General features: G+C 33.8%; 2 pseudogenes; both read left to right on the top strand.

Moving 5' to 3' along the window:
• The first annotated feature begins 103,885 nt into the window (after positions 1-103,885).
• LOC137755962 (GTP-binding nuclear protein Ran-like) lies at positions 103,886-104,587 on the top strand (annotated as a pseudogene).
• Positions 104,588-285,599: 181,012 nt separating this feature from the next.
• Positions 285,600-288,358, top strand: part of LOC137758799 (protein lin-28 homolog A pseudogene) — an 18,600-nt pseudogene continuing 15,841 nt past the window's right edge.

Below are 288,358 nucleotides of genomic sequence, written 5' to 3'. Positions count from 1 at the left end.
ATGTTATTTGCTTTCAAAAGCACATGTGTAAATAGATCATTCCCTTCAAGGCCTGAATGCTACATTTACAGTTGTCTATTGCTGCTTCAGAAACTGTTTTATTATAACTTAGTGGCTTTAAACAGATATTTTACTCATAGTTTTGTGGGCCATCATTTCCACTCAGCCAGGCATCTTATCTCTTGTACATGTTGTCAACAGGACAGTGCTACTGGGGCTCAAGGATTTACTTTCAAGTTTACTAATCTATGTGGCTGGTAACTGTATGCTGGATTGACCATCCCAGTAGGCCTAGGGCAAGGTTCCTCTAAATGTGGATGTGTGCTCACAACATGGTAGCTGGGTTCTAAGAGAGAACTGAGTCTGCCAGCTAGCAGAGAGTAACTTTTGTCATACTCTATTACTCAAAACTGTCCTAGGCCTGTCTTAAATTCAAGGGGAAGTGACATGCTCTCACCTCTAGAGGAAGAGTGTCAAAATATGACTGCCTATTTGTAATCCTCCACCAGTACTAAATACTCTTTATATGAAAGTCTATGGTGATTTGCAGGTTTTTGAAATAAATGTGCTTGAAAACTACAGATTCTAAAAATAAAGTAGTTAGAGGAAAAGTGGAATAGATTTATTTTACTGACAATAGAATGATAAACTAAACTTGAGTCTGAGTTGTAATAAATGTTAGAATTAAAATACTCAAGATATTTATCTATCTTATTAATGTGACATTTCTGTGTGTTTTGAGATTCAAGCTCAGGAATAATTACCCCCAGATACACAGTATTGGAATTCCTTTGAGAGGTCTAGACTTTGCCTCAGATAATAACATTACAGATAGTAGTAATATTGTAAGTCAGAATATAGGCAGAGGATATGTCTAAGTTTGGATTCCTCCAAAAGTAAAACTTGAGACAAAGATATGTGGGAAATTTGTTTGTTTGGAAGGTGAAATAAATAATATTTTGAGAGTAGGAATAGAGAGAGAAGAGACAGAAAAATAATGGTTAATAAAGGTGTTGTTATGAATACAGCTACCATTGTGTGTGACTGAAGTTTAAACTTGTTGAGAATATGCTGGAAGTTACTTTAGAATGTCCACCTCAGAGTTACTCCCTGCCTCAAGGTATTTATACAACTACTATCATCAGTCATTGGTTGAAGGCTGCTCCCTGGGGAAAGTATTTTCCTGGCACTTCCAGTCTAACTTTGGTTGGCAAAGTAGGCTACTGAAACCAGAGCAACTTCAGCTGAAGAGTCCAGATGTTTGCAGTCATAAATTAGTACAGCATGCACTGAAGTACTACAAATGAGGAAATAAAATTGGGGGATTGTCAGCATCTGCTATAAAGAAATGTACAAAGAGAGAAAGGTGTACTTATGTTGAAAAGATACATCATTCATGATGACGGAATAGGAGGACATAGAATTCGTTGTTCCTCACAAGTACGTGAAGAATACATCTACAAATGGAACAGTTCTCTCAGAGCACCTGCTGGACATTAGCGGAAGACTTCAGACTCCTAAAAGCACAAGAAAAATCCCCTCACAACCAGGTAGGATGAAAGAAAGAAAAAAAGAGGAGGAATCAAAAAAGGGACCAGCAGCCCTGGCGGGAAGCTGAAAGTGAGGGGAGTTCCTTGCACTCAGAAAAACTCCCTCTTGGTGAGGAAATCAGCTGGGATAGGAAGAGACCTTCGGGGGATCAAAGGAGAACACAGCAGATCAAAGGAAAATGCAGGGGATGGCCTGTGGAAGGCAGGAAAAAAGTAAGAACTGCTTGCATGGTCTGCACCACAGCTCTGAACATCTCAGCCTGAGTTGTGAGTCTCCTGTTGTGGAAGGGGTCTTGGTGCTGGAAAGTGGGGTTTGGAACATGGACCCAGGGAGGGGACAGCTCTTGGCTGTGAAAAGACAGCCCAAAGGGACAGGAGTAAGGAGCTCCACAAGTGGGAAAGTTTACAGAAAAAGCCTGGGATACCATAGAAGCAAGCTGTCATTGTTGATGGCACACAAGGGGCAAGGCCACCAATACAACCCTTTTTCCCACTTGCCAGCTTCTTTGGCCTTCACTGTCACTGGGAGGGACTCCCAGTAGAGAGAGTGTGCCCCAGACTGTAGCAACTGCCTGTCAGTCCCCGCCGCTGCAGGCAATTCACCACACCCCAGTTGTGGCTGCCACACCCTTCCCTGGCCTGAGGGAATAAGTGTGCCTCAATCAGCCACTGCTTTTGCTCCCTCTTACCTGGGCCAGAAGCAGACACCTGAGGGCAGTGCACACGCAGAGGTGGGGCCAAAACCAAAGCTGAGCCCCAGCAGCAGTGAGACTAAGGAAGAGGAATGGAAATCTTTCCTGCAGCTGCACAAGCCATGGATTACATCTCCATGATTGGCTTGGTAAATCTTGCATCTGTGGAATACCTGAATAGACAAGTGTTCCTACAACTGTTACTGGTGTAGCCTTAGCAGTAGTGGACTTTGGGGGCAAGTACATACAGGAGTTGGGCCAAGTCAGAGTCTTAGCTGGCCCCAAAGTGCCCACAGTAGGTTCAGAGAGCTACCTCGAGGTATTGGAGGGCCTCCTGGGGAGGCAGGATTGGCTGTGGCTCACTTTGGGAACAAGGACACTGACAGAGTAGGACCCAGGAAAATATTCTTATTACTATTATTCTTTTTATGTTTGTTTTGTTTTGTTCAGTGGATGGTGTTGTCGTTTTTATTATTTTTTATTTTTATTTTTGTTTTTAATATATATATTTTTTATATTTCTATTTTGACTTTACATTTTCTTGTTGTCTGGGTTTTTTTTCTTTTTTTTCTTTGTATTTTATTTTATTATGTTTTTTCTATTTTTGATTGTTTCTATGTGTTTATTTCATGCTTTCTTTGCTTTTTTTTTTTTGCTTTCTGTTTTTGTTTTATTTCTCATTTTTTGCTTTTGTTAGTTTAGTCCTTATTGATTGTTCTCATTTTTTAATTATTTTCTTTGTCCGTTCTCTTTTTTTTTTCTTTTTTTCCTCTTTTTTGTCTGTCTGCTTGTTTGTTTCTGTTAGTTTGGTTTTGTTGCTATCATTTGTCTTGGATTCGGTGGATCTGTTTTCTTCTTTTTGTGCGTGCATGTGTTGTGTTGTTGTTGTTGCTGTTTGTTAATGTTTTTGCTATTTGTCTTGGGTTTTGTTTGTCTCTTTGTTTTCTTTTCCTTTTTCTTTTCTTTCTTTTTTCTCTGGCCACACAGTGCAGCTTGCGGGCTCTTGGTTCTCCTGCCAGAGGTCAGGCCTGGGCCTCCAGGGTGGGAGCATTGAGTCCAGGATGCTGGACCACCAGAGAATTCCTGGGCCCAGGGAATATTAATCAGCATATGCTCTCCCGGTTGTATCCATCTCGACACCAAGAGGAGGCTCCACCAACCTCCCTTCAAGCTCCAGTGCTGGACACTTCATGCCAAACAACCAGGAAGACAGGAACACAGCCCCACCATCAGCAGACAAGTTGCTAAAGTCATACTAAGCTCACAGACACCCCAAAGCACACCACCTGATGCAACACTGCCCATAAGAGGGAAAAGACTCAGCTCCACCCACCAGAGCACAGGCAACAGTCCCTCCCACCAGGAAGCCTACACAAGCCCCTGGACCAACCTCATCCACCAGGCTTCTGTTCCTCATACAACAGAATCAAGAGGACCTACAACCTTGCAGCCTGTGGAAAGAAAACCACAAACATACTAAGTTAGACAAAATGAGACAACAGAGAAATATGTTGCAGATGAAGGAGCAAGGTAAAAATCCTCAAAACCAAAATAAATGAAGAGGAAATAGGCAATCTACCCGAAAAATAATTCAGAGTATTGATAGTAAAGATGACCTAAGATTTCAGAAATAGAATGCAGGCACAGATCAAGAAGATACAAGAAATGTTTAACAAGGACGTAGAAGAACTAAAGAACAAACAATCAGTGATGAAAAACACAATAACTGAAATGAAAAGTACACTAGAAGGAATCAATAGCAAAATAACTGAGGTGGAAGAATGGATAAGTGAGCTGGAAGATACAATGGTGGAAATAAGTGCCATGGAGCAGAATAAAGAAAAAAGAATGAAAAGAAATGAAGAGAGTCTCAGAGACTTCTGGGACAACATTAAATGCCCCAACATGTGAATTACAGGGGTCAGAGAAGAAGAAGAGAAAGGGAAAGGACCTGAGAAAATATTTGAAGAGATTATAGTTGAAAACTTCCCTAACATGGGAAAGGAAATAATCAAATCCAGTAAGCACAGAGAGTCCCATAGAGGATAAACCCAAGGAGAAACATGCTGAGACACATATTAATCAAACTAACAAAAATTAAATACAAAGAAAAGCAGCAAATAACATGCAAGGGAATCCCTATACGGTTATCAGCTGATTTATCAGCAGAAACTCTGCAGGCCAGAAGGGAGTGGCAGGACATATTTAAAGTGATGAAAGGGAAAAACCTACAACCAAAATTATTCTACCCAGCAAGGATCTCATTCATTTTCGACAGAGAAATCAAAAGCTTTACAAACAAACAAAAGCTGAGTGAATTCAGCACCACCAAGCCAGCTTTACAACAAATGCTAAAAGAACTTCTGTAGGCGGGAAACACAAGAGAAGAAAAAGACCTACAAAACCATATGCAAAACAATTAATAAAATAGTAATATAGAAACATACATATTGATAATTACCTTAAATGTAAATGGATTTAATACTCCAAACAAAAGAAACAAACTGGCTGAGTGGATACAAAACAAGACCAGTATATATGCTGTCTACAAGAGACTCACTTCAGACCTGGGGACACATACACACTGAAAGTGATGGGATGGAAAAAGATATTCCATGCAAATGGAAATCAAAAGAAAGCTGGAGTAGCAATACTCACATCAGACAAAATAGACTGTTAATAAAGACTATTACAAGAGACAAGGAAGGACACTACATAATGATCAAGGGATCAACCCAAGAAGAAGGTAGAACAATTGTAAATATTTATGCATTCAACATAGGAGCACCTCAACACATAAGGCAAATGCAAACAACCATAAAAGGGAAACTCGACAATAACACAGTAATAGTGGGGGACTTTAACACCCCACTTACACCAGTGGATAGATCATCCAGACAGAAAATTAGTAAGTAAACAGAAGCTTTAAAAGACACATTAGATGAGATAGACTTAATTGATATTTATAGGACATTCCATCCGAAAGTAGCAGAATACACATTCTTCTCAAGTGCACACAGAACCTTCTCCAGGATAGATCACCTCCTGGGTCACAAATGAAGCCTCAGTAAATTTATGAAAATTGTAATTGTATTAAGCATCTTCTCTGACCACAATGCTTTGAGGTTAGAAATCAATTACAGGAAAAAAAAATGTAAAAAACAAAAACACATGGAGGCTAAACAATATGCTACTAAATAACCAAGAGATCACTGAAGAAACCAATGAGGAAATCAGCAAATACCTAGGAACAAATGACAACAAAAACACAATGACCCAAAACCTATGGGATGCAGCAAAAGCAGTTCTAAGAGGGAAGTTTATAGCAATACAATCCTACCTCACGAAACAAGAAAAAAGTCAAATAAACAACCTAACCTTACACCTAAAGCAGCTAGAGAAGGAAAAAGAAGAAGAAGAACAACAAAAATGTTAATAGAGGAAAGAAATCATAAGGTCAAAGAAGAAATAAATGAAATAGAAATAAAGAAAACAATAGCAAAGATCAATAAAACTGAAAGCTGGTTCTTTGAGAAGATAAACAAAATTGATAAACTTTTAGCCAGACTCATTAAGAGAAAAGGGCAGAGGATTCAAATGAATAAAATTAGAAATGACAAAGAACTTACAATGGACACCACAGAAATACAAAGTATCATAAAAGACTACTATAAGCACTATATGCTAATAAAATTGGCAGGCTGGAAGAAATGGACAAATTCTTAGCAAAGTACAACCTTCCAAGACTGAACCAGGAAAAAATAGAAAATATGAACAGACCAATCACAAGCACTGAAATTGAAACTGTGGTTTAAAAACTCCCAAAAAACAGAAGTCCAGGACCAGATGGATTCACAGGTGAATTCTACCAAATATTTAAAGAAGAGCTAACACCTATCCTTCTCAAAATCTTCCAAAAAATTGCAGAGGAAGGAAAGCATCCAAACTCATTCTACGAGGCCACCATCACCCTGATACCAAAACCAGACAAAGATACTACAAAAAAAAAAGAAAATTACAGACCAATATTGCTGATGAACATAGATGCAAAAATCCTCAACAAAATACTAGCAAACAGAATCCAACAGCACATTAAAAGGATCATACACCATGATCATAGGGGATTTATCCCAGGGATGCAAGGATTCTTCAATATATGCAATTCAATCAATGTGATACACCATATTAACAAATTGAAGAATAAAAACCATATGATCCTCTCAATAGATACAGAAAAAGCTTTTGACAAAATTCAACACCCATTTATGATAAAAACTCTCCAGAAAGTGGGCATAGAGGGAACCTACCTCAACATAATAAAGCCCATGTATGACAAGCCAACAGAAAACATTATTCTCAATGGTGAAAAACTGAAAGCATTTCCTCTAAGATCAGGAACAAGACAAGGGTATCCCCTCTCACCACTATTATTAAACATAGTTTGGAACTCCTAGCCACAGCAGTCAGAGAAGAAAAAGAAATAAAAGGAATCCAAATTGGAAGAGAAGCAAAAATGTCACTGCTTGCAGATGACATGATTCTATACATAGAAAATCCTAAAGATGCCACCAGAAAACTACTAGAGCTCATCAATGAATTTGGTAAAATTGCAGGATACAAAATTAATAGAGAGAAATCTCTTGCATTCCTATACACTAACAACGAAAGATCAGAAAGAAATCAAGGAGGCAATCCCATTTACCATTACATCAAAAAGAGTGAAATACCTAGGAATAAGCCTACGTTAGGAGGCAAAAGACCTGTATGCAGAAAACTATAAGATAGTGATGAAGGAAATCAAGGATGACACAAACAGATGGGGAGATATACCATGTTCTTGGATTAGAAGAAGCAACATTGTGACAATGACTCTACTACCCAAAGCAATCTACAGATTCAATGCAATCCCTATGAAATTGCCCTAGGCATTTTTCACAGAACTAGATCAAAAAATTTTAGAATTTGTATGGAAACACAAAAGACCCCAAATAGCCAAAGCAATCTTGAGAAAGAAAAATGGAGCCAGAAGAATCAGGCTCCCTGACTTCAGACTATACTACAAAGCTATAGTAATCAAGATGGTATGGTACTGACACAAAAACAGAAATATAAATCAATGGACTGGGATAGAAAACCCAGTAGTAATCCCACACATCTATGGTCACCTAATCTATGACAAAGCAGGCAAGAATATACAGTGGAGAAAAGACAGCCTCTTCAATACGTGGTGCTGGGAAAACTGCACAGCTACATGTAAAAGAATGAAATTAGAACACTCCCTAACACCATACACAAAAATAAACTCAAAATGGGTTAAAGACCTAAATGTAAGGCCAGACACTATAAAACTATTAGAGGAAAACATAGGCAGAACACTCCTTGACATAAATTGCAGCAAGATCTTATTTGACCCACCTCCCAGAATAATGAAAGTAAAAACAAAATAAACAATTGGGACCTAATTAAACTTAAAAGCTTTTGCACAACAAAGGAAACCAAAAACAAGATGAAAAGACAACCCTTGGAATGGGGGAAAATATTTCCAAACGAAGCAACTGACAAAAGATTAATCTCCAAAATATGAAAACAGCTCATGGAGCTCAATATCAAAAAAACAAACAACCCAATCTAAAAATGGGTGGAAGACCTACATTGACATTTCTCCAAAGAAGACATATAGATGGCCAAGAGGCATATGAAAAGATGCTCAACATCACTAATTATTAGAGAAATGCAAATCAAAACTGCAATGAGGTATCACCTCACACCAGTCAGAGTGGCCATCATTAAAAAGTCTACAAATAATAAATGCTGGAGAGGGCATGGAGAAAAGGGAACCCTCCTACACTGTTGGTGGGAATGTAATTGATACAGCCACTATGGAGAACAGTATGGAGGTTCCTTAAAAAACTAAAAATAGAACTACCATATGACCCAGCAATCCCACTACTGGGCATATACCCAGAGAAAAACATAATTCAAAAAGACACATGCACTCCAATGTTCATTGCAGCACTATTTATAATAGCCAGGACATGGAAGGAACCTAAATGTCCGTCAACAGAGGAATGGGTAAAGAAGATGTGGTACATATATACAGTGGAATTTTACTCAGCCATAAAAAGGAACAAAATTGGGTCATTTGTAGAGATGTGGATGGACCTAGAGACTGTCATACAGAGTGAAGTAAGTCAGAAAGACAAAAACAAATATAGTATATTAACACATATATGTGGAATCTAGAAAAATGGTATAGATGATCTTATTTGCAAAGCAGAAATAGAAACACAGATGTAGAGATCAAACATATGGTTACCAAGGGGGAAAGGGGGTGTGGAATGAATTGGGAGATTGGGATTGACATATATACACTATTGACACTACGTGTAAAATAGATAACAATGAGAACCTACTGTATAGCACAGGGAACTCAACTCAATGCTCTTTGGTGACCTAAATGGAAAGGAAATCCAAAAAAAGGGGGATATATGTCTATGTATGTATAGCTGCTTCATTTTGCTATACAGTAGAAGCTAACACAACACTGTGTTAGTAACACAATACTCCAATAAAAATTAATTTAAAAAAAGATACATCATTAACTTAGAAGTATTTTATGCTATAGATATATACAACTGTGAGAATAAAGAATTAATGTGTTTAAGTTTATTATATAATAGATGAGAAATGTTAAATACCCACATATTTTAAGCAAACAATATCTTTAGTACTAGACATATACTTATAACTTAACTTACATCTTATGATAAAGTTTCTGCATTTTGTATGTTTTGGATAGACAAAAAATTGAAAATAATTAAAAATTTTACTAAAATGTGCAGTGATTTTCAAGATACTTAAAAGACATTTTGTCAAAATATATTAATGGTAAAAAATAAAAGCTACTTGATCAACAACTTGGGTATATTTAATATAATTAGCTAGCATGTTGAATACACATATATAATAAAATGTGTATAATAATGAAATATTTAATTTCATTTCCTGGTACATTACTAATAATGATGGAACATTTTATGGGTTCACATCACACTACATTTATATTATTTGGATTTGCCTTCAGAGTTTTCAACCCAAAACACAGAAGATTTTACATTCAGTTTGAAGTATATTTATTATTTTACTATCCTACTTGGTTTTAAATTCATTTGAAATAAATATATAGATCAGCATGCTGTTCCAAATCATTTTAAAAAATAATATTTATGTTTGATCTGATATTGTTTGATTTAACCAATTTATTGTAAAGGTTAGAATAAAAGTACCAAAAGTTTTATGGAAACTCTCATTTAATTTTTTCAGATTTTCCCATTGTTAACTAAAAGGGTATTGTTACATGAAGTCCTTTCAGCCTTCATTAAAATTCTGTAGAAGCATTCCGTATTAGGACTAAAATCAGTAGTCGTGTTTCGTATGCTTCATAATCATTGCACTGGGTTTATTTTTCAATATCCCTAGGGTGTTCAGCTTTTGAAAACTCACTTGCAGTTGAGATGATTCTTTTCTAAAATATTTCTTTATTCCCAATAGCACAACATAATAGGTACTATTTCTACTTTTACGATGCATCAACTAATTTGCAGTCACAGCAGATCTTAAGTTTTCCTCATTCAAAATGTCTTAAACTGCCAGGCCTTATATTCATTTAATTAATGTTTGCTGAGTGAATTAATTTCATGTATTTTTTTGCTGACACCTCTCTTAGTAAGAAGGTCTCTGTACCAAAGCATCAAGTTATGATCTTGGTGTTTTTTTTTTTGTTTGTTTGTTGACATCTAATGATAGGTCAGGGGAAACTATTTCTGAAGATATCTTGTTAACCTTTTAAAGTCTAATGTATGTGATGCAACTGTTTCTGTGCCAAACTAATTGTTTTACTAAGACATTAAATTTAAAATACCAGGAAGGGTTATTCTGAAATCAATATACTTAAATCATCAATTTTCAACTTTGTAGGAAATGTAAAGTTTGTAATGAGTTTGAGATAAGAACATTTGAGTTTGCAATCTGGATTTCTCATTTAAATATGAAATTGGGCAATTTATTTAAAATAATTGTTCCTCAGTTTCCTAATAAATTAACCTGTTATAATAAACACACGTGTGTGTATATATGTTTATAATCAGTCACACTAAAGGATATGGGTATTAACCTAGGAGGCATATCACTTCAGCAGTTAGCAAAAATGAGTAGTTAATTCAGAATCATGATAAGTGGAAAATCATACATTTAGACATAGGATATAATAGTCTGATTTAAATCAACAACAGATCTAAAGGTATCCTTGCTGCTTGGATCTAAAAACAGACATAGCAAAGATGAAGTTAAATCTGACCTCAAATGAGTCCATGTTGCTATGCTCTCAAAGGATGCATGTAGAGATTAAATATAAATATCATCTCTTTCTTATTCCATTTATTTGGTACCTCTGCTGTATTTCTTCAGATGTTTTTAAGAGTGATCAGTAACTATTTTATTTTTTATAACCATTTTTTATGGAAGTATAATTAACTTACAATGTTGTGTTAGTTTCAAGTGTACAGTAAAGCTATTCGGGGGGTGTGTGTGTGTGAGTGCGTGTATTCTTTTTCAGATTCTTTTCCATTATAGTTTATTACAAAATATTGAATATAGTTCCTTGTGCTATACAGTAGGTCCTCATTGTTTATCTATTTTATATATATTAGTGTGTATATGTTAATCCCAAACTCCTAATTTATCTCTCCCCTCACTCCCTGCTTTGATAACCATAAGTTTGTTTTCTATGTCTGAGAGTCTATTTCTGTTTTGTAAAAAAGTTCATTTGCAATTTTTTTAAGATCGCACATATAAGTGATATCATATGATATTTGTCTTTCTCTGTCTGACTCCACTTAGTATGATAATCTCTAGGTCCATCCATGTTGCTGTGGCATTATTTAATTCTTTTTATGGTTGAGTATTATGTCTTTGTGTGTGTGTATATACATATATATATATGTGTGTGTATATATATATATATACATACATACCACATCTTCTTTACCAATTCATCTTTTGATGGACATTTAGGTTGCTTACATGTCTTGGCTATTGTAAATAGTGCTGCTATGACCATTGGGGCTCATGTATCTTTTCAAGTTAAAATTTTCTCTGGATATATGCCCAGGAATGGGATTGCAGGATCATATGATAACTCAATTTTTCTACTTTTGTAAGAAACCTCTATACTGTTCTTCATAGGGGCTGCACCAGTTTACATTCCACCAACAGTATTGGAGGCTCCCTTTTTCTCCACACCCTCTCCAGCATTTATTATTTGTAGACTTTTTAATGATGGCCATTCTAATTGGTGTGAGAGATACCTCATTATAGTTTTGATTTGCATTTCTCTAATAATTAACGATATTGAGCATTTTTTCATGTACTTTTTGGCCATTTGTATGTCTTTGGAGAAATGTCTATTTAGATCTTCTGCCCATTTTCTGATTGGGGTTTTTGTTTTTTTTTTTTTACATTAAGCTGTATGAGCCATTTGTATTGATATATTTTGGAAATTAATCCCTTGTCAATAGCATCGTTTGCAAATATTTTCCCCCAGTCTGTGTCTTTTTGTTTTGTTGATGGTTCACTTTGCTATGCAAAAGTTTTTAAGTTTAAATAGGTTCCATTTGTTTATTTTCATTTTTATTTCCATTACTCTGGGAGAGGGATCCAAAAACATATTGCTGCGATTTATGTCAAAAGAGTGTTCTGCCTATGTTTCCTCTACGAGTTTTGTACTATCCAGTCTTACATTTAGGTCTTTGATTAATTTTGAGTTTAATTTTGTATATGGTGTTGGAAAATGTTCTAATTTTATCGTTTTACTTGTAACTGTCCACTTTTCCCAGCACCATTTATTGAAGAGACTCTTTTCTCCACTGTGTATACTTTGTCGTAGAGTAATTGACCATAAGTGCATGAGTTTATTGCTGGGCTTTCTATTGTATTCCATTGATCTATATGTCTGTTTTTGTGCCAGTACCATACTTTTTTTAATGACTGTAGCTTTGTAGTATGGTCTGAAGACAGGGAGCATGATTCCTCCAGCTCCATTCTTCTTTCTCAAGATTGTTTTGGCTATTTGGGATCTTTCGTGTTTCCATGCAAAAAAAAAAAAAAAAAAAAAAATTCTTCTAGTTCTGTTCACTATTGTTCTAATTCAGTAACAATGAGTTACCTGAAAAATAAATTAATAAAGCAATCCCATTTAAAATAGATAGCATTAAAAGAAAGAGAAAAAGAAAACAGGTATAAATTTAATCAATACGGTGAAAAATCTGTATATTGAAAACTATAAGTACTAATGAAGAAATTGAAGAAGATACAAATAAATGGAATGATACTCTGTGTTCATGGACTGGGAGAGTGAATATTGTTACAATGTCCATGCTACCCAAAGTTATCTACAGACTAAATGAAATCCCTATCAAAATCCCAATGGCATTTTTCACAGAAATATAAAAAGCAATGCTAAATTCATATGGAACCACAGGAGACCCTGAAGAGCCAAAGCAATCTTGAGAAAGAATAATACTATAGGTATCACACTTCCTGATTTCAAACTGTATTACCTAGGTGTAGTAGTCAACCAGCATGGTACTAGCATTAAAACAGTCACATAGACTGATGGGACACAGTAAAGAACCCAGAAATGAACCCATGCATGTATGGTCAACTAATCCTTGACAAGGCACCAAAAATACACAATGGGGAAAGGATAGTCTCTTCAGTAAATGGTGTTAGTAAAATTGGATAGCCAAAAACAAAAGAATGAAATTGGATCCTTATTTTACACCAAGCACAAAATGGATTAAAAACTTAAATGTGAGACCTGAAACCATAAAATTTCTAGGAAAAAAACCTAAGGGACAAACTCCTTGTCATTGGTTTTGGCAATGATTTTTTGATAAAACATCAAAAGCATAGGTAACAAAAGCAAAAATAAAAAGTAAAAATGTAGGACTATATCAAATTTAAAAGTTTTTACACAGCAAAGGAAATAATCAACAGAGAGAAAAGGCAACCTACAGAATGGGTGAAAATATTTGCAGATCATCTATCTGATAAAAGGTTAATATCCAAAATACATAAAGGACAACTCCAACTCAAGAGCAAAAAAACAAATACTACAGATAAAAAATGGTTAAAATTTTGAGTAGACATTTCTCCAAAGAAGACATACAGTGGCCTACAAGATATGAAAATGTGCTCAACATCACTAATCATCAGAACAATGCAAGTCAAAACCACAATGAGACATTACTTTATACCTGTTAGGATGGCTGCTATCAAAAAGACAAGAGATAACAAGTGTTGATAAGGGTGTGGACAAAAGAGAATCCTTGTAGATTTTTGATGAGAATGTATCAATAAATTGGGTCCGCTACCATGGAAAAAAGTATGGAGGTTATTTATGTAAAATAGGGGAAATATATATAATCAGGCACTGATTTCATAAACAGTGAAACCTCTTAATAATATCATAAACTCATCAAAAGCAATATGTTTTAAAGTATTTAATGCCATATATTACATGAAGATTAGATTATAAAGAAGCCAGAAATTATCTTATTAGAAGGTATAAAAATTATAAAGCAAGATATTGCAGCTTGTTTATTTTCAGGTGATTTTAATTTATTCTTTTTGCTTATCTATATATTCAACAATAAATATTGATTTTTTAATAAACAAAGATAATTATTCATTTTTAAGCAATGATTTTTGATCACTTCAAAATTATCAATATCAAAATAACTAAAATATTACATGGTATTTAACATTCCAAAAAATTTTTTAAATCCTTTTAGCATTTGCCATGGTAGAATTTCTTCCCTCCCAAATTCTTACGTTGAAGCCCTAATCCCCAGTGCAAAGTTATTTGGAAATGGGGTGTTCAGAAAGTAGTTAAGCTTAGGTGGGATTGTAAGGGTAGGAACACCATGATGGAAATAATGTCCTTATAAGTGGTGGAAGAGACCACAGCTCACTCCATCATGTAAGGACACAGAAGACAGCCACGTGCCTATAATCCAGAAAGAGGCCTCTCACCAGGAACCAAATTTGCCTGCACCTTGAACTTGGACTTCCCAGCCTCAAAAATTGAGAAATAAGTGTTTGTTGTTTAAACTACCTAGTCTATGATTTTTTGCTACAGCTAACTGACTAAGACAGATTTCATTTGGAAATTGATAAGACTTCTTTGAAAGTAAAAATACGCTTAGAAACGGTCCTTATGCCAACAATGCCCTTTCAAATGTTCTGCAAGGTTTTTCTTTTTTTCTTTTTGTAGAACTGATTTTCAGAGCGTTCAGGTTATAGGACACACTCTCTTTCCTTTACCAAGAAAGAAATCAATACTGATGGAGTACATAGGCCAGAATGGATTGGAGTAATTTTCCTGTATGAATTTAGATCCTGAAAAGACATTATATAAAATAACTGATGCAAAAGACTGTAAAACCATTCACAACCTTCACCTGTTCTAATACCTAAGGCAGTTATTTTGCAAAATTATTCTGAGGTATGGGTTCCTTCCTATATATGAAAAAAAAAACACACATTATACTTCTTTTGAATGTAAACCTAGTTGAGTAAAAATAAATGTGCATAGAAATATGGATATCCTTTTTTGTTCGGGGTGAGTAAGTAGCAATATATTTTAATGATGCCTAAGCAAGATAAGGTCATTTGAAGGCTGTGATTTTATGACAATTATTTGTCTATGAAAGTGTACTAGATTAAAGATAAATGCACTATATAAATGGCTCTTGAAAAAACTAATGGTACATTGTGTCTTCTGCAATCATTCATATGATATTCAAATAGCTTAATACAAAATGGCTTAAATTGTCTTTTTGAAAATATTATAGTTATTCATAAAGTTCTCTAGACTCCTTTCTGACACCTGCTCAAGGCACGTTGGAATTAGGTTAGGGAATACAGTTGGACACTTTTGTATTTGAAATGTGTCATAAGAAAATTCTATAGAGACTTTGAGAATAATTTAGGACATCAAAAAGCTACATAAAATCTATTAAAATAAATTCTATATTTAAAAATAAAACTGAAATTCACACTCTTTATTTCATTATCTAATAGAATAGATCCGTCTTTTTATCTATTATGGGAGACATAAAATAACCATTTGCTTTGTAATGTGAAAAAAACAAACTGATACTATGTATAGTTAATAAGATTCCCTACTAGGAAAATTCAAGAGAATCGAATAAAAATATACACACACACACACACACACACACACACACATATATATATGGCATTTAAAGCAATTGAGTTCATTCAAGTAGACAGAGAGTCAATTAAAAAGTATGCCTTTCCTACATATATCCTAGAGATCACCAATTTAAAAATATAATATGGCAAAACATTCACATTAATAAAAACAACTACATTAAAACTATCAAGTACTTTAAAATAATGCCATAAGAATGTCCAAGACATTAAGCTGCATACACCAAAATGTGAAAAAACATATGAGAAAATTTGAGTGTGAGAGAGTTTATGTCTCTTGGTTCAGAAGACAATATTGTATAAATATCAATACTCAACCTTTATCTTTAAATTCAATGTAGCCTAATGAAAATAGCAACAAGATTATTCGGAGAATTTGGCAAGCCCATTTTAAAATTCTTATGAAAAAGTAAATGTGCAAAAGAATAACCCACACAAAATTTGTTAATGGATTTTATTCTTCTCCTTAAGAAGAAAGAATGGATCTTTTAATTTATGGTACAAAATATGTATTTCATCATCCTGTGCATGAATCATTTATTTGGAAAGAGTAATGTCTGGGAAAATATTAAAAGTATTCTGATTATTGTTCACACTATTTTATATTTTTATTAACTATGCATTATACATAAATGATACTGAAAGTGGTAATAAATTATATAAATATATATAAAATATGTAATTATTGTGTATATAACTGATTGCATAAGACACATTAAGTATACATTAAGCCTATATATACACATAGAGAACATATACATGCATACACACACACATATATATAATTATATTTTGGACATACTTGTTAAAATAAAATATTTACATGAAAATTAAGCTTACGTGTATGTCTGAACCTAAATATATTGATATGATATTCAATATATCAGCCTTCATATTTTAAAAAGTGTTGAATTGTACTTTCATTTTATTTACTTGAAATTGGCTTCAGAACACTTTATGTTGAATCTCACAAATATACAAATACTTTGTAGATTTTATTTCATACAATTTAAACTAATATTCACTTATGAACATGGCCTCTATATTTTAATTGTCTAGCTTATAAAATATGGTGTCAATCTAGATTCTTTAACAACCTTATAGAAGCTGATTTATATTTTGTTTCTAAATATCTTGTGGAAAGTTATGAATAGGAATGAGACTTTTTGTTTCTTATGTAAAGTCTTAATTCTTGACTTTATTTCCATCCATTTAAATTCTCAACATAAGCCAAATTACCTTGAAATACTTGTGGATCTCAAATGTCCTTTCAAGATCAGAGAACAGCAGTCTTTCTCCTTTTAAGTATAAAAATAGATTAATAGATTAGCACCTATTTTACAGAGTAATCACCCGTATAATGTTAATGTTACTATTCCTGGTGAATATGAACTAGAAATTAGTATTGAACAAATTCTACAAAGAGTTAAAACAAAGCCACAAGGTGATTCCACCATGAGGTCCTGTCTCTGGCTCCTAATCACCTCTTTCATTTGGGGGTATCTCACTATTGACTACTGCCACTATCAAGTTGTTTTGGATACACTCAGAGTTTTAATACTGTGTAAAAAAAAAGCTACCAACTACTCTGCAGAAAGAGGCACAAAGTTATAATGTTAAACGTGTGATAATACACCAGGGGAATACTTGACCTCAAAACTTTTTGACTTTCAATAAAGAAAGTTTTGAAAGGAAGTAGCAGAGCCTAGCACAGTCCATTATGAATAGAACGTTTATGTCTAATAAATAGTATCATTTAAATCAAAGTAAGCCAAACTTCAGGAAAAAGTTAACATGGTAATAAAATTTATTTTCTGATCAATTGTTATAACTTACAATTGTTAATTGTCCTTAAACTACCTTTCCTTTCCTAGGAATTATGTAATATCCAATTAACTCACGAAATGGGCTTCTTTTCTGGGCTCCTTTGAAATCAGTAAAATTAAGCAGTTAGACCGGGTGTTCTTTACTGCTACCTAGTTATTATGTAAAATAGAGGATACCTAATTAAATTTGAAATTCAGATAAACAGTAAATAATTTCTTAGTATAATTTTTAGTAAAAATAAAAGTATGTCACTGGTATTATAACCAACCACCAATATTTGGAATATATTTATACTAAAAAAAAATCTCTTGTTTATCAGAAATTTAAATTTAATTGGATGTTCTCTCTTTATTTTCTAAATCTGGCCACCCTACTACTACTGGCTAACATTTATTGCTGGCTTAACATGTGTCATATACTGTTATATGCATTGTCTCATGACCCTCACAGAAATCACACAAGGTGGATGCTATTATTATGCCTATTTTACCAAAAAGAAAACTAAAGCAAAGAGAGGTTAAATAACTTGACAAAGGCCACACATCAAGTGGTGTGGCTGGTTTCAAAACCATTCATTTTAAATTCAGAGTCCACATTATTATAATCTAAGGTTTATGTTTTATAAGACTTTTTTCTACCTCATTTAAAGTATAGAATTCCATACCATATAAGATGCTTCATTCGAGTGTGATTAAATTCAGTATTATGAGATATATTCTGTGGGCCAAAGGATTTAAGCTGGCTGCCAATATGGAGAAGAGAATTTGATAGTGGAATGAAAGAGGATTCAGTTGCCTGGATGATTTATAGCACAAAAAGAGAATTTTCTCATTTCTATCAAGAGAGGAAAGTCTGTTTTTCAAAACATTTGATCACATAGTTTTTCTTGACTTGTGCAAATTTCTAACTCACAAGACAAGTGTATATCACCACTGTTAAAACAGTCTTTGCAAACAGGAGCATTGCCTGTTTATTTCAAGGTAGGAAAGTACTAGTATGACACACATTTCAAAATAATTTTGTTGTATATTTATACTGTAATTTGTCTGATTTCCCAATCTCTTCCAATTGTGGAACGTGATGATATTAATCTGCAAGATAAACCCTACTGTGTGTCTGAACCAGTTCTGATGAATGTGAGCTCTAAATCAGGTTGCCTTTACCAGAAATCACTATAGGTAGAGTGATACATTGGCTCAAACCATAACTCTAAGTAGTTAATTAATGTAAACATGTTGAATGAAAGGGCATACATATAAAAGTATATAAAGTTCTCTTGAATATTTTATGGAACATTATTTGGGTGCCACATAATGCTACCACCAGAGTTCCTTATTCTGACTTCATTTTGTTTTCTGGCTCCTTTTCTCCTACCTGAATTTACTGTAGTGACAGCTGTTCCTTGTTCATCTTGTTTTGGCTTCTGCATCTGGATTCACTCCTGGTACGTGGTCACACATCCCTGGTTGTCAAGAGGGTTAATTCCTGCTTTCTGGCATAAGCCCTTGCATTCATCCAGATCCTCCAATAGGTTCCCAGTAGTGTTTCCTTCTCCATCCTTTCAAATCAGCTTACATCTACTCAAACAACCTACTCCAGTCAATTACCCAGTTATATCCATGGAATATACCCCTGGTTGGCCCCATGGATTATAGCATATGCAAATCCTCTTCTAGTCAAAATCCATATTTAAAGTTCTGCTTTCACACCAGGACTGGATCTTTGTCTGTGTGGCTGAGACCTTAATATTCTCTCTAGTTTCTGGCAGGTCTGTGGAAGATTGTAAATATAGAACAATGCCTCAGATCAACAGAGTGGAACATCTGAACAATTTCTACCATTCCCAATGCAAGGATTGAAATTACTTATATATATATACATTGACACAAATCAATTCTGTAATACCTTTGTACTTTGGACATTTGACCCCTGCCTCTCTCTCTCTTAACTATCCCTCATCCCCACATACCTTAAAAGAAGACTGCAGTTAGATCATTCCACCTTTAGCAAAAATTGATCTCCCAGCTAATCTATTTTTTGTTGCATTTAAGCTTTAAATCACTTTATGAGAGTTTTCCTTCAGTGACACTTCCATTTTACGTTTTTTCTTTATATCTCTTTAATTTGTTTTATCCTTTTGAATTTTTGTATATTTTTTAATCTCTGGGGAAAATATTTAAATTCATTAAAAACAAACATTTTAGTCAAATGTACTTGTTTATGTATTTTTTTTATCTCTAAGCATAATGAAACCATTGTTCATAAGTAATATGACATATTTTCTCATTTCCAGTTTTCTTCTTTTTGTGGGGGGCAGGGAGTTAATTTTTTTGTTGCTTTTTGCATTTTGCTTTTAACTTCACTGGTGATGTCTGTACTAGATTTAGAACAATTTGACAACTTTGCTTCCTCAGTTGCTCTCTTGTTGTATCGACTTCAATATAGCCCATCATTTTGACCAACTTATTTATTAATTGTCTGTGTTTATATTGACAGTTGCCATTTTAGGCCTTTATTGTTTTAAACTGTTTCCATTTTCACCCAAATAAACATATTTTTTACCACCTCCAATCAAGCACATTGACAGGTTTATCATATAAAATCCCCAGAAAGAGCCATCTTCTAAAATATTGAGAATGACCTCTTCTTTGTATGGAGGTCCTGAATCACATAAACCAGATATTGCTGAAATCTGAGTGATATGTAATTTCATTCTACTCCCTTTGCTGTGAAGTATAGAACCACTGGTGTCATGAAATCGAAGAAGGATAAAAATGAAGGTCTTTACTGATAGAAGCATGTGCAGTTTATATTAGATTAAGAGAGATGGAAACAGATCTGTAGCTTTTGAAGTACATGAAAAACTACAGTAGCACCAAAGATACTGGCAGGTCAGGGGTGTAAATGGAAATAACTACTTTAGGGACAGACTGCTCAAGATCCATATTGAGAAGCTACGTGTCGCATATTTCCAGAAAATCAATTTATTTTCAGTAACTTGGGAGTGCTGTGCTTTATGAAATATAGGTATAGTTCAACTGTCAGCACAAAGCAGGACTTCAAATGGAGTTCACCCCTGTTGTTTTGCTCCTTTAGGAGAAAAACACACCAAAGATTTTACTTTGCTATGCACTTTTCAGTTTTCAACCTAAATTCATCCCACAAGATGTCTTAGTAGATGTGTTCATTGCTTACAAATTAAAATAATTTGAACCTATGCATGAACTTGTTCATATGATAGCTATGAGTCATAAGTGAACTTGTCAAGCTGAATAAAATATTTAGACAAACTATGATAAAAATAATTTTTTACTTGTCACTGACTAATAAGTTGAAGTAAGACTCTGCCTACTGAACACACCTACCTGCAGATACCTTTGGGTTGTAGTAAATAAAGAGTAAGTTCCTACTTATATATTAATATCCCCTCAAAATAAATTATAGTCAATGTACAGATATTCTGAAATATCTCCTTCAGTACTTTATAGTGCATAGTGGTAAAGGGAAACATTTGCCAAGCCCTATTAGTTGTCATACTGAAAAAAAAATCCAGTTCCCAGAATTATATATAGTATTTATCTTATTAATGGTTAAACAAAAAGTATGTTATTAAATCAATCTACTATTTACTATGTAATCACTTTTCTGTTTGGGAAAATATTTCTTAAAATACCTTGAATATATATAGAATGTAACTTATCATGTCTATTTCAAGTAGAATCTCTTTCTATTAATAATAGAACCAGGATTTATATTTCACCTACTGGCATCTGAAGTGTTTTCTTCCTCTCTTCCAATAACACTAATCAAAAAAATATTTTATTGACATCTTGAGATCTGATAGTTTTGGTTTTCTTCCAGGGCCAAGACATGACATTTATTTAGCTAAACTTTTGAATCTCTGAGGAAATGAAAATATGAGTTAGTATATAGGAATGGTGCTGTAGAAGTACACGAGCCTTCTGTGGCTCAGAGTTCAAATTTTACTGATGTACTTTTTTTGTATATCTGTTCTGCCACAGGAATTCTGTTTTTCTGTGATAAATAAAAAGCAAGTATTACCTGGAGGTGGAGTTAGGGATTATCTTTGCAGAGTTAGTAAACACCTATAGTCATGTATTCAAAAGCCTTTAACCTTGTCTTAAACCTGATTTTGGCCAGAAATTCAGCATTGTGTTTCATATCTACAATTTCCATAAAATGTAAATGCTTCTGTTTAGGCCTTATTCTGAATATAGAACTTGACAATTTAATAGAGAAAAAAGAGAAAGTGAGAGGGCATTGGTATCCTGAGGTTTGATGAAGAGAAGGGAGAGCAACAAAACCGAAAAACAAAACTTTGAGTAGAAGAGACAAATTTTGAAAGGATCATGCTTTCTGTCAGGCTTTACCAATGGTTGTCTGGGAAGTTGTTTAGCGAGTATTTAACCCAGCATTGAGTATAGGACCTAAGTGTGAATTACACATGTTTAGAGGCCATATTAAAAAATATATATGAATACAATGAGCATATAATTTTTTAAAAGACAGAAAACTTAGCAAACCTTAAATATCTTTCTTTGCTGGCACCAATATCTAAAGAGTAATTTCAAAGTCAGCTGATGAAGGGCACATGTTGTAGTGGCTGATACTTCTTTCCCTAGCATCCTAGCGATGGTATAGGAAGTTCTTCTTAGAGTGCCTGGTAGACAGCAACACCTCAATTCATTTTAGCTATGTATAATGTGAGCATTAATAATACAAAATGAGAGAGCCATTTTATTATTTGGGAAATCACATCCTGTTTTCTGAAAATATGCTATTTATAAGTGTAAGAGTTGTCTCAATCTCAATAGTAGAGTGGATTTCCTAAAACATGACACTTGAGTCAAAGAGGAGATGTGCCAACAGCAATGGACAATGTTATTGATATGTCATGTATTGCCATATATTTTCTTTGTTCATCTTATAGGTGAAAGAATAATATTTTAGTATGTTTCATTTTACATTTTTTGACCATTAGTGAATTACATTGTATTTTAATATACTTTTGACCCTCTGTATGTCCTTTTCTATAAATTGACTATTGAATATAGCTAAGGAGATACTCTATAGCCCAGATATCATCTTTAGTAGCCAGCTGCAGAACCCCCATTGCCAATAATGGACCACAGTTGGTGGAAGAACTAATACTCTAGTTGATGAAGAAGAGCAGATCATTGATTAAAGGAAATGGCTTGTTGGGGGATAAGATCAGATATTATAGGTGGAAACTTTTGATCAGAATATCTGTGGTAGGATAACCAGAAACTGTGTTCTTCACATATTTTGGATAATATTGCTTGTTTTGGCTTATATAATATTTGAGTGGCATCCCTGCTACCTGTAAGCCAAATGCCCTGCCAATCATGCTTATTCTGAAAATAAGAGCATTGTTAATATTTTATACAACTTTTTTTATTGAGGTATAATTTACACCTACTGAAATGCACAGATTTAAGAGAATATTTCCATCATCCCCAAAAGATCTTTTATGCCCTCTTCTCTTCAATTTCTACTCCCAGAGGAAACCACTCCATTCTATCATCATGGATTTTGCCCATTTTAAAATTTCATATACGTTAAATATATAACTATTATAATAATATATTTATATCTATATTCTTTCACCCAAGATAATGTTTTTGAATGTGTCAGTAGTTTAGTTTTATAATTATTCTATTGAATAAATATTCAACAACTTATTTTTTCCAATTGATGGATCCTTGGGATATTACAGATTTTATTAACATTAATAAAGCTGATAGAAACATTCTTGTTCAAGTTTCTAGACTTTTCCTTTCTATTGGTACACACACATATCTATATCTATATCTATATTTATATCTATATCTATCTATGCCAGTACCACACTGCCTAACTTTGGGTCTTTTAGGTACTTTGTATTTTCATATACATTTTAGAAGCAGCTTGGCAATGCATATAAAATGATTTTTTAAAAATTCTGGGGTATTGTTGGCAGATGCTTTGACTGTAGAACTGAATCAATCTCAAGAATATTGATATCTTTAAAAACTGAGGTTTTCTCTCTGTGTTTTAGGTATTCTTTAATTTCCTTCAGTAATATTTTTTAGATTTTATAGAGTAGAATGTATTATTTCTAAATACTTGAGAGGGAAAAGTTTCGTTGGACTTAAAATCTACTACTAATAATCACAAAGATATTCAACGTTTTATTTATCAATAAAAGAATACGAAGAACTTTTAGTTTATGGAAGTAGTTTTAAATTCCATGTACTTTTGAATAATTGAAAAACAAATAAAACCATTTAATTACTAATTTTGTGAAAATTTTTTTTACCAATGTTGGCAATATAGAATTTGAAATTATCATTACAACATCTTGGTGATGAAATTGATGTAGCTGTTATGAATTATTCATCAGCAGTAATTAAAACTTGAATTGGGAAAAAGGTAAATAAAATTGCTCATTTGTAAAACAAAAGTATTCTTAGTTCAAAGATGGGCAAAAGATTTTATTATTTTATTTTAATTTTAATTTTTTAAAACACTTTGGCAGTTTTTTTATTTTTTATTTATTTCTTTTTTTAAAAAAATTATTTATTTATTTTTGGCTGTGTTGGGTCTTCGTTTCTGTGCAAGGGCTTTCTCTAGTTGCGGCAAGCAGGGGCCACTCTTCATCGCGGTGCGCGGGCCTCTCACTATCCTGGCCTCTCTTGTTGGGATCACAGGCTCCAGATGCGCAGGCTCAGTAGTTGTGGCTCACGGGCTTTGTTGCTCCGCGGCATGTGGGATCTTCCCAGACCAGGGCTCGAACCCGTGTCCCCTACATTGGCAGGCAGATTCTCAACCACTACGCCACCAGCAAAGCCCCAAAAGATTTTCGATTAGGTATTCTCACTACCATGATGTCTAAAAAAGTGAGGGAAAAAGATTTAATATATGCAGAAAGATTTTTTCTTTTTTCCTAAAAAGAATAAAAAAAAGGAACAATATAAGTTTATATTTTCAAAAAATGGCGAAGAGTGGCCAAGGAAGGAAACATGAACATTTAGCACAGCATGGCTGCTAATTTTTCTCCCATTCTCCATAAGCCACGTTGTTGACTTGGCAAAATACTAAGAATTTTTTGATAATGCTGAGTTTAGAACAAAGGTAAATGTATGGATACTCTTTATTGCCCCTCCTCTATATGAAGAGTAGAGGAAATAACTGTTGCAGATAAACAGTGTAAAGAGAGAATGAAAATGATCACTGCTGACTCTCTTGCATGACAAATTTTCAGGCATCTACAATACATTCCTGAAACCTTGACACCATTCCTGCAATGGCGATGGGTAGCATTTCTCACAGTCATGTCTAAGAACTTTACATGATATTTAACAAAATCAAGCAGGTAAGTATTGTTATTGTAATTCAGACTAAACAAAGAATTAGTTAATTCTCCCTCCCACCCCATTTCCGCATATTTTAACTTAGAGGGAATCTATACAGTGTCACCCAAGCAAGTAAGATCATCAAGAAAATGTCACTAAAGCTGTATCAGATGAAATAGGACATGTGGACAAAGTGTCCTACATTAACGTGAAGTAAAATGAAAGGAAATGGCCTGATAATCAATCTGAAATTTAAAAAGTAAAATGAACACAACATGCAAATGTTGTCGAAGAGACCACTCTGGGACAGATTGAAATGTCCTATAAATGTTTCATGTATGAGAACAACTGAAGTAGATCATGGGTTCAAGTTTTATAAAGAAAACTTTAATAATGGGATGCCATAATAATAAAATTAGCTAAAACCAGATATTCAAAAGACAAGGCGTGGAAGTGAATACCCAAACAGTGCTTTTAGGCCTTAATAAATATATTAAAAATAGCAACAAATAGACAACTGAAACTTGACTTATAAGGAAAACTTGAGAAAACTGCAGTGAATTTAGAAGGAAAAAAAAAGGGATTAAAGAAATAAGAGAGGAAATAATAGCCATGGTGGATAGAAAAATAGTAACTTAAGTCTTTGAAGTAGAAAATCTAAAAATTACATCCAAAAAATCCAAAAGAGACAGAATTTGAAGATAATTAAAAATAATTCTGAAATTGAAGATCTGAAACTATATATCAAGAAGGGTCATCATATTTCATTAAAAAGTTGAAACAAGTTTATTGATGCTCAAATATAAGCTGATTCAGATATTGAATTCAGAGTCAAGTAAATAATTCTTGATTTCCTAGGTGTATCAGTTAAGAATGCAAATAATAGATAATTTGATAACTACTGGCTTAAATAAACACTTATTATAAACATTTGTTTATGATAAATGCAACCTTTTAGGAAAGGCATCAGGGTCACATACAGCCTTCTTCTTCCTTCCTGTCCTGGCATGTGGCTCTCATCTCGCGGATGTAAGGTATATACCACCAATGTAGATGATAACATTTTATTTTCAGGCATGAAGGGTAGGGTAGGAAGAATTAAGGGTAAATAGGGAAGAAAACAAACTCTTTGTTTCCTATCAAGGCTTTGTCTTTTTTTCAAGGAGGGACAGTAGTGGTTTTGTAATGTGTTACCTTAGTAAACTGTAACCCTAATTTTATTTTGCTACGTTTCCAATTTAGGATTAGCTACAAGAAAAATCTGCGTGAGATTTAGGTAGGCAACAATGAGGCAGTAGCTATCACACTCAAAGGTCATCATTAGAGGAAATGAGGGAGAAACACACTGGTAAGGTGGGTTTCTGTTTGTCCATACATTTTCTCCTTCAACATATTTCAATTTCCATCACTTCTGATTAATTGCATCCTTACAGATCAATTGTAACCCCCAAGGCTACCACCAGGAACTTTGTTTTAAATTTACAGACCACCAAACTTCCATAGGCATCAACATCAGACCCCTGCCATACCATTAAAACAGCAGGATGTGCCCAGCTTTCTGCAAGCTTCAATTTGTTCCCCTTCACTGGAGCCGCTTACGGACATTTTTCTGATTATTTTCGAACATTTAATTCCCTAGTTTTTCCCACAGTGTGTATGATCTAGTTTCTAGGGAAAAATTCCTTGTTGCTTAATACTCATAATCTGTTTCCCTGATTGAGATCTAACAAATATAGAGGCAGTGCATTGGCAGAACTACCTCATTTTTAAAAATTCAAATTATTTAAACTAAAAAAGAAAAGCAGTTCACTCATTCCTCCCAACCCCTTACCTCTTGTCTCTGGCAACTGACAATCTATTCTCTGTATGTATCTGTAAGCTTGAGCTTGTTTGTTTTTGTTGTTTTTAAGGGGTTTTTGTTTGTTTGTTTGTTTAGATTCCACATATAAGAGGGATTGTATGATATTTGTCTTTGTCTGACTTACTTCACTTAGCATAATGCCTTGGAATTCCACCCATGTTGTCGCAAATGGCAAGATTTCATTCTTTGTTATGGCTGAAAAATATTCATATATATATACACATTGCAATTTCTTTATACCTTCATCCACTGATGGACACTTAAGTTGTTTCCATATGTTGGCTACTGTAAACAATACTGCAATGAACATTGGAGGGCATATATCTTTTTGAGTTCTGGTTTTCATTTATTTTGGGATAAATATTGAGAAGTAAAATTGCTGAATCATATGGTAGTTCTACTTTAAATTTTTTGAGGGACCTCCATAATGTTTTCCATAGTAGCTACACCAATTTGCATTCTCACCAGCAGTGAACAAGGGGTCCCTTTGCTCCACATCCTTGCCAAGGCTTATTATTTCTTGTCTTTTTGACAATAACCATTCTAACACATGTGAGGTGATATCTCATCATGGTTTTGATATGCATTTCCTTGATTATTAATTATGTTGAGCATTTTCATGTACCTGTTGGACATTTGTATGTCTTCTTTGGAAAAAAAATGTCTATTCAGATCTTCTGCCCATTTTTAGTTGATTTATTTGCTATTAAGATCTGTGAGTTCTTTTTATATTTTGGGTATTATCATCTTATCAGATATATGATTTGCAAATGTCTTCTCCCATTCAGTAGATTGCCTTTTCATTTCATTGATTTTTTCCTTTGCTATGGAGAAGTATTTTAGTTTGATGCAGTCCCACTTGTTTATATTTGCTTTTGTTGGTTAGAATCGTGCCATATGAATACTACTAAGTATAAGGGAGTAAGCAATGTGAGTAGTTTTAGCCGGGCATATTGCTACCTCTAACATAATTAGACTAATTTTATTAGGGAAAAACCAGGACTGCCCATTGGGTTAGCAAATGAAAGCATGTATATAACACTTTATCTCTTTGGCTAACTAACATATATTCACACAGTCCTCTTAACAGAGAGGCACTTAGACACTCACCAAGGGAGAAACTCCAAATCATATTAAGTGACTGCTTTGAGCTTGTGAACCAAATTCTTTAGACTATGCTTTTCAATTTCCATTGATCCTGATGTTGTTCCTCATGACCTTACAAATAAAATCATTAAAAATATGTTGCCTGCTTCCAACAAACTGGCATACAGTAAAGGAGAAAGAATTAATAACTGTGATGATAAAGAGAGATAAAGTTAAAAACTAATAGAGAATATGAAACCAACAGCAATCACTGGTCCATGACATGTATCAAATTCTTCTGGTTAGGAATTAGGAAAAATACATACTCCTGTTAGTGGAGGATATTACTTGGTTAGTCAGTCATGCTACCACTAATTCATTTCTTTAGGAGAATCTCCATGGTCCATTTTATTTCAAAATTTCATGGATCTACCTCTGGGAAAATCATGCATAGTCATTACACACATTGTAAATCAACCTCAAGGAGATTGCCCTTTCCTGGGACAGTACAGCGTTTGTGCTCGAGTATTGATGACCCATACTCTTTCCCTCTTATTGTTCAGCCATCCGTATCATGTGATTTTTGTCTTCTTGGTTGTAAGATGTTTGCCCCATATCCAGTGATTAGAACTAAATTTCAAGTAGGAAAAGGTAAAAGGCTAAATAGTCGAGGGAGGCATATCTTTCTAAATTTTACCTTTTCACTTATGAAGAGTTGTGTTACACAAAGACTGTCATCACAACTGTGTTGGTTAGAATTCTCTCCCATGGTGAACATTGTCCACATGGAAATGTAGACAGCTGAATATTTGGTGAATATTTGTAGCTGGGCACATTGCTCTCCTAAACGAAAACAGGACCCTATTAATAAGAAGAGGAACGTGATTGATATCAGACACACATCTACCAGAGTCAGCTATTCTTGCCAAAATATTGGATGGAGCACATGCCCGAACCAGTTCTTTCAGCCTGGGGCGGGGTGGGGGGGGCGAAGGGAAGGGGGACTAAAGTAAATTTTAAAAGCATACCCCCATTAACCAGAATCCACAATGACAAATTGGTATCTGATAATGTGTAGCACTCATGGTGATAAATCCAGATATATACCATCCAGTGGAGCCAAAAGCAAGCTGCTTAAGGCTAAGGAGGGAGCAGAGTTGTCCTGACCAGAAGAGAATTCAAATTTATAGTGTTCATGAATATAGGTCCTGAATTTGGCAATTTTTTTGGACAAGATCCCTACACTGAACCATAAAGAGATGAACTGGTGAAAAACATACATTGCATTCTAGCAGTTTGTAAGTTGACCACAAAACTACTTCCTAGAAAAATATGCAGAGGAAAAGATGCAATCATGGACAATAAGGATTCATACAGAATTAGGAGATTTCAAAAAAAAGTCCACCATAAAATTTAAACAGGCAAGGAAGATTTTATTCAAGATAATCACAATAAGGAAGAGGCCAGAACTCAGTCTGATCTCTGGAAAGGTTTTTTTTTTTTTTACCCTGTATTTTATTTTATTTTATTTATTTATTTTTTTTATAGTGAGATTTTTTACTTCCAGGCAGTTTTGTAGCATGCTGTGTCTTTTCAAATTCAGCATCAATCTTAAAGTGAGTGTTTTATCTGCTACTTATTTAGATATTTTAAATCTGCTATCATTCTTCTGTATCTTCTGTTTTGTTTTTTTTTTCACACACACACACACTGTATTTTATTTTTACAAGAGATAAATAGACTGACACCAAGCATTGTACATGGATGACCACAACAAAAGCAACGATTGCAATTACCAAACATGAAACACACTCACACTATGTCATCATATTGACATTCAGTCCAGTAATCCTACACTGTAACAGCTCCTTTACTTTGCAGTGAAAATTGATTTCTATATTCTTTGCCTCTGAGTCCTTGTGGGATTTTTTTTTTTTTAATTCAAACAAAAAGTCACAAAAATTATACTCATCCTCATCAGTTCACTAAGTCCCATGTAATTAATTTTTTTTTCATCTTGATCTTTTGTTAGCACTTTTATGAGTTCATCAGTTTTTCATTAGAGTTCTGAAAATGCTTATTCATTCATTTCAGCAGTACAGTCAGTTACCAGAAACCTGTACTTGTCAGTCTTTTCCATGAATTTCCTGAAGATGAAACCCTTTTATAGGAACATATTTACAAAAGCATCAGAGTACACCCAGAACTGTCTGTAATTGACAAAAGACTTAAAAATGACCACAGTTAAAGATTTGATGAAAGTTCATAATAATGCAGTTGACAAGAAAATTAGTTTAGTTATTTCTGAGATATACATTTTAAAGTAATAACTAGGATTATGACTTATAACATTATACCAGAACATATAAGATTTTTAGAAATTTCATGTAATGTCTGAAACATTTATATTAACATATTTCCATACAAATAACCCAATGAAAGTTTAGTATTAGTTCTTTTGTTTGGTTTTTTATACTGCAGGTTCTTATTAGTCATCAATTTTATACACATCAGTGTATACATGTCAATCCCAATCGCCCAATTCAGCACACCACCATCCCCTCCCCACCGCAGTTTTCCCCCCTTGGTGTCCATATGTCTGTTCTCTACATCTGTGTCTCAACTTCTGCCCTGCAAACCAGCTCATCTGTACCATTTTTCTAGGTTCCACATACATGCGTTAATATACAATATTTGTTTTTCTCTTTCTGACTTACTTCACTCTGTATGACAGTCTCTGGATCCATCCACGTCTCAACAAATGACTCAATTTCGTTCCTTTTTATGGCTGAGTAATATTCCATTGTATATATGTACCACTTAATCTTTATCCATTCATCTGTTGATGGGCATTTAGGTTGCTTCCATGACCTGGCTATTGTAAATAGTGCTGCAATGAACATTCGGGTGCATGTGTCTTTTTGAATTACGGTTTTCTCTGGGTATATGCCCAGTAGTGGGATTGCTGGGTCATATGGTAATTCTATTTTTAGTTTTTTAAGGAACCTCCATATTGTTCTCCATAGTGGCTGTATCAATTTACATTCCCACCAACAGTGCAAGAGGGTTCCCTTTTCTCCACACCCTCTCCAGCATTTGTTGTTTGTAGATTTTCTGATGATGCCCATTCTAACAGGAGTGAGGTGATACCTCATTGTAGTTTTGATTTGCATTTGTCTAATAATTAGTGATGTTGAGCATCTTTTCATATGCTTCGTGGCTGTCTGTATGTCTTCTTTGGAGAAATGTCTATTTAGGTCTTCTGCCCATTTTTGGATTGGGCTGTTTCTTTCTTTAATATTGAGCTGAATGAGCTGTTTATATATTTTGGAGATTAATCCTTTGTCCGTTGATTCGTTTGCAAATATTTTCTCCCATTCTGAGGGTTGTCTTTTCGTCTTGTGTATGGTTTCCTTTGCTGTGCAAAAGATTTGAAGTTTCATTAGTCCCATTTGTTTATTTTTGTTTTTATTTCCATTACTCTAGGAGGTGGATCAAAAAAGCTCTTGCTGTGATTTATGTCAAAGATTGTTCTTCCTATGTTTTCCTCTAAGAGTTTTATAGTGTCCAGTCTTATATTTAGGTCTCTAATCCATTTTGAGTTTATTTTTGTGTATGGTGTTAGGGAGTGTTCTAATTTCATACTTTCACATCTGGCTATCCAGTTTTCCCAGCACCACTTATTGAAGAGACTGTCTTTTCTCCATTGTATATCTTTGCCTCCTTTGTCATAGATTAGTTGACCATAGGTGCATGGGTTTATCTCTGGGCTTTCTATCTTGTTCCATTGATCTATGTTTCTGTTTTTGTGCCAGTACCATATTGTCTTGATTACTGTAGCTTTGTAGTATAGTCTGAAGTCAGGGAGTCTGATTCCTCCAGCTCCGTTTTTTTCCCTCAAGACTGCTTTGGCTATTTGGGGTCTTTTGTGTCTCCATACAAATTTTAAGATGATTTGTTCTAGCTCTGTAAAAAATGCCAGTGGTAATCTGATAGGGATTGCATTGAATCTGTAGATTGCTTTGGGTAGTATAGTCATTTTCACAATGTTGATTCTTCCAATCCAAGAACATGGTCTATCTCTCCATCTGTTGGTATCATCTTTAATTTCTTTCATCAGTGTCTTATAGTTTTCTGCATACAGGTCTTTTGTCTCCCTACGTAGGTTTATTCCTAGGTATTTTATTCTTTTTGTTGCAATGGTAAATGGGAGTGTTTCCATAATTTCTCTTTCAGATTTTTCATCATTAGTGTATAGGAATGCAAGAGATTTCTGTGCATTAATTTTGTATCCTGCAACTTTACCATATTTATTAATTAGCTCTAGCAGTTTTCTGGTGGCAGTTTTAGGATTCTCTATGTATAGTATCATGTCATCCGCAAACAGTGACAGTTTTACTTCTTCTTTTCCAATTTGTATTCCATTTATTTCTTTTTCTTCTCTGATTGCCGTGGCTAGGACTTCCAGAACTATGTTGAATAATAGTGGTGAGAGTGGACATCCTTGTCTCGTTCCTGATCTTAGAGGAAATGCTTACAGTTTTTCACCGTTGAGAATGATGTTTGCTGTGGGTTTGTCAGATATGGCCTTTATTATGTTGAGGTAGGTTCCCTCTATGCCCACTTTCTGGAGAGTTTTTATCAGAAATGGGTGTTGAATTTTGTCAAAAGCTTTTTCTGCATCTATTGAGATGATCATATGGTTTTTATTCTTCAATTTGTTAATATGGTGTATCACATTGATTGATTTGCGTATACTGAAGAATCCTTGCATCCCTGGGATAAATCCCACTTGATCGTGGTGTATGATCCTTTTAATGTGTTGTTGGATTCTGTTTGCTAGTATTTTGTTGAGGATTTTTGCATCTATATTCATCAGTGATATTGGTCTGTAATTTTCTTTTTTCGTAGTGTCTTTGTGTGGTTTTGGTATCAGGGTGATGGTGGCCTCATAGAATGAGTTTGGGAGTGTTCCTTCCTCTGCAATTTTTTGGAAGAGTTTGAGAAGGATGGGTGTTAGCTCTTCTCTAAATGTTTGATAGAATTCACCTGTGAAGCCATCTGGTCCTGGACTTATGTTTGTTGGAAGATTTTTTTGTTGTTGTTATGCAAGGAGTATCTTTAATGCTTTTAAGATTTTTTTTTTGGAAGATTTTTAATCACAGTTTCAATTTCATTACTTGTGATTGGTCTGTTCATATTTTCTGTTTTTTCCTGGTTCAGTCTTGGAAGGTTATACCTTTCTAAGAATTTGTCCATTTCTTCCAGGTTGTCCATTTTATTGGCATAAAGTTGCTTGTAGTAGTCTCTTCGGATGTTTTGTATTTCTGCAGTGTCTGTTGTAACTTCTCCTTTTTCATTTCTGATTTTATTGATTTGAGTCCTCTCCCTCTTTTTCTTGATGAGTGTGGCTAATGGCTTATTAATTTTGTTTATCTTCTCAAAGAACCAGCTTTTAGTTTTATTGATCTTTGCTATTGTTTTCTTTGTTTCAATTTTATTTATTTTTGCTCTGATCTTTATGATTTCTTTCCTTCTGCTAACGTTGGGTTTTGTTTTTTCTTCTTTCTCTAGTTCCTTTAGGTGTAAGGTTAGATTGTTTACTTGAGATGTTTCTTGTTTCTCTAGGTAGGCTTGTATAGCTATAAACTTCCCTCTTAGAACTGCTTTTGCTGCATCCCATAGGTTTTGGGTCATCGTGTTTTCATTGTCATTTGTCTCTAGGTATTTTTTGATTTCCTCTTTGATTTCTTCAGTGATCTCTTGGTTATTTAGTAACGTATTGTTTACCCTTCATGTGTTTGTGTTTTTTACGTTTTTTTCCCTGTAATTCATTTCTAATCTCATTGTGTTGTGGTCAGAAAAGATGCTTGATATGATTTCAATTTTCTTAAATTTCCTGAGGCTTGATTTGTGACCCAAGATGTGATCTATCCTGGAGAATGTTCCGTGCGCACTTGAGAAGAATGTGTAATCTGCTGTTTTTGGATGGAATGTCCTATAAATATCAATTAAATCTATCTGGTCTATTGTGTCATTTAAAGCTTCTGTTTCCTTATTTATTTTCATTTTGGATGATCTGTCCATTGGTGTAAGTGAGGTGTTAAAGTCCCCCACTATTACTGTGTTACTGTCAATTTCCTCTTTTATAGCTGTTAGCAGTTGCCTTATGTACTGAGGTGCTCCTATATTGGGTGCATATATATTTATAATTGTTATGTCTTCTTCTTGGATTGATCCCTTGATCATTATGTAGTGTCCTTCCTTGTCTCTTGTAACATTCTTTATTTTAAAGTCTATTTTATCTGGTATGAGTATTGCTACTCCAGCTTTCTTTTGATTTCCATTTGCATGGAATATCTTTTTCCATCCCCTCACTTTCAGTCTGTATGTGTCCCTAGGTCTAAAGTGGGTCTCTTGTAGACAGCATATATATGGGTCTTGTTTTTGTATCCATTCAGGAAGCCTGTGTCTTTTGGCTGGAGCATTTAATCCATTCACGTTTAAGGTAATTATCGATATGTATGTTCCTATGACCATTTTCTTAATTGTTTTGGGTTTGTTTTTGTAGGTCCTTTTCTTCCCTTGTGTTTCCCACTTAGAGAAATTCCTTCAGCATTTGTTGTAGAGCTGGTTTGGTGGTGCTGAATTCTCTTAGCTTTTGCTTGTCTGTAAAGCTTTTGATTTCTCCATTGAATCTAAATGAGATCCTTGCTGGGTAGAGTAATCTTGGTTGTAGGTTCTTCCCTTTCATCACTTTAAGTATATCATGCCACTGCCTTCTGGCTTGTAGAGTTTCTGCTGAGAAATCAGCTGTTAACCTTATGGGAGTTCCCTTGTATGTTATTTGTCGTTTTTCCCTTGCTGCTTTCAATAATTTTTCTTTGTCTTTAATTTTTGCCACTTTGATTACTATGTGTCTCGGCATGCTTCTCCTTGGGTTTATCCTGTATGGGACTCTCTGTGCTTCCTGGAGTTGGGTGGCTATTTCCTTTCCCATGTTAGGGAAGTTTTTGACTATAATCTCTTCAAATATTTTCTCTGGTCCTTTCTCTCTCTCTTCTCCTTCTGGGACCCCTATAATGCGAATGTTGTTGCATTTAATGTTGTCCCAGAGGTCTCTTAGGCTGTCTTCATTTCTTTTCATTCTTTTTTCTTTAGTTTGTTCCACAGCTGTGAATTCCACCATTCTGTCTTCCAGGTCACTTATCCATTCTTCTGCCTCAGTTATTATACTATTGATTCCTTCTAGTGTAGTTTTCGTTTCAGTTATTGTATTGGTCATCTCTGTCTGTTTGTTCTTTAATTCTTCTAGGTGTTTGTTAATCATTTCTTGCATCTTCTCAATCTTTGCCTCCATTCTTATTCCGAGGTCCTGGATCATCTTCACTATCATTATTCTGAATTCTTTTTCTGGAAGGTTGCCTATCTCCACTTCATTTAGTTGTTTTTCTGGGGTTTTTTCTTGTTCCTTCATCTGGTATATAGCCTTCTGCCTTTTCATCTTGGCTATCTTCCTGTAAATGTGTTTTTTGTTCCACAGGCTGCAGGATTGTAGTTTTTCTTGCTTCTGCTGTCTGCCCTCTGTTGGTTGAGGCTATCTAAGAGGCTTGATGGGAGGCTCTGGAGGTGGTCAGAGCTCCGTAAAACTTTAATCCACTTGACTGTTGATGGGTGGGGCTGGGTTCCCTCCCTGTTGGTTGTTTTGCCCGAGGCAACCCAACACTGGAGCCTACCCGGGCTCTTTGGTGGGGCTAATGGCAGACTCTGGGAGGGCTCACACCAAGGAGTACTTCCCAGAACCTCCGCTGCCAGTGTCCTTATCCCCACAGTGAAACAGAGCCAGCCCCCGCCTCTGCAGGAGACCCCCCAACACCAGCAGATATGTCTGGTTCAATCTCCCCCAGGGTCACTGCTCCTTCCCCTGGGTCCCGATGCACACACTATTTTGTGTGTGCCCTTCAAGAGTGGGGTCTCTGTTTCCCCCAGTCCTGTCGAAGTCCTGCAATCAATTCCCACTAGGCTTCAAAGTCTGATTCTCTATGAATTCCTCCTCCCGTTGCCGGACCCCCAGGTTGGGAAGCCTAATGTGGGGCTCAGAACCTTCACTCCAGTGGGTGGACTTCTGTGGTATAAGTGCTCTCCAGTCTGTGAGTCACCCACCCAGCAGTTATGGGATTTGATTTTACTCTGATTGCGCCCCTCCTACCGTCTCACTGTGGCTTCTCCTCTGTCCTTGGACGTGGGATATCCTCCTTGGTGAAGTCCAGGGTCTTCCTGTCGATGATTGCCCAGCAGCCAGTTGTGATTCTGGTGCTCTCGCAAGAGGGAGTGAGAGCACGTCCTTCTATTCCGCCATCTTGGTTAATCTCCTTTTTGTCTGTGGAAAGGTTTTAAGAGCTGAGGTGGGAGGATCGTAGTCCACCTGCGTTTGCTAATTGACCTATTCAAAGAAAAAGTAACCTTTCTGGTATCTTCGTGACAGGAGGTAATTTTACAACTTGAAGCAAGGTGCAGCACTGAAGGCTCCTATCCTCCTATAGATCCTGGGAGATAGAGGCACTAACTTTCTTGATGATTGCATTTCAAAGAATGGTTCCCAGGTCCTTGAGAAAACAAACCTGGGTTGTGAAACCAGCTACATTTTTTTGTTTTTTGTTTTTTTTCTTTATTTTATTTTATTTTTTATTGAATGGAAGGTTCTACAGTTTTTGGGGGTTTTTTTTCTTTATTTTATTTTATTTTTTATTGAATGGAAGATTCTTTAAATTCTATAGTGCTTTACAGTTTTCAAAATTTTCACACACATGATTTTATATAATCCCATAATAACCTTTTTTCCCCTTACTCCTATATTGCTCCTCCCTCTTCCCTCTCCCCACTTGAAACAGGTTTTGAAAAAATATTTATATCTCAGAGGGGCAAAGAAAGAATTTACAATTATAAATTTTCTAAAGTAAATGCTCTTAAGAAAAGGGAGATAAGGAACCTAGAGTCAGGAGGAAGCCTGTCTAAAGTTTAGTCTAGCAGAGGGGAACATGAAGACCATTTTAATCAGAGGTACACAGAAAGCAGAGCACCATTACAAGCACTAAATGGACTCCAGAAATAGAAGAATTCATATCCAAGCAACTGGAGAACTCTATAGAGCAATTAGAAAAGAATTGAAAATAAGCACATTTGAAATGCACGTGGAAATTTGGGAGAGGAAAATATGAATGGGACAAATAACACAGGTATAAATGAAGAAAGATAACAGACATATTGAAAATGAAAACATACCTACCACTCCATAGTCAAAAGAGTAGATTGGGCATTACTGAGAAAAACAGTTTAAATCAAAAGATAGCTCTAAGGAAATACCCCAGAATTTCATAGAGATTAATAAAGAGATGCAGTATGTGGAAAAAATACTTCAGAAACATTGATAATTAATAATAAAGTGCCAGCTTATAGGAAACAGCAGTAGATAAAGGTGAGAAGACTTTTGAGAAAAAAATTTGCAGTTATCATCCAAAAAAGAGGAAAGAAATGAATCTATAGATTGAAAACCCCATTGATGAAACATGCATCAGGAAAAAAAACACACCCAAAGATGCTGCACACAGCAAAATACCATACCTAAAGAAAATCTTCTTAAGCTTTTACAGGAAAGCTAAATAACCTGCAATGAGATGACAGTTACAATTAGATCAGTAGCATTCTCTTGTAGAAGCAATACACAGCAGAGAACAATGAAATAAGACAATCTAAGTATAAGAGAAATATTCAGCTAAAATAGCATTTAATAATCTGGCATATGCTTAGCATTGCTTTTACAAACTCTATTATCTATTTGTTTTTTCCAACTTTATTGATATGTAATTGACACATAACATTGTGTAAGTTTTAAAGTGTTTGGCATGATGGCTTGATACATTTATGTATCACAAAACCATTGCCACAGTAAGCTTAGATAACACTTCCATCACTTTACATAATTACCATTTTGTGGTTATATGTGGAAAAGACATTTAAATTCTACTCTATTTATGACTTTAAATTATACAATAAAATATTGTTAACTATAGTCATTATGCTCTACATTAGAGCCCCAGAATGTATTTATCCTATAACTGGAAGTTTGTACCCTCTGACCAACATCTTTCCCATTTTCCCCACCCACCCCCAACCCCTGGAAGCCACCTTTGTACTCTCCGTATAATTCAGCTTTTTTAGATTCTCCATATAAGTGAGATCATACACTACTTGTCTTTCTGTATCTGACTTATTTCACTTAGCATAAGTGCCCTCAAGGTCTGTGTTGCTTCAAAGGCAAGGTTTCCTTCTTTCTCACGGATGAATAGTATTCCATTGTATATATACCACTCTTTCTTTATCCATTCACCTGTAGATGGACACTAAGTTTGTTTCCATTTCTTGGCTATTGTAAACAATCCTGCAATGAACATGGTAGTGAAAATACCTCTTTGAAATCCTAATTTACATTTCTTTCTGATATATACCCAGAAGTGGGATTGCTGGATCATAAGGTAGTTCTACTTTTAATTTTTTGGAGAGCTTCTGTAATATTTTCTATAATGACTATACCAATTTCCATTCCCATCAATAATGTACCAGGGTTCCCTTTCCTCCACACCCTCATCAATACTCATTATCTCTTGTCTTTTTGGTAATGGCCATCCTAACGGTATTAGGTGATGCTTCATTGTAGTTTTCACTCACAATTCCTGATGATTAGTGATGTCAAACACCTTTTAGTATACCTGCTGGCCCTTTGTATGTCTTTTTTGAGAAATGTCTATTCAAGTTCTTTGCCCATTTATTAATGATTTTTTTTTTTTTTTTTGCTGTGCAGAAGCTTTTTAGTTTGATGTAGTCCCATTTGTTTATTTTTGCTTTTGTTGCCTGTGTTTTGATGTCATATCAAAAAAATCATTGCCAAACTGATGTCAAGGAGGTTATATCCAATGTTTTCTTCTAAGAGTCTTACATTTAAGTCTTAAATCCATTTTGAGTTAATTTTTGTGTAGGTGTAAGATAAGGGTCCATTTTCATCTTTTTGCATATGGATATTCAATTTTTCCAGCATCATTTGTTGAAGAGACTTTACTTTCCCATGGCATAATCTTGGCATCATTGTCAAAGATTATTTGACCATACGTGCATAGGCTCATTTCTGGGCTCTCTGTTTTGTTCCATTGGTCTATGTATCTGTATTAATGCCAGTACCATGCTGTTTTGACTACTTTGTAACATAGCTTTGTAATGTAGTTTGAAATCAGGAGTGTGATGACTCCAGTATTGTTCTTCTTTCTCAAAATTGCTTTATCTATTAGATGTCATTTTTTATTTTATACAAATTTTAGAATAATTTCTTCTATTTCTGTGAAAAATGCTGTTGGAATTTTGATAGAGATTGCATTGAATCTATAGATGGCATTTAATGATCCTCTTCTTCCAGGGACATTGGGAAGTCCATCCCTTAACTCCAAGTGATGGGTATTGAATCACCTAAGGCAATAGTATCAAAACCACCCTCCCTTTTTCAAGTGGTTGTAGTATTAGCAAGATATAATGTATTCTGGGACACATGTCATAAAGAGAGGCTTTCTGTGGATATTCAAGAAATATGTTATTAATATAGTCTCAATTCCTGTTTCAGTTCTGGGTGTTATTGTGTACGAACATGATCCTTGAAGCTGATGCAGTTGTTTTTTTATAGAGAATGAAGGCACAATACTAAACTCAGCTTCATGGAACTGTGGATGGCATGGCAGAAAGAAGGAACAATACTAGGTTCTTGTTGATATCACTTACTTACTGAATTAAGCAGTCCTGGAAGTGCATTTTTCATGTGCTTCTTATAATTCGAGATAATAAATGTTCTAGATGTTAAAGCCCTCTCCAGTGGGTTTTCTGTTATATACTACCTAAAGAGCCCAGGTAATACAAAGGGGTGGAATCAGAATTTAAGTTCTCATAGATCACACCCCAGGAAGATTACTAAAGTTCTTACTTCAATAAGAAAAAAGATGAAAAAGAAGAGTGGAAGCATTTATCAAAGGCAAGCTAAAGCACATGAAATAAAAATATCTGTAATAATGCACACATCATGACAACATAACTATTTGGGCGACTGGATTTGAGTAATTTTAAATTTTGGTCTCTGACAATCCTTTGTTTTCATTTTATTGAATAAATATATGGCATTTTAAAAGATCAAGACCTCATAATTTTTAGAAAGTAATAGAAAGCATCAATTGACTTATTGTTAAGCTGCACTATAAAAATGTTGGGAAATATGTTAAATTATAATGGCAACTTGTAGGTGGTATACATTCCTGCATATATCTTGACCTCAATATTTACCCAGCCCCAAATCACCTTTTGATCAGTCTTATACTTTGATAACTTTTTAAAAACTTGTCTGCCTTTTCCAAACCTTTCATTATGTTGCTATTTCATGATTTTTATTTTTTTAAATGAGGAAACATTCACAGACTGCAAACATTTATTCAGCAAAATTATCCCAGCATCCCTCAATAACATTTTGAAAACAACCCTGTATTTTTCAAAATATGCTTGTAATAGGTGCTGCCAATACTCCCTTAAAAGTAATAGTTTTCTTCCCAATTTTATCATTGTTTCTTTGGTAGCCTTCTGTTTAGTTACATTTTTAAACATATCTTTCAAAATGCCATTCCTAACAGGCTTATATAAATTTAGCTTTTATTTAATTAACCTTTCTTCAGTAAGAATTTTTATTCAAAATTCTTTGTTTCTGTATGTTCTGCATTCTCTTCATATGAAATGGAAAAGCTTTCTAGAATTTTTTTTTTTTTTTAATATAGAGAGATGAATTTTAGCCGTGTAGAAGTTGAAAATTTGGATGATGTCAGTTGTAGTCAAGGTCACACCAAAAATATATTTTAATACAGGAGCTGGGCCTCCCTGGTGAGAACTACACAAGTTTTATATAGAAAAGAAGGATATAAGAACAACTCTTCTCTGGGCCCATCACCAATTTAAAACAACATGTCCCTGTCCATAGCTGAGCCCACATAGACTATGCAAATGTAGACAGGGGGATAAGACACCATAATCAGATACAGTAGGTGGAAACAAATATGCTTGAAAAGTGTGAATTTATTTAAAACAACAGACAGCTCAAGAAGTTACACTTTTTAGAAAAGCACATATTTTAAAAAACTACTTTGAGACAAACCAATTACCATATGCTGTGAGGTTTGAATTCATCCTAAAATGAAAATGTGTTAAAAACTGTCAATTACTTTTTTTTTTTTTTCTTTACTGGTGATGCTTTTGAGCATTTCCTTTTGGATTCTATCAATTAAGTGTTGGCTTTTTTTGTGAACTAGAATAACTTACAGTAGTCAAATAACATAGGCAGTATGGGATAGAGAAATTAAACATCACACACAAATATACACACACACACACACAATGTTCTAGGTTCTAGTTCTGACAATTAATGCTTTTAAAAACACAACCCGTATTAATTTATTTTTAGTAAGGCTGTAATGTGAGATGATGTCTTAGATTCTCCTTGCTGCTGTAACAAATTACCATACACTTAATAGCTTAAAACAACACAAATTAATTGTCTGCAGGTCAGAAGTCCAAATGGATCTTGCTGGGCTAAAATCAAGCTGTCAGGAGGGCTGTGTTTAATCTGGATGCCCACAGGGAAAATTTCTTTCTCTTGCCTTTTCCAGAGATTGTTGCCTCCCTGGCTTGTGACTCTGAACTCTGCTTTCCTCTTAAAATCATCACACCTCTTCTTGACTCTGATCCTCTTACAGTGACCCTTGTAATTAGACTGGGTCTTCCCAGACAAGTCAGAATAATCTCCTCATCTCATGGTTTTTAATTAAAGCATATCTGCAATGTCTCTTCTGCTATGTAAGGTAACGTTTTCACAGGTTCTAGTGATAACAACCTGGGCATTATTCTGTCTACCACAGATGATGTTTGTGACACAACAGCAAATGCTCAGAGTACCCTCCTTTTCAATCCTAGAATATCTTCTTTTCTCAGCTAAAATATTTCATCATTTCATGAATTCTAGATTTCACCCCAAGGTTAACCCCAGCTGGGGTTAACCTTGGGGTATAGTCTGAATGTATCCTTCTCCCCGTTGAACAACCTCAGCTGCCTAACGCACAGTGGGGTGGGGGGGGGCTGGGGGACCTGGACTGAATCATGGATCCCGGGGGAGACGTCACAGATACAGGAGTGACTGTCCCTTGTTTGTGGAGCTTAGCTCCCTACCTGGTCCTAGGACACACAGGCACCTACAGAGAGGAGCTCTGTATGTTATAGAAAAACATACAAAATTATTCAAATACTTTTTACAAAAATTATGATGTTGCAACTAAGTAAATAAAATACATTTGAGAATGTTTGGAAATTTTGAGGCTGTACACAGAATTTACACATTAAAAGAAAGATCTCTATAGAAAGTCTGTGAGAGCCTTAAAAATATTGCTAATGAAATAAACTCTTCCTTTGCTTTAAAAAGTTATTTACTTAGGAAAGAGTTAGAGAATAATAATGGTGAGAAATTCAGTTTTTCATACACACACATATTGATTTTATGTTTTATTTTTGTCTTTATGGAAATGTATGTTCTTCATATAAAACTTTAAAATTATAGGGAAAATTGCAACATCCACCTAAAGACAATCACTCCTAGTATTGCTTCTGAATTCTTTCATGTCCATGTAGTTTCGTGTTCCTTTTTACATGCATTTTTTTCATTAACATTAGTCCAATCATAGTTTATGTATTTAATTTTTACCCTGATTTTTTTGACACATTTTTATAGGGAATACTTATAATATTATGCACTTAAAAGTTAGTTAAATCATGTTTAATTATCTTGCATTTATTAATCATTTAGATTGTTTTTATTTTTCATTAATATATATGTAATAAACATAATAATGCACTTTTTGTCATAAGAACAGTTTTATGAATGTAGAATTTTAAAGCATTTCTAAAAGCTGCTTTTCTACCAGAGGTAATTAAATTTTACTTATGGAGGAACATAAGCCTGTATTTTAATCCACCTGAACATATTACAGATAAATTTCAGAGAATTAAATAACGTAAGAAAAGCCATGTTAATAAAGCTGTTAACATTATATAAAGGCATATGTTTTAGATATTTTTACAATCTGATTTTGTTTCTAAAATATGTCAAATGTATTTGAAATTTTGATCAAATATCAAAAGAAATATGAAGCACATAAGATATATCCAAAAAGAAAATAGAAATTAAATTTAGTGATGTCTTTTTTTAAAAATATTGAGCAATAAGGCTTATTAATTTGGTAACATACTCTAAATTAGTATTTTTCGATTAAAATAAGAAATTTAAAAAACATTTCTCATTATTCTATTGGTACCTTTTTGTCTCTGCTATATATTTAAATGAGTAATAGAGTATCAGATAAATGTTAATTACTCATATTTCACAGATTATTGTCCTGAAACACCCTTAAAAATATAAGTATTATGAAAAGGAGAATGAGAAATAGCAAGACATATTGTCATTGGGGGGAAAAACACTTAAAGGAAAATTCTTTGTTGTTTTAAGGAAAAGCCATCAATATTTGATTTCCAAGCAAGAATAATTTCTATTGTGGGAAAAAAAGGAAGGTATTTTATTTAACCACAGTTTTATTAATAAGCCAGACTTTACATAACTCTGTTCTACCATTTACTAGAATAAAGGTCTGATATGCTCTTTAAGTCCAAACCATAATTTCACTCAACAACACAATGAACATGGAAAGCAGTAAGGGGAACAAAACCATGCAGGAACGACATTTCAGCCTTTACACATTATTAATACTGACATCAATACCAAGATTTTTACTCTCAGACAAGGACGGGCATATTGAGTTATAGAGCATGTGGCAAAAGTTAGATTTTAGCGTGTCATTTATTTGAATGTCTCTAGATTTCTAGCATATGTTTAATTAATGATACCCTTTTAAAAAATAACTGATTAAATTTAATTTTGGATTGATAGTTCCTGCTGAAAGGCTTACATAAAGATAGCACAGAAGTAAAGACACACACACACACAAATCACCAAAGCATTAGCATGAGCACTGCCACTCATACCAGGAAGTATCACATCAAAATAAAGATAAGGTGCAAAACTCACGTGGTTCTCTTAGAAACACAGCTGCCCATCCAGAGAACCATCCATAAACTTATAGTGATTCAACATGATCCTTCTTCAAAAACCAGATTTATTTGAATCAGGATTGGAAGCTTTCCTGGAAGACAGTTTAAAAGGTTGGCTAGACAAATTCCTATAAAAGAAATAGGATTACATGGAGTCTCTTGGATATTTAAATTGAAAATAAAAATTAGGGACCTCTATCGATATTACGAACATCTTAATATTTCCCATTTCAGCATGAAAGTCCTTCTTTTCTGTGTCCTAGTTGTACAAATTTTACTGACCTCATTTATAGAGATAAATGGTAGAATACCCATGACAGCATAAATTATAAAGATATGCTTAATGAATAAGTCAGAAGCTGGTTGTTGAAAAGATGAATACTTTATACAAAACTTTAGTCAATCATTGGAAAAAAGATTGAAGTTGCGAATAAGAAAACATTAGAAAAAAATAAAGTCTTTTTAAACAACCTAATATATCATGAAACATTAGACAGGTCCTCATCAATATCAGCATTGAATCAAAGGTCATAGCGATTGAAATTAATAACAGGAGTATAAAATGGACAGATAAGCAACAAGGTACGTAGACTATATTCCCTTTTTATTACAGAATAATTTTAGGGTGCAAAAACCAGTGTTGCTGTATCCTAAAGATCTGTTGAGAAGTTATGGATAATGTTTTCATTCACAAGTATTATTTTTTACTCACCCTGTCCATCAGAATACATATATTTTGGAACATGGTGATCATTACATTAAAATACTTAATTTTGTATAGTACTTTAAATTATGTTAATAAAGTTGCCTGGATTTCTTAAAGTTGTAATTATATTTTTTCTCAGAATGGTGGATACTTGATAACATTTCTGAACTTCTCCTTAGTAAAAATGTTTGCATGACAGTAAGAAAGACCAACTGGCCTTATGCATATTGAAAACCTGAGTTTTTATATTTTTTCCACAGTGTGATAGATAAATGCCCTGAAATTGAGTATCCTATGTGCTGCTAGATTTGATGTTGCTCGCTAGGTACTCAAAGGGCAGAGCAATTTTTTTTTTTTTACACTTTTTTTTTTTTTTAAACATCTTTATTGAAGTATAATTGCCTTACAATGGTGTGTTAGCTTCTGCTTTATAACAAAGTGAATCAGTTATACATATACAATATGTTCCCATATCTCTTCCCTCTTGCATCTCCCTCCCTCCCACCCTCCCCATCCCACCCCTCTAGGTGGTCACAAAGCACCGTGCTATGCGGCTGCTTCCCACTAGCTATCTATTTTACATTTGGTAGTGTATATATGTCCATGACACTCTCTCACCCTGTCACATCTCACCCCACCCCCTCCCCATATCCTCAAGTCCATTCTCTAGTAGGTCTGTGTCTTTATTCCCGTCTTGCCACTAGGTTCTTCATGGCCTTTTTTTTTTTTTTTTTTTCCTTAGATTCCTTATATATGTGTTAGCATACTGTATTTGTTTTTCTCTTTCTGACTTACTTCACTCTGTATGACAGACTGTAACTCCATCCACCTCATTACAAATACCTCCATTTCATTTCTTTTTATGGCTGAGTAATATTCCATTGTATATATGTGCCACATCTTCTTTATCCATTCATCTGTCGATGGACATTTAGGTTGCTTCCATGTCCTGGCTATTGTAAATAGAGCTGCAATGAACATTTTGGTACATGACTCTTTTTGAACTATGGTTTTCTCAGGGTATATACCCAGTAGTGGGATTGCTGGGTCGTATGGTAGTTCTATTTGTAGTTTTTTAAGGAACCTCCATACTGTTCTCCATAGTGGCTGTATCAATTTACATTCCCACCAACAGTGCAAGAGTGTTCCCTTTCCTCCACAGCCTCTCCAGCATTTATTGTTTCTAGATTTTTTGATGATGGCCATTCTGACCGGTGTGAGGTGATATCTCATTGTAGTTTTGATTTGCATTTCTCTGATGATTAATGATGTTGAGCATTCTTTCATGTGTCTGTTGGCAATCTGTATATCTTCTTTGGAGAAATGTCTATTTAGGTCTTCGGGCAGAGCAATTTGATGTACATTTATCTAAAAAATAATATAAAATGATTTAATGACTATACTGTGTATATTCTTGTAATTTTATGCATGATTCTTTAATTAAAAGCAGCTGTGTAGAACAGACAATACTGAAAAGCATGGATAGGCCAATATGATAAAATATGGGTCATCAATTAAGTTATATTTATAACTGACTTGATTGAATCATTAAATAAATTAAATGTTAATTTTGAAGAAAATACCATTAGCCACAAATTTAAAAGATGGCACATAATTTTTCAATTCAGGAGAAGTATAATGAGCTAATTTCTAAGCTCGATCTAAGTATATAATTTGGGCATTTGGGGATGCATAATAAAGATTTCAAGTGATCTGAACGACGCAGAGTAGATTAGTGTTATAGTAAAAACATACCACAAATCATAGCAATTAAAGCCACCCTGAGAGGTTCTCTTGTGTGTTCCCTTAATCCAGTTCAAGTCCTAAAACTCGATTATTATAGAAAAATTCATTATATTTTGACCTCCAGAGAAAGGAGTTTCACAAAATATAGTTCTTATGAGTACACCTTTACATTCATGGAACTCATTCCTGTCACTTGCATTTGAGCGTTTTTAACATCTAGCTCTATGATGCAGTTATACATGCTATGAAAATCTTTGTTTCACATTTCCCATGGGTATATTCTTAAAAGTTAGATATAAATGGATTACATAGAACCTCCACTCTGATATTGTATCAGTGAAATATAATAGAAAATGTGTTATCTAAAATCTTATACCTTAAGCCAGCTTTTGCCTAGATTTCTCTAAGATGCTGGAGAGGATGCTGCTGGTTGACAAGTCAATAACCATTGCAGTTCATCCTTATTAACAAGCAGATAATATAAATTGGTGAAATTTACATGCAAGCAAACAGGGAATAATTTGTAGTTGTTCCAAGCCAATTATGACATTTTTATTCCTTTGTGCCAATGACTGGTCTGGCTATGAATTTTTTTTTTTTTCTCTTACTCCCTTCCTGTCTAATCTAGGAGGCTCTCTAGCCAGGATATAAACCCTGGATCTACGATAACTATCTCAGAATTGTAGAGTGAAAGCCTTAAAATAAGGTTAATTTCCCAAGGGTAACAAAGAAGGGGAGAAAAAAGCCTGAATCCAAGAACAGCAACCACAGACCATTTGACTACTGACTACTTATTAGGGAATAACAAAATCCAAAACTCTTGACTGTTCTTTAAGCATACAGTAAATATTCTTAGCGTTTAAGCTAATCTTATTCACATTTTCTGTTATTGCAGCCAAAAATATTCCTTTCTCATACAACTTTTGTTTATTTGCCTTTATCTTTCGTTTGTCTTGTAACACAATGAGCTTAATTTTGAGTTGCATAAACCTAAAAAAGGATGACCTTGTTTTTACTTTCCTCAGTCATTCTTAATTAATGTACATGTTTTATGAAAAGTAGAAGATAGTGACTTAGAAAGAAAATAAAATAGTACTCATGTTAATATTTTATGTTAATATCTTTCATCAAATTTCCTAATATACACATACACACATAAATGACAGAAATAAGTGTATTTCAGTGGTGACTATATGTCTATGTATGACTATATGCATACAACTATATATATATATATATATATAGTTGTATGCTAAGATGTAGTTTTGTTACTAATTTTTAAAATTATTTTATTTTTTAGAGCAGTTTTATGTTCACAGCAAATAGAGCACAAGGTACAAGATTTCCCATATAATCGCTGCCCTCACACATGCATAGCCCCCTCAAATAACAACATCCCATACCACAGTGGTAAATTTATTACAATTGATGGGCATATATTGATGATTATACTACATGATTGTCACTCATACACTGACTCATTCTAATGTACAATCTATGGGTTTTGAAAAATGTATAATGAGGTGTATACGTCATTATAGTATCAATCAGACTAGTTTGCCCTAAACATATGTACAAAAATGTTCATATCAAAATAAAGATGAAATACAACTAGTACACTCATTTATACAGCTGGTAACATGAATATAGCTCATATACATAGTGCAAACCTATTAAGGTGGTTTTTTAAAAGTTATTTCCGTAAAATGTATTTTATAGCTTTATTGATGTAAAATTGATATACAAAAATGCACATATTTAATGTATACAATTTGATAATTTTCGACATATGCATGCACCCATGATAATAAACGTAACTACACATCCAAAAATTTCCTTTTGAACTTGTAATATGATATATTAAAATTGTTGAAAAAATTTTAACCAGAATAAGACATATGTTTGGTTGTTTTAAATTTCTGGTATCATAGTATATTTCTATTTTTAGTACTTTATTTTCAGCTCTGAATAATTTTCAAAAAAATATTGATTTTTGTCTGAATAAGCAATTACTGAAAATTGATTCTTCAACTAGTAGGAAATTTTCACAAAATTATACCTTATTACAAGCTGGCAACATTTTTCTTAAAGTCTCTATTTTTTAATCAAAATCAAAGAAAAATAAATATTTATTCATGATGTATTTACTTTATTTCAAATCAAATTGCAATATAACTATTCCAATGAAGCCAGCATTCTTATATTTGATTAAAAAATGAAATTATCTAAAATAATCCATGTCATGACAATAATTATCCAAGTTATAAAAATTAAGTAACAACTATAAATGGTAACAATAGCAACTAAGTGTAGTCATGGATACCGTTGTGTCCAGCAAATCTAAGGAAAAAAGAAAAAGATATTTTCTATTTCCCCATGTCAGTCACATATCATCTAAGAAAGGACTCTGGTTTGGTTCATGCTCCATGCTCACTTCAGAACAATTTTTGTGGTCAGAAGAAGTACAGTGGTCAGGTCTGAGTCCTGGGGTTTTGTGAGGCCAAGAAGACAGTATTTTTACTGGCTGGAGAAAATTTCTCAAAAACGGATCGGTGAGTTTGGGCTGCTGATCACACAAAAAAATAGATGCACACTGAATGTGCATCTAGGGTAAAGAGGTTTTTAAAATATTATTATTTATATTCTGCTTCATATTATTATCTCCCAGAAAATATCCTTAATGTTCTGAATGCCTTTAAGTGAGATTTTAATATAACTAAGCAACATTAAAAAGCTAAAATCAATAGATGAACAGTGACAGTAATCATCCAAAATAACATTGAAAGAATATATTTCTAGCAGTTGTATTTTCTTGTAAATTGTTCTAAGCCACAATTTCTTCTCTGCCTATTTTTATATGTGCACGCCATTTTGCTGTAAGAAACCAGAATACTTAAAAAAAAGACTTTATTTCATTTTTGTATTATGACAAAAATCCAAGAAAGCTCACACATTGCCCTCTCATGAAATTTGCTTCTCAGACAATATTTTAAGATTTGCACCTTTTTTTTTTTTTCACATGCTTACAGCAATCATTTAGTTTGAATATCTGTATCGAATAACAGGAGATACTATAAAGCAGATTGTATTTTTTCACACTTTTGGCTACATATATGTATGAATATCTTACTTCTTCCTAAAATAAATCCAATCCTTTGCCAGTATAGTTAAAATTCTGTAGTGTATTACTGCTTTATGGAAATGAAGTTCATTTCAAGATTAACTGCTGCATTTAAAACACTCAAAAAAGTCATGAAAAATTTAATGCAGCCTTAAATTTTGAACATATTTTTATAAATGTACATGGTTAAGAGCACATTTCACTTAAAAGCTTACAACACATCTCTCGTTATTTTAAAGACATCAGAATGTACTTAGATTAGTGTGTTTTATTGTTTTAAACATAAACCTATTAAATTAGGGAAGATAAGCTAACTTAGTTCATTTGCTGTTTTAAAGGTCTTCTAAAAGTTACCACTATAACTAATTATTGTTGAAGCATCGTTATAAACCTCCCTGCCACCTCTTATATGTCTCCCTTAGGGAGACACTGTAAGAAATGATCCATAAAAGCAGATTTAAAAGTGGTCTCAACAATAGTGTATAAACCACTATAGTAATATTTGCACAGTAAAGGCATTGAAATAAACCAGATGGTCTCTTTCCCATCTTGAAGGTTAAATTGAGTGCATATTTACTTTCTCTTTAATTATAAACTTTATTGTTCAGGGCAACTTTCAAACAAAAGACATTGTGCATAATTCAAATATAATTTTTCAGGTCAATGCATAAATTGAAAAAACATAGCATAGTATTTAGGTAACTAATATGGCTAGGCATTGCATCTTTCTCAAAATTATAGCTCATTTTTTAATTTAGTTGATACGGAAGTTGTGTATACCTTCCTTCCTTAGCTATATTGAGAGCTCCTTTTGCACAGAGAATCTTTTTATCATTTGCTTCTGAGCATTACATAACCTCTTGGAGCCTCATTTTTAAAACACATAGGAGTATACTTAAAACACAGTGTTTCCTTGAGAATCAAATACGGTGATACCCATTAACCAAGCATAGTAGATCATACCAACTTTTAAAAGTAGGTTAATTAAAAGTAGGAAATTTAAAACTGAACATATCAACCCACAAATTAGACTTTAATTATCAGCACTCCTTACTTACCCTTGACTAAAGAATAAAGAATTTGTTAGCTATTGAATGCCAAATATTGGAAGTCTTTATTAAGCCTAATAGTGTTCTATAGTGTACTTCTTTTATCAATATCAATATGATAAATGAAATAACTGATAATTATTAATCCATCCCATGATGTATCCACAATGTAATGTGTCTGTTTTCTTGATTTTATAGATCAGGAAGCAGGTAGTGAGAAGGCTTATAATTTGCCTCAAATCACTAATCCTTCTACCCTCTACCATATTTAAAGGATAATGTCAATTATTAGATATCAAAACATTTTAATAAATGTTAAACAAATTTGACAATACAATTAGACAATATATATGTAAGATGTCTGAAACAGTGCAGGAAGCAAAAAAGGCAACCCAGTCCATTTACAGAAGGTGACACTTAAGTTCACTCCCATCTATAATGTTTAAGGTTCCTGTAGGGGTAGAAGTCATACTGGAAAAGGGGGAACTGCTGGGAAAAAGGATAAACTTTGTGAATCCTACTCAAAGCCTTGCTCTAGAAATTATGACAGGTGTGCTTGTGTGTGTGTGTATCTTGGGGATGAGGTGTATTCTCATGCACTATGTTTATTAAAAGGAATCCCAACTCAACTAGTCAAGGCTGTTTGTATTAAAACTCTTTCAATTAATTATCTTTTCCCCTAATGAGGTTAAGATGGTGGAAATCAAGAGAATGCTAGGTGAGGCCTCTGTTCAACAGAAATTAAAACGAAAAAAAACCCAAAAATCAGTGAGTGAAAAAGTGGTTAATTTATGTAAAGCAGGATATTTAGGAGGCTTTTCAGAGATATATGTACTGTCTATACTGTTGAGGTTGTTCCAAAGGTTGCCTATAGACTCATAGTCAGGAGAAGTCTCTGCAGCCTGCTAACATTGTCATCAAGCAAACTTGTTTTGATTCTATTCCATTTCAATTAAAAAGTATTTTAACCCAATCTTCTGGTTTCATGCTTATTTCTGAGAACTAAAATTTTAAAGCCAGTAGCAATTATATTTTCTGTTTGTTATGTAAAGGAAAAATGGGTCCCAGAAAAGCTTGACTAGGATCAGTTGGAAAATCTTCCAACTTCATGGATTTAGAACCTTAGCACTTACTGCCCAGGATACAATATCTGAGATAGGCCCCCACTTTCTCATATGTGATTTTAAAATCTATCCCCAAGTATCAATTCTAATAGACAACACATTCAGTTATTTAATGTTGATAGTTATCCATGCTGTATCTTTTAATACATTTGGCAGACTCTTTCACAAAAAATTTACATATATAAATATGGTTTTAGGTGATGCACCTATCTCAGTATCAGAAATGTCTTATCTGTTCCCTAAAGTTCAGGAAGAAATGCACATACGGTTGTTGACTTTGGAGTCAGGTAAGTCTGAATGAAGTTCTAAAATCTGTAATTAACTCTGGGTAAGTTCTTCACCATTTCTTAGCCTCAGTTGCATTGTTGTAAATACCATATTGTGGACTTAATTTAGGGAGCTATTTGTATTTCCTCTGACCAGATTACACCAATATGTATTTAGTTTTGGTTACCATAATTTTTTCTAAGGCAAGAAGGTATGTACAAAGGATAGTGAGAATGGAGGGGAATCTAGAGGTTTTGCCACATAATAGAGAATTGAAGTGCTTAGAACAAAGAAGAAATGTAGTGGTTTATGATGAATGGGTTCTAACAGTGGAAGCATTTTCTAGTATTTTCTGTAAAAAAAATCAAGTGGAGTTTTATTATGATGTAATGAAAAAGATAAAATTGATTTCTCTATGTAATTTATTAGACAATAAAATCTAATATTAAACTATTTAATACAACTTGAATTTAATAAAACAACTTAATAAAACTCCTATGCAGAAACGGTATTATAGCCACCACTTGTTGAAAAAAAAGATGAGTGATTGAGACTTCCCACATGATGAGACAGAAAAATGTGTCACTTTAAACAGAAAGCTTGTAAACTCAGAGGAAAGGATTTTCAACTTTCAATTTTATAACTCTAAGGTGCTTTAAAAAATGCTACAAGAATTACTTGTTTTCCAGAGCAAATTTCCAACCCTTGAAGTTTAAAGCAGGCTATTCTAGGAATAAACACATGCCAATCATGAAAAAATATGAGACAAGTATTAATATTCATAACTCTAAATATGAAGATATAAAAAGATCAATATAAATATTTGCAGGCTATTAATTAAGTAAATTAACTCCCATGAACATTATTTTTAAAACTAAACTAAAAAAAACACAAAAACAAAGAAATAGAAAATTATTCAAAGAAGAGTGTTATGGCCTGAACTGTGGCCTCCTTTTGTTGAAGCTCTAACTCCCAATGTCCTTTTTTTTTTTGGAAATATGGTCTTTAGGAGGTAATTAAGAGTATATGAACTCATAAAGCTGGCGCCCTAATCTGACAGGACTGTGGACTTACAAGAATAGGGAGAGAGAGACACAGTGAGAAGGCGGCCATGTGCAAGCCTCACCAAAACCAAATCCTGCTATAAGAGTCAACTGTTGTTTAAGCCACCCAGTCTATGGTCTTTTGATATGGCAGCCCAAGCAGACTAATACAAAGAGCAAAGTGAATTCAATTCAGCAAATATTTATAAACTTATTGCATGCAAGACATTCTGTGAAGTACTAAGACACTTGACACATTATTTTTCATTGAATAAGTAAAAACATACAATTGTACCTTATCTTACCGAAGAAAACATCAGTCAAAAAGAATAGAAACCTATATAAACATATATGTATACAAGCCACAAAACATACATAAATATGCAAATGTGTGTGTGTTTGTGTAGAAAGAGAGAAAAAGAGAGCAAGAGACTGGAACTGGTGGGGCAGAAGTGAAAACACATTTTTAGAGAATTAGATTATTATCCTATTAGTAGCTTTGGATAGCAATAACACATTCATGTTTTAGTAAACAATAAATTAAGAAAGTTTAGCTAGTTCTCCTAATTTTTATAATGATGCCTCATAAAATTCAAGCCTTTTAAAACTGGAGTCCATGTGCAAAATATCACTGTTCTTTGGCAAGAAAGCATTGAAAGTCCTAAGTGTGCTGTAAATAGAAATGAACTCCCAAATCATATTGAAATGAAACACTGCTATAGTGAAGACACTTTGTCTCAAACAGAATCACAGCAAGTTTCTTTTGTTCCACTTAAACCAACTGCCTAAGTTCGAAAATATAGGCTCTTCCTTCTTAACCAGAAAGACAACAGAGGATTGAGGCAATTTCCTGGGTGATTATCACAATTCAATGCCTCACTTTTCTACAGAGCTCTCTGTCAATTATTCTTATTTAATGGAAGTAGAAATTTTGGAAATGAATATATTTGAGTGACAGTAATTTTTTCTAAAAATGCTGAAGAAAAGCGAACCTTAAAGAAAAAAAAGCATATCAACTTCATGAGACCAGAACAGAGCTATTGCCTTTTCTGAGGTAATAGCAATGCAGTCATTCAAACAGGGCTGTAGCTCCAAAATAATTTTATCCTCCAAATTGCTGATCACTACATTCATTCTATAATGATACTTAGAGATAAGTATGTTATATGAGAATTTACGCAAGGTAAGATGTTTATTTGTACACATATTTGTTTTTTCAGTAAATTTATAGAATATGTTCACATGATAGATCATGATGATACATTGATGGAAAGACAGAAGTGTCACTCTCTTTGATTACAGAAGTGAGGGAAAAACAATAATCAAACTATATATATGTGTGCGTGTTAAATACAATCATAAAATGATAAATGATAAACGCCATTATAAACTGATAATGCTATGATAAATCCTATCATAAATAGGTATGAAAAATGATATTGTAAAAATCACGTGAAATGATATGGAAGAAAATGAATAGGGAAACTTATCTAAAGATGTGATTTTCAAGGTAAAATCTGAATGAAAAATGGGGCCAACTGTGTGAAAATATGGAGAAATATTCCAGAAATCACAGCAGAAAAACAAAATCATAAGGCACAGAAGAGTTGGAGGGGGATTGATAAACTTTTTCTGTGGATAGCCAGTTAGTAAGCAGTTTAGGCTTTGAGGGTCATGTATGATCTTTGTCACATATTATCCTGTTTTCATTTAAAACCCTTTTCAAATCTACAAACCATTCTCAACTCATGGACTGTATTAAAACAGCCCACAGGTTAGATTTAGCCCACAGGTTATGGTTTGCCAACCCCTGAATTAGAAGAAGAAATAGTAGACAAATAAGGATGGGGTTTAGTTGGTTAAATAGCGGAGCCAAGATTCAAGACAGTCTGATTCAAAAGTGTGCTCTCAATCATTATCCTACCCTACTTTACAACAGTAAGTATAGTTACAATTCATATAAATAGCAGAAAGATATAAATTTTAAATCATTCCTTAAAAAACCCTGAGAAGGTTTCTCTGGGTAGATGATAGCTATACAGAAAGTTAGAAGGTGATGCCCTGTTGTTTTAATCTCTTCTGTTTTAATCTATTTTGGTCTTAAACAAAAGACATCTGTCTTTTTCTTCTGGTTAAGTCAGTGAAATGCATGTATATCAAATACTTTTTCTATGTCCAGCACTTTGCTAGGCTCCATGACACAATGATAGCAGTAAAGTTGAAGGCACAGTTTAATGTTCCTGAGTGAGGCATTATGGACTGGGTGAAAGAGAAGACCTTTTGAAGTCAGACTGTAATAAATTGAATTTCACACTGGCAATTTCTTTAGTTGTGTGACTTCAAGCTTATAATTACCTTATATCTCTGGACCTGATTTGCTTTTTCTATATAAGAAGTTTAAATAAAAAAGTAATTCAGTTCCAAGTTTAAAAAAATAGCAATTGTGAAACAGCAATCATAGTCTCTTGTGTATACTTCCCTCCTTCTCTCTTTCTGATTTTGAAAAAAAAATCAATTTTCTTCAGCTGTAAAAGTCAATAATATATACATATAATAAATTTACTAAAGTACGTATATTTTGGACTTTAATGTTTAGGTGTAGAAATATAACTAAGGACAAATTAAAAGAACCCAGAGGAGAAAACATGAGCATTAAACTTAAGCTAAAGTTCCCCCAGGCTGGACACCTTGACTGTTTTTCCAAAAAATAGCACCCCTGAGTCTTCTATGGCTTAATATTATTGGGGAAAGGGAAAAAAAAAAAAGTAACTGTATGAATTAATTTTCTATAGCCACCATAAAAAATTACCACAAAATCAGTGGCTTAAAACAGTACCCATTTGTGACCTCACAGTTTTCATAGGTCATAAGCCTAGGCACGCAACGGCTTAGGTGGTTTCTCAGCTCTTGTGTCTCACAAGACCAAAATAAAGGTGTTGGCAGGGCCACTTTTCTTAGAGTGGGCTCTGGGGAATATTCTGCTTCCAAGCTCATTTAAGTTGTTGGTAGAATGCAATTCCATTCATTTGTAGGACTGGGGCTCCCATTTCCTTGCAGATTGTCACCTGGAGACCATCCTTACCTCCCAGAGGACTCCATCAGGACCTTGCATGTGGGCCCCTCCATCTCAGAGCCAATGACCATACCTCCAGGCCTTCTCGTTTTGCAGCCTCTCTTCTGCTTCCTCTTGGTACTGCATCTCCTAGGCTGTCTGTTCTGCCTATTTTTTCTATTTGTAAAGATTCAAGGGATTACACTGGATCCCCTGGGACAATCCAGAATAATGTCCCCATTCTAAGGTTCCTAATTTTAATCACATCTGGAAAGTCACTTTTTAAGGCTGCATATTCACAGGTTCTGGGGATTAGGGCTTGGGAAATTTTGGGAAAGCCATTATTCCGATACCACTATATATGTATATGTATATGTATATGTATATGTATATGTATATGTATATGTATATGTATATGTATATGTATATGTATATGTATGTATATATGAATGTGTATACACATATACATATTTGTGTGCATTACATGCATGTATATAAAACTCCAGATAGATGGATAAATGTAGATAGAGATAGAGATAGTTTGAATGGTTTTAAATAGGTTTGGATATAGAATTGGTGGCAATTTTTAGAAAAGTACATAATATTCTCAGTTGACTTTAGTTATTCCATGCATTAAAATTCAGATTGTTGAAGACTAAAAGAAAATAATTGAAGAGGCAAATTTCCATGTGGTTTGTAACCAGACATGAAAGTAGCAAGTATTCCTTCCACGAGTTACTGATCACATTAATTACACTTCAAGTACTCAGTAGTCCAGAAATGGGCAGAAGACCTAAATAGACATTTCTCCAAAGAAGATATACAGATTGCCACCAAACACATGAAAGGATGCTCGACATCACTAATCATTAGAGAAATGCAAATCAAAACTACATGAGGTATCACGTCACACCGGTCAGAATGGCCATTATCAAAAAATCTACAAATAATAAATACTGGAGAGGGTGTGGAGAAAAGGGAACCCTCTTGCACTATTGGTGGGGATGTAAATTGATACAGCCACTATGGAGAACAGTATGGAGGTTCCTCAAAAAACTAAAAATAGAACTACCATATGACCCAGCAATCCCACTACTGGGCATACACCCGGAGAACACCATAATTCAAAAAGAGTCATGTACCACAATGTTCATTGCAGCTCTATTTACAATAGCCAGGACATGAAAGCAACCTAAGTGTCCATCGACAGAGGAATGGATAAAGAAAATGTGGCACATATATACAATGGTATATTACTCAGCCATAAAAAGAAACGAAATTGAGTTATTTGTAGCGAGGTGGATGGACCTACAGACTGTCATACAGAGTGAAGTAAGTCAGAAAGAGAAAAACAAACACCGTATGCTAACACATATATATGGAATCTTAAAAAAAAAAAAAGTTTCTGAAGAACCTAGGGGCAGGACAGGAATAAAGACACAGACATAGAGAATGGACTTTAGGACACGGGGAGGGGGAAGGGTAAGCTGAGACAAAGTGAGAGAGTAGCATGGACATATATACACTACCAAATGTAAAACAGATAGCTAGTGGGAAACAGCCGCATAGCACAGGGAGATCAGCTCGGTGCTTTGTGTCCACTTAGAGGGGTGGGATAGGGAGGGTGGGAGGGAGATGCAGGAGAGAGGAGGTGTGGGGATGTATGTATATGTATAGCTGATTCACTTTGTTATACAGCAGAAACTAACACACCATTGTAAAGTAATTATACTCCAATAAAGATGTTAAAACAAAATGAAAGAGAAACAATTATCGAAAGCTATCAACATGAACTTCAGAGATTAGGCTGTATAAACTTTACCTCAAAACTGAAATTTGTATGGTATTTTAATTAATTTTAGCTGAAGTGATAATCAGGGAGGGCAGATTGTGGGTTTTGTGTAATAGGGTGGCACAGTGGAATATACGTCTGAATATAGGATTTATAAGTGCACTATTCTTAAAATACTTTTTATTCCAAAGTCCTGCCTAAACATGTTTATAGGAAACCTATATAGAGGTGTTATAGTGGAAATAGCTTGCTGCCTCCATAAGTATGGTTACTAATGAGTGTGCTTCTCACATTTGGTGGTTTCAATTAGATACTACTGTCAGAACCATCTCTGTTGATATGACTTTCATGATAAGATGCATGTTCACTAAAAGACTGACACGTAAACCAAACTGATAGTATATAGGTCTACAAAAGGTGAAATTAATATCTCACTTTTTGATATTAGTATCTGTGTTTTCAATCCAGGACTGCCTTAACTGATATCAGCATATACTAGAAACACAAATAATGAAAATCCCTTCAACCTAATAAAGTCTCCTTCTCTATTAAAACATATGCATATCCTTTCTTTCAGGGACAGAAATTTATAAACAGTCCAATTATTTTTCTGACTTTCCTACTCTCCATGAAGGGAGTTAAGTACCTCCTTTTAGAGTTTTTCTTCAAAACTTAGTATAAATGTAATTTATTAGCTTACAAAATCACGCACGATAAAACCACGCCTTCCAGTGACTATAGATACTCATGGACAAAAGCATGTCTAGAGCTAATATTAACTCATTTGAATTTGAATGATCTTTTAAATGACTAATAGGAAAGAGACTAATGAGTTTTTACCTGGAGAAAGTAATTTTTAGTTTGGAATTAGATATTTCAATGAAGAAGAGCTTGGGTACGGGAGGTAAGGAACACAAATAGAGGCCATGTTGCTTATTATTGTGTTTCACTTTCTTTGTCTCTTCTCCTTTCTTCCAGCTCTTCTGCTGCTTCTGACACTTAATGACAAGGGCACAATTCTTTGGAAACTGTACTGAGGAAGAAAATTAGTAGACATGGTATTTGATTTTCTTTCTTTTTAAATTATAGATTTGAAGGAGAAAGGCAGAGACACATATTAATGAAATTGTCCCTTTACAAAATTGTGTCAATATCAATGATTGCACTCATGTATACATAATCCAATTTAAACTTTTCATGCAAACAATAATAGATATTTCAGTGTATTGAGATTTCATTATGCTCAGATTTTCAATGATGAGTTGTGTTCAAAAACTCATTTTGGCTTGAAAAATTCACTTACATTTGAAATATAGATATAATACCTATGATATACAGACTTGTTCTCTATCTAAATATAGGAAAAGCTGGAAGAAAATAGTCCTACCAAAAAGATAATGTATCAAATAAACTATAACAATTGAGAAAATTTACACCAGAAGTAGAGAAACAGAATGAAAATATTTAACTTGACTAGCAAAATATATAGTTATAAGGAGTAATTAAATTGGAATTTTTTGTATATATATGTATTTGTGTGTGCGTGTGTGTGTTCATTTGTCTGGAGTAATATAGGACTTGGTCCTTGAAGATGATGATCTTCCTATTTACCATGCCTTTATAAGACAGTGATTGTTGTACTTGAATATTTACAGTTGAACCAGGCATATGAGTATCCAAAAATGCCCACAGAATCAACTAAATCTCAAACATATTTTTCCCTACCCCATATGTAGCAGCAGCTCTACCAACAATATGGTACTATTTTGCCTACACAAGTTACTCAAAGCGGCCAAGAAGTGGCCATAGTTTTAAGAGTAGTGAGGTTCCTCCTGTGTGTCCAATCTAGGAACCAAGATCCCCAGTCCTGCAAAGCCTAAATTTGCAGAAAGAGGAAGCACATATTCACCAAGTGGACAGCTGATAGTAATTGTGAATAGAGTCACTCCTGTTTCCACTCCTTGCTTTCTGTACCTTGGTAGTTTACCTTTTCAGGATATGGCCCTTCTTCTGCTCAATCAGGCTGCAGCTTCTGGATGGTGAACTATGTAGCAGATCCTATAGTCATTCTCCCACTTCTGCATATAGTTTGCTTTAAAGAAGATTCCTTGTCCTGAGAAAGTAACATGAGGGATTCAGTGTTAGTGGATCAATATTATTTGAGCCCTCAGAGATAGGCTGAAAGGCTTGCATGAAAGGCAGACCCATATCCAGAAAATGTATCACTCCATATCAGGATAAAACATTGCCTTTTATGAAAATGGAATGGTTGCAGTATAAACAACTTGCCACTAAGTGCATAGTTGGTTTCTTCCTTGCTACTACAGTGGGAGCTTACTGTCTCTGCTGCAGGCAGGTCTAAGATTTCATTGCAGTACATGTTAGATCAGCTGTGTTGAGTGAAAAACTCATGCTCTTGGGCTCTTGCCTTACTCTCATTTCTGCCACAATAGCAAAAGTATTTGAGTCTTTAAGGACAGGGGTTGACTGACAGCTACTGGCTAAATTGTCCTCTCCATTTGTTCATTAGTGTGTTTCCTGCAGTGGAAGTCCACTGTGGGAAATAACATGTAATATCTTCACCATTTGTGCCCATTCCCATAAGTCCATCCACATTTCTCTACCAGATAACTCCTTGTGCTAGATCTTCTTATTCCTCAGGTCCCTTAAAAAATAAGCTAAGCCATTCATTACTGTTGATGAGTCCAGGTATTTCATTAACCCAAGAACATTTCTTTCTCCACACAAATTAAATAACTAGTACATTGCTTGAAAGTCTGTCTCTTGGGAGGATTTACCTTTATCCATATCTTTTAGCATTATCACTCTGAATGAAGGCATAGTGCACCCGACAGTCATTTCAACTCAAACCAACATACATGGTGACACATCTGTAACCCAAGCTCCATTTTTCCCCTCTTTCACCAGCTTTCATATAGAATACCTCAATACTGCAATTTGTGTGAGGTGAGGGAATGGCAGAAGTGTAGAAGAGGTGGGTAAAGTGGAGTTCCGGATCATGTGTTCATGCAGCTAGCTTGTGCTCTCTACTACTTCTCAGACCCAGTCATAGATATATCACTTTTAACTTAGGTTGGATGGCTGCTGGTCTCAACTAACTTTATGATCATTGGTCAAAACTATCTAACTTATGGGGGAAGTTCAGGATTCACATTCACTTTGTGTCTCATGATCAATTACTCTAGTTCTACCAAGAACTAGTATTATGCCAGGAAGTATATTTTCAAATAGACTGTAACTTTCAACTACACATGGCATGGTAAGTATCCATCCCTATGACGATAAATTACTTTATCTTCCACCCCCGGATACCTCTACTATCTGGGTGGTCTACTGAATCATATGACCCAATCCAGCAAGACTGCTTGTCTCACACACTGTACTCATTTCAGGATTCATTATTGTTCTGGCACCAATTAAGAACCAGGAGCCTCCCTCCTTGCTCAGTAAATGGGTTACAGCTGTATCCCCACCACCCCTTGGAGAAAATGCTACTTCTAAAATGTGAAGACGTCTACAAAGGGTTGTTTTTTCTTAGTGGTAGAGTAGGAGAGTTACAAATACTTGTCCTTTTCTTTGGAGAAGATGTCCTGGTCTGTCCCAAACCCCTGCATACCTAAAATCTTCATCAAAGTAACAATTTCTTTACAATTTTTATGTTTATGTCTCAGTAAGGAATCCAGAATGCTTGCTGCTTATTGCTAGCCAGATACAATGTAATCAATATCACAAATATAATGAATCAGTATGACATCTCCAAATGTTTTTTTAGACTATATAGCATCAGAGTGTAGAATTAAAGATATCTTTGACAGGACTATGAATGTATACTGATAGTCATATCATGTGAATTAAAACTGCATATCTTCTTCAGTGGTGGGCATTGAGAGAAATAAAACACATTTGCCAGACCAATATCTATATAACCCTTACCAAGGCTGTACTACTCTATACTAAAAGTACCACAATTAGTAAAAGTGTTAAAATTGTGACTCAAACTTAGTTACATTTTTGCTAGTCTATTATCATCTGTCATGATTTACCTAGTTTTTCCAAAGGTTTTATGTTGGAATAAAATATGGGAATAATGGGGAATATCATCTCTATATTACTTACGTTTTTGAGAGAGGCAGTAATCTGGCCTACTGTTTTTGATTGACTATCTTGACTGGGCATGATAGGAAGTTTTCAAGATTTCCATTTTTTGTTTATTTGCTTGTTTGTTTGTTTTTTACTAGAATAATTCTTATTCTATAGGTCAAAGATCCCACTTCTAAATATGTTAAATTGAATTGTATATTTGGGAATGGGGAAGTGATCACCAGTTTGGGCAATAAAATCAATGAATTTACTATGAAATTGAACTGGTCGGTGCTCAATTTTTACATCTAATCACTATATACTATTCTACTTTAACCAACACTTTTGGCCCTTGAGTATCAATGTTAACATGGACCCTGAATCTAATACTTCTGGAAATATGGGTTATTTCCCTTTCACTGGGACATGGTTACTTATGTAAATGACTATAGATCCCTTTGGGGAAGAGCAGAATAACTACCACTGAGTCCACATACTACATGGTTGGATAGTCCTTCTTCATGAGGACCATCCCTTGCTTCAGTCAAAGGGTGCTGAGTCTGCGTACTAGTTCAGTTCTTGAAACCAATGGGTGAATCATAGCTTTCCATTGGATTGATTGCCTTTAGCCTTCTGCTCGTACATTGTAGATATCTTTTATTTATATATGTTAAGCAATTCCTTTGTTGGCTGTCCATCTATTTTGTCTCTTGGAAGTCTGTTTTCTATTAGCCACTTCCATAAGTACCTGAGGAGAAGGTCACTCTTTGACAACCTTTTTAACACACTGTTGATTATGGTTATTACACCAACCTTATAACTGATGGTTAAGTGCTGCCATTGGCCACTGATATTTCAGCTTCCCATCATCCCTTTTGCTATTGAGGATTCCAGTTCGATAACATCTTTATTTTCTGTAAGCCCTTGTCTATAGAGATCAACCATTACTAATCTTCTCAATGTTATTAGTTTCCCTGTTGCAATATTTGAGACTTCTGCATAGTCTTCAAGCAAGGGAAGAAGGGGCATTCTCACTTAACAAGAAAGAATGGGCTACTCCTGCAGATACACAGGTTTCAGGGGATGCTGGGTCTTCATTCCTCTCAGTCATCTGCCTTGACATGCCCCAAAGTCTGCTCCTTCTCTGACAGGGCCCAGACTTTGGCACAGTAGAATTGCAAACCTGATAATTTAACCTTTACTGATGATCTCCTACTCAAAATTATGTCCGAAGTCTAGTGCTCGCATGAATAACCCTCTGACACAGTAGATGAAGATTTTTATTGAATAGGAAGAGTTCTAGATGCTATATTTTTCTTTGCATACATGATGGATTCCGTTGAGCCTAACAGTTTTTCCTTCCAAAATACTATTGGTCCTCAGCGACAGTCACTTGATTCTAGAGTTCTAATAGCAACTATTCCCCATCTATCTCAACTCCAGCAATATTGTATGAGTCAGTGCATTCCTTTCTATGTCTATCTTATCCTAACTCGATATTGGTGCAAATCCTAACTTTTGTACAGCTACAGCATGCCATGGAATATCAATAGTTAACTTACTTTAGTGAAGGTGTCTTCAGTTCCGTTTTGTTCTTTAGCTGATGAATGAGCTAAATCCATTAACCTATCTTTAGAATTTCCTTCCTAATGTCAAATTTGACTTATATTTTATACTCATTTCTCAGAACTAAATGATCAGCTAATCCTGACAACTTTATCTTCAAAATATATCCAAAATCTGCCTTAGGTAATCTTTCCTAGAAACAGAACCTGTGATTAAAAAATCTGGTGTACATGATTTTTTGAGGGAGTGCTCTTCTGTAGAAACCTATAAGAAGCTGAGGTAAGCAGAATAAGAAAGTGGAAAGAGCCAAGCTATGATTGGATGCCAGGTAAATCTAGACTTGGCTTGATCCATCAGGGAACCTGAATTTCAAATTGTGCTACGGAATTCTGGTGTCTTGAGACAAAAAATCCAGGCTTTTGTACCCATGTATCTGTTGGCCTATGACTGACTCTAAGAGTTGTGCCAGGTATCTTATTAGATGGCTTTTGTCAGCCAAGTACAATTCTCTGTATAAGCTTATAAATTTAAGCTAGTATCTTCAGCCTGCAAATAGTTACACTTGTATGCAAAGGGAATGTGAATAGTACAATATGAATGTCTACTACAGTCATCAGAATGAAGCAAGCTGATAGGTATGTAGCCTATACAATACTTCACTAAACTGTCTGCATTTCCTTTTTTAATTCTTTTATGGGACCTTAATACACCTCTTAACTGTTTTACACTTTTCTTAAAGATGCAACGTTTTTTACCACATCTCCCTCACTTTCCTTGCCTTTTCTATTTTTTTTTTTCCCTCTCCCCTGCTTTCCTCTCAATAATATAAAATGACAGAGTCAGAGCCCTGGGGAAGCCTACAAGCAAGATTTATACATTTCTTGTACTTTAGGCATGAAACAATAGCTGTCTTTGGACTCAGACAAAAGTGATTGCATTACAGCTAGTACTTGTGACATCCTCTAGCTTTCCAGCCAGTTTCTTTGCCCTTTTCTGTGGTTCTATAACATTAAATATCATATATATCCTAAAAATTCCCCACTTTATGATCCTACTTCACATTGTTCTTGTAATTCCAGGTTCTTGTATTTAACTCCTTCCTGGATGAAAACCTATATTTGGACATGAAAAGAAATTTCAAAACTTACTTTTCACCTCTCTTCCCCACACACTTAGTACTCATATTCTATTTCCTATGTCAATAAACTTCAATACCCTCTCTCCATGTTCTCAGGTCAAGAACCTTGACGTCATCTTGACCTTCTTTTTCTGCCATATCCCAATAGCCAATAAATTAACAAATATTGTTGGTTCTACTTTCAAACAATATCCAGAATCAGAATATTTCTCCTTACTTCCACAGACATTCACGTCATGATCATCCATCTTCATAATCTCTTAACCTATCCTCCTGCTTCCATACACATCTCCCTCCCCCTTTTCTATTCTGGGCACAGCAGACAGAGTGATTTTTTAATATTGTCACTATTGTGAGTTATATTGTGTCACTCCTTCTCACTAGCCCATAATGACTTCCTTTCTCCTTAAGAATGTAACAAAAGCCCATTTTAATTGACAGGTTTTTGTGGTAGAAATTCAATGTGATTAACAGAAAAGAAAACTAGCTTCATGATTTCTCTGCCACTTACAATCCATTTCTGCAGGGCCTAAGTTTTCTCATCTCAAAATATGGAACACGGAATAGTCTTATAAAGCAACCAGATGGTATTTAAAAAACATGTGACCCAAGTTCAACATTTAAATCACCATTTTTAAAATACTACCAGTAATTTAAAAGTTACATTGAGACCTTCAAAACAATTTTTATAGAAAAGGTAACAATAAAAACAACAAAATAATTTGGGTTTTTTATCATATATTTTGCCTATTAGCTTTATTCACTTTATCAAACTGAAGTCACTATTTGACCACTGCTATGGATTTTCAAGTTTACACCACATAAATACCTTCCCACACAAATACCATATAATTAATAGCCTGTAACTCTTCTCTCCCAGAATTTATTATTTATTATTAATAATTAACTAGTTTTGCAGTTTCAAAATATTTCCAAAGAAACTGAATCTTAGAAAATTGCTCAAAAGCACAGTTCATAATTAATATAAGTTGAAATATTAATTTAGAAGTTTTGTCTGAATCTGGAGCATTCAACCTTAATTACAATGTTATGCTTCATTTCGGGAATTGACATTGTGTTGATGACGATGAACTTGTTGCTATTTCTTTTATTTCATGCAGGAAGATCACCAGCATTTGACAGAATTTTTCCCATCTTTGACTGGATATTTACTAAATTGGCATGCTTAGAGAAAACTAGCAATTCCTGATGGAGGTGACAAATTCTTCTGAAGGGAACTTCTGGATCCCACTCTAGTAAGTGTTTCCAACTGCAAGTAATATTAAACTCAAGTTCAATTTTTATTTAAATATATATATTGAATTAAAATATTCAATTAAAATATGCAATCTAAGAAATAGCAACATGCTCAAAGGTAAGGCAGGAGCCAAGCATTATGCATCCTGAGGTCAGAGGCAATTTCTTTTTTATTATCCCTGCTAGTAACTCTGCCCAGCCTTCTTTTTTTTTTTTTTTTTGGCTATTTAAATCATCCTCATTTTATTTATTTATTTATTTACTTACTTACTTACTTATTTATTTTTAACATCTTTATTGGAGTTGCACAGCCTTCTTTTGAATTTTCATTTTGTCTTCATAGTAACATCCCTCATAGTCACAAAAAATATATTAGCAGTGTGTCAGCAATCTGAAGTCACACACTTTATCCTTTCCATCAGTGAGAGATTGGGGAAATCACTTCCCTATTAAGGGAATGAAGTATTTTCTTTCAGTTTGAACAGACCAGTAGTACCTGGATCAATAATAGTCATCAAGAGAATGCTACATGAGACTTGAAGTGTGCATTCCTGAAACAAGTATTTGGAGGGGGTGAGTGGATGCAGGTAGATGTTATTCATTCTTTCACCTATGTAAAATGAATTTATTTAGAGCTTACTGCAAGGTAAGGAATGTTGTACATGCTACCTATACAGCAGTGATCCAACTTAACAAAATCCATGCCTTCAAAGAGCTTATATTTTAATAAAGGAGGCAGACAAATATAAAATGCATATTTAATATATGATAGGGAATGTGAAATTTATTTTTATGTGATATGTACAATACACCATGCAATATGTTTCAAGCCCATGTAGAAGAGTAAAACAGGGTAAGGTGTGCAAGAGGTGACTTTTGAACATAGATCTGAATTAATTATTTTTTTACACTAATGACAATGCATCGTAATTCATACAGAAATATTGCATCAAAATTTTTTTTTTTAAATTGGAACAGGAGAAATGCAAATTGTGGAAAAGAGTGTCTTGCTAGATATTAGTGCCTATTTTACAGTTATGAAACATAAGTAACTGCAACCTTGGCTCAGCATTAAATAAATAAAAGCAGTGAGAGATAATACAGAAATTCATTCATATAATACAAAATTCCATTTTGGTAGTATAGGTGAGTAAGAGGAGAGATGGTTCAGTGAATAGTGCTTGGGGAATTACTTTCTGTGAAAAAATAGAGAAATTTCACATTCATATAATATTCAATTAATTTTATATATATTTCAATTTCATATTCATATTTCATGTTATAAATAAATATAAATTTTCTTTTGATTAAATATTTAAATGCAAAAACTGTTATTTTTATTTTATTCCTTTTGAAATTTATTTTTATTTTATTTTACTTTTTAATTGAGGTAGAATTGACATGCAACATTATATTATTTACAGGTGTATGACAAAATGATTCAATATTTGTGTATATTGCAAGTTGATCACATTAAATTTAGTTAACATTTGTCAACATTTTTTAAATTTAGAAAAAATAATATATTCAAATTTCCTGTTTTATTTTTGGATCATGATGATTTGTTAAAAACAATACGGTTTTCTAAAATTGATTTTATTACTGGTGGACTTTCATTAACTTGGAGAAAATTGACTTTTACTATGCATGTCTAAAGTTATTCAAATATGTATGCCATTTATAAAATATTTTTGCAGGTGCTTGAAATAGAATGTTATATTTTTTTCTGTAAAGGATTTATGCTTTCTATTAGATTTACTTTCCAATATATCTTTATCTGTCGTTTGAATGCTATCTTATTTTCTATTGTATTTTTAGTTGGCTTTTGCTGTTATTGGGAGAAAATACTGTATTTGTTAGATTGTATATAACTATATCTATCTACCTATGACTTATTATAATACTCTACATTTTTTCCCAATCTTTTGCTCCATGCCTTTGTTTTGTTTTTTTTTTACAATAGTTAAGATAATGACTAAAGTGACTAAAGTTCCCCTCAGGTTGACTAAACTTTAGATGTTTCTTCTTGACTATACTTTCCTGACCTCACTTTTCTTAGAGCCTTAGAAAATTTGCAAACTTCTTCTCTGTCCCTTAGAGAAGTAAATATTTTTAAAATCCTCTTGACAATTTTATAACTCAGGAAGGTCTTTCTCAAGGATCTGAGAACTATCCTTTTGCAGTGCAATCAACAAAGATAGAATTTCTATCTCCCAATATCTATGAGCCTAAGATCAGCAAATACAGATGGCTTAATCACCTTGAGCAACCCCCACCCTTTCAACCCAATGTGTCCTCTAGTACTTTTTTATTAGCTTACCCCAGCATTCAATAATTTTTGTCATGGTCTTGAGTGAGATTTTCCTTGCCTGTTTAACTCTGCTCAAGGTAGATTTTCTTTGGCAATATGCAGTATTAAATTGAGCAAAAGTGCTTATATTAATGGGGAAAATTTCTAGGAGGAGGGGATTGTCTGTTTTTAAATTTTGGTTAAACTCACTTATAGAAAACATTTGTGATATATTTGTTTTTATGATACGCGTAAGTGGGAAGTTTTGATTATCATTTTTATTTTATTAATGGATGTTCTTCAATTAATATTCAAACTGCAACTGATTACTTGGACATCTAGGCAAACATTGTGTGAACACCTTGATTAGAATGGATAGTAGAAAGTGGACAATAAATGATTTTTGTACATAAATATTAAGGTTTCTGAATGCATATCTAGGAACCCTATAGTTGTATTATTTTGTTATAAAATTTAGATATTAAAGTGTTCAATATTATACAGAAGAGGAACATGTGAAACAATATTTTCATTAATGTACAATATTTTTGTAACTTCATTACCTTGAATAATCCTGTAAGTTTGATTGAAAAATATAATATTAATAGGAAATCATGTAAGAAGTGATTTTGTTCAAGACGTTTATTCTTGCATTGCTCAGATTATTTTTGTGGCTTCTGGAATATATATTCAACAAATTTTTGAAAGTTTTAGAGTATGACTTATCTGATTGATCCTAAATGAAAATATATAAGTTTAAAATAGAGTTGAAAAAACAGCCTTGTGAAAGTTTGTGTTGGATATTTCTTTCTTTACTGATCTTCCTGACAGTACTGATTACAGTAAAAGTGTAGATTTTACTATGAAATTCATTTGAGTTTATATGAAAAAGAACAGGTGTGAGTGTGTTAACAGACAAAAACCCTTTATGATACAAAAGTTCTGCCTCATAACATGCCAAATTCAAAGAGGGAGATCTTTTATGTGAGCAATTACAAATTTATTTATGAACTTACTATAAAATATATTCCTTCAATTCTCTTTCAAAAGTCTGATCTGGGGGTGGATTTCAGTGGGGGGCAGTCAAGAGACTCATGTCTCTTCCAGTGGTACATTAAATATTCCATTTGTGGTCTAAGAATAGCCTATACTAGAGAAGAAAGAAGAAAAAAAAAGCATTTTTAGTTTCTCCATTATCCTGTTCAGCTCACTACTAAAGGAAATTGTATATCACCAAGAAGTATGAGAAGAAGTATTCATTTAAAGTGAGTAAATACTATTATCTGTGTCTGGACAGGTGCCCTAATACAAAACAATTGATGTAGTAACTTATACAGCTCTTATAATGTCTCATGCATGGTTTATATATACTGTTCTTTCAACATCACTATACCATTAGTACCATTATTTCCCTAATTAACAGATTAATAAACAAAGATGTACACACCTTGTCTTTTGTTTATGTGATATGTAGATGACACACTTCTGGAAATCATTCAAAAATTAACATTGCATTCTGCACATGATTCAGTAATTCCAAATTCTTACACCTGGAGTAAAAACACAGTACTTATCAAATGTCTACTGTGAATCTGGTTTATGTAATATATTAGAAAAACTGAGGTAATACTATTTACTTTCAAGGAATTTAAATTAATGAGTATATTTTTAGGAGAAAAAAATTATATAAATCATTATTTAAAAGACATTTACTGTAGAAAGAGATTGAGGCATCCCCAGGAGTCTTTAGTGAAATGATCCACAGATTGGAAATATTTTAAACTCATTGCTGCAGATCTCCTTGTTCTTCATTCTCATTATCACCTAAAAGAAATAAACAGACAGATGTCAGAGAAGAAAACAGAAAACTGCAAGTTCTTCATTGTATTCTCTCATGGGGAAATTCTTTTAGTCAATCACACCACAGGAGAACATGAAATGCATTGTAGGTGATTTTTTTGTCTGTCTTTCATGCTCACTTTATCTGTGTTTGAGATTTGGGGATTTTTGGAAAGCCAGTCATATATTTCAGAGAAATAAATATAAATTGAGTGACATGTGAGTTGAGAGAAGTGGTAGTTGTTAAGGGACTTAATGTGTGTGGCAGATGTCTCAGGGCATCATATGAGTCTGAATTTGATTCCATGAAATCTACAAGAACTGATATGACTTCAAATATAACATGAACCAGTTCTAGAAATTATTTTCAAAAACAGTTAAACTTTGTGAATTACTTACAAATGGAATAATCTAAAGAAACTGAAAACTACTCTGCAGTAATGAGTAAATGCATGTGATTGGACATTAATATTTGATCAAGTACCTGAAAGAAAATATTTTCTATTACACCTCAAAAAGTACTAGCTCTGCCCTTTGGAGATATAAACGTTCCATATATATATGCCTGAACTTACAGTCTTCTGTCTCAGTTGAATTAAAAGAAAAAAAAAGAAAAGCAAAAGAAAGAAAAAGAAACAACTGGAAATGACTTTCTCTGATGTTTCTCATTCTGACTTAAAGTCTCCACAGTTGCATTACTTCAACTTTACTCTGCTTTCTGGTTGTTTTTATTTATCTTTTAGAAACTTATTAAAGCATAATTTTCTGTATTAGTTTCTAACACTAAATAGGACTCACCAGTCAATGCTATCATTTTTTCTTCAGTCCATTCCTAAACAAACAGAAGAGTGATTTATAAGTACTGAATATGTGAAATAAAAAATGAATGAATGGATATGTAAATAAAAAGAAAATCATTAGAAAGTTCAAGATAAGCATTACAATCTAAATTAAATCACTCTAGGACTAACATTAAAAAATGTGCATGTTAATTAAGACAAAATTTTAAAGTATAGATGAGTGGCAATTAACATATTAAGATGAAAGTAAAGGACATGTCCACCATGCAGTTTTAATAATTCAGTAATCAAAGAAGTACTTTATTATTACTTTCACACTTGGTGTATTAAACAAGAATTACAGAAAGTTGATATGTAACCATGTGCAGAAAGCTGCTGTCTTCCTGATTACATTTTATCTCCAAATGCTTGTCATTACCATTTTATTTTCTGAAGCTAATCGAAATAATATATTTAATATTTTTTACATTATACAATACAACTTGAAGAATACTTTTTTAGTACCTATATTTCAGGTTTTAAAATTTTTCATTGTTTAATTTTTAAGATGATTTCTGTCCACTAAGAAAATGCCAAATTTCATTGTAAGTTCCTGATTCAAGATCAACTTCCTTCTTGAACACGAGAGCTAGCGTGAGAAGAAGAGGGCAGAGTAGAAGGACCTCACTTCACCTCCTCTCATGAAAACAACAAAATCACAGGTACTGCTGAACAACGATCAACAAGAAGACTGGAATCTAGCAAAAAGATATTCTACTTCCAAAGACAAAGAAGCCACAATGAGACAGTGGGAGGGGCTCATTTGCGATACAATCAAATCCCGTACCCACGGGGTGTGTGACCCACAAACTGGAAGATAATTATATTGCAGAAGTTCTCCCACAGGAGTGAAAGCTCCGAGTCCCACATCAGGCCCCCCAGTCTGCAGGTCTGGTATCAGGAGGAGGAGCCCCCAGAGCATTTGGCTTTGAAAGCCAGTGGGCTTGATCATAGGAACTCCACAGGACTGGGGGAAACAGAAACTCCACTCTTGGAGGGTGCACACAATGTCCTGTGTGCACTGGGATGCAGGGAAAAAGTGACTTCATAGGAACCTGTGCCAGACCTACTTTCTGGTCTTGAAGGGTCTCCTGTGGAGGCAGGGGGTGGCTGTGGCTCACTGAAGAGACAAGGACACTGGTGGTGGAGGTACTGGGGAGTACTTAGTGGAGTGAGCTGTCCTGGAGGCTGCCATTTTGACACTAAGACCTGCCCCATCCAACAGCCTGTAGGCTCCAATGCTGGGATGCTTGAGGGCAAACCAACAGGGCAGGAACACAGCCTGACCCAAGAGCAGACAGGCTGCTTAAAGTCTTCCTGAGCCCACAGCTGCCTGTAAACACATGCCTTGACACGGCCCTGCCCATCAGAGGGACAAGACCCAGTTCCACCCACCAGTGAGCAGGCACCAGTCCCTGACACCAGGAAGCCTGAATGAGCCTCTTAGACAAGCCTCATCCACCAGGGGGCAGAAATCAGAAGTGAGAGGTACTACAATTCTGCAGCCTGCAGGACAGCAAACACAGAAAGGTAGACAAAGTTATACAGCAGAGGAATATGTTCCAGATGAAAGAAAATGAAAAACCACCAGAAGAACAGCTAAGTGAAGTGGAGGTAGGCAATCGATCTGAAAAAGAATTCAAAGTAATGATAGTAAAGATATCCAAGATCTCAGAAAAATAATGGAGGCACAGACCAAGAAGGTACAAGAAATGTTTAACAAAGAACTAGAAGATATAAAGAACAAACAAACAGAGTTGAACAATACAATAACTGAAATGAAAAATACACTAGAAGGAATCAATAGAAGAACAAATAAGGCAGAAGAATGGATAAGTGAGCTGGAAAGAATGGTGAAAATCACTGCCACAGAACAGAATAAAGAAAAAAGAATGAAAAGAAATGATAATTTAGGAGACCTTGGGGACGACACTAAATGCACCAACATTTGCACTATAGGGGCCCCAGAAGGAAAAAGAGAGAGAGGAAGGGCCTGAGACATTTGAGGAGATAATAGTGGAAAACTTCCCTAACATGGAAAATGAAAGAGCCACCCAAGTCCAGGAAGCTCAGAGAGTACCAGATAGGAAAACTCCAAGGAGGAGCACACTGAGACACTATTAATCAAACTGACAAAAATTAAAGACAAAGAGAAAATATTAAAATCAACAAGGGAAAAGCAACAAATAACATACAAGGAAATCCTCATAAGGTTATCAGCTGATTTTTCAGCAGAAACTCTGCAGTCCAGAAAGGATTGACATGACATATTTAAAGTGATGAAAGGGAAAAACCTACAACCAAGAATACTCTACCCAGTAAGGCTCTCATCAGATTCAAAGGAAAAATCAAAAGCTTTACAGACAAGCAAAAGCAAAAATAATTCAGCACCACAAAACCAACTTTACAACTAATGCTAAAGGAACTTCTCTAAGTGGAAAAGAAAAACCCACAACTAGAAATAAGAAAATTATGAATGGGAAAGCTCACTGGTAAAGGCAAAAATACAGTAAAGGTAGGAAATCAACCACACACCAATATGATATCAAAACCAGCAATCATGAGAAGAGGAGAATACAAATGCAGGATATTACAAATGCATTTGAAATTGAGAGACCAACAACTTAAAACAATCTTGTATACATATAGACTGCTATAGCAAACCTCACAATAACTGTGAACCAAAAATCTACAATAAATACACACATAAAAAAGAAAAAGCAATCCAAACACAACGCTAATGATAGTCATCAAATCACAAGATAAGAGAACAAAAAAGGGAAGAAAAAAGACATACAAAAGCAAATCCAAAGCAATTAACAAAATGGCAATAAGAATATACATATCAGTAATTACCCTAAATGTAAATGGGTTAACTGCTCCAACCAAAAAACATAGACTGGCTGAATGGATACAAAAACAAGACCCATATATATGCTGTCAACAACAGACCGACTTCAGATCTAGGAACACTTACAGACTGAAAGTGAAGGGATGGAAAAAGATATTCCATGCAGATGGAAATCAAAAGAAAAGCTGAAGTAGCAGCACTCAAAATAGACTTTAAAATAAAGACTGTTATAAGAGACAAAGAAGGACACTTCATAATGATCAAGGGATCAATCCAAGAAGAAGATATAACAATTGCAAATATATATGCACCCAACACAGGAGCACTTCAGTATGTAAGACAAATGCTAACAGCCATAAAAGTAGACATCAGCAGTATCACATCAACAATAACATGTTATTGGGGGACTTTAACACCCCACTTACATCAATGGACAGATCATCCAGGCAGAAAATCAATAAACACAGCTCTTAAATGACACATTATACCAGATGGACTTAATTGATATTTATAGAGCATTCCATCTGAAATCAGGAGAATACACATTCTTTTCAAGTGCACATGGAACATTCTCCAGGATAGATTACATGCTGGGCCATAAAGCAAGCCTCAATAAATTTAGAAAGTTGAAATCATAGAGCATCTTTTCTGACCACAAACCTATAAGATTAGAAATCAGCTACAAGAAAAAAAAAAAACTGTAAAAAACAGAAACACATGGAGGCTAAATAATACTAAACACCCAATGCATCACTGAAGAAATCAGAGAGGAAATAAAATATACCTAGAAATAAAACAAAAATATGTCCCAAAACCTATGTTATACAGCAGAAGCAGTTCTAAGAGGGAAGTTTATAGCAATGTAATCTTACCTCAGGAAACAAGTAAAACCTCTAACACCTAAAGCAACTAAAGAAAGAAGAACAAACAATACCCAAAATTAACAGAAGGAAAGAAATCATAAAAGATCAGAACAGAAAGAAATAAATGAAATAGAGACAAAGAAAACAATAGAGAAGATCAATGAAACTAAAAGCTAAACAAAAAGCTATTCAAAAAGATAAACAAAACCAGACTCATAAAAAAAAAAAAAAAATGGGGAGAGGGCTCAAATCAAAATTAGAAATGAATAAGGAGAAGTTACAATGGACACCACAGAAATACAGAGGATCATAAGAGACTAATACAAGCAACTATATGCCAATAAAATGGACAACCTAGAAGGAATAGACAAATTCTTAGAAAGGTACAATCTCCCAAAATTGAACCAGGAAGAAATAGAAGATATGAACAGACCAATCACAAGCACTGAAATTGAAACTGTGATTTTAAAACTCCCAACAAACAAAGACCAGGACCAAATGGCTTCACAGGTGAATTCTATCAAACATTTAGAGAAGAGTTAACACCTATCCTTCTGAAACTCTTCAAAAAAATTGCATAGCAAGGAACACTCCCAAACTCATTCTGCGAGGCCACCATCACCCTGATACCAAAACTAGACAAAGATATAACAACAACAAAAAAAGAAAATTAAAGGCCAATATCACTCATGAGCATAGATGCAAAAATCCTCAACAAAATACTAGCAAACCGAACCCAACAACACATTAAAAGCATCATACACCATGATCAGGTGGGATCTATCCCAGGGATACACAGTTTCTTCAATATACTCAAATCAATCAAAGTGATACACCAGATTAACAAACTGAAGAATAAAAACCATATGATCATCTCAGTAGATGCAGAAAAAGCTTTTGACAAAATTCAACACCCATTTAGGAAAAAATCTCTCCAGAAAGTGAGCATAGAGGGAACCTACCTCAATATAATAAAGGCCATTTATGAAAAACCCACAGCTAACATCATACTCAATGGGGAAAAGCTGAAAGCATTTCCTCTAAGATCAGGAAAGAGACAAGGATATCCACTCTTGCCACTTTTATTCAACATAGTTTTGGAAGTCCTAGCTACAGCAATCAGAGAAGAAAAAGAAATAAAAGAAATGCAAATTGGAAAAGAAGTAAAACTGACACTGTTTGCAAATGACATGGTACTATACATAGAAAATCCTAAAGATGCTACCAGAAAACTACCAGAGCTCATTAATGAATTTGGTTAAGTTGCAGGATACAAAATTAATACACAGAAATCTCTTGCATTCCTATGCACTAACAATGAAAAATCTGAAAGAGAAATTAAGGAAACAATCCCATTTACCATTACAACAAAAAGAATAAAATACATAGGAATAAACTTACCTAAGTAGGCAGAAGACCTGTACTCCAAAAACTATAAGAAGCTGATGAAAGAAATTGAAGATGACACAAGCAGATGGAAAGATGTATCATGTTCTTGGATCATGAGAATCAATATTGTCAAAATGACTATACTACCCAAGGCAATCTATAGATTCAATGCAATCCCTATCAAATTACCAATGGCATTTTTTGCAGATCTAGAACAGAAAATCTTAAAATTTGTATGGAAACACAAAAGACCCTGAATAGCCAAAGCAATCTTGAGAAAGAAAAACGGAGCTGGAGGAATCAGGCTCTGTGACTTCAGAGTAGACTATAAAGCTACAGTCATCAAAACAGTATGGTACTGGCATAAAGACTGACTTATAGATCAATGGAACAGGATAGAAATCCCATAAATAAACCCAGGTACCTATGGTCAATTAATCTACAACAAAGGAGGCAAGAATATACAATGAAGGAAAACCAGTCTCTTCAATAAGTGGTGCTGGGAAAACTGGACAGCCACATGTAAAAAAATGAATTAGAACATTCTTTAACACCACACACAAAAATAAGCTCAAAATGGATTAAAGAGCTAAATGGAAGACCAGATACTATAAAACTCTTAGAGGAAAACATGGGCAGAACACTGACATAAACTGCAGCAATATCTTTTTGGATCTACTTCCTAGAGTAATGGAAATAAAAACAAAAATAAACAAAGAGGACCTAATTAAACTTTTACACATCAAAGGAAACCATAAAAAAACGAAAAGACAACCCACAGAATGGGAGAAAATATTTGCAAACCATGCAACTGACAAGGGATTAATCTCCAAAATATAAAAACAGATCATGCAACTCAATATAAAAAATGAAAAATAAGGAAAAAAAACAATCAAAAATGAGCAGATCTAAATAGACATTTCTCCAAAGAAGACATACAGATGACCAAAAAGCACATGAAAAGATGCTCAACCTTGCTAATTATTAGAGAAATGCAAATCAAAACTACAATGAGGTATCACCTCACACCAGTCAGAATGGCCAACATCAAAAAGTCTACAAACAATAAATGCTGGAGAGGTGTGGAGCAAAGGGAACCCTCCTATTCTGCTAGTGGGCATGTAAATTGGTACAGCCACTACTGAGAGCAGTACAGAGGTTCCTTACAAAACTAAAAATTGAGTTACCATATGATCCTGCAATCCCACTCCTGGGCATATACCTGGAGAAAACCATACTTTGAAAAGATACATGCACCCCAATGTTCACTACAGCACTATTTACAATAGCCAAGTCATGGAAGCAACCTAAATGTCCATCAATAGATGAATGGATAAGAAGATATGGTGCATATAGACAAAGAAATATTACTCAGCCATTAAAAAAGAATGAAATAATGCCATTTGCAGCAACATGGATGGACCTAGAGATTATCATACTAAGTGAAGGAAGACAGAAAAAGACAAATATTCCATGTTACCACATATGTGGAATCAAAAAAATGATACAAGTGAACTTATTTACAAAACAGAAACAGACTCACAGACTTCAAAAACAAACTTATGGTTACCAAAGGGGAAAGGTGAGGGGGAGAGATAAATTAGGAGGTTTAGATTAACATATACACCCTACTATATAGAAAATAGATAACTGATAAGGACCTACTTATATAGCACAGGGATCTCTAATCAATACTCTGTAATAACCTATATAGGAAAAGAATCTGAAATAGAAGAGACATATGTATATGTATAACTAAATCACTTTGCCATACACCTGAAACTAACACAACATTGTAAGTCAAGTATGCTCTAATATAAAATTTTTAAAAAGTTTTTTAAATTAAAAAAAAACAAACATGAGAGCATGACAACCCTGAAGTCTCCCATGGCATGGCTAGCTAAGTTTGTCTCAATTTGATTGTTTTCTGGTGTTCCCTCTTGCTTTATTACTTCATTTGTGTTCCTCCCACTTTTGTGTATTTTCCTTTATGGTAGGAAATAGCTTTCATTCCAAAAGATTCTAGTGACTACCTCTTCTGGTGGAGCTTCCAAAAAAGCCTTTAGTATTCCCTAATGTTTAAGAGAAAATATTAAATCATTTGGCAGGTATTTTAAGCCTTGTTACCTTGTAGGCAGTAAATACTTGATTGTTTTGCTACTTCAAACAGTGCAGACCTCTGACCAGAATAAAAGGAGGCAGATAAAAAGAGAGTACACTAAAAAAAGAAAGCACAAAAAATAGGATGGAGGGAATGATTGTAGTAAAAAATTAAAATAGATTATGAAATTCTTGAAATAAAAGAGGTGTGATAAACAGAATTTTAATGAGACAAATTTAAAAGCTAGCCATTCCTTATACTTTGAGAAAGGGAAAAAGTAAAATCTTTCTTTTGAAACCTTCCAAATGTACACCTTTACTAACAAATTGAATTTTATCACCATAACTAGTGAGACACATTTTGACATTAGGGATATATGAGATTTCAGAGAATCAATTATTTAACTTTTAGTTAACCTGAATACCTTAATTCACCTAGTGAATAAAAAAGTAAAATTAAAGTTTTGTATTTTAATATAACATCAATAACATGTCTGTTTTAATATGATTTAATGTATTATTTAATAGGAGTTATCTATTTATACCATAGGTATAACAAAGCATTCTACTAAGAATTTTTTTTTAGTATATTCAATCCTCTTATCAGGTACTTGGGACTCTTGTTACCATCTCTTCTTCTCAATGAGGTTCAGTAATTTGTACAATTTGACATAATTGGAAAGTGACAAAACTGATTTGGAGACAGTTCTACTTATCAAAAATCCTATGTTTCTCTTTTGTTTTAATTCACTGATTCTGCTAAGTGAGGAATTTTGTTTATGTACACTGTATGTTTCCTAGCAATTTAAAAATATGTTTATATTTTATTGTATTACTCGTGGAACCTGGGTCAGTACCTTTAAATCAGATCCATAGTAATACTCCTCTTTGGTTGTGTTGAACCCATCTTTCTGTTTATATGTCCATTGTTTTTCTTTATTGGATAAGGTATATCTTGAAACCAATTTTTTGCCATTTTTTAGTTGAAGTATAGTTACTGTACAATATTATGTAAGTTGCAGGTGTACAACATAGTGATTCACAATTTTTAAAGGTTATATGCATTTCATAGTTATTATAAAATGTTGACTATATTACCTCTATTGTACGATACATCCTTGTAGCTTATGTCTTTTATACATAATAATTTGTACCTCTTCATCCCCCACCCATATCTTCCTCTCCCTCTTCTCTCTCCCCACTGGTAACCAGTAGTTTGTTCCCTATATCTGTGAGTCTGTTCCTGTTTGGTTATATACATTTATACATATATAAGTGATAACATACACAACTTGTCTTTCTTTGTCTGACTTATTTCACTAAGCATAATACCCTCCAGGTCCATCCATGCTGTTGCAAATGGTTAAGATTTCATTCTTTTTTATGGCTCAGTAATATTACATTGTATATATAAATATCACATATTCTTTATCCATTCATCTGTTGATGGACACTTAGGTTGCTTCCATATCTTGGCTACAGTAAATAATGCTGCTATGAACATTGGGAGGCAATCTTTTCAAATTAGTGTTTTTGTTTTCTTCAGATATATACCTATGAGGGGATTTGCTGGATCATATGGTAGTTTTATGTTTAGTTTTTTGAGGAAACTCCATACTGTTTTCCATAGTGGCTGCACCAATTTACATTCCCATCAACAGTGTACAAGGGTTCCCTTTTCTCTACATATTCGCCAATATTTGTTATTTGTAGACGTTTTAATGATAGCTATTCTGCCAAGTGTGTGGTGATATCTCATTGTGGTTTTAATTTGCATTTTTCTGATGATTAACAATGTTGGGCATATTTTCATGTACCTTTTAGCCATCTGTATATCTTCTTTGGAAAAATGTCTATTCAGGTCTTCTGCCCATTTTTTAATCGTATTGTTGGTTTTCTGTTGTTGAGTTGTATGAGCTGTTTATATATTTTGTATATTAACCCCTTACAGGTCAAATGGGTCATATCATTTGCAAATATTTTCTCCCATTCAGTAGGTTGTCTTTTCATTTTGTTTATGGTTTCTTTTGCTGTGCAAAAGCTTTTAAGTCTAATTAGGTCCCATTTGTTTGGTTTTGCAATAATTTTAATAATTAATGATTTAATCATATTAAACAATTCAGAAGGAAAACAAAATATAAATGTCCTCTGATATTGTTTCTGATTTCATTAGTAACTCCACGTTGTTAGATAGATGATGGTATCATGAGGGGAAAAAACATGTTCTTAATATATTATATATTATCTATTTATAATGAAATTTTGTTAAATTATTTTAATTAACAAACAATGAAAATAGCATACCCTAGTGGTTAAAAACAAAGACTCAGGATAGGTTCTTTTACTTTTGACTTTACCTCTTATGAGAAATGTTAAATTAGATATTTGTATCTTAGAGTCTCAGATTCCTTACTAGAAAATTACTTTTTCAGAGAAAATCTCATATTGCTGATTACCTGTTAAATGTTATATGAAGTGTAATAACAGAAATGTCCAAAGATTGACATATGACATGGGAGAATGATACAACTACAAACACATCTATTTTTTTCTTTGGACAGTCATGCATTCCTAAATACTTGCTTGAAGATAGGAATCATTTACATTTCTAAAGCTATTTTCCCACTGTTAAAAATCAATTGGAAGAATAACATTTCCAACCAGGGTGAGAGAAATCTGTAATTCATAACTATAATATTCTAGAGGAGAAGGAAACCTGAAATTATTTCTTTTAAATGACTGTGAAGGATGTGATATGATGGAAGAAATGTTTTTTTTGTGAAAATATTATTTATCGATATAATTTTATTTACTTTATAAGTTCTATAAATTCATCTCTAGGTTGTCTATCTGAAGAACAAATTTATAGAGCACACCTAACAAAAAACAAAAGTAAATAAAAGCCTAATCATCTATTGTAAATTATGAAAAGGCCAGTAGGAATTTGCAGGCTCAAAGCCAGCATGGTACAGAATCTTAATGGAGTTAACAGGAGCTCAACAGATTTAGATCTTCAAAGGCCACTTGATTAAAAGCTGACAGAAGGAAATTCAAAGAGTTTACCTTTTTCAAAAATGTAATTTTCTATTTTCTATTAAAACATTATTTTTATGTGAACTGTATATTTTGATAGTAGGTACTTTTTCGATGGGAGAAAATTCATTTTAAAATAACTAAAATAAAGTATCTGTTTAGTACTTATATACTTAAACTAAATAGTTGCCTTAAGAATCATCAAATATAAATCCTTGTGTTTTTTCATGTCACTCTCCTAACTGATGTGAAAAATTGCAAAATTCCATTACTCCTAAAAGTAGTAATGTAGCTATCATGTATTTCTTACACCTTTCATATAGTTAACATATATATATATACATATATATATGTATATATGTATATATATATATATACATATATACATATATATATGTATATATATATATTTTATTTCCCCAAGTACATTGTGAAATTTCCAAGAACACAAAAACTACTTCATATGTTTTAATCCATGACACACTTCCTCATCAACTTCATTGTTAGGGATGGACAGGTTTTACTGGGTAGAAGTGGACCCCAAAATCTCAGTGCTAACCAGTATAAAGGTTGATTTATCAGAGTATGGTAACTCAGGGCTCTGAACTTCTTATATTTTTTTATAACATCATCTTCATCATGTGCCTTTACAATTCCTTGACAAGGAGAGAGTCATATAGAGGTGTGTGCACAGAATACATTAAAAGTCAGGCATGGCAGTGTCTTACATCAGTTCTGCCCAAATTCCATTGGCCCAAGTCCAATCATAGAGCCCTAACCTAAAGAGCAAGGGACAAAAAAACCCCAAAGTATCAAATATTCATAGATTTACGTGATGAAAGTATATTTCTCTCTCATATCACAGTAGATTGCATGTGGAGCAGGAAAGCTTCTTCTCCAAGCAGTGATTCAGGGACATTGCCATCTTCCATTCTGTGGCTTAGGCCATGAACATCATCAGAGTTCTGTACTTTTTACATATTGATGGGGAAGAAGAACAAAATTATGCACAAATAAGTTTTATGGGCCAGGCTGGACTAGTTGCAGTCACTTCTGCTCTCAATTCACTGGCTGGAAGAGGTTCACTTGAACTGATGTAAATGTACATGAGATGGGGAATATATTTGGACTCTGTATCTATGAACAAACAGAAAACCTGGATAGTGATGAGTACTGGCAGTTGTTGTCACACCATTTTTTAGGAAGGAAATCAAGGAAGAGAGAACTTAACTAACAACTTATTCAAGATCACACAGCTAGAAAATGACAGAAAGAGAAGTTTAATCCATGAAATTTATCCTCATCATCTGTGCTCCTACCCACTATACTATTTTTCAAGCGTGCAATTTAACGCAAATGTTTGGTGCATATTTCTTAAACAAATGACTGCAGAATAGATAAAATTTACCCAAAATCATCTGTTCTATACCTTTATTAAATGATTGAATGTGGAACAGATAGTTTTACCCAGATATTTGACATAAAACCCTTTGTTTTTTGTTGCCAGTTGCTGGCATTTTAATATCACTAGTAAGGCATTGCCCAGGCACACTGCAATACTTTATTACTTGGAAAACATTTTGTAGATATTCAATTTTATATCAGTAGGGTTCCCCCATCCCCCCTTCTGATAATTAGCTGTTCAGCCTTGTATCTGTGGATTAAGTTTCCTTATCTTTACCTTCTTGTATTCCAGCAGATAACCTTCAGAATACAGACAGACAATTTTAGAGTTAACACTCACTTTTCTAATCAATTGAGGCAGTCCTCACAGAGGACAGAATCACAGAAAATGCTTAAATGATTACTAAGAAAAAAAGAAGGTGGTGGATTATTGAACACTTCTACATTAATTGTAGAGAAAGCCAATCTAAGAATGGGTTCGTCCAGTGGAAAAAATCTAAACTGAAGAAAGGGAGACTAACTTGCACATGGGATTGGAAATAATTTTTAAAACATCTTATTTCCCTGCCTTAACTGCATGGAAATTGCTATACTGTTAATGGTCTGTGAATCTTTAATCACAGATAAATGTTAGTATCTGTCCTCAGGGCAAAATGCAAACACATTACACCACAAGAGAAGCAAAGAAATGAATTTATGCTTTAATGAGCTGTGCAGTCTTATTATTCACCTAATATAATATGACACTTTGACTTTGTTCTGGAAACAAACTGGGAATATGAGGTCCAATTTGTATTTGGGGAGATTGTTTACTATGAAAATTTATCCAATGATAAGTTATTTTTTTCTTTTTTATCTGAAGACTTCCTTTTATTGTTTTTCCTTTATATTTTTAATTAGTTTAAAGTAATTATTTAAAAATTCTCTCTAATCTGGAGGGAAATTATTCATGGAAAAATCTCATATTAGGTTTCTCATTTCACTTGACACTGTGTGTTTTGTTATCTATATATGAACAAGCAAAATCAGACTTAACAGTTGCCCCCAAATGCTAATGACCCATCCATCTAATGAAGTACTTTTCATTATGTAGCATCACCAAATTTAACTGAGCATTTAATTCAAAGTTTGTCACTCTGCTGGTTGCCTGGTGATTTATATGCAATCCTCAAACCAAAGCTAGAAGGTAGTGTCACTTTAAATGAATGATCAAAACTCAAACCTTTTAAAATAAGAAATCAGACATGTCTAGTAGATAAGTTAGTGTAATTGTTATTGTTGTTGCTTATGTTCCAAGTGTGCTGCATGTGGGAGAAGAGGGAAATGACAAATGCAATAAACTTATGGCTTACCAAATGAAATTTACAAACATTTATAGCCATCATAATATGGAAAAGTAGATATTATTTAAAAGCTCACAAATATTAAACAGCTAATCAAAATTTTATTTCTATTAGAAGGTAAAACTTATATGCCAAAGCTATACCAACAGTTGTATAATACAGATGATTATTTGCTTTTTTCAACTGCAAGGAAAAGAGAACATTTTTTATCTTCCTGAAACTTATTTGAAAACTGTCAAGGGGACTTGCAGCTTCAAATATAAGTAGAGCAATGGGATTTTTGTAGTTAACACTGAGAAAGAGAAATCAGTTCTGAGAAAATAAAAATTAACACTACCTATAAAAGTGAATAGGATAAAAAAGATTTGAGGCATTACATGTTTTGTATATTGTGTAGGTGTCATAATTCCAGTTTAAAACTGAGGAGAACGAAACTCAATGAGTGTAAGTAACTACTCATTCAAAATGTATTTATTGAGTTCTAGTCTGTGCTAGAGAATGTGATGAAGTGAGAATCATAGCAGTGATAAAGCTGACCGATTCTAACCTCATGAAGCAAGATAAAATAAACAATCCCCAAAACGTCTCCTAACTTTAAATTGTTTTAAGTTCAAGAAATAGAAGTAGAAGATGCTATGAGAAATAGTTTCTAAGAGTTTGAATTTGTGTAGGTGCCAAGGAAAACATCTATGAAGAATTGCAATTTAAGAGGTCACTTAAAATATGTATATTTATTTAATTACGTATGTACATGTAAATATGAGAAAGAAAGAGAAAAGAGAAAGAGAAGGGAAGAGAGAAAGAGAAAGGCAGAGAAAGAAGGAGACAGAGAGAGAAAGAGAGAGTTTATGATGATACTACTTCTCCATCTGTTTCTGATCCAGTGAAAATTGGGCAGCATGGCCTATTGAGAATAAGAGCACAATTCATACTTTACTGCTGTTGAAGGCAGAATGGAGAAAATGGCTTGGACCAGGAAAATACACTCATTGTCTCTTCATCCTAGAATTAACTTGATTTAAGTACCTAGTAGAAGTTGAGGAAAATGATTCATAGGGAAAAATTTCACAGTATATTAGTGAAAGCACCATATCAACATTCATGCATATGATGAGTGAATTCATCTATAAACTATATTTTACTTTTGGAATGTATGGAAAGGGATCTTAAAAACTAACATAATCATAAATATTCTTCATTTTGTACCTACTCTACTTTATGAATTAGTATTTTCTTCTACTTCAACCATCCACATTCACTGTTTCTACTTTATAATCATCCCAAACTAAAATCTCTATTCTAGCGACTCCTCTTTTCCTTACACTGTTCAAAAAACAGGTACTTTCCCTTCCCTTATCTGAATGTTCACCCCTGGCTGGAAAAAAATGACCATTTTAATTTCTTATACCCATCACCTTTCCTTTTTCTCTAGTTTTTCACTCATAAATTTGATAAATTCTTGTCACTATCATTAACTCCAGCATACATATTTAAGAGCATGATTATCAGTGTTATTAACCTCATCACATATACTTAACAAAACACTAATTCTTTCCCTCAAACTTACATGAAATTTGCATGCTCATTATGCTCATTTATGCATCTAATCTGGCTATAAAACATGTATATCAACAGCCTAAAAATTTTCTTGGAGCAATGTAGCTTCTCATGGCAAGTGAATAGATGAATTTATCTCAGTTTAAACTCATAATTTCATTGATTTATAGAAGAAGTAAACATTATAAATCACACGATATATGCTAATCAGGCTTAGAAAAAGACATGATATAAAAATGTTAGTTATAAAAGAGGCCAAGGAATTTTGTGATCATCAGACTTTAACATGTACAAGTAAAGTTGGGCATATAGGAATATGCGTAGCCTTAAAAACATATTGTTTTAACTTATTCTATGCTCTATATACATATTTTATTCATATTAAGCTTATTTTGCATTTTCTCTCCTCTTTTAAAAATAATTGAAAATCACTCAGTTATTCATTCATCCAACAAATATTTATTAAACAATTACTTGTTTCAAGTGCTCTTCAATGTGTTGTGGAAAACAATGAAACAAAACAGACAAAAACTTACATTCTAATAGAAAGATATACATAAATAAAAGGTAAGATATATTGAATGTTAGTGACAAAAGATGATGAGAAAATTAAGCCGTAAGAGTATATGGTTGTGGCAGGTGGTATTTTTCAATTATAGCTACAACTATATCACTCATCTGACATGCTGTTTTACAATGTGATGTTATACCACCTTGCCTTCAAAAGATGGTGTCTAGGCCACATCCTCATGAATCTTAGTGAATCTGAGACTACTTTAAACAAAATAATACATTAGAAATGAGATTATGTGGTTTTGCAGTCAGAGCCACAATAAGGATTTCACTTTGTCCATCAGGACACTAGCTTTTTGAGTTCTGTGCCTCCTTATAAGAAGTCTGATTATCCTGCTATCCCTATTCTCAGAGCAAGTCCAGAGCATGTGGGGAAATGACCTGCAGGTCCTCTGATTGAAAATCCCATCTGAGGTCCCAACTAAAAGGAGAGTGTGTGTTTAAAGACACTTGCAGATGATTTCATTCCACAACCTTCAAGCTGTGGATAAACCAATCTACTCTTGCCCTGTCCAGATTCCCGACCCACAGAATATGTGAGCATAACAAGTGGTGGTTTTCAGACAAAGATGTCACAAAGAAAGAAAATTATGGGCCAGTATCACTGATGAACATAGATGCAAAAATCCTGAACAAAATACCATCAAACAGAATCCAACAGCACATTAAAAGGATCATACACCATGATCAAGTGGGGTTTATCCAAGGGATGCAAGGGTTCTTCAATATATGCAAATCAATCAATGTGATAAACCATATTAACAAATTAAAGGAGAAAAATCATATGGTCATCTCAATAGATGCAGAAAAAGCTTTTGACAAAATTCAACACCCATTTATGATAAAAACCCTCCAGAAAGTAGGCACAGAAGGAACTTACCTCAACATAATAAAGGCCATATATGACAAACCCACAGCCAACATCATTCTCAATGGTAAAAAATTGTAACCATTTCCTCTAAGATCAGGAACAAGACAAGATTGTCCACTCTCACCACTATTATTCAAAATAGGTTTGGAAGTTTTATCCACAGCAATTAGAGATGAAAAAGAAATAAAAGGAATCCAAATCAGAAAAGAAGAAGTAAAACTGTCACTGTTTGCAGATGACATGATACTATACATAGAGAATCCTAAAGACTCTACCAGAAAACTACTAGAGCTAATCAATGAATTTGGTAAAGTAGCAGGATACAAAATTAATGCACAGAAATCTCTGGCATTCCTACACACTAATGATGAAAAATCTGAAAGATAAATTAAGGAAACACTCCCATTTACCATTACAACAAAAGGAATAAAATACCTAGGAATAAACCTACCTAAGGAGACAAAAGACCTGTATGCAGAAAGCTATAAGACACTGATGAAAGAAATTAAAGATGATACAAACAGATGGAGAGATATACCATGTTCTTGGATTGGAAGAATCAAAATTGTGCAAATGACTATACTACCCAAAGCAATCCACAGATTCAGTGAAATCCCTATGAAACTACCAGTGGCATTTTCCACAGAACTAAAACAAAAAGTTTCACAATTTGTATGGAAACACAAAAGACCCTGAATAGCCAAAGCAATCTTGAGAAAGAAAAACGGAGCTGGAGGAATCAAGCTCCCAGACTTCAGACTATACTACAAAGCTACAGTAATCAAGACAGCATGGTACTGGCACAAAAACAGAAATATAGCTCAATGGAACAGGATAGAAATCCCAGAGATAAACCCACGCATATATGGTCACCTTATTTTTGATAAAAGAGGCAAGAATATACAATGGAGAAAACACAGTCTCTTCAATAAGTGGTGCTGGGAAAACTGGACAGCTACATGGAAAAGAATGAAATTAGAACACTCCCTAACACCATACACAAAAATAAACTCAAAATGGATTAAAGACCTACATGTAAGGCCAGACACTATAAAACTCTTAGAGGAAAACATAGGCAGAACACTCTATGACATAAATCACAGCAAGATCCTTTTTGACCCACCTCCTAGAGAAATGGAAATAAAAACAAAAATAAACAAATGGGACCTAATGAAACTTAAAAGCTTTTGCACAGCAAAGGAAACCATATACAAGATGAAAAGACAACCCTCAGAATGGGAGAAAATATTTTCAAATGAAGCAACTGACAAAGGATTAATCTCCAAAATTTACAAGTAGCTCATGCAGCTCAATATCAAAAAAACAAACAACGCAATCCAAAAATTGGCAGAAGACCAAATTGATACAGCCACTATGGAGAACAGTAGGGAGGTTCCTTAAAAAACTAAAAATAGAACTACCATATGACTCAGCAATCCCACCACTGGGCATATATCCAGAGAAAACCATAATTCAAAAAGAGTCATGTACCACAATGTTCATTGCAGCACTATTTACAATAGCCAGGACATGGAAGCAACCTCAGTGTCCATCGACAGATGAATGGATAAAGAAGATGTGGCACATATATACAGTGGAATATTACTCAGCCATAAAAAGAAATGAAATTGAGTTATTTGTAGTGAGGTGGTTGGACCTAGAGTCTGTCATACAGAGTGAAGTAAGCAGAAAGAGAAAAACAAATACCATATGCTAACACATATCTATGGAATCTAAAAAGAAAAAAAAAAGGAAAAATGTTCTGAAGAACCTAGTGGCAGGACAGGAATAAAGACACAGATGTAGAGAATGGACTTGATGACACGGGGCGGGGGAAGTGTAAGCTGGGATGAAGTGAGAGAGTAGCACTGACATATATACACTACGAAATGTAAAATAGCTAGTGGGAAGCAGCCGCATAGCACAGGGAGATCAGCTCGGTGCTTTGTAACCACCTAGAGGGGTGGGATAAGGAGGTTGGGAGCGAGATGTAAGAGGGAGGAGATATGGAGATATATGTATATGTATAGCTGATTCACTTTGTTATAAAGCAGAAATTAACACACCATTGTAAAGCAATTATACTCCAATAAAGATGTTAAAAAAAAAAGTGGTGGTTTTATGCCGTTTTTATTTTTTGCAATGGTGTGTTGCAATAACTATAAAATGGGGTCTTACAGTTTAGACAGGATGACCAGAGAAAAGTAGCATTTATGTTGTTTTTACTTAGATGAAAACTTTGATAACCAAGTGGAGTTATCAGTAAAGGAGAGAGGACATAAGACTGATGTTTGGATGAAGGTCCAGGGCCAAGAGAAACCTTCAGTGGCCCTCCTTTGGGAAATATTGCATAGAAGTTCAGTGTTCTAAAAGTTCTCTAACTTTCCTTAGTACCATTACATAAGTTCAAAATAAAATGTTTTCCAGCTTCCAGAGTCTTTTTCAATTATATCCATGGAATACTGGGTTAGACATTTTAAAATTGTTAGTACATGTTTTGCACATATTTATAATGTGCATGATTTTTAACTATATTTATTTCTTATTTTAGTTTCTATGTAAATTATTAGAGCTGACTACTTCAGGTTCTCCTCGTTTACTTAAAACTCTTTGCCTGTCTCTTCTATTTGTTGAGCAAATAAATAAGCGGATATATTTACCTAAACTATCAGGTTTCATTTCCTGAATTTGCTTGATTCTAAGATGTATGATAAAAATGCATAATTAATTTACATAAAAGCACATGCTTTAAAATTATATTTACATATTGGTTCCAAGAATAACCCTGAATTCATAAAAGATAAAATATTGAAAAATGCTCAAGGACACCAATTATATAATAGTACAATGTTTGGTTTGTCTTTTTATATGTAAATTTTAGAAGCGTTCTTTTAAAAAATGTACCTTAAAATCATTCAGGTAAAAGCAATTTTTCCATATGAACAACAACAAAGAGATAATTAGGAAATGGTCATTTACCTTGTGAGACTTTATGATTTATATTATTCTAACCTATATCAATATAGTACTCTATATCTTTAAATAAAATGAGTATTAGTGTTAATGAATAGAGAAAAAGAGTGAAATTATTTTTTTTTAATCTCCTCACCTGCACTTTCCATGTTCTCTGGGTTATAGTAATCCATGCTTAATATTTATCTTGAGTTTTTTAAATTTTTCTTTATTTTTATTTTTTATTGAGGTATAATTGACATGCAACATTATATTATATAACATGTTAGTTTCAGGTATACAATGTAATGATTCAATTTCATGAGATATTTTTGATGTCTGTCATAGTATAACTTGGAAGGACCTCTTCTATGCATTAGCATAATTGTATATATTAGAATTTTCTATTTAGGACAAAACATTATCATCTAAAGGAAGAAAAAATTAAGGTGAATTTTTAATAATATTTACTATAAATTTCTTTTCCACAATATGGAAAACGTATACATTATTTGAATTCCATTTCATAAAATGCTCTGTAAAATAATTGGCCTACATCATTTAATTATCATTGTGTAAAAAGAAATCCAGCGTCCTGTAGCTTAAAATCAACTACTATTTATTATAAGTTGAATTTCCCATGGCTTGCATGGCTTGGCTAATCTAGTTTGGGCCCAGTTTATGTTGAGTTTGCTCAGGTATCAGTGGTTGGCTGGATCTGAAATTTGGTTAGGGCTCTATTCTCAGCTGGGCTTTCCTGGGACATCTCAGCTGATACTTCTCTGCTTTAGTTGTCATTCATCCCCTTTTAAGGACCATCAGACTTATCACGTTCTTATCACGTTGACATCAGAAGCTCAAGAGCTAGTGAGTCTCATCTTGCAAATGCTTTTCAAGACACTGCTGATGTCAGGTCATATTGACCTAAGCAAGTCACAAACTAAGCCCAGGCACAGAGAATTAAACTTACCCACAGTGGGAAAGCATTGAGAACTTACACAGAAAAATGCACAGATAGAAGTGGTGAGGAAATTGGGCCGTTAATGAAATCTAAGCACAGTCTGTAAACAGTGTCAAATTAGTCTTACAAGTTCTTTTTGTCCTTTCTCATCTCCATCTGCTTTTGATTTTCAATCTCATATGTATACTTTTTCTTTCTATACATATTACCAAAAATATATTTAATTATTCAAGTATAAATGATTCACAAAAATTCACATTATATTTCCCACAGAATTAATTCCATTTTAATAGTTAAAAGTGTTTATATAAATGTATGAAAGTGAATGTTCAGAAATCAGCTAATGAGTTATGAAGGGTTTGGGAATTACTATAGTCTTATTAGCCATTCTTGATTCCCCTGTGTTGTAAACAAATTATTATTTGTAAACAGCCATGAATAATATCTTGAAGTCAAGTTTTTTTGGTCCTATTTATTAAGCAAATAATGATGAAAATAATAGACATTATTTTAATTGTTATAACTGTTTTTGTAACAGTGACAAAATGTATACAAAACATAAATATTTTGGTACTATATACCTTTTAATAATTTATAAGTCAAAGGAAACATATTAGTTAAAAAAAGTTAATCTAGAAATTTATCTATGTGGCACAACAAATTGAATCATAAACAAATCTCTAAGACTGCCCATCTTTGATATAATATACTGCATATCAAGTGACTAAAAATTTGAATAATTATTACTCTCTAATTAGCATAATATTATTAATATTTCTAGATGTCAGATTTACAGGGTTGAATAATGTATTTTTCCATTTTTAGTGGATTATATGTCATTTTTATAAAGTTTTTTTCCCAACAAAAACAAAATATGATAGATTTATGCTACGTCATACTATTTACTAGATGTCTCTGAGGCATAGTTTAGAGATGCACTGTGTGCAATAGATGTATAAATGATTTGTTTACATTACTCTATATAAATTATTTGTTTGCTTAATGTCTTGGAAATGATTTGATGTATTATAGTTGCTGATCCTGTTCTCATTGGAGTAGTACAATAAACAAGATCTGTGTCTAATTTAGTCTTCTTTTAGCTTATCTGAACCAAATAAAGGTGATTTTATCTCCATTATATTTTATATTAATGACACTTTTATCAATTTCATATTAATGTATCACATTTATGTTTCCATTTCCCCTTATTAAATATTATTTCAAAAAATTATGAAATATTTCAAACAAGAAAAAGTAGAGCATAATATAAGATATATCTATGCATACTCTACCAAAACGTAATATAAGTTAATAGCATTTTGCCACATTTGCATCTGACATATTATTTGAAAAATATAAAGCATTAGAAATGATATGATGCTTTCTTTGACCTCTCAATCATCCTTCATTGAGGCAATATCCTGATCTCAATGCTTGTACCATGGATTAATATTATATCTTTACTACATATTAATATAATTATGTACAATATATAATATTTTGCTGCTTTAATATACAAGTATAAAATCATCTATACATGTCATTTTTGTAACTTATTGGTTTTACTCATAATTTTGTGTTCCAGGTTAACCTATGTTTATAAATTTTTTAAAAGTTCATTTTATGAATAACCCATTTATTTCTTTTCCCAGTTCACATGAGCCATAATATTTTTTACAGGACATATCTAGAATGAATTTGTTGAGTCTTATGACTTGAGATTATTCATATTTAACAGCTGTACTAGTTACCAATCACTGCGTTAAACGTTTCTCCAAAACATGGCTACTTAAAGGAATAAACATTTATTTTTTTTCACAGTTTCTGTGGGTGAGGAATCCAGGCATGCCTCAGCTGCCTTAGATATCTCACAAAGCCATAGTCCTCTCAAGGTACAACTGAGGGTAGATTTGCTTTCACACTCACCCATGTAGTTGTTGGCAGGATCCAATACATCACATGTTGAACTAAGAGCCCAGATTCCTCACTGGCTATTGATGGAAATCCAGCCTCAATCCTCTCCACAGATCATTTCACAATAAGTCAGCTGACTTCATCAAACAGAGCAAGGGAAAGATCCTAACCTCTGTAATCTAATCTCAGAAGTGACATCCTGTCAACTTTTGCCACAGTCCACATGTTAGAAGCAAGCGACTAAGTCAGCACATACTCAGGTAAAAGAGATTACACAACGGAAAGAATACCAAGGGTTGAGCTCATTGGTAACTTATTTCAGAAGCTATTTACCGCATGGGCTATTAGCAAAGTACTTTCAAAGTGATTGATCCAAATTTTTTTTAATTATATTATTATTATTTAAATTATATGCTGAGATATAATCAGCATATAACATTCTGTAAGTTTAGGTGTGCAACATGTTGATTTGATACATTTATATATTTCAATTACCAACACAACATAAGCTAACACTTCTTTCATGACACATAATTATCATTTATTTTTTGCAGTGGGAATGATGAAGGTCTAGTCTCTCAAATTTGAAGACTATAATACAGTATTCTCAACTATAATCACTATGCTCTGCATTAGATATCTGGAACTTATTTATATATTAATTACAAGTTTGTACCCTTATACATTTTTCCAACTCCCAGCTCCTGGTAACCACCATTCTATTCTCTGTTTTTATAGGTTCAGCTTTTTTAGATTCCACTTATAAATGACATCATACAGTATTTGTCTTCCTCTGTCTGACTTATCTTATTTAATGCTCTCAATGTCTATCCATGCTGTAGCAAATGGCACTATTTCCCTCTTTCTCATGTCTCTCTCTCTCTCTCCCCTCCCACCCTCCCTCCCTCTCTCTCTCTCTATAGATAGATAGATAGATCATATCTTCATTATCCATTCATCCATTGATGGACACTTAGGATGCGTCCATACCTCGATTATTGTGAAAAATACTGCAGTGAACATGGGAGTGTGGATATCTCTTGTAGATCCTGATTTTATTCCATCAGATATAGAACCAGAAGTGGGATTGCTGGATCCTATAGTAGTTCTATTTTTCATTTTTTTGAGTGACTTTTCACACTTTTTTATAATGGCGGAACCAATTTATATTCCCACCAACGGTGCACAAGCATTCCGTTTTCTCCACATCCTTGCCAACACTTCTTATTTATTCTTTCTTTGATGATAACCATTCTAACAGGTGTGAATGATATCTCATTGTAGTTTTAATTTGAATTTCCCTGATAATTAGTAATATTAAGCATCTTTTCCTGTACCTGTTGATCATTTGGATGTTTTCTTTGGAAAAATGTCTATTCAATTCCTCTGTCCATTTTTTAATCAGATTTTTTTTTCTTTTTTCTTGCTATTTAGTTGTATGAGTTCTATTTTTTGTATCAATTCCTTATCCAATAAATAGTTTGCAAATATTTTCTCCCATTCTATTGGTGGCCTTTTCATTTTGATGTGCAGAGGCTTTGTCTTTTGCTGTGCAGAGGCTTTTTAAGTTTGATGTAGTCCCTCTTATTTACTTTTGCTTCTGTTGTTTGTGCTTTTGGTGTTATATTCAAAAAATTATTGCCCAGCTCAAAGTCAAGGAGCTTCTTCTCTATGTTTTTTTAGGAGTATACTACCAGGTCTGTCTTATGTTTAACTCTCTCATCCATGTTAAGTTAATTTTTGTGAGTGGTGTAAGATAGGGTTCAAATGTTATTATTATTATTATTATTATTTGCATCTGATTATCCAGGCTTCATCACATGATTTGTTAAAGAATCTATCTTTTACCCATTGAGTGTTCTTGGCTCTCATCAAACATTAGTTGATTATATATGCAGCAGTTTATTTCTGGACTCTAAATTTTGTTCCACTGATCTGTATTATTGCTATTATGTCAATACCATACTATTTTGATTACTATAGCTTTACAATATGGTTTGAAACCAGGATGTGTTATGTCTCCTGTTTTGTTCTTTTTTCTAATGATTGCTTTGTCTATTCAGGGTCTTTTGTAGTTCTATACATATTTTAGAATTTATTTCGATTTCCATGAAGAATTCCTTTGGAATTTTGAAAGGGATTGCATTGAATCTATAGGTGACCTTTATTAGCATGGATATTTTAACAATACTAATTCTGGTCCACAGAGATATCTTTGATTTGTTTCAATCTACTTCAGTTTCTTTCATCAGAGTCTTGTAGTTTTCATTGTACAGATCTTTCACATCCTTGGATAAATTTATCTCTAAGTACTTTATTGTTTTTGATGCTATCATGAATGGATAGTTTTCTTCATTTCTTTTTCAGATGTTTTGTTGTTATTGTGTAGAAATGCAACTGTATATTGACTTTTTTCCCTGCATCTTTACTGAATTCATTGATTAGTTTCAAGAATTTTTGGTTCAGTCTTTAGAACTTCCTATATGTAAGATCTTTTTTTTTTTTTATTTCTGAGATATACATTTTAAAGTAATAACTAGAATTATGACATAATATTATACCAGAACATATAAGATTTTTAGAAATTTCATGTAATGTCTGAAACATTTATATTAACATATTTCCATACAAATAACCCAATGAAAGTTTAGTATTAGTTGTTTTGTTTGTTTGTTTTATACTGCAGGTTCTTATTAGTCATCAACTTTATACACATCAATGTATACATGTCAATCCCAATCGCCCAATTCAGCACACCACCATCCCCACCCCACCGCAGTTTTCCCCCCTTGGTGTCCATATGTCTATTCTCTACATCTGTGTCTCAACTTTTGCCCTGCAAACCAGCTCATCTGTACCATTATTCTAGGTTCCACATACATGCGTTAATATGCATATTTGTTTTTCTCTTTCTGACTTACTTCACTCTGTATGACAGTCTGTAGATCTATCCACGTCTCAGCAAATGACTCAATTTCGTTCCTTTTTATGGCTGAGTAATATTCCATTGTATATATGTACCACATAATCTTTATCCATTCATCTGTTGATGGGCATTTAGGTTGCTTCCATGACCTGGCTAGTATAAATAGTGCTGCAATGAACATTGGGGTGCATGTGTATTTTTGAATTATGGTTTTCTCTGGGTATACGCCCAGTAGTGGGATTGCTAGATCATATGGTAAATCTATTTTTAGTTCTTTAAGGAACCTCCATACTGTTCTCCATAGTGGCTGTATCAATTTACATTCCCACCAAGAGTGCAAGAGGGTTCCCTTTTCTCCACACCCTCTCCAGCATTTGTTGTTTGTAGATTTTCTGATGATGCCCATTCTAACTGGTGTGAGGTGATACCTCATTGTAGTTTTCATTTGCATTTCTCTAATAATTAGTGATGTTGAGCATCTTTTCATGTGCTTCTTGGCCATCTGAATGTCTTCTTTGGAGAAATGTCTATTTAGGTCTTCTGCCCATTTTTGGATTGGGTGGTTTGTTTCTTTAATATTGAGCTGAATGAGCTGTCTATATATTTTGGAGATTAATCCTTTGTCCGTTAATTCATTTACAAATATTTTCTCCCATTCTGAGGGTTGTCTTTTCGTCTTGTTTATGGTTTCCTTTGCTGTGCAAAAGCTTTGAAATTTCATTAGGTCCCATTTGTTTATTTTTGTTTTTATTTCCATTACTCTAGGAGGTGGACCAAAAAAGATCTTGCTGTGATTGATGTCAAAGAGCATTCTTCCTATGTTTTCCTCTAAGAGTTTTGTAGTGTCCGGTCTTACATTTAGGTCTCGAATCCATTCTGAGTTTTGGCTTTTGAGCTTTGGCTCATTTTGAGTTTTGAGCTTTGGCTATTCGGGGTCTTTTGTGTCTCCATACAAACTTTAAGATGATTTGTTCTAGTTCCATAAAAAATGCCATTGGTAATTTGATAGGGATTGCATTGAATCTGTAGATTGCTTTGGGTAGTATAGTCATTTTCACAATGTTGATTCTTCCAATCCAAGAACATGGTATATCTCTCCATCTGTTGGTATCATCTTTAATTTCTTTCATCAGTGTCTTATAGTTTTCTGCATACAGGTTTTTTGTCTCCCTAGTAGGTAGGTTTATTCCTAGATATTTTATTCTTTTTGTTACAATGGTAAATGGGAGTGTTTCCATAATTTCTCTTTCAGGTTTTTCATCATTGGTGTATAAGAATGCAAGAGATTTCTGTGCATTAATTTTGTATCCTGCAACTTTACCAAATTCATTGATTAGCTCTAGTAGTTTTCTGGTGGCATTTTTAGGATTCTCTATGTATAGTAACATGTCATCTGCAAACAGTGACAGTTTTACTTCTTCTTTTCCAATTTGTATTCCTTTTATTTCTTTTTCTTCTCTGATTGCCGTGGCTAGGACTTCCAAAACTATTTAGAATAATAGTGGTGAGAGTGGACATCCTTGTCTCGTTCCTGATCTTAGAGGAAATGCTTCCAGTTTTTCACCATTGAGAATGATGTTTGCTGTGGGTTTGTCATATATGGCCTTTATTGTCTTGAGGTAAGTTCCCTCTATGCCCACTTTCTGGAGAGTTTTTATCATAAATGGGTGTTGAATTTTGTCAAAAGCTCTTTCTGCATCTATTGATTTGATCATATGGTTTCTATTCTTCAATTTGTTAATATGGTGTATCACATTGATTGATTTGCGTATATTGAAGAATCCTTGCATCCCTGGGATAAATCCCACTTGATCGTGGTGTATGATCCTTTTAATGTGTTGTTGGATTCTGTTTGCTAGTGTTCTGTTGAGGATTTTTGCATCTATATTCATGAGTGATATTGGTCTGTAATTTTCTTTTTTCGTAGTGTCTTTTTGTGGTTTTGGTATCAGGGTGATGGTGGCCTCATAGAATGAGTTTGGGAGTGTTCCTTCCTCTGCAATTTTTTGGAAGAGTTTGAGAAGGATGGGTGTTAGCTCTTCTCTAAATGTTTGATAGAATTCACCTGTGAAGCCATCTGGTCCTGGACTTTTGTTTGTTGGAAGGTTTTTAATCACGGTTTCAATTTCATTACTTGTGATTGGTCTGTTCATATTTTCTGTTTCTTCCTGGTTCAGTCTTGGAAGGTTATACCTTTCTAAGAATTTGTCCATTTCTTTCAGGTTGTCCATTTTATTGGCATAGAGTTGCTTGTAGTAGTCTCTTAGGATGTTTTGTATTTCTGCAGTGTCTGTTGTAACTTCTCCTTTTTCATTTCTAATTTTATTGATTTGAGTCCTCTCCCTCTTTTTCTTGATGAGTCTGGCTAATGACTTACCAATTTTGTTTATCTTCTCAAAGAACCAGCTTTTAGTTTTATTGATCTTTGCTATTATTTTCTTTGTTTCTATTTCATTTATTTCTGCTCTGATCGCTATGATTTCTTTCCTTCTACTAACTTTGGGTTTTGTTTGTTCTTCTTTCTCTAGTTCCTTTAGGTGTAAGGTTAGATCGTTTACTTGAGATTTTTCTTGTTTCTATAAGATCTTATCATCAGTGAATAACAACAATTTTACTTCTTCTTTCTTCAGTTTGGATACCTTTTATTTCTTTTCCTTGCCTAATTGCTCTAGTTAGGACTTCCATTACTATGAATGAGTGGTGAGACTAGACACCCTTGTTTTCTTCCTGATCTTAGAGGAAAAGCTTTCAGTCTTTCATTGTAGGATATGATGACAGTTGTGGGTTTGTTGCATATGGCCTTTATTATGTTGAAGTTTGTTCCTTATATACCAAATTTGTTGAGGATTTTTATCATGAGAAAATGTTCTATTGTGTCAAATGCCTTTTCTGCATCTATTGAGAAGATCATATGATTGTTTTCTTTCATTCTGTTAATACGGTATGTTACATTTATTGCTTTGTGTATATTGAACCAACTTTTCATCCCAGGAATAAATCTCACTTGGTCATGGTATATGATCCTTTTAATGTACTGATGAATTAGGTTTGCTAATATTTTGTTGAGAATTTTTGCATCTATATTCATCAGGGATATGATAGGCTATGAAACAAATCTTATCAAATGCAGGAAAATTGAAATAATACCAAGTATCATTTCCAGCCACAATAGTAAGAAACTAAAAATCAGCAAGAGGAAAGCTTGAAAATTTTAAATCATGTTTAAACTAAACAACATACTCCTGATAAACATACGGGTCAAAGAAGAAATCTTAAAAGAAATAAAAAATACCTCAAAACAAGTGAAAACGGAAATACAGCATACCCAAACCTATGGGATGCTGCAAAAGCAGTTCTGAGAGGGAAGTTTGTAGTGATAAATCCATTTATTAAGAAATTAGAAAAGTGTCAAATAAACAACATAACTTTATACCTCCTCAAGGAACTAGAAAAAGAAGAACAAACTAAGCCCAAAGGTGGGTAAAAGAAGGAAATAACAAAGATCAGAGCAGAAATAAGTGAAATTGGGACCAAAAAAAATCACTGAAACTGAGAGCTGGTTTCTTGTAAAGATAAAACTGGCAAAACTTTTAGTAGAATAACTAAGAAAAAAAAAAAGAAAACTGTAATAAATAAAATGAGAAATGAAAGAGAAAACATTACAACTGATAGTACAGAAATACATAGGATCGTAAGAGACTACTATGAACAATTCTACACCAAAAAAATTTGGAAAAGTTAGAAGGAATAGATGAATTTTTAGAAATATACAATCACCCAAGACTGAATCAGGAAGAGACAGAAAATCTGAACAGACCAAGAGCAAATAAGGAGATTGAATCACTAATCAAAAACTTCCCAACACAGAAGAGCCCAGGATCAAACATTTAAAGAAGAATTAATGCCAGTCCGTCTCAAGCTGTTCCAAAAAATTAACAAGGAGGAAATACATCCAAACACATTTTATGAGGCCAGCATTATCTCAACATCAAAGCCAGATAAGGACACTACTGGAAAAGAAAACTGTAGACCAATATATGTGATTGCTCCGTATTTTAACCTCATTAATACCATATTAAAAAATCACCTTTCTTCCATTTCTTGTCAACTCAGCATAGATAGATTTATAATTTTTAATGAATTATTAAGTATATAAATGTTTATTTTACATACATTGATTATCAGTGTAATTTATTATTTTATATATTTATTCACGTTTTTCAATCCCTTTTTCTATGGCTTGTCAGTTTTACTTTTTAGAACTTGGTATATTTGTATTTTTTATCTGCTCAGTTTTTCTATATTATCTGAATACTAATGATTTTTTTTTTAAACTTTTATCAAGATTTAATTGATAGCTAAAGAAATGTGCCTATTTAATGTGTACAATTTAATGAGTTTGCACGTTTGCAAACACCCATGATGCCATACCACAATCAAGTTAATAAATATACTCATCACCTCCAAAAGTTTTCTTGTGTCCTTTTTTTTCTTTTTCTGTTTAGTAGGAATACTTAACATGAGGTCTGCCCTCTTAACAACTACTGAAGTACACAATGCTATATTGTTAACTAGAGACATTATGTTATACAGCAAACACATAGAATTTATTCATCTACCATAACTGAAACTATATGTCCATTGAATAACAACTCCTCATTTCCCTTACCACCCAAGCCCTTGTTACCACTACTGTATTTTATCCTTTTATGATTTTGACTAGCAAGTGGAATCATGCAGTACTTGTCCTTCTATGATAATATCTCATTGTGGTTTTGATTTGAATTTCCTTGATGATTAGTGATGTTGAACATCTTTTTATATTTTCATATACCTGTTGCCCATTTGCATGTCTCTGGAGAAATGTCTCTTCCAAAGTCCTTTGCTCAATTGTTTGTTATGTTATAGTAAAGTTAATTAAGCTTGAAATAAAAATGCAGATTTACTAGGCTATGTTAAAACATTTCTTAGGTTCAAATTTAAAATTTACTGTCTAAACTAATACATTTGTTGGATTAAAATGCATATCATTTCCTGATTGATGTCTTTAAGACTAAACATATTTTGCTTGGTGAATGTACTAAATAATAAAATCAATTTTCTCAGTGAATGTCTGAAAAAAACATACAAAGCTAAGAATTAATATTTAAATAAAGCATTCATCTACCACCCCCCACAATTAGTTATTTATAGAGCAAAAGCTGTTTAATCTTCAATTTGCAAATAAGATATTCATTTTAAAAAGAATGCATATCCCTTTTAAGTAAATTGCTCTTTAAAAAAAAAAAATCATCTAGGCTCACTCTAACATGGTGCAATTAACACTTCCTGTCCTGAATCTCAATCACTTGCTAACACTATTTGCAATCTCTGCATCAGTACTTCCTGAGCCAGTTGTTTTGCCTCTGTGTACATGCTCACAGTGTAATACCATTAATAACATTCTGATCACTTTCACTTCTTTCCATCTCAAACATGCTGGAATTCACAGTATGAACATATTCTATGCTATTTTACATGGGAATCAGAGAGTAAAATACATCCATCCAAGAAATCAGTAGAAATCTTCTATAGTTGTAACTGTCACACTTTAAAGCTGCACAAATTTATTTCAGGATGGAAAAACACTAAGTACACTTTGTATGACAAATATCAGGAATTTTGAAGAGGAGACGGCATTAAATATTATAGGCATTTCAACAAATAAAATTTATTTGATTATTCTCTTTAAAAAAGCCAACAGTTTATAAAGGATAACTGAAAACTTTATTGTAAAATATTTCGTTTACTTTTTAAATTGTGAATATTTCATAATCAAATGCTAAACATAAAACTTAAATATCTTTTCTTTTAAAATATTCGTAGAAATAATATCTGCTCTTAGTATATCTATCAGTATAGTTCCTAATCCCAAATTCAGTTAAGTATACCACCATAAGGAATCTACCTATGTGTCTATCCACGTGTATCTATCCTTAATCTATATATCTGTATGATTTAGACATTTTGAAGTGATACAATTATTAAATATCAATATTCAAATAAAAGCAATTTTCTAATGTGAATGTGTTTTTTCCTTAAAAAACTAAAAATAGACCTACCATATGACCCAACAATCCCACTACTGGGCGTACACCCTGAGAAAACCATAATTCAAAAAAAGGCATATACCACAATGTTCATTGCAGCTCTATTTACAATAGCCAGGACATGGAAGCAACCTAAGTGTCCATCGACAAATGAATGGATAAAGAAGATGTGGCACATATATACAATGGAATATTCCTCAGCCATAAAAAGAAATGAAATTGAATTGTTTGTAGTGAGGTGGATGGAACTAGAGTCTGTCGTACAGTGTGAAGTAAGTCAGAAAGAGAAAGACAAATACCGTATGCTAACATATATATGAAATCTAAAAAAAAATAAAAAGGTTCTGAAGAACCTACGGGCAGGACAGGAATAAAGATGCATATGTAGAGAATGGACTTGAGGACACGGGGAGTTGGAAGGGTAAGCTGGGATGAAGTGAGAGAGTGGCATGGACATATATACACTACCAAATGTAAAATAAATAGCTAGTGGGAAGCATCCACATAGCACAGGGAGATCAGCTCGGTGCTTTGTGACCCCCTTAAGGGGTGGGATAGGGAGGGTGGGAGGGAGATGCAAGAGAGAGGGGATATGGGGATATATGTATATGTATAGCTGATTCACTTTGTTATACAGCAGAAACTAACACACCTTTGTAAAGCAATTATACTCCAATAAAGATGTTAAAAAAATAATAAATAAATAAATAAATAAATAATATGGGTTAAAGAAAAAGATTAAAAAATGTGTTCTATCATTTCAGACTGAACAATAACCATTCTTGCCATGCCCATTCTTTTTAATATAATAATAATAAATAGTGTAAAGCATAAAGATACCTATTAGGCATCACATGCTTATAATGTGTATGAACTATTTCCAAAAAGCCTTTAAGAATGTTCATGTTGTTAAAATTATCCTCATTTTGTAGATTAAATAACATTTGGTGATATCATGTATGCTTTGGTCCTATTTCGATTTATTATAAACTAGATCAGGACCGATTTGGACCGTAACGAATAGTGATTGTTTCGGACAGTAATAAATAGTGATTGAGATATTATCAGTATCTCTGTATCAATGGTCCTATAGAATACAGTATACCTAGAGTATTACAGACAGATAAGATTACTTAATCGTATCCATTTATTTTAAATTTTTATTTGAATGGTTTTTCTGTATTAGAGGAAATTGAACAATAAAAATGCATCCTTGTCATTAATCTATAATTTGCAAGAAGGGTTTGGACCCTTCATAAGTACAGTGCCATTCAAAGAGAATTATATTTGAGAAATTAAATTCAAAGTTTAACAAAGATTGGTATCTGCCACCATTACAGGGTTAAGTATTTTTTCTTTGCAAAAAAAGAACTCCTTGGAATCCTTCATTCGATTTAAATTATTTAATCAAATAAGACAATGTACAGTGTTAGTCAAATGGGAAAATTCTAGGAAGATTTTCCTAGTGAGGATGTACCCATGGTCATATTGATAGAGTTAATGAGATTTGGATACTTGGGTATAAAAACCTCTTATTAAGGGGGAAAAATGTGTTACACCTCTGAAGGATTTTGGTATACATTTGACAAAACCAGTGGCTGTAATAGATAAAAAGCCTAATTCTCCATTTTATATTATTGTTTATTCTGAGTAGTTTGTAGTTTGTAAAATATGAGCACATGCGTATGTGCATGCACGCGCACATGTGCATGCACGTGCGCTCGCACCACACACACACACACACACACCCCTACCCAGGGAACACTTTCATATTTAGAGTGATACTACTGAGATCCAATTTGTAATAACAAGCATTATGTAACTCACGTAGAAAATTAAGTAAATTACTCAAGGTCATAGATATCTAGGTTTAGAACCTAGGTTTCTTTTCTTTGTTTACATACTATTTGTTGTTTGTGTTAGATAAATGCTGTTTACTTGGAGTTCACATTTTCGTTTAGATATTTTTCTCCTTTTTGGATATTAAAATATTCACTACATTCAAATATATAAAATTAATATAACAATGAAAATATAACCTGACAAATAAATATTTGTCTGTTTTTAATGTATGATACCAGTGCCTGCCTATGACTGAAAAGATGAAATAATGTAACATATAGCCACAGATATGAAAGGTAATAAAATCATGTAAAATAATATGATGTGCAACTTTGGACAAATGCATTTTAAAAACTAAGCAAATGGAGCCCTCAGTCAGACGGGTGCAGAGACGCTTCTGGAAGTAGCATCACCATGGCTGCCCAAGTAGAACCCCAAGTTCAGTTCAAACTTGTATTGGTTGGTGATGGTGGTACTGGTAAAACTACATTTGTGAAACGTCATCTGACTGGTGAATTTTAGAAGTATGTAGCTACCTTGGGTGTTGAGGTCCATCCCCTTGTGTTCCATACCAACAGATGACCTATTAAGTTCAATGTATGGGATACGGCTGGTCAGGGGAAATTTGGTGGATTGAGAGATGGCTATTATATCCAAGCTCAGTGTGCCATTATAATGTTTGATGTAACATTGAGAGTTACTTACAAGAACGTGCCTAACTGGCATAGAGACCTGGCATAGAGATCACATCCCCATCGTGTTGTGTGGCAACAAAGTGGATATTAAGGTCACAAAGGTTAAGGCAAAGTCAATTGTCTTCCACCAAAAGAAGAATCTTCAGTACTATGACATTTCTGCCAAAAGTAACTACAACTTTGAAAAGCTTCCTCTGGCTTGCTAGAAAACTGATTGGAGACCCTAACTTGGAGTTTGTCGCCATGCCTGCTTTTGCCCCGCCAGAGGTGGTCATGGACCCAGCGTTGGCAGCACAGTACAAGCACGATCTAGAGGTTGCTCAGACAACTGCCCTCCCGGATGAAGATGATGACCTGTGAGAAAGTGAAGCTGGAGCCCAGCGTCAGAGTCTAGTTTTATAGGCAACTGTCCTGTGATGTCATTGGTACAGCGTGTTTGCCTCTTTATTATATAGCTAAGCAGAACATGTGCTTAATCTTTGGGATGCTGAAGGAGATGAATGGGCTTCGGAGTGAATGTGGCAGTTAAAAAAAAAATCTTCATTTTTTTGGACCTGCATATTTAGGTATTTTGGAACACAGTTATTTCCTCCTTGAGTTTCAAATATAAGACTGCTACAGTCACATCACAATATTCAGTGGTGGAATCTTGTTTGTTACTGTCATTCCCATTTCTTTCCATTTAGAATCAGAATAAAGTTGTATTTCAGATATCTAAAAAAAAAAAACTAAGCAAATGGATGTTTTTATAGTGAAGCATAAATTAACAAAATTGACAAGGAACAGTTTCTATTTTATTTAAAATGTTCCATAACATAGAAAATATAAAAAATCTTATCCAATCATCTTACCAGGTTACCATAACAGCACAAAGAACATTACAGATAAATTTTATTTTGAAGAAATGACAAAATATAAATAAAATATTAGAAAATCAAGCCATTCAGTAGTACTTAAATCAAAATGAATCAGGACAAACAGGGTTTATTCCACGAAAGTAGGGTAATCTAAAATCTATCAGCATTATTTATTATTTTTTCTGTGTCTTAGAGAAATTTTGACTTGTTCAATAAAAACTTGGAGAGTTATAAAAGTAAGTGAGATATAATCCCAGTTTAGGTTAAAAGTGAAAGATCTAAATATGCATTGATATAGAAAAAATTAACTAGGTTTTATTTATAAAAGATTAAAGCATTTGGAAATGTAAGTGAAAATCAGAAGTATCAATGTAAACTCAGGACCAAAAAGAAGAAAATGTTACATGTGTTGTCAAAATGTGAAGGATGGAAGTTTTATATCTGGCCTCTCAAAGTATTTTCTATGAGTTCCCAGATTTTTTTAAATTTAAATATGATCTCACAGATTTTTATCTCCAACATTATTTCTAAATTAAAAAAAAATTACAAACTATTTCAGAGCAGCTGCTTCCATGCTATTGCAAGAAATTTCCTTCTGCGATAACATCTTTCCATTAACCATTTTTATTCCTACATCATTAATAATGAGGGGAGAGTTATGAGTGTAAGTTAAAAAACGGCTGTGTGGATTCATGTCTGATTTACTGAAGGGAGAGAGCCAAAATAGTGGCTAATTGTAACCCTCAACAAAAAGTAGTAAGCTTGGTTATTTCGTAGGCAAGAGTCCCTTCATCTCTATTTTTGGAAACTTGAAAATGGGTCTCTGCCCTGAGTTTACTCTGGAGAGCTGTAATCCCACCACTAAAGAGTCCTAGGCTCAAGGTAGGTTTTACTTGCCACTATGCTTAGAGCGTCACTTCCCTCTGCATTGATTCTGTGCGTCCCACAAGCCAAAGTTTCATCCCTATTATTTTTGTGCAATTTTAATATCCCCCAAGGCAACTTCCAGAAAACCTGTGGTGTTTGCCTGATCTGCCCCAGTAATTTACCAAGATGCCAATTACTGTTTTTGTTAGTACTCTGTTTACGTAGTTTCGTATGTTTTAGCCAGTGCCATTTTCTCCATAAGCCCTGTTAGTGGTGATTTTACAGAATGCAAGATCTTTCAGGAATGTGTGCATTATATTCAAACAGATATGCCTGCACTGAAGATAGTGCCAGAACACTTTGTTCCAGAAAGCAAAAATGCTTTCAAAAATAGAAGTATCTAAATGTTAAAGGAGTTAATGTTAATAGGAAGCCTGTTGACTAGGCAGTGGTAATGGACAGCAAGATAGAATAAAAATTCAAATTATTGGTTTTATATATTATTATTATATAATAATAACCATTATTGGTTTACATATATATCTGATTATTCCATAATATTAAGCATTTGTCTGTATAAAAACTGTGGTTTACTAATTTTTTCCCACTGAAAAATAGAGAAGGGTAAATAAAGGGAACTGTGAATAAGCCAAGCTATTCTGGTAAAAGTAGGACATACACTAGAAACAGAAAGGCTTATCAGCTCCAGTTTTTACAGAGTGGTCAGGTAGAAAGCATTCCCCAAATCTGATGAAGGATAGTAGCTTGATCTACTGCTTAGAGAAAACCAGACTGCATACCCAATCTCTGAATTCCTAGGATATATAAACTCTGGACCACCCTGTAAAATATAGTATGTGATGCCACTTGATGTTTCTAAATATTTAAGGAACATGGGAGATAAAGAAAATTAAACTTGGTAGACATGGTTACACACAGAAAATACTTCAGGTTACAAGGAAATGCACAAGTTTAGAGGGTTATGTGACTTAGAAAATTAATATGATGTTTAAAAGTGGCCTAGAACAATGTTTAAATAAAGATTATTGAGACACCTTAGAAGGTACAATCAGGCCTCATAGTTGAATTAGAAGTCAATTGTTGACAAACCACAACCCATAACCTAGGCAAAGATAGTATGCTATTTTATTTCTAGTTCTGAGATTATGATTCTATCCTTGAAAAGTATGGGAAAAAGTATAAGGAAAATGAGAAAATGAATAAATTACATAATGCAATTCCTTTAAATAGTATAGGAGAAGAAATAAACTTTTATAGTTATTTAATGATTTCTGTATTGGTATAGTATTTGAAGCACTTAGAAGTAGTCAACAAAATGATTTGTTGAAATAGTAAAATTAGTAAAAGGAAATGTGAAATTACTTTTCAAGATAACTGTTATTACAAAAGTAAAAAAAGATATATCATGTGTGTTTTTTAAGATCTTTAGAATAAATGTAATTACAATTAATAAGTTAAACGCTAAACAAACTAAAAACATTAGTAACTATCTTTCTGCAACAAAATCCTCTTGGATAGGAAAATCGTTTAATAGTACTTACACAATTTTCAGTTGCATTTATCTGTTTGTATTACTGCTTTTTCTTTCTTCCTAGTGTTACCTTTTTCCTGTTTACTATTGGGTATTTCTGACCTACAGTAGACACGTTGATATATATTTTTCAAGTAAAAGAAAGAAAGGAATTAAAGGAGAGGAACCAAGGAATTATTGAACTTTATCCCATACTTTCTTAGCATTGGATAAAATGTCCATAGACTTAAATTAAAAAAAAAAAAAAAAACTCAGTAAAACAAATTGAAAAATAGACAAAGATATTGATGAGCCAGAATTTAAAATGTAGGGATAGATATATGCATGTATGGGCATATGATTCATGAGGAATTTGCCATTTCAAGTAATTAAACAGCCTTGAAATAGTTGTTTATCCATATTGAAAGATGAAGCTTGGTCCTGACCTCAAACCACCATAAACGTGTTTCAAATGGATTAAAAAGCTGCAATCGAAAAATGAAAAAAAAACCTTCAAAAATACAATTGAGCATATGGAAGAGTATATTTCCAGTGGCTTGTTTTTACCACTAATTTTTAATCAATGAAAAGATCCAGATGTGAAGACAAAAACTGACAGATTTTACTATATGGATTTGTTTGTGTATGTCTGTTTATATTTGAAGACACCATAGAGGATGTACAAATATAAGATTGAGAGAAAATATCCCTTATAATAAGAGATTTCTGTTCCTAAATAGAGTTTCTACAAACTAATAAAAAAGTATGAGAATAGGGTATAAACAAATAATGACAAGATAAAGACAAATGACCAGAAATATTGTTTATGTCACTAACAAACATATTAAAATTAATATATTGTTATAATTTTTATGTATCAGTTTACAAAAGGTAAATTATTAAGAACATTTAGTAATAACTCAGAGTGTAAAGAAAACATTATTCTCATGTACTGCAAGTAGATGTAAAAATTCATAGTCTTTTTAGAAAATATACTTCTATTTATAAAAATTAAACATACATTACTGTTCTTCCTGAGTACCACTAAACAGAGTGACTTATACCATAGACCAGATTTAAACCTAGTTGTGAATTTAATAACAAAGATATTTTGGAATAGAAGTTAATTTTTTCCCTCATACTGAATCTGATGATTATCTTTACGACTCTTAAAATTCACCAAGTACTATGTAGTTTCACAGACTCATGTCTTTATCTTTGAGAAGAAAAGCTAAGATTTTGAAAAATATAATTATGCTAATATACATTTGAAGCAAGGATGAACAAGAAATAACTGAAGAAAAAGTATAAAATACTATATATTTTTTATTCAGAAAGAAAAATAAGTGCAATTTAGTGACCCACTGGCTTGGAAAGGCTGAGTTATTAGTGATGCAAAGGATTAGAAGCAAACTAAGTGCTTAGGCAACAGATTTAGAAACATTCAAGGAGGCAGTGGAACTAAAATCCCATGAATGAAGAAACCATAAAACAAACAACAAATATTGCTTTTAGAGAAATGAAAGGCTCTTACTTGGTGTCAATAGTGCTATGCAAATTGTAAGCTAGCAGTAAATTTTCTTGATTAGTTCAAATAGCAGAATAAAGCATGCCCTCTAATGGAGGAATAAAGCCCTCAGTGCTCAAGCATAAAGCACTCAGGGGCAAAGTGTTTTTCACTGGACAGGCTCACCCCAGAGTATGAGATGGAAATGATATCCATGCCAAATGAAAAGAAAAATCCTGTTTCAGAGTTAATGATCTTTCAACCTATGCACATTTGAGTCTCTCCTGAATTGCTAATTTTTTGTGCTGGATCATTAGATAGTGCTTATATCAGTTCCCTTGACAATTTATTTCTACTATTTTTCTAATTTCATCAGAGGTCCTAAGACAACTCTAGCTGAAATTCTGATTGACCAAACTCTTCCTCTACCGAATCATATATAGCAAATAGTCTGATCCCTTTTTCATTATTTATTTAGATGTTTTTATTGGGCATGTGTTTCAGGGTAGTCTATTCTTTCACATTAATTAAAAGCTGAAAGTAAATGGATGGCCTGCTACTCCTACTATCTGTGTGAGAATGGCTATGAAAAACTTGAGGCTTATATTTTAGCACAGAGAGAAGTGAAAGCAACAGTATTCTTAAAAGCCATACTTAGAGTTGTTTTTTTTTTTTTTTCTATGAATGTACAGGTAACTCATTTCAACTTAATTAGTTAAAACAAAGACAACTTGTTGCTACCGTGAATATCTCTTTATAAGCATGAATTGTATCTCAAAAATAAGTCATATACCAAGCTCAATGATAAAACCATAATTGAGACAGAAAACAAGTTTTCAAATTTATTTTATAAATTTCTCAAAATCAGAGCCCTTCTGCATCCCAAATAGTAACTCATGAGCTTAAATGTACAGAAACACACAAAAAAATTCAGACATAGGAACACAGAGTTTAAACCATATATGTTTTAACATGTGCATTTTAAAGAAAAAAATCTTAGGAAGATTTCATTGTAGTTCACATTATATCATGTGCTTTCATCTCTTATGTTCATCATCTACCAACTTCTTGATCTTCACCCATTTATTATGATTAATAGGCAAAACATTTTATGGTCATCTATATTTTATTGGAGATAAACTGTTAATCATCCATTCTATAAAAGTTTAGTAAACAGTTACCGTATGCAAGTCTTTATGGTAGGCATCAAAATTATTAAACATGTAGAGAACAGACACAAATGCAGAAAACTTGCATTATTATTTCCTTTGAACTTTGTGCCATTTTTATAACTAAAAGTCTTTCTATGTGCTATATGGATAGAGATTCCAGGAAGATGATGGATGTGAGAGGGAAGAGGACTTGGCAGATATTCAACTAAGTCAGTATTTTCAGAGAGAAAGGTATGGGTAAAAACGCCTTGATTGTAAGTGCTGACTGGTTCAGAGTCATATAAAGATCAAGAACTAGCACATTTAGAAATGTGGCATAAGCCAGAGTTTAGTATGATTCCTGTCCCTTGATGGCTTGTAAATTCAAAAAGATCATTCTGGCTGAATAGATTACAGTAGAGTGGTAGCAACAGCCTGAGGAATCTGGCCAAACAACACTGAACATAAGCTACAGAGTGCTTCTGGCATTTGTTATTATTTAGCCAATATTGTCATTATAGGGGAAATTTATAGGAAGCATTGATAGAATCTAGGCAACATGTCCCTGAGGTAGCAATAACGTGGTTTTGGGGTACAGAAGGCTAAATGTGAATTCTTTCAAGAGGAAAACAGTCCAGAGTAACGTGATAGATGCAAGTGGTTTCTTGGGTAACAGGATAAAATAGGATCTGTAAAATATGCCCAAAACAAGTTAGGTTGCTTGAATTCATTCTGTGATTTACAAACTACTGCTTTTGCTAAATTTCAAAACTCTTGAGTCAGAAAAGGGCAATGGTATTTAATTTATATGCCACATATGCTAATATTTTAGAATGTCATGTTTTGTAATTTCATACAGTCTTCCTGCTTTACAAAATCTTAAACAATATACTGCTTACTGCTTCCCTTCTGTAACTCCTAATCAAGTTAATTTCATTAGCCCAATTTATTATCTTCAAAATGAATGTAGCACTTTTAGATCCACAATTACTCTAAAGGGGATCTGAATCCTGTTACCCCTTTTTTTTTCATTTCTTCTCTTGCTCTAGGACAGAAGGAACTTAAAAATCTGATCTTATTGACTCACAACTCAGTTTACTTGAAAGGATACAATCCTTAATACAGCTACTAGGATTTGAAAGAAAAGAAATAAGTAACACCACTTCTCTATTCAAGTGCTGAAACAATTGAGAAATAAGACAAAAAGTAAGTGGAATGGAGGATTAAATAAGGCCTTGAATCCTGATGAAGCTCACATTGAGGGAAGTGGCATACATAATTTTATTGATTCTAAGACCCACATCATTTCACATTTTACCTTATCCAAAATTGATGTACATGCATATACATTGTTGTTTTACAATTACTGTAGCTAGTTGACATTTACTGTATATTTGTTAGCTTATGCTTATTTTTTTCTTCCAAATTCATTTATTAGATTTAGTCATTCATGAAGACCTAGGGGGAAATAAGTGAAGAACAGAAAAAGAAGCTACTTATGTACTTATCCCCACAATACTCGCATTCATTCTCTGTATGTGCTGTCTTTCATTCGGTAACTAAAATGCATGATGCATTCCATACATTATTAGAGTAACTGTCAAGCATTCAACAACACACTCTGACATTGGCTTTGTCCCAAACACTCCACACTTGACATTATCAGTTTTGGCTAAAGACAATGACTTCTGTGACACATTATTTAATTGATGCTCTTTAGTCAGCTTGTTAACATTTCAGGTTCCATTGGAACTACTGACCGTTTGCTTCTTCTCGAAATAGTCTCTGATTTAAATTTGGGTGGCAAAGAACTTAACAGAGTTTTCTAATCCCAGCTATGATGGAGTAATTTTGTTAGACCAAAAGTCCTACCCAGAACATATAGGAAAGCCAAATAAAATAAGAAGAAGGAGGAGAAGGAGAAGAAGAAAAGGAAGGGGAAGTTTACTGAATAATAAGTCTATTGGAAAGCTGCTGTGGCAATCAAGATTTGATGAAACAAGATCCTAGATAGAAAGAAACCAAAGAAGAATGAGCCAATATTCACTTGCTCCAGTTTTCTTCTTAGGTGTTAACTATTCTTTATATGGAGGGAGAATTTGAAAATCTGGGCAGCAATGCCCAGAGGCAGAGAAGTTGGAAGGGATTTCATCAATCTTCACTGGGATGGGAAGACACAGTTTTAGTATTTGGGGCCACTAAGGTAACCAGAATATGATGAGGTCAACATCCCAGAGTAAAGAGAGGTACAGAGATATGAGCAGGATAGGCCTATGTATGAAAAATAATAAATGCTTTCAATGATGCTTTTATCATCAAGAGTAAGTTAACCCTATAATCTGATAGGCAACAAGATTAAAAGAAGATTACATCATACTGACTAGAGGGAGTGTAATAATCTTTGTATGATTGTCTGGATTCTCTGGTACAATCATAATTATATAAGAATAACAGATATTAATATTGCTTTTATAATTTGCTTTCTTCTCCTTGGCAACTAATTAACTCAAATTTTTATTCCCTTAGCACTGTGAAAATGTCAAAAACCCCAGTCTTCCTTTCAGATTCTTTTGTCTCTACTTTTAACATCTTGCCCTTGAGGGATTTGCAAAATTATTTTTGTAAGGGCAAGAGACTGACCTTGGAAAAATGCAGTAGAAATTAAATATAAATTATTTTATTATTTTATGAAGTTTATTGTACTTATATCAAAATCTATTGTTCCATAGCTAAAGGATTCTGTTCTGCCATTATTTGTTGAGTTCATCTTTAAAGGCCTTGTACAAGATATTTATGGATATAAAGTATGTTAGACATTATTCCTATCATAGAACAACTAGACAAGTAAACAGGTATATTTATTACTAGCTTGAAAATTTAAATACTGCAAGAAAGGTCCTAAATAATTTTGTGAGTTCAGAGGAAGAAGTGCTTTCCATTTGTTGGTGAAAGTGATGATGGTGGTGGGACTAATAATACGATTTTTTCATCTGAAAAGGTCAAATTACAGAGGTTTTATTTGTTTTATTTGCTGGAGACTGAAATGAATTTTTCCATTTGGAAAAAAAAGGTAATAACAAGTATTTTAGGCTGCAAGGAAAGAAATGAGAATGGATCAAATAGTGTGGAAGCATAATGTGCAGGAAATCAACACGATACATTTGGCCTTAGTATACGGATCAAGGCAAAAAAAAAAAAAAAAAAAAAAACAGGTTGTGTCAGGTCTTTGGTGACCTTGATGGTCTGGTTAAAGTTGTGGAAAATTTGCTGAGTTGTGAGTTGTTAAAATGTGTCTTTAACTTCACTGTGCCTTTGAATATTTTTTTGTTTTAGGAAAATTTTGATAACGCTTTCTTGAGGAAAGATTTAAGAAAGAAAAATCTGCTCTGTTAGTATTGGTACTGAGATAAGAAAATCCACCCCCCCAAAGCATTTGCATTGGGGATAGAAAGGAAAAATATAATAAAAGGCATATTATAGAGTCAGCATTGCTTAGAAACTGATTGATTGGAACAAAATGAGATATGCAATGATAACTTGAATACTTGGAGCCTAGATGACTTGAAGAATTATTAAACCATTAAAGGCAATAAGGAATACACGATTAGGGAAGATTTGGAATTAAATAACAAATTCAGTCTGGCTCATGCAGAATATGACTATAGCTCCTAAAATGCAAAACACATGAATAGCACATTATACTTGCTGCTTGTGAACAAAGAGAAGGTAGGCACTGAGTGATGACTGAGTGTGGTGTTACTGAGAATATACAATTTAATATTGCTGAGGGGGGAGTTCCCAATACCATATTGCAGTAGATATAAAAAAAAAAAGGTTGCCAAAAGTCCCGCCCACTCCTGTATGCATATATTTTGCAATGTGAGCTTGTCCCTACTTTCTTCAGAAGATGGACTCTTTCTCTCTACCCCTCAGATTCAGAATTCGCCACGTGATTTGCATAGGCCAATAGACCATTAGCAGATATAATAAAACTGGAGACTTGAAACCAGGTTTTGCAGTATGACTTGCCATCTCTGTCTGCTTGAATTCCTGAGCCACCACATGAATAATCCAGGAACTTCATTTCAAGCACCACATGGAGAATTAGACCCAGTCATTCCCTGGTATTCCCTCTGAGGCCCCATACACATCAGTGAGACCATGCTATGTTGTCAGCTTGTAAGCAGCTGGCCCAGAGAAGATCTGCTCAGAGAACCATAAGCATTGTGAGAAATAATAAACATTGCTGTTTTAAACAAATATGGTTTGAGGTAACTTTTTTTTTTCTCCCTCAACAAAACCTAAAATATGTGTCACTGATTTTGATACCGGGCATCAAGTGGAAACTATTAGTCAAGGAATCTATTAAAAAAAGACTAGAAAAATGGCAAACAAAATGTTAGCCAAAACTGAAAAAGTAGTGAGGAAATGGATAAAAAAGGCTGAAAAAAAGGGCACATTTAAGTTATAATAAAATATATGGCAAAAATATTGCTTACAATATCATAGAAGATAAAATATGTGCCTAGAAACCTTTCATGTTAAAAGTGTTACTTGAGGGGCTTCCCTGGTGGCCCAGTGGTTGAGAATCTGCCTGCTAATGCAGGGGACATGGGTTCAAGCCCGTGTGGGGTCTGGGAAGATCCCACATGCCGCGGAGCAACTAGGCCCGTGAGCCACAATTACTGAGCCTGCGCGTCTGGAGCCTGTGCTCCGCAACAAGAGAGGCCGCGATAGTGAGAGGCCCGCGCACCGTGATGAAGAATGGCCCCCGCTTGCCGCAATTAGAGAAAACCCTAGCACAGAAACGAAGACCCAACACAGCCATAAATAAATAAATAAATAAATAAAATTAAAAATAAAAAAAAGAAAAGAAAATTAAAGAAAAAAAAAAAAGTGTTACTTGACTTTTCCAGTATAGGTATGATAAGTTACTGCATGAGAGTATTGAGCTAAGGAAAGAATTGTTCAGTTTGAAAGCAGAATTTAAATGAATTATATATGGCTCAGGATTTGCCATATATATATATTTTTTTAATAGACCTTTATTGGAGTATAATTGCTTCACAATACTGTGTTAGTTTCTGTTGTACAACAAAGTGAATCAGCCATATGCATACATATATCCCCATATCCCCTCACTCTTGTGCCTCTCTCCCACCCTCCCTATCCCACGTCTCTAGGTCATTGCAAAGCACTGAACTGATCTCCCTGTGCTATGCTGCTGCTTCCCACTAGCTATTTTACATTCAGTAATGTATATATGTTGATGCTACTGTCACTTCACTCCATCTTCCCCCTCCCACCTCGTGTCCTCAAGTCCATTCTCTATGTCTACGTCTTTATTCCTGCCCTGCCACTAGGTTCATCAGTACCATTTTTTTTTTTTTTTTTTTTAGATTCCATATATATGCGTTAGCCTACGGTATTTGTTTTTCTCTTTCTGACTTACTTCACTCTGTATGACAGACTCTATGTCCATCCACCTCACTACAAATAACTCAATTTCATTTCTTTCTATGGCTGAGTAATATTCCATTGCATATAGGTGCTACACCTTCTTTATCCATTCATCTGTTAACATTTAGGTTGGTTCCATGTCCTGGCTATTGTAAATAGTGTTGCAATGAAAATTGTGGTACATGCCTCTTTTTGAATTATGGTTTTCTCAGGGTTTATCCCCAGTAGTGGGATTGCTGGGTCATATGGTAGTTCTATTTTTAGTTTTTTAGGGAACCTCCATACTGTTTTCCACAGTGGTTGTATCAATTTACGTTCCCACCAACAGTGCCAGAGAGTTCCTTTTTCACCACTCCCTTTCCAGCATTTATTGTTTCTAGATTTTTTGATCTAGAAAAAAAATACCTCATTGTAGTTTTGATTTGCATTTCTCTAATAATTAGTGATGTTGAGCATCTTTTCATGTGCCTCTTGGCCATCTGTATGTCTTCTTTGGTGAAATGTCTATTTAGGTGAAATGTCTATTTAGGTCTTCTGCCCATTTTTTAATTGAATTGTTTGTTTTTTTGATATTGAGCTCCATGAACTGTTTGTATGTTTTGGAGATTAATGCTTTGTCCATTGTTTCATTTCCAAATATTTTCTCCCATTCTGAGGGTTGTTTTTTCATCTTGTTTATGGTTTCCTTTGCTGTGCAGAAGCTTTGAAGTGTAATTAGGTCCCATTTGTTTATTTTTGTTTTTTATTTCCATTACTCTAGGAGGTGGGTCAAAAAAGATCTTGCTGTGGTATGTGAAAGAGTGTTTTTCCTATGTTTTCCTCTAAGAGTTTTATAGTGTCTGTTCTTACATTTAGGTCTTTAATCCATTTGGAGTTTATTTTTGTGTATGGTGTAATAAAAGGAATACAAACTGGAAAAGAAGAAGTAAAACTGTCACTGTTTGCAGATGACATGATACTATACATAGAAAATCCTAAAGATGCCACTAGAACTAATCAATGAGTTTGGTAAAGTTGCACGATACAAAATTAATGTACAGAAATCTCTGGCATTCCTATACACTAACAACGAACAATCGGAAAGAAAAATTAAGGAAACAATCCCTTTTACCATTGCAACAAAAAGAATAAAATACCTAGGAATAAACCTACCTAAGGAGACAAAAGACCTGTATGCAGAAAACTATAAGACACTGATGAAAGAAATCAAAGATGACATAAACAGATGGAGAAATATACCATGTTCTTGGATTGGAAGAATCAATATTGTGAAAATGACTATACTACCCAAAGCAATCTACAGATTCAATACAATCCCTATCAAACTACCAATGGCATTCTTCACAGAATTAGAACAAAAAAATTTTCAATTTGTATGGAAACACAAAAGACCCCGACTAGCCAAAGCAATCTTGAGAAAGAAAAACAGAGCTGGAGGAATCAGGCTCCCTGACTTCAAACTATACTATAAAGCTACAGTAATCAAGAGAGTATGGTACTGACACAAAAACAGAAATATAGATCAATGGTACAGGATAGAAAGCCCAGAGATAAACCCACGCACATATGGTCACCTAATTTACGACAAAGGAGGCAAAAACATACAATGGAAAAAACACAGTATCTTCAATAAGTGGTTCTGGAAAACTGGACGGCTATATGTAAAAGAATGAAATTATATGTTTGTTTTTATCTTTAGACTCTCTAGTAAGCAAAGTTTTCAAAGGAAAAAATGTAGCTCATTAAACAACTAATGATGAATGTAACACACTTTGTTGAGGCCTCTGAAAGATTTAAGATGTGCAGAGCAGACAAGCTTAGCTAGACCAAAAAGCTTTTAAGACACCTAAAGGGATTGGCCTGTAGTTATTCAGCCATATGGTTCAAGTCAGAGAGAACTCAATTTCATAAAAATGTGTGGATGTGTCTTTTGAAACAGGAGTGGACCCAAATACTATTCATAGAAAACACTAAATCTTTAAGAGAGTTGTATTGATGCATATAACAAACTTGGATTAAATGGTATTGAGATTATTTAAATTGCAAAATGGGATCTGGGCCACAGATTTCTATGAAAAGGGAGTTGGATTAAGTGTTATCCAACTTCAGTCATTGACTATTCTTATAAAAAGGGAATGTCATCTGAGAGGGCAGAGTCAAAGTTTCATCTGAGAGTAAAGCCAAAAACCAAAGAGAACAATAAACTAGGAAACAAATCCCAGAAAAGAGAACACATGCTCAGCTGTATTTCATAAATGCTTCTTGTACTTCCTTATCCTGGTCAAAAGTATCTATTGCAATTATCTATAGCCTGTCTCAATTTTGCATGCTGGGTGTTTGGGAAATGAATGATTTTTTTTTTTTTTTTTAATTCACTGTGTTGGATCAAGAGGTAATACACTTTAGAACTTGCACTCAGTTGGGCTTCATCTGTACCTGGACCTAATACAGTTCACAAGATTATGAACTTTGAACCTGATGCCTCAATTGAAAGATAATTCAGAGGTTCCTGGAATGCAACTGAACATGTTTTCTATGGGGAAGTGACTCAGATTAGGTTCCTGGGAAACATGCTCTGAGAAGAAAATTGCCTGAATGAAGTTTATTGATAAAAGTTCTCAGAGACAAATCTTTGAGTGAATGATTGAAGCAGGTTTGGGCAGAGGAAGAATCTGAACTTTAATGAAGTCACAGCAAAACCTTAACTAATATTATTGAGAACACTGGAACAGAGATGAATCTTCAAGTTGAAGGCAGGGAGGCCAAGTCTTTACACACAGCATCAATAGGTAATTGAATGCAGCTTTCACAAGAGGAGAGAAGATATATTAAAGGAGGCAACTCCCTTAGTATGACAATTCCTGGGAAGGGGTTAACTTTTGAGTTTTATGCAGAATACTCTCTTATAGCTAGGGAAAAGATTCCTTTTGTCATTAGGGAGGATTTAAGGGACAGATGACATCATCCTCTAGAGTGAAGAATGTGACTAATTTGTGACCAGAAGGCACATGTCTGTAAATTGCAAAAAAAAAAAATACCCCAAAGTTTTCCTATGTCTGTATGCACATCCACTTTAAATGTGCTTTTATCATTCACCTATCTACAGTAAGGGTCTATCTCTGACTTAAATCCGAAGTTGACCACGTTGCTTCTGTTGGTCAACGGTATGCTTAGCACACAGCAAAAAATGAGAATAAGAGACCACTTGGAGAGAGAACATGAAGGACCACATGGAAAGAGAGGTATAACCATCCCAGTCATTCCACTCATCTCAGCTAAGGCCAAAGACATGCAATGCCACTGTCTTAGACAATCAGCTCTCACTAAGCTGGCCCAGACCAGAACTGCCTGACCAATCACAATTCTTAAGAAATAATAAATCATTGTTGCATTAACTCACTAAATTTTGGAAGAGTTTGCTATGCATCTAATTAACACACAGCTTTCAACTATGTTTTTGCAATTATTTCCTTTACTTCCTAGATTAGATATTAATATCTTTTTTCTATGGTGCAGGTTTATAGAATATCTATAGGATAGATTGATCACAGATCAAAAGTGGCTAATAAGAACCATTATAGGTGCAGTTAATTCATAGTTTGGAAGAAAATACAAAAGATATAGTCATAACTTAGGTGGAAAATTAAAATGACTTGTTGGTAGCACAATCCATATTTGAAAACTATCTGTAATTGATTTGAAAGTAATTGCCCCTGTTATTCTATTTGTCCAAGAAATATAAATGGAATCCATGTCATCTTTTAAATATATACTTACCTCCTACTAATACCTTCCTCACAGGGAAAATAGGACCCTCAATATTAGTATGTTTACAAATAATAATCATTTGTCAAATGGGCCATATAGAACTGTTTAGTCAATGCATGCATTATGAGAAAATTACAGCAGGGCAAAGCAACAGCATACCTCTGTTTTCCTTTCTTCTCCATATTTAATATTTTAAAATACATTATTGATGTATATTTTCTTATATGTTCAGAAAAGTACATATCGTCATAGTGGTAAACAATTTAAAGAATATTTAGATGTATGGATATGCTAAAATTAGATTTTCATTTTTTATTTAATGTCAACATGATTGTCACATCCAAATCTGAAGTCATGCTACCTTAAGTCATATATTAAAAAAAACCCAGGTCTTTATATTCATAACTTGGGCTCTTTCCTCACACATCAGACACACACATGTAATATTCTTCACTGATTAACATATATATTTTGTCTTGAAATTAGATAATCTTTTACCAGAAACATCATCCTCTATTGCATAGTTGTTATGAAAACCAAATATAGTGTACCATAATATTTGGGGTAAATCAGCAGTTTTTCTCATTAAGATATTTTCAGAATCAACTGAGGCCATAATAGTAATTTTAATTCTTTACTGAAATAGACATCAATTTGTTCAAATTTTTTAAATGACAGATTCCTTTTTCTATATATCATGCAAAGCAAAGGGAAATTTAGTTTAGAAGTTACCTTAATATCATCTGTCCTTGAAACAGGGATGTCAAAAATAGCCTCAGTTTTTCTCTTCATGTGGGGTCTCATCTTTTCCATAAGTCCAGCTCCTGTATTATCTTCAGGGACAAATTTATTTCAAAGAATATCATAAATAGAACATCATTTTTACTCCATATTTAATTGTGTAGGGTGCATACACATTTTGTCTTTGTATTAATCACTCATTGAACAATATTTTAATGAAATAATTATAGTATATATAGAAGCACATCCAATTAAACTATAAAATATATCATCACTACATTTTAAATTCCTGGTATACATATTAAGGACCAGATGTAATGATTAGTAATTTATAATTATAGTTTATCAACCAGAGTAATTCTTAGCTAAGAAATCACCCACCAAAAAATGACGTGGAGAATGCATTATCCTTGATATATATTAAAATTTAAAGGTAAACTTTAATAAACCATGTACGTTGTCCTGCAAAAAGGAATAACTTAAATTTTTAAATATTCAAAAAGTAATATATTTTTATAGTTTTATGATATATATATAAAACCTATATTTTTAAAATGGAAACTAATTTTCTAGAACTGGGAAGTCTATATCCCTGATATCTTTCCTTGTTTGAAATCTGCTGTCTGAAATTAATGTAAATACTTGTGCTTTCTTATGATTAGTGTTAGCATGGTACACTTCCCTCCATTCACTTACTATTAATCTTTATGTATATTCGTATTTAAAGTGGATTTCTAGTAGATGAAGTAGAGTTGGGCTTGTGTTTTGATACACTCTGAAAGTCTCTGATTTTTAATTGGTACATTTAGACCATTGGCGTTCAAAGTGATTATTGATACAGCTGAATTAATATCTATTATATCCATTACTGTTGTTCTTTTGTGCCCTTATCCCTGTTTTTGTCTTCCACTTTTTTTCTGCAATTTGTAGTTTTAATTAGCATTTTATATGACTCCATTTTCTTTCCTTAGCATATAGGTTATACTTCTCTTTTTTACTTTTATTAGCGATTGCCCTAGATATATATATATGTATCTATATCCATGTATAGCAAGTCCACTTTCAAAAAGCACTATACCATTTCCATTTCATGGGAAAAGTACCTTAGAACAGCAAAACAATACTAATTCCTCCCTCCCATCCTTTTGTCATTCATTTCATTTGTATACAATCACACCTCTCTCAGATAGATAGATATACATAAAATATACATAATGTATATGTAATATAAATATATATATATACACATAAGCATACATAAATGAGTACATTGTATATTATAAATTTTAACAAATTGTTATCTGTTAGATCAATTAAGATTAACAACAATCAAGGTTTTCATTTTGCCTTCACTTATTCCTTCCTTTGATGCCCTTTTTTACCTTATGCAGATTTAAGTTTCTGACCTATATTATTTTTGTTCTCTCCAAATAACTTAACACTTTATACAACATTTTATGTAGGTCTACTACCAACAAAATCCCTCAATTTTTGTTTGAGAAAGTCTTTATTTCTCTTACACTTTTGAAGGATAATTTCAAGTATACAGAATTCTAAGTTGGTGCTTATTTTTCCTCTCAACACCTTAAATACTTCATCCACTCTCTTTTTGCTCACATGATTTCTGAGTAGAAGTTAGGTGCAATTCTTATCTTTGTTCCTCTATAGGTAAGGTGTTTTTCTTTTTTTCCTCTGGTTCTTTTCAGAATTTTATGCTATGGTGTACTTATTTTGGTATTTATACTGCTTGGTTGTCTGAGCTTCCTGAATCCATTGTTTGGTGTCTAACATTAATTTGGGGAACTTCTCAGTCATCATTGTTTCAAATATTTCTTCAATTCCTTTATCTTTTTTCCTTCTGTTATTCCTATTACATGTATGTTATACCTTTTGTAGTTGTCCCACTCTCCTTGGATACCCTGTATTCAAAGACTTGGGTAGTCTTTGTTCTCTTTGATTTTCAGTTTTACAGGATTCTCTTGATAAGCTCTCTGAGAACTAAAATATTGCCTGCCATATCAGTAAGCAAAGGATGTTGCAGCCATCAAGCCATTACATTACAGTCACCAGGATGGTGAGCCCTGAGGGGACTCAGGATGGAGACAACAGGGCTGCCCACTGCCAGGCCCATCTAGCAGTCAGCCTCTGCAGCCACTGCCTTCCCCTCGCCACCACCATGGTGCACACTGAGGAAACTCAGGATGACAAAACAAACACAGGATACCAGCCCTGGATAGCTGAGATGCATATCAAAGGAACAATTTCAGTGATCTAGACTCTTGTATCTTCCCATGCACAGAAGAGCACTAAATTCCTTAACTTGAGATACCTGGTTTTCTCTTATTAACAGTAATCTTTTGATGTTCTGACTACCTGGTCTCTTGTTGCAAAAACTCCTATATATCCTGGCTCCCCCCCTTACCTCTTTGGAACAGTTTTCTCAGTGTTATCTGAGATGCTGTATCTTGGGCTTGAAGTCCTCAGAAAGTCTGCCAAATAAAACATAACTCTCAAATTTTAGGTTGTGCATTTTTTTCAGTCAACATCTCTCACTCAGAGATTTTTTTCCTCAGCAATGGCCAGTCTACTAATAAGCTCATCAAGTCATTCTTCATTTCTGTTATGGTGTTTTGTTTTTCGCATCTGTCTTACATGTTATTTACTTTATCCATTAGAGCTGTTAACATATTAATCATAATTGTTTTAAATTCCTAGTCTGATAATTCCAACATCCCTGCCATGTCTGGTTCTGATATGTTCTCTCTCTCTCTTTAAATTGTGGGGTTTTTGCCTTTTGGTTTGCCTTATAAAATTGTTTCTTGATAAAGAGACATGAGTAAGGAACTGCAATAAATAGGCCTTTAGTAATATGGTGGTTTCTTGTTGGGGGAGAGAAGGCATTAAATAGTCCTGTGGTTACTTCTCAGTCTTCTAATGAGCCTATGCCTTTGAACTTCACAAGAGATCCTCAGTTTTGCCCCCCCCACCCGCCTTTAGGTGGGACAGGATGGCTGTAGTGTATGAGTATTTCCCTTCCCCATTTCCCCCAGGTCAGTTAGGCTTTGATAATATTCCAGCAGGTTAGGCTCTGGTTAAATACCTTAGTCTGAGGTCAGGCCTTTTTAAAATGAACAAAGTGATCTGAGTATTTCAAAATGGTATTTTTCCCCCTCCCCCTACTGGGAGCATGAAGTGATTTTTCTCAAATATTTACTCTAGAAATTTGGTTGGCCTTTTGGAAATAAATCTCACATTATTATCATGGCCCCCTGTATGACTGGATTCGTCTGGTTAAACTCCAAATTGTCAACACTGAGCCTCCAGCAATTTATCAATTGCATTTGAGGTTTTCCTCTCCAGGCACTGCTTCCTGAGGCAGCTTCTTCTTGTGAGTCTCTGCTCTAGTAAGTCGTAACTCCCTGTATTTAATCCTGTCTGTCTCACCAATCTTAGAGGCAGTTTTGGCCCTGTGTCCTCCTCTTTCTTAAGGATCTGTAGACAAAGAATGTTGCCCGCCATTTCAGCAAACAATAAATGTTGACTCCATCAAGCCATCAGCCACTGCAGCTACCCCAAAGTAGTGCCCTGAGGGGAATTCAGGACTGGAGAAAAATAGAATACTGGCCCTAGATAGTTAAGGTGCATATCAAAGGAATAATTTCAATGAGCCCAGACTCTTGCATCTTCCTGTACATAGAAAACCACCAAAATCATTAACTTGAGATGTCTGGTTTTTGTGGTTACCAGTAATTTTTGATGTTTCACTATATATATATATATATATATATATCTTTTTTTTTTTTTTAAACTCCTATATATCCTGACTCCTCCCTTACCGCTTTGGAGCTGTTCCTTGGAGCTATCTGAGAGGCTGCTTCCTAGACTAATAGCCCTCAGTAATTTCCCCAAATAAAACATAACTCTCAACTTTTAGATTGTGCATTTTTTTTCAGTCAACAGTTTCAAGAAGTGTTGTTGATTTTTCAGTTTCTTCGGCTTTTTATGTTGTTCAGATGACGTGTCAATTTTCAAACTCCTTACATGCAGAAATGGAAACTGGAAGTCATTTGTTTGTTTTTTAAATATCTTGAGCTACATATTGCAAATTAGGAGAAGAAGTGTTGGTCATTATGATGATTACATTTATTCTAAACAAGTTGGGAAAGGCAACACAAAATATCTTGAAAATTACTATCATCTAGAGAACACTGTGGCTTTAAAGTAATAAAAGTGTATGCTTTATTAATGCACAGTAACTTTTAATTTGGGTATTTTTCCAAGGTACTAGTGCCCTGGAAAACAAGGCACTAGTGCCTTGGAGAAAATTTGAGCCATCGAGGTGCCCTGTATATGTCTTTGTGAATGTACCTCTGAAGTGTAGCCTTTGTTTCTTCCCTTATAAAATGTGCAGTGGAGTATTTTCAAGGAAGCAAGGCAAAGTATCTTGTGCAGTAAAGGAAAGTCCCTTACTCTGGGATAATTAATATGACCAATGCCATTCAAGAAAAGCTTTGATGTTTAAAAAACGTTTTATTCATTAGTGTTGGTCTACATATATTTATTTGCTTAAAATAGTCAAAGATAAGGCAAATGATTGAATTTCCAATGTTTTCATAAGTAGATTTGATACATTTCCTAACCAAGTATGTTTTAATCCCTCATTTGATATTTATTCAACTTATTAATATCTTTTTAAAGTAACACTAGGAAGGGTTTCACTTAAATTATCTTAAGTAAGAATTTATTATGTTGACTATATTTTCCATAGTTACGCTCATTTCTCAATTCTACATATATTGTGAGTAAATACAGTAAAATTATCCAAATATGTTTTTGTCTTTGACTTTTCAACCTCAAGTCATATGTAAGTCCATGTTTTCTGTCACAAAATCTTACTTGATGACGTATCTCTTTAAATTTTTTTTAAAGTATAATGAGCGGACATGATAAAATATGTTTGCTAATTGTGAAGCCAGAAGCACAAACAAAAACATATAAATTATTATACTTTTCTATTTATATTCGTTGCATATCAATTAAGACACAAAGAGTGTGGAGAAATAGTCAAATTTTTCTGTCACATTTTAACTAAGAATGAAGATGTGTCGGCAATTTTTCAAAATAACCGTGAATGTACAATTGTCTCCATCTCTATCTATCTCTATCTAATTATCTATCTGTTTATCTATCAAATTTTGAAGTGGCAATTATTCCCAGCATATATTAATATCTAATTCCTTAACAGTTGTCAAGCCCCACAATAAATATCACTTCCAAATACTGGGTTTGCCCCCACTCTCCTCCCACCAACACACTAATAGCAACCATGATCTCTTTTTTTCTCATGTATCATAACGGCAATGATTTGTGTGATTATATTTTCACTACATCTCTCAGGCTGATTCAAATATAAGCCATCTAAGGACGGAAAACTTTTATATTCTTCTTTGGTTCATTGTCAATCTGGTTGGTATCATAGGGTCAGTAATTGATTAAAAAAATACTGAGCAAATTAATTTCCTATCAAGTATCTGTGACAATCCCCAGAGTAAAATGGTGTTATTCAAATTCAAATCCATCTTACTCAGAGTCAGTGTGGCTATTTAGTTTAACTGTGCTCGATTTTCATTCCCATTCAATCATAAATCAAATGACAATTTTAAAACATTTCCCTCTGCTTTAAGAAGCTTACTATACACAATGTTTTATTACCTTAGCAAAATATGTCAATGCAATACATAGGCTGAAACAAAAATAATTAAAGTTTACGGATTGTATTTCATGTTATACTAGATCATGGGTAATTATAATTTTATATAAAATTATTATAAAACGAATAAAAATTATAAAGAATATAGAAAGTGAAGTAAAAATATATAAACCCTTTAAAATCATCCTTCATAATCTCACAACACAAGGAAGAACCACTGCTAATATTTTAGCTTTTTATTCCAGGAACACTTTTTCTCTTGTGAAACTATGTAGTAATCGATGTGGATGTGGACACAGTTTATGTTACTAGAGATTTTTCCATAGGTGAGATATATGTATACATTTGCATACATAACATGTGTACATATGTATATAGTTCCATGCACATAATCATGTGTGTATAATGTACATAATACATATGCTATAAGTTGGTATATGCATTATAAATTGGTATCATGATTACAGCTTTTTTCTTTAAAATCACTTTGCTAATAGTTTCCCTTATGATTAATTTTAAGATAATTTTTAATAGTTACACATTACCTTCTTCTTCTTACTCATCTCAGACTATCTCAATCCATATAAAATCTTTGTATAGCATCTATTCTTCTTTCATAAAGAGGAATTGCCATGATGAATGGGTATTCTCTCAATGTGATAGTGAAACAATGATTAACTGAAATGAGTTATTTCTACCACAATTTTCTTGAAAATTTCTATATCATTTCCAGTATGAACAGCTCTTAAGTCTATTTCCAGTTCCCTAAATCTAAATGCTGTTCTTGTTTTGGGCCCAGAAGTATATGTTACCAACTGTGTAAAATCTATAAACATCTTCCTTTCTTTTTATTTTCCGTATGTTGCATCCTCCATCAGCATGCAAAGATAAACAATGGTAGAGGCAAAATAAAGGTAGAGAGTATTCTCTCTAGTTCTCAAGGCAGTGCCAGCATCACCTTCACCCAAGTATACGGTTGGTTGCCAATGCCAGTTTGTATGCTATTATATAGTTTGTTTTATTATTGTTTATTTTTATTCCTTGTGGCAAACAGTGTGTGGAAGAAAACAATTCTCTTCAAACCTTTTTTTGGATGGGTAGTTTTGCATTTTGATTCCTTAAAATATTTTTGTATATTGATTTGAATATTAGGCACTACTTTATACACTGGACTGCATCAATAAATAGAGAAAGAGCTTACTCTATTATTGAAGGAGGAAAACAATAATCACATATATAAAAAACAATTTCAGTGTGCACAAACACTATGAATAAATGTGGAAGAGGATCTTGTCATAGAAAATTATGAAAGAGGCTGATTTAGTAGAGTGGTCAAAGTAATCTCATTTGAACTGAGACTTCAATGATAAGAAAGTAATCACATGACATTCTGGAGGATGCGTATTCTATACACTGTGGGGGGGAAAGGACATGTAATGATGCATGGTATTTTTTTTTTTTTTTTAACACTGGAGACTAGTTAGCAGGGGAAGAGAACCCAAGAAATGGTCAGAGATGAAGGCAGGTAGGTCACTGTAGGTCATGTAAAGAGGTTTGGATTTTACACAAGACATAAAATGGGGATATTGTAAGTTTTAGGAAGGACTGTGACATGAACTCACATATATTATATTTAAAAATTTTAAAATAATATAATATATATTATTTAAAAATTTTTATGGATATTATGTGGAGAATGAGTCATATGGTGGCCAAGTGTCTAGTACAGGGATAAGTTAGGAAATTCTTGCAGTAATTTGAACATCTGATGATGTATATTTAAAACACCAACTTACAGTATAGCAAAAACATTGAAAAATATTCAAATTCTTTGCAACATCAATTTTACTTTTTATAAATACATGCTAAATAAATAATTATGGTTCTGCTGTGAGGAGTTTTAGATAATATTCTTATAGTGATATTTAAAATAATAAGTTGCTTAACAAATTAAATATCCAAAATAGACATTCATGTATCTTGCCATATGATCTAATGTTTTTCCTCACTAGAACTATGCTTTAAAATTATATATCATGACATAATATGTTGTTTATGATACATCACTAAAAAACAGATTAAAAAACCTGTATACTTCTATTTGAGTATGATTATATTTGCCACCTCTGCTCGTATTTATTTTCTTTCCACTAAATCTTCCTTAAATGACAAAGAAGGAATAAACTAGATATTATTTAAAGAGGTAAGAAGAATTAGTGAGTTTTATTTCCAGTAGTAAAATGACATAAATAACTGAACAAATTTGCACTACTAAGGCATGGGTGGGTAAGCTGGTACTTGCCTAAACATATATCAAGACTTGTTAATAAGTTACCATTATTAGGCAGACAGTATTGGAAGAGGAATAATAGGCAACTAGAAATTGCCCTCATGTATAAGAAAATATAAATTATGCAATTAATACTTCAACTGAATAAAAAGTCAGTAATTCTGTGACAGTTGAATATCCAGCTAGAAAAAATATAGGTTCCTAGTTCACATTATACACAATAAAACCTTACAGTTTTTTTCTTACAAAATATAAGAAAACATATTGTAATATGTTGAAAAAATATTTTAAAATAGCTTTAATTAGGAAGGGTTTCTTAAAACACAAAAAGTGCAAACCACAAGGAAAACAATCAAATTTTTGAACAAATTAATATTAAATGTTTGAATAGTAAAGTGCACCATGAACAGAGTAAAATTAGAAGTCATAGACAGAGAGATACAACTAATAAATTATTCAGAATGTATTAAAAAGAAATACAGTCATTCAAGATGAGAGATACAACTAATAAATTATTCAGAATGTATTAAAAAGAAATACAGTCATTCAAGACCAAAAAATAAATAAATAAATAAAAGCAAATGATCCTACTGAAATCTGAGCAAATTTGGGCAAAATCTATGATCAGATATTTCATGGAAGAGACACACCTGGACAATGCTCTGATGCACAATTGTTAAGAACATTTCAATAAATCGATGTGAGATGTCATTTTAAATTGTGATTATTGAAGCAATGGAAACTTTCATGCACTGTTGATGGTGGTGAAACTTATAAATTTAAGATGTCATTCAAAAATAGAGTGAACATATTCCACCCTATCCTAAGCAACATAGCAGGGAACAAGGATTTCCAGAAATCTATCCCAAATCATCACAGCATGAATACTAGAATCTATGCAAGAGTCACATTCAAATACATTAAAATAAAAATTCCAGCAGGGCTTTTAATGAAGCTTGAAAGACTGGATTTAAATTTTATAAGAACAAGAATCATATTATAGCCAAGATACTCATGAAGAAGTAGAATGTGTTGAAGGACATGCCCCACCAGATATTATAAGTTATTAAGTTGTATTTTACTAAATAAAATATATAATATACATATATATACATATTCACACACACACACACATACACCAGGGGATGTATGCAATATTAGTATGTCAATAACAGCAGTATTGTTAATAAAAAAAGGTCGAGTAGGAAGGAAATATTCAACAATTACATACTAACTTAATAGATAAATATATTGTGGTCTATTCATACAATGAAAAATTATGGAATTGGGAAAATAGACAAATTAAAGGAATAGAGATTCAAGCATCAATGTGGATGGATCGCAAATACAATTTATCTTAATACAAATAAGACAAATTACAATTATAAGAAATTGGAAAACAGAGAAAACATCAATCCATTATTTGTAAAGTCATGGTTAATTAAATTATTTTTAAATATAGAAATATGAAATTCATAGTAATTATTTATGTAATACAAATATTTAGCAACTAAGAAAATAGTAGAATCTTAACACTAGATAGGAACTTCAGGAACATTTACCCAATTGTTTTATATTTCCATAAGAAATGTATGATAATTACAGGAATGTCCCACTCACACATAAACACAGTTAACTAGCTTCAAATTGTATGCTTAATTTTGGCTCAAGTATAGTAAAAAAATAATTGTGTGATCTATGAAGGGGTGCATGAACTTCGTGTCATGTTAGCATTATCATATTTTAGTAGTGAGAAAGAGGCTGAATATTTTGTTTTACTTTCAAATAACAAAGAATAGATCATATAGTCTACTTTTATTCATATATCTCAACTATGAACACGACACTTTAAAACATTTTGAAGATATTTGAATATAATAATTAGATAAATACCAAGTAGAATAATTTTAATTATTTAAATTCTGTATTTTTAAAGACTAAATCTTCCTATAGTTCTCAACTTATCTTAAATGATTGTAAAGATTATGCTTCTATTTTGGTTACTTTCAGTAGCTCTTAATCTTTAATAATGATGCAAAAAGTATATGCACACATACACATACACACACAATCTTTTTTTATTAACTTAAAATATACCCATTTTTTAGTCCCTTTGTGCTGCATTTAATTATTTGTATGACACTTTTTTTATTAACTTAATTTTATCTTTTTTTATTAACTTAAAATATACCCATTTTTTAGTCCCTTTGTGCTGCATTCAATTATTTGTGTAACACCTTTTGCTATTAAAATTTATCTAAATGCATTTTCTGTAGTTATTTAAATATTCTACTCTTTTAAATTATCTATCCTTGCATTGCACTCTAACATCATAATTCCTTTAACACCGGTCTATTTCTTGTCTCCTTGCTTCAGTATTGACTCTTTTATGGCTTTGTATCCATAATAATACAACACACAGAGAAACAAATAATAATTCATTTTGAGAACATCTATTCAGAAAATTGTTACATCTTTGAACTCCAAAACAAAATCATATATTTGATTTAATAATACATAAGCTGTGCTGAGATAGTTAACATTTATTCCATGAGGTGTTTTTCATTTTTATTCATTCTTTGCAAGGAAAAAAAAAACAAAACCCTTTTCAATCACATTTCAAACAAAACACTTCTGTAACCATTACACTGAAGATTATAAAAGAGGAATATGTTACTTCTCAACAAACAACTCCATCATTAGAGAAACAGAGATGTATGCTGAAAACATCTCTTTAAAACTTTCCTTAGATTATTGTTTAATTTTTATAGACTTGAATGCCAAATACATGGTGTTTCCTAATCCATCTCACTATTATCTGAACAATTTTTATTTTTTGCATAATCTATAAGTCCTATAAGGAAAACAGAGTGCAAATACTAGGTAGGAGATAGAAATGAAGTAAGAAGTTGGCAGCCTTCAATTCAGTCATTATTGAATGTCCATGTCCATATTATCGAAGCAATTTGTAACTGATAGACATAGTTGTTTCCACAGTGGTGAGAGGAAAATACTCAGGAAGGATAGGATGCAATGTAGTTACCAGAAACTCTTACGTGACATTTTGCCATTAGAATGTCATAGCAATAGAAAAATGAGGACATTAATGAGGTGTATCCCGAGTTTATAATCTAGCCAAAGCTTTCTTTTTCCAACCCTGCAATCCATATTCAATTTGAACCTTGGAAGGACCTCTTATAGTTAAGTAATGGAGAAAACTATATCAGGTCTCTTATATATATTAGGATCCTGTGAACACAGTAGGTTATACAGAACAAAATGTAAAAGTTAAGAATTAAAGTTTTGAAGTAATTCTGCCCACCTGGGTAGTGCCATTAAGTGGAAATTATTCCAGATCCACTTGATAAAAATAAATAAAATCTTGTATAATTATTGATTAAAGATATTTCAATGCCATCATAATAGGATTGAAACAGTCAGGGAACTATCAGGGATGGACAAGTTATAAGCATCAGTGATCTGGAATATCACTTCAGTATCCTTTAAAGCAGGGGTCCCCAACCCCCAGGCCACGGACTTGTACAGGTCCGCGGCCTTTTAGGAACTGGGCCGCACAGCAGCAGGTGAGTGGCGGGCAAGCCAGCGAAGCTTCATCTGCCGCTCCCCATCGCTCCCCATCGCTCGCATTACCGCCTGAGCCATACTCCCTGACCCTGCCCCAGTCTGTGGAAAAATTGTCTTCCACGAAACCGGTCCCTGCTGCCAAAATGTTGGGGACCACTGCTTTGAAGTCTACTGGAAACGGTTACATAGAACAACAGTTCTAATGGTAGTCTTGGATTAAAAGAAGGTTTCCATAAAAGGACCATGTATCAAGGACTGGACAGGATTTTACAATTGCCTGAACTGGGATACATAGAATGTAATGTGTTTTAAGAGAGTAGTAGATAATATAGATAGTAAGATAGCATTTCCAATACATAATTGAACTAAAAACCTAGTTATTGAATATCCTTTGTAGAGGATAAGAAATAAGAAATGAAAAAGGAGAATCTCCATTTAAAACATTATAAAGACTTTAATTTTCTGAGATGGATACAATATAATTTATGTTTCTTAAAAACAGTATAGGAATTCTTTCAGCACAACATTTAAATCAATTCAAGTACATAGACTCCTTTGTCAGACTAATGTTAAGATATCTATCTTACCAAATTTTATTCTAAAACTGAGAACTCAATATGCAGGTAGTGGGTGTCTGTGGAACCAGCTATGAGAAAGTGTGCAAAACAGAGGAAAGAAAACAATGTTGACATAGATAATACATAAATAGTCTCCTAATTGAAATATGAGAATGATTTTTTTGTATTAAACATTACATGAAGTGTTTATTGCAAAGCATTGAACAAATAAGAAACTGTTGAATATACAGTATTTTTGCATCATCAATGAGATTATCTATAAATGAAGACATTGTAGACTTCAAAGAAGAGAAGGAAAATGTAAAGAAGTTTCTGAGTCAGAAGTCACATATAATTATTGCACAGTGGCATGATGCCAAAGCATATTAATTATTCATTGGATGCTTAGCTCCTGGAGGCCCATGGATATGGCTTGTCACTATTTAAACCCCAAATGCTCTTTATGATGCCCAACAGATAATAAACACCATCCAACACACCGACCGATTCACTAATTCAAAGTTAATGTGTGCAAAGTAATTGTACATTACCATTTTCTAAAGCAATGTGAGAAATAAATTTTATTTAGTAATTTTAACAGTTTAACAGTTAAAATTACAGTTTACTAAATAAATTTTATTTAGTAATTTTAACAGGTCAGTAACAACATTATTTGAAATCATTGTTAGGAAACATACTTTAAGATTTTGTTAGGGCCAGGCCATTTTTGGTTTCAGGAAACAGTTGAAAATTTTTAGAAGGACTAGACTTTTAGTGATTTCAACACTGTCAAAAATATTCCTCTTCAGCTGTAGAATGGCCTCACAAATTTTTTCACTCTTTTTTTTTTCTTAAAAACAAATAAATTGCCTCCTGAAAACATTGTCTCACTTCTCATCTTACTCAAATTGGATCCCAATTCAATTCAGCCTTTTGAGGCTGGAAGAGAATAGTTACTGTTTGATGGTAAGCTCATTAACTTTATTCTCACTCCCCTTAAATGAGATAATATCCTAAATAATTATATTTTGCTTTTTCTCAGTAATGTAAAGTAGTGTGCTGAATGAATCATCTGTAATGTGAGAATTCAAACTTGGATTGCTCGCACTTCCTTTGCTTTCTTGCTTTATTGGGAGATTTAGGTGTGTATACAAACGAAAATGTGTTGGATGCCTATACATCAAAAAATTTTTAATTGCCTGCTGTGATCTAGTTGTAAACTCTCCCAAGCTCCCTATTTATTTATTTATTATTTTGCATAAGAAGGTTCATGTAACTCTTGTCAAGTTCAGTTAACCTTTTTAAACTTTCATCTGTACTTCAATTATTACAACTATTACTGATATTTTTATTATATTATTTTTATTCTCAGTGGTTTTCTGGTGACATAAATAATCAAACAACTACACATTACATGTCTTTTAGCATGCTTTAGATAAATCTTAAATTTCTTCTACATTATACTCACACTTCTCCATGTCCTGCATAGAAGCTGTAGCAAATCTGCCAGTGGAAGTGAGAGCTAAAAGACACCGATGACATTGATGGAAATACATATTTCTGAGTTTCAGTAAAGTGAAGGATGTCTCGATAAAAATATTTTCAGCTATCCCTGTATTAAACAATCTACCGGTCAATCAATCAGAGGATGACACTGTGTCACAGAAATGCAGTCCGGGAAACTGTGATATATAACCTTATATCTATTTTGAACATGCATCTTTTTAAATGTCAATTTCTTTACCATTATGTCTTAGAAAAGCACATAGAAAAACAAATGAAAAAGAAATGTGGCTTATTTTTGAAAAACAAAGAAAAAATAAGTGTTAAAGTGATGATTAATAGCTTCAAACCATAAATAACATATTTAATAGCTCTTATTGAAATAATATATTTCATTTAGCAAGATTTTGACCCATAATAACAGTTAAAAATCTTATATGTTTTGGTATAATAATGTTATAAGTCATAATTCTAGTTATTACTTTAAAATGTATATCTCAGAAATAACTAAATTTCCTTGTCAATTGCAATATTATGAACTTTCATCAAATCTTTAACCGTGGTCATTTTCAAGTCTTTTGTCATTTACAGACAGTTCTGGGTGTACTCTGATGCTTTTGCAAATATGTTCCTATAAAAGGGTTTCACCTTCAAGGAATTCATGGAAAAGACTCTGACAAGTACAGGTTTCTGGTAACTGACTGTACTGCTGAACTGAATGAATAAGCATTTTCAGAACTCTAATGAAAAACTGATGAACTCATAAAAGTGCGAACAAGAGATCAAGATGAAAAAAAAAAATTAATTACGTGGGACTGAGTGAACTGATGAGGATGATTATAATTTTTGTGACTTTCTGTTTGAATTAAAAAAAAAAAAACCCACAAGGATTCAGGGGCAAAGAATATACAAATCAATTTTCACTGCAAAGGAAAGGAGCTGTTACAGTGGAGGATTACTGGACTGAATGTCAATATTATGACATAGTATGAGTGTGTTTCATGTTTGGTAATTGCAATCATTGTTGCTTTTGTTGTGGTCATCCATTTACAATACTTGGTGTCAGTCTATTTATCTCTTGTAAAAATAAAATACAGTGTGTGTGTGTGAAAAAAAAAACCAAAAAACAATTAAGTGGTTTAAAGTGCAGATTTTGACTCTTTAATGCAAAATTTTGACTCTTAGGAAACACTGAGATAATTCAATAGATTAAAAAACAAACAGTCCTCTTTCTATATATGTGTATGCATATGCATATATATATATATACATACCTATAACATTACATCCATGCATTCAAAGATATAGTATGTATATTTTCATATGTTTATGTTCATAGGTATTAATTTTTATAATGATAAATTCAAACCTATTAAGTCAGAAGGTGACTGATATTTGATGTATCTCTTTAAAAATCATTATTAAAGTAGCATGAGATATTCATGAATAAAATTAGGCTGATATTTGAAGGCTGTTATTTGAAGTATTTTCTTATATTATATGATACTATATCAGATATTTATGAATAAGAATAAATCCAATAACAATCTATGCACGAACCTGATGTACACCTAATGGAACTTCACAGAACTATTTATGTTATGATGGTGTAACTCATTGTATCATTTCTTGGAACTAACATAATTTCCCAGAACTGACAGATATCAATACTACTCTCCTGTAACTTTTCAGATTAAACAAGTATCAGATGTCTGTCTCATAACGTAATGAAAGAAGCAAAAAAAAAAACCTCAACATGCTTGTAATTATAACTGTGGTATCATATACACATTTTTTTAAATAGTTTACACTGTTACAATTTTAATAGTTTAAAAAATGGCCTACATCAGCAGTAACATAGTTGACTTATGGTGTAATCTACAATGATAAGTAAAATGTATTCATTTTTCCAGATAAAGTTATCCAACAGTTGGTGTACCATTTGTAGATTAGGCCCCTAAATAGTCATGACGACAGTGGACTGAGAATAGGGTCTCCTTTCACCAAGATTAGAGATCCGCTTTTTTAATGTGTTCCTTGTGAAGCTTCAGCAAGCATAATCAGTCTCTTCACTGAGTTATATCTAAATGAAGTGTGAACATAAAGCTTAAGGAATTCATAGAATTAATGAATTAATGAAAAATATATGTGATCTAGTTTATAACTTAGCACAATATTTTTTTTTCTTTCTTTACATCCTCTCATTTCTACATAACAAAATTATACTGACCAAAAGCACATAAAACTGCCTTTCTCCCCTACCTAGCCCACTCTCTCCCTTCCAACCTGCCTGTGAAGTAGACCTATGCAGTTTCTCTCCCTAAGCAATTTCCCCTTTGGGGGCTCTTTGGATTCTCTGATGTGATAACACAATTGTCTAGTAGATGCTCTGTTAATGGCTACTCTTTTGTAGAACTAGGCAAAAGTGAGAAGGCAAAGAAACTTTATTAGAATTTGAGGAAGAAAAGCTAGGACTACTTATATACCAATTTTGAGTCTACTCCTATTTATATGAATAACATAAAACAACATATATGAATAGCATTAAATAAATAATGGTATATTTTAAATGAACAATGAAGGAAGACTCCGTGGTAATAAAGGAAATGCTTAATTTTGGTAATAAACTTCAAACTCCAAATTTATTTGGTAGTTTTCATACGACTAACTATAAGCTCAAAAATAAACAAGTAAATAAATAAATAAGACAGTAAGTCTAGAGAATTCATAAAAGCAATCTTTTTCTGTGTTTGTTTTCTATTACAGTTAAGTTTCTCTATTTAAATTTCTAGCTCCAAATTCTTCCCTCTTTTCAGACGTTTTTATTTTCAATTGGCTCTTCAGCACAATTTAAAAAACAAGTTGACTTATCACTGTAAAATAATCATTACCTATTTTCTGATAACCCTCAAATTTGCATTTCAATCCAGATGCCTTTTTGAGTACAAGACCCAACCAAGTAATTTCTTCACATTCCTTCTTCAGAGGCACCCAGAACTTCAAAATGCCTAAAACTTAATTCATTCATTGTACCTCCAATCCTAGTATAAAATTTGTACATCTCAATCTCAGTGTTGGCAGCACTATTCATCAAGTTGCCCAAATCAGAAAACCAGCCTACTTCTCTTTCAGCATCAGATCAAGCACAGTATCTCATTACACTATGACTTAAGTATCTCTTGATTTTTTTTTCACTCTTCCCAACTTTTAAACCCATTACTTTGTTCTAAGCCATTGTGAACTTTTGGCTGGAAAGATATTTTAAACCCCATTTATGGTCATGTCACTATCGCACTTAGTCATTTAATTATTTCCCATTTTTCTTAGCATTTTTGCATCTATAATCTTCAATACAGCATAAAAGACCCTCTCAGATATCATTTTCTTTCTTTTTTTTAATGGTTTTATTAAAAATTGTGCCAATTGATGGAGTCAGATATCCTCGTCTTTGTATTCATCTGTATATTGTGCCTCATTTCCTCATTCTCTATGTTGTAGCTATATTATATTTCATTTAGTTACTCAGAGATGCTATGATCTATCCCACCTCAGGACCATTTTTCTTCTCTTCATCACCCCAGAAAATATAATATATGCTGAAGATTTCCCCTTTCTTACATGGACTAGACTTTTCTCTTGCTCAGTTTAAACCTTTCTTGGACTTTTATTTTCAATGATCTTTTCTACAACTTGTGAATCGTCTTACCATGTCAGGCTTTTCCTCATATATAGAGTGATAAGATGTAAAAACCTGGTTTTAACTTAGAAAGAAAGGAAAGAAAAAGGCCTTTCAGACTGCTTTGGAGTTTGCCTTAGGCCTTTCCCAAGAATGAGTAAGAATGTTGTGTAGCCAGCATGGTTCGCCAGGGGACTCATTATTTTTAGTACAGTGATTCAAAATAATTCAGAGCAATTTTAATATGGTGCATACTTTTAGCATCCATCCCTTGGAAACCTCCAGAAAAAGGAGTAGAATATTGATGTCAGCTAATACTGTCTTCTCGCTATTTCTTTCTCTTTCTGTCTTTCCGTACATTCCCATTCACAGCATCCTTTGTGCAATATTACTTTTAAAAGACTTACTTCTTAGTAGGTTAGGTAATTATGGTTTAAGGTCCTTTTGATCTGTGTGACTCTAGTGGTTACTCTCACTTCAATTTCCTATGTACAATGGTTTTTCATTTTTTTTTTCACTTTTTCAAATCATTCTGTTACATATGCTGAGATTTATTTTTTCTTGTCTTCTCAAACTTTTATTTATCAGTTCAGTGTTCGGCTTACCTCCTTCAGCTTAAAAATCTCAGTTCCATTCTTTGAAAGGAAAAATAAAGGGGAATACTAGAAAATGGAAATTTAAAAATAAATGTGATTTTGGCAACTATGTAAATATTATAACTAAAATGACATTTAAGATTACAAATACTTCTCAGAACTTGGTGATTTTCTCAGAGACACTTATGTCTACATTTCAAGCCCACTGACGTCAGTCAGACTGTGATACTTTGATGTTTTACTAGACTGTTGACCTCCCTATAAAGATCCTAAAAAGTATGCAAATGAGCAACTCTCCAGGTCTTAGTACTTGGTTCTTGGGGAGGAGTGGGAAGCCAGGATGAAGATGGGACTGGAGATGGGTAATGTGAAAACCAGCAGAGAAATTAAAAATATCATTTATTAGGAAACTGAAGATTAAGTAACATTCTAAAACGTCATTTATAGATAATAATCAAAAAAAGATAAAAGCATGTTGATATTAAACATTGAGGTGATCAGAAAGCTCCTGAGTCTTACTGAGTTTTGACCTTTCCAACATGAATGCCAGCCTCTGCTAGAGCATAATACATGTGTTACATGTAGAAGGCCAGACACAAAGCCAACATTAGGTGTCAAAATTTAATTACTCAAATTTCTCCTAATATTAATTTTTACCTCTATCTAGCACTCCCCATCGTGCTGGCTTAGCTTATATGTTTGCATAAGATAAGAACTTGTCCAAATCACTCTCCTTCAGAATACAGTATAATTTAACTGAAGGAAATGAAAATCCATCATTAAGTATCACATAGACATTATTTCATATTTCTCACAGTATTATAAAAGCAAATATGAACTACACTTCTGCTATGATTATTTAATCCCTCTACCAATATGGTGATTATCTTAGTTGCTATATCCATTGCTTTGCAAACAATGAATGGATTACTTAATGTATAAATTTTCCTAATACGTCAATTTTCCAAATTAGGTACAAATATTAACAAATTGGGTACAAATATTGAGGGCATAACATTTTATTCACTTTATGAATATTATATCTATAACTCAACATAATGACTTTTAAAAACATAAATGAGTTTAATTTAATAAATTATTTCTAAACCCAGTGAAAGAAAAAATGTCTACCAAATAGAGAAATGTAAAATTATATAAAGTATTTTTCAAGAAATCTCATATTTTTATTCATTGCTATAAGTATAAAATTATTCTCAATATAATTAATCTCTATTTTAAAAAATTCAACCTGCTAGCATAGCTTGCATTCATGTGTAAGCAAGGTTAAATTTAGCAGCAATTCCAGTTAATCACAAGTAATTATATTGTGCATCTGCCCCCATACTTGTAAACTTCTAAAATGACATGTTCAAAATCTTCTTTCTTGTTATTGAAAGAAAATATATTTGAAATTGTATTTTCAGATTGTTTTAAAGAGTTTGTAATAGAAAAGTCTTTTTGTTCACAAATGATTACAAGATAATTTTTTGAAACATATTCTGGACTTACTCCACTTTTCTAACTTCTTAAAGATTTCATATGTTTGATCTTTACTCTCATGATATTTATCTGTGCCTCCCCTTTGGCTTGTCACAGATTCTTTTTTGCAATCTGTATCTGTATCACCAAGCAAGAATTTATTGATCATTTTTTTATATACAACCTAATACTTACTTTTCTATGGAGTATGAAATGTCAAAGGGAATATGACTTCTCCGCTTCTTTCTGGAAGCAAACAAATGAATCTTAGCATGTTAATTGATAACACTTTCCACATCTTTTTCTCTTAAGTGACCCACAAAGTTAGCAGCTTTCCATTCCCACTGTAACAGTCCATCTCAGCAGTGGCACTGTCGCTGTGGGTGCTGTCCTGTGCACTGTAGTACCTTTAGCAGGATTCCTGCCCTCTGTTCAACAGATGCCAAGAGCACACTTTCTTCTGCACAGTTGTGACAACACAAAATATCTCCCAGCTTTGCCAAATGTCCTTTGAGAAGAAAAATCAACCCCATTTGAGAACCACTCTTCTGTAACATATCCTGTCCAATGTCCAAAATCCTCTTAATTCACTAAGCTCCTAGCTATTTCTAGTGAGCCACACACTTTTTCCCATGGTAAGTTGCATGCTTACCGTGAGTAAGCTAGTTTTGTTCCCAAACCTGTTCAAGTCAGTGCTGTTTCCAATTGTATGATTTAATTAAATAATAAGTTAACATCTAAAATTATTAAGAAAAAGAGTTTCTACTAAGAAAATTGAGTTCTTTGGAACTAATAAAAGTAAGTCAACATAATTACTGTCAAAATAGTATTAGACAAATATAAGATGTGATTGACGGAAAGAGTTATGAAACTCTTGAAGGATTACGAGGCCAAATTATTTTTTAAATGTATCAAAATTTTCTCGCCACTTTGAAAAAATGAAACTGGTTGCTAAAAAGTCATCTGACTGTACAATAGACCTCCACTGAGTATGGGCCCCAATGCTCAAAATAAAGTCTGGCCAACATTAAGAGAATGGAATATTTGTGTACATTTATAAAAGAAATTAAATGTGCATCTTTTTATTAGGAATTATACACTTAAACCAACTTTTAATTTTAACCATCTAACTATTCTTCTTTTTAAAAAAAACATTTAAACAGAATGTTTTATTGACTTTAGGTCAGCTGGGACTAACTATACTTCTTGATAAAAACTATAATTCAAAGAAAATTCTGGAGATCGCTCAACTGAAAAAAGAATAAAATGAAATGGGTGAATGAGAGAGGAGAATTACATTTTATTGGGAAATTTAAGAAATGATCAGGACCTTTAAGTATTTACTCTCCAGAGGAGGCAAAGCCATAGTTTTGTTTTGTTTTTTCCTTTTGTACCTTCTTCCAAATTTACAAATTTAATCTATCTTTGAAAATCTAAATTATAGTGCATATAAAATATCTACCTCTCTGCCTTCATCACTCCATTCCATGCATATGTATCCCTATGGAACATTATAATATAGCTACATGCATAAGTATACAAGCTTTCTCAATATCACTTTTTCTCCTTTTTCATGTATCAGTGTATGTTGTAGTATATTTCTTTGTGTGTATGCATATTTGTTTGTAATTTATATTATAAATTACATTGTATATATATTTATGTTGTATTACACATATTATAAAAAGGAACAGAATTTATATATTTCCTTACTATATATATTAGCAATTATAATATTATATATTACTTATACATCATTATAAATGTATGCTATACAGTATACTAATTATATATGATATATAAATAATTAATAATTATTATATTATATATTATGTGGATGTTATATATGTAACTTCCTTTCTCCTATTGAGAAATTTCTAAAATTACAATGCTTACCTTTTCAAATAATGCTGAAGTGTTTATCTTTGTGCATAGGTAGATTACTTCTGTCAGAGAGATTCCTAGAACTGGAATTATCACAAGAGTTTTTAGGCTGCCTGTCTGGCTCTTTATAGCCCCAGTCTCGTCAAATCCATTATCTTTCTTCTCCTTGAATGCTTGGCTTCCAGCTAGAATATAACATAGGGGTAGAAATACAGTACTTGCCCAGGAAGTGAGGGGGCCATGAAATAGAACAACAGCATTAGGGGAGCCTCCATACTCTCCTGTTCCTCTTTTTTTGTCAATCTGTCACTCTCCACTTTAAAAAGTGACAGAACATACAGATATTAAAAACATGCCCTTCTCCCCAAGCAAGTCTGGTCTGTCATCTGCAAAGGTCACATTCAATTCCTGTCTGCATGTTCACTTCCCTCTGAGGTCTTGTATTTCACCAATCTTTGTGTTGTATTTGTCTTGTATTTCACCAATCTTTGTGTTGTGTATTTCACAAACAAATTAAAAGCCACACTCAGATTAAACAGTTCCCAGTGCTGCAATCCCACTCAGTGGCCTTACTATCTGGGAAGCACATTGCCTTTGACTGATGCCTTGGACCACTTCCAGGAATCTTTTGATGTTTCTGCCTCCAGGGAACAACCACCACTTGTAATGAAGCAGCCTTGCTTCACCCTGCCCTGCTCATGTGCGCCTTTTAATTAGCTGAGGGTCACACATGCTGTTAGATAACACAGTGCATTTCTCACATTATGAGATGTAAAATCCCTAATTGTCAAATAAGGGAACTAATGATCTTTGAACTAAACAGGCTGGCATTTTTGTTTTGAGCATGATATACCAGTAACCATCAGGGTTATTTTAAAGCCTTCATCTGTCTTCTCAGCAGCTTCAATTTAACAATATTAATGCTATGTGGTTCTTATTTTAGTTTCATTCTTATCAAACCAAGAGCAAAGGTTAATTCCTTTTCTGGCCTTTGTGCTTTGGCAAGTGAACACACTGGATATTAAACGAATAAAAATGACTAATCATTGCCTTTCTTTATATATTTAGAGAGAGTTACCATGAGAACAAATATTATAACCTTTCATTTCTTTTCTTTTAATAGAACCACTAATAACACTAAGTAAAATGAAAGAATGCGGTAATGCAGTGTTTTTTCTTCATGCTAATTATGTTGCCAGCCTTTATCTGAGTGTATAATTGGTTCTAGCATCAACCTATATTGTAGTGTGTAAGTGTCCTTTGTTGGAGTTTTGTTTATGGTGTCCCTGAAAAGCACACAGCTTTGGTAACTGGATTCATTAGTCAAACAACTTAATATAAAAATTTAGCAGTGGAGAATTCCTCGGCCATGGGTAGCTACTAAAGAGCAAGTAATAATGAGTCAAAAGTTAAGGGTTGGGAGGAAGGCCTAGAATGCTAAAGAAATTTAGAGGTAGTAACCTCTTATTTTTAAACTGATGAACTAGTCCAGTAATTTGCAAATTTGAGAACACTTGTTACCGATAACACATCTATGTACCTAACTTTGTGAAAAATTTCAACAAGCATCCAGTGTGGTTAGTTTTGGTGATTAATTTCTCGACAAAATATTAATCAGTTGATTTAAGAAAGATTGGAAAATATTATTCAAGCCAAATTTGAAGATTATAACCCGGGAAGAGCATCTCAGAAAGCTCTGAGAACTGTTCCGCACATTAGAAGTCAATACACAGTTTATATAAGTTTTTTGAGACAGAGGGCTGTACATTAAATAATGTATTATTGACAATTTACATAATCCAGATTTAAGTGCCATTGTTGTGGGTCACGTGACCCTTTACAAGCTCAAGAAGGAATGTTATCTTTTAAGGAGTTGTCTTGTCAGTGCTGGGAGAACGTTGCTGTTTATGATTGAACAGGTATTCCTGCTGATGGGAGAGGTTTGGTTGATGCACAATGCAGATGCACAATGCACAGTGGGAGGAGAGGGGTGGCCAAAGGGCAGAGAAAAATTTTTATGTTTAAATTTTTCTTGTCTTGCCATAAATATGAATTTTATTTCACAATTGGTACCCCAAACACAAATATAGATATTATAATTTCTTAGTAGTATTTCAACCAACATTGTCGTCTCTATGATTACAACAGAATGTGTGGGTGTGTGTGTGTGTGTGTGTAATTACAAAAGTGAAAAATGATAGCAGGTGTAATTCTCTTAGATAATGACCAAGATGGCCTTACAGTTTCCCTCAGCTTGACTAAACTTTGGACAGGCTTCATCTTATTCTATGTCCCTACCCTCCCTTTCCTGAGAGCATTAACTTTAGAAAACTTGTCTGTGTATATTCTTTTTTTTTTTTAAACATCTTTATTGAAGTATAATTGCTTTACAATGGTGTGTTAGTTTCTGCTCTATAACAAAGTGAATCAGTTATACATATACATATGTTCCCATATCTCTTTCCTCTTGCGTCTCCCTCCCTCCCACCCTCCCTATCCCACCCCTCTAGGTGGTCACAAAGCACCGAGCTGATCTCCCTGTGCTATGCGGCTGCTTCCCACTAGCTATCTATTTTACATTTGGTAGTGTATATATGTCCATGACACTCTCTCACCCTGTCACGTCTCACCCCTCCCCCTCCCCATATCCTCAAGTCCATTCTCTAGTAGGTCTGTGTCTTTATTCCCGTCTTGCCACTAGGTTCTTCATGACCTTTTTTTTTTTTCCCCTTAGATTCCATATATATGTGTTAGCATACTGTATTTGTTTTTCTCTTTCTGACTTACTTCACTCTGTATGACAGACTCTAACTCCATCCACCTCATTACAAATACCTCCATTTCATTTCTTTTTATGACCTAAATAGACATTTCTCCAAAGAAGATATACAGATTGCCAACAGACACATGAAAGAATGCTCAACATCGTTAATCATTAGAGAAATGCAAATCAAAACTACGATGAGGTATCATCTCACACCGGTCAGAATGGCCATCATCAAAAAATCTAGAAACAATAAATGCTGGAGAGGCTGTGGAGAAAAGGGAACCCTCCTGCACTGTTGGTGGGAATGTAAATTGATACAGCCACTATGGAGAACAGTATGGAGGTTCCTTAAAAAACTAAAAATAGAACTACCATACGACCCAGCAATCCCACTACTGGGCATATACCCTGAGAAAACCATAATTCAAAAAGAGTCATGTACCAAAATGTTCATTGCAGCTCTATTTACAATAGCCAGGACATGGAAGCAACCTAAGTGTCCATCATCGGATGAATGGATAAAGAAGATGTGGCACATATATACAATGGAATATTACTCAGCCATAAAAAGAAATGTGTATATTCTTTCTTTTAAGATGTAAATCTCCTGCAACCCAGAAATGTCTTTCTACTGTACCTGGGAGCCATCCCTCTGAAATGCAATCAACAAGAAAGATAATGCCTCCTTCTCCCGGTCCCTGGAGAGGGTAGGATCCTAACTTTGATAAGCTACAATTTACAAACAGGATGACCTAATCACACTCACCATGCCCCAACCAAGTCCTCCAGTACTTTTCCATTAGCTCACAAATGTTTAAAACAAATGTTGACCCCTATTTCAATAGTCTCGATAAAGTTTTCTTTGCTGTTTTTAACAAACGGCTAGTGCAATTTTTATTTACATTAAGTACCAGGTTCTGACTCTGGGTTTGTGGATCCCCATATCATAATTAAGGACCTAATCCTTAATTACTGTTTTTAATAATGAGTGCCACTTATATTTGATGATTAATTTGAAAACATGTATGGTCTTCTATTGAGCAGGACCTAAAAATCGAAATCCATAGTCCTGCTTACCAGGAGGAATATTTCTGCTGTGTTAGGTGTCATTCAGTCATGAGAAAGGTGACTCTAATCAGTTCATTCCCTTTTGGAAATTAGAATAAGCATATTCTAGATTAGATTGTCTTTATAGTTTCCTTTTACTTTAAGACATTTTAAATATAAATTATAAAATAGACTACGTATAGAATCTGATCTCAGAGTTTCATTATTAGTTACTTTTCTATAAGCCCAATACAGTTGAAAATATACACAGTATATTTATGAGAGTTCTAGAAGATGGATATTATTATTTAACACATTGAATCAATTCATCTTTAATTAATAAATTCAAATTTATTTTAAATAAGTATATTCAAATTTTTATATATTATTCATAGTGTAAGTGGCCAGAAATAATAAATACTGTATTTTCTTTATGTCTCTCAAATATGACTCCAAAGATTCTGAAAAAATTCTAAAACACACGTTTAAGTATTGCTCCATCCACATGAATGTGTGAGGTTAAAATTCAGTAAGGTCTAATGACAACAAGTATGATTAAATAATTCTGTGTATAATACGATAAGTAAGACTTCTTTTAATAAGCATTCCATAGCCTGGCTACCTAGTATCTTGTCTTATTAGAGTCACTGAAGAACATTTCATGGAGGGCACATTTTATGCTCTGAAACTAATAACAAAAGCTAAGGAGATGCACAGAAGTAATCTAAGATCATTTGTTTAAAAAAAATCCCTTTTTAAATAATTTAATAAATTACTCAATATTTAAACATGTGTAATATATTCTAATAAATAGCTCTACTGGAAAAGAGGGCTTAGGACTACTAAATTGTGAATTAAACAATTAATATTGTTACTCATTCCCAGGTGTCTCTTCTTAGAAGGGAAAGAGGAATGGCAGAAACATCATAAACACATGCTGGAATGCTCCCATCCCACCTCCACTGGAAATTTTATCTTTGTTCATAGTTTAGTTCAGAAGCAGACCTTGAGGTATGGATCTGCATGAAATTCAATTATTTTGCTGGTGAAGGAAACCTGACCCTAGGAGTAGGGAAAAGAGACATCAAGAGAATGTAGTTTATAAAAGTTATGTTCTGTTGTCACAACTACAATTTTGTGTGACTTTATTTTTTTTAACATCTTTATTGGAGTATAATTGCTTTACAATGGTGTGTTAGTTTCTGCTTTATAACAAAGTGAATCAGGTATACATATACATATATCCCCATATCTCTCCCTCTTGCGTCTCCCTCCCTCCCACCCTCCCTATCCCACCCCTCTAGGTGGTCACAAAGCACCAAGCTGATCTCCCTATGCTATACAGCTGCTTCGCACTAGCTATCGCTTTTACATTTGGTAGTGTATATATGTACATGCCACTCTCTCACTTTGTCCCAGTTTACCCTTCCCCCTCCCCGTGTCCTCAAGTCCATTATCTAGTAGGTCTGCGTCTTTATTCTGTGTGACTTTATCTTAATCTGATGGGGAAACTCGGAGAGCCACAGTAGAATATACTACTCAGTGAGTGATTCCCTGAGGAGTGAGGGAGCTGGGGTATTCATAAGCCAACTCCCACCTATAATTGATTGGATACTGCTGGGTGAAGGGTGTTGTAAAATTACTTTCCTGGTGAACAACTGGCAAGAGAAACTCCCAGGCAAAGAATGGAAGCTGGGTTCGTCACAACATTGCTTCCTGCTCAAGCCAGAAATGGCCAAAAACTTCTTCCCAGCACTACCATTCCTGCAGCTACTATTAGTAAATTGGACTTTAAGTTCTTAACTTTAAATAGGTACATTGATTCAGCTTCCTAGATTTCAAAGAATTTTCACTGGAGCACTCTAGAAAAAGTTAAATTAGTAATCTGAAAAAAAAAATTCTTGCACTGCTCACACTATTTTAATATTATTTTAATATTACATTAAAATAATGTAATAATATTTTAACATTACAATAAAATAAAATACATTATTTTAATATTACATATACTGCTGATAACTCCATACATTTCAACAATAATTTTTTTTTCAGTCTTGGGAACTCCTTTTTAAAATGTAAGTATTTAAAATATTCTATTTTAGCACAAAGTATTCTGTCTGAATTTTGTGCCTTTTTATTTCTTTTGCATCAGTGTTTGATTACTTTGAAGTATATGTGATCTGGGAGCTTAAATAATGACTGTCTCTTCTATCTACCTATCATTTATAATTATATTAAAAGAAGCTCATCCAAGATGAAAAATTTGGAGAAAATTATAAAATAATGAATTAGAGAAGCCAAGGAAGGAAAGATTTTTAAGAAGTGAAAAATCAGCACTGTCACATGGCATAAAAAGGTCATGTAAGGTGAAGACTAGTAAGTGTCTGTTGTATTTAAAAGCCCCCCAGAGTTTCCAAGGCAAGGTTCTCCTGTTCTCTTTTTAAGACATAGCTCTCCAAGGATCTGGTGTCCTATTCCTGAACTCCAGTACAGTGGTTATAATAATGTTATCTCTTAGCAGATCTCCCCCTTGCATAAACTCAGCCATGAAGTTATTCAATAGATACTTGTTGAAGACCTACAATATTTCCTACACTGGTTATTTGTTGAGTAACAAAATCAAAGATAACTGATTTCCCACTCTCTAAAAGGTTACATGCTAATTAGAGAAAGAAAAATTAATCAAATTAAGAGCACATACAATTGTATACTTAAACACTGTGAGGAGTGTTATGAAAAAAACATTAAAGTTTGTTATAATAAATATAACAAATTCAATATACCGTTCAAAAGTTGTTCAGGGCAGGCCTTTCAGTTAAAGTAGCTTTTAACTTGAGAGATGAGGAATGAATAAGCATTGGGAGAGAAGAGGAGGGAAATACCAAGCAAAATAACATCAAAATAAAGATGGACAATAGGCAACTTGTGAAACTATATTTATATATCACATTCCCTTTGACCTTGAAAATCTAGTTCTAGGGATCTAGCAATAACAAATAATTAAGTATATGAGTAAAAGTTCTGCTATAAGACAAGGCTACAATATGCTATTTATTATGATTTATAAATAGAAGAATATAGTGTAAACATCTAATATTAGAGGATAACTCAAGTAAGTTGGCTGGGATTCATATGAATAAAAATTTCAGGAACTAAAATTCATGTTGCAGACATATATCTATTACATATGATATGTTCATGTAGTAATTTCATGTTTTAAAGATTTTAAAAATATATAGAATTTGGCTTTTTGATTGTATATACACTCATATTCCTCATTTTAGACAACATCAACATGTCTTGACATAGATGTAGTCATAGATGAAAATATACTACAAATACCAAGCCACATCTGGTTGGTGGACCTGTATAATTTATAGCTTTCTATTTTGGCTTGGTTGAATTTTCTACTTATTTTATAGTAATCATCTGGACGATTGTTACCAATAAAATAAATTGAGGCCATATATTAAATAAGTTACCATATTTATGGAATATTTTTGAATGACAAATTCAAATATGTACAATTTTTTCCCTTATATTTCCCTTTAAAGAACTGTTAAGAGTTCAATCTGGACTGGTTTATTCTTATAGTAACTTATTAGTGGTTACTTTTCCACTACTTTGTCAGTTTCATTTAGCTTTTTAGTTACTGTCTACTATGTAAATAGATAGCTTTCTTAATAAAGAAATAGGGAAACATGTTTGTGATATAAGAATGTAAGTCAAAAGATTAAGGGGTATTTTCTATGCTGTTTAGACAAACATTTGTGACATTGTTAAATAAGCCAGGCAGTAATTAAAATCAAAGATGATAAATGAGCATTAAATTGGGCTTAGTTATTTAGTTATATAGAAAGTTGAACTAACATAATGAGACAAACCAGACAAACTTATTTCTGGATAAATTTGCAAAGAAACAAACAAAAATATGTACAATAAGCTCAAAAAGAAAAGAGTTAAAAAATCCTAAGAGTTCAAGATGAACATCCTTCTCATTCTCAGTGTCTTCCCCACTCCAATTCAACTAACAAATTTCCTTTAGATTAATTTTTATGAATTACCCCTTTTATCACTTAACTCCTCTGCTCAAAGTCATTCAGTCACTTTCTATTACCAATAGGCTGAAATTCAACTACATATTCTAGAATTTATGATGCTTAATCATCTGACTGCAACCTATGTTTCTAATTTTAATCATCAATACCAATCAACTAGTCAGAAATTGTTATAGCATGTGTCATTAAACCACCATCCCTACTCCTACTGCTAAATCTCTCTGAACCTCACACTTTAAGAATAAGGTTGATCTGGATTTCCAAGTTCAAGAACTTTGAACTTGACCATAGTCTTGGTGGAAAGAGTTTTTAAAGCCATTAAATATTTGAAAGCTTTTATATGTGGTATATTTCCCTTTTTTTTTCTCCCACGGCCCTATGTAAGACTTGCCTTAAGGCAAGCAGGTTTCTTTGCCCAAATATCTACACTCAGGACAGGCCTTGTGTCTACACTGGTTGTACCTGAATCATGGAAATAAATACTTATGCACGCTTTGTATTTCAAATACATTTTCTGGTCAGGTTGCAGAGGTGACATAGTCAGGTGGGTGAAATGAGAGAACGTGACTCTTATGGGTTTCTTTGTCTTTGGCTGTGATTCAGCATTACTTTACCTAAAGTGTCTCCTCCAAATTGGATCAAACTTCTACACCAGCATTTTAAAATTACTTCTTAGCTAGTGATAAATATTCTGTGGGGGTGAAAGCTTTCTTGTTTCATTTCATCTGTGTATAATACCTCAAAAACTCTATACAGAGTAACAGTAGGTAAAGGGCTCCTCATATTATACTATGGATACTGGGCTTTAATCACGTCACACCAAGGCACATTAATGGAAGCATCTAATTTTTTCTCTACCTAACCATTATTTTCCAATGTCCAGAGTATATGAATATTCATCTGTAGCTCTAGATTAACACACTGTTATCAAGAGAAACTTAAAAACAAAATACTACAATGATGGGAACATATTTGATTTGAATGAGATATCTCCAATTATGACATCATATAATTTTCTTGGATTTCCACATTCTCCACATATTCTTGCTTACTTATTGATAATTATACTTTCAATGTTTCCTTTCATGAGTTACAAGTGTATCAAATCAACAAATAATTTATATAATAACATATTTTCAGTTTATGTTCTATTTTAATAGTTTGAATAAAAACAGAACAGGGTCTTCTTTACTAATCATTAAGCTGTGACATTTTTCTCCCTCTGATCTATGTTACGGCTTTAGAAAAAGGCATGTTATGACATATGTGTATATAAGCAAATCAGTCTTCCCTTCAGCATTCATCTAAAAGTCAGAGATGGATTTTTACAAAAGGGATAACCCTGAAATGTGCAATGAGGGTATATTAAATATGGTTTTCAATGGTATATTATGCATTTATAGCAGTTTTAGCATTCCAACATGTGTACAGTTATCCATGGTATCATGAATTAATTAATCCATTCAGAACATATATTGAGCATGTAGGCCTATGTTCTTTTCATCTCTCCCCTGATTAGCACTTCCCAGATATGTGAAAGCCTAACTTCACAATATCAAAAATTATTTTTGCTCTTTTTCCTTTATTTGGATATTTAAACTGCCTTGTATAACTGGGTTGCTGAATCACAGTTCATAAGTATCATCAATAATTTTCACTATCAAAATCATATTTTTCTATCTTAATTTTTTTTAAGAAGAGGGCATCATTCAGCTCAAATTATCGTCAAAGAAAATGGAAAGCAGTGCTGGCAGTATCAGATAAGAAGTAGGCTCTGTATTGGTGAGTAAAGATCAGGATGGAGACTCCTCAGGAATAATCAGGTTCCTGGTTGACAAGGACCCAGACTGAAAGCTATCCGGGCAGACAAGTGGGCTGGAGAAGTGGCATATTGCAGGGAGGAAAGGCCAAGTGTTCCTAATGCTGAAATTCTGTGAAACTGTACTTACCCTCCAGCTACCTCAGTTCTTAGTCAATTAATGGCAGAATGTGTTTCTGAACCCCAGTGGCCAACTGTCGTCCTCCAGGCTGAACCCTTTTGCTTCAAGTAAGTTATGGCAGCCTAGAAATTGCTAGATGTTTATCATAGACAGTTAAATGGGACTATGGTACATACGCTCATTACAAAGGGGGAACTCACAGGGGAGTAGAGGTCAAATGTGAAAACCTCTTGTAGCAGATAGAACTTGGAGATACACACAGTCACTGAAAAACTTTTTTAAAAAATGAAAAGAAGAAATATTAAGTAACCTTGAAGTATGCATAACATATTTTAAACTGTTACATAACTACATATAAGAAGGGCTGAAATTCAGAATTTTCAACCTCCAGCACAACATGGTCACTAATAAATGAGGATAGACATTCAGCATGGTGCTGAAATATGGGCCAGGAAGACCTTTCTGTACCCAGGATTAACAATCTGATTGCTGAACTGTGGGGTGGTACAGAGGATACTAGCAGAGAACCCAAGACCCTTAGTGTAATGATGGCACAGTCAGAATGTGTGGGTTTGGGAATGGGAGGCACTACCTATTTATCAAAAGGGCGAAAATATTTCAATATTTTAAAAACCAATATGGATGTAGTCTTGCTTGCTGGCTGAATATCAGCAATGCATAAAGGATTTTTTTTTCTTAAATAATGTGTCATAGTGTTCCATGAAGATCTAAAATTGAATCTTAGCTGACTGAATGTTTGGTTACCTCTTGCTGTCAGGGGCATTTTGGATTCCTAGAAAAGTGTTATTTTAGAATATCATTAAATATATTCAGGAAGTGGCTTCTCTGCTGAATGATGCAGCAGGAGCGAAGAGGCTACAAACTTCAGGGCAAAAACACAAAGCCCCAAGCAGCAAGTTATCACATTTTTCTCTGCTCCATGACTTTTTCCCCCCACTGCACATTCTGCTTAGATTTACTTTGACCAATGGTTTTAAAATAGAATGTATAAAACATTGGTTCCATCAGTGGTAATTCTGATGTCCTATTCACCATTTTATAGGTAATATTAAATAACAAAGGTAAATTATTTTTGTCCATAGAGACAAATTCCACTAGTATTCATAACTGTTTTGTTAGAGAGGTCAAATATGTCATATACCTCTGCTTTGCCTGGTTAGTTCTGTTTCCATAGCGTAGTTAGTCCTATTTAAGTTAAACTGTTCTTAACTTTGTTTAAAACATAAATTCAATAGATTTTTATCACATGCTGCCAAAACTATGCACCTATTTGTAATTTATCTGTTGAATAGATAGGAAAAACTATTCCATTTAGTTTATAACATACACGTATAGTCTATTTTATTTTAAAGGAATAAACAGTCACATCAAATTGAGGCATATGAGCATATGTCTCCATTACTGATTTTAGTACTTTTCTAGATATGAGAAGATGCAAGAAATCGGGCTCATAAATCTCCTCCTTAAAATATCTAATTATTTGAGGTTCTGTTCTATCAGTTTTTCCCAGAGCACAGAGTGCGAGAGTGCGTCCTTCCTGATCTCCACCCTGAACTCTTCGGAGTGTTGAAGGTCATTGAAGGTCAGTGACTGCAATGGCTAGTGACCTAATCCTTGTAGAGGTAGATGGCAAGTGACAATTTTACTTAGCATGTGTGTGTGCACAAATATATGTATGTGTGTAAGTACACAAACATTTACACATACACATTATAGTGGCCTCCTTTTTTTACATAATTTTGTATCCACACTATTACAATTTACAAATAATCAATATTTTATCAATTACATAGCATTTACACAACTATATATAAACTATTCATAGGTAATCTACTGGTCAGACAGTTGGATTTTTCAAATATTTTGTAGCTGGAATGAATTTGTTTATACAGTTTTCCTTTTGCTACCTCATGATATATTATTAGACATAGAATTACTGGGTTTATGGACATTTTTGTAAAGTGTTGCAAATCCTGACAAAATAATTCAAGTTTATTTTAGAAACAAAAGTCCAGTGTAAATATACTCAGACTGCAGATGTTCACTGTGAAGAGTTAAAAAGTGGGTTCAAAGGAGTCATTCAGACAAGGGGAAATTTTATATCCCCTTAATTTTACATCACCATTAGCCTCCCCGATTTAACCACAATTAACCCTTAGAGTATAAAAGTGTCTTTCTATCATTCCTTTTAAAAACTCTCTCCCTCTTTACTTAAGTAGATATGTAGGTAGATGATAGATAGATAGATCGATCTTAAATATATTATTTTGGAACTAGTGTTTGTCATTTAATACATTAACAACAATGTTGACATATATTTCCAAATGGTTTCCAACAGTGATGTACTCTCTTTTGTTTCTACCAACCAACATGTTAGACTGAGCAGATATATGCATCTTATCAAATGAAAATACAAAATTGCTGCATCATGTTTGAAACCTTCTCAAGAGAAATAAACTGAAAAATCACACGACATAAATGAAAGAATGTTTTAAATCCAGAGTAGTTATCTAGCAAGGTGAGGCATTTCAGGAAGAGATATATACCTTTAAAATTAAGGATATTATTTTAATGTTATGTCACAAATGGTGATGAGGTATTGGGTGTGTGAGGCAGTGACAGGCATCTGATTCCTGTATATATAATATATATAAGATCCTGGAAGGACAGTCTCAATAAAAGGTATGTTCAAGTTAATAAAACATCCCATCTGTCCTGGGCTGAGTTTTGTCCCCCAAAATGTATATGTTAAAAGCCTAACCCCTAGTTCCTCAGAATGTGACCATATTTAGAGATAGAGTCTTTAAAATAGTAACTGAGTTAAAATGAGGTCAGTAGGGTGGGCCCTAATCCAGTATGATAGTTGTCCTTCGAAGAAGAGGAAATTTGGACACAAATAAAGAGAGAATATCATGTGAACATGAAGTGGTCATCTACAAGTCAAGGAGACAGGCCTCAGAATAAACCACCCCTGAGAGTACCTTAACATCTGACCTCTAGCCTCCAGAACTGTGAGAAAATAAATTTCTGTTGTTTAAAACACCCAATCTGTTGTACTTTGTTATGGCAGCCCTAGCAAACTGATATACTGTCTGTGGTGAGACTTTGCTTTGGTGAGGGGATTCTCTTATCAGGAAAGAAAACCGCAATCCACATGCCACAAGAGTATAAAGTTCAAAGGCCGTTTTCGTAAGTAGAAGATGAGAATCCAGGTTAAAAGTTTACAGCCGGAGGAAACTGGGGATCTTGGTAGCACACAGGGAATTAATACTTTTCTTGTAGAAATTTTTCTATAATATAGAAACAGAAAAATAATTTCTTGCTTAAGATATAGTTATGAACAAAAATTACAGTGATCAAGGATTACTGAACTCTTTAAAGGTTTTCCAAAAACAAATATATGGAAGGATCATAGCCCCCCCAAGAATGTAAAAAATAGAGAAATATCAAGAGATGATAAAAAGTATATTTTATATAATAAAAGAAGAAAGAAGAATCATGAACAATGAAAGAAAAATGTTGAGCAAGAAATACATATTTGGGGGAAGAAGTAGGACATATAATATCAGTAGAATAAAATGTTTATTGAAATTTGAACCTTGTCAATTTTTGGCTTCTTACTCATTTAAATGGTGAATAGCATTTTTGATTTTAGTATAGTCACGTGTGTCAATCTTTCCCTTTATGATAGTGTTTTCTTCATCTGATTTAAGTAACCAATTCTTACTCCAAAGTTATGCAGATATTCTCCTGTGTTATCTTCTAGAAATGTTTTTGTTTTACCTTTTATACCTGGATTTAATTTTTGTTTGTGGGGTGATATAAGCATCAAGTTTCACTTTTTTTTTTCCTTACAGAATCCAAAAGATTCAGCACTATTTATTGAAAATTCAGCTCTTTTTCACAGTTCTTTGTCATAAATCAAATGACCGTGTATATGGATGTCTGTTTCTGGACTTCTGTTGTGTGCTGTCAAAATCATAGAGTAGAGAAGGTATTTATAGCACAGATAGGCCATAAGTGTCTCATCAAGGAGGTATAAAGAATACCTATAAATTAATTAGAAAAGGCAGAAAACTTAACAGAGAAAAGGTTTAGACAGACACTTCAAAAAGAAGAATGTACAATTTGCTAGGTAATATATGAAAAGTTTCTCCATTACTTTAGTCACCAGGGGAATATAAATTAAAACCTCAATGAGATAATAATACCATAAATAAGGCAGAAATACTAAAATTGAAAATAGACTGCCAATCTGAAACATTGGCAAGAAAGTGAAGAAATAAGAATCCTCATAGCTTGCTGGGGTAGTTGTAAAACTGGTATAAATTATTTGGTAATACATTAAGATTTATCTTCGAAATTTGAAGATATGCATACATATTTCAGCAAAAGACATTTGAAAGACATGAACATCCAAAAACTGAATATAATCTATCAACAATAGAATGGATACAGGAATAATGAAATATTTTAAAAATACAATACTATCAGCAAAGTAAATTTTAAAAAATAAATATATGCTGCAACAACATGATGTCTTACTATGTGTTCAAATCTCATTATAAATATCAAAAATAGGCAATAAATGATCATAAAAAATGTTGGGAAAGAGGCAGGGGTATTTGGGAGGCACACTAAGGCTATTTCTGGGTTACTTCTAATATTGCATTTTTCTGCTTTTAGCCTGGGTGGTGCTTGCATGGTCATATACTCCCATGGTTTTGAGGTATACATATAACCTATGTATTTTCCTGTAATGTATGTTTATAATTCAATCAAATAGTTTATTAAAAGTCAACAGATGTGAGAAATTTTAGGTAAAGAACCATAGTGACTATAGTTTATGAATTCATTCAGGATCAAATCAATAAGAAAAAAGAAAATTTCTAAAAATTGAAAGGAAATCAAAACAAATAAATCTAACTATACATCAAGTTGTTTACTTAGTCACACTAGAGAAGGAATTATTTCCAGTGTCTTCAGAACACTGTATTCCTACATTTTATTCTTAGCTGAATATATTTATAATCAAATAAAACTTCAAATAAATCTTAAAATTTATTCTGCTTTCTTATTGTTCAAAACAATACTGTCATTATTACTTTGAAACTGTATATATGAAAATTTGTGTATAGATAAATAAAACAAATAAGTAGTTATGCTTACTTACTAGATTTTCAGTACAAGAGAACAAAGAAATTAAAGTTTAAAATCAAGGAAATTTTGTAAACATCCTATAGTACTAAATATAAATTTGAAATATCAATATAAATCCATGAATTTTTAAAAATACATCTGTCCTATATCAATACACTAAAACAACACTATTGATCCATGAGCTAAACAACCCTGATGGCCAAGACTTAAGTTAAATATGGGCCCAACAGTAAGAGCTCCCATATACCAAGGCAGGTCTAACTACTCTGTCTATGAATGTTCTACCTGTCAGAACAGAGATCAATGTTGATCTGTGGATATTGCACGCACTATTGCTCAAGGAGACCAACAGGCCACTTGGTGACAAATTAAGCATCATCCTTGGGGGTTGCTACTCTATTTTGCTCTTAAGGAAAGCTGCACACCTTTAACCATCTTCACAAATCTTTGTTGGTTAAGTGCTTTATCTTTCCTTTTGACCTTGTCAGTCATAACAGTAATTGCAACCTCCTGGCAGTTAAGTGCTGAATTCTGACCTGTTAATTTTGAGCCCTATCATCCAACTCTGCAGCTGCCTCTTCTATGTCAGCCCTGTTCTGCAGAGTACTGTTGATGCCCCTCTTACCTCATATTCTTGGTGAATGGTTCTTCTGGGCTCTCTCATGGAATATAAATCTCTGATGGGTATCCTGACCTTATATAATATATCCATTCCAGTATGCCCACTTCTCTTAACCTCCTTCTTCTATACCATCTCCTAGGGCAATGCAAACATTCCCGCCGCCCCCACTTTAGTGCTCACGATTTAACTTTCCCAGGTTTCTAAGGGCCTCCTCAGTAGCAATTTTTTTCTAATACTTTGAGGTCTCTCCTAAGATAATAACTATGTCCTGGGAAAGAGTCCCCAGTTCAATAAGTAGTTGCTTGCTTACTCTTACATTTTGGCCTCCTTGATCAAGAACCCTAGGAGTAAATCCTAGGAACCCCCCTGGCTCCAGTCCAAACATGATGACTATTTCTTGCAACTCTTTTGGTTTATGGTCTCTTTCCTATGTTAGGTTCAGTGCGTTCCAAGGCAGGATTTCCTGGGATTTATTGCTATCATTATTCTGGCAATCAGAAAAGGATATAGGGGTAGCTCCTGAGGAGAAAACCTCTTGCCTTGTGGAGCAGCGCCTTCTCTTCTTCTGCAGCAACTTCCAGCAGAACACAGTGCTAGCTCTTACTAGGAAAGGTAGGCAACCTCTGGAAGTCCAGAAAATCAACATATACAGGTATATCCATACACATGCCCCTGCCCCATAGTTCAAGATCTGGATTTTTCCCATAACAGATCTGCAAGCGCTGAGCATCTAAATGTCTGAGGAGATCTCCAATTTTAATAAATAGGTCTACAGCGTGCTGCTCAACTTCAGTCTGTTTTTCCACTTTTCTAGAGATAAGCTCTTTTTAAAGACCTTCTGGCCTCTTAGCTATTTACTTCTTGCCCTTAGTCTCTTAATATTGCTCTGTTGACATCAATACAACCTAGCAGTAACCAACTAGTTCTCTTTTCTTTATAGGCACTGTCCTCCCATCTGCTCTCTGCCCCCCATATTTTTGAATGCCTGAATCATCACATCTGCTGCAGCATTCCCCACCGCTGGAAATTTTCCAAGGTAACAGCCAACAAAATATTTAGCAGCTGAGTCACTATCTTGTATTAGGGCACTCAGCACCTTACCTAACAATTGTACCTCAACTCTGATGCATGGTTTAGAGCCAGTCCCAGATTCCCCATCTTACCACCTGTATTCTTGGAACACTTCTGGTACCACTTGTTTTAGTCTTGATGCTCTCTGAAGCAGACACCTAGACTGAATAAGCCATGCATGTGATTTATTAAGGTCAATGCCTAACAAGGAAAAGGGAAAGGAACAAGGAAAGGCTGAGAGAGCTGCTAGTCTATGATGCTGATCTGACCCCAGATAAAGACAAGAGAGAAGGAAGAAAGTTTGAGTGGAAGTCTCTTAGAAGGCAAATCAGGTCTAAGAGTGTTCAGCAAGTCCATTCCTGAGCCAATATCACTCCTCAGTTGAGTCCTATGTCTCTCAAGAACAGGGCTAACTTAATATTCCTGCCATGAGGAGTCATGGGCTGAAATCTGTGAGAAGTGTGGCCTCCGTGTGAACAGTGATGAATTACAGAGTGTAACAGCTGGAGCCATCAGTCAACCATACTCTCTGCAGACAGAGATTGAGAGGCATTTTTTCATGGCTGCCACATGTATAAATAAATATATCTGGGTCTAGATACCAACTGTAGCTTTGAAGAATTCAGAATATTTAAATTTAGTTATCAGACATTGAGCAGTTTTGGTGTATTATGCACTACAATGCTTACAAAGATAAATACAATGTTTACCTACGAAAATCAGTAAATTTATGTATTCACTGTGTTTAAGGATGTTTAATGATGCATTACAGGTATGTTTAGGGTATAAAGTAGTAAAGAATTGATTTTTTAGGCACGGGGACAATTAGGAATCTACTACAATAACCCATGTGAGAGGAAGAAAATAGATGTCAGAGCTGAGTTTTGAAAAAGGTTATAAAAGTAACAGTGTGGAAACAAGTGACTAAGTTGATGTAGGAGAAATAAGAATGAGAAGTGTCTAGGATGAGTCCCAGTTTTTGGCTTCTTTGACATATGATGATGAAGATGACACTCCTTCTGATGAAGACTACTGAGCAAGGAGAGGAGCTCTGTTGCTACTGCTAGTGAGTACAATATGGGATATAACAACTTCTTGATATTTCTGAGCCACTGATGTTGGATCCATTTTATTAGACTTCAGAAAAGAATACTTTGGAATGAGGATGCAGAGTTTGTGATTAAGTTGTCATATAGAATGAGAGGACCAAAACATCAGTGAAGACCCAGTGAGAATAGCTTTTCAAACGCCAAGGTAGAGGAAACAATAAGAAAAAGAAAGTTCATAATAGAAATATTAGTGAGAAATGAATAAAGCGGAATAATCTAATGAGCCCATAATTAGGAACTTATTGAGGAATTCTTCCAAGACACAGTGAGTGAAGTGGTGAAGATAAAATCCTGACCAAAATATATTATGAAGCAAATGGGAGCAAAAAAAAAAAAAATTCCCTTCAAATTGCCCCTGGTTGTTAGTTGGAAGCCTAGCCCTATGACTGTAGAAAGCCTCAAATATACAGCACAAAATCAAATTCTATCAGCTGTATTGTTTCCAGTTACTACAGAGGTATTCAACTGGTATTTGAATAAACCCAAAGGCAACTGCATTCACTCCATTATTTGAAAACCCATGTCTGTCGAAATTCAAAATTATCAAGGAAATCCACCTTTATATATGACATAGAGGTATAGGATCATGTTTTTCCCTTCTCCGACACTTTCCATCTGCCTGTCTTGTACATGAACCTCTTCCCCATGTCAATTAAACCTTTGTCCCAGGGCACAAAATCTCATTTGAAGACAAATTCATGACTACATTATAATTATTATAGGTATCCAAAGGATTCATCACCTGGAAAACGGGGATGAAATCCAAACAAAACTCTTCTAAGGGTGGTCAACAGGCTTCAAACTTCCTTTACTTCTGCATTTGGTGTATGACTACTGCTATAATTCTTCCTATTTTAGTACAAATCTTACTGTTTCTTGAACTAACTGGACTGTATACAATTTACTGTATACATCTGTTTCTTCTTACCCAAATAGAGAGGTATATACCTCCATATTTTATAGAGAGACATATGCATATAGATCCATATGCCCAAGTCATTTAAAAAATAAACACTAATTTAAAAATTAACATTTGCACATTGTATTTTTTACAAAGTTTTACAAAACCACCTTAAAAGAATGTTCTATCATTTCACATTTACATTATCTTATACAAAACAATATTTCCAAATATAATTACTATTTCTTTTTAAATATTGTCCTTTATCATTTAAAATTTACAACAAAGGACTGGTAAACTAGAAGCCAACCAAATCTTGAGTATAAGAGATACATAACGTAAACTGATTTATATTTAATATTTATGACAAATAATTTGGATAATATAGTAGTATGCTTCACAAATATTTTGGGTACACTTAGTGTTCACTTTTCCTTTTTTTATCTGCATAAACTCCACACTTACTAACTCATTTTAGTTGACGCTGTGTGTGTATGTGTGTGTGTGTGTGTGTGTATGTGTTTACCTAGAAGAAAGCAATACTTATCATCAAGATAATATTTTCCAAAGGAAAATAAAAAAGCAGATATGTATATTCAATCATATTTCCCATTCAAATTTTTTTTAAAAAGAGATTGTTACATATACGTAGAAAACATGTTAAATCTAAAATTTTAAATGTAAATCTTATTATGACTGGTATTGTAGCCAGTCATTCAAAATGAATAGTTAATTCATTGTAATTCATCATAAGGAAATGTAGGCATTTCCTAAGAAAAGACTTATTGTTACGTTTTCTTACTTAAGTTACTTAATTTTACTCTCCATATTTTACTCGTGACATTTATTCAATTATATTTATTCAATGTACTTTAAAGTACTTCACAGTTTTTATGGAAGTTGAAAGGCTTCAACAACAACAACGAAGGAAACCAATTAATAAAGCCCTAATAGCATTTGTTACATACTTATACTAATTTAGAATTAAGTGGCATTTTTCATGAAAGACTTAAATATTTTAAGTATTTCCTCAGTTTTAACAAATTCAACATGTAATTTTATTTTACTTCTTTTATTTATTTATTCCATTAAAAACAGGTATTTATTTTGAAAGGTGCTAGTAGAATGCTGTTATTTTTTAAGGGGGAAAAATAGACTAATGCGCCTCAGGTTCCACATTAACAAAATTTACTGCGTAAAAAAAACACCGGAGTAAAAATCAATATGTCAGAAGTGTGTCCTTAAACTTTTATGCAAGCAGGGGACTGGTTTCAGTTTACCGTCCTAACATGGTATCTAAAGAACAAAAGTTTTCTTTTACAAGTACAGAAATATATTATTTTTCTGACCTTGTTTACTGTGTCACTTAGCTCCAGAAGTTATAAATCTAATAGTTTATCTATTTTCTTAACTGAATTGTAATCATGGAAAATATTCAATTTAATATAGTGTGAAATCATTACTTATGATAAGTAAGCTATTATTCCAACGCTCACTGTGAGAGGCAAGCAAATCTGTAAGCATGCTTACTTTACATATTTATTTAAGTAATTTAACAATTTACTTGTCTCAGAAAATAACCTTTCACAAAATTCATTTTTGATATATTTGTCCTCTGCTCTATTAATCGACATATGTCTGAGCATGGAAGGTTGTATAACAAACGGTGGCTTGTCACATGATATGACATATGTGTGGATGTAGGCTATATAACTTACACACTAATAAACTTTCCATTGACATTAACAGATTAGCTCCCTGTTTATAGAGTGACTGTGAAATATTTTCATGTCCTGTGAAGGACAGAAAACAGGCATAAAGGAAATGTGGGCACCGACCCACAAAATGTTCATTAAGTAAGGTTAGTCACCTACAGCTAGGAATGATCTTAAAAGCCAGTCATTATAATTTTCTGAAATACTCATTCAGTGTGATACTTTTATCTTCCAACCAACCAAATAAACTCCTTTGTCAAATATATCAATACAATAAGACTTTATATATGTATAAGTATATATATATATATATATATATATATATATATATGCTTTTGTTTTGTTTTTAAAAAATTGGTTTTTATTCATTCGTTGGTTAAAACAAAAAAAAGGCACCTGTGGAGAAGAATTTTTTTGGGGGGGGTGCACCACATTTTATCACTTAAAAGTCATTATTTTTTTCTGTCTAAAAATGGAAACATCAATTCATTTTGGAGAAGTATCCCTTTGCCCTAGAAATAACTATGTGAATACCCCCTGTTGCAAGGCAAGAATGTTCTCCCATTTTCATGAGGAACTGTATATCAGGCCATTCTGATGACACAGTGTAAACTAGGTTTAAGTGTATGTTGTCATGGTGCCCCTCACCAAAGAACTTGGCTATTTTAGGACTGTAGTAGTGCAAATTTGCCTACAAGGTCAAGGGTTTCTCAATTCTGTCTCTTGGTAATTAAACTTTATTGAAAAAGAAACCCTTTGGATGAATTAGGTTACCCTGACCAAGATGATTTAAAGGAAAGGGCCAGTGCAGTCCCTGAGAAATAATTCACCATAGAAGTGAGACTGAATTGGGTTCTCTGGGCTACTTGCCATGGTTAGCTGGACACTGAAGAGTGATTATTTGGTCACAGAATGGCCTGGCATAACTCACAGAGTTGTTGACCACATGCTGGGAGAATAAAACAAGTCTCTGTGGTATGTGCACACTTCTGTGAATTGGAAGTATTGATAAGGTTGGGGACCAAGCACTTTTTGATATGAGACAGCCTTCACCATGTGTGACTTGGGAAAGAGTGACCTCCTTTATGTTTGAGAGCCACAATGGCTTGAGTAAATGAGCAGATGATTATACTATGTCTCAAGGCCCACAAGCCAGAGGTTGATGAGAACAAGTTTCAGCAGTAGTGGTTAATGGAGGCATTTCTTCAAAATGTCTCATACCAGAGGCACACTCCAGGCTGCTGCTTTGAAAAAGTCAGTGAACTGGTCTTGAAGGCTGCAGTAATCATCAAGCAGGTCAAAAAGATTATAAAGAGTTGTTTATGATATGAGGAGCCTATCTCATTTTCTATTTCCTGCATACAACTGTGAACCTGTGTAAGAGTTTTTAAAGATGATTAAGAGAATTTTAGGAAAAGACTGGATTTCCAAATAAGCAATACAGTCTCGGTATTAAAAAAAAAAAAAGGTAGAATTACTTTTTAGTCCAAATTTGTGAGACCGAAATCATAAACATTAATTTATTCCAAATATATTGAACATATAGTCTGTGGCAGACAATGCAACAGATATTAGATTAGATACAGAAATATCAAGAAATGTCTTATTTGTAGGGAGAAAGAGGTGAAAAAGATTAGAAGTAACTATTAGTTTATGTGAATTTACTTTTCAGTCTTTCAATAGCATTTGCTTTTCAAGAACTATTATTAACATATCCAATCTAGTGTTCCAAATAAAGTAGACAACGACATTTAATTATTTCCACCATAGGTTGCCACTGTAACACAATTACTTTTAGAAGGAATTTAACAATGCATATCTAATGTCATAAAAGTAATTGTGGAATCAGAATCTAGGGATTACTCCCAAGGTAATAAGTATATGGACAAATAATTTATATCTTTTTCAAAGAGAATAATTTGAAATATAAATATCTAATAAAATTTACTGGATAAATTTTTGGCAAACACTAAATAGATATTAGGTAAACACTAAAATTTATTTTATATGGGAATATTTGATTATATATTAAAATTATTAAAAACATACCATTAAATAAAGATGATACTATCACATTAAAAAAATCCACACACACATAAGAGTGATCATAGGAGTAGTGATATTTATCTCCTTTCTTTTGATCATTTGTTTATTTAAATATTTATGTAAGCAAAACCTTAACTGTGCTTTAAATACATTTTTACCATCTGTCAAAGATGAAATAGTCAAAAGGAATGGCAAAGCTTAGGTAATTGGTCTTATCAATTCTATCGTCTTCACTAGAAACATCTCATGTCCTGAACTTGTTGGCCCTGAAGTCAGAAGAAGTCTATTCAGGTGTACTTGAAAGACAAGGCATATTTTTCACTGAAAAGGAGACACAAGAATTTTACAGTAGACGTCTAAAGTCATAACACTCAAGCAAAACACAGGTATTCTATATAGTCATCAAAGTAGTTACATTTTAAGAATTCTTATCACTCAAGTAATATTATACAGTTATTATGCAGATAACCCTAAACTTAATTTAGTAGACCTTAAAATATAAAAGTCTTAAAAACAAAACATATGTTAAACTTAAATAATTTAAAGTATTTAAATTAATTAAATATTGAAAATAATTTACTCAAATCTAAAGTTAAGTATAAATAAAAATAATCAAATTTAACAACAAAAGACATAAACTCTAAATATATTAAAAGTTATGCAAACTGAAAAAAATATAACCCTCAGGGCAATATCAAACAGAACACATATAAAACCCCAGAGTAGAGGAATATGCTAATATTGAAGACATTAATTCTGTGAGTTATAAAATAAAAGACAAATATACTTTATAATATAAAAATAAAGTTTTTATATGGAAAAAAGTACAATAACTAGTGATTAGATAAAGTGCAGTTGAGGAAATAAAAGAGAAATAAAGAGTACTATATGGAAGATTCCTACAAACTTAACTTAAAAATATGCAAGTAAGAACAAAAAGAGAAGGATACAAACTGTTGAATTCTCAAGCATATCAAAATTCCAGAAACCATAATGGCAAAATTCGTTAGAAATCACAGAGAGAGAAGCAAAGAAAAAATGAAATATCAAACAACATGCAGACTGATTTGAGCAGTACAGCATTCAGTGAATAACAGTCTTTTGTGTTACTGGTAGAAATATGAATTGCTGCAACCATTTTGGGAAAAAAGATAGTCTAGAGATCCTATCAAAAATAAATAAATAAAGCATAACTCATGCCCAAAAAGTACTCCAGGGACTTTCTCCTATAGAAATGAAAGAACCAAAATATAAAACTTTATATAAAAGGTTGTTTGCTTCATTGATATCTGAAGTGGCCAAACTCACCCCTGAAACACACAGTGCCAAACCTAAAAACAAAGATGGTAGACGGGTAAAGGAACTGAAAATCAATCTAACATCTTATCATGGACATTATACAGCATTAAAATTAAGTAATTTAAAAAATCATGAGATACTTTTGATTGAGAAAAACAAAATATAGATGAATTTATAAAACAATCACACTTTAACACACACACACAGACTGCACTAACATACATTTTATGTGAACTTGAGTTTCATGCAGTTGCAAAGAGGGGAAATGAGAGATATATCAGTGAGAATAGCCTATTAATATTTTCCCAAAAAAAAACCTTTCCCTAATGATAGAAATTATCTATCTGCATAGTCCAATATAGTTGCTACTAGGTACATGCAATTTTTAAGGCACTTGAAATGTGGCTAGTGCACCTGAAGCACTAATTTTTAATGTAATTTTAATTAAATTTTAAATGGTCACGTGGTAATTCCTAGATTACGTTATAGGAAAAAAAATAAAACCACGATAGTTTCAAATAACAGCATGTCTTTCTCACTTATAGTACTTGTCTATTTTAAGTTCTTGTCTTTCTTAGACAAGTAAACCTCTGTTCCATATGTTTCTCACTCAAATATGCAAGCCAAAGGGGCATCCCTTATCTGGGTCAAGGTACTTTACGGGAAGGAAACAGCAGCATGTTATATTTTGAACTGTCTGTTAAAACTTTACCAAATTGTGACACATGTTATTTGCTCGCATATTCCATTTACCAAAGCAAGAGGAGAGAGAAGACCCTTATTGCCATGTGCTTAGAGCTGGGCTTGTCAACCTCACACTACTGACATTTGCTCCACATAATTCTTTTGCAAGGGATGTTCTCCACATTTTAGAATATTTAGCAGCATCTCTGTTCTCTACCTGCTAGATCCCCATACCAACCCCTCGATCTTGAAAATCAAAAATGTCTGCAGACTTTTTCAAATAATCCCTGGTAAAAAATGTTGCTCCTGGTTGAGAATAATTGGCCTAGAAATATTTGGTGAAAATACAAATAGATACCATAGAGGGGGATAAAGATGGCAATAAAATAATAAAATATATAACCCCATTGTATGTATATGTGATATAAATATGTACAAAGTTATTTATTTTAATATAAGTTGGATCTATAGCTAATGATCTCTGAGCATATCCGTGATATTGTTATATGTAAACAGAGAAAGAAAAAGAAAAATCTCACTTCAAAAACCAATGATAGTTAATAAATTATAATCCACATTAAATGCATATCTGTTTTTGTAAAGAAAGATCCTGAAACAAGAGAAATGTGAAAGAAAGGTGCTAAACAAATAGGAAAACCTTGGACTTTACCAATACCTGTAGAATAAAATAACCTTATGGGAAATAAGAGATAAGCTCTTGAAACTACCTAAGATAGAACTGAGTTCCCACATAAAACAGGAATCATTGAAGACATAGACATTAAAAATATAAGACAGAAAATAAGTACATGTAATGATTAATTTTATGTGTCAGCTTGACTGGATCGTGGATTGCCCAGATGTTAAACATTATTTCTGGGTGTGTCTATGAGGGTGTTCCTGGAAGATGTTAACATTAGAATTGGTGGCATGAGAAAGTTAAATCCACAGCTATATCTTATTATTAACGTATAAAAAGACAATAATGTGTATCACTGTTTGAGATGTAATTAAAATTTCATTCAGAGTTAAATTCATGCTCCAACTATTTCTGTATAAATGGATAAAATAATTTAAAACAATAATAAATGAATGATATTAATAACTATAGATGAATCACTCAACAGAAACTAAGAAATATAGGAAAACAACAAATATAGTAAAACAAATAAAATATATATTTTGTTTTTATAGTAAATATAGTGATAATTGAAAGTTTACTTTTGACAAAATAACAAATATAAGCATGAGAATAAACTCAGGATGTACAACAGTAAGAAGATATAAAAAGGAAAGAAAAAAATTAGAGGATGTTCTGTACAAATCTAACTAATTAATTTGAAGTTAATTTTAATTTGAAATTATAAGAATATGTATAATTATGTATATTTATTTACATACTAAATATTAATATAGCATATTAATAATATAATGTATGTTTTGAATTAAAATATATGTATTTAATATATATAATCCCAATGAATTTATAAAAATAATTTAATAGGAAATAGTTAAAAGTGACAAAGTGAGTATTTAACAGATAATTTGTTTCAAACCTTAATTTTTAAGTTTTCTATTCTACTTGAGTATTAATTAGGTATTATCTCATTATCTCCCTTTTAGTTCTATATAATGTGAATTCTCTTGTTCAGGTCAATTCATCTCTCTCAAACATGCATCTGCTTTGTGGCCCCTAGTTCTTATCTTGGGCCATGAGCCCCAGGTTGCCTCCAGTTCCTATGATATTCTAATAGCAATCGACACACTTAGCATCTAGATCTTTGTTTCTATTATCACTCACCAATAAAAGTAAAAGTGCTCCTTGCAGAAACAGCTGGTTCTAGGGCTGGGGCAGGAAATATACAAGATGACCCTGAAGCATCCTGCAGTACCATAAAGTAAGAAAGTCCTCAAGAGCAAACAAACAATTAACACACCCACAATGTTGGGAGATATGTTGGAGGGACAATGAGAGTCAACTGAAAGAGCTTCCAATGGCCAAAACTAGAACAACTTGAGCAATGAAATAAATACGGGAACATTGGTTAATAACCCAAAGTATATATTTTCAAATGTACAAATTTGCACTCACATAAAAATTAGTGAATAAATTAATTTATTAAAGAGAGAGAATAGATAAATCTTCCATGTGGAATAATTCCAAATAATTTATGCAGATACTCTGCCCTTAAGGAGGGGGAGCATAGCTCCTCACTCCTTAGCTGTGGGCTGCACACAATGACTTGCTTCCAAAGAATACGGTATAGAAAGAGTAACTTTACGCTGGAGAAACTTGACAAACACCACCTCAACCAGGTGAATAAGGTCAACGTCAACAGTGAAAAATCATGTTGATAGTATGTAACTTTAATGTGATATAATGACAATGACACTTTACCTCTGTGAACCTCCCCAAAATGAATAACACCAGTATAATCATGATCACAATACCAGACCAATCTCAACTGAGGGACACTCTGCAAAATACCTGACCAGTATGTTTCAAAACTGTGAAAGTCAACAAAAACAAGAAAAATCTGAGAAATTGTCACAGAGCAGAGGAGTCTAAGGAGGCATGACAGTTAAATGTAATGTCATTACCTTGAATGGAATCCTGGAACAGAAAAAAGACATTAGGTTAAAAAGTAAGGAAACCTGAATAAAATGTGGTGGTTAGTCAGTAATAATAATGCATCAACATATTTCTCTTATTAATTGCAACAAATGTACTCTACTGTGTAAGATGTTAATAATAGGGGAATTACATGATGTGTAGGGTATATTGGAACACTCTGTACTCTCTTTACAATTTTTCTGTAAATTTAAAACATTTCTGAAAAATCAAGTTTATTTAAAAACTATTATTAAGGACTATCTCAGAACATCATTTTAAAACTATTTGGTCACTAGCCCCTATGAGTGAAGTGATTAAAATTTGAATATATATAGATTTTATTAGGAAAAATGCACCAAACATTGTCATTTAATTTTTTTTTTAAAGATTTTATTGATTGATTGATTGATTGATTGCTATGTTGGGTCTTCGTTTCTGTGCTAGGGCTTTCTCTAGTTGCGGCAAGCGGGGGCCATTCTTCATCACGGTGCGCGGGCCTCTCACTATCGCGGCCTCTCTTGTTGCGGAGCACAGGCTCCAGACGCGCAGGCTCAGTAATTGTGGCTCACGGGCCTAGTTGCTCCGCGGCATGTGGGATCTTCCCAGACCAGGGCTTGAACCCGTGTCCCCTGCATTAGCAGGCAGATTCTCAACCACTGCGCCACCAGGGAAGCCCTGTCATTTAATTTTTGTTTAAAATTAATTTAAAAATTATCTCTAAGGAAACTAATGCATTTGTGCAATTAACAAATAGTTCGGGCTTGCTCACTTCTGTAAGTATGTGTATAGCTTAAAAGAACAATTAAATCATAACACTCTGATTCTAATGAAATAGTGTTATGGAATTTGTACCTGAACACTACAACACTACATATATACATATAAGTGATAATACATTACACATAATTTACATATTGTAGGAAGACGAGATATATGAATTTTGACACATATTGTAGCTACTATTCTTGTATTAAATTCATTTATTTAACCTGATTCCCTAAGGACAAAGTTATCTCTCCAGTTGTCTTCTGACAGATTCCCATTTAGTGTTCTAGGTGTTTGTTCTTTAAGTGTTGGCTGAAATGGATCAGTAGAACAATAAATGGATTTGTATCACTTTTAGCATTTTAATAGATGAATAAATGAAATTCAGTGTGATTAATTTTCATAGAGAATACTATTAGAATCTGTGTAGTCTCCTCTTTGGGAACAGATATAATGTTTGGGGACCTATTTTTGCCTATTGAAACCAACATGAATTGCTTATTACTTTTAACTCACTGATTAAACATAAGCAGAATGAGGATAATTCAGATCATTCTTTTAATCAACCATCTCTAATACAGATTATAATGTTTATAGTAAAAGTATCACTATCTTAAAAATGAACCCATTAGTAACAGTATAAAGATATTTTCAGCTCATAAAGTCATTATTTTTATCTTTGGAACAATTAGTAACTTGTTTAATGTGCTAACGTGCTTCTTCACTATCCATCATGAAATAACAATGTCTTTTGTGGTGGACATCCAAAACATTAAACCTTGCATAGAATATTAATGTTTAAAGAGATTAGAATATAATTATTGATTTGTATAAAAATAAAATCACTACTGCGCTATTTCATATAATTTCATGACAGTGAATATCAAGAAACTACATTCAGTTTTCTTATTGCTTCTCCTTCGCTTCTCATTTTGATAGCAAGTTTTTATCCAAGACTTTACTATATATATTTTGGAGTCTTAAAACTTTTTTGGTCCATTAGAAAACTCTTCTAACTGGCTCAGAAGGAACGTCACCCCAAGTTCTTGAAGCTGCTGCATCCTGCTAACTGTAGTTTGGATTGTACTGGGGTGATGATATGTAAATGATGTGTTGTTTCAAAGTGCTGCAGAGCATTTTAGACAAAAGTTGAAGGTTAAATATGAGATTGAACTGAATAATCTCAGTTGAGACTGAAATGCTGACAATAGCAACACAGAACTGTCCTTGGGTTGACGTTGGAAACCTAGGCAGCCTGCAAGCCTATGACGATCTAAAATGAGTTAGCAGTTAAAGAGATAAAAATGTGCTAGCAATTTGATAATGAGCTCTTCAGCAAAATCATGAGGAAGAGTAGATCTCAGAAAGGAATCCTGAGATATATAATATCTTTTCATGTGTGTTAAATTGCGTGGATAGTTCCTAAATTTCTCTATAGACTAGGTGATGAAAGTTTTGCTAGATGGAAGGATAATTGTGCATGTATTAGTATATATGTTGTTTTGTGGGGTATCTCTCTGTGTGTTCTGTTATTATATAATGACCTCAGATATATAACTTCTTAGATAATAAGGAAAATCTTCTAAAGAGTTGGTAAATAACTACAATAAAATAATATGTAAACTGTATATTGTAACAAGTAAAAAATACCAAAAAAGAATAATCATAGTAGAAATTCAAAAACTAGGTATCAAATGATGAACAGTTTGCACTACTGGTCATCAAGTTACTTACATATATTTGCATGTGGGAGGTAGGCAAACTGACAGTTACAACATAGATTGGTATGTACTAATCAATCTTAGGATGTCATAGGCCAACTGTATGCAGGTAACTCAAATGTAGGAATGAGTTTAGAAACAGAAACCCTTCCCGGATTACTGGTTTTTTCATCTTGGATCAGGGAACTTTGAGGGAGGCACAATATAATGTTTCACAAATTATTTCCTACCTAGCATGTGAGACATGTTTCAGAACCCCTTGAAACAGAGGGAGTTTACATAAATGAAAAAAGATACTTTATTGTACTTTGTCTGTTCATGGTGAATCCCTACCACAACCTATATATGCCTGCAGCAGTATTTTCTAGAGAAGAAGAAATATGCAATATCAGTTGAGAAAATCAACTGTTGTAAGAGCAGAACTGGTTAAAAAGAAAACAAAACAGAAGATATGAAAGAGTGTAAGATCTTTGGGCCCATGGGGAAACGAATGGAAACAGAAGGAAGACTGGATTCCCTGTAACAACAGTGGGATTATGCTCAGAGGGGAAAACTGTGATTGAATTATTGGCATTTCCCAATGGAGTTATGATTTAAGAAAAAAATTGATTCTTTGTACGCATAGCTAGGTGCATGGATAGGCTTCCTATCTCTAACCACATTTCTTTCCAAACACTAGAGTTACTTTAAAATTAATTCCCTCTTTCTTGAACATAGCTATGTTTTTTACTGACTGTTGACAGTTCACATGATTCAAGTTAAATGTGTGGCTATTCAGTGCCTTCTTTTGGGCTTTTACTCTCTGTGTGTTCCTATCATATTGAAATTCCCCTTTAATTGGAGCATGACAAGTCTAGGTCTTGTTTTCCAGGGCATTGCTCCTACTCCCTATCAATCAGTCTTTATTTCAGACCTTTCCTCTGGACCATTTATGACCATATATGCTGCTCCAGTCTCCCTTATATCTCACATCCTATACCGCCTGTGTTACTAAGACTTGTTATGTTTATGTCCCCCAGAACACATCTATGATCATCACATTCCCCTGTATACACACACACACACACACACACACACACAAAAATAGGTATAATATCCTTACACTATATAAAATGAATGTGAATAGTATGTTAATCCCAAATGTTAATTAATTTAACCTTGGCTGTTTTCTAGACAGTATTTTTATTTTGTTTATTTGTAAAATTAATTTACTCTTTAGTTTTCTGAAATTGAAAGTTTTCTTAGAGCATGGTAAGAGAAACTAACATTGTTGATATAATCTTTTTCACAAAATTGTTAGCTATTTAGCATTTTTATCAGTAACTAGTAGATAATAATGAAAAATTGGACAAACTTCTCCTGACAGCAGCTTTCAAACTTCTTTCCCTCAGATGTAACACATTAATATGTAGTAATATACTTATAAAAATAAATTATTTTTAAAAACTACCTTAAGTTGAAAAAGAGATAACTGTGTGTCAAAATGGAAATATATAGTCTTTAGCACTTTACATATTAAAACAATACAGTTTAAATTTCCAATCAAGAGGGTTTTTTGAGAATTTATGAAAATGAAGACTTGTGTCCAGACTTTACTAGAGACTTGATATTGAATGTTTGAATGATGAACCTTTCCTACCTAAAATAAACACATAATCTAGTTGAGAAATAAGAGAGGCACAAAAGTGATCTGCATTGTACCACATAACGTGATATTCTTTTAGCGGCACTAAATGCTATATCAGTTTAAAAGCAAGGTGTGAGACTACTTCAAAGCTATGAAATGTAAAACTTGCGATTTAGTTGAAATGGGAGGTAATATATTGATAGGAAGAAAAAACATGAGATGGGCATGGGCCACCTCATGTTTTTATTCTCTCATGAGGAGAGAATAAAAAAAACAAAATGTGGAGATTAGAAAGTAGAAGCATATTTGGGAATGGTTTTCATGTCCATACATACGTGAAAGGTTTAGGAATTTAGGAGGAAGGGTAGTTTTGATTTCAGATAGTGGGAGGGAGTGTCAACTTTTTATCCATTTGCAAGGCATGAAAAATAAATCTTGTATAATTATAGAGATGAATACATAATATGATCAGAGATACTCTTTTTGAAAATACAATGACCACTGTTCACAAACTGACTGATCCCAGAGGTGGAGCACATAATGAAAATTACAATAATGCAGGGAAGAGGAAATCACTGTAAGAAATAACATTAGGAAAAGCAGATTGTGTGGAGATTTGACCAAAGATAATTCAAAGTAGATTATCTTTCCCCTACTTAATTTAAACTATTAAGTGAAGCAATTATACAAATTTTAACACACATAAAAGTACATGTTCTGGCATCACTTTTGTATATAGACTGCTTTCTAGTCAATAGTAAATTATGCAGTTTGTTTAAAAAAAAGTCATTGCATTTTCTAATTTGGTTGGGAAAAAAAGGACATTGTTGCTATATTGTGGTATATCTGATGTTAAGAAGATATATTTTGAGCAAGAGAATAGCAGCCCCTGACACAGGAGCTCTTCTGAACTCTAACATCTAGGACTCAGTATTGCAGAAAGCCAGCCTGGCATTCATGGCCTCATGTGGCGTTCTCAAAAATAATCTCACAGGACAGCAACATCAGAGAAGATCACTCTGGGATCATGATGAAGGGAGATGGAAAACAAGACTGCATCATAATCTTGACTAAATACAGAAAAACACAAGTCAATGCTGAAAACCTCAAAAACATCAAACATTCCCCTCTCCCCATGACAGTGAGTGATTGCTCCTCCTTTACCAACTCCAGTTTTAGCTTATCTTTATTTCATAATGTTATATTCTTAGAAATCTTATAAATTTTTCTTTGTGGACTTAAACATAAACTTGTTGTGTCTCAATGTGGAGTGAGGGAAAGTTGAGGTCATATGTTATACTCTTATATGTGTCTTTGGGATAAAATTTAAGGAGAGAACCTCTGATTTCATGATCTGGCCTCAACCACCATGTATCCCCAAACTCAGGTATTCCCAGATTCTTAGTGAAACTCTAAATACCTCAGCCATAAAAATTATACCTAAGGAAGAAGTTTGGTCAAACAATGATAGAAATAGGTGAGTAGGAAGGATGATAGGAGAAAAACAAGAAGCCTGAAGATTTCATAGGACAGAGGCTGCACAGCCCATCTGTTCTTATTACTATCAGTGTCTCATTCTCATGGCTTCTTCTTCTTTTCTTTTCTTTTTTTTTTTAACCTCGAGAGAGTGATCTTCTAGCATCAAAGTGGGTGAAACAAATGAACATAGCCATTAAACTATCCTTTAGTCCATTTCCTGTCTGTGACCACAGCAGTCAGTCATTCTTTGTGATCATTTCCTCCACACAAGGACTCAACCACTTCTGTTTCTTCAAATCTCTCTCATGTTTTTCCTATTAGTACTCAGCAAAGGCCTCCATTAGGGCATCTAGGGTAGGTGACAGAAGCCAACTGATGATGCCTTCTTTTCTGGGACGGTCAACGTGTCCAAATTGAGATTTTGAATAAATACTTATTGACCCTTTAGTCTCTCTGTTTCTGGATTTTTGTTTTTTCTTGGTACAGATTTGGAAAATCACAGAAACTTCAGGAAGATTGATGTTTATTGATTCCCAAGTCTTTAAAAGCTTGGTGCATATGCCCTATTTTTCTTTTTTATAACGTTGAAAGAAGATATATAGATTTCTTTAGCTCCAGTTGGGAAGACAACAGAGCATAATCTGGACATTCCATAACAAATTCTCCCCAGTTATTTATAGTAACTTTGTAACTTGGTTACTTTTATACTGTTTCATTAATCTCCTACCCATTCAAAAAGCTCCAATTTCTTTTTGGTTTGATTATGTTATTCAACCCTTTAGAGTAAACACATATTCACATACTCTCAATCTTTCTCCAACACATGCAGATGTATATACATTACCACTCAAGCAAAAGTAAAGGGAATCTCTCAGTAGTCTTCTCAATACTAGAAATGAGTATTAAAGTAAATATATATAACATAAATTAATATATATAATTATGTATGATATATAATAGTTGCAAAAAAATGTAAAACCATACCATGATTAAATTTAGTCACATTTTACGTGTTATCCCTATAAGTAAAGTAAATTGGTTTTACTTTTGAATCAGTTACACACAGTACAAGCAACTTAATTTTTTCTAATATTAACATGCTGGATGTCAACAACATAATTTGTGTTTTACTATTTTAAGGCTACATACTTTTGATTAGTCGAAGGTGATTTATAAAACAAAATATGTTATTTACCTCTTGAACACATAGTTACAGGAACATGACTCATTTCTAATTTCAAATTCTCTATCATTCTTCCTTTGCCAGTGAATTCCTATTTGTTTCTTAGCAGTGTGAGGTGTTAACTTTAATTTAAAAATTGGTATTGGGGCCTAGTTATTAATTTTTTTTCTTACAACATCAAAAGCCTCTGAAAACTTCCATAAACAATCAATCAACTTTAAACTATGAATCGAAAATATCAGTATTTGATGTTCATGAAGTATAATGAATGGCAATAGGTTGGAAAGATTCACAAAAACACAAAGTCACTTTAATATTTTAATACATCTCTCTTCTAAATATAATTCTGTCACATACTTTTTACACCTATATAAACAGCTTAATAAGTTATTTTAAGAAATAGGAATGAAATTAAAGGAAATAACACCTTAAATTTTTATTAATTAGCAAAAGCAAAATAAACAAAAATAAGAGTAATGAACTCTTATACAAGTGCACCATTTTCTACAACAAAAATAACACTTTCAAGAAAGTAAGTAATTGTAAGAATATAAATAATGTACTTTGTTTAAACAGCTCTATAGTTTACCTGGATCAGACTTATTGCATATATTTCATAACAGTTTAAAAATTTCTCCAGATTTAAATGTTAAGTCCCCAAATTTATAACATTATATGTCACATTTCATTCCAGAAGAGAAAATGACCTGGTCTCAGGGATAGTTGCTTACAGCTTGGATATTTTGTAAACTTTTATATGAAGTATTAATACAATTTCTTTCATTCAGACAATTAAAACAATTTTCTTGGAATACAGTAGGGTACAAAATGCATAGGAATCTTATAGTTAAATGGGATCAAATCAGACAGCAAAGATTTCCCAGACCGTAAAATCTATGAAGACAGAAAGCAAGTGATTTAACTTTCAAGATGTTAATTTACAGATCTAACCATTTATGTTTGACATTAAAACAAGTTTTGAATAAGTACTGTTATAGCACTTTTTCTAGGGACAATCTTATACTGGTTGGCTTATTCTGTCAGTTATTATATACTCATTATTAGATCATGTAATTAATGGGAGTCTACTCAGCTTTGTTTCATTTCATTAATTGTAAGGGAATATTTATCAAACGTCTTAAATCAAGGCTTAAAAGCCTGAAAGATATGAAAACAATTGAGTCACAATCATTTTGCCTCTATAAGGATTACCAAAAGAGACATTTTCTGTTTGATCTGTTTAGAATTATTTTGTTGAAAAAATAATTATGTAAGTTCCAGATAAAGAGACATTTTACTCTTCAAATTGCAAGAGCAATAATAGATAACAATATTCTAAATTATTCTTCGATACATATTTCACACTTGGCAATCCTATTCCCATTAAATTAACCAATCACCTTCCTGGGGTGAGAATTTCATGCTTCAAATATGGGTTGATTAAAGATTAGTATTCCTGGGAGTTGGTCACCTGCTTCATCATTAGAGTTCAAGGGCTGTGGCTGCTCAGATGAATGAACACTGCAGAAAATTCTGAATATTTTAAATGCATGGTTTGTTTCCCTGCTTTCTGTGTGTCTGAAATTGCTCAGTATGCTTACATAATTTTTTTTTCTTTGTGCCATACTCATATACTATTACTGAGTACACTTAGAAAAAATATAAAATCAAAAGTATTTTAACTGAATTTTAATTTAAAATTAGACCTTGAGTAGAGGCTTATTTTACTTTTATTTTCACAAGTAAATATATTGTTGAAAATGTGCTTACTAGTTAGATAATGAAAATGTAGCACTCATATAACAGGAAATTATTTTTCTGGAAATTAACTTGAGAAGTCATCTACTTCCCCTCTTTTCCCATTAACAATAAATACTCAAATCATCTCAGAAATCCATATTTTAAAACTTTCAGGAAATGAAATACCATCTATAATTTTTTTAACTATTGCAGTCCTTCATATAATTACCTTAAATTTTTAAGAAATAAAGATTAAAATATTTTAAAACACAGATTTGTCAGGAGCTGTATTAATATTTGTTTCTCAACATCCAAATATCCATATTGGACTAAAAGTGTCTAAATAGCAGATGGAAGTTCTGGTATCTGCCTTCCCAACTTCTTGCTAAGAAGATAATTTGGGAAGCCAAATTAACTCTTAAGCCACCAGAGTACCGTTTGGCACACTTCTAAAAGTCTATAGACCCTGAGGTGTGATAATAAATCACTTATTTCCCAGCAAGGCTGTGCATATTTGTCTGCCTGCCTAAGTAACTAGGTAACCTACAGTGAAGAACTTTTCTGTAAAACTGCTCCATTTTTCTAATTATTTTAAAGTAGTATTTGTTCTATAATTACATAGTAGTCATTTAAAACTCAGTAAAACTAAAGAAAACATCAAGTAGTAAATTCTGAGATAGAATTAGAATGCCTGTGATGAATCCCCACGGTGGTAAAAGTTAAGCAGATAATCTGCAGGAGTGAAAGCACATTTTGAAGATTCTGTTCAAATAGTTGATGTAAAAAAGAATAGAAAATTTGTCAAGAATAGATTTTTGATATGCTGTAAAAGCCTGAAAGTTATTTACTCTAAATTATATTTTTATTATTAGTTCTGTGTTAGTAATTTGGAAATAAAAAATAATCTCCAAAGCCCAGATAAACTTTAAATTAGCTTCTAAAATATAAATTATGCAGTTGGATCATGAAATGATTGGCATTATAGGCAAAATTCATTTCAAAAAGCAAAATATAGCATATGAAATCATACTCTTTCATTGTATGTGTTATTTCCTATGCTTATGGGGGATGAAGGGCATAACTGTTCTACATATAAAAGTAGGTTTCAGCTTATTTTGAGTGTGCATGTATATGACAAAGCTGAAAAAAAAAATTGAAACTATACCTCTCCCTCACCCCAATCTTCCAGCTCCCCAAATCTTCAGGAAAATATGTCATGTTTGTGTTTTAGCTTTGTGTTATGAATTGAATTGTGTCTCCCCAAAAAGATACATTGAATTCCTAACTCAGAATATGATCTTTGAAAATAGTGTCTTCACAGAGGTAATCAAGTTAAAATGAGGTCATTAGGGTGGGCCCTAACCAATAAGACTGGCATTTTAAAAAGGCGGAATTTGGACACAGAGACAGGCATGCAAAGAGGGAAGGCAGTATGAAGCCACACAGAAAGGAGATGGCCCTGTGACTAGAGCAATGTGTCCACTAGTCAGGGAACCCAAGGATTGCCAGCAAACACCAGAAGCTAAGAGAAGCAAGGACGGATTCCCCCCTAGAGACATCAGAGAGAACATGGCCCTACTGACACCTTGATTTTGGGCTTCTAGCTTCCAGAACTCTGAGATAATAAATTTGTTAGTTTAAGCCACCCAGTTTTTGTTGCTTTGTTATGACAACCATAGGGAACTAACTTTGTATAACCTGGGGATCACACCCTAGATCACTGGGATAGACATAGTTCAGTCTGAGAAATATTCACTAAAATGGATTAACCAGGGACAGTATATAAAAGAAGGATATGGTTAACAGAAGAAAGAGGAGAAAAAGAGGAAACAGTTACTGTAGCAGCAAAAGGTTTCATGAAAGAAAACCTACAGAACACAAACTTCAGTATTAAAAGGAATATAATCCAATGAAATAGCCTAAAAAATAGTGTACACAAATGTGGGAGATAGATTGTACTGTATTAAAAGAAAGCAGGGAAGTGGAAATGCAAATAGTGAGCTATAGAAATAGCAAAAAATGAGGAACTACACAATGGTGATTCCCCTGGTTTTCTTTGTCTCCTACAAAGTAAAGGAAAATAGTCAAAATCACCACAAAAGACTCTTGAGTAGACATTTTAGAGAAGGCAAATCTCCATGGTAAAACAAACTTGAAATGTATTCTGTTGGTAGAAATAGTAAAATAAAAATAGTAAAATGCATTTTAATCTTTGGAGGTTTAAAAAATTCAATTCCTTGAATTTCTAGAGAGGTTATAATACCTGTACATGGTTCAAGGTCCTGAAAATATAAAATACTTTGCATTAAAAAAAAAAAAAAAGAAATAACAAAAAAGAAAGGATAGGGATGGAAGGAAGGCTTGGACTTCTCAATTTTGTGATCGCTGTTTACCGTCAGGAGGAGCTTTGTAGCTGACTTGTGTAATGGAACCATGTTACATTGACTTCAGAATGGAAACAGAGATAAGGAAATAAATACTTGAGGGGTTGTCATTTCTTTTTCTTTTTAACAAATTTGTTATTCATTCATCTGTGGTTCTAAGACATACACTCATACATTTCTTGAATTCTCTCTTGGTTATTTTGCTTTAATTTTGAAATGAATATGTTTAATTACCTGTATATGATTTTACTGATATGTTCAAAAATTTTTTTTGACTTTTTCAAGATATTTAATATATTTCAGACATTAATCATTATTTTCAAAATGGTATTTACTTCCAAATTTCTGACTGAACTTTAGATGCTACAATATTACTACATAACTTGAAACTTTAAGTGTTTCCAACAATAGATAAGTTGAAAATGTCAGCATCCAAGCAGGAAACAGATGGCATATTCAAAAAAGGGTGTCACTGAAGACAGTTTAGTGAAAGCATTCTGTACAAGATATGAGAAGGTTAAGAAAGCATAGGATTAGGACTAATAAGAACAAAGGAAGTAGTGAAGGAAGTCCTTATCACCCTTAGGCCTGAAATGCAGAAGTAAAATGAAGTTGTCCACAACCTATTAGAGCTGATGGTTAGTAGAGGACTAAAACAGCCACTGTAGCATTAGATACAGGGAGTAGCCACTGTCAGGTGGTGGCCCAGTAGAAGAGGAATCAGGGTACCGCATTCTCTGATTTCTCTTCTCCTGTTTCCCATTAGCTGAGCATAATTAAATCCAGAGGTCAAGGTAGCTCAGTAGCATGGAGGTCAGCCTTCTGGATGTCAATGTCAAGAAGGGTTGATTAAGATGATGAAAACAGAGAATAAATAAACAAGTATAGATATATATTATATAAGGTATTTTTTCAGTAAAAGTAGATAAGTGGTGCTAGCTTTATGAATTACTCAGAATAAAAGGTATAGTAAAACTATTTGATTATTTATTAGGTAAATAAAATATCATTTGAAAGGGGCAGGTGAAAAAAAGTAAAATATAACACTAATTCTTAGAGTATACTTTGAATTTATCAATAGAAGTAAAAATAATATTAGGTACATTAAAACCTAACCTAATTTTGCATAAGGAAAAATTCTAATAGAAACTTATGAAACTTTAATTGGAAGTTAATTGCATTATTTATATTAATATTTACATTTATACTGCTATTAATTAATTATCAATTATAAATTTATTTAGAGTAAATGTGCTAAGAAATTTGCGTCCCTAGACAGCACTTTTAGTTTCCCTTCCATCTAATTTATGGAAATGTATACTAAATACAAAACAGAATTAATAATTTCAAAGAAAATATCCTTAAAATAATTCAACTCAACTCAGTAGATTTGTATTTAAAGTGAAAAGTTTTTACACAATATTTAAATTATGGATAACATAGAAAAACAAAACATCTTCTTAAAAGTTTGATTGCCCAAGCTATTTTTAATTAAAAGTTAAATAAGAATAGTTTAAATTTCTCGCACTTCAAATTTAGGAAAAATACCTAAAAATAATTATACCTCAGCATGAAATATGTTATCCCTTTGAAAATGTACTAATTCAATCTTCAAAAAATATTTATGCATAGTCTTACTCATAATATATTTCATGATTATAATGATTCTTAATAATATATAGCTTATATCTATTTAACATCTATTAAATATAAACATTCATTGTTTTTATTGAACCTCTAAAGTTGCTGCTGCTTTTTTAGTAATCTTCCCCCATTCACAAGAATCCCCTATTCTTCTCACAAGTGGAGAGTGGAAACATTAAGGGTCCAGAGAACAGTTTTAAATGTCAAGTCATCCTTTTCTTGTTCCATCTGTCTCTATTTATGAATAATTCCTTCCTTATTTTCATTTGAAATATTTAAACTGCAATACCTATATTACATTACAGAGAAAGAGATCCCTTTGTGATGCTTAACATGCCTCTGTATGTTATCGGGGATGTATTGTTGAACTTCAGAGTATAAAGCTCACTTAGCAGCATTCATACATAGTGTGAGAAGGACCCCCTCATACATATCATTTCATTTTGATTAATTTTTTCTTAACATATTCATAGAGGCACAATCTCATTGACTTGGGTCTAGTATCAGTAAAGTAATACCAGATGATTAAAATTCAGTGCATCAAAGTTATCAAGCCATCATTCATCCATATGTTTATCTTTCAACAGAAATTTGCTGGTGTTAAGAAAATGATTGCATTTATATGTAAGCTCTTTTTCACTGAGCCAGCTATTCAAGAACAGGTTTTTATTAAAGGAAGGAATTAGACCTGTGAGATAGGTATTTATAATTTAAGAATAGTAGATCTTAAGGATAGAACCTGAGAGGAAAGGGGCTCTCCATGGACAGAGGAGGGAGGACAAGAAGAGGGGAAACATTTTTCACATTTCAGTTTTGTTTGTTTTTAACCTGTAAAATGCCATTAACAATAATATTGGTAAAATTATGTGACACAGTACATGTAAAAGTTTTATAACAATGCTTACATTTTTCTTGCTGTTGTTTTGCTATTACAGAACTTCCTAGTAGAAAACAGAAATTTTCCATGACATAACTTTTCTTCAGGTGAAGAAATATCATAAAATGTCTTCCAAATTAGTATCTATAATTTAATTTTTTCATTTAAGTAAAAAGTGTTATATTGAAATGTAAAAACAGATTACTTCCGTTTTGAAACCATATTATTTGTAATACAAACTAAACATAAGTGAAGAATCCTGGGACAAAGATCCAGACAGAGAGAACCCCAGAAAGCAAGATCAACCTATTAGGAGCACTTCTTTCCAAATTCAAAAGCAGTGACTAAGACACTGAGGAGTAAACCGATATTTTGGGAGATCATCAGGGCAAAATTACAAATCAAGTTCCACCAAAGATGAAGTGTCCTGCTGACTCCCCAACTTTCAGTTCTAACTCTGAAATGCTACACTCAGGCTACACTATAAACTTGAAATAGAGCATCCCTCCCCAAATTCTTATCCTTCAAGAGAATAGAATTCCTGACTTTGGTCTGGGATAAGTCAATGACTGTTACACTTCTGGAAATAAGGACATCTTTTATACTCTTAACCATTATTGAAGGCTCCAAAGAATTTTGTTTACATGATTTATATTTATCATACTAGAAATTACAACATAATTTTAAAATATATTTATTTGCATATAACAAAACCTAAAACATGTTGACATAAATAAAATACTTGATGAAAAAAGTATTTTCAAAAAACATAAATGCGAGGCATTGCTTTATTTAATATTTGTGGAAATACCTTTAGTCTAGTGTAATAGAAGACCACTAGACTATAATATTTGCTTCTGCATTTGACCTGTTGTGGCATAACATGTCATGTAACTTCAGGAAAATGTCACTGTGCACTCATGAGAGAATAAGTGTAAAAAAGTTAAGTAGCATCTTAGCATTATTGTGAAAAATCATTTTGGCTCAGTGAACCTCCTGACAGTTATCCAGATCCCCACGGGTTGCCAGACCATGTTTTAAGAACCCTGCTCTAACTTAACTGCCTGACAGTAGGAAACATAGTTATTCTCAAGAGCAGTGTTTCTCACTTTTTTTTCTTCATTATCATCCTGCTAAAGAACATTTTTTGATATATTTTTGCTAGTCACACTCCCTTCATGAAATTATTAACTAAGGAAAAAGATTCTGTTGGATAGGGTTGAACTTTCAAATGCCACAAATCATTGTAACATCTAAGGAAATTTTTCACACCTGAAGAGGTGGTATTGCCCAACTTAGACTGTATGCTCTAGAGAAAGTCACTGTCATTCAGAGTCTCAAAATATGTCTTCATTTTATTTAATTTACAAAATATGATTGGAATATAGATGATGCTGATTGTGATAGATGATTGAGAGATAGATAGATAGATAGATAGATAGATAGATAGATAGATGATAGATAGATAGATGATAGATAGATAGATAACCGGCAAAATAGATATAGACACACAGTAGGCCCAGTTAATTATATAATTAGACTTTATAAGATATGATTTTAAAAGTATAGAGATTAATTTTTTCAATAATAAAAGACAATATTGTAGATTTTCATAGACAGATAAAAGCTATAAAATTAAATAAAAATGATGTCCACGTCTAGGTCTGATTAAAGCAACAGTTGTGCTGAAAACAACCACAAAGTCAGATTAAAAAATATGAGGCGGATAGTTTTTCAATTTTAATTTTTTTAATTTCAATTTAAAAAAAAATTACAGGTTTATTGCACAATATTTAAAAATGCATAAAATTAATGGTACAATTTGATAAGTTTGGAAATATGCATACCCACCATGATACCATCAGCACAGTCAAGGCAATAAACATATTCATCACCTCCAGTTAAGAATTACTGCTTTAAACATGGATGGACCTAGAGATTATCATACTAAGTGAAGTAAGTCAGACAGAGAAAGACAAATATTATATGGTATCACTTATATGTGAAATCTAAAAAATATGATAAAATGAACTTTTTACAAAATATAAACAAACTCACAGACATAGAAAAACAACTTATGTTTACCAAAAGGTAAAGGTGGGGGAGGAGAGATAAATTAGAAATTTGGGAATAACATGTACACACTACTGTATATAAAATAGCTAAACAACAAGGACCTACTGTGTAGCACAGGGAACTATACTCAATATTTTATAATGACCTATATGGAAAAAGAATATGAAAAAGAATATATATGAATCACTTTGCTGTACACTTGAAACTAATACAACATTGTAGAGCAATTTCAATAAAAAACAAATTAATTTAAAAAATAAATAAAAATTTAAAAAATTATACTGAAATTAGCAATACAATTCTCCTTAACAAAATAGAGAGCAGAAGACAGGGTAAAAGTCCTTCAATGTGCTGAAAGAATAATAATTGTTAATCTTCAGTGCAGTACTCAGCTAAATCACTATTCAAAAATAAAGACAAATTAAATGTAAAAAAAAAGCTTAATGCTATTCCCAACCTCCTTACTCAGGGTCTTTCCCCTCTTTTCCTCCTTCTTTTGGTTGTTAAGTTATCACTAAGATACATAAGGCCATCCAACTTTAACAGTCTCACTATTTCTTCTATATCAATCTGTTATCTATACTTGCTCTGCAGCTGTCATTTTATGGCTTCTTTTTACTGAACTCTTGTGATGAACTTAGACACTCTTTGTTCCTGGGACATATTTTTATTTGCTTACTTAGAAATAAAAGGTAAATATGATTCTTTTCTTTCCTGAACCAATATTAATCTTGTTTTGGTACACAATTGATATGTGAATGATTATGGATAGAGCCACATGTTCAAAATAATTCTTGCTATTTTTTGATGATACCAATTAATTTCTCTCAAAATCCAGTATTATTGATGCTAATTTTTTTCTTTTTTTCTTTTCAATTTTTTTATTGAAGCATAATTGATTTACAATGTTTCAGGCGTACAGCAAAGTGATTCAGTTTTATATACACATATATATACATATACACATATATATTCTTTTTCAGATTCTTTTCCATTATAGGCTATTATAAGATGTTGAATATAGTTCCCTGTGGTTATTGATGCTCATTTTTATTCAAGTCTAATATCCTTTCATTGTGGATATCATATTTATGTCACCAACTGGCACTCAATGCTTTTTAGGATTTTTTTAAAAAATCTTTGATGATCTGAAATGTAACAGCAATATATCTGGGTGGTTTGTTTCATTCCTATTCCTAAGCATTATTGACTTACACTATATTTTTGCTTTCTAGGTCTTAGCATATTTATAATCTTGTATTCGTCTCTGTAGTTTATTTTTTGGGATGTTTGGTATGTCTGCCTCTTTATATTCTCTAGTCAGTGTATTACCTCGAAATTTCCTTTCAATCTTTCTGTACCTTGCCTTTAAATTTTTAAAAATTGGAAGTTGGGATTGACATATACACTACTATATATAAAATAATCAAGAAGGACCTACTGTATAGCACAGGGAACTCTACTCAATACTCTATAATAACCTACATGGGAAAAGAATCTGAAAAAGAATAGATATATGTATATGTATAACTGAATCACTTTGCTCTACACCTGAAATTAACACAACATTGTAAATCAACTATACTCCAATAAAAAATAAAAATTAAAAAAATTAAATAGCATCTAATTTTTATTTTACAATATATTTTATTAACTATCCTAGTGTGTACTACTTTAAATACTATAAATAAATGAACAAATAGAAAGATATAACATGTTTCTAGATGGGAAGTCTCAACATCATAAATATATTAATTTTCTCTAAGTTAATTTATGTGCTTCAGTTCCAGTAAGTATCATCAGTTTAATTTTTCGAACTAGAGAAGTTTATTATAAAATTTAGAATAAATTTTCAGAAGAGTAGTCGAGATACCCGGAATAGAATGTGAGTGAGCCACTCCTACCAAGCTTTTAAACTTATCATAAAATCTATATACTTAGAGCAATTTAGTATCGACAAGAAAATTGACAGACATACCAATGAAATAAGATAGAAAAACTAGGATTATACAAAGTATATTTGTAAATCATTATGCAGTAACGAGGCATCTCAAAACAGTGAAAAAAAGAGGACATAACAAAATCATTGATGTTGGGACAGCTACATTGTTTGAGGGGGAAAAAGAGAAAGCTAGATCAATTTTTCACCGCTATATCAGCATATATAATAAGTATATCAGATATATAAATGTAAAAAAATAAATACATACAATTACTAGGAAAAAAATAGTGAATTGTGAGTGAATTTTTAACACATGGGTAGGAGAGTTTAATAAATATTCAAAATTCAGTAACACTAATGAAAAAGGTTTATAAATTTGATTATATAAAACATTGCATAACAAAACACCATAAGAAAACAAGACAAATGAAAAACTGCAAAACGAAATTGCAACTTATTTAAAAGAAAATGATTTCTAAATTTCTAAAGGGCTTTGAAAATTGATTTTAAAAACGGCTCGGGGCTTCCCTGGTGGCGCAGTGGTTGAGAATCTGCCTGCCAATGCAGGGGACACGGGTTCGAGCCCTGGTCTGGGAAGATCCCACATGCCGCGGAGCAACTAGGCCCGTGAGCCACAACTACTGAGCCTGCGCGTCTGGAGCCTGTGCTCCGCAACAGGAGAGGCCGCGATAGTGAGAGGCCCGCGCACCGTGATGAAGAGTGGCCCCCGCTCGCCGCGACTGGGGAAGGCCCTCGCACAGAAATGAAGACCCAACGCAACCAAAAATAAATAATAAATAAATAAATAAATAAGTATATATATTAAAAAAAAAAAAAAAACAAACGGCTCGGAGGACAGAAGCAAATACTATGAATATTAAATGCCAAAAAAAAAAATAAAAACCAATGCAGTTGCTCTTATATATGTGACAAGAATCTCTGCCTCACTAACAATAAGAAAAAAAACAAAAACAAAAATAATTGAAATACTATTCATTATCTCTTATATTGATAAAAATCTAAAAGTTGGATTATATGTTCACTTGGCAAGTTGTAGATCACAGAGACTTTATATATTCTTTGTGAGAATTCAAAATGGTATCACTGTTTGGGGGGAATTTGGCAGTATTTTCCAAAATTGCACTTTCATTTACCCTTTGAACCAGAAATTCTATTTCTAGGAATCTATTCAAAGATAAAGTTGCAAGCGATGTGAAATGGCTTATGGACAAGGTCATGCATTTTAGCATTATTTGAAATAGTTAAAAGACCAGAAATAACTTAAATGCTGTTTAGGTTAACTGGTAGGAAAAATTAAATTGCTTAGGAAACTGGCCACATAAACTGTGAAAAATCACCCAGAGAATGCTATGCCACTGGAAAGTAGAATGAAGAACTCTATAATTTGCTAAGCAGTTATCTCCAAAGAACGTTGTTAAATGAAAAATACAATGTGTATATAACTATATATAGTGTGCTATCTTTTTGAGTATCAAAGAGGAAAAATACAGAAATATATGAATATGTGTTAACATTTTAAAAGTAAACAGTGGCAAGATATATGAAATCTCAATAAAAACAATTACTTCTAGGAGCAAGGAGAAAACAAATAGTAGGAAGGAAAGATCAATAATATTCTCTTAAAATACTATTTCCTTTAGTATGATTTCATATCTTTGTGTGTGTGTGTGTGTGTGTATGTCTGTGTGTGTGTTTGTTAATATCATTAGGAACCAAGATTATCTGCATTAGTTAAAATATACACATATAAAATATATAGAAGTTAAATAATAGTCTTCAAATGTTAATTTCTTTTGGAAGTGTGTATTTAAGTGCATGCTTTTTTTCCCTCTAATTTTAAGAAATGTTAAAAATTATTTCCTAGCTTTGTTCATTGAAAAGCCCTAGAAATAAGGAATAACCCAGTAAAAATAATCACTGCTGTTTTCCAGATAATTGTCCATAAGTACCATTTCTTACTGAAGTGATCCAGAGTTCCTTGGAGGGATTGCTGATGTAGCTTCATGCCTTGTGATATCTTTTCATGCTTGGAAACAAAGGATTATCAACAAATATGAGGGTTTTGTCATACGACATATGAGCCTATATAAAGCAAGTCTCAGTTGACAAAGATGGAACAATTTGACCATAGGGAAGAAAAGTAACTATAGCGAATTTAATAAACTTAAATATATAATTATTCATGAGTTCATAATAACACTTCAAAAAAATATTACCTTTGGGAGTTGGTTAGAGCGCCAACTCATTATTTTGAAAATTCAGAAAGAATCAAGCATTTGCCTGTCTTTGCTCTGTTTCAGGGTATCAAAATAGTTGATGAGGAGTATTTTTACAGAGAAATCACGAATAAGAAATGCAAAAGGAATGCCAGAATTAGAAAGTTAACATATTTTAACCCTAATGAATTAATAAATCCAGGCAATATTCATCAATGGCTGTCTTAACCATTCATTGAAAGGTTGGCACAGTGACACTACATAAAACCACTAATCAATCTTAGTATCTTAGAGGAGGGATAAATAAAAAGTTTGTGCCTCTTGATATGCTGCAATATAACACAAAATCACCTATAAGTTCTCTTACTAAAATGATAAAAACAAAAGCAAATACTTGGATCTAATCAAGTCTCCACAAAACTATCAGTTAACAGAAATATGGCTGACTGAGAACATGCTAAATTACATGATATAAAAAGAAAATTCCAGATTGTGGAAAAGCACTTGTATTTACAAATATATTCATTTCTTTAACAAATAAATGGAATGGGAAAAAAAGGAAATGGGAAGAGAAATAGGGAACTGTTGTAAATTAATGAGATCAAAGAGATATTAACCAAATATAACGTGTTCTTTTCTAGAACTCTGTTTTGAACAAACAACAGTCATACATTTTAAGGAAGAGTTGATTTGGTGTAATATAAAAAGAGTGTTTCTCTGGGATGACAACTTTCACTCTTAAAACACTAGCTCCTTCCAAAAAGTTTGCTAAATTTCTTTTGCAGGTGTTTCTCTGGTTTTATCCTAAGTGTAAGTTTAATTTTGGCTATTATTTAAATCAATCACCTTGATTTCCAGCCTTCCTTCTCTCCATATTGTCCATAGTCGTTGAAATTTAAGAATTTTGCTGTGGAATAGAACTCTAAAAACTCTGTGAACTTCTCTTATATGTGATATCCTGCAGTGGTTTACTCATCAATTTGCTTCAATTTTCTCAGAAATTTGTGAACATCTTTGTTCCACTGATGTCTCCTATTTCTGTCAGAGATTTTAGAAACATAATTCTTTAGAAACTTTTAAAATCTATAACATCAAGTGCAAGAGAAATGACACTAAAAAGTTGTGTTTTATCCACCATGTTTAAACCAAAGTCTAATTCAGTAATATTTCCATTCTAGTATCACATTTATTAAGCCTAACCACAAGTGTATATATAAATTGTTTATCCATCCACCATACAAATGTACTTTTGTTTCAATTTTGCCTTTTTAGTTTTTCATTTTCAATTTATTTTCTAAAAAGCAATAACAAAATATCTTCTTTCAATAACAGTTGTTGCAGAATTTTCAAAGATGACTGCCATCAATGTCTTTCTTCTCTCTTTTTTTGTTTCTTTCTTCTCTTATATGCGCGCCCTTCCTTACACCAAGAAGCATTTACTTTCTCCATTCTGAAAATCAACTGCATGTAAGAAATCTAACTACCCTTGCTATGAGCTAGGCCACTCAAGCCACCACGTGGTAAAGTCAGTCTCTGAAATAGAGAGAGAAAGGAGGGAAAGGAAGGGAAGGAGAGAGGAGGGGAGGGGGGAGGAGAGAAAGAAAGAGAAGAGGAGAAAGGAGAGACAAGTGAAGAGAAGAGGGACCTGACTAACCCCCAGCTGTTTCTGCCATTCCCTCTGAGGCATCAGACATGTGAGTGGAGAAGTTATCTTGGATACTCCAACCTTAGCTGTTACCATGAGGAACAGAAACACAACCCATTTGTGCCCAGCAAAGATTGCAGGATCTGAGAAATAATAACATTTTGTTATTTGTATTTTAGAATTCTTTGTTACATAACAAGAGATAACTGAAAAATAAGATTTTTTTAAAAATTGCTATTACTACTAATTCCAGAATAATATTGAAAAATAGGGATGCCAGTAATTTTGTCTGTCTTATTTCTTAAATAAATTGAAATACTACTGGTATTTGGCCATTAAGTACCATTCTGACTTTGGTATTAAATTATATAATTTAAAATATTTATTCCACAAATATATAATGAAAGCTTGCTACGTGTCAGGTACTCTTCTATGCTTAGACAATATTTAAGTATACAATACAGATATTTTAGTTTACATTCCTCAAAAGCAAAAACCTAAGACAGGATTTGGATGCAGATAGTTTGCTTCGAAAATACCCCCAAGAAACAGGAGTAATGGAGAAGTGAGAGTGAAATAAGTAAGGAAGAAAAACAGATAAAAGGTGTGTTATCAAGGTCACTGGGAATGGGAACATGATTCTGCCAGGAATCCAAAGGCAGAGGCTAGGCGTTTACCCACCATCTTCCATCTTCCACTGTCTGTGGACTGCCTCTGGGGGCATTAACTTTACTATATTTATGAACCATGTTATCATGAAGGTATTCCCAGCTCTGGGAAAGACCCTAAGGACAAAAAAGCAAGAAAACTTTTGTTTTGATCTCCAAGTGATAAACATGAGTTTGAGCTCCCCAATAAATGTCTACCACGACCATTATGGCTGAAATTACAAGTGAACCAACGGGCTGTGATCTTGAATAACAAGAGTATGTAAGCTCTCATTCTTTAACTGTACTCTTGAACACATGAAATTCCACTCTTTTACTGATTTTTTAAAATGGTGACTGGCTCTAAGCTCTGAAAATACTAAAATGTTAGAGAATAAACCACAATATCTGCTGACATAACTAGCCCTGAGACAGACATTGATATCTGCTCATCTCCTTTCCACCATGTTTCCTATTCTTCCATATACTTGGCCAGCACAACAGTTGTCCTAGATTTTCTGTCTGGTGAAATAAACCAGGCATGGTTGCCATGTTCTTGTCAGTTGTTGATGCTATAATTGCTCATTTGATGTTAGTATCATAAACACATCAGTTAATCCCCTAAATTCTAGACATACTGACCTGCTTTGATTCTACAGAATCATCCTTAGAGAAAATTGATCATCTTAGCTCTTCATCGTAATGAATATCAATTTTCTCTTCCAGTATAGAAATTCCTTCTTTTGATTCAAGTCCATTGGCATAAGAAACCTAAAGCTAAGATTGGCCATTCTTACTTTCACCGCTGGGTTTCTCAAACTGTAATCACTATCCATTGTTTAGGATATATATTGTATCATAGAGACTGGCACCCCAACACTGCAGTGTGCCTTCCCTGAGTTGGCATCTTATCTGAACATTTCTTTAATAGACCATTCCATCATCCTATTAGGCCAGCTTCTTCTGAGAAATGATATATGGTTGGAACAGAGGCTACCACATTATATGCTCATTGTCACACATCTTCTACCATAAAATTCAGTGCTTGGCTTTAAGTGATGTTATGTGAGATGTTATATGTAGATAAACTAGGCTTTCAGTAAGCCCTCAGATCATAGGGTTAGCAAAGAGAATGTGAGTAAAGAAACATAAACACGTTTCTGGAATGAGTCAGTTTCAGTAAAGATGAATCTGCCCCTTCCAGGTTTAAAATCATCTAATAATTGAGTTGGCTCTAAATGGTTGGTTGCTCTCATACAAGGAATGGAAAAAATATCAAAGCCTTAGTTCCAATCTCTACTGCTGGCACATTGGGCTTTTAGTATCAGTTGTGGACAGATCAGTCCTGAGAGAGGAAAACCATGCTATGACTCACATATATAGCCCCACCTCTGCCATAGTGGTGGATCTGTCCTGTGAGCCCATTGCATAAACACTGAAGTGGCTAAAGGCAGAGGCTGACTGATAAATTATCTGGACAAATTAGCTGTTTTACTAGTGGTGAAACCTTCCTGATGACCAATATTATGCTTCATCTCAGACAAGCATTAAAGTAAAAGAAAACCAAAACCACGCACAATGTATTTATACACTCCTAGGTCTATCCACATGTCCCTTCTTCAAATATTTGAATTTTAAACTTACTCCTTTCAGGCCTCTGTGCATTCACTCTTATGATTCAGTCCAGCCAATTAATCCATACTGGGGAGTTTAAACATATTGTTTTCCCAAGAAATGTCTCCCTCAATACAAATGGGCAGCCATGTGTGATGCTCATAGCTCATCTCACTGGGAGGATTTCCCTTTCACCAAAATCCATTGAGACCAACTCTCTTTATGGTTGTGTGTGCCAGCAGTCCATTTAGCACAGTCCACAAATGTGCTCAAATGATTATCTGGCACTAACATATTCAATCAACCCATCCATCAACAAGTATGAAACTTTTCTTCATCTATCAGTTGATCATAAGGAACCGTCCATGGAATCATGGGCATAAACAGAACAGGAGATGCTAAGGCAACAGGGGTAGATAACATAAGGGCCTGGACCACTTACACCCTCTGGATGTGCTTTGGCCCGATTTCAAATGCATTATTTTCATTATGGGCTAGATTACTGCTGGGTGCATGGTGGAAGCTCTTGTCATCTAATCTCTTGATATTCCAAGATCCAGTCATTACTAGGGTCTGAATCAACATTTCAAACAAGTAATTTTCCATTGCAGAAGGCATGGCTTTGACTCAGAGTCTTGATGTTTTGTGTTACAACTCTCCAACTGGGAGTTCCATAGAGGTACCTTCTAGTACCATAATATATCCTGAGAATCAGAACATCAAACAGTGTAGCCTGTATCTGCTGCAAAGTCCTCTTTTTCCATGGGACCCACTTAAGATATCAGCCTTCTAAGTCACCTAATGTAAGAGTCTGAGCAACATTCCCAGAAGCTATAAATGATGCCTACATTAGCCAAAGTTGTTGACAAAATTCTGTACCTCTTTCTTAGTGGTACCTTAGAATGTGTAAGGTACATAGAATGTCCTTTATTTTAGAAGGGATGCCTTCTAAAGTTCAGCACATCACAGATCTTTGAACCCTGCAGTTTCCCTCTCACACACGTTAGGCTTGTAGTTTGCTAAGGCAGCCAGGTTACTTGCCACTTTCTATTCATCAGATTCAATTAGCACAATGCTATCAGTTTAGTGGACCATCATGATATTTTTCAGAAAGTAAAATAATCAAGGTCCCTGTGGACTGTGCTCTGTTTGGAAGAAGGAGAATTTACCTAAAATTGTTATATGAGAGAAAATGTGTGTTTTGTCCTTCCACATAAATGTAAACTTTTTAATCTTATCTATTGATAGAGGTTGAAAAGAACATATTCTCCAGACTATAGCCACAAAGTATCAAAATCAGTCTGTTTCAATAAAGATCCCACACCCAGCATAACAGCAGTAAATAAGACTGTCCCTTGGTTAAGCTTACAGTAGTCCACTGTCATTTACCATGGATCTATCTGTGTTTTGGCAGGGACCTTATAGGTAAAATGAACAAGGAAATGAAGGGGACCACCACCCTGTATTCATTAATTGTTTGAGAATGGTGCTAACCTCTACAATTTAACCCTGGGATTAATTATTATTTCTGATTGATTTTTTTGTCTTGGCTAAAAAAGGAGACATCTTCAGGGCTTTATATTTGGCAACAATTACTGCACAAGTCAGGAAACCAATGTGCAGGCTCTTCCAGCTATTAAGTACATTCATCCCAACTATGCACTCAGGGTCTGGAGAGATAACTATGGACTGGAATCCAATTACAATTAAGAGCCATTAAGTACCTGTTCTTCATAAACTCTTAATCTAACTGTGGAGGAAATCTGGATATGCTTGTATCAATATAATGTCAAACGTCAAATCCAACATCCCTCAAAATTTCTTGATAGTCTTCTTTCAGCAGAGTAAAGTCACTATGGTAAATGGCCACAGGTTCCTTTGGTAAAGATTTGTTTAATATTTATTATTTGAATTGTAGTATCATTGTAGAGTCCTTTCTCAATGTTAGCTAGCCTCCACTTCAACAGTTGGGCTCTGGTTCAGAAAATGAGCTCAGACTGGGAAAGTGTGTGAGAAATTGTGTTTTTCCACTATTACAGTTAATGTTAGTCTCCTGTTTGCCACTTATGATTTCATCCAGTTGTGCATCCAGAAACACCCTTGTTGGCTATCCATCTATTTCACCCCTAGGAAAATCAATCTATTATATATTAAAGCCAATCCTTATAGAAAAAGTATTCTGCTTTTTACTCTGGCCTTTCTGCTTGTACAGTTACTACGTACATCTACTCTACCTCTGATGACTAAATATAAACATCTGGACTGAGCTATTCAAGAATCTTATAGTGTCCGGGGAGGTGGCAGGGTGGTGGTGGTGGTGGTGGGATGAATTGGGAGATAGGGATTGACATATATACACTAATATGTATAAAATAGATAACTAATAAGAACCTGCTGTATAAAAAATAAAATTCAAAAGAAAAAGAATCCTATAGTCCCATTATCCTTTGTCATACTAGTTTTATGGCAGTACTTCCTACCATCAACTCTGGTTTAATCATGATGAAAATATTGAACCATTGAGTCTCCCCATCAAGAATGCATTTGTGTAGCCTTAGTGAAATAGGAACAGTGTCTTCACCTCATCTATTAAAGACCATCTCAGCAATTACATTTTAAAATCCTCTCCTGGCATTCTTGCCTGAGTTTTTAAGTCCAAAGTCACAGGAAAGTGACTACCTATATCATACCAATCACTTCTGTTAAAAAACCTATTTAGTCCCACACACATTTCCTGAATTCCTACCAATATGGCTCGGCTGAGACTTAGAACTTTTCATGAAATAACCTGACTCTAGTTATTGGCTTGGAAGCATTTAGAGAAATATGGGCAGGAATCGAAGAGGATTAGTATCATTTGGAGAATCATCTGCCTCAAGTGAATCTTTCTAATGTCCCCAGGCAATGCGAGACTCTTGCTGTCTTCTAAGGAGGGTTTTGTTTTTGTTGACCTGGAGATTTTGCAGAGCCTGAAGATTAGAGGTTTATAAGTGATACTTCCAAACATCCCCATTCCATGTATAAGGGTGTCACGCATTCCTAAGAGGCAGCTAGTTTTACTGTAGGAATCATGTTGAGGCTTGGCTTACATTTCCTTTTGCAACTCTGCTAGCTTTAACATTAAATTGCATGCCTGATTTTAATAATCTGCATTCCGATATTAAGAGATGAGAGACTTTGTAAACGCTGTCATGAAAGCATCCTGGATTTCACCACATTTGAGTTAATAGTTGGATAACTTAAATCTGAAATTTGCTTTCTTCAAGACCTTTAAAGCAGTTGACAAAAGTCAGCCAACAATATTTGTATTTACTGTTACTCTAATACTGTTAGATTGTTAGAGGTTCTAGACAACTCAAATCTTCTTCTTCCACCTATGCTTCATTCTAATAGAGTAAAAGTTAAAGGCTTAGTAATTTCACCATCCCATTTATTAACAATCATGGGAACCTACTGTCATGTGGCCAACAAGAGACCCACTTCCAGAATGCATCATGGTCATTTCTTTCCTAACACCACTCTGATATCAATTTTCTTAGTTTGGGTTCTCTGAAAGTAAAATATGAGGCAAAGTCTTGGGTGCAGATCCAAGTCCTGCATCATTTACTTGTTTGAATTTGGGAAGTTATCTCAGATCGATGTGAGGAAATAATAGGGAGTGAGAAATGGCACAATGAAAAGCTATATGAGTATGATGTTGACATTGCAGCTTTCGAAAGGGTAGTTCAATTTTTCTGTGGAGCAACTTGAAAGCATGAAGAATGCTTCTGAGAATTGCTCATCTTAAGGACAAGGGGCTGGAACTTTATCCAGTGGCTGCCATCCTCCATGGGTTGAATATTGCCCTGGAAATACTAACTTTCCTGAACTTCCAAGGTATGCTTCCATGTTGGTGGAGCATGCTGTCCAGACTTTGGAGAAGACCACAAAATTTAAAAAAAAACGAAAAAAAAAAGCAAGGGATTGGTGTTGAGAGGCAGAGGTGGGGCAGTATCAAAATGACTATGAGCTCATAGGGCATTGCCTAGCATAACTGTAGCTGATACCAGAGGCATTCCTAATGAGGTGATACATGCACTAAATAAAGGTGTACCTTTCTCAGGCAGTTGCAGTCTAGGAAGCAATTAATTATCCATCTATCTCTCACTTACCAAAATTTGTAATTATTTTTTGAAATTCTTTGTTCCATTTTTGAATTTTATAAAAATACTTTTTCACAAATATTTGTGTAAATAATAAGATAATTATATACATTTCACCTTTAAACTAATGTACAGTAAATCACCACAGTTTCTAATAACAAAATACATTTACCTACTCAGAATTAAGACGCTTGACTGTCATGTGCTATTTGTGAGTCAATAATAGTTTCATCTTGGAAATATTTTGGAAAGCATCTTGGAAATGACTTCACTAATATTACTTTGTGAGATTTATCAGAACTTTCTTGGCCTTTGCTACTTTAATAAAAATTTATACCATCATCTCTGGCTTTGGAAAAAATATTACAAAAATTTCTCATTTTGGGTGGGCAGTAGGTGGTAAAAGCGAATATGAAATTCTCCAGCATGTTTTCCCATGTCATCCATCAATTTACATAGCTTTCTAATTGCCTTTCATTATATTTTGATACTCTATATTTTTCTTTCACATTGTGAAAAATATTGAAAATAATTTGTAAATAACTCATTTATTTCATTTTCCTAGGTCTCTGTGATTTTCCTTTGTTTCTTTTTCTAATTAACTATTATGAGTTTTCATTTCATTTTATTTTTTATTAACTAGATTTTTGGTTGGGGAAGGAGAAATTTAGTTTTTCAGATGATCAGTTTTTTTGTTTATTTAACAATTCTATTTTTTTCATTAGTTTCTAATTTTATTTTATTCATCCATACAGCCTTTTAAAATGTAATTTTCAATATTTTTAATTATTTAGTAAACAATTCTATGCATGTACTTTCATTTTCATCTGTTTATAAATTTAATTTCTTGTAGCTATGATTTTTTTTCCTGGATACAAATTTTGCCTTATTACATGGATATGAATCTAATTATTTTCAATAGTTAATTTTTTTAAATAGAAAATTTTAGCCTTTAGTTCTTCTTTAGTAAAAAAAATTAAAATTATTTGTTTATGTGTTTGATGGAGGCAGTTTTTTAAAGTATCAAAATAGTTAATACCTTTCTTTGTTTCTTCTTAATTTGGAGGTTTATTCTATTGGTATTTTGTTTAGGGACTAATTGTGCTATTTCTAACATTGGTGTACTTTATTGATAATTTATTCAATTTAATATGTGTACTTTTTTGGTAAATATTTAATTTATGGATTATAATGGCTAATTTCATGAAGTTGATTCAAAAATATAATGATCACATCAATATTTGCAATTATACAGGTGAACATTTTTATAAACTTCTTTTTGTGTACTTTGTCGTAAACTGAGAGAAGTGAGTTCTTTTTTCTGAGTGTGTTTGTTTTCCTTTTGTTGTGTCTGCTTTTCCCACTGTGTGTGTTATAAAGGTGTCTATCCTGCATTATTTGGTGGCAATAGACCATAACTGTTACATCTTAACTTTTATCAGGTCTTTCTCTATTACAGACTGATACTTTCTAAGTTATTAAATGTGTTTCGACATCAATTCCACTTTGATTTTTTTTTTTCCTTTAAGGCAATTCTTTGCCTTCTATTGATTTAATTTTATTGATCTTTGTTCATCCTCCCCAGTTAAAACTTTCTAGGATATAATTTAGATACACAAGACTTCATGTTTATAAAACAGCATCAGGAGTTCTTTCCTCATAGACATATTTATCCCATTACATGCTATTGTGGATACCAGAATATGTTGAGTATTTCTGTATTTTGATGTGGTTTTTTCTCATTTTAATTCTTTCTGCTGTTGTATTTTTTACTTACAGTATATATATTTTTTCCTGTTGCTTTGGAAAACAAAGTGTCTACTGCTCTTATTGTTGGTAACATAAATTTAAGTAATACATTTTACCATCTATTTTATTTTAGAAATAGGAACTAAAATATTGCCCATTATCAACTCATCTTAAGAATGATAATAACAGTTTATTTAAATTTTCTCCTGATGATACCTAAATAATTTTTATTATCATCCTCTGGGTTTTGGCTCTAATTCTTTCAGTCAGACTGTCAATAAATTATATAATTTTCATGAAATATATAATATTATGTTCATTTATTTTGTTTGTTTTTTTATTCATTCTGTTGAATATCTTAGTCCTTTAGTAAGCAGCACTTACAAACCAACTCTATAGCTCAGTCTTTTCTAGATACTCATATCTAGATTAGCTGAATTTTAGAATTAGTAGAGTTTTAGTTTGTAAGCATATATATTCCTTGTTTTATTTCAAGGATTAATATAAACTCTATCTCCTCAGTCTTTGAAGGTTTGGTACTATACACATGGCACTTTATACATGTAAATAAAATTGTATTGCTGCAAATTTTTTAGCTTATTCTCTTTTATCCTCAGAAAATTTTATGCACAGTGTTCAAATTTCATTTTGTAAGAAATTATGCTCTGAACATTTCTGAAGCCAGCCTGTTTTCTCTGTTCCCTTAGCTTCAGCACTCCAACTTTTCCCCTCCAAACCCCAAACACTTAAACCCTCTCCCTCTCTCTCTCTCTCCGTCTCTCTGTCTTTACTTCTACCTCTACCTCAATCATCTCTGTCTCTATCTCTTTTCTCCTGTAAGTTCAAACGTTGTTTTTCTTTAAGTTACAACAATAAAACCATGATTGACATGTATCCTTTCTAGGTGACCTCTTATTAATGTTCTAATTGTTCTGTCAAGCCAGAAAAGTTTTTCTTGTAATATTTTAAATATATTAATTATTCTTTAGTGTACTTTGTCTTTTGTGTGTTCTCTACAACAAGGTATATGTTCTAGCTTTATTTCCAACCTCTACATCTATCATAATCTCTAACTACATTCATCTTTATTCTTCTTAAAAATTTTATATGTTTCTCACTACTTATTTCATATCACTAATCTGGTAATAATTATTGTTTCTGATTACTTTTTTGACATAATGTCATTTTCCCTCAGTGTGTTTTTATTTTTTTTCAATTTCTTAATTAGTGACATTCTGTAGACTAACTCATCTTTTATGGTTATTTCAAATATGTCAGTTCTCTTTAGTCTCTTTAATCATATAAAGTCTTTGTGCTCAAAATTTGTTTGTTTCCAAAGGTTCATGAAATATAATAATTTTTCATCTGCCTTTTTCAAGACACTTTTTTTGTTCATTTCTCCTATAAGATTTATAAAGAGTTATCATGCTGACTCTTCTCAGCCTCTTCATTTGATGAAAATGGTTCTGTGTAGCCCTTTTATTTTTCCAAACACATGGAAGCTAGAATCTTCTTATTCTGCCTCTTGCTATATTTCAATCTTGTATTTTCCATTTGTAGTTTCCACCTGAATGTTTGTTGTAGACAATTTGTATCTACAGTCACTTATTTCATTGTCTACTCCAGGAAGAAAGAATGAGACAGTTGAAGGATTTATGCTGAGCTGGGTGGCTTTGGCCTTTCTTCACTGTTTCCATTTCTTGACCTAAATTTTGTTAAATAACATCATCTGGCTGGCACTTTCTACTTCCATTTGGAAATATTTATTACATAGAACATTCCCCTTGGCTTTAGATTAATCTCTTGAATCAGAATATTTCATTGAGTTGACTTAGTTTAGCTTTGGGAGAATATTAGCCTTAGCTAATGATGCAGAAGTGGAACAAAATTTGAATTTGGAGTTCTTGCAACTATGACATTGGCATGTGTTATCTGTAGTGAAATATTGGGCTTTTCTGAGACCCTTTTTTTGTTGTTGTTGTTTTTTAACATCTTTATTGGAGTATAATTGCTTTACAAATTGCTTTACAATAGTGTGTTAGTTTCTGCTTTATAACAAAGTGAATCAGTTATACATATACATATGTCCCCATAACTCTTCCCTCTTGCATCTCCCTCCCTCCCACCCTCCCTATCCCACCTCTCTAGGTGGTCACAGAGCACCGAGCTGATCTCCCTGTGCTATGCAGCTGCTTCCCACTAGCTATCTATTTTATGCTTGGTAGTGTATATATGTCCATACCACTCTCTCACTTTGTCCCAGCTTACCCTTCCCCCTCCCCATATCCTCAAGTCCATTCTCTAGTAGGTCTGCATCTTTATTCCCGTCTTGCCCCTAGGTTCTTCATGACCTTTTTTTTTTTTTTTAGATTCCATATATATGTGTTAGCATATGGTATTTGTTTTCTCTTTCTGATTTACTTCACGCTGTATGACAGTCTCTAGGTCCATCCACCTCACTACAAATAACTCAGGTTCGTTCCTTTTTATGGCTGAGTAATATTCCATTGTATATGTGTGCCACATCTTCTTTAACCATTGATCTGTTGATGGACACTTCGGTTGCTTCCATGTCCTGGCTATTGTAAATAGAGGTGCAATGAACATTTTGGTACATGACTCTTTTTGAATTATGGTTTTCTCAGGGTATATTCCCAGTAGTGGGATTGCTGGGTTGTATGGTGGTTCTATTTTTAGTTTTTTAAGAAACGTCCATACTGTTCTCTGTAGTGGCTGTATCAATTTACATTCCCACCAACAGTGCAAGAGGGTTCCCTTTTCTCCACACCCTCTCCAGCATTTATTGTTTGTAGATTTTTTGATGATGGCCATTCTGCCTGGTGTGAGAGGATATCTCATTGTAGTTTTTATTTGCATTTCTCTAATGATTAATGATGTTAATGAAGCATCCTTTCATGTGTCTGTTGGCAATCTGTATACCTTCTTTGGAGAAATGTCTATCTAGGTCTTCTGCCCATTTTTGGATTGGGTTGTTTGTTTTTTTAATATTCAGCTGCACGAGCTGCTTGTAAATTTTGGAGATTAATCCTTTGTCAGTTGCTTCATTTGCAAATATTTTCTCCCATTCTGAGGGTTGTCTTTTCATCTTGTTTATGGTTTCCTTTGCTTTGCAAAAGCTTTTAAGTTTCATTAGGTCCCATTTGTTTACTTTTGTTTTTATTTCCATATCTCTAGGAGGTGGGTCAAAAAGGATCTTGCTGTGATTTATGTCATAAAGTGTTCTGCCTATGTTTTCCTCTAAGATTTTGATGGTGTCTGGCCTTACATTTAGGTCTTTAATCCATTTTGAGTTTATTTTTCTGTATGATGTTAGGGAGTGTTCTAATTTCATTCTTTTACATGTAGCTGTCCAGTTTTCCCAGCACCACTTATTGAAGAGGCTGTCTTTTCTCCACTGTATACGCTTGCCTCCTTTATCAAAGATAAGGTGACCATATGTGCGTGGGTTTATCTCTGGGCTTTCTATCCTGTTCCATTGATCTATATTTCTGTTTTTGTGCCAGTACCATACTGTCTTGATTACTGTAGCTTGGTAGTATAGTCTGAAGTCCAGGAGCCTGATTCCTCCAGCTCCTTTTTGCTTTCTCAAGATTGCTTTGGCTACTCGAGGTTTTTTGTGTTTCCATACAAATTGTGAAATTTTTTGTTCTAGTTCTGTGAAAAATGCCAGTCGTAGTTTGATAGACATTGCATTGAGTCTGTAGATTGCTGTGGGTAGTAGAGTCATTTTCATAATATTGATTCTTCCAATCCAAGAACATGTTATATCTCTCCATCTATTTGTATCACCTTTAATTTCTTACATCAGTGTCTTATATTTTTCTGCATACAGGTCTTTTGTCTCCTTAGGTAGGTTTATTCCTAGATATTTTATTCTTTTTGTTGCAATGGTAAATGGGAGTGTTTTCTTAATTTCACTTTCAGATTTTTCATCACTAGTGTATAGGAATGCAAGAGATTTCTGTGAATTAATTTTTTATCCTGCTACTTTACCAAATTCATTGATTAGCTTCAGTAGTTTTCTGGTAGCATCTTTAGGATTCTCTATGTATAGTACCATGTCATCTGTAAACAGTGACAGCTTTACTTCTTCTTTTCCGATTTGGATTCCTTTTATTTCTTTTTCTTCTCTGATTGCTGTGGCTAAAACTTCCAAAACTATGTTGAATAATAGTGGTGAGAGTGGGCAGTCTTGTCTTGTTCCTTATCTTAGTGGAAATGGTTTCCATTATTCATCATTGAGGATGATGTTGGCTGTGGGTTTGTCATATATGGCCTTTATTATGTTGAGGACAGTTCCCTCTATGCCTACTTTCTGGAGTGTTTTTATCATAAATGGGTGTTGAATTTTGTCGAAAGCTTTGTCTGCATCTATTGAGATGATCATATGGTTTTCCTCCTTCAATTTGTTAATATGGTGTATCACGTTGACTGATTTGCATATATTGAAGAAGCCCTGCATTCCTGGGATAAACCCCAGTTGATCACAGTGTATGATCCTTTTAATGTGGTGTTGGATTCTGTTTGCTAGCATTTTGTTGAGGTATTTTGCATCTATGTTCATCAGTGATATTGGCCTATAGATTTCTTTCTTTCTGACATCTTTGTCTGGTTTTGGTATCAGAGTGATGGTGGCCTCGTAGAATGAGTTTGGGAGTGTTCCTCCCTCTGCTATGTTTTGGAAGAGTTTGAGAAGGATAGGTGTTAGCTCTTCTCTAAATGTTTGATAGAATTTGCCTGTGAAGGCATCTGGTCCTGGGCTTTTGTTTGTTGGAAGATTTTTAATCGCAGTTTCAATTTCAGTGCTTGTGATTGGTCTGTTCATATTTTCTATTGCTTCCTGGTTCAGTCTCGGAAGGTTGTGCATTTCTAAGAATTTGTCCATTTCTTCCAGGTTGTCCATTTTCTTGGCATATAGTTGCTTGTAGTAATCTCTCATCGTCCTTTGTATTTCTGTAGTGTCAGTTGTTACTTCTCGTTTTTCATTTTTAATTCTATTGCTTTGAGTCTTCTCCCTTTTTTTCTTGTTAAGTCTGGCTAATGGTTTATCAATTTTGTTTACCTTCTCAAAGAACCAGCTTTTAGTTTTATTGATCTTTGCTATCATTTCCTTCATTTCTTTTTCATTGATTTCTGATCTAATCTTTATGATTTCTTTCCTTCTGCTTAGTTCGGGGTTTTTTTGTTCTTCTTTCTCTAATTGCTTTAGATGTAAGGTTAAGTTGTTTCTTTGAGATGTTTCTTGTTTCTTAAGGTAGGATTGTATTGCTATAAACTTCCCTCTTAGAACTGCTTTTGCTGCATCCTATAGGTTTTGGGTCATCGTGTATTCATTGTCATTTGTTTCTAGGTATTTTTTGATTTCCTCTTTGATTTCTTCAGTGATCTCTTGGTTATTAAGTAGTGTGTTGTTTAGCCTCCATGTGTTTGTATTCCTTACAGATTTTTTCCTGTAATTGATATCTAGTCTCATAGCTTTGTGGTCAGAAAAGATACTTGATACGATTACAATTTTCTTAAATTTACCAAGGCTTGATTTGTGACCCAAGGTATGATCTATCCTGGAGAATGTTCCATGAGCACCTGAGAAGAATGTGTGTTCTGTTGTTTTTGGATGGAATGTCCTATAAATATCAATTAAGTCCATCTTGTTTAATGTATCATTTAAAGCTTGTGTTTCCTTATTTATTTTCATTTTGGATGATCTGTCCATTGGTGAAAGTGGGGTGTTTAAGTCCCCTACTATGATTGTGTTACTGTCGATTTCCCCTTTTATGGCTGTTAGTATTTGCCTTATGTATTGAGGTGCTCCTGTGTTGGGCGCATAAACATTTACAATTGTTATATCCTCTTCTTGGATTGATCCCTTGATCATTATGTAGTGTCCTTCTTTGTCTCTTGTAATAGTCTTTGTTTTAAAGTCTATTTTGTCTGATATGAGAATTGCTACTCCAGCTTTCTTTTGATTTCCATTTGCATGGAATATCTTTTTCCATCCCCTCACTTTCAGTCGGTATGTGTCCCTAGGTCTGAGGTGGGTCTCTTGTAGACAACATATATACGGATCTTGTTTTTGTATCCATTCAGCCAATCTATATCTTTTGGTTGGATCATTTAATCCATTTACATTTAAGGTAATTATCAATATGTATGTTCCTATTACCATTTTCTTAATTGTTTTGTGTTTGTTATTGTAGGTCTTTTTCTTCTCTTGTGTTTCCTGCCTAGAGAAGTTCCTTTAGCATTTGTTGTAAAGCTGGTTTGGTGGTGCTGAATTCTTTTAGCTTTTGCTTGTCTGTAAAGCTTTTAATTTCTCTGTCGAAACTGAATGAGATCCTTGCTGGGTAGAGTAATCTTGGTTGTAGGTTTTTCTCCTTCATCACTTTAAATATGTCCTGCCACTCCCTTCTGGCTTGCAGAGTTTCTGCTGAAAGATCAGCTGTTAACCTTATGGGGATACCCTTGTGTGTTATTTGTTGTTTTTCCCTTGCTGCTTTTAATATTTGTTCTTTGTATTTAATTTTTGATAGTTTGATTAATATGTGTCTTGGTGTGTTTCTCCTTGGATTTATCCTGTATGGGACTCTCTGTGCTTCCTGGACTTGATTAACTATTTCCATTCCCATATTAGGGAAGTTTTCAACTATAATCTCTTCAAATAGTTTCTCAGTCCCTTTCTTTTTCTCTTCTTCTTCTGGGACCCCTATAATTCGAATGTTGGTGCATTTAATGTTGTCCCAGAGGTCTCTGAGACTGTCCTCAATTCTTTTCATTCTTGTTTCTTTGTTCTGCTCTGCAGTATGTATTTCCTCTATTTTATCTTTCAGGTCACTTATCCGTTCTTCTGCCTCAGTTATTCTGCTATTGATCCCTTCTAGAGAATTTTTAATTTCATTTATTGTGTTTTTCATCACTGTTTGTTTGCTCTTTAGTTCTTCTAGGTCCTTGTTAAATGTTTCTTGTATTTTCTCCATTTTATTTCCAAGATTTTGGATCTTTACTATCATTACTGTGAATTCTTTTTCAGGTAGACTGCCTATTTCCTCTTCATTTGTTAGGTCTGGTGGGTTTTTGCCTTGCTCTTTCATCTGCTGTGTGTTTCTCTATCTTCTCATTTTGCTTAACTCACTGTGTTTGGGGTCTCCTTTTCGCAGGCTGCAGGTTCGTAGTTCCCATTGTTTTTGGTATCTGTCCCCAGTGGCTGAGGTTGGTTCAGTGGGTTGTGTAGGCTTCCTGGTGGAGGGGACTAGTGCCTGTGTTCTGGTGGAAGAGGTTGGATCTTGTCTTTCTGGTGGGCAGGTTCACATCTGGTGGTGTGTTTTGGGGTGTCTGTGGCCTTATTATGATTTTAGACTGCCTCTGTGCTAATGGATGGTGTTGTGTTCCTGTCTTGCTAGTTGTTTGGCATAGGGTGTCCAGCACTGTAGCTTGCTGGTTGTTGAGTGGAGCTGGGTCTTGGCATTGAGATGGAGATCTCTGGGAGATTTTCACCATTTGATATTATGTGGAGCTGGGAGGTCTCTTGTGGACCAGTGTCCTGAACTTGGCTCTCCCACCTCAGTGGCACAGCCCTGTCGCCTGGCTGGAGCACCAAGAGCCTCTCCTCCACACAGAGAAAAAAGGAAAAATATATATATATCATTGCTCCCTAAGTCCACCTCCTCAATTTGGGATGATTCGTTGTCTATTCAGGTACTCCAAAGATGCAGGGTACATCAAGTTGAATGTGGAGATTTAATCCACTGCTCCTGAGGCTGCTGGGTGAGATTTTCCTTTCTCTTCTTTTTTCGCACAGCTGCCGGGGTTCAGCTTTGGATTTGGACCCGCTTCTGCATGTAGGTCACCTGAGGGCCTCTGTTCTTCGCTCAGACTGGACGGGGTTAAGGAAACAGCTGATTTGGGGGCTCTGGCTCACTCAGGCCGGGGGGAGGGAGGGGTACAGAGTCTGGGGCGAGCCTGTGGCGCAGAGGCCGGCGTGACGTTGCAGCAGCCTGAGGCGCGCCGTGCGTTCTCCCAGGTAAGTTGTCCCTGGTTCATGGGACACTCACGGTGGCGGGCTGCACAGGCTCCCGGGAGGGGAGGTGTGGGTAGTGACCTGTGCTCTCACACAGGCTTCTTGGTGGCCGCAGCAGCAGTCTTAGCGTCTCATGCCTGTCTCTGGGGTCCACGCTGATAGCTGCAGCTCGCTCCTGTCTCTGGAGCTCCTTTAAGCGGCGCTCTGAATCCCCTCTCCTCGCGCACCAGGAAACAAAGAGGCAAGAAAAAGTCTCTTGCCTCTTCGGCAGCTCCAGACTTTTTCCCGGACTCCCTCCCGGCTAGCCGTGGCGCACTAGCCCCCTTCAGGCTGTGTTCACGCTGCCAACCCCAGTCCTCTCCCTGGGATCCGACCTCCGAAGCCCAAGCCTCAGCTCCCAGCCCCCGCCCGCCCTGGCGGGTGAGCAGACAAGCCTCTCGGGCTGGTGAATGCTGCTTGGCACCGATCCTCTGTGCGGGAATCTCTCCACTTTGCCCTCCGCACCCCTGTGGCTGCACTCTCCTCCGTGGCCCCGAAGCTCCCCCCTCCGCCACCCGCAGTCTCTGCCCACGAAGGGGCTTCCTAGTGTGTGGAAACCTTTCCTCCTTCACAGCTCCCTCCCACTGGTGCAGGTCCCATCCCTATTCTTTTGTCTCTGTTTTTTCTTTTTTCTTTTGCCCTACCCAGGTACGTGGGGGAGTTTCTTGCCTTTTGGGAGGTCTGAGGTCTTCTGCCAGCGTTCAGTGGGTGTTCTAACTATAGGAGCAATTCCACATGTAGATGTATTTCTGATGTGTTTGTGGGAAGGAAGGTGATCTCTTACTCTTCCGCCATCTTGAAGCTCCTCTCTCTGAGACCCTTTTGAGCATTTTCTTTCTGAGTCACAGGCATCTACATCTGTTATTTTTCTTGTTTTCCCTTTTCCTTCTGGGAAAATAATGCTAATGAAGATAATACATTGTAGAAAATTATTCTCCTGACATTCTCTTAATTTCTTCTCAGAGAGAAAAAGAAAATGCAATTTTTTAGTGCTTTTTCAGCTTCTGGTGGACAGCTATTTATTAATCATACAGTAAAACTAAATTGTTTCTATTCTCCTAAAGGGAATATCAGCAAGGTTTTTTCTTTTCTTTCATTATTGTTGTTTTATTTATTGTTATTATTGTTATCCAATCACCTTTTTGAGGTGTTATCCTTAAGAAAGATAATATTCAAATATTGAGGTGTTATCCAACAACCTCAAGCAGATCCCTATGATAATAAAAAAGTCATTTGTCCAGGCTGGATTTTACTTTTTAATTTAATTATTTGAATTCATTTGACTTTTTATATACTTACTTGTTTTTTTAAAAATTTTCCTAATTTTGTGATGCCACCTTGATTATAATATGTTAGTCTTCTCCTTATATTTTATATTATCATTGCATCTCTATATACTGGCTCATGTATGAATATACTATATATTTTTTAAATCTGGCTTTATTGGGACATAATTGACATATCACATTATATAAGCTTAAGTTGTGCATGTTGATTTACATATTGCAAAATGATTACCACCATAACATTAGCTAATACCGACTTCCTGATATCATAAATTTTAGTATCTTAACCATTTTTTAATTGTACAGTTCAGTAGTGTTAAGTACATTCACATTGTTGGCAACCAATTTCCAGAACTTTTTTCACCTATCAAAACTGAAGCTCTATACCCTTTAAACAACAATCCCGCTTCTCCCTCTCCTCACAGCCTTGGCAACCACCATTCTACCATCTGTCTTATAATTAATTTTTAAACTATCTCTTATTGCTGAACATTTTGAAGACTTGACACTGTATAATTTTACTCCCTGCTAAAAAGAAAAAAGAAAAAGTACAGTAAGATAAGATTTTATCTGGTGTTTTCATTACTGTGTCTCTCATGCTAGAAACATATGTCTCAATATGTAATTTTGGAATGAATGGCTCCTTCCAAAAATGAAGCTCCTTCCAATTTTTATGTTTGATGATGAAAAATAATAAAATCTTTGAAGACCATTCAACTGAAGAATTCTCAAAAGCTATTGGGCTATGGTTCTATTAAGTACATATACTTCCAAAAATAAATTATGAAATGTGTGACATTCATTTAGAAACATGAAAATGGAAAAGCTTATTCAATAATGAGCTACTGTATTTTATACTTATGTAACATAAAATACATCATATCTAAGAACATATATGTTCAACCAAATTTTATTTTATTTTATTGTCTAATTTACAAATGACCTCTTTCATTTCAGTAGTCATTTTTAATATTTGGGGGGAATTTTGAAATTTTGTCATTTGAAACTAATGATGTTTTATGAAAAGTGAGGAAAACAATACAGAACATTAAGAATGCTTATTGCTCAGTAGTATTAAAGTCAACTCTAGTTGTAATTAAAATTTCATATAGTTTTGTTTTAATCACATATTAAATGCTAATCTTCTCATATATTGTAGTTTGCTGAAAATTTTTATACTCATCATTTGGGAATCTTATAAAAACTGTTATAATAAAATTGAAAATATTCTGTTCACAATTGGGAATGAGTAGTAGATGGATAAATTAGCATTGAGACAGAGATGAGAATAAAGAGAAGTTGCTGTCCTAGAAGAATTGTCCTGGATTGATGTCTCCCACATGGTTGCATGTAATAAAATTTTCTCCTAAAAATACTCTTTTGGTACTAATTTCTTAAATCTCATTTGTACAAATGGATGAACGTAGAATGAGAAGAAATGACAGCTATTCTTATAATCAGTTGGGAAAAGAACACAGATTGAACCTAATTCTCTAACCATTTCTAATGGCAATTATATTTTCCTTAAAAGGTGTTTAACTATATCAGTTTATTTTGATTAGAGAAAGCAAGGGGAAGGGAGGCTAAATGACAAGCAGTATAGAATTTTGCAGTTCTCAGTCTTGTTCATGTGTTAGAATCATCTGTGTGTGTGTGTCTGTGTGTTTCCTCTCTCTGTTTTAAAAAAAATAAAAGAAGAGTAAAATGATTTAGGGCCCAAGAATAATTTTATCATTTTTATAAATAGTCATTTTTTTCTTAATCTGTACAAATAAACTTAGAAGCTCATGTGCACAACACACACAAAGGAGTTTGGGTATTTTTCTCTAAAGAGTAAGTTGATCCTATTAGGAAAATGAGATTTTCCTTTTCATGCAGGTAGCTTCTTAGTTGATATTTTAACTCAATCAATTGTAATTAAATTGAGACTAATTAAAATGGGAAATCAAAAACAAATGAACTGACAAGGTGAATCATTCCCTTGAGACTAAGAAGAAATTTAAAATTAAAAGTAATTTTCTCAGGCGAAGAGAAAATTATCGTCATTTTAAGTCAATTACCTAAGGCATTCTGAAGTAGTTTTATTGTAAGAAATAATGAACATGAGGCCTCACATTGTTAAGATTACAAAGGAAAATAGTTGGCCAAGAAATTAATTTTAACTTTTTTGTTCCTATGACTATCACACATATTTATTAAACAATAATCTAAATGTAGAGATGTTCCTAAGGTATCAGAAAGTGCAACAGAAGCAGGGTTGGTATAATATCCTTGCAATTGTAAACCATAATTTTAGTTTATTGGTTTTATATGTGTCTAAATTAGTCATTTTAAGTAAATATGAAACATATTTGCTTTGTTTTACACTGTCCTCAAAATTAAATATGTAGGCTCCTGATTTTTGTTTCTCTAACATGTTAAAAAATAGCATACAATTTCATAAATGAAAAAACATTATTAGAGGAAGCCATAAAAATTTGCTATTTCTGTAAGTTAAAATTGGTCAAATATTGAAAATTTTATTTAATTTAACCTATACCATAAAATCAAATTTGTCTAATTTGTCCATAAGGATAATAGGGCCTAGAGAGGATTTTAATTTGTCTGGCATTGACAGTAATCGAAATAGGAGCAAAACCTTTCTGACTTTCACTACAGTGTTCTTTTGCTTATTCCACAAAATATCAAGTAAAAACATGCTTATAGGGCTTCCCTGGTGGCGCAGTGGTTGAGAATCTGCCTGCCAATGCAGGGGACACGGGTTCGAGCCCTGGTCTGGGAAGATCCCACATGCCGCAGAGCAACTAGGCCCGTGAGCCACAATTACTAAGCCTGCACGTCTGGAGCCTGTGCTCCTCAACAAGAGAGGCCACGATAGTGAGAGGCCCGCGCACCGCGATGAAGAGTGGCTCCCGCTTGCCGCAACTAGAGAAAGCCCTCGCACAGAAACTAAGACCCAACACAGCCATAAATAAATAAATAAATAAAATAAAAATAAAAATAAACATGCTTATAAAATCATATACAGGTGTGAATACCTATGATTTTGCATATAAAAAAATCCTGATAATTTCCAAAGAGCTATTCTATTTCTATACTAGAATGAATCTTTCTTGAGACTAAGGATAAAATTTCAGGTAGGGCCGTCAACCCTCTGCTAGTGGAGATGATTAAAGAAAAGAAAACCTCCCAGGATTTCACATCCCTTTTCTGGATCCCACTTGTCACAGTTCTAGTCAAGGCCACCATCACATCTTTCTCCTGAGTTTAGTGCACAGCCTCCTGACTGTAGTCTGGCCTGCTCCACTCTCTCCTCTATGGGCAGCCTCAGCAATTTCAAAAACGCAAATTGGATCACTGCCCCCCTCCCCCTGCTCCTCCACTGCCTTCCTCCCCTGCCCCTGACCCACACCTTTAACGATCTTTTTTGACTTCTTGTTGCCTTTAGGAATAATTTCAAATCTTTATGGCTTTTAAATCCCCATTATTGTCTAAATAAATTAACCCCCAGACTCATGATTGTCCATTACCAAATGCTTCCTGCCCCAATCCAATCCCCTCTCCTGGCCAGCGCATCACACAGAGTGTATTGGATATATCTACACTAAACTTCTTTTCAGTTTTTTAAAATGTGTACTGCTCCGTCTCTCCCATTCAGCTTTCCGCATAATTCATACCTTGTCCCTGTAACATACTTACTCAGGACTCCCTTTGATCCTTTAGAATTGCTTATTTCTACCCAGTCTTCAGCTATCTGCTAAAGTGACACTTTTTTCTCAGATAACTTATGTGACTCCCCAGCGTACTCCATGGGCTGTGCATTAGTTTTCTACTGCTACTGCAACAAATTACCACAAATTTAGAACATTAAAACAACACAAGTGTATTATCTTATAATTCTGTAGGTCAGAAGTCTGACTCAGATCTAACTAGGCTAAAAACCAAGGTGTCAACAGGGCTGAGTTCTTTCTGGGGAGGCTGTAGGGAGAATTCATTTCTTTGACTTTTTCAGCTTCAAGAGGTTGCTCTCACTCTTTGGCTCATGGCTCTGCTTCAGCATCACAGCCAGCAACGGACAGTAGAGTTTTTTCTCAGATTGTGTCACTCTGACACTGACTCATACTTCTCTCTTTTTTATAGGTAGCTGCTTGATTACATTGGGCCCAAAGAATGGTTAAGGATAATATTCCTATTTATAGGTCAGCTGATTAGCAAAATTAATTCCATCTGCAACCTCGTTTCCTCCTTGCCATGTATGGTAACATATTTACAGGTTCCAAGAATTATATCATGGCAATATCTGAGGGACATTATTCTGCCTAGCGCGGCTGCTAACGAGACTGCATTCTCGTGGCACTGCTTAACCCGCAGGTATCAGACTCCCCTCCCGCTCTCTGTAAACAAATTTAATAAGAATCAAACAATCTTATTCATCTTTTAGTCTTTGTTCTTAGCATACAATATCTTGTAGAAACTAGGATCAAATATAATAATTAAACGCAAGTTGTAAATAAAGCTGGGCATGTTAGGAATATTCCAGAAAAACGTTAAATGCTTGGAATTGGCAGTAAGGGTTATACCAAGTTGCTTCCTAGAAAATTTAAGAATCTGGATTAAGGCTCCACTCACTTTCATTCCTGGCTCCCTCATTCTGAGCCAGGATTACTTCTTTGTTGTCACTATTTTCCTTTTTATCAAAATGTTTTATTAAAAATCACATCCCTTTCAAATATTTTCTCCTCTCCTTTGTGTCTGCATCTCTGACTTCCTTCTATACTTTATTCCCATTGCTCTCCATTTTTTTGTTCGTTTACTATTTTTAAATAATTAGTCTGGGAGCTCAGAGTGAGTCATGATAATACAAAGTACCAAGAGCAGGCAAACTGTAAAGACAGTGAAAGGGAAAGACAGTTTGTGGGCCTCTTTAGATTACTGGTCTACATTCAAATGTAGTCTACTTGTGAGTTAATTCTTTTAATTTTGTAATGGTATCTCATTTAACTATAGGATTTTAAACTAAACTTTTATTATAGGCATATGTGTCTTGGTATTTTCTTCTATTAGGTTATCATACTGTACCTAATGAATGCTTTTGTTTTTGTTCTATTTGTTTAATGTCACACTTACTACTATCATATCTATTACCAAAGGAAGTAATTTCCCAAAGGATGACTGTGAAGAATTTAGATTCATATAGTTTACCACACAATCCGAACAGAAATGTTTTGACTAATTTACCAAGCCAATAGCAATTGCATTAACTTTTCTTACCTTATTTCTGGCACTACTTCCAGGTTATGTGGTGTATTACACCTTTCTCCAACAAATTTTGTCACACATAGTTAATTAAGCTTTAATTTCCCTGCAAAATGATATCGGTGGGGGAGACACAGTATAACATATTCTAAGATCCTCATGCCATAGGGATTTCCTTCCTTATACTAACTTACAAATAGTGTTTATTCATTTTATTTGATTTATACAAATGTTCTTGTGGCCACAAAAATGCTGAAGAAGAAATGTGGAGACTTTTTGTACCCATCATATGCACTTGCTGAGATTAACTAAATGATATTGCAAATTTTGATATATAAATCAGAGTCGTATAATTCCAATTAATTAATGATTACTTAAAATTTTAGCAATATATAAGGCACATCATTTGAAACCTCAGAGAATAGCATTTCATGATACCAAACTTGTGAAATTTTTATTTTCTGGGATTTTACCTTTTGCTTCCACAATTAACGTATCTATTTTCCTACTCAAATTATATGTAATTAATAAACTGACAAAATATAATATATATTAGGCAATTAATTTGTCCTAAGCATTTTACCTTACATATCTCTCACAATAGCTCAAAGCTAGCAGTGCATTTATTGACATTTTGAAACTAAGGAATCCAAACCTTATTGACATTACACTGTTAAAGGACATTTATTAATAAGGGGCTGACTTAGGATTTAAACCTAGAGATATTCGATTCCATAAACCATAATTATAATCAGCACACCATAGTGGACATTTCCAGGTGTTAAGATTTCTTAGAATTGCAGCTTTTCAAATTATTCTGGGTGAAACCATGAACTGAGACCTATCATTTCATTTTAATAAAAATACTTGGTGTTTTTTTTTTTCCTGACTTACTGAGACAAAATTGACATATAACATTGTGTAAGTTTAAAGTGTACAGTGTAATGGTTTGATACACATTTATATATATAGTGAAATGTTTACCCCAGTAAGGTTAATTAATCCGTCCTTTGCCTCACATAGTAACCACTTTGTTGTTGTTATTGTTATGGTAAAAACATTAAAGCTCTACTCTCATAGCAACTTTCAAATATACATTACTGTGTTATTAATTACAGTCATCATGCTGGACCTTAGATCCCCCAAACTTACTTATCTTATAACTGAAAGTTTGCAACATTTAACTTGGTGTTTTGAGTTTTATAACAACTCTGACATTTAAGTTTGTTAATTTTCATCAACAATATTTGAATTTCCTCAATCCTTAACAGAATATGTGTGAGTGTGTGTGTGACAGACAGAAGCAAAGACAGAGAGTGTATGTGTTTGTGTGTGTTTGTGTTTTCTTGTGCCCAACATCCATGCTCCTCTTTTGGTAAACCTACTTTCTTTGGGAAATCACCCATCTCTACTCTCATATGTGGGATCCAAGTGGAACTGAGTCTCTGTTCACTCTTGCCGCATTACTGGGTACATGGCCCTGTCCTGATCAATCAGTTTATTTCATAACCTAACCATAGTGCTTGGTTTGGGGATGATAGGTCTGGGATGGTAGCTAATACAGTGACTCATTTCCATGGTATTTGATAGTATTAGAGTGAAAGTAATCTGTTTATTTCTATTGTGATTGCAAGGTATGTGGATATTTTAAGCTTGATTTGCAACACCAGATGGATGGGGCCTAAGAGGGAAGTAGAAGAGGATGTCGAAACACTAAACCTTTGGCTCCAGATATCTCTGAAGATAGCTTAACCTTGTCTTGATATTTTCATGTGTCAATAATTCCCTTTCTTTGCTTAAGCCATATAATCTATTTTGTCAGGCACAGTTTTATTCTATTGCTGACATATAATCTACTCTAGCTAACTTAATCACACAGGAATTCATTACAAGTTATTGGGTTTTAGAATTTACAGAATGAAAAAGGAAAAGTCTTTGAGTCTGCCAGGCAGGAAAAGTGATTTTACTATATCACTGCCCATCCTGTAACCTCTGTGAATGTGGGGACTGTTCATTGGAAACTCCACTACAGCCTCCGCAGAAGAAACATATGCTTCTGCTACCCTACTTGTAAAGAGATGGCCTCTTCCCAGAGAAATGTTATCTCACATTGCTCAATTCTGTCTTCACATCTACATGGAGTGTCTACATGGAAGAACACATCTTGTGTGTCTCTTAGCTTTGAGAAAATATTGGAAATGTTTTCCTTTCCTTTCTTTCTGGCCTCTATGGCACAATGAAGCACTATAGAAAATACTAGAATGGGTTCTGAATCAAGCAATATGCAGTACTGGCAAAATTAGCAACTGAAAGTATCCTGAATCCGAAAGTGAGATTTTGAATCATTCATCTCATAGTTCGACCATCATCACCTCTCCAGCTTACCTTATCAGCTCAATGTTACCCTCTGAGAATGACTGTATTTCACGTCCATTTGGTGCTGAGGATCTTAGCATTTAGGATGTTGTTACCCAATTTTCATAACCGTGAAATATTAGAGATCTAAAAGACTATTTAATAACTTGTCTGGGACACCTCAGTTCATACAAGAAAAAATCAGCTAAAATACAACCCATCACCTTGCCTTAGACCATAGATTACCGGTGACTTCAGATTGTTTAAAAGAACTCTGGGGGAAACCATTCTAGCTATTCCTTCAATTCCTTTCTGCTGGTGTGCCAGAATAAAGGCCCCAAAACAATCCATATTATCAGAGTGCAAACTCAGACAGTCAAAGTCTGTGTGCCTTCCTCAACCCCACACAACTTCCCAGAGGAGTAAAGAGTTTTGTGTCTCTAATAAACATTATAGAAGTGTCAAAATTGCAGATTATAAATTATGGGAATTGCAAAACATGTGACCTGTTTCTATTTTTACACTAAAATTATAAAATCAAAATTTCCCATCATGATACAAAATATAAACACTCACTTGGAACAAATTGCTGGGATTTGCCACGGCTAGGGGATAATATGCTTTACCATGTAGTGCTGGTTCATGACAACCAGTGGAGGCATATTTGTCCTTCTAGCCCTTAGATAATTTTGTTCACTACTCTCAGGGCAGATTATATTTCATATCTCTGTCTATGTCAATTGCCAGTCATCCTTCCTTCAATATGTTTAAGCCATGCTAGAATTCTAAGTGTTACTCCAAATTTGTTCCTGGTTTAGGATCTTGTCCTCGATGTTCTCTGTCAGTAAAGTCCTATGTCCAGGTGTTCAGTTCAACCCATGCCTGAGTTCTTGTTGTCATTGAGATCTTAACTCAAATGTCACCTTCACATCAAAACTTTCCCTAACCACCGGGTCTGACTTGAATTCCTGACTCCAAGAAATAGCTACCCAGCTTTATTTAGTTTATTTTTTTTTAATAACTCTCTGAAATTATACAATTAATGTATGTTTTACTGGGGTATTGTCTGCTCCATCACTGAAACACAATCTAATTAAAAGCAGGACCTCATCTTCCTCAACCCTGTGTTAGTGCCTGAATTGCACCCACATATTAATAGAATTATTGATAAATATTTATAGAATGAGTGATAGAATGATTTTACAAACTAAAAAGTGAACTTTCAGGACAATTTTTTGAAAGGTTTGAATTCATCTACTTTGAGAAATTTTTTTTTAATCCCAAATCCTTATTTCTTTAATGTAGGTCAGAAGGACACACCTGTGAAGTAAAACTGAAGATCAGCCTTAGATAGTCCAAAATTACTTAGGTAAATTATGAATATTAAACAACAATAGTGACTCAGGAAGGTTATGAACCTTGCAATTTTACCCCCTAATTATTATTTTCTTATTGAACAGAACTTGAAATTATGAAATTTAATTACTTAGCACTCCAAGCATCTGCCATTAGGTTGTAATTAGGAACAAGAGGTTGATTAGAGAATATACGCACTTTCAGGAGATTTTCCTGTGAGCTTATTTGCCCCCATTTATAGTACTAGAGATTAAATATAATTTGATGCAATATCTATTATCCTACTTATTACATTTCTTTCAAGAATTTATAGAGTACAGTCTAGTTTTGCCTTCATGCCATATATATCAACACAATTTTATGCTTCATTATAAAATATGATTCTCCTCCAAATAAGCATTACCTCATTAATTACATCTCTATCCTCTAACACGTTGTTATCTGTCTACAAACACAGACAGCCAGTTCAAAATAATCCATGTCCATTCTTTAAATTTTCAAAACTACTAGTTATAAATCTTAGTGCTTATTTCCTATTTTTATCATTTATTTGTTATAATTATCTTCCCATCGAGATTTACCCATCATTATTACGTCGAGATGTGTTGACTTTTTTTTTCCCACAATCATGGCTTTCAGGATCCTAAAGACAAGAAATATTATATGAAATATGACTTTTTGTCATTTGTATTTAAATAAAGCAATGTTAGGTACCTAATTCAGTTCTAAGAAAAGATATATATTCTATCCAAAAAAAAAAAAGAAAGAAGAAAGAAAAAGATTCTCTTGTCTTTTCAAGAAATAGAACAAAAGTTTCTGAAAAACCTTAGCAGGTTTAGATTGATAAGTAAGTGTAGAAGAGATTGTCATGTAAGAGTTCATTACAGTGTTCTTTTTTTTTTTTTTTCTTGATTCCATATATATGTGTTAGCATATATATGGAATCCAAAAAAAGAAAAATGGTTCTGAAGAACATAGGGGCAGGTCAGGAATAAAGGCGCAGTGGTGGAGAATGGACTTGAGGACACAGGGAAGAGGAAGACTAAGCTGGGACGAAGTGAGAAAGTGGCATGGACTTATATACACTACCAAATGTAAAACAGATAGCTAGTGGGAAGCAGCTGCGTAGCACAGGGAGATCAGCTCGGTGCTTTGTGACCACCTAGAGGGGTGGGATAGGGAGGGTGGGAGGGAGGGAGACGCAAGAGGGAAGAGATATGGGGATATATGTATATGTATAGCTGATTCACTTTGTTACACAGCAGAAACTTACACACCATTGCAAAGCAATGATACTCCAATAAAGGTGCTAAAAAGAAGAGCTTTCATTACAGTGTAATTATTTATGTAGTAGTCTCATAAAGAGTAAATAGAAAAACATTTTCTGCAGCCTGACTTATTTATGTAGTTCAATAATTCCATTAAAATATGTATATATATTATTTTATATACAAATCTTACAGAAACCATCAAATGATTTTTAATGACTGAGGTAATATTATTCAATAGACATTTTAAGTGATATAAAATTAATATACTCCATTTTTTATTAAAAAGGAATAGTAAATAAATTAAAGTTTAGTGAAACAAAATGTTTAACAAACTGGATGTTTCATGCTAGTGAATAGGCTCTACTACTAAAAATAATAAATATAATAAATTAGACATATACATTTTTGTAGGCATTTTCAATTTTAATGTCATTGATTTTATATGAGTTGTGCATTATATAAAATTTATTTAATATCTTTTGTTTTATTCATCATAGACTGGATAACATGTAACTAGCACACACAGTGTCTTATTAAAAACATAAAGAAACAATGGGTGAGATATTATGAAACAACATCACAATATTGATTATCTCATAGGAGTCTTGACTGTTTAATCCGTTAAGAAAATCAAGATAAAATTCTTGGATAACTTTATTCTTATATTATTATTAAAATGCAATTTTTCTTATGGAACAAATTTTATTTTAAAAATTGTGCAATACTTTCTAGCCACTAAAGAGAAGCCTTTTACTAAAAGAAATCTTTGTTGACCCCTGCCCATGGTTTTCTTTCTATCAAATTAAAAATAAAGACACAAAATATTATGATATTCTTTCATGTTGAATTTGAAGCCTACAACGGTGTTTAAATATGTGTTTGTTTTGCTCTGTTACCTATAGCTCGACATTCAAACATGGCAATATCATTTTAGCATATATTGTGTGCACCACTCAACATTCATTATTAAAATTTATTTTAAAATATTTATTATCAAATTCCTCAGTTTAGATCCAGGATCTATGGTGGATGTTGAGATACAATAATGAAAATGACAGGAGAGTTTTCCTGGTAGCAGAGTAGGAAGACAGTTAAATAAGCAATTGTATTAAAATGTGGTAAATATAATATTGTGATTCACTGCATACACATTACACAGAGGTTTACTGGGGAGATTGAAGATTTGGAAATACTGAGGATATTTAAAATGAAACAAATTTATTTGAGTAAACCAAAGTTAGATCTGTGACACTGATTCTTAACACCAGCTGCTATTGGAAATCACTTGGGAAGATTGTAAAACAGGCGTCTCCAACCCCCGGGCTGTGGACCGGTAGCAGTCCGTGGCCTGTTAGGAACTGGGCCGCACTGCAGGAGGTGAGCAGTGGGCGAGCGAGCAAAGCTTCAGCTGCCACTCCCCATTGCTCCCCATTGCTCGCATTACTGCCTGAACCCCCTGCCCCGTCCATGGAAAAATTGTCTTCCATGAAATGTTCCCTGGTGCCAAAAAGGTTGGGGACCGCTGCTGGAAAACACACCAATGCACGGGTTCCATCCTTAGTGTTCCAGTTTTGTTGGTATAGGGTAAGACCTAACCATCTGTATTTTTGTCTAAGGATGACTGTAACACGGAATTTTAATTTAGAAACTGTTATAGAGTGAATTATGTCCACCTTCCCAAATTCATAGGTTGAAGTCCTAAGTCACCAATGTGACTGTATTTGGAGATAAGACCTTTTATGGAAGTAAAGTTAAATGAGGTCATAAAGGTGGAACCCTAAAACAATAAGACTGGTGTCCTTATTAGAAGAGGAGGAGACATCAGAAATCTCTTTTTCTCTGTGTGCTTGCACATAGAAAAACACAGTGAGAACGTAGCCATCTGCAAACTAAGGAGAGAGAACTCAACATAAACTAGCCCTGCCAGCACCTTGATCTTGGACTTCCAGCCTCCAGAATTGTCAGAAAATAAATTTCTGTTTTAAACGCATTCAGTTTGTGGTATTTTGTTATAACATCCCAAATTGACTAATACAGAAACATTTCTATATCAAAGAAAATAGTATGTATAAAACTTCAAATCTGAGAAGAAACACAGAATTTTGAAAAAAATAAATTTAGTATGGATACCAGAGTCCAAGGTTTCATTTAGGAGACTGGCACCAGGAGAGAGATGGTGGTGACCAGGCCTTGCTTCTAGCAATGGGACTGTAAAAAATGTTGAAGGACAAATGATTAGATTTTTGTGTGTCTCTAAGTGCTTCATACAGCACCTTATGCTCATTGAAATAGGCATCAAGTGTTCCACTTTTTAAAAAATTTTCACAATTCCTATCAAAATATTTTGCAGTATAGGTATTCAATATATATTTGGGCATTAATTGAAGTTGGTGAAATTAAATAGTAAATATATATCTTACAGAACTTGTCCTAGTTAAGTAATCTAGAAATTTCTCTGCTTTTATGGCAGTGTTATAGAGGAACACAAAAAGAAGATATATGACTTTGTTAATATATTGGTAGCATTAAATAATTAGGTTAAAAATCAGTTTTAAAAAGCCTTGTCTGGAATCAACCAGGAATGTATTAACACCTTGAATAATCAACAAAACGTTTATCATTGTCAACACATAATGGATTTTTAAAAATTGATGTATGTTGAAATGATAATAAGTAGGAACTATTCAATACTGAATGGAAAATTGACCATGTAAAACATATAAATATAATATTTTTCTTTTACATTACTGAAATAAAAAGTCTAAGTACCTGTGTTTATACTAAAGTTTAGCATTGCCCTGTTCCCTTAACCCTGGCAATTTTTACACCAGAAAAACCACATAGAAGTATAGCTAGAAAATAAACTGCATTATATATCTGGAAGAAAACTACATCATCTCTGTTACTGATGTGTAGACAGTAGTCACCTTCATGTGAGAAGAAATTAAGATCTATTAATAACTTTCCTCGAAAATACAAGAATGAACTTTCAGTCCCAGATTTCTTATTCCACTCCTTGTGTGATCTTTCAAGGGTCAATTAGCCTTTAGTGATGTGCTTTGTTTTTTCAGTTGTGAAATGTGAAAAAATATGTTCATACCTCAGAATTACTATAAGGATGAAATGAAATAATTTGCATAAAATATTGCACTGTAATTTAATATTTCAAATAACTCCTTACACACACACACATAAACACAGGTGCTTTTGTAAGCCAAACTAATATAAAAGAGGAAAATAATAACATTGCAATCTGAGTGATAGAAAAATCATGAGAATACTGAATGTTAAATTTGGTGGTAGATTAGAATCTGAGCAGAGTGATTTTCAGTTCATCTTTTCCTTAGAATTTAGAATTTAACATTTTGTTTCTTCACCACAGTGAGAAGAAATGAGAAAATGAAATCTCAAGGGAAACTCCTCTTTGATTCTCTGCTTTACATCTTTTCTCTGTGTTTGGGATCTATATTGCTTATTCTTCCTTTGATCTCTGCCTGAAAAGGCCACTGACAACAGATATACACTTTGGTATGAAAAGTCCTAGGTGGACATACATGAGAGGAAAGCTTAAAAATGAGTGTAATAAAGATGTTTTAGGTATAATACAACTATGATAAATTCAAATAGTATATTTTTTAAATAACTGCAAATATTAATAATGAATCTACTTACATACCCATCCTTTCTCTCTCATTGTACATTAGTATTATAGTAGTTTCATAATTATACAAAAATGTTACCTAAATATTAGAGGCAAAATGTAAATATAGAAAAGACCTAATAAAGAATACTAGAAATACCAATATTTAAAAAAGAGCCTTCAAATATATGATAGAAAAAATAAACAATTCATTTAAAATGGGTCAAAATTATAGAGATGAACTGCATAGAAAATGGTGAAAATATCCAATTGATATATGAAAAGAGTATTTATTAAATTACTAGTCAGGGAAAAGCTTATCAAAAAAGATAGTGAAAATTATTGTCAATGCATAGATTGCAAAATTAAACAATGTAATTATATCCAGTGCCTATTAAAGTAGGGTATATGGGAACTCTAATACATTATTAACAGGAAGAGTAAATTGCTGAAGTCTTTTAGAATATCTGACAGTGTAAAACGTTTTTTAAAAATTAAATGTGTTTATTATATGTTCAAGTAATATCACTTTTGGGAAATTATTCTGCAGAAATAAAGTCAACTATATATAGTTTTCATTTCTTTAGAATAAACACACAAACACACACCATATTTGGTATTGATAAAAGAAAAACTAGAATTCTTTAGGAACATTGCTGAAACTTCTCATATAACCGTATAATGGATTAATATCAGTAAAATATGAATTAAATACAAAGTTTTTAAAAAAATTACCACATACCTCCTCTTTTCAGGCACTGTTTTAGGCCTTGATACAACAATGTTTAAAACAGTTGAACTGAAAGACTGTACAATTGCTAGTTAATATGAAAACATGATATTGGAAAGACATACACACAAAGAGCTCACACCCACTCCTAAGCTCTTCTCCAATGACATCCACAAGGTGCTCATGAGAAATATTGGAGAGCAGGTTGAGACACTGGAGAAGACTCCTTCCATAGTGTAGCTGCTACTGCAGTAAAAGAATAAACACTCACTCAGATGACTTTTCTCCAAGTAGCAGACTTTTCTCTTAAACTGGCAGAACAAGGGCAGCAAATTTGTTACACCAACGTAGCAGGAAAAAACTAATAAAGCTGAAGAAAGGGAAAAGAAAAAAGTCCTTTAGCCTTGGGGAGGGGAAAGAAATCATCTTTGGCAAGGTCATCAGAGGACTCAGTGTGGGGGAAGTGATAGAATCCCTGAGAAAACCCCACATCGGTGAATCACTGACATAAGACCTGCCTGAGACTGAAACTGGAACAGGACACCAAAGAAACCTCCCCTGCTATCTCTCCCATGCCCAGACCAGGTTAGCCAGCACCAGTTAACAAACAACAGCACTCTACAGGGGAGAGGAGAACAAGTAGAGACACAAACACATAGCAAAGACTTAAAACTGAGGATAGAGTACAAACATGAAAAAGAGTCTCTGGCAAACCAAATCTCACGTCAAGCACATTGTGACACTAGAGTAATTTGAAAGCAATGATATGCAAGGAAGGCAATGACAATATCCAAAACCAGTTCCACTTCAGACTAGTAAAATAACGAAAATTAATACCTTAGAGCCGTTAGCAGAGCAACATGCATGAACACATGAGGAATTTCAACAGAGAGACAGAAGAGAGAAATGGAAATGTGAAGTGTAAAAATCATAAAAGAAGTGAAGAATGCCTTCAAAAAGCTAATCAGTAGACTTAACACGGCTGAAGAAAGAATCAGTGAACATGAACTTAAATTGGTAGAAATTACCCAAACTAAAGCACAAAGAATAGAGTGTAAAAAAACAAACCAAACCAAACAACAATAACAAAAGAAAACAAACAGGGCAGAGCACCCAAGAGCTAGCAGACAATATCAAATGGCCTAACATATATGCAATTGGAATCCCAGAAGATGAAGAGAGATACAAAAGGGCAAAAAATAATATTTGAAAATTTAATGAATAAACATCTTCCAAAATAATGAAAGGCATCAAACCACAGATCCAAGAAGTTCAGAGAACATTAAGGAAATTAAATGTCAAAAAAAAGTAAACACATTTTATATTATAGTAGGGAAAATTACAGAGAAGAGAAAAACAGAACAGAAAATTATAGGTAGAGAAAAATCGAGAAACAGGACATAGAGAACAAATGAAATACTGATAAATAGAAAATTAAAAAGATAATAGATTTTTATCAGATCACAATAATTATATCAAAAGTAACTTATCTAAAAATACCAAATTATTTAGACACATTATACCAAAATTGTGAAAACCAAAGACAAGATGAAAGTTTGAAGGAAGCAAGAGAACATGTCACATAAAGAACAATGGTAAGAAAATAGGCAGATTTCTCATCAGAAACTACACAGATTTGAAGAAAATAAATTGATAGCTTTAAAGGGTTAAAAGGATAAAAACAAAACATAATTAATATATGTCAACCTGGAATTCCACACCAGCAAAACTATTTTTCAAAATTGAAGGATATAAAAAATTATTCAGAAAAATAAGCTCTCTCTCACACACACACACACAGAAAAAAATATTACTATAACTGAACTGTAGGAAACGTTGAGGGAAATTCTTCAGATAGAAGAAATATGATAGACAAAAACTTGGGTTGGTTGATGTAATGAAATAAAGCTCTTTGTTAGAAGTTAAGATTAAAATAAATTTGAAATATTTTCTTTTATTTTTATTTCAATTATATTAAAACATATTTGAGAAGCAAAAGTGTAGCAATGTATTATTCGTTTAGAACATGCCTATAAATGAAATGCATGGCAACAATAGCACAAAAGATAGGAATAACTATTTTGGGGTACACAGTTATAAAGTTCCTACACTATAAATGAAACAGTATAGAGTTATTTGAAGATAGACTGTGATTAATTAAATATAAATATATATTGAAAGACCTAGAGCAAGCACTAAGAAAATTACAAAAAGAGGTTTAAATTATAAGCCAATAGTAGAGAGAAAATGAAAACATAAAATGCTTAAATACTCAGAAAAGAAGGTAGAGAAAAACAGAGAAGCAGGACACAAACAAATGGAAGAAATAGAAAATTAACAAAAGAATAGATTTTAATCAAATCACAATCTTCACATCAAAAGTAACCTTGCTAAAAATACCAAATAAAGGACAGAGATTTTCAGATTAAAGGAAACAAGTCCAATTATGTTATCTACAATATCAGCATTTTAAATATAAAAGTATACAGAGGTTAAAAATATATATCATGCAAGTACAAATCCAAAGAAAACTAGAGTGGCTATGTTCATATCAGATAAGCAGACACCAGATCAAGAAATATTGCCAGAGATAAACCGATATCACGTAAGACAAATGAGTCAATTTAAAAAAAAATTTCATACATATAAAATTATTCATCTAAACATGTCTTCAATAATATACATATGAATCAACAAAAAGTACAGATAATATTAATACATTTGAAGTGTGTGGGTAGGGGAGTATTAGATGTATCCCAAATACTCTATTTTGAATATAGAGAATTAAATAATCCATTGGCATTTTGAATACACTAATTAAGAAAGTGGAATTAAATATGTTTTTGAGAAGTTTAAGATATGATTTATACACAAACAACAAAGTACATAGTGTTGAAAATTAGGACACAATACAACCACATGTTGTTACATAGGAATACATAAAGGCATACAGATGGATGCTATGGATTTAGATATGGACATGATGAGGATATATTTGGAAGAATGTTAACCTTCAGTATGTATATTTAATGTATGATTATGTTTATTTATATATATATATATTTCAATAAGATGTAACACAAAAAGCAAAAAATAAAGCAAGATGATGGTTTTATGAATGTATATGGTTATATAGAATTTTGATTTCCAAATAATTCTAAAAAGAAACTCTAATTTAAAACATTGACATATTTGGTAGCAAAATTAAAATGTTATTATAACAAGATAGTACAACAATTTTTAATCATATTATATATATATGTCTAATACAAACATGACAAATATTAATATAATTACTTTACAGATGGTTTTCAAATAAAAAATATATGTATGTTATATACATATATAAATAAATAAAATAGAAGAAAATGGAGCCATATATAACAGTCAAAATACTTTCTCATAAAAATTTTTAAAAAGCAATTACTTCCATGAGTAATTGTATAGATGCTCTAAGTGTAACAAAACATTTTTTTTTTTTAGTGATTATATGTGGTGGGATTAAGGTGCTTTGTTCTTAATTTTTTCTATAGAATTTTTTACTAATGGGTATTCATTTTCTTTCTTTCTTTCTTTCTTTCTTTCTTTCTTTCTTTCTTTCTTTCTTTCTTTCTTTCTTTCTTTCTTTCTTTCTTTCTTTTTTCTCCCTCTCTCTTTCTTTCTCTCTTTCTCTTTTTTCCTGTGGTATAATAAGAAATATATTTGGTCTTTGTCCCCAGTTTCTGGTACAGAGCTTCCAAAACCCTTGGAATTTCCTGAGTGATGGGTATATCTTTTGTTATTCATAAGGAAGCTTTTTTGTTTACACTCGGTTTTAAGCTAATGAAGTGACTTAGAGGGGACCTCTGGATAGCCTTAAGATGGGGCTGGTCATCAGAAAACCTGTGTGATTACAGGGTTGAAACTTTCAGCCCTACCCACTGACCTCTGGGAAGGAGAAAGTGGTGGGGCTGGAGATTAAACTCTATAAAAACTCTTGAACAATGAGACTTGATGTGCTGCCATTTTGGTGAACATGTGGAGGTACTGGGAAAGTGGTATCCCTGGAGAGGACATGGAAGTTTTGTGCCCCTTCCCCCATACCTTGCCCTATTCATCTCTTCCATCTGGCTGTTCCAGAGTTGTATCCTTTTATAATAAATTGATAATGTAAGTAAACATTACCCTGAGTTCTATGAGACATTCTAGCAAATTATTGAATCTGAGCAGCGAGAGGTTGTAACTTTAATTTATAGCCAGTTGGTCAGAGGTTCAAGTGAAAACCTGTCCTTACATTTGGTGACTGGGTGAGGGAAATCTTGTTGGACTGAGCCCTTAACCTGTGGGTCTAACACTATCTCCAGGTAGATAGTGTCAATTTTGAGTTAAATTTGTAGGACACCCAGTTGATGTCCACTGAGAACTGGAAAATTGCTTGCTGTGGAAAATCCACACATTGGAATATAGAAGTATTCTGAGAGTAGAGAAAGAAACAAAGTGTTTTTTTTTTTTTTTTTACCTTTTACACTACTCCATGAGTATTTGTGGAGATGCTTAACAATTACTATCCCATTGTTAATTTTGACAACAGAAATGTCAAAAATTATTATTATCTTTGTGTGGTGAGATTAAGGTAATTTGTCCTTAATTTTTCCTTTTAGTATTTTTTAATTAATGATTATTCATTTTATCTTTCTTTCTTTCAACTGGAACTATAAAAATAGAATATATATGGAATAATAGAGTATTCAGAAGGACGGTTCACTACTTATTATTAAGTGTATTACATTTACTTGGATATAAGCAGGTGCCTGGTGAGTGAAATAGTAATCAACTTATCATTATGTCTTAATATTTTGTCTGTTTTTTATTACGCCAGAGGAATACACACACAAAAAAAGGCATCTCAAAAATGTTAGTGGCTATGAGGTGTAGGATATACTAACATTTTTTCTACGTGAAATGTAGAGTTCACATAAATAACAAATACCCAGTAGAAGACATTTCATCAGATCTTTAATGAAGAATGACAGAGTAATTTACCAGTAAGTATTGCTATCTAATCCTACAGAACTGGGAGCTGAATTCCTAGCAATTTTGTTGTTGTTGCTTTTGTTGTTGTTTTTTCTATTACTGAAGTAATCTGCAGGCTCAAAGCATGAGTACTCTGGGTCAAGTAAAATGATTGGGTGTAGGTGTTAGGTAAATCATAGGGCACTGCAAGAAACAAAATCAGCTCTGAACCAGCTCTTATTGCCTGCTTATTTGGTTATCCCAATGTCCTGGAATATGGGATTGTTTTTGACAATTGTCAATCTCCTTGCCTACTCTGTTTTTTCCCTCCTAAGACACAAATTTACAGGGAGCTGCCTTAGCATAGGTATCAGCAAGTGAATGAAAGATTTTCCCATGCTGCACTGTTGGGGCTTTATTAATACTGTATGCATATTTCTTCCATCTGAACATATTACAAGAGAAAAATAGACAATACATGGTGTATTAGTGTCATGTAATCATCAGAGAAAAATCCTGAAAAAGCAGAAAGTCTTGTAAATGATGCTAGAAGTTTGCATAAACATTACTAGCTTCTACAGGAATCTACCACATACCCTCTGAACAAAGAGCCTGGGACTATGGAGTACATTTTTAAATTAATTTCTCTACTAAATGCAGAAAAGATGAGCCAGAACGGGACAAATTAGACAGTAGTCTGACTTTGTGAGGCATGTACTGCCTAGTCATATTTTAGTGGGAAGAAAAGGCACTAGCAAGTGGGCGTGTTAAATAAAGTAAGAAACAAGGCGTGCTTGTTCTTCTGCTTCTGCTCTGCTCTGTTCATGCCTCAGTAAAACTCCACAGAGTTAATGTTAGGCTTTTTCCAATAAGAATAGAAAATATTTCTTCCATGCAGAGGATGGTGAGAGGGACTGAAAATTTTCCCTATAATAATCTTCAGACTGAAAAGAGAAAGCTCAATTGGAAATGTTATTCTTTTCATCACAAACCTATGAGGAAAAGAAATGTAGCATTCTGCTTCATAATTATATAATTTTCTGCTTTAAGAGTCTGGGTGTTAAGAGTACTTAATTTGAATAGACTGTGGCTCAGAGAGGTTAGGGAGGATTGGAATAAGCTGACCCTGCTGGTAGTGCAGTTGGTGTCTAAAGTCTTTCTTTCAGTTGACTGGCTTGGAGACTTAGAGAAACAGATAACTTATGACATATGAGTTTGCTTTCACAAAGTGCTAAGAATATATTTTCAGTGGAGCATACTAGGAGCTATGAAGTTGGCAGTTATTCAATGAAAATCGTTTCTTGTCTGTGTCCAGATTCTTACGGGAAACTAGTGGTTACAGTGCTGCCAGATTGTGGGAAGCCCTGTATTAGGGATCATCAAAACAGCTAAATATCCAAATATATCACCCTAAAAAAGATCAGACTATATGTTCACAAAAATTATATTTATAAACCAAGCTTCCTCATCTAATATTAAGGTTTGGGGCACAGTTTCTTTCCTGGAGCTAAGTTTTGCACTGTATCCTAGATATATGATCTAACACATGAGCAGTCAGATTGCATCTAAGTAATCATGCACTGCCTACAGCATGCTTACCAGTTCAAGTTCTAGGACAAGACAGAAAACAGTAGGTAGATCTCAACCACAAGCCCTACTATTTAGCCTAGAAAAATTCCTCTTTGGTTCTGGTTAGACAGCTGAAGAAGGCAAAAGAGATCATGGTCCCCCTTAGCCTAACTAAAATCAATCCTACTGTCACCCGAAAAAAGTTTTGGTACAAAAGCATTAATAATTGATTTTAAGTACTCATGCACAGATACTTCCTAAAGGTCTCTGTGCCTGGGAAATGGCCTGTAGCTTTTCAAAGTGTTATGGATGCTCATGTCCTTCAAGTCAGGGATATTATGCACTGTTCAATAGTTTTGACGTCACTGTGCTAAGCCATATTCTCAGTTTTTGTTTGCTTTAATTGTGTTCTCTGCCTCAGGAGGCTGAGCTCTGTGGAATGATCACATGGCCTCCCTTAATGAATAGTTTTGTTTGAGTTTGACCAACATAATACTCAGGAGATTGGAGGACAGGGAAGGAGTTAGATCCAGGTATTGACTTACTCTCTTTTCCATGCCTCTTTGCAACCATGGCTGTACGCCGCATTGACTACTGCTTTCTCTACTGGACCCTCCTGGTTTACCAATGAGTCTTTGCAGAGCAAGAATATCTAAAAACGAGAAAATTGTTAATATATTACTTCAACTGCTTATCTTTAGTTTTACATGATCCAATAAATTAAAGAGCTGGGGGGCGCTGCATCATTGCATCATTAATTAAAATAGCATGTATATGAATGGGCTCAAGTAGCCCTCAAAACCACAAGTTATTTGCAGGCAAGCATTGCTGAAATTCCCATAGTACTTACTTCTGATTCATCAATGCATTTTTTTTTTTCAAAAAATACCTAAGGTCTCCTGAGGAATTCCATGAGTTTAGTTAATGAATATTGAAAATGTGGGTCTCAATTATAGATGATAGAAGCAGAAGTGGATTTTCACTGGATTACAGCCAAAGTGACTCAGGAGGTCATTCTGTGCTCTGGTTATCCACTGTGGTGTAACAACTCCAAAACAATAATTATTTTATTACATATCATGATTTTATAGGTCAGGAATTTGAGAAGGGCTAAGCTGGGTGGATCATCTATTCTATATGGTGCCAATGAAGGTCATTTGATAGTACTCATCTGGTGGATTGTCTGGTCTGGAATATTTAAGATGGCTTCACTTGCATACATGCCAGTTGAGTTGGCATGTATAAAAGGAAGGATACACTCAGCTGAGGTTGTCAGCTGGAGGGTTTAATCATGACCTTTGCAGCGTAGTGGCTAAAGAAAATTGGACTTTTAATATGGTGGCTTAGGGCTTCAAGAGTGAGTATTCTCAGTGAGTGAAACAGAAGTTAGTTGGCCTTGTAGAATATATCCTCATAAGTCACACAGTGTTGCTTTTGCCGTATTCCACTAGACAAATCATTCACAAGCCTGCCCAGGTTCAAAGAAAGGGGGCATAGACCTCCAAATCTTATTGGGAGGAGTGTCAAAGCATCTGCAAACATGTTTTAAAACCACCACACTATAAAAAGAAGTAGCAGGACTTCCCTGGTGGCGCAGTGGTTACGAATCCGCCTGCCATTGCAGGGGACACAGGTTCGATCCCTGGTCCAGGAAGATACCACATGCTGCGGAGCAAATAAGCCCATGCGCCACAACTACTGAAGCCCGCGCGCCTAGAGCCCATGCTGCGCAGCAAGAGAAGCCACTGCAATGAGAATCCCGCACACTGCAGTGAAAAGTAGTCCCCGCTTGCTGCAACTAGAGAAAGCCCACACGCAGCAACAAAGACCCAACACAGCCAAAATACATATATATATATATATATACATATGTATGTATGTGTGTATATATATATATATGTATGTATGTGTGTATATATATATATATATATATATATATATATATATATAAATTTATTAAAAAAAGAAGTGGCGGCAGGAAGTCTACCCTTTTGGCAGAAGTTTGAACAGTACATCTGGTTTTCCACGTTGCTTTGAAAGAAAGATGTTATCAACACATAGTGGCTATTTGGTTTAATGGAAGAACATGAGGAAATTATTGACAAGGAAATCTGGTGGAGAATTACAAAATTATGGGAATGGACCTTTTGGAATCAGCACAGGGTGAAAAGATATTTTCATTTCATGTAAGTCTACGTAAAGAGTTTACAAAGCTCTTAAAAATAAGTGGACAAGATAACCTGTCCTTTACATGTGAGATAGTTGTTTTTCTAGATACTCCAGTGCTTGCTCAATGAAGTCATGTATAAAGTGTCCATGGTGGTACAGATGGATGATATAAATAGGTGCAATAATATGGATTTTGTTGCCCCAAGTCTTATCTGGCTATAGCATATCTACTGATTACCCAAACAATGTGAAATCCAGCAAGATACCATCAACAAAGCCCAGATGGATTCCTGTTGCCAAGGCTAATTACATTATACTCCTACCATGAAGGAGGTGGCACTTTTTATTCATTGAGATAGACAGACATCCAGGTACTTTCTTTGTTCAAAGTGCTTCTATAAGCACCATTTCTTACCTAATAACTTCAATCAACATCATGATATCTTTCACAACACCTTTTTCCAACTTGATGACAACTGTCATTGTTAGAAAAGTAGGGCAGTGGGATTATGCCCATGGATCTTGATATATTTTCCATGACTCCAAAGTGTCCAGATTAATAGAAATGTGGACTGTCTTACTAAGGACTCAGCTCCAATGTCAGCTAAGAGAAAAGCAGCCTCTCTCTAGGAGAGAATGTCCTGATATAAGACATATACCATGTGCAATTCCACAAAGATATGGGCTTTGGTTTAAGCCAGTGGATATCTCTCCAAGACCCAAGATATGTGGGCCAAGAACCTATGGTGAAAGGGTGCGTGTGGCCTTCCTCACCATTAAACCTAATAACTTATTGGAAGAATATTTTTCTTCACATCTCTGTGATTTTGGTGGTTCTAATGCCCAAAGGGTAAATAATGTTACCAGGGAACAGTCATGATTATAATATATTGAAAATTGAGGCAGCTCCATTTAGGTTACATATGCCTCTAAACCAAAAGACAGAGAATGAGATTGTTGTACTCTCTAAGGTCATTGATTGTGACTTCTGCCGATCGAGTGGGAGGGTATGGATTGGGGTTGCAGGTTTATATTATATACATATTAGAAGCAAACAGTGTTATGTTTAGATTCCAAGAGATTCACTGGGATGCCTATCCATAGTATTTTGTCCAATAGCACTGCTCAATGGAACACAATGACAGTTCAATAAAAATAGATTCTTCAAGGATTCAAAAAAAAAAATTAGTCCACTTAGATGAAGGATTCAGTCCAGTCAACTGCTGAGTTTAAGTAAAGGGAATATGGGATTAATGACATAAGAAGGTAGTTTTTACTTTTGACATAATCTTCCAGACCCACTACAAAAGTGGGATCAAGCTGTTTTATTTTATGTTGTTTTTTTGGTCCATCTCTCCCATATATTTTGCTACCTTATGTGAACAACTACAATGGCACATAATGATTTAAATTTCAGGTGAATGGTGGTGAATTTAACATAACCTAAAGATGGGATTTTGTGGGTCTCCTATGTTCGGGACACAATGTAGATCACCTTGAAAAAGGATACAAGAGAGTAATGAGGGAGAAAAGGGGTTGACTATGCTGAATATATTTAACTTGCTTCCACAGGTCTAAATTCCACTATGTGTACCCTAGTTTCTGCTTCTTGAAGCAGGTATATTCAAACTACCAGTGTCAACTGTCTTCTTGACAAAAACACTCAACAAACCAGGATGGAAGGGACCTTCCTCATCTTATAAAAGATATCTAGAGAATACCCACAGAAAATATCATACTTAATGGTGAAAGACTGAATTTCCTCTTAAAATTAGGAACAAGACAAGGATTCCTCTCTCAACACTTCTATTTAACATTTTACTAGAGGTTACAACCAGGGCAACTAGCAAGAATAAATAAAGGCATCCCGTCTTGAAAGAAGGAAGCAACATTCTCTCTATTTGTAAATGACATAATCTTGCATACAGGAAATCCTAAGAAATACTGTTAAAAAATATTAGAACTACTGATAAGCAAGTTTCACAAGATTATAGGATATGACAGCAATATATAAAAATCAGTTGTATGTCCAGACACTAAGAAAGAATATTCCAAAAACATGAAATTAACAAAACAATTCCTTTACAACTGTGTGGAAAGAATAGAATACTTAGAAATATATTTAATTATAAGAAATGCAAAACCTGTACTTTGAAAGCTCCAAAGCATTGTTAAAAAAAATTAGAGAAGATCCAGATAAATGAAAAGACTTCCCATGTTTATGAGTAAGAAAACTTAATATAGGACGTCAACACTTCTCATAATGTCTACAGACTCAACACAATCCCAATAAAAGTGCCAGCTAACTCTTTTGCAACAACTGGCTAAATTGATCTTAAAATTCATGTAGAAATGCAAGGAACCAAGAATGCTAAGACAATTTTGAAAATAAAGAGCAAAGTTGGAGGACTCTCACTTCCTGATTTCAAAACCAACTTTAAATCTACAATAAAAAAGCTAGTACATTGCTAGCATAAATATAAATGTATAGTTCAATGGAACAAAATTGAGAGTCCAGAAATAAACCCTTATATTTATGGTCAATTTATTTCTGACAAGGGTACCAAAACAATTCAATGGTGAAAAAAATAATCTTTCCAAAAAATGGTTCTGGGGCACTGTAAATCCACATGCAAAAGAATGAATTTGGACTCCTATCTCACACCATGCACAAAAGTTAACTCAAAATAAATCACAGACCTAAATGTAAGAGAGGAAACTATATAACTCTTGGAAGAAAATGTAGAGGTACATTTTCATTACTTTCAGTTAAATAAAAACTTCATAGATATGACACCAAAAGCACTACCAACTAAAGAAGAAAAATGGATAAATTGGACTTCATAACAATTAAAAATATTTATGTTTCAGTGAACAAACAAAAAATGAAAGATAATTCATAATATAGAAGAAAATATTTTCAAATCATATATCTAATAAGAATCTTTATTATATAATAAAGAACATTTATAGGTAAACAATAAAAAGCCAAATAACTCAATTTTAAAATAAGGCAAAGGATTTCAATTGGTATTTCTTCAAAGAAGATATACAAGTGACCAATAAGACATGAAAAAATTCTCAATATATTTAGTAATCAGGGAAATGCAAATCAAAACCATGATACCAACTAGGTGTCACCCACTGGAATGATTAAAATGTTAAAAGACAGGGCTTCCCTGGTGGCGCAGTGGTTGAGAATCTGCCTGCCAATGCAGGGGACATGGGTTCGAGCCCTGGTCCGGGAAGATCCCACATGCCGTGGAGCAACTAGGCCCGTGAGCCACAACTACTGAGCCTGCGCGTCTGGAGCCTGTGCTCCACAACAAGAGAGGCTGCGATAGTGAGAGTCCCATGCACCGCGATGAAGAGTGGCCCCTGCTCGCCACAACTAGAGAAAGCCCTCGCACAGAAACGAAGACCCAACACAGCCAAAAATAAATAAATTAATTAATTTTAAAAAAATGTTAAAATACAGGCAATAACAAGTGGTGGTGAGGATGTAGAAACTTTGAACCCGCGTTCACTGCTGAGTTGTAAAATTATGCAGCCAATTTGGAAAACAGTTCAGGACTACCTCAAAATGGTAATGATAGAATTACCATATTTCTCAGTAATTCTCCTCCTAAGTATACACCCAAGAGAAGTGAAAATACATGTCCATACAAAAATAAACATTTATAGCAGCATTATTTGTAATAGCTGAAAAGTGGAAACAACCCAAATGTCCACCTCTGATAAATGGAAAAATAAAATGTATTGCGTTGGCCAAAAAGTTTGTTCAGGTAGTGAGTCCATTGTTCAATACAATTCTTGATGAAAATGAAAAATATGGCTTTTATTGTTACTTAAAACCAAACAAACTTTTTGGCCAACCCAATAGTGTATCCATACGATGGTATATTATTCAGCAATAAAAATGAATGAAGTATTGATACATCTACTGTGTGGTTGTACTTTGAAAGCATTACGCTAAGTGAAAGAATCCAGTCACAAAAAATCAAATTTTGTGATCCATTTACAAGAAATGTCCAGATTAGGCAATTCTATAAAGATGGAAATTACATCAATTTTAGCCTAGGGCTGGGGATAGGAGGGAGGGTAGGAAATGACTGCTAATGGGTACAGGGTTTGTTTTGGGGGTAATGAAAATGTTCTAAAATTATATTGTGGTGATTTTTGCACGACCATTGACCTGTACACTTTAAATGGGTGAATTGTTTGGTATTTTAATTATATCTCAGTATTGTTCTTTTTAAAAAAATAAACCTGCCTATCAGTTATATTTGCTTAGGTCTTAAGGACATCTCACAATGAACCTGTGAAGTTCCCCTTACACCTACTAGTAGTGGTACCATAATATCCCCCCAAAATGACCACATACTAATCCTTGGAACCTGTGAATAGGTTACCTTATATGGAAAAAGGGACTTTGCGGATGTGCTCTAGGCAGAGCACAGAGGATATTTATGTGGGGGAGGAACTATTTTGTATGATACTATAATGATGTGTATATATCGTTATACATTTGTCCAAACCCATGGAATTGCACAACACTGAGAGTAAACCTAAAGTAAACTATAGATTTTGGGCCATGTGGAGTATCAATGAATGTTCCTCAGTTGTAACAAATGTACCATTCTGGTGGGCTATGTTAATAAGGGGGGAGGATACGGATGTGTAGGCACAGTGGGTATGTGGGAAATCTCTGCACCTTCCTCTCAAGTTTTCTGTGACTCTACAACTTCTCTAAAAAAAAAAAAAGTATCTATTAAATCATTAAAAACAAACCAATCCAAACAAACAAACAAACAAAATAAGCAGTGGGTCAGATCTGGCGTGCAGGCTATCATTTGGTTACTCTTGGCTTAAACTAAAATACCCTACCATCTGTTCACCACAGAATTGCAGAGTTTTACTTATAAAATATAAATCTGATAATGTTCCTTCCTTGCCTGGAAAACATCAGTGAGTTTTCATATCCACTACAGTGGAAAAGACACAGCCTCTTCTACTTCTACTATATCTCCAACCCACTGTAATTTCATCCCAGTTCCTAGTTATGTTAAACCCAAACTTGTTTCTTTCAGTTGTTTCTTTCTCAGGGAATATTTCCAGCCATCTTCTACCTTATGCATACTTTCCTCATATTGGAATTTCTTATTTAAGTCATATTTATTAGTTAAAATATCACTGTATTAGAGAAGTTATCCCTATACAATTAAATCCAAATGTGTTCTTTCTAGATATTCTTTCTCAGATAACTGTTTCTTAATAGCATGAAATATCACCATTTGTTTCCCTCCCCCCTATTTTTCTCTACTGTAAGATAAAGTGCAAGAGGGAAGGGATCATGACTACCTTTACTCCCCTCTGCAGCTCTACTGTTAAATACATGCTCCATAAACATTTGTTGAATGCATAAGTGAATGAATGAGTTTCACAGTTAAAAGATGACAAACTGAGTGTCATAATATGCTAAGGACTGACAGTTAGATGAAAAGATTATCTCCCAAACTCCCAAACAAACATATCTGAGTTACAGGAAAACTCTCAGATGTATCATCAGTCCAGAAAATATTTGCTCTACCTCCATCATATAATATGAATTGTTTTAGTTTTCTAAGAAGGATAATACTGGAGTAAACTTTGAAACATTGCCATGGTACATGATTTTAAGCATTTATTTGTTCTGTTTTGTTTTTGTTTTTGGTTGGTTGTTTTTTCTCTTTATTTCTTGTGTAATTTAGGATCAGAAAAAGCCTTTTTTGTGCAGGATGTCACAGCATAAGCATGACGAGGAGGAATCTGTGCTAGAGAAAAGGTGGTGGAGATGAGAGATTGATTACACAGAGGGAATTGAACAAATAAAGTTGAAAAAAAAAGCCAGATTTCTCAGTGCCAGAGAATGGTTTACAATATGGAATGGAAATAAAAAAGTATGAACACTAATATTGGATTGAAATTGACATATTGATAATGAAATCATGGTTTTCAATATATAGAAATAAATATATATGTAAAAACACCTATGTATGTATATATAGAGATATTTATAAATGTAAATTTTATACATATTATATATGTCTACTATATAGACATAAATGCATACATGCATATATATGTGTAATATATATAGAGAGAGAGAGAGAGAAAGAGAGAGACTGAGAGAAAGAGACAGAAACAGAAACAGAGACAGAGAATGAGTGCCTGAGAGAATGACACTCTAATGGCAACAGCACACTCAGCGCCCAGATCTTGGTTCTCAATAACCATTGTCCATTGAAAAGGAACAAGGCTCCTTGGAGATATCGCTGATTCCAGGGCAGGAGCAAGAAAATTATAAGATGATTCTGAAACATGTCATGCCAAAAAGCAGGAAAATGCTTGAAAGGTCAAATTGTTGACAGTTTGAGCATTGAAATAATTAATGGCCTAAGTAGATTATAACCTATTGAATAAAAGAGAAAAAATAGGAGTCCATACTGATATAAATAAATAAATGTATACATTGAAAGATTAATTAGATATGAGATATATCATAGTTTCAAAGCACATCCCCCAAAAATACTTAAGAAAAATTAGTAATGAGTATCTTTTCAGTAGAGTAGCCTGACTGAACCCATCTTAATCAAGTAAGTAATCAATGTGAATATTATCAGAATAAATCAAAAGCATGCATCCCCTGAGAGCATGCTATGAGAGCATAGCAACTTTGTAATATTTCCACCAAAGACACAAACTTTGAATCTAACCATGAGAAGACAAAAGCAAATTAAGGGATATTCCACAAAGTAACTGATTTGTAGTTATCAGAGTTTCAAGATCATGTAACTAAAAGCAAAAGGGAGAGACTGTTCAACACTGAAAGAACATAAAGAGACATATCAACTTCATTTAGAACTGGATCATTTTGCTAAAAAGGACTATATCAGGACAAGTGATGAAACTTAAATAGGGCCCAAGTATTAGGTAGTAGTAATGTATCAGTGTTAATTTTCTGATATAGGTGCTTGTATTGTGGTTATATAGGATAATATCCTTGTTTGTAGAAAATATAAACTAAAGTGTTTTGGGTGATGGGTCCTCATGTTGGCAACCTACTCTTAAGTGTCTCAGGGGAAAATGGTCTTTGTACTGTGCTTATCTTTTCCCTAAGTTAATAATTATTTCAAATTTAAATAAAGATTTAAAATATTTTAAAAAGCCAAAAGATAACAAAAAATGATTAATTAATTTGATAAAAATTCTATGGTATGATTTCTTTACGTTGGCTTCATTTCAAAGTGATTTCTGAAGGTCATTCAGAATAGAATGACCTTCACCTATGAGGAGACAAAATGGTGGAGTTTCCCTCAGATGTTTGACACAGAGGAGTTGCGAATTGGGATGAGGGAATTTCTACTAATCTATAAAGAAGGACAAATGCCAGAGTTTGTTTTTTCCATCAAGAAACATAGAATCTGGAGAAGCAAGAAGAACTACAATCCTGGAGCCTGTGGAACAAAAACCACATTCACAGAAAGGTAGACAAGATGAAAAGGCAAAGCGCTATATACCAGATGAAGGAACAAGATAAAACTCCAGAAAAACAATTAAATGAAGTGGAGATTGGCAACCTTCCAGAAAAAGAATTCAGAATAATGATAGTGAAGATGATCCAGGACCTCAGAATATGAATGGAGGCAAAGATCGAGACGATGCAAGAAATGTTTAACAAAGACCTAGAAGAATTAAACAACAAACAAACAGAGATGAACAACACAATAACTGAAATGAAAACTACACTAGAAGGAATCAATAGCAGAATAACTGAGACAGAAGAACGGATAAGTGACCTGGAAGACAGAATGGTGGAATTCACTGCTGTGGAACAGACTAAAGAGAAAAGAATGAAAAGAAATGAAGACAGCCTAAGAGACCTCTGGGACAACATTAAACGCAACAACATTCGCATTATAGGGGTCCCAGAAGGAGAAGCGAGAGAGAAAGGACCAGAAAAAAATATTTGAAGAGATTATAGTCGAAAACTTCCCTAACATGGGAAAGGAAATAGCCACCCAAGTCCAGGAAGCACAGAGAGTCCCAAACAGAATAAACCCAAGGAGAAACACGCCGAGACACATAGTAATCAAAGTGGCAAAAATTAAAGACAAAGAAAAATTATTGAAAGCAGCAAGGGAAAAACGACAAATAACATACAAGGGAACTCCCATAAGGTTAACAGCTGATTTCTCAGCAGAAACTCTACAAGCCAGAAGGCAGTGGCATGATATACTTAAAGTGATGAAAGGGAAGAACCTACAACCAAGATTACTCTACCCGGCAAAGATCTCATTCAGATTCGATGGAGAAATCAAAAGCTTTACAGACAAGCAAAAGCTAAGAGAATTCAGCACCACCAAACCAGCTCTACAACTAATGCTAAAGGAATTTCTCTAAGTGGGAAACACAAGAGAAGAAAGGGACCTACAAAAACAAACCCAAAACAATTAAGAAAATGGTCATAGGAACATACCTATCGATAATTACCTTAAACGTGAATGGATTAAATGCTCCAACCAAAAGACACAGGCTCACTGAGTGGATACAAAAACAAGACCCATATATATGCTGTCTACAAGAGACCCACTTTAGACCTAGGGACACATACGACTGAAAGTGAGGGGATGGAAAAAGATATTCCATGCAAATGGAAATCAAAAGAAAGCTGGAGTAGCAATACTCATATCAGATAAAATAGACTTTAAAATAAAGAATGTTACAAGAGACAAGGAAGGACACTACATAATGATCAAGGGATCAATCCAAGAAGAAGATATAACAATTATAAATATATATGCACCCAATATAAGAGCACCTCAATACATAAGGCAACTGCTAACAGCTATAAAAGAGGAAATTGGCAGTAACACAATAATAGTGGGGGACTTTAACACCTCACTTACACCAATGGACAGATCATCCAAAATGAAAATAAATAAGGAAACAGAAGCTTTAAATGACACAATAGACCAGATAGATTTAATTGATATTTATAGGACATTCCATCCAAAAACAGCAGATTACACTTTCTTCTCAAGTGCGCACGGAACATTCTCCAGGATAGATCACATCTTGGGTCACAAATCAAGCCTCAGTAAATTTAAGAAAATTGAAATCATATCAAGCATCTTTTCTGACCACAACGCTATGAGATTAGAAATGAATTACAGGGAAAAAAACGTAAAAAACACAAACACATGGAAGCTAAACAATACGTTACTAAATAACCAAGAGATCACTGAAGAAATCAAAGAGGAAATCAAAAATACCTAGAGACAAATGACAATGAAAACACGACGATCCAAAACCTATGGGATGCAGCAAAAGCAGTTCTAAGAGGGAAGTTTGTAGCCATACAGGCCTACCTCAAGAAACAAGAAAAGTCTCAAACAAACAATCTAACGTTACACCTAAAGGAACTAGAGAAAGAAGAACAAACAAAACCCAAGTTAGCAGACGGAAAGAAATCATAAAGATCAGAGCAGAAATAACTGAAATAGAAAGAAAGAAAACAATAGCAAAGATCAATAAAACTAAAAGCTGGTTCTTTGAGAAGATAAACAAAATTGATTAAGCATTAGCCAGACTTATCAAGAAAAAGAGGGAGAGGACTCAAATTAAATGAATTAGAAATGAAAAAGGAGAAGTTACAACAGACACTGCAGAAATTCAAAGCATCCTAAGAGACTACTACAAGCAACTCTATGCCAAAAAAATGGACAACCTGGAAGAAATGGACAAATTCTTAGAAAGGTATAACCTTCCAAGACTGAACCAGGAAGAAATAGAAGATATGAACAGACCAATTACAAGTAATGAAACTGAAACTGATTAAAAATCTTCCAACAAACAGAAGTCCAGGACCAGATGGCTTCACAGGTGAATTCTATCAAACATTTAGAGAAGAGCTAATACCCATCCTTCTCAAACTCTTCCAAAAAATTGCAGAGGAGGGGCCACTCCCAAACTCATTCTATGAGGCTACCATCACCCTGATACCGAAACCAGACAAAGATACTACAAAAAAAGAAAATTACAGACCAATATCACTGAGGAATATACATGCAAAAATCCTCAACAAAATACTAGCAAACAGAATCCAACAACACATTAAAAGGGTCATACACCATGATCAAGTGGGATTTTTCCCAGGGATGCAAGGATTCTTCAATATATGCAAATCAATCAATGTGATACACCATATTAACAAATTGAAGAATAAAAACCATATGATCATCTCAATAGATGCAGAAAAAGCTTTTGACAAAATTCAACACCCATTTCTGATAAAAACTCTCCAGAAAGTGGTCATAGAGGGAACCTACCTGAACATAATAACGACGATATATGACAAACCCACAGCAAACATCATTCTCAATGGTGAAAAACTGAAAGCATTTTCTCTAAGATTAGGAACAAGACAAGGATATCCACTCTCACTGCTATTATTCTACATAGTTTTGGAAGTCCTAGCTTCAGCAATCAGAGAAGAAAAAGAAATAAAAGGAATACAAATTGGAAAAGAAGAAGTAAAGCTGTCACTGTTTGCAGATGATATGATACTATACATAGAGAATCCTAACGATGCCACCAGAAAACTACTAGAGCTAATCCATAAATTTGGTAAAGTTGCAGGATACAAAATTAATGCACAGAAATCTTGCATTCCTATACACTAATGATGAAAAATCTGAAAGAGAAACTAAGGAAACACTCCCATTTACCATTGCAATGAAACGAATAAAATACTTAGGAATAAACCTACCTAGGGAGACAAAAGACCTGTATGCAGAAAACTATAAGACACTGATGAAAGAAATTAAAGATGATACCAACAGATGGAGAGATATACTATGTTCTTGGATTGGAAGAATCAATATTGTGAAAATGACTATACTACACAAAGCAATCTACAGATTCAATGCAATCCCTATCAAATTACCACTGGCATTTTTTATGGAACTAGAACAAAAAATCTTAAAATTTGTATGGAGACACAAAAGACCCCGAATAGCCAAAGCAGTCTTGAGGGAAAAAAACGTAGCTGGAGGAATCAGACTCCCTGACTTCAGACTATACTACAAAGCTACAGTAATCAAGACAATATGGTACTGGCACAAAAACAGAAACATAGATCAATGGAACAAGATAGAAAGCCCAGAGGTAAACCCACGCACCTATGGTCAACTGATCTTTGAGAAAGGAGGCAAGGATATACAATGGAGAAAAGACAGCCTCTTCAATAAGTGGTGCTGGGAAAACTGGGCAGCTACATGTAAAAGAATGAAATTAGAACACTCCTTAACACCATACACAAAAATAAACTCAGAATGGATTAAAGACCTAAATGTAAGACCAGACACTATAAAACTCTTAGAGGAAAACATAGGAAGAACACTCTTTGAAATAAATCACAGCAAGATCTTTTTTGATCCACCTCCTACAGTAGTGGAAATAAAAACAAAAATAAACAAATGGGACCTAATGAAACTTCAAAGCTTTTGCACAGCAAAGGAAACCATAAACAAGACAAAAAGACAACCCTCAGAATGGAAGAAAATATTTGCAAACGAATCAACAGACAAAGGATTAATCTCCAAAATATACAAGCAGCTCATGCAGCTCAATATTAAAAAAACAAACAACCCAATCAAAAAATGGGCAGGAGACCTAGATAGGCATTTCTCCAAAGAAGACATACAGATTGCCAAGAAACACATGAAAAGCTGCTCAACATCACTAATTATTAGAGAAATGCCAATCAAAACTACAATGAGGTATCCCTTCACACCAGTTAGAATGGGCATCATCAGAAAATCTACAAACAACAAATGCTGGAGAGGGTGTGGAGAAAAGGGAACCCTCTTGCACTGTTGGTGGGAATATAAACTGATATAGCCACTATGGAGAACAGTATGGAGGTTCCCAAAAAACTAAAAATAGAATTACCATATGACCCAGCAATCCCACTACTGGGCATATACCCAGAGAAAACCACAATTCAAAAAGACCCATGCACCCCAATGTTCATTGCAGCACTCTTTACAGTAGCCAGGTCATGGAAGCAACCTAAATGCCCATCGACAGACAAATAGATAAAGAAGATGTGGTACATATATACAATGGAATATTACTCAGCCATAAAAAGGAACGAAATTGAGTCATTTGTTGAGACGTAGATGGATCTAGAGACTGTCATACAGAGTGAAGTAAGTCAGAAAGAGAAAAACAAACATCGTATGTTAACACATTTATGCGGAACCTAGAAAAATGGTACAGATGAACCGGTTTGCAGGGCAGAAATTGAGACACAGATGTAGAGAACAAACATATGGACACCAAGGGGGAAAATCTGTGTGTGTGTGGGGGGGGAGGGTGTGATGAATTGGGCGGTTGGGACGACATGTATACACTGATGTGTATAAAATTGATGACTTATAAGAACCTGCTGTATAAAAAAAAATATATGATCAAATGTATTCTATTGGAAAGAAGCAAAAATAGACCATATTTACTGTCTAAATTATATAATAATTTAATGCTATTTAGCATCTATTGCAGATTAAAAAAAAAATAATAAATAAACATAGAATCTGGTTTCACCATCCTATACTTTCTACTACCTATAATTTCCCAAATCTTTCCATATTCTCTGTGATTATTTTATGCACATCTGAAATCACAAAACTGGTATAATTAATTTATACACAGTGTAATTTTAAAGGAATGTTCTGTGTGCTTGAAACCTTTAAAAAGTGACCTTTAAAAAAGAAACCTTTAAATGCAAGTTTATATTGCTACTGAAAGATGGTCTATGAATTAAAGCTATTATAATTAAGATTAAGTTCTTATATTCATATTTTCATATATCAGTGTGAATAATAGTACTTAGCATTTTGACATCTGATTTTATTACTTTCTTGTTCAATATATAATGATTTCAGTGTATTTGAAGGCAATTTTATTATTTTTGAAGAGCAATTTTTTTCACTTGAAAATGGAAGTGAAGTGAAAAATATGATCCAATGTGAAGAAATTTGCCTAACATTTTGTGATTAAAGCAAGCATTTATTCCTTTATACTATATGTTCTTATAATTTTTCATAAAAATCATTTAAAACCTAAATATAAGGCAAAACCAGTGATTAATACCTTTTACTGTATTTAAACTTGTATTTTAAAAATCTTTCCGAAAAAGAATAGGGAGCAGGAAAATAGGGCAAAATTGAATAACTGGGTATGCAGCGTATAAATGTAACTGGAGTAGGAAAAAACAGTTGTCAATTTTGTGTATGAAAAAGCTTTGGGTTTCAGCCCCCTCTTCCTACCCCCACTATCAGCATGGCTTACTTGGACATGGATGACCACAATCTTAGCTAAGCCTTTCGACATTCTAATTTGGGGCATATGTTGCATAAGAGATATGATGCCCTCTCTATATCGCCACACGTATACTTGCCAATATAATCATTGCTGAAGTTATTTATGGAGGTTCCCAAAAAAGTCAGACTTCTAGGAGAATTGAGTTAAAGCTATTAGTGTAGTGGTTCTCAACACTCACTGTGCCTCTAAATTACAGGGCAATGTTTTTAAAATAACAATGTTTGGGGTCCACTTGTATAGATTCAGTTTTATGTGGTCCAAGATAGGACCTGAGCATTAGAATTTTTTTTTTTAAAGAAGCCTCCAGATAATGCTTAAGTTGACAGGCTTGGCCAACAGTGATCTAGAAAAAGCAGCAATCTTTCATTAAAGGCCTTCAGAGAAAGATGAAGGTCAGTGTTTTTTAGATCATCTTATAGAAATTTGGTTTCAACAGTAGGACTTGGAACATTATATTAGGTGGAAGATCAGGAAAGGAAGAAGCAAGTAAACCCTACACCAATTCAATCAAAGCAGCTATATTTAATTGTGTGCTTTTTTCTTCCTTGAAAATAATTCTCCTATTAAATATATTTTTTAAACACTAATTTAATTCTACCCCAAGAGAGTCCCAGAGATGTGAAATATCTTGCCAAGGTCACACAGATAATTTAAAGTACTCAGAACAGGTTCTGCTGGGAGTTAGTCATGCAGTTATTTTTTTATACTTTTATTTTTTCCTCTCAAGTAAGTTAATTATAATGATGTTGACTGTTGCTGATTTTTAAAAACTAAGTTTTAATAAAATCAAAAATAAATATTTGAGGAAGAGTTGTTTTAGGATTCTCTAAAAACCAAAGAACAGGTATCTCTTGCTTTTCGAAAATTCTCTTTATACCACGTCACTTTTATGAAAGAACTAAATTACTACCTGTTTTTGCTAACCAAAAGAAATCCGAAGAGGATTTTCGATTTTATGAAAAAAGAAAAAAAGGTGTTCAACGTTTGTTTTTCAGTGGGCCTCTGTAAGAGGCAGTGTGCACCCTGAGGGAGAATGGCATCGCAAAGCTCCTTCCCCAGGAGCTACACTTAGCATCTCACATCAAGCCACCATAGCTTTGAACTCTGCCTGTGATCATGCGTGCTTTATCTCAATTTATTTTGTATATCCATTAGTTAGATGTGTCCTAACGTAACTGCTTCTTCGCTGTAGCCCATTTTGGCTAAAGAAAGGTTTCATAGGACTGCTCTACTTTCAGACAGTGGGGGGAACCCTGTATTTGAAAAATGCAGCTTGCAAGTCAAATGTTATTAATTAAATATAAACTCCACCTAGTGTCAACTTGCTGAAACTGCCGTCATATGATACATTGATTTTACAAAGACTGAAATCACAGCAGTTATCTTTAAAATTGTTTAGTTAGACCTTGTCAAAGATATAGATGAAATCACAAAAGTTAGATGCTTTATTTCTCCAATCACATAAGTATGCAGAGCTAGAGCCACACACAGATATGTAAAAACTATATTTATACTTGCTAATGGAAAGACAGTATGCTCCATATTATTAATCTCAGAACCTCCATGAATCATCAACCCACAAAATAATTTACTGTAACATAGGCACTAAGTTTATCTGTAGGTAGCCTGTTCAAAAAACTGAGTTATTGGGAAAGAGAGATTCATCCAACTTTTCACTATATAATGCACTGAATTTTTAAACTTAGTATTCTCAGGGCCATACTCCATGTGTTGATTTTTAAATACAAAAATAATAATTATTCAAATATGATTAGTGACTCTGTATGAGTCATTTAAATTTATGTATTAAAAGTAATATATTTGAGATATCATTGTAAAAAAGCAATAAGCATATGTAAACACAAAGTGTTACACATATGTGGGTGGTATAGATTGAGAAAATCATGACCTAAAACCTTTCTCCTGTAGTGAGTTATTTGAGGCTTGGCAGCCATGGGAGATAAAACACTGCTGTATTTGAAGACTGGAAACTTTCCACCTATGCAAAGTTTGAATTTGAAATAGAGCAAAGAATTCTAGTTAATAATACAGATTTTGCAGTCAGATCTCTAGATGTACATCCTGGATCAGCAACTTCCTCATTAAGCTACTTAAATACTCTGTCTTATTTCATAGTCTTTAATTATGTTTTAATCTTTAAATCAAGCACAATAATATCTAACTAAGAGACTGGGGAGGATTAAATGACTTACTATGTATAAAGGGATGCAAAACAGTGTCTGGAAAATAGCAGTTTCTTGATATTTTATTAATTTAGTTTTTATTGAAGTAAGACACATAAAAAGTATAAAAGACATTAGGTGTAGAATTCAGTAAATAATAAGAGTATTAACATTTAACCATCACCCAGGTCAAGAAATAGATCAATGCCAACAACACTGAGGACTCCCTTTTCTCCCTCCCATTATCTACCTTGTCCTCCCATCCCCAAAGAAACTGTCATCTGACTTCTAACACTGTAGACGTTTTGCCTGTTCTTTTTTAATATACATGTGAAAATATTCAGTATGCATTCCATAGCATCTGATTTCTTTGCCTTAATGTATTTTTGAGACCCATCTGTTTCTATACAACTTACTTTCCCATTTTTACTTTTGTATGGTATTTCTTTATATGAATATAACACATTAACTGTGTAAAACTACAGGTGAAATATACTGTTTTACTGTCTTAATGATGTTTGTTCATGAGCAGAATAAATTAATTTTATGTAATATTATTTACCATCATTTTCTTTATAGTTGCTGCCTTTTTGTCTCACTTAAGTCATATTTCCCTAAGTCAGGATTATGAAATTATTTCCCTGAATTATTTTCTTGAAGCTTTTTGTTTACTTTCACATTCAGATCTACAATTCACATAAAAATAATTTTATTTGTTAGGCAGGAGCTAATTTTTATGTACTTCTTTATAGATATATAAATATCCACTTGACAGAACATCATTCTTTGAAAAGATTGTCTTTTCCATACTGTTCTACAATGCCACGTGTGGTATAAACAAAATGTTCATACATGCATCAATCTATTTCTGGACTTTTGTCTCTATTGCATAGGTGGGTCTATTTGTCTCTTCTTGCACCAATACCTCATAATCTTATTTGCTGTAATTTTATAGGATATCTTGCAATTTGGTAAAGGAAGTCCTCTGACTTTGTTGGACTTCTATATTGTCTTGGATGATCATATTCTTTTACATTACCCTGCATATTGTGAAATCACCAAGTCCATTTCTGGAAAAAAAAAAGCTTCTGGGATTTATTTGGGATTTTTAAAATTTCTAGATTAATCTGGGTAACATTCTTATCATTATAATACTGAGTTCTGATTCATATACTTTGTAAACCCTTTAATATTTTATTTCTTTTTAATATCTCATAACATTTCAAGATGTTCTCTGTAAAGATCCTGCACATCTTCTTTTAGATTGTTTCCATGTCTTTCTTCAAGTTTTATTAAGAAATAATTGACACACTTCACTGTGTAAGTTTAAGGTATACAGCAAAATGGTTTGATTTGCATATATTGTGAATTGATTACCACATTAGGTTCAGCTAACATCCATCTTCTCATACAAATACAATTAAAAAAAAAGAAGAAAAGGAAAAAAATTTCTTCTTGTGATAGAACTCTTTAGGATTTACTCTCTTAATTTTCCTACATATCTTATAGCAGTATTAGCTATAGTCATCAAGCTATATATTACATTCCTACTACTTACTTATAAGTGGAGACTGTACCTTTTGACTATCTTTCTCCAATTCCCCCTCCCTTCACCTTCTGCCTCTGGTAACCACAAGTCTGACCTCTTTTTCTATGAGGTTTTTTTTTTTTTTTAATTCTACATATAAGTGAGCTCATACTATATTTGCCTTTCTCTATCTAACATATTTTACTTGACATGATGCCTTCAAGATGTCCCCCATTTTTATGGCTGAATAATATTCCAGTGTGTGTGTGTGTGTGTGTGTGTGTGTGTGTGTGTGTGTGTGTGTGTATACAACTTCTTTATCCATTCATCTATTGATGGACACTCAGACTCAGGTTGTTTTCAAATATTGGACATTGTAAGTATTGCTGATATGAACATGGGGTTACAGATATCTTTTCAAATCAGTGTTTGCTTCCTTTGGATATATTCCCAGAAGTGGAATTGTTGGATCATACTGTAGTTCTATTTTTAACTTTTTGAGGATACTCCATATGTTTTACATAGTGGCTGTACAAATTCACAATCCCTCCAACAGTCCACAAGGGTTCCCTTTTCTCCTCATCCATGCCAGCATTTATTTATTTGATGATGGTCATTCTAATGGGTTTGAGGTAACATCTCCTTGTGGTTTTAATTTGCATTTCCCTAATGACTAGTGATTTTGAGCATCTTTCCATGAACCTATTGACCTTTTATATGTCTTCTTTAGAGAAATGTCTATTCAGATTCTTAGCCCATTTTTTAATTGAGTCATTTGGGGTTTGGGGGTGGGGGTTGTTTGTATGTTTACTCTGGAATTGCATGAGTTCTTTATATATTTTGGATATTAACCCCTTATCAGATATATGGTTTGCAAATATTTTCCCCATTTTATAGGGTGTCTCTTCCCTTTGTTGATGGTTTCTTTTGCTGTACAAAAGCTTTTTAGTTTGATGTAGTCCTGCTTGTTTACTTTTTATTTTGTTGCTTGTGCTTTAGGTGTAATATCCAAAAAATCATTATGAAGACCCATGGCAAGGAGCCTATTCCTATGTTTTCTTCTAGGAGTTTCACAGTTTGAAGTCTTACACTTAAGTCTTTGATCTATTTTGAGTTAATTTTTGTGAGTGGTGTAAGAAATGGGTCCAGTTTCTTTATATTACGTGTGAATATCCAATTATCACAGCACCATTTATTAAACAGACCGTCTTTTCTCTAGTGAGTATTCTTGGCTCCCTTGACAAATATTAGTTGACTGTTTATGCTTGTTTACTTCTGGGCTGTCAGTTCTGTTCCATTGGTGTATTTGTCTGTTTTTATGCCAGTGCCATACTGTTTTGATTATTGTAGCTTTATAATATAGCTTGAAATCAGGAATTGTGATGCCCCATGCTTTGTTCTTCTTTCTCAGGATTTCTTTGGCTATTCAGTGGTCTTTGGTAGTTCCATGTAAACTTTAGAAGTGTTTTTTCTATTTCTGTAAAAAAAATGCCATTGGAATCTTGATAGGGACTGCATTAAATCTATAGATGGCTTTTGACAGTATTGACATTTTAACAATATTAATTCTTCCTATCCATGAATACAACATAACTTTACCTTTATTTGTATCTCCTTTGATTTCTTTTTTCAATGTTTTGTAGTTTTTAAAGTGATCTTTCACCTCCTTAGTTAAATTTATTCCTAAGTATTTTTCACACTACTGTAAATGGGATCAATTTCTTTATTTATTTTTCAGGAAATCCATTGTTAGTGTATGAAAAGACTGATTTTTATATGTTAGTGTTGAATCTTTACTAAATTCGTTTATTAGATCTAACAGTTCATTGGTTGACTATTTAGGATTTTCTATATATAAAATCATGTCATCTGCAAATAGAGAAAATTTTACTTCTCCCTTTCCAATTCTGATCCTTTTAATTTCTTTTCCTTGCCTGGTTGCTCTAGCTAGGACTTCCAGTACTATGTTGAATAGGAGTAGTGAGAGTGGGCACTCTTGTCTTATTCCTGATCTTAGAGTAAAAGCTTGCAGTTTTTCACCATTTAGTATGATGTTAGCTGTGAACTTGCCATATGTAGCCTATTACATTAAGATATACTTCTTCAATGGCTAATTTGCTAAGAGTTTTTAAAATCTATGAATGTTGAATTTTGTCAAATGTTTTTTCTGCATCTGTTGAGATGATCATGTGATTATTTTTTTTCTTTTAGTAATGTGATGTACCAATTTATTGATTTGTGTATTTTAAACCATCTTTGCATCCCAGGAATAAATCTCACTTGATTGTGGTGAATGAGCCTTTCAATGTTCTGCTGAATTTTGTTTGCTAGTATTTTATTGAGAATCTTTGCATCTATATTCATCTGGGATATTGGCCTATAGTTTTTTTTCTAGTAGTGTCCTTTTCTGGTTTTGGTGTCAGGATAATGCTCGCCTCATAAAATGAATTTGGAATTGTTCCTTTCTATTCAATTTTTTGGAAGCATTTGAAAAGGATTGGTGTTAATTTTTGAAATGTTTGGTAGAATTCAGCAGTGAAGTCATCTAGTCTTGAACTTTTCTTTGTTGGGAGATTTTTGATTACTGATTCAATCTCCTTAGTAGCAATTAGTCTATTTAGATTTTTTATTTCTTCTGGATTCAGTCATGGTATGTTGAATGTTTCTGGGAATTTTTTCATTTCTTCTAGGATGCTCACTTTGTTGACATACAGTTGTACATAGTAGCCTCTTAACATTCCTTGAATTTCAGTGGTATCCATTGTAATGTTTCCTTTTTCATTTATAATTTTGTTGGTTTGGGTTCTTTCTCTTTTTTCCTTGGTTGATATAAATAGAGTTTGTCAATTTTGTTTACCTTTTCAAAGAACCAATTCTTAGTTTGGCTAGTGTTTTCTATTATTTTTATGTTCTCTATTTTATTTATTTCTGCTCTGATTTTTTTTTTTTCTTCTACTAACTTTGGGCTTAGTTTGTTTATCTGGAATCTTTCTTGCTTCTTAATATAGATGTTTATTGCTATGAACTTCCCTCTTAGAACTGCTTTTGCTATATTCTATAAGTTCTGATATGTTTTATTTCCATTTTCATCTGTCTCAAAAAACTTTTTAATTTACCCTTTAGTATCTTCTTTGATCCATTGTTGTTCACTAGAATGTTGTTTAATTTCTATGTGTTCATGAATTTTTCAGTTTTCCTTTTGTTGTTGATTTCTAGTTTCATGTCATTGTCGGCAGAGAAGATAGTTGGGATAATTTCAGTCTTCTTGAGTTGGCTAAGTTTGTGGCCTAACATATGGTCTATACTAGAATATGCTCTATGTGTGTTCTGCTGTTATTGGATAGAATATTCTGTATTGTCTGTTAGGCTACTGTACATAGGGCTATTGAACGGCCTACACAGTTTCCTGAGTTCTCTAGCTAGGTCCCCTGTTCAGACAGGCTTAAGGCTACCCAGAAGTGAGTGGAGCTACAAATGAGTGCAGCAGAAGCAGCTCCAAAGCCATTAAAGCTCTTTGTCGTCTTAACTCAAGATGACCCACTCCCCAAGTTCTCTGGCTGAATAAGCCACTGGCTTTGCTTTACAAACTATCAGCTCTGCCTGCCTTTCCACTTGAGTGCCACTGGGCCACACATTTACCAGGAGTTGTCACCAGTTCTTCTGGTCAGATAGGGCCAGAAGACACTTTTCACAGTGAGTGGAGCTGTGTCTCAGCTCCTAGTGAAGCTATGTCTCAGCTCCCTTGCCTAGGCAGGAGGGTGAAGGTCCATTCCATGTTACTATCAATTTCCCAAAGATGTCTTTCTAGTTGGGAGAGGCCCAGAGCTATCCTTAGCCTTGGCTATGAATTAATCCCCTTACCTGGGCATAGCACAGGAATACTCCAGTCCTGGTACTGAATTTGCTCTGGGGATGATCAACTCTGCCTGCCCTTCTCATGGCTTGAGCACCATTGGGCTGCACAGCTTCCAGGAGTAGTCACCAGCACCCCTAGTCAGATGGGGCGGGAAGACACTCTCTACAGTGGGTGTGGCTGTGACTCAGCTTCTTGCCTGGGTATAGACATCCCAGGCTCTAGGGCCAGCAAAACTCCTTGTTTGAAGATGTGAACAGGCAGATCTGCATCCTGTCAAGTTCCCTCGTCAAAGTGTGCCCTTGACTTGGTTCTGCAGATGAGCAAAGCCACTGGTTGGGATTACTTACTACTTGGGCACTGCAGGTATGAACTTTGTCTACCAAGATCTGTGTGCTGGTTGTTACAAGCCCCTCCCCCCTTTCTCCATCACAGTCAGATTCCCAGTAATTGCAACCCACAGGTTTCCCCGCAATCTTCGTGGTATGAGACCAGAGCAGGGGCTCCTACAAAGCAACTCCAATGCCAGGAAGTGTTGGTTGTTCCTCCTGGGTTCTCTTTTCCCACTGGAGGTACTGGAGACTCAGGGGAGGTCGTGCCATGTGATGCTACTGCACTGGCTTCAGGGAGGGACAATGTGGTCAGTGTGTAGTCACTTCACTTATCCTTCCAATGCAATCTGTCTGGATCTCTGTAGGGAAGGGGTGGCGCTCCATCCTCACCCCTGTGTTCTAGGATTCTCTCAGTGGTGTCTTGTTTTTGAACAATTGTTAGTTGTTCTTCTGAGGGAGAATGAAGTCAGGCACAACCTATTTCATCATTTTGGTGATGTCACTCCCCCCAATATTATTGATGATAAATAGTGTTATTTTTGATAGTTTTATTTTCTAATATTTTGTTTCCACTATATGGAAAAACAATGCTGATTTTTGTATATTGACTTGGAATTCAGGGACTTTATTGAAATCATGTATTTACTGTTTTTTATAATTTAATTGTAGATTATTTTGATTCTATGGTCACAATTTTTGAAAATAATGATACTTCTATGTGGTTATGTCTTTGTCAATCCTTATATATATATTTTTTCTTATTGCAAAGACTAAGACTGTGTGTACAGTGTTTAATGCTGATAAAATTTGTAGATTATTGAACCCTTATTTGTGCCTGATCTTAAAGGAAAATTTTCAAACTGCTGATAAAATTATGTAATATAGGTCAGTAACGGATACCTTATTACCAGATTAAAAAATACTTCTTTGGGTCTGAATATCCTAAGATTTTTTTCTGAAACACAAATAGATGTTAAAAATTATCAATTTTATATGCATATATTGATATAATAACATTTATTTTTAATAATATTAATAGGGTGAATACATTGTTTCTTTGTGGTAAGTGCAACTTGTATTCTGAGATTAAAGTAAAATTGGCCATGACTTAGTCACCATTCTGTGTATCATCTGATTAGGTCTGATAATGTTTTCTCAGGGATATTTCATCTATTTATCTTTAAGAGTTAAAATGCCCTTCACAGGTTGTTGAATCAAGCTTACATTGGCCTTATAAAATGAGATTAATAATATGATTCAGCTAAAAATATTTTCTATTTACATTTGAGTACTTTCATCTATGGTTTATCATCTGGTAGTAGTGCTTTGTTTAATTTCAAACATTTGTAGATTTATTCTTAGTTAACTTTTTGCTATTTATTTCTAGCTTAGTTCCACTATGTATAGAGATCATAGCTGTATGTTTTAAAACATTTATAATTAGATAATGTCTACTATATGGCTGAAGAAAAGTCAGTTAGAGTAACTATTCTGAGTACATTTGTGTACTTTTTAGTTGTGGAGTGCGTTATTCAATATATGTCAATCTAGGTTGTTTGAATCATCCATCTTTTTATAATTTGTTAACATACTTGCTTTGTGAGTTTTTGAGAGAGGCATGGTAAAAAACCTAACTTTTTTATATGCTTGAATATTTATCTTTTAGTTATTTCAAACATATATATAAATATTTATTATATATATATATATTAGGGCCATGAACATGCAAAGCTAACTGTTGTATTTCCTAGTGGAATAAACTTTTGATCATTAAGACACAACCCATTTTTTCCTCTAGTTAAATTTGTCCTTAACATCTTCTTGAGCAGGTATTTCAAGAGTTAAACCATCTTTGATTAATGTCCATGAGCTAATGTCTCCATTCTATTCATTTCTCATTTTTCTTATCTTTTAGTAAAGTTGGTTTCTTATAAATTACATATGGTTGGGTCATGTTTTATATTCCCTCAGGAAAGCTTTGTCAATTTGATTGGAGAATTTATTTCATTGAATAGGACATAATGACTTATGTATCTGAGTAATACTATCTTTTATTTGCCCCACTTGTACCATATTTCTTTTTAATCTTATTTCTTTTGGATTTTTAAAAATTGCATTTTAGTTCTATATGGTTTTGTAGTTATACATTCTTTTACTTTTCTTAATGAGGTTAATTATAGATTATAACATGCATCTATGAGTTTTTTAACTTCCTGAAAAATTGAAAGATATTAGAACATTTTAACTGTTTTCCATTCCCTCATTGAATATGCTATTATTGTTTTTTGTTACACCAATCTATATATATGCATATGTATATATGTGTATGTATCTGTGTATATTTGTGTAATGTTATGTAAGTATAATTAAACTCCATAAATTTGTTTTGACAGTAGTATTCATTTAGAAGTGCCACATCTTAGAGTTTATATTCCTCTTTATTCCTTCCTATGTCTCAAAATTTCAATGTTAAATTATTTTTCTTCTGCCTAAAAGTCAAGCTTTAAAAATGGTAGTATGACACTAAAGATGACAAATGTTCTTTTTTTGTCTATTTCTTTATTTAAAAACATTTTTTTAATATCTTTATTGGAGTATAATTGCTTTACAATGTTGTGTTAGTTTCTGCTGTATAACAGAGTGAATCAGCTATATGTATGCATATATCACCATATCCCCTTCCTCTTACATCTCCCTCCCACCCTCCCTAACCCACCCCTCTAGGTGGTCACAAAGCACCAAGCTGATCTCCCTGTGCTATGAAGCTGCTTCACACTAGCTATATATTTTACATTTGGTAGCGTATATATGTCAACACTACTCTCTCACTTCATCCTAGCTTATCCTTCCCCCTCCCCATGTCCTCAAAACCATTCTCTATGTCTGCATCTTTATTCCTGTCCTTCCCCTATGTTCTTCAGAACTTTTTTTTTTAGATTCCATATATATGTTTTAGCATACAGTATTTATTTTTCTCTTTCTAACTTATTTCACTTTGTATGACAGAATCTAGGTACTCCCACCTCACTACAAATAACTCAATTTCGTTTCTTTTTATGGCTGAGTAATATTCCATTGTATATATGTACCATACCTTCTTTATCCATTCATGTGTCGATGGACACTTAGGTTGCTTCCATGTCCTGGCTGTTGTAAATAGTGCTGCAATGAATACTGTGGTACATACCTGTTTTTGATTTATGGTTTTCTCAGGGTATATGACCAGTAGAGGGATGGCTGGGTCATATGATAGTTCTATTTTTAGTTTTTTAAGGAACCTCCATGCTATTCTCCATAGTGGCTGTATCAATTTACATTCCCCCCAACAATGCAAGAGGGTTCCCTTTTCTCCACACCCTCTCCAGCATTTATTGTTTGTAGATTTCTTGATGATGGCCATTCTGACTGGTGTGAGGTGATACCTCATTGTGGTTTTGATTTGCATTTCTCTAATGATCAGTGTTGTTGAGCAACCTTTCATGTGTTTGCTGGCAATCTGTATATCTTCTCTGGAGAAATGTCTATTTAGATCCTTTGCCCATTTTTAGATTGGGTTGTTTGTTTTTTTGATATTGAGCTGCATGAGCTGCTTGTATATTTTGGAGATTAATCCTTAGTCAGCTGCTTCGCTTGCAAATACTTTCTCCCATTCTGAGGGTTGTCTTTTCATCTTGTTTATGTTTTCCTTTGCTGTGCAAAAGCTTTTAAGTTTCATTAGGTCCCATTTGTTTATTTTTGTTTTTATTTCCATTTCTCTAAGAGGTGGGTCAAAAAGTATGTTGCTGTGATTTGTGTCATTTATGTCATAGAGTGTTCTGCCTATGTTTTCCTCTAAGAGATTTATAGTGTCTGGCTTTACATGTATGTCTTTAATCCATTTTGAGTTTATTTTTGTGTATGCTGTTCGGAAGTGTTCTAATTTCATTCTGTAACATGTAGCTGTCCATTTTTCCCAGCACCACTTATTGAAGAGGCTGTCTTTTCTCCATTGTATATTCTTGCCTCCTTTATCAAAGGTAAGGTGACCACATGTGCGTGTGTTTATCTCTGGGCTTTCTATCCTGTTACATTAATCTCTATTTCTACTTTTGTGCCACTACCATACTGCCTTGATCACTGTAGCTTTGTAGTATACTCTGAAGTCAGGGAGCCTGATTCCTCCAGCTCTGTTTTTCTTTCTCAAGATTGCTTTGGCTATTCGGGGACTTTTGTGTTTCCATACAAATTGTGAAATTTTTTGTTCTAGTTCTGTGAAAAATGCCAGTGGCAATTTGATAGGGATTGCATTGAATCTGTAGATTGCTTTGGGTAGTAGAGTCATTTTCACAATGTTGATTCTTCCAATCCAAGAACATGGTATATCTCTCCATCTGTTTGTATCATCTTTAATTTCTTTCATCAGTGTCATAGTTTTCTGCATACAGGTCTTTTGTCTCCTTAGGTAGGTTTATTCTGATGTATTTATTCTTTTTTTTTCAGTGGTAAATGGGAGTGTTTCCTTAATTTCTCTTTCAGATTTCTCATCGTTAAGGTACAGGAATGCAATAGACTTCTGTACATTAATTTCGTATCCTGCTACTTTACCAAATTCATTGATTAGCTCTAGTAGTTTTCTGGTAGCATCTTTAGGATTCTCTATGTATAGTATCCTGTCATCTGCAAACAGTGACAGTTTCACTTCTTCTTTTCTGATTTGGATTCCTATTATTTCTTTTTGTACTCTGATTGCTGGGGCTAAAACTTCCAAAACTATGTTGAATAACAGTGGTGAGAGTGGGCATACTTGTCTTGTTCCTGATATTAGTGGAAATAGTTTGTTTGTCACCATTGAGAATGATGTTGGCTGTGGGTTTGTCATATATGGCCTTTATTATGTTGAGGAAAGTTCCCTGTATGCCTACTTCTGGAGGGTTTTTATCATAAATGGGTGATGAATTTTCTTGAAAGCTTTTTCTGCATCTGTTGAGATTATCATATGCTTTTCATCCTTCGATTTGTTAATATGGTGTATCACATTGATTGATTTGCATGCACTGAACAATCCTTGCATTCCTGGAATAAATCGCACTTGATCATGGTGTATGATCCTTTTAATGTGCTGTTGGATTCTGTTTGCTAGTATTTTGTTGAGGATTTTTGCATCTATGTTCATCAGTGATATTGGCCTGTAGTTTTCTTTCCTTGACATCATTGTCTGGTTTTGGTATCAGGGTGATGGTGGCCTCGTAGAATGAGTTTGGGAGTGTTCCTCCGTCTGCTATATTTTAGGAATAGTTTGAGAAGGATAGGTGTTAGCTCTTCTCTAAATGTTTGATAGAATTCACCTGTGAAGCCATCTGGTCCTGGGCTTTTGTTTGTTGGAAGATTTTTAATCACAGTTTCAATTTCAGTGCTTGTGAATTGTCTGTTCATATTTTCTATTTCTTCCTGGTTCAGTCTTGAAAGGTTGTGCTTTTCTAAGTATTTGTCCATTTCTTCAAGGTTGTCCATTTTTTTGGCATATAGTTGCTTGTAGTAATCTCCAATGATCCTTTGTATTTCTGCAGTGTCAGTTGTTACCTCTTTTTCATTTCTAATTCCGTTGATTTGAGTCTTCTCCCTTTTTTTCTTGATGATTCTGGCTAACGGTTTATCATTTTTGTTTATCTTCTCAAAGAACCAGCTTTTAGTTTTACTGATACTTGCTATCGTTTCCTTCATTTCTTTTTCATTTCTTTCTGATCTAATCTTTATGATTTCTTTCCTTCTGCTAACTGTGGGGTTTTTTTGTTCTTCTTTCTCTAATTGCTTTAGGTGTAAGATTAGCTTGTTTATTTGAGATATTTTTTGTTTCTTGAGGTAGTTATTGCTATAAACTTCCCTCTTAGAACTGCTTTTGCTGCGTCCCAAAGGTTTTGGGTCATCATGTTTTCATTGTCGTTTGTTTCTACGTATTTTTTTATTTCATATTTGATTTCTTCAGTGATCTCTTGGTTATTTAATAGCATATTGTTTACCTTCCATGTGTTTGTATTTTTTACAGTTTTTTTTCTGTAATTAATTTCTAGTCTCATAGTGTTGTGGTTGGAAAAGATACTTGTTATGATTTCAATTTTCATAGATTTCCTGAAGATTGATTTGTGACCCAAGATATGTTCTATCCTGGAGAATGTTCCATGAGCACTTGAGAAGAAAGTGTATTCTGTTGTTTTTGGCTGGAATGTCCTATAAATATCAGTTAAGTCTATCTGGTCTAATGTGTCTTTTAAAGCTTGTGTTTCCTTAATTATTTTCATTTTGGATGATCTATCTGTTGGTGAAAGTGGGGTGTTAAGTCCCCTACTATGATTGTGTTACTGTCAGTTTCCCCATTTATGGTTGTTAGTATTTGCCTTATATATTGAGGTTCTCCAATATTGGGTGCATAAATATTTACAATTGTTATACCTTCTTCCTGGATTGATCACTTGATCATTATGTAGTGTCCTTCTTTGTCTTCTGTAATAGTCTTTATTTTAAAGTCTATTTTTTCTGATATGAGAATTGCTACTCCAGCTCTCTTTTGACTTCCATTTACATGGAATATCTTTTTCCACCCCCTCACTTTCAGTCTGTATGTGTCCCTAGGTCTGAAGTGGGTCTCTTGTAGACAGCATATATACGGGTCTTGTTTTTGTATCCATTCAGCCAGTCTATGTCTTTTGGTTGGAGATTTTAATCCATTTATATTTAATGTAATTATAGATATGTATGTTCCTATTGCCATTTTCTTATTTGTTTTTGGTTTGTTTTTGTAGGTCTTTTCCTTCTTTTGTGTTTCCTGCCTAGAGAAGTTACTTTAGCGTTTGTTGTAAAGCTGGTTTGGTGGTGCTGAATTCTCTTAGCTTTTGCCTGTCTGTAAAAGTTTTAATTTCTCCATTGAAAATGAATGAGATCCTTGCTGGGTAGAGTAATCTTGGTTGTAGGTTTTTCCCTTTCATCACTTTACATATGTCCTGCCACTCCCTTCTGGCTTGCAGAGTTTCTGCTGACAGATCAGCTGTTAACCTTATGGGGATTCCCTTGTATGTTATTTGTTGCTTTTCTCTTGCTGCTTTTAATATTTATTCTTTGTATTTAATTTTTGATAGTTTGTGTCTTGGCATGTTTCTCCTTGGATTTATCCTGTATGTGACTCTCTGAGCTTCCTGGACTTGACTGACTCTTTCCTTACCCTTGTTAGGGAAATTTTCAACTATAATCTCTTCAAACATTTTCTCAGACCCTTTCTTTTTCTCTTCTTCTTCTGGGGCCCCTATAATTCGAATGTTGGTGCGTTTAATGTTGTCCCAGAGGACTCTGAGACCGTCCTCAATTCTTTTCATTCTTTTTTCTTTATTCTGCTCTGTGGTAGTTATTTCCACTATTTTATCTTCCAGGTCACTTATCCGTTCTTCTGCCTCAGTTATTCTGCTGTTGATTCCTTCTAGAGAATTTTTAATTTCATTTATTTTGTTGTTCATCATTGTTTGTTTGCTCTTTAGTTCTTCTAGTCCTTGTTAAATGTTTCTTATATTTTCTCCATTCTATTTCCAAGATTTTGGATCATCTTTACTATCATCACTGTGAATTCTTTTTCAAGTAGATTGCCTATTTCCTCTTCAATTGTTTGGTCTTGTGGGGTTTTACCTTGCTCCTTCATCTGCTGCATATTTCTCTGTCTTCTCATTTTGTTTAACTTACTATGTTTGGGGTCTCCTTTTCACAGGCTGCAAGTTCGCAGTTCCCGTTGTTTTTGGCATTTGTACCCAGTGGGTGAGGTTGGTTTAGTGGCTTGTGTTGGCTTCCTGGTAGAGAGGACTGGTGCCTGTGTTCTGATGGGTGTGGCTGGATCTTGTCTTTCTTGTGGGGAGGGCCATGTCCGGTGGTGTGTTTTGGGGTGTCTGTGAAGTTAGTATGTTTTTAGGCAGCCTCTCTGCTAATGGGTGGTGTTGTGTTCCTGTCTTACTAGTTGTTTGGCATGGGGCATCCAGCAGTGGAGCTTGCTGGCTGTTGGGTAGACCTAGGTCTTAGTGTTGAGGTGAGGATCTCTGGGCGAGCTCTCACTGATTGATATTACGTGGGGCCAGGAGGTCTCTGGTGGTGGTCCAATGTCCTGAACTTGGCTCTCCCACCTCAGAGGCTTAGGGCTAACACCAGGCCAGAGCACCAAGACCCTGTCAGCCACACGGCTCAGGGTGGTTAAATAAAAGATTCATTTTTTAAAAATTTAATGTTATGTGAGTCTGGAATTTTGGAGAAGTTTGTGTTGAAATATGTTTTCTTTGTTTGGGAGGGTGAAATTATATGGTTATATACAGTTTTCAATTTATGTGATTCATTCATAAGTCAAATTAATAATTTTTAAAACAAAAGCAAAATCAATCCTGCATTATTATTCACTATTTGACATTTTAAAGATAAAAAGTTTCATTTATGAAAGAGTTTTGCAAACTTTTATGAAAGTTGGAATGATTGGGCATTTGAAACCAAGAATATTTAAGAATTAAATTAAAATAAGCCCAAGAGAATGCCATCAACAGTCAAATATTATTACAATTGTTGTAAATGTCATACAGGTCTGCTATTAATTTTACTGGTATTCTTTATGTAGCATCTGAAAAAGTAATTTTTCTGTAAAATTTTACTCAAAATGTTCATTTATTAGTCATTTATATTTAAAGATCTTTTAAAAAACCTATTCATATATATAAACTTTTATATTTTTTATTTTAAAGTTTATTAGTGTAGAGAAACTCTTTTTACATTAAATAAACTTGAAGCTAAAAATATATTTCTACATTTAAATATGGCATTTTACACTTCATTTTTTAAGTAATCATATAAAAGTCCTGAAAAAAACACTTATTCTAATTTTAAAAGGTATACACCTACCTATATTCCTGAACATTCTTTTAATGATAAAATCTTGATTGTCATAGGAAAGTCCAAGCATAGTTTAATAGTCTATAGAAGTTATCAGATGTGTAAGTACATGTTATCAAGTAATATTTGATATGTAGGATACAAATAAATGTTGCTGGAAACTTTTTCAATCTGATTTTTTAAAAATCTTATTTTAGTCTAACCAGTACAACAGTGACATTTCACTTTACACTTTTCCCCTTAATACAAGGTATGTCTTGCCTTCTCTGTTTATAATATTTATAAATATTTTCTTTCTAGCACTATTTTAGAAAATAAATTTAACTGCAGGCTTGGTAATACATTATTTATTAATACTTTTTTCTTTTAGAATAGTTTTAGGTTCACAGCAAAATTTTAGGGAAGGTAGAGAGATTTCCCACATACCCACTAACCCAACACATGCATACTCTTCCCCATTATCAGCATCACTCATCAGAGTGGTAGATATGTTACAATTGGTAAAGCTACATTGATACATCATAATCTCACAAAATCATAGTCAAGTACTGGACATAGTCAAGAATTGTACAGCAAGAATTGCTGTACAATTCTTTGGGTTTGGACAAACATATAATGACATAGATCCATCATTATGGTATCACACAGAGTATTTTCACTGCCCTAAAAATCATCTGTGCTTTGCCTATTCATCCCTCCCTCTACCCAGTCCCTAGCAACCACTGATCTTTTTTACCTTCTCCATAGTTTTGCCTTTTCCAGAATGTCATATTGTTGTAATCATACAATATGTAGCTTTTCAGACTGGCTTCCTACGCTTATGAATATTATGTAATACATAATCATATTATAGATAATTATGTTGTATATACAATATTATATATCAGTAATATACATAGGCATAAGTAATATGCATTTAAGATTCTTCCTGTCTTTTTATGGTTTGATAGCTCACTTCTTTTTAGCATTGAATAATATTCTATTGTCTGAGTGTACCACTGTTTTTTTATCTGTTCATCTACTGAAGGACATCTTGATTGCATCCAAGTTATTTGGCAATTATGAATAAAGTTGGGTTAAACATCCTTGTGTAGGTGTCTGTGTGAAAATACATTTTCAACTCTTTGGGTAAATACCAACGAGTACAATTGCTGGATCATATGGTAAGAGTATGTTTGTTTTGTAAGAATCTAGCACACTGTCTTCCAAAATGGCTGTATTATTTTGCATTTCCACCAGCAATGAGTGAGAGTTCCTGTTGCTCCACATCTTCACCATCATTTGTTGTTGTCAGTGTTCTAGATTTTGGCCATTCTAATAGGTGTGTAATGATATCTCATTGCTGTTTTAATTTTCATTTTTCTTGATGACATATCATGTGGAGCATATTTGCTTATGCTTATTTTCAATGAGGTGTCTGTTAAAGTCTTTGACTCATTTTTGGTCCTGTGGTTTATTTTCTTATTATTGAGTTTTAAGAGTTCTTTGTATATTCTAGATAACAGTTCTTTACCAGATGTATCTTTTGCAAATATTGTCTTCCAGTCTGTAGCTAGTCTCTCATTCTCTTGACATTGTCTTTTGCAGAGTAGAAGTTTTTAATTTAGTGGAATCCAGCTTATCAATTATTTCTTTTATGGATGATTCCCTTTGGTGTTGTATCTAAAATGTCATTGTCAAATCCAAGGTCATCTAGGCTTTCTTCTATGTTACCTTCTCCAGCTTTTATAGTTTTGCCATTACAGGGAGGTCTGTGATCATTTTGAGTTAATTTTTGTGAAGGGCACTAATATAAATTGTATTGTGTTTTCAATTTTAGATTCCAGTTGTTTATTGCTTCTTTTTAGGAAAGCAATGAACTTTGTATCCTACAAACTTGCTACACTTGCCTACTTCCAGGAAAAGTTTTTGTCTATTTTCTCAGATTTTTCTACATAGACAAGCATGTCAGTGATTTTGTTCAGTGGAGTGAGTGATTCAGTGATATCTGATGAAATCTCACAGCTGCACCTTTCTCTAGAAAATGTACTAACTCTTACTAATTTGCAACTACATAAAGGGGCGCTGTTTTGTCCAAAAGATTATGCTGATGTGTGTGTGTGTGTGCGTCTTACCAAGGCATCCAGAGTACTTGCCACTTCCTCTGATCAGGTTTAATTAATATTATATCATAAATATAGAGGATCAATGTGGTGTTCTGCAGAATATCTAAGTGTTGTAAGTATGGTGTAAGATAAACCATAAATATACTAAGGGGCCTACCACAGATGTGATATTCTGGGAGTTTTAGTATTTTGTGACATGCTGGGATATCCCTTGTAAAGTTAAAGACAAGATAGGACAATCAGTACTTCCTACCACTTTAAAAGAAACACAACACATGGTAGACTTCCTTGAGGTTTGCAGGCAGTATATTTAATGCTTGGAAGAAAACTCTGAAACTAAGATCTATTTATCAGGTTACATGAAGGGTTGCTTATTTTGAATATGGTTCTGAGCATGAAAGGTCTCTGCTGCAAGTCGACACTACAGTACAAGCAGCCTTGCCGCTCAGGCCATGTGAATAAACTGATCCCAAGGTATGAGAGGTATATGTGGTAAGAAGTGAGGCTGGTGAAACCAATGACAAGGCCTAATAAGAGATACACACACTGATCCTTAGAGTCCTGGCACAAGGACCTGCTGTCTCCAGAAGATAATTATGCACCATTTGAAAAGTATCTCCTTGCAAGAAACTTTACATCAATATACCAAGCAGTCAGGATTGACCACTAAGTTTAAGTTCAGGTGATCCCAGAAGGCTATAGACTAGAAGTGGTCAATCTAGAACTGGGTTCAAGGGGTCCAGAGGGCACATGTAAACTGCACAAAAGATGATCAAACTCCCATGTTATTTTCCACTATTGTACTGATAATTTTTTGTCAAATGACATCTATGACCTTATTGGGATTTCCTATACCTAGCTGATGGAGAACGGAAAAGCCCAAGGTTAATGCAAGGATAAATTAGCTTAGTATGGGTGTGCATGTCATGGTCTGCTTATGTTCTATAGTCCTAAGCAAGCTTGGCCCTGAAAGACAGTGGTGAAGGGTGTATTCTCAGTAGGCAGAGTTTGGGCAGTGTTACTGATCATCCACTTTGTATAGAAAGAGAATTGTCCTGAGGAAAGTATATACAAGAGGCATGTGGATGGACCTATAAGACACAAAATATACTGTGTGAATATTTGCATCAAGAGTCAATGCCCTTCAGAGAGCATCACCTGCAGAAGAGGCATTAAACCACCAAGTGCACAAGACACCTTATTAAATTAAGTGTCATTAAATGTCAGCCAGTCTTCATCACTGGGCATCCCAGTGCTTGTGCCATAGATTATGAATGGAACAGCCATGGTAGTATAGATGGAGGTCCAGCAGCTCGCGATCTTAAACCAGTGTGATGTCGTTCTTGCTGGTGCTGAGTATCTGACCTGTCAGTGCCAGAGAACAATGCTGAGTCCACAGTACAGCACAATCCCTCAAGTAGGAGGACCAGTAATTAGGTGGCAATTTGGTTACAATGAACTCCTTAGAATCTGGAAAGGGCAATGACTTATCCTGAATTGTCACTCATTCTAGAAATAGTTTTGCTTTCCATTTGTGCTGTGGCTCAGCCAGCTCCACTACTTAAATACATACTAATGTGGGTTCTCCTATAACATATCCTTAAACTAAGGATTCTTAACAGCAAAAGTACTGCAGCAGCGTGTACATGACCATGCATCAGCCACAAACTTCACTGTCCTGAAGCTGTTTGTCTGATTAAGCAGGTTCACAGCCTCTTGAAGAAACAGGTGAAATGCCAACTTGAAGATGAGTCTCTGAAAGGATGAGATGCTGTCATTCAGAGTGTGGAATAATCATTAAAGCGATGGCTGTGATACAGTGCATTGTTTCCAATAGATGGAGTACATGGGTCTGGAAATGAAAGAATTGACGTAGCAGTGGTTCCACTCGCCAGCATTCCAGTGACTAATTTGTGCTTCCTGTCTCCTCTAGACCCTTTGAGTGTAGAGTAGGTCACTTCCACAAGGAAATACACTAAGATTTTCACTAGACTTAAAGCTATAACTGCTGCCTGGTGTCTTTGGGCTCTTTACAGCAGTTGATCAACTGGTTCAGAAGGAAGCTACTATACTACCAAAGGTAATTAACTGCGACCATCATGAGGGTTGCTGTTCCATAACAAGGGCAGGGCAAAAGGTACACGGCAGTCAGGAGATCCTGTGGGTATTTCTTGGTAGTTCTGTGCTTAACTTTAATTGTAAATGGGTCAGTAAATAGACACACCTGATAAATACACAGTAACCAAGGCTCAGAATCCTTAGGGATCAGAACTTCCACCATGCAACCACAAAGACCAGTAGAAGTACTAGTTAAATGTAAGAGGGATCTTGATTGGGTAGCAGAAAAACTAGATGATACGTATCAATTACAGCCTTAGACCAACTGCAGCAGCATGTGCTGCAGTTCATTGCAATAACTTTTCTATTGTAAAACTTCTCTTAAGTTGTGGCCAACCTTTGGCCTGGATGAAACGAACTAAACGTGAGAAGGAAGCAGATTTGAGCAGCACAATGCCTTGACCATGGTGGAGACTAATGATGTCGCATTTAGATCCCTTTTATTAGGACAGTGTATCCTAGCTGCCTTAAGGGTTGTCTCTTACTGGTTCATAGCTTCCTCCCTTTCAAAGGTTTACTGTTGTCCAAATAAAATAGGTTATGCTCGCTGCAGGGGGCAACCTACAGTCAATGATTGGCTGACAAGGATGCTTAACGCCTTCCTCTTTCCTCAAACTGAGGCCTATTTGTTGGACTCTTCATGCTCTGGGACATCTCATGAAATCAGACTGAAGCTACTCCCCTGCTATGATCTCATCCAACTTTTACCCTATTCTGCTTATTTCACTCACTTTCTCCTGAAATGAAGAGAGAATTCCTTCAAAAAACCATGTGCAACTAAAACCCTGTATCAGCCTCTGTTTCCAGGAAAGCCAAATTAAGACACTTTGTGACCATGAGATTTTAAATTAAAAGTACGAATTCTCAGCTTTCTCAGTTGTAATCTATTAAAGGTACAGTTGACCCTTGAACAATGTGGGGGTTAAGGGTCCTAACCCCGGCGAAGTTGAAAATCTGGGTATAACTTTACAGTAGGCCCTCTGTATCTGTGGTTTGGCATCTGCAGGTTCAACCAGCCCTGGGTCATGTAGTACTGTAGTACATATATATTGAAAAAAATCCGCATGTAAGTGACTCCATGCAGCTCAAACCTGTGCTGTTCAAGGGTCAACTGTATATGTTCCTGCCATTGCTCTGTAGGTAGAGGTTTCTACAAAATCAGCCACTCTATAATTCCTAATACCCTGCCTTTGGTCAGCTGAGTAGTTGAATGTTGCAATAATGGTGTCTTCTATATGTTATTGTATCACACAGTACAATTTTCAAATGCTGAGAAGAGAGATAATTTGCTTGGCTCTGATATGGAATATATATTCTGGCCTTTTTCTAACTGTATCTTGTACCACTGGTTCAGGCGTTTATAGAATAGGGTTCTTGTACACCTGATCTCATGTCACTTCTGTAGACTACAGTCCAGGCTCCCAGGACTTTGGACTTCTTACCACAAAACTGAGCTGATGTCTAGGCCTGGCATTGGCTTTGTCGCAAAATGTGTTGCCCTGAGGGCAGACCGTGGTACTGGTGAGTTAATCCCTAGGCCTGAGAGAAAGTTATGCAGCTGCTCCTTCGGAAAGTGCTAAAACGTGAGGTGCGGATGTCCACAAAGGCAAGTGCAAAGCCCCTTGTCATATATGGTACAGACCCAGAGGCACTGAGGCTCAGGGTGCTGGCTCTCCTCATATCATCATGTTCCAGGACAGAATTCTTAAAAGTGAGGATTGGAAACTCACACCTGACCTTTCAGTGACTGTAAAGATACGTTTTCAAGGTAGAAGAATTGAACATTATTTATTAATGGCTTTAGCTTGTTTAGATATTTTAATTATTTAATCAAATGCATATATATATATGGATCTTATACTCTTGCAAATGTTAGGTTGGACTTAGTATTGCAATCATTAGTTTAGACCATAATTTCTATATTTGAACCCAGGTAACATATTTGTATAATGAACATTACAATATATTCAAGCATTCCACATGCACAACTTTTTCCCTTTGTTCATCTTCTTCATCTACACATTTTTTATACTTACATGCCTGAATTGTGAAATGCACATTAACTCATCTTTTTTACAAATACATTTCATTTTATTCAATACTATCCCCACTACTAACCTCATTATGTCTATTTGTATTATTTCTCTGTTTTTGACGTGGTTTGTAACACCTCTCTATTTTGTATCATATGAGAACCTTATTAATATTCCATTTACTTGCTCTTCTAAAATTCTTAATTAAAATGCTAAACAGTATATTAAATCAGATGGAGGCAAAGAATGACCTCTGTGACAGACCATAAGACAACTTCCTCAATGTAATATTGCTATTTATCATGTTTCTTGATATATTACTTCAGATAGTTTTCTGTGACTGTGAAATCAATTTAATATTTTCTTAAAATACAGTTTTGCTTTAAAAGTTTACTTATGGATCTCAAGGTCATCATTATAACCTGTAAGAAATAGACTTCTTCCATTTTATAAAAATCATTAAATAAATGTTGTATGATGAATACTTGTCTTAATCAGGATTCAATTTAAGAAGTGTTTTGTTTTTCAAAACACTATCATGAGCCATAATTAATGTAGAAAACATAGACTTTTGGTTTAGTATATTTAAAAAATGGGATTGTTGTAGGAAAATATGAATACCTTGTAGGAATTTGTCCAATACATGTCTATAATGTTCGTTCTTTCCTTCTAAGCTCACTGTATTAGGGCACAGAGGTTTTTACTTAACAACCAGAGACTTACTTAACATTTTAAAAAATGGCTGAATAAAACTCACTCACTAACTCAGAAGAAACTTGGAAGATTCTGACACTCATTCAATGTAATGTGGAAATCATCATTTCAAAACAGTGGAAAATTTTGAATTGTTTCATGTGTTCATATAAGAATTTACTTGAACCACTCACTCCACTGAGCAAAACGTACGTTGAAGGCATATTGTCCTCCTTATTTAAAAAATATCTCAACTAAGTATTCTGTTTTTCTAACACCACAAGAGGAGTGGTTAGGGATGCCACACTTTCTGGTTGTTAGTTTTTCTTTAAATATAATTTGGGGTCATAGGGTACCTAACAACCATTTTTTTTTACACATTCCAGTGTATATTACTACTTTAATATCCCTAAAATATATCAGTTAAACATCCTAACATGTACGAAATACATTTAAAGGGACAGGGATGAGAATAAAAATGTTAAAAGGCACCCCATAATAATCAACATCTTGAAACATTTACTTAAAATTATTTAATTAAACATTTGCAAAGTATAATCATGTAATTTAAATGAATGCAATTAAAGCAAGTTTTAAGTAAACCATAAAACCTATAAAATTTGAATAATTATAAAACATAGAACATGTATTTTGGAGATTATTGGAGATTATGAATAATTGAAGATTATGAATATACATCTTTTCAAAAGCTTATGCCTAGTATTATGGAACGCCATTACCATTCCCCATTTAAACCTATGATACGTGAAGCTTTTAAAAGTGAATAATGGACACAATAATGAATAATACAGGACAATGTTCCTGCCCTCATAGGCCAAAATGGGCAAAATTTTACAAACTAATGAATATTATGAGAATTCCTGAGAGTGAGAGTATTGGAAATATAAGCAGTATAATTGGAGAGGATGTGATTGAGGGACTGAGGGAGTTTGTTTATTTAAGAGGATTAGGAAAACAGATACTTCATCATGATTTTCACCAAACTTCTAGAATTTAATGAGCTGTATGTGTATATCTTACAATGAATGAATCCACTAGCTTATGAGGAACTTCAAGTTGGGCCCCCAGAACAGAGGAAGAGCCTACAGAACTCTACGGTGATTTATGCTGAAATATTTCAGCACTTGTCAGAGAACAGAACTAATTTGAGTTATTTTAGTAATTTAAGTTGTGAAAGCTTATTTTACACAATGAAAAGTATGTAGTATGATAATGACTATGATGATAATTAAGTCTACGTTGAAGTATAGGTTAAGATACTATCTTCTCTGTGTCTATCATTATATGCAAGGTAATATTGTATACATATTTATAACATTTCCTTCTCTGTGTTTAACTATTATAAACATAAATAACTTTTTCAATTTCATCTTAACTCTATTGAATGTCTTCATTCAGTGAATAGTATATATAAAAATATGTGTGAAAATAAATAAATTGAAAATAGTTGTCATAGTAAAAACAAGCAGAAATGCAATAACAATATAAGATATAGTATAAACGTATTCCTCAACATCCTCTCTTTGTTTTTGATGTATCTATCTTTCGTCACAAAAATAAGAAATTATGTAATAATGATTTGCAATTTTGTATATCAAAAGTGGAGCCTTAAAAAAAGGTACGTATCTACATTTCAAACTTATTGGGTCCAAAATATATTGTCAACCCCATTAAATTCCTTAAATCAGGTGCCTAATTAAAGTCACAGACATTCTGTCCAGGGCTTCAGAGTTTGCCAGTTATTCTTCCAAATAGATGAGCCAGTTGTTGAATTACAGATTTGTGCTGTGGAAAATTATTATATTAGTTGTAGTCATATATTCATTGACTTTATGTCTAAATGGAAAAACTGAAGGCTATTATACATATTAAAGTAGAGTGGAAGAAACTATAGAACTTGACCATTCTCTTTTAAAACCAGTATTTACTTCATCTTTTTATTGTGTGACTATAGCACCCATAGACTGTATCTGGCATCTGAATGTCAATTTAACCTTCAGGCTTTGCAAATTTCATCCACATTAAACTATATCTCATAAGTGCAGAATGTCACAGAGTCTAAGTGTATGCTCTAGATCTTTACTTATAATCACTCTGCTGTTAGAAAAAAAAAGTTAATATTACAATGTTTATATTCTGGACACCTAGGGCATAAATAAATTTTATTTCTTAGATGAGTCACTTAAGAAATGAGCTTGTTCAGGAAATAATGGTTTCAAGTCTATGAAAAAGGAAAAATAATGTTTGGAAGGGAATCAGGGTATGGAAAGATCAAAATGAAAGTTCACACTAAAAGATGCATCTTTTCATTCAAGTAAATGTCAGCTATCAGTTTCAGAGCACTGTCCTTATTTTTAAGAATAAAGCCACGAATACAGTGGAGAATATGATGAAAATAAAGATCATAAAACTTTGGGAATTAATAAAATTCTTCATTGCAGAAAAGAGGGTGATTTCTTTTAGCACACAGGACATAAGGGTCATTTTCAGAGGCTGTCTTTGGAAATGTAGCCTTTTAAGTGGCATTTCATTCTGTAATATTAAAAAGCAATTTTTATAGGCCAGTTTTTCTTTCATCTGAAGTCAAGTGGAATGTAGAAATATTTCTACAAAATATTTAGAGAAGAAATATTCTTTTACCTCTTTACCTTTGGGATAGCCACCCAAAGAGTATTTTTGATCTAAAACCTAGGAGCAATTTGATGGTCCCTAATCAGAGAAGTACAACTGAAACAACTGAACAATAAAAAAGTTTACTAAGCTACACTTTACTCGCAAATGATATGGCAGGTTTCCTGCAGGTAATCTGTGTTATAAACCATCAGTGTCAGATAGTAAGTTGTACAGGCACTGGGTGTGCAGAAATCTTTTTTTTTTTTTCTTTTGTTAGCACTTTTATGAGTTCATCAGTTTTTCATTAGAGTTCTGAAAATGCTTATTCATTCAGTTCAGCAGTACAGTCAGTTACCAGAAACCGGTACTTGTCAGAGTCTTTTCCATGAATTTCTTGAAGATGAAACCCTTTTATAGGAACATATTTGGAAAATCATCAGAGTACACCCAGAACTGTCTGTAAATGACAAAAGACTTAAAAATGACCACGGTTAAAGATTTGATGAAAGTTCATAATAATGCAGTTGACAAGAAAATTAGTTATTTCTGAGATATACATTTTAAAGTAATAACTAGGATTATTACTTATAACATTATACTAGAACATATAAGATTTTTAGAAATTTCATGTAATGTCTGAAACATTTATATTAACATATTTCCATACATATTTCCATACAAATACAAATATAAGATTTTTAGAAATTTCATGTAATGTCTGAAACATTTATATTAACATATTTCCATACATATTTCCATACAAATACAAATATAAGATTTTTAGTAATTTCATGTAATGTCTGAAACATTTATATTAACATATTTCCATACATATTTCCATACAAATACAAATATAAGATTTTTAGAAATTTCATGTAAAGTCTGAAACATTTATATTAACATATTTCCATACAAATAACCCAATGAAAGTTTAGTATTAGTTGTTTTGTTTGTTTTTTTATACTGCAGGTTCTTATTAGGCATCAATTTTATACACATCAGTGTATACATGTCAATCCCAATCGCCCAATTCAGCACACCACCATCCCCACCTCACCGCAGTTTTCCCCCCTTGGTGTCGATATGTCCATTCTCTACATCTGTGTCTCAACTTCTGCCCTGCAAACTGGCTCATCTGTACCATTTTTCTAGGTTCCACATACATGCATTAATATACGATATTTGTTTTTCTCTTTCTGACTTACTTCACTCTGTATGACAGTCTCTAGATCCATCCACGTCTCAACAAATGACTCAATTTCATTCCTTTTTATGGCTGAGTAATATTCCATTGTATATATGTACCACAACTTCTTTATCCATTCGTCTGCTGATGGGCATTTAGGTTGCTTCCATGACCTGGCTATTGTAAATAGTGCTGCAATGAACATTCGGGTGCATGTGTCTTTTTGAATTACGGTTTTCTCTGGGTATATGCCCAGTAGTGGGATTGCTGGGTCATATGGTAATTCTATTTTTAGTTTTTTAAGGAACCTCCATATTGTTCTCCATAGTGGCTGTATCAATTTACATTCCCACCAACAGTGCAAGAGGGTTCCCTTTTCTCCACACCCTCTCCAGCATTTGTTGTTTGTAGATTTTCTGATGATGCCCATTCTAACAGGAGTGAGGTGATACCTCATTGTAGTTTTGATTTGCATTTCTCTAATAATTAGTGATGTTGAGCATCTTTTCATGTGCTTCGTGGCCGTCTGTATGTCTTCTTTGGAGAAATGTCTATTTAGGTCTTCTGCCCATTTTTGGATTGGGGTGTTTGTTTCTTTGATATTGAGCTGAATGAGCTGTTTATATATTTTGGAGATTAATCCTTTGTCCGTTGATTCATTTGCAAATATTTTCTCCCATTCTGAGGGTTGTCTTTTCGTCTTGTTTATGGTTTCCTTTGCTGTGCAAAAGCTTTGAAGTTTCATTAGGTCCCACTTGTTTATTTTTGTTTTTATTTCCATTACTCTAGGAGGTGGATCAAAAAAGATCTTGCTGTGATTTATGTCAAAGAATGTTCTTCCTATGTTTTCCTCTAAGAGTTTTATAGTGTCCAGTCTTATATTTAGGTCTCTAATCCATTTTGAGTTTATTTTTGTGTATGGTGTTAGGGAGTATTCTAATTTCATTCTTTTACATGTAGCTGTCCAGTTTTCCCAGCACCACTTATTGAAGAGACTGTCTTTTCTCCATTGTATATCTTTGCCTCCTTTGTCATAGATTAGTTGACCATAGGTGCGTGGGTTAATCTCTGGGCTTTCTATCTTGTTCCATTGATCTATGTTTCTGTTTTTGTGCCAGTACCATATTGTCTTGATTACTGTAGCTTTGTAGTATAGTCTGAAGTCAGGGAGTCTGATTCCTCCAGCTCCATTTTTTTGCCTCAAGACTGCTTTGGCTCTTCGGGGTCTTTTGTGTCTCCATACAAATTTTAAGATGATTTGTTCTAGCTCCGTAAAAAATGCCATTGGTAATTTGATAGGGATTGCATTGAATCTGTAGATTGCTTTGGGTAGTATACTCATTTGCACAATGTTGATTCTTCCAATCCAAGAACATGGTATATCTCTCCATCTGTTGGTATCATCCTTAATTTCTTTCATCAGTGTCTTATAGTTTTCTGCATACAGGTCTTTTGTCTCCCTAGGTAGGTTTATTCCTAGGTATTTTATTCTTTTTGTTGCAATGGTAAATGGAAGTGTTTCCATAATTTCTCTTTCAGATTTTTCATCATTAGTGTATAGGAATGCAAGAGATTTCTGTGCATTAATTTTGTATCCTGCAACTTTACCATAGTCATTAATTAGCTCTAGCAGTTTTCTGGTGGCAGTTTTAGGATTCTCTATGTATAGTATCATGTCATCCGCAAACAGTGACAGTTTTACTTCTTCTTTTCCAATTTGTATTCCTTTTATTTCTTTTTCTTCTCTGATTGCCGTGGCTAGGACTTCCAGAACTATGTTGAATAATAGTGGTGAGAGTGGACATCCTTGTCTTGTTCCTGATCTTAAAGGAAATGCTTTCAGTTTTTCACCATTGAGAATGATGTTTGCTGTGGGTTTGTCATATATGGCCTTTATTATGTTGAGGTAGGTTCCCTCTATGCCCAGTTTCTGGAGAGTTTTTATCATAAATGTGTGTTGAATTTTGTCAAAAGCTTTTTCTGCATCTATTGAGATGATCATATGGTTTTTATTCTTCAATTTGTTAATATGGTGTATCACATTGATTGATTTGCGTATATTGAAGAATCCTTGCATCCCTGGGATAAATCCCACTTGATCGTGGTGTATGATCCTTTTAATGTGTTGTTGGATTCTGTTTGCTAGTATTTTGTTGAGGATTTTTGCATCTATATTCATCAGTGATATTGGTCTGTAATTTTCTTTTTTTGTAGTGTCTTTGTCTGGTTTTGGTATCAGGGTGATGGTGGCCTCATAGAATGAGTTTGGGAGTGTTCCTTCCTCTGCAATTTTTTGGAAGAGTTTGAGAAGGATGGGTGTTAGCTCTTCTCTAAATGTTTGATAGAATTCACCTGTGAAGCCATCTGGTCCTGGACTTTTGTTTGTTGGAAAATTTTTAATCACAGTTTCAATTTCATTACTTGTGATTGGTCTGTTCATATTTTCTGTTTCTTCCTGATTCAGTCTTGGAAGGTTATACCTTTCTAAGAATTTGTCCATTTCTTCCAGGTTGTCCATTTTATTGGCATAAAGTTGCTTGTAGTAGTCTCTTAGGATGCTTTGTATTTCTGCGGTGTCTGTTGTAACTTCTCCTTTTTCATTTCTGATTTTATTGATTTGAGTCCTCTCCCTCTTTTTCTTGATGAGTCTGGCTAATGGCTTATCAATTTTGTTTATCTTCTCAAAGAACCAACTTTTAGTTTTATTGATCTTTGCTATTGTTTTCTTTGTTTCTATTTCATTTATTTCTGCTCTGATCTTTATGATTTCTTTCCTTCTGCTAACTTTGGGTTTTGTTTGTTCTTCTTTCTCTAGTTTCTTTAGGTGTAAGGTTAGATTGTTTACTTGAGATTTTTCTTGTTTCTTGAGGTAGGCTTGTATAGCTATAAACTTCCCTCTTAGAACCGCTTTTGCTGCATCCCATAGGTTTTGGGTCGTCGTGTTTTCATTGTCATTTGTCTCTAGGTATTTTTTGATTTCCTCTTTGATTTCTTCAGGGATCTCTTGGTTATTTAGTAATGTATTGTTTAGCCTCCATGTGTTTGTCTTTTTTACGTTTTTTTCCCTGTAATTCATTTCTAATCTCATAGCGTTGTGGTCAGAAAAGATGCTTGATATGATTTCAATTTTCTTAAATTTACTGAGGCTTGATTTGTGACACAAGATGTGATCTATCCTGGAGAATGTTCCGTGCGCACTTGAGAAGAACGTGTAATCTGCTGTTTTTGGATGGAATGTCCTATATATATCAATTAAATCTATCTGGTCTATTGAGTCATTTAAAGCTTCTGTTTCCTTATTTATTTTCATTTTGGATGATCTGTCCATTGGTGTAAGTGGAGTGTTAAAGTCCCCCACTATTATTGTGTTACTGTCGATTTCCTCTTTTATAGCTGTTAGCAGTTGCCTTATGTATTGAGGTGCTCCTATGTTGGGTGCATATATATTTATAATTGTTATATCTTCTTCTTGGATTGATCCCTGGATCATTATGTAGTGTCCTTCCTTGTCTCTTGTAACATTCTTTATTTTAAAGTCTATTTTATCTGATATGAGTATAGCTACTCCAGCTTTCTTTTGATTTCCATTTGCATGGAATATCTTTTTCCATCCCCTCACTTTCAGTCTGTATGTGTCCCTAGGTCTAAAGTGGGTCTCTTGTAGACAGCATATATATGGGTCTTGTTTTTGTATCCATTCAGCCAGTCTATGTCTTTTGGTTGGGGCATTTAAACCATTCACGTTTAAGGTAATTATCGATAAGTATGTTCCTATGACCATTTTCTTAATTGTTTTGGGTTTGTTTTTGTAGGTCCTTTTCTTCTCTTGTGTTTCCCACTTAGAGAAGTTCCTTTAGCATTTGTTGTAGAGCTGGTTTGGTGGTGCTGAATTCTCTTAGCTTTTGCTTGTCTGTAAAGCTTTTGATTTCTCCGTCAAATCTAAATGAGATCCTTGCCGGGTAGAGTAATCTTGGTTGTAGTTTCTTCCCTTTCATCACTTTAAGTATATCATGCCACTCCCTTCTGGCTTGCAGAGTTTCTGCTGAGAAATCAGCTGTTAACCTTATGGGAGTTCCCTTGTATGTTATTTGTCGTTTTTCCCTTGCTGCTTTCAATAATTTTTCTTTGTCTTTAATTTTTGCCACTTTGATTACTATGTGTCTCGGCGTGTTTCTCCTTGGGTTTATTCTGTTTGGGACTCTCTGCGCTTCCTGGACTTGGGTGGCTATTTCCTTTCCCATGTTAGGGAAGTTTTCGACTATAATCTCTTCAAATATTTTCTCTGGTCCTTTCTCTCTCTCTTCTCCTTCTGGGACCCCTATAATGTGAATGTTGTTGCGTTTAATGTTGTCCCAGAGGTCTCTTAGGCTGTCTTCATTTCTTTTCATTCTTTTTTCTTTAGTCTGTTCCGCAGCAGTGAATTCCACCATTCTGTCTTCCAGGTCACTTATCCGTTCTTCTGCCTCAGTTATTCTGCTATTGATTCCTTCTAGTGTAGTTTTCATTTCAGTTATTGTATTGGTCATCTCTGTTTGTTTGTTCTTTAATTCTTCTAGGTCTTTGTTAATCATTTCTTGCATCTTCTCAATCTTTGCCTCCATTCTTATTCCGAGGTCCTGGATCATCTTCACTATCATTATTCTGAATTCTTTTTCTGGAAGGTTGCCTATCTCCACTTCATTTAGTTGTTTTTCTGGGGTTTTTTCTTGTTCCTTCATCTGGTACATAGCCCTCTGCCTTTTCATCTTCTCTATCTTTCTGTAACTGTGGTTTTTGGTCCACAGGCTGCAGGATTGTAGTTTTTCTTGCTTCTGTTGTCTGCCCTCTGGTGGTTGAGGCTATCTAAGAGGCTTGATGGGAGGCTCTGGTGGTGGGTAGAACTCGGGTGTGCAGAAATCTTGCCTGACATGTTTGGATTTTATTTCTGATGCTTCCAGAAATTATATTTTACATTATTTGCAATCCTCATGGAACCATTGATGTTTTAGATAATTTTGATCTCATAAAAATGTTTTGTAATTCGTTTGGTTCGTTTTAATTATTGGATAATCTTTTTTTTTTACTTTATTATTTTAATCAAATTAATGGCAAAACAAAGCAAACTTGAAGACTGAAATGCACTTCATAATCAAGGGTTATCACAGAAAACACATAAGCTTTATATAAGAAAAATTCCCAGAGTAATTAGTTTTATTAGAATACATTTGCTTTTGGAGTAAACACAGTTTAAAAATGTAAAAATAACATTACATTATGTTTCAACTTAATTTAACATAAAATTTAATATAATTTTAAAAGAGGATGGACTAGTTTATAATTATTACATTTTAGCGACATGATCTTACTTGGACCCAAATGTACACAACAATTCCTGATTAATGCTATCAATTTAGGATATTGATGGATGTTCGTATTAATATCCCAACTCCAAATGGTTTGAACAGTAAGACATTCATTAGTCTACTTCAAAATCTGAAGGTATGACTATTTAAAGGTAGGTTAATTCAGAGGCATAAAAAAAGACATCCATCCACTACACAGGATTTTTTCATCCTCTACTCTGCCTTCCTCAGCATTTTGACTTTTGTGTGAAGGTAGAAATTTTCCCCAGAGATCCCCCTGCAGATTCCACCTTGTGTCCTTTGGCCAGAATGGCATTATTATATGTCCACTCTTAAATGAACTACTAGCACCCAGAAAGGAATGACCATGATTATTTTTACCTAATGAAAATTAATCACTACCCTTGGGGAGGATGGGGGGAAAGGGTGTGGACAAAGGGAGGGGGCCTCCATAGAAGAAAGGAAACAAGTACTAAGCGATAACGAAGTGTATTTTTCACACCAACGATACTGGGAACAGTTGGTTTATTAGAAGAAACTTTGTGAATCAATAAACTGATTTGACCCCTCCTGCAAACCCAAGGGAAGGAAGAGAGAGAGAATTATTCAGAATGAGGAGATTACATGTATTTTCTCCAGAAAAGATAGCCTAGCATTGATTTTTAAAAGCTAGTTGGTCCCAGAAAGTAGGGCAGGATTTGAAGATATTTTTAATAATATTCTGTCTGTCATGAATTTGAAAAAAACAGTACTAAAATATATTTGAGTGATTTGAGCAGTGCTGACATGCCTCCTACTTTTTACTTTAAATTATGACTATCTTTTTTAACCTTTGATTTTAAGCCTTTAAGAGAAACATTTTATATTTACGTGGCATATTCAATTTAGGGATCAAGAAGCAGTCCATAAATTGATTTACTAACTATAGACCATGTTCTGCACTTAATTATTCGCCATTATATTCCTATTTGTAGTCTTAGGACAAAAAAATGTAGTTTCTCCCAACACTGAAATAAATTCAGTCATGTCTGCTGGGCTATTTGGAAGCTATTCAATCGTATAAATTAACACTCAGTAACAGCTTAGAATTGCTCGCAAACATTTTAACTATAGAAACACATAAAAAGTCTCCTGCTGATATCTAACTAGGGAGAAGTAAGAGAGAAGAGGAAAGGAGAAGACAGGAAGGGAAGAGAAGTTAGGGGACGAAAGGGAAAGGGAGGGCAGGAGAAGAAAAAAAATCAAGAAGTGTCTTAAGAAAAGTGAATAAGAAGTATTTTAATCTATTTTTAAAAGTTCAATGCACTTAAATTAACTGCTTTACTTAGAAAAAAATCAAGTATGCCACTTTTCTTGTGAATTAAGCTAATTACAGAGCCCCAAAATGTATTTAAAAGGAGCTGTCAATTTTTGGATTAGAAACACATAATATTCATTATTATAATACTACATTCCTCATCTTTATTCAAGTAATTTCCTGTACTTTTTTATGTGAGCAATAAATTCTAATACAATGGAGTCTCTGAGATTAAAATAAGATCCTATAGTGTTTGAATCAATCAGAAACAAAATCAAACATTACCTCAGATTTAACACAGTTGTGATTTTAAGAAGAGGCAGTGAAAGACTCAGTTCTTAGCAGGCAGAACTTAGTTTGAATGTACTGCTTGTTCTGCTAAAAAAAATTTTGTTGTTGATGTTGTTTAACAAATCTAAATTTCATTCATTTAGCTGAAGAATAACAATAGTAAAGCATATCTTTGTTAAATCATCTAGGTGTACATATATATGTATTGTACGTGAGAGCATGTGAGACTGAATATGTTTGTGTTTCTTGTACAGAGGTTTATATATATACAAATAAAAATAAAAATTTAATTCAAAATATGTTATTTTAAAACTGAAATCAGTGTGATTTATATTCATCGGTACCTTGATATTTCAGTCTATTTTCAGTAGTACCTAATAATTTTATAAAGCCTTTTACAGAATATGAAAAATGAATTCAAAATTTATTTTAAGCTTAACTAATATTATCTGAAATTTGCTATATATATATACCAAAAAAACCCAAAAAACAAAAAACTAGTACTCAAGAAGAACAAACTGGAAACAAGCAGTTTAAAATGATAAACTATTTTACATAGTTCCAGTTTGCATGGAAAAAAAAATTAATTATTTTTAACTTTAGTTTCTAACATGGTTAAGATACATTTAGGAAAATTTAAGAAGCTAGACGTATAGTGAATTAATATTCATTTACATTCAATTATAGTATAAATTTGAAAATAACAAAATCAAAACCATGCTAGTATGTTGGCCATATGTGTGAGAATTTGTAAGTAATATTTCTGTATTTAGATAGCGTTAGAATTGATTAAATACTAAATATAAATACCTGCGTTTGAAAAGTTTTTTTTTTTTTTTAATATTAGTTAAAATCTAGAGAACTTGCTTCATAATCATTGTAATTTATCCAGGCAACATGTACAAACAATATGGGCATACATTCTTTATTGATGATTTTAAATAACTCGATTTGAAATTCAGATAATTTAAGTGGAAAACAGCCATTGACTCAACATTCTTTTATTAAAATGGTGGACATAATGACCAACCCCTGAACTGTCAGCTTCTTGTTGCCTGGTTGTTGCACTACTATATGCAAAGGCCCGCCTCTGAATTCCATGTGTAGGTATCTGGTTTAAGCTTATTATTTATAAGTTTGGTAAACATATGCGTAAACTCTGAATTTATTTTTATGCTATAGGCCAATTTGAAGCGTCTGAGTCCTATAAGTATGGTTCTCATGTTAAGGTGTATAGGTCAAAAAGCCAACACTGTCCTAGAATATTTATGAAGAATATGGTGAGGTACTCATTATAATTTCAGAAGCCCAAAATAATTCCTAGTTTTATCTGTATGTAACTTGTTTTCCCCCTGAACTAGTATGGACCTCACAGAAATAAACTTGAATAGCCTAGGTAAGGGATAGGGAGCACTGATACTGATCTTTTCCCTTGGGAGATCTTTCTGAGTTCTGTATGTCTTAAACCTAAACAGGACCTTCCTTTACTAGGATTGTGGAACAGCCTGTATATGCTATTTGTTGTTCTACTTTTTCTCCCTCCTTCCCTCCTTCCCTATCCCCCCTTCCCCTTTGTCTCATGTATTCATGCAACACACATTACTTGTTTAACATGAATATGTGGCTAAAAGTTGGTAGATTCATCAAGACTACCATGATAGTACCATAAAGGATAATAACTGTTTGGCCAGTTATAGAAATCTATTTTCCAAATGTCACATTGTTCATAGACAGTCATGGGTTTGTTTGACAATCACTGCATGCTTAATGATATTTTATTGGCTTCTATGGACTCTCATATAATTTAGTTAGAACGAACGACAATTCTTAATCACACCCACTAAATCAATTCTGAATGCTGATCGATTCTGTAACACAGTATTTTTTTGAAAAGACAGCTCTTTATTCACACTGATAATTCCAATTTTTCTTATATCTTATGGCTTTCATTTTATGCTAAAGAGAGGACATCCTGAAACTTCCTAAAGTAATTCTAAACTTGTTCAAGTGAATATTTTTTGATCTCTAAAATCCAAAATTCAAAATTTGGACCACATATAATAATTTGTGTATATTAATAAGCCCATGTACCTGAATAATACAATCTGAAACTTTGAATTAAAATCTTGTTTACCAGTAGAGAGGCACATTCTAGCCTCATTTAGCCATTGGTTTACTAGACATATGACTCCAAATCTTAAAACCAGAGAAAGCTGAGAAAACTGTATTGGCCTAGTGCCACATTTCAATGACTGAGTAATAAACTCACTTTGTTTACACTGATATGATGCACTTGAAAAACATGAACACATTTCATATAATCAATAAGTATACCATATGTTTTAGTGAAATGTATCAATAGTTGTCCTGAGATTCAGTTATTCATTCATACAATAGATACATAATCAATGCCACATTTGTCAGATATTGTGATACAACAGTGAGATACATAGTAATTATTACAGTATTTATTTGCTGATTTTACAGAGTGAGATAACATCTTGACCAGCTTCACAAAAATAGCATGTACCCAGAAGTGGAACACAGATTTTTTTCCCATCATAACCAGCAGAATACTTATGTTCCATTTCAGAAACACTATGTCTTTAATGAAGATTGAGGAAACATCACTATCATATCAGCACATTTCTAAATGCCCACAACGTAAATATGGAAATACCTTATTGTCTCTGTAATATAACCCTTTTTCAAATGCCTACAATATTATTATCACGCTTATAGGAAACTGTAATCATATGTTGCTTTTCACTGTAACTATTCTCTCATAGGTATATGTTTTATTTCACCAAAACTACAGGTTATAATACTGATAAAATAATGTGTTGATAGAAAGTTAGAATTGAGAACTATTCTTTCAAAGACTCTGGTGGGCATTGATTTTTTTAAAAAAGAAATAATAATAAGTCAAGAGGTCAGGAAGAAACTTTTAGAGGTGATAGATACGTTTACGGTATAGATTGTGGTAATGGTTTTATGGATATATACTTATCTCCAAACTCATCAAGCTGTGTAAACATTAAAAATGTACAACTTTTCATAATTAATCATATCTCAATAAAGTGGTTAAAAAAATTGTATTTATTCTGTTTATCACTTATGGGCCTTTCTTCCATCTCTTGCATAGTAGAGAGATTAACAGTACCGAAAGAACTTAACAAAACTAATTTAGGAATAAGTAAAGTGCTACAGAACAATTATAAAAAAACTGAAGAACTACTTAGGAAGATTTCCACAAAGAAAAAAAACCAGGACAAGGTGAATATCTTCCCAGATTTCATCAAACTCTTAAGGAAAAATGATGCCCATTTTATATCATCTTATCTTTCACATAAATCATCCTTTTAAAAGACGTTATCATTGTTACCTGAAAAGAACATTACAATGAAAAGAAATTATATAGAACCATCTAACTTATGAAGATGAATTCAAAAGCATTAACCAGAATATTGGCAAAGCAAATCTAGCATTAATATAATTTATGAAGTAATAACCTCCATGGTACTAGTGATTTCCTAATTCTCATGGTGAACTCAGAGAAGTTATTGTATTATTTCCTTCATAACCTATATTAATGATACATACATTATTTTATGTTTCAAATTTATATTTGAAAAGTTAATAGAGAAAAGATTTGAACATCCTGCTATGAGTAGCTGTCATTTATAGTGCTTGAGATGTACCCATTTTTTAGTAAAATAACGTTCAAAAAGATGATCCAAGAGATCAGTGTGTCTTCTAAACTATTAGACAATCTAAAAATCTTATATGATATCATCAAATCAAAACATAAAAAAAAATTCAAATAACAGCCATAAACAACAAAGTGAAGAAAATACAGCAAATATGTTTTATCAAGGGCAATCATACCTGCTTTAGAGAGCTATTTTTCACGCACAAAAAATTAATAAAACAAATACCTAATACACTTATGTATTCATTAAAACTCAAGTTCCAAAATCACTTATTCCTAGTGGCTGGAGGTAATTGGATTCTATTTCTTTTAAATATTAAGTGTAAACAGTGCTTACCAAGAATTTAGGTATATACAAGAATTTTGGAGAACTTTAATATCCACTAGTTCACTAGGGTCACTGTTTAGACATGAATAACTGAAAGACCCACCCAGCAATGACTCATTATATGAAAAAAGCCCAAACAAAGCACAAGCTTGGTTCAAGGAAGGGTGTCAAAGGGGCAGGTGTCAAATGAATGATTCTAAGATGCTCAGTACCTAGTATTCAGATTGTCTTTTCCCTTAGTACACAGTCATTATCAGACCTATGCCTGTGTCTCTTGCTGGTAGAAAGATCTACGATAAAAAGTGAACAAAAGGTAAATTTAGCTTTTTGAATAAAATATTTTGGGGGCAGTGCTATCAAAGATAAAAAAAATATCTGTATTATCAGCCGAAGCTGCAGCAGTGTCTGAAAACTGGATCCTCTACAATGAGCTGGAATTTTGGAGGGAATATAGAGGAATGGTGCCATTCTATAGCAAACATGACTTACACACACTATTGCACTGAGAGCAGCAATGGGTAGTGTGATGAGTCTGAAAAGGAGCAATATATTGAAGGTCAAACCATACCCAAATGGTGATTGATCTTTCTTCAAACTTGATACCTTGTTTGTGGCTCTAATAGCTACTCAGTGTTTGGTAAAAGCTAACTATTTCTACATTCAAAATAATCTAAATGCATAATATTTTTATATACATATTATTATACTATAGGTATATTTTAGCCATCTATAATGGAAACTACAAGAAAATTACTTTTGACTTTACATTTTTACCTTTATTCTTTTTTTAAAAAAACAGGCTATGCCAGTCAAATGTCAAATAAAAGTGATCTTAAAGTAATTTTGTAGTTTATGAATTTTAGAGTAAATATGTATGTGAGGTATAACTGAATAGTACTTTCACAAATTATATCACTTTCAAGAGCATTTCAGGTATGTATGTGTTTACTCTTATAGCTTCATTTTATAATGATTCTATATTCATTATGAATCATTTAGTAATGATATAACAGCTTTTTGACCAAGACGTTATATATATAATTAATAGAGATATGAAAAAATGTCTCTGCATACTTGGATTATGTCATTTTTATTGTTGTTTTAATCTTTTATGTATAAAATTCTCTCAGTTAATATTCCTTTAAATTAGAGTTTTGAAAGTTTTTTCATCTCAGAACCTTTTTATATTCTTAAAGAGAAAAAAATGATCCCAAAGATGTGATTTTTAATGTGAGATATATATATATATGATTTGTATTGTATTAATAAATAAACGTGAGAAACTTTTTAAATTTATGATTTAAAAACTGATCTATGAATCAGTTTTAGAATACCAAAAATAAACCCATTACATACTAATGAAACTGCACTCCTTCTCGTGTGGGACTCAAACCCAGCCAAAACTCAGATTGTGACTCGGACCCACAGGCTGGAACTTAACCCACCCGCACCTCAGATTGGGACTTGAACCCATGATCCCTGACTAGAAGGGGACTTGAACCCACTGTCTTTTGATTAAAACCGCTCACCTCATGTCAGGATTTACTGAAGCTCGGGTTCTTTTGTCTGGTTACCGAAAGAACTCAGTGAGAGGGAAAGCAGCAGGCAAAGGGTGAGTTTATTAGCATAGGATGCTTGTGAGAGATACAAGCGGGCTGGCAAGGGAGCGCAGCAGCCTGGAGAACAAAGAGGGCTACATTTTTATAATCAAAGAAAAAGCGGGGAGGGGAGAAGACCACCTTCTTCCTCATTCTTGGGCAGACGTCAAGACTTACATCATTAGTCTCTCCTTTGGCCCTATATGGTTTAATGGGGACTGTCATGGTGCTATTTAAATCATACGTATATTAGCAAAAGGGTGGTAATGTATACCAAAATATTGTAATTTATCTCAGATTTTGGTATAATGTCCCCTTTCACCTAGTTTCTTTCCCCTTTCACCTGTATTTTTATCTTGTCTACATCAGAAATGCTACTTTTCCAGGACTAATAACTCTTTGAATTCATGTAACAAGATTCAGACCCCATATGTATTGTCTTGTGTTTTAATTATCAGGACTTGTGACTTGAGTGTATATGGAGCTTGGATGCACCTGGTCTTCTTCAAGGTAGTGTAGATTGTTGTTACATTACTAGATTCTTTTCTCGAGTGGTCATTAGCTTACAACAGTCTCCCAAACTCCCTTAAAATTCCCTTCTGTCCTTAATCCCCTAGTGGGATTTCTAAACTGACTATTTAATTTATCCTACTCTATCCCTATCACTAACACAATCAACACATTAAAAAAATGATGTTCTCTAAAACAACAATAAATTACTCAGAGAAATGATATTGTTTTATGTTTTTGCACCTATCTTTAATAGAAGATAACTTGACTCCTATATCTGTTTCTGCATTCAATTTGTTACAAAATGTTTTTGTCAAAGGATATAAAGGAAATCCAAAAAAGGATGAAATCCAGGAAAGGATTAGCAATTAATTAGCTTCTGAGATCATTGTGGATATTCATCCTGATCCAAGCTAAAACTGTGTAAGTTAAATATGAAACCATACCAATGAACTTGTCATACTCTACTGAAATCAATGTCTATGTTGCACTGTAAATGGACCTATTACACAAGTATAATTTTGTCCTTTGTTACTTTGGAAAATATTGCTTCAATAGTTATACAGATCTTCTGAAAGTTGATATCACATTTATTAATATTACCATTTATTTCATGGAAAATTCTTTCAGTGTTGAGGAGCCATCAGTTGACAATTTCTAAAATTCTAATTTTTGCCCCAGAGCATTCATTTTGCTAATAGCAATGATCAGAAAAAGTTGTTTTCCTTAAAGTGAGTGGCTCACTTTGCCTTCTCTGTAAAGTGTTTGCAAAACACCCAGGTCTGAATTACCATGATTTCTTTACAAGATTGTTTTTCAGTAAAAATGGTTTCCCTTGGGGGAAAAAAGTATTTAGTTTAGCTCACAACTCAAATAATCACACATGTAGTTTTTGCTGGAGACAAGAAGCAGATGCCCTTAAAGAGGACTTTCAGAGTTTCTTTGGTGGGGATAATGGCGGACTCCAGGAGAGATCACACCAAGGATTACTTCCCAGACTTCTGCTGCCAGTGTCCTTGTGCCTGCAGTGAGCCACAGCCACTCCTTCCCTCTGCAGGAGACCCTCCGACACTAGCACCCATGTGGTTGACAGGGTCTTGGTGCTCCAGCCGGGGGTCAAGCCTCAGCCTCTTAGATGGGAGAGCTGAATTCAGGACATTGGCCCACCAGAGACCTCCCGGCCCCATGTAACATCAAATGGTGAAAGCTCTCCTAGATATCTCCATCTCACTGCTAGGATCCAGCTCCACTCAAAGGCTAGCAAGCTACAACTAGCAAGAGAGGAACACAACCCCACACATTAGCAGAGAGGCTGCCTAGAAGCATAATAAGTTCACAGACACTACAAAACACACCACCAGACACAGTCCTGCCCACCAGAAAGACAAGATCCAGCCTCATCCACAAGAACACAGACACCAGTCCCCTCCAACAGGAAGCCTACACAAGCCACTGAACCAACCTTACCCACTGGGGGCAGACACCAAAAACAACAGGAAATACGAACCTGCAGCCTGAGAAAAGGAGATGCAAAATGCAGTAAGTTAAGCAAAATTAGAAGACAAAGAAATACACAGCAGATGAAGGAGCAAGTGAAAATCCACCAGACCAAACAAATGAAGAGGAACTAGGCAGTCTACCTAAAAAAGAATTCACAGTAATGATAGTAAAAATGATCCAAAATCTTGGAAATAGAATGGAGAAAATACAAGAAACGTTTAACAAGGACCTAGAAGAACTAAAGAGCAAACAAACAATGATGAACAACACAATAAGTGAAATTAAAAATTCGCTAGAAGGAATCAATAGCAGAATAACTGAGGCAGAAGAACAAATAAGTGACCTGGAAGATAAAGTAGTGGAAATAACTACCCCAGAGCAGAATAAAGAAAAAAGAATGAAAAGAATTGAGGACACTCTCAGAGTCCTCTGGGACATTAAACGCACCAACGTTCGAATTATAGGGGTCCAGAAGAAGAAGAGAAAAAGAAAGGGTCTGAGAAAATATTTGAAGAGATTATAGTTGAAAACTTCCCTAATATGGGAAAGGAAATAGTCAGTCAAGTCCAGGAAGGGCAAAGAGTCCCATACAGGATAAATCCAAGGAGAAACACGCCAAGACACATATTAATCAAACTATCAAAAATTAAATACAAAGAAAAAATATTAAAAGCAGCAAGGGAAAAGCAGCAAATAACCTACAAGGGAATCCCCATAAGGTTAAGAGCTGATCTTTCAGCAGAGATTCTGCAAACCAGAAGGGTGTGGCAGGACATATTTAAAGTGATGAAAGGGAAAAAACTACAACAAAGATTACTCTACCTAGCAAGGATCTCATTCAGATTCGACAAAGAAATAAAAACCTTAACAAACAAGCAAAAGTTAAGAGAATTCAGTACCACAAAACCAGCTTTACAACAAATGCTAAAGGAACTTCTCTAGGCAAGAAGCACAAAAGAAGGAAAAGACCTACAAAAACAAGCCAAAAACAATTAAGAAAATGGTGATAAGAATATACATATCTATAATTACCTTAAATGTAAATGGATTAAATGCTCCAACCAAAAGACATAGACTGGCTGAATGGATACAAAAACAAGACCTGTATATGTGCTGTCTACAAGAGACCCACCTCAGACCTAGGGACACATACAGACTGATAGAAGAGAATATTCCATGGAAATAGAAATCAAAGAAAGCTGGAGTAGCAATTCTCATGTCACACAAAATAGACTTTAAAATAAACACTATTACAAGAGACAAAGAAGGACACTAGATAATGATCAAGGGATCAATCCAAGAAGAAGATATATCAATTGTAAATATTTATGCACCCAACATAGGAGCACCTCAATACATAAGGCAAATGCTAACAGCCATAAAATGGGAAATCGACAGTAACACAATCATAGTAGGGGACTTTAACGCCCCACTTTCACCAATGAACAGAACATCCAAAATGAAAATAATTAAGGAAACACAAGCTTTAAATGACACATTAAACATGGTGGACTTAATTGATATTTATAGGACATTCCATCCAAAAACAACAGAATGCACTTTCTTCTCAAGTGCTCATGGAACATTCTCCAGGATAGATCATATCTTGGGTCACAAATCAAGCCTTGGGAAATTTAAGAAAATTGAAATCATATCATGTATCTTTTACAACTACAACGCTATGAGACTAGGTATCAAGTACAGGAAAATATCTGTAAAAAATACAAACACATGGGGGCTAAACAATATGCTACTAAATAACCAAGAGATCACTGAAGAAATCAAAGAGGAAATAAAAAAATACCTAGAAACAAATGACAATGAAAACACAATGGCCCAAAACCTGTAGGATGCAGCAAAATCAGTTCTAAGAGGGAAGTTTATAGCAATACAATGCTACCTCAAGAAACAAGAAAAATCTCAAATAAACAACCTAACCTTAAACCTAAAGCAATTAGAGAAAGAAGAACAAAAAAACCCCAAAGTTAGCAGAAGGAAATAAATCATAAAGATCAGATCAGAAATAAATGAAAAAGAAATGAAGGAAACGATAGCAAAGATCAATAAAACTAAAAGCTGGTTTTTGAGAAGATAAACAAAATGGATAAACCATTAGCCAGATTCATCAAGAAAAAAAGGGAGAAGACTCAAATAAATGGAATTTAAAATGAAAAAGGAGAAGTAAAGAGTGACACTGCAGAAATACAAAGGAT

Source organism: Eschrichtius robustus, chromosome 2 (assembly GCF_028021215.1).
Source record: "Eschrichtius robustus isolate mEscRob2 chromosome 2, mEscRob2.pri, whole genome shotgun sequence".
Classification (NCBI taxonomy): domain Eukaryota; kingdom Metazoa; phylum Chordata; class Mammalia; order Artiodactyla; family Eschrichtiidae; genus Eschrichtius; species Eschrichtius robustus.
Note: the sequence above shows the minus strand (reverse complement) of the source record. Positions and strands in the feature narration are given on the sequence as shown.